We start from the raw sequence: 247,888 nt of genomic DNA on the forward strand, positions 1-247,888 counted from the left end.
TGTCACATTTCTCTTCCCAAATACTTCTCTTTCTATTTTCAAGTTACTATTGTTTCTAATCTAGACTCAACATATGAGAGAAAACTTGCTATTTGTCTTTTCTGAGTCTGGTTTACTCAGTTTAACATAATGATCTTTGGCTCCACCCATCTTCCTGCAGATGTCATTATTTCATTCATCTTTATAATTGAATAGTACTTCGTTGTGTAGATAGACCATACTGTGTTTATCCACTCCTCTTTTGATGGGCACCCAGTCTAACCATGATGCATTTTGAATGAAACCAGGCACTAGAATATAAACATACTGAGTTTATTTGGCTATTTTTTTTTTTTAGAATAAAGTAGAGAAAAAATAAATACAAGTGAAAAGGGCAATATTCAGTTCAACATTCAGTTCAACTCTTGATTTATGTTGATTTTCTTTTTTTTTTTTTTTGGTTTCTTCGAGACAGGGTTTCTCTGTGTAGCTTTGCGCCATTCCTGGAACTCACTTGGTAGCCCAGGCTGGCCTCGAACTCACAGAGATCTGCCTGGCTCTGCCTCCCGAGTGCTGGGATTAAAGGTGTGCGCCACCACCGCCTGGCTCTGATTTTCTTTTTTAAAATCATCATTTAGAGGAGAAAAGAATCATCTAACAAATAAGGCAGAGATGAAAAATCTCCAAGCCCTCTTTGGATCCTCGCCCTCTCCTGTAAGGATGCTATGGGCATAAAACCTATCTAAACCTTTGGGGATTTGAAATTGTAATTAAAATGAAAAACTAAACGGGCAGTCCAGCTTTTGAAACAGACATGCCTGAGTAGGTGGAAGTCAAACCGCACAATTATCCTAGAGTAAATGAGCATAAGCAGAGGTGGGGAAAACAAACCCGTAAACATTAGCTGAGACAGATGGCAAACTATCAAAGAAGACCGGAGGTGGGGCACGGCTGAGACTAGATACAGTCCCCACGCGCCTTTTCAGCTTTTACATACAAAATGATACATGAAAATGACGGCATTTCAAAATTCTGGACAGTCGGTAACATCAACACAGGGGCATGATTTGCCCTACTCTCTTACATTGTCTTCCTGGAAAGCCAAAACTAGTATTTTCCACATTTACCTGTAACTAAATTATATATATATAATTTGAGCTTCCTTTCTGACTTATCTGTGCCCAAAACCTCAGGGCATGTTTCTAGGAATCCATTTTCAAGCTCTCTCCAGACTGTTGCAATGCATGTTCAAATTCCAGAGCTCTCTGTACCTTACAGTTTGAAGGGCTACCTGGTAGACAAAGTATTTTGAAAACAGTGAAAAATAAATATTCCAATCATTACTATTATATTTCATACACTCTTAGGGTCATGGCCGTTGTAATGTCAATAATATTAATTTGTTACCTATACAGAAAGCTTCCACACATATGAAGTAGTCTGTGTCCTTTACAAATTGCTTCCAAATTCAGTGACGTCATAGCCTTAGGTAGGGGTGTGTGTGTGTGTGTGTGTGTGTGTGTGTGTGTGTAACTGTCACAGAGATGGAAAGACAAATGGCTTTACTGAGTGACTTATAAAACTGAGTAGATTTGGTCTGGGTTGTAATTGGGTGTTTCCAATGTCTCAACTAGGTGAAAACAGGTGTGTTGGTGTCATTTGGCTATGAGGAATCATTCGTTTTCCTTCATAAGGTTCCAGAATGATGGTTTGTAGTTACACTGTTCATTACTTGAGACTTTACCCAACAGACATGTTCTCCCTTGTAACTTTAACCCATGTATGACAATATCCAATACATAACCCCCATACTGAAGAAGGGAATGGATTAATCAGATTTGAGTTTTGAAAAGGTTGTGTTTTACTATGTAGAACAACTCCATTTCACAACTGTGTTACACAAACACTTATTTAAAATATCAGCTACAGAAGACTAGTGATATAGCTTGATATCAGAGAGCTTACCAAGTATGCACGAGGCCTTGTATTCTATCGCCAAAATCACAAAAATAAAAAGACACAAATCGGGGTTGGGGATTTAGCTCAGTGGTAGAGCGCTTGCCTAGCAAGCGCAAGGCCCTGGGTTCGGTCCTCAGCTCTGGAAAAAAAAAAAAAAAAAAAAGAAAAAAAAAAAAAAAAGACACAAATCGCCGGGTGGTGGTGGCACATGCCTTTAATCCCAGCACTCGGGAGGCAGAGCCAGGCAGATTTCTGTGAGTTCAAGGCCAGCCTGGGCTACCAACTGAGTTCCAGGACAGGCACAAAGCTACACAGAGAAAACCTGTCTTGGAAAAAAAAAAAAAAAAGACACAAATCACAAGCCAAATACAGAAACTTTTGAAACTATTTACATTCCTGTCTCACCTAGGATTTACTAAAATGCATACCCTTTATATTGTGCATTATACAATGAAATCCTAAAAACAGGAATGCTAACAATGGGTTTTGATGGGACTGGCACAGCTGGCAGACAGTTCCTCCATCCTCTAGCCAGCAAGTCACAAAGGTCTCAATGTGGTTGTAGTGCCACCTACTGGTCATTTTCATAGTACTTTTTATATATATATATGACTAATGAAAATCTTCAGGTTGGTGTCCCTATGTTCGCACACCTTAAGATACAAAGCTTAGCAAATACCAGGGACATGGGATATACCCACACCAAACTTTCTGCTTCTAAAGCTTCACCCTCCTTCATCTCCTCAAATAAGAAACAAGCATGCATAAGGCCCCAGGTTCCAATTACAGCACCACAAAAAAGAAAAAGACACAAATTACTGAGTGAGTTTGTATACTAAGACAGTGTCCACTTATGAACAGGGTAACTTCTAGAACTGTTTACATTGTTTATCTCACTTAAGATTTATATTTTATCATTTATAGTATGTATATTAGAATATACATGATTAATAAAAACTGTGCATAAAGACATATACTTCCGAGACCTAGTGACACACAACTGTAATCCCCACATTCAGGAGGCCGGAGTGAGCTGCAGACCAGCCAATGTAGTACATACCAAGACCCTGTCCCAAACAAAACAAACAAAAAATAAGACGTATATTTAAATTTTTTCAACAATACTAACCTAAAAGAAGCATGGAGACCCCCAGTATGAAGAATGGGTTGGAGAAAAAATTAAACCCACAGGGGAAGCCAAGCTAGACAGGGTCACATGTGCTCTGACTAGCCCTGAACTCCTGTTCCTCCGCCTCCACCTCCCAAAGACTGGGATTACAGACTTGCACTAACACACCCTAGAATGCTTCTGAAGTAAAGTAGTCAAGACACGAGGATTGACTGAGAGCAGATGTGACGACGATGAGATCTGGCAGGAAATAGATGGGTTTGACATTTAGGAAATAGCATTTTAGCTATACAAGCCAAAGTAGTTACAGATAAACTGATATTATGTCTGGGATTTTATTTAAAACTATCCAACTTGGGGAAAGGGGCGTAGGAGGGGTGGTTATAAATGTAACAAAGATTGATGAAAGCTGGGGGTGTAGTTAGGGGTAGAATACTTGCACAAGGTGCCTGGCCTGATGCCCAGCTGGGGAAGGTGGGGACATAGCATTGACCAATTGAAAGAACTGTTGGTTAGTGGTAGACATAAGGAAATTCTGGATTTTTACCTACTTCTATTTATACTTGAAACTTCTCATTTTAAAAAGTAAAGCAAAAAAAAGTGCCTGAGACCATCCATGGTAGAAAAATCTAGTAAAGAGATAGGCAGATGAAATATTAATCCTGTAGAGAGGATAGGGAACAAGTAGTGAATTCTAGAATGGTCAACTGGTGGAAAGTTAGCTGGTCTTGAGAAGGAATAAAGTTACCCAAGTGTGGTGGGATATATATTTCATTATTAGATATATATATAATATACATATATATTATATATATATATATATATATATATATATATATATAATTTACTTGAAGATCAGAGAGACAAAGGAACAAGCCACCTCTTACCTCTAGGACTCCTCTGTCTTTAGTTCCTGTTTCCTCACGCCTCATAGACCTTTTTCTGCCTGGCTGTCACTTCACGCGATTAAAGGCCTGTGTGCTCCCCAAGCAAAGGCATGAGATCTCAAGTGCTGGGATTAAAGGTGTGTGCCACCACTGCCTGGCTCTGTTTCTCTCCTACACTGAGTCAATATCATGTAGTCTAGGGTGGCTTTGAACTCACAGAGATCCAGACAGATCTCTGCCTCCTGAGTGCTAGGATTAAAGGTGTGTGCCACCACTGTCTGGCCTCTATGTTTAATCTAGTGGCTTGTTCTGTTCTCTGATCTTCAGGCAAATTTTATTAGGGTACACAACATATCACCACACTCAATAATAATAATAGTTTTTTTAAAAAAAAGCAATGAAGACTGGGGTACACTTGTAGTAGACAGCTTGCTCAGCTCCTGTGATGCCATGGGGTTGGAGAGAGGGAGAAAGAAAGAAGAGAAACCCAGGGGAGGATCCTAAGGACACCAAAATTTAAGGGAAATGGCCAAGGACATACTGCTAAAAGACAAGGGCTAACCAAAGAAAGCATTCCAGGGAGGTGGTGAACTAGACTGTCAAACCATGTAAGAAGAAAGGAAAAGAGTGACCAATGTCCTTTGGATTTAGCCAGCTGAAAGCCACGAGGGAAGAGAAGGATTCGAGAGAAAGGCACTGAGTTGAATGTCCCTTAGGTGAGAGCTTTATTAAGAGGACCATTAACTTCACTGCCAGTACAGCTGCGGTCTGAGAGGCTCCAGTGCCCATCCTGCAAAGCCAAGGCAGGTGTCCATTCTTACAGATTTCTAAGAAAGGGGGTGAGCCTTGCATACTGAGGAAGTAGGCTTAGTTAATATGTGACCTGTGCTGCAAGGCATGCATGACAGGAGTCAGGGTGACACTGGATAGGGGAATGGGGCTGGTTAATGTGTGACATTACTCAAGCTGCCATGGATCCTGGGCAGCAGTGGGGTGGCAGGATGAGGATTTTGCTTTTCCTGAGTGCTGTGAGGAGAGGACACAGGTCTGTGAGGCTACTGACTACAGCAACTTGGAGAGGAGAGAAGGATGAGAGGTGGGGGTAGGGCTGCTCCCAAGAGCATCTGGAAGGTCTGCCTAGGCGTCTGTCTAGCATGAACAAGGCGTGAGTCTTAGTTACTGCTCTGTTGCTGTGAAGAGACACCATGACCAAGGCAACTCAGAGAATAAACAGTTTATTAGGCGCTTGCTTACAGTTTCAGGGGGTTAGAATCCATGACCATCATGGCAGACACCATGACAACAGGCAGGCAGGTATGGTACTGGAGCAGTAGCTGAGAGAGAGAGAGAGAGAGAGAGAGAGAGAGAGAGAGAGAGAGAGAGAGAGAGAGAGAGAGAGAAAGAGAGAGAGACAGAGAGAGACAGAGACAGAGACACAGAGAGAGACACAGAGACAGACAGAGACACAGAGAGACAGAGACACAGAGAGAGACACAGAGAGAGACAGAGACAGACAGAGACACAGAGACAGACAGAGACACAGAGAGACAGAACGAGCACTAACTTGGGATGGCATGGGCTTTTGAAACCTCAAAGCCCACCCCCAGCATCACTCCTCCTCCAACAACCTTTCTCAAACAGTTCCACCAACTGGGGACCAAGCATTCAAATATATGAGCCTATGGGGGGCATTCCCACTCAAACCACCACACCATGGGGTTTGAGCTCCAGTACAACATAAACTGGATGTAGTGCCACATGCTTGGTTTCCTAGCACTCAGAAGGTAGAAGCAGAAGGATCGGTAGTTCAAGGTTATTCTTTGCTACATAATGGGTTCAAGCAGCAATAACATAGCAGTAACAGAAAAAGAAACCACTGGTGATTCTGGTGAGAATTAAGGCAGGAAATGGAGGGACAATGTGATACAGTATAATATACAGTGGTTTAAGACTGAATAGGAGACAAAAATATAGAATCAGCCTTATGAAAAATTCTTCCACGAAGTTTTGCAGAGAAATACAGGAGTACTTAGAGGGAAGATATTTGTTTGGAACACTGACCTCGACATCAGTGGCTCATTTATTGATGTATTGCTATTGTTGTTGATATATAAATGGCTGCCAGCTTCCTTTCCGTCTGACTCACACCTTCTGCCAAGTTTAGATGGGGCTTTGACTAGTTTTGCTATTGTTTGAGAATGGGGCCTCACTATATAGTCTAAGCCAGCTCAAACTAGGGATCCTCCTGCCTCCTCCTCTAAAGTGCTGGAATTATGGGCATGTATCACCATAGCCAGCTTATTGTCACTCTATGTAAAAACTATTAATGCTTTCCCCCAACTTACTAAGGTGTGTCCTTATGACACTGGGATATGATGTTCTTCTAACATTCAATTATTCATTCAAAAATGTTTACTAAACATGAACTATGTCCAGGCACGGTTTCAATTCCTGGGCTGCCAGCAACAGACAAAGTAAACAAGACCTTGCTTTCAAAACCTTATATTCTAAGACACAGCCACTATCATTAGGTTCTAAAAGCTATGAAGAGAAACAAAAGAAGGTGAAGAGGAGGAAAGTGTGAGTTTATGTTGCTGTATAAGACTCGTGTCATTTCATCAAGCATATCTAAAGGCAAAGGGGCAGAGGGAAGGGTGGTCAAGGTACAGCCAGTTCCAATCCTGCAGTCAGGAGCACACCTGGCTGCCATCCCACCACTTCTTTATTTTCGGAGGCTGTATCAGTAATTACCTTCGTGTGCCAAACAACAAATGTAAGCATTAGTGCGTGTCCTTACCCAGTTAAATACGTAATTTTGACATAGTGAAATCTATGACTTTAACTGTCGGGTCTTCAGGTCCCTCTCCGACCCAGATCCCCGAGTTCTGCTTCGCTGCGGATCCAGGTTTGGAGCATCTCGAAAGCAAAACTACCCGCGGGAGGTCACGCCCTCCGGGGGGGAGGAAAATTGGGCGGGCACGTCCGCCGCCGGCCCCGCCCCCGTCGCCTCCGGGATTTCCCCCAGGTCCTAACAGGAACGGAAACAAGCGCCTGCGGGTCGCGGCCGACGGCGGCTTCCGGGAGGAGTTTTGGACCGCGCGGGCCCCCGTCGGCGCTCCGCTTTCTCCGGAGGTGGCTGTGGAGGAGCCCCGCGCCGGCGGCGGCTGTTTTGAGAGCCGCTCGGTGTCAGCATGGGCGACCACGGGCTGGAGCTGGCGTCCATGATCCCCGCCCTGCGGGAGCTGGGCAGGTAGGGCCGCGCGTGGTCGCCAGCCTCGCGACGCCGGGTCTGCTCCGTCGGCGCCGCGGCCTGCGGGCGCTTCTCCCTCGCCAGTGGCAGTTGGCGGGAGCGCGGTCGCGACGTGCGTGCCACGGGTGCCCGGGCCGCGCGCGCGGGGACTTGCCCACGCGAGCTTCTGCTTTGCGTGAGGGGTCTCTTCCGGGCGTTTTCCCACCCTCATTCGCTTCTGGAAAACCTTTCCCTGGTTCTGTTCCTTCTGGCGGCTGCCGGGGAGTTACACGGGCTTAGGTTCTCTTGGAGAATCACGGCCTCCCCGCCTCTCAGCGAGGGCGGTGAATGGCTAAAGGGGCCGTTTGTCGTTTCTTCTCGAAGAGAGGCCGTGCTTCGGCCCGCCGAGAGATGTGATTTTAGTCAGAAATCCGAGGGGCTGGCCGCAGAGGAACGTGCACAGCGTGCCCCAAACTAAGAGTTGCCGGTTCATTTGTAAATGCCTCTTTTCGGTCCGACCGAGCGTCGCACGCCTTGAATCCCAGACCTCGGGAAGCAGAGGCAGGCGGATCCCGGCGCCAGCCAGGTCTACCCGTGAGACCTTGCCTGAAAAAGGCAAAGGAAAAAGCCAAAAACAGAGGCTTTGTTTCTGTCAGCCCCGGGAGTGTCCTGAAAACCAAGTTCCAATCTGAAGAGTTGGTGCTTGCCACGCCCCTTCATCGCGGCTAGGCTTCCCTCTATCCGGAGAGCATTGCGGCAGCTGATTTACAGTTGAAATTGCTTTTCGATTTCTTAAACTAGAAACTTTGCACGTCAAGTCAGTGCTGACCTTAAGTCTGTGAGATATCTGCTTCTTTTTTTTTTTTTTTTTTTTTTGCACCGTGTTCTTTTCCTCCTGCTAGCCATCCCAAAAACTTGAATTAGAGGATAAATGAAAAACCACTTTGGTCCTAACTGCATCATTACCCTGTGATTTTTTTTTTCACTGTGCATAATATACTTTATGGGAGCATTTACTAATTTCTGTCTTTCTAAAAGTATATGAGTAAAAGTGATTTGGGAAACTGATGATAAAAATTTGGTTGTTCACCATCACTGAGATTCTGTCTCAGAAAAGATGGAAGGCAATGACCGAACCTGAGGTTGCCCCCCTGGCCACAACACATGCTCCATGGCATGAGTAACTGTACTCACATGAACATGTAGGTACATGCATTATACACACATATAGACTAAAAAAAAAATTAAAAATTTAAAACAGTTTAATTGCTGTTACTATATTAAAAACCTACATAACTCAACAACATTAAAAAAACCTCATACTTTGATGAAAAAAAAATGGTTTCAACCCCCCTCAAAAGCAAAAACAAAAAACAAGGAGGTACCATTTCAGACCATTATAATAACTATTGTATATGATAAAAAAAAATTGGTAAGGATATGGAGAAAGTAGAATGATATAACTTAATCACTGTGGGAAATGGAATGGAGGTGATACAGAAAAGGAGGGGAATAAATATAGAATTATCCTGTAATCCAGCAATTCTTTTTCATGTAGACCCAAAAGAATTGAAAACAGAGATTTGAACAGATATCTGTACACTGTTGCTCATAGCAGCGTTATTCACACAATACCTAAATGGTAGAAGCAAGTGTTCACCAATAGATAAGTAGACATAATCCTCCCAAATGTGGCATAAATACAGAGACTATTATTCAATGTGAAAAGGAAAGAAATTCTAATATACTACAACAGATTTTATACTAAACCAGTAGTTCTCAAACTATGGGTCATGACCCCTTTGGCAAACCTCTACCTCCAAAAATATTTACATTATGATTCATAACAGTAGCAAAATTAGTTATGAAGTAGCAACAAAAAATGATTTTATGTTTGGGGGGTCACCACAACATGAGGAACTGTGTTAAAGGGCCTCAGCATTAGGAAAGTTGAGAACTAAATGAAGTCACAATATGCAATTAATAGAAGATACCTAGAATAATCATGTTCATGGAGATAAAATAGTGGAATGAGTATTGCCAGGAAGTACAAGAGGGGGAAATGGTAAGTTACTGCTGTTAAGGTGTAGAGTTGCAGTATGGGAAGGTAAAAAGTTCTAGACATGGGTAGTGGTAATGTGCTGAACTTAATACTATAGAACTATACACTTTAAAATCATAAAATGGGCAGGCGATGTGGCACACGCCTTTAATCGCAGCACTTGGGAGGCAGAGCCAGGTGGATCTCTGTGAGTTCGAGGCCAGCCTGGTCTACAGAGTGAGATCCAGGATAGGCACCAAAACTACACAAAGAAACCCTGTCTCCAAAAAACAAAAACAAAAACAAAAAAAATCATAAAATGGTAAATTATACAATTTATATTTTATCAAAATAAACCCAAATGATATTTTCTAAAATTGATCTAATTCTGTTCACTGTTTGCTTTGGGAAATTCCAACCTTCTTGGCATTTAGAATTAACCTCTCAGATTTCTGTTTGTCTGGCCTTTCCATGTCTCCTTATGGCTTTTCTAACTTTAGCGTTGGTGTCTCTGGTGTTTTTATTCATTACAATTGCATTTGTATCCCAGGCTTCCACTAATATGAGCTGTGTGACCTTAGGTAATTTAACTTCTAGAACTGTCAGCTTCCTCAGATCCAAATTAGGGTTAGTATCCTATCTTGTTGGTTTTGAGTCGGAGTAGCATTGACAATAATGTTTAGTTTTATTTCATCCATATTGTGTAGCTAGATCTCCATGCATCTTAAGATCTTGAAGTATTCATGTATCTTGTAGATATCCCACTTAGTTATTGCTTTGAAACTTCAGAGTATTTCAGCTATTTTACTTTTCTTCCGGAACTGTGCTTCTTATGTGGATTGGTAAACGGCCTGACAGTCTACCCTATCAAGTCTCCACTGAACTGCTTCTTTTGCTTTCTCAACATTAGCTTTTTTGCATGGCCTGTTGCATTATAGGTGCTCAGTAAATTTGCATTGACTCTAAGAATAACTGTCATTATCATGGGTTGTAGCACAGACACTATTAAATTTTCATTTTCTGTTTTGTGGTGATTTTATATAAAGTCACAGAGCTCAAGCTGAATTCATTCAGGATTTTAGGGAACAATTCTGTTGAATTGTATTTCTCATATTTTTTTTTCCCAATGCTGATTGAACCCAGGGTCTCCCACATGGTAGGCAAATGCTCTGCCACTTTGTATTTCTCTCTAATACTTTTTCTTGATTAGCCCTAAGAAGAAATATCTATATTTCTTTCTTAGCATTTTTGTTACCTTTTTATTATGAAAAATTTCAAATACAACAAAAGAAAGAATTGTATATTGATTTACTCCTTCATAGCCTTCTTTCTCTCAGCACATATTATTCTACACTAAATCCTAGACATCATTTCATCCATGTCAATAATTACCAGTAAAGGATAGAGCCTTCTTTTATAGATTTATTTATTTTATTTTGTGTGTGTAAGTATTTTGGCTACATGTATGGGTGTGTACCGTATGTGTGTCTGGTGCCCTCAGAGGTCAGAAGAGGCCATTGGATTCCCTGAAACTGGATTTATGAATCGTTGTAACAGTGTAGGGGTTGGGAACTAAACCAGGATCCTCTGCAAGAGCAGCAAGTGCTCTTAATACTGAGCTGTCTGCCCAGTACCATGAGCAAGATGGCTTATGGTTCCACTGGTGCTTGAACCTAGGACTTTATATATATGGACATAGATGTGATAACTGCTACCTATGGAAACATGTTTGATACTTTTAAAATATAATCATGGTACCGTTATCAATTTAAGATTACTAATGTCATTTGAGGTCTAGATTAAGATCACAAATTGTAATTATTTGATGTGGCTTTTAAGTCTTAATTACAGACTTTCTTTTCTACTCTTAGAATTTGTGTTTTGTTTGTCTGTTTGAGACAGAGTCTCTCTGTAATATAGGTCTAGTATCCTGAAACTCACAGAGATCCACCTGCCTCTGCTTCCTGAGTGCTGGGATTAAGGGGTATGTGACCATACCCATTCACAGAATTTATTTCTTAAAGAAGCTCTGTGCTACAGATTTTCTAAAGGTCTAAATCAGTACTGTTTAATGGAACTATGGTTGAAGCTACATATGTAATTATTTAAAATTTTCTAGTAACCACATTTTAAAAAGTAGGAAGGAAAAAAATAAAATTAGGTTAGTAATATGTTTTATAGGCTGTGTATTAGCTAATTATATCCAAATATTACCATGTTCATATGTAACTGGTATAAGATGATTAATGCAATGTTAACTTTTTTTGTGCAAGTATTTGTAACCCAATATATATATAGATAGATATATATATCTATCTATATCTATCTATCTATCTATATATCTTATAACACATTTTATTTTGGGGTAACCTCATTTCAAGTATTAAATAGTCACAGGTGGCTAGTGGTTGCCATTTTGAGTGCACATTCCTAAAATCTGCAGGCCAGATTCTTGCACTGGCATTTAAGACCACCCACCACCACCACCACAAAATTAGTAATGTCTTTAGATTTTTTGTTTAGTTTTTTTTTTAAGACAGGGTTTCCCTGTTTAGTCCTTCCCATCCTGGAATTCACTTTGTAGACCACGCTAGCCTCGAACTCAGAGATCTCCCTGTCTCTGCCTCTGGAGTTCTGGGATTAAAGGTGGATGCCACTGCCTGGCTAGACTTTCATTTTTAAGCAGTAGAATACTGTCTATGTTAACACTTAAACTACTTACATTTGGCAATTTCAACTTTAGAGAATTTTCTTACAAATTAAAAGGTGAGTCCTTTTAAAGATTAAAAGCTTTTTATTGGGTTAGTTTAGGAGACAGAATCTCTCTAAGTAGCCTATGCTGGCCTAGAATTGCTAGCCTCCTGCCTTAGCTTCCAATTATAGGTATGTGCCACCATGCCTCTCATAAAAATTTTTTTTACATTGATTTATTTACTAGGAGGGAGAGTCATGCACAGCACAGTGCATGTGGAGATCAGAGGATAACTCTTGGGGGTTGGTTCTCTCCTACCATGTCAGTCCTAGGGATGGAACTCAGGTCTGGCTTGGCAGCATGTGCCTTTATGTGCTAAGCCATCTTGCTAACTCCCCCTGTGCCTCTTTTAACAAGCTTTTCTTTGTATTTTAGTGCTACTCCAGAGGAATATAATACCGTTGTTCAGAAACCAAGACAAATTCTCTGCCAATTCATTGACCGAATACTTACAGATGTAAATGTTGGTAAGAAGAAATTATTTTTTACATGACCTTAGGAATTAGATGGTTTCCATGTCATTATACTACCATTTTTTTTCCTCTAGGCAGTTTTAGTTACAGAGTTAATATTTGTTAGAGATACTACTTTCAATCAAGTTGTTACTCAGTGTTGCTTGTTACTTAAACATATGTAATTTAGACCTTAAAACAAAGTTTGTGTTTCTGTTAATAACCATGATTTTATACTGGCTTCCTAGAGTGCTTTGATGTGCTAGCTATAAAACATTTGATCAAGTCCAATCATATGGACTTTTTTTATTGACAACTTGTGCCTCTGGTAGACATACAGCAAATGCCACCAAAAAAACCAAAACAAACCTTGCTGTAGCAAAAGGTTAAGGTAGAGTGGAATTTGTTACCAAAACATTTTATGATTTATCATAACCATTCAAACTTTATTCTTTTCAATCCACAAAGTTAAAGGTTGCTGAAAAAAAAATAGCAAAGGACTGTGAACACTTACAAAATGTGGTTTCATATGGGGCTCCCTCTGTTTGAACTACTTTCCTTTTCCCTCTGCCAACTCCTTATCTAGGAATTCCTTCATTGTATTTTTCCAGAACTGTTTCCTTTTATCCTGAGTTACTATGCCATGTTGCACTACTATTTTTTATTTTTTTATTTCTTTATCAGATTATTGGGGTTTTTTTTGTCTTTTATCATCATTATCATCATTATTATTATTAAGAGATTTTCTATTCATTTTACATACCAACCACAGATTCCCCTGTCCTCTCTCCTCCTGTCCCCAGCCTTACCCCCAACCCACCCCCCATTCCCACCTCCTCCAAGGCAAGGTCTCTAATGAGGAGTCAGCTGAGCCTGGTGCATTCAGTTGAGGCAGGTCCAAGCCCCTCCTCCCTGCACCAAGGCTGCACAAAGTGTCTCACCATAGGCACTAGGCTCCAAAAAACTGGCTCATGCACTAGGGACGGGTTCCAATCCCACTACCTGGGAGCCCCCTAAACAGTTGAACAACTGCCTTGCCTATCCAGAGGGCCTAGTCTAGTACCACGGGGGCTCCTCAGCTATTGGTCCACAGTACATGAGGCGGTTTCACTAGTTTGGCTAGTTGTCTCTGTATTTTTTCCTATTATGATCTTGGTGTCCCTTGCTCATAGAATCCCTCCTCTCTCTCATCGATTGGACTCCAGGGACAGAGTGGGAGAGCAAGGAAAGAGATACCATGATAAATAAAGACATCATGGGAATAGGGAGAAACAGAGTGCTAGGGAAGTTCCCAGGAATCCACAAGGATGACCCTATCATAGACTACTGGCAATAGTGGAGAGGGTGCTTGAACTGGCCTACTCTGGTGATCAGATAGCTGAATACCCTAACTGTCATCATAGAGCCCTCATCCAGTGACTGATGGAAGCAGATGCAGAGATCCATGGCTGGGTGCCAGGATCCAATCGTTTTTTGTTTTTATCTTCAGATTTTATCATGGTGCCTGGCATCTTGTAGGCCTGTGGTACAAATGTTTGCAGAATGGGATGTATGATAAATTAATGTACATGGTTATTATAAAATTAGGTGGCAGGCTGGAGAGATGACTCAGACATTGAGCTGACTGCGTAAGCATAAGGACCTGCCTTTAAATCCCCAGCACAATCTTAAAAAGCCCGCTGCAGTGATGCACACCTGTGATCTCATGGCATATCTATGGAGCTTCCTGGTCCAGCCAGTCTAGCTAAATTGGTAAAGTCTAGGTTCATAGAGAGAACTTGTCTCAAAAAGGATTGAGGCAGACACCCAGCATTGACCTCTGACCTCCACATACACATTCACACACACCCATGAACATGTACATACACTTATACTACACACATACAAAAAGAATATTAGATAAGATGATAGTATTTCTCCATATCAGTTTAGCACGAGTACTCTGCTGGACAAAAGTTTTGATTACCAAAGTCTAGTTTCCTAAGAAAAGCTGTATTGTTTAGTTTGTCATGACTTTTTTTTTTTTTTTTTTTTTTTTTTTTTTGGTTTTTTGAGACAGGGTTTCTCTGTGTAGCTTTGCGCCTTTCCTGGGACTCACTTGGTAGTCCAGGCTGGCCTCGAACTCACAGAGATCCGCCTGGCTCTGCCTCCCGAGTGCTGAGATTAAAGGCGTGCGCCACCACCGCCCGGCTAGTTTGTCATGACTTTTTAAGAAGAGTCTTTTATTTCTTAGTTGCTCTAGAACTTGTTAAGAAAACCGATGCTCAGCCGACCTCTGTGATGTTACTTGATTTCATCCAGCATATCATGAAGTCTTCTCCACTTATGTTTGTAAATGTGAATGGAAGCCAGGGACAAAATGAGGCCAAAGACAGTTGTATTGGTAAGTGCTATTATTTTATGTAAATCGCCAGTCAGTTTTATGAGATCTCTTTTATGCTTTTCTGAATAGCACACATACTTGATTACATACTCCCAAAAGTCATATTTGCTATATATTGAGGGGAAAGGTGATAGTGTTTTTTTGTTTTGTTTTGTTTTTATTTTTGTTTTTGTGTTAGGATCACTGGCTGGCCTAGAATTCACTTTTAGACCAGTCTGGCCTGGAACTCAGAGATCTGCCTGCTTCCTGGGTGATGGGATTAAAGACATGCACCACCATTCCCAGCTTTAGCGACTTACTTTTTTTAAAGGTTTTTTTTTTTTTTTTTAAAGATTTATTTATTGTGTATACAGTGTTCTGACACCTGCAGGCCGAAGAGGGCACCAGATCTCATTACAGATGGTTGTGAGCCACCATGTGGTTGCTGGGAATTGAACTCAGGACCTCTGGAAGAACAGCCAGTGCTCTAAACCGCTGAGCCATCTCTCCAGCCCTTTTTTTAAAGTTTTACTGGAACATCTTCTCTAGTTACTACAAAGCCTATTTAGACATTCTATTCAAAAACACTTATGCTGGGTGTGATGTTGCATGCCTTTAATCCCAATGTTCAAGAGGCAGAAGCAGGCAGATCTCTTGAGTTCAAGGCCATCCTGGTCTACAGAGGAAGTTCTAGGACAGTCAGGCTACACAGAAACCCTGTCTCGAAAAACCAAACCAAAACAGCAGCAACAAAGAACTTACTATACTGCCTTTTAAAAAAATTTTCTTTTTGTATGTTGAAGCTTTTTTCTATGCTACTACCCCATTGATTTTTTTTCTTTTTTTTTCCTAGTTCCCTCATAAAGGGATGCAAAGTAAACTTTTTCCTATATAATGAAATATTTTAGAATTTGTTGGTAGTATTACAAGTATCTGCTTTGGTAATATAGCCTTCAAAGGGTATTTTCTGACTCCTCGTGGCCACCTAGGACTGCCTTGGTTGCTGCTGCTTTATATGTTCTTATTACTGATGTTCTGTATTTCTTCTGTCATAAGTTCTTAAATTATACTTTAGTCATGTTGTCAGTCTTAGCTATATTTTCTAAAGTATGAACTATAACCAACAAGTGGGTTATGAAATAACTTGAGAGCCACTAATATTTAAAACAAGATGAACTGGGCATGGTATGCATGCCTTTAAACTCAGCACTTGGGAAGCAGAAGCAGGCAGATCTCTGAGTTCATGGCCAACCTGGTCTGCACAGTGAGTTCCAGGACATCCAGGGCTATGTAGAGAGACTGTCTTAAACACATAAATAAATGCATAGACAGACTCTGTCTCAAATAAGTAAATGACATGTGCATATGGATAGGGGATTGGATCTAGGACTTTACTTGTAATAGATAATCTATCACTGAACCACAGGTCCAAGTCTCCATTCAGTAACTTTTCATTGAAGGAAGCTGGGTGTTGTGGCTTACACATCTAATCCCTAGCACTTGAGAGGTGAGAGCATGAGTATCATGAGGAGTTTAAGGTCATCCTTGGCCACATAGCAAGTTCAGGGCCAGTCTCAAAAAAGAAAAACAGGATTTTTGTTGATGGAGTAATAGTAGCTACTATTTGTTGAATATATATTATGCTTTGGGAACTATGCTATTTCACATACGTTATATTTCTTGATCCTCACAATAACCAGTATCATAGATATCATTATGCAGCTTCAAGAGGTGAAGTTGATATAACTAGTAGATGGTAAGCTAGAACCTTTTGTGTAGCTCAGAAATTACAATTCTGAAGTACAGCCTTTCCATCATGTGGGAAACCTAGACTGTTCTTCTCGTGAGAGTTATACTTTAAAAATCAATCATCAAGCACTTAACAAATTCACACTTATGATATACTTGCTTATTTAATTATTTTCTGTTTGTTTCAAAGAATTCAGTCATTGGATCATTACAAGACTTTTACGGATTGCGGCAACTCCATCCTGTCACATGTTACACAAGAAAATATGTGAAGTTATCTGCTCATTATTATTCCTTTTTAAAAGCAAGAATCCTGCTATTTTTGGTGTTCTCACACGGGAATTACTCTATCTTTTTGAAGACTTAATTTACCTCCACAAAAGAAATGCAGTGGATAATGTTATGGAATGGCCAGTGGTTGTTAGTAGATTTTTAAGCCGATTGGATGAATACGCGGGATGTTTACAGCCAGCTCCTTTGCAGTTCATGAACATGCAAAATGTAGAATTTATTGAAGTCACTTTATTAATGGTTCTTATTCATATTGTTCCAACTGTGTTTTTTAGACGACAAGAGTTGTTACTGTGGCAGATAGGTTGTGCACTACTAGAGCATGGTAGTCCCAAAATCAGGTCTTTAGCAATTAGCCTTTTAACTGAACTCTTTGAGCTTGGAGGATTACCAGCACAGCCAGCCAGCACTTTTTTCAGCTTATTTTTGGAATTACTACAACACCTTGTAGGAATGGATGCTGACCAATTGAAACTGTATGAAGAGCCGGTGTCAAAGCTGGTAAAGACACTATTCCCCTTTGAAGCAGAGGCTTATAGAAATATCGAACCTGTCTACTTAAACGTGCTGCTGGAAAAACTCTGTGTCATGTTTGAAGATCGCGTGCTTATGCGACTCAAGTCTGATTTGCTGAAAGCAGCTTTGTGTCATTTACTGCAGTATTTCCTTAAATTTGTGCCAGCTGGGTATGAATCGGCTTTACAGGTCAGGAAGATATATGTTACAAATATTTGTAGAGCTCTTGTAGATGTTCTTGGAGTTCAGACACATATTGGGGTAAGTAATTATTAAGACTGCACATTAAATGTTTTGTTCATTTAAGTGGATAGGATGTATTAACAAAAGAGAACATCTCGCACAATAATGCATATGGAGGGCATGATGATTTTCTTAGCTTAGTTTCATTCCCTGTCATAGACATTTTACTTTCATTTCAGAAAAATTTGTTCATTATCTTAGTGAACTGCCAATGGAATAGGTTGTTTTAAAGTAGAATTTTTAAAATATGTGTTTTTAGCAGCATTAATTGAAAGAGGGCTAGTTATCTTAATTGGAGAAAACGATTTAATCATTAAGATATTTATCTGTGAGTGATTTCACTTTAGAATGAGTAATTAGTGATACCAGATTATACCATTTTTTCCTGTTTGGACTGTGGGGAAAGACGGGCAATAAAATACTCAGATATGTAGTAACTTGATTCAGTATTTTAAAAATTAAACATTTTAGCTTATTTTAGTCTATAAATCTTGTTAGATTTATAGTATGAAAAAGTTAGTGATTCCCTTATAAAAATTTCTGCATAACATTTTGAGAAAGAGGGGAAAGACTATAGTGTATATGTGCTGTAGACCTTTGAAAGCCATAGAACCATTCTTAATTGATAGAATAAAATAATATTAATTAATGTGAATTTTTGATTTGCCTTATAAGACTCAGAATTAGTTTATCTTCCTAGAAAACATGTAACTAACACCTAATGCATTTTTTCTGTTTATAAATAATGTAAACATATTTCCTAAGAGGTAGTATATTATTTTTGTTTTCTCAGTACTTGTTGGGACCATTTTATGCAGCCTTGAAAATGGAAAGTATAGAAATTATCAAGGGAATTCAGTGCCAAATGCAACAGGAAAATCTCAGCGGTAATAATGATGAAGTGTCACCAAAGAGGCGTAGACTCAGCTCCTCTCTCAGCTCTTCCAAAAGGCCATGCAGACAGTCTGAAGGGTATGACGTCATCCAATTTTATTTTAGACAGTTTATAAATTTTATTTACCTTAAAAAATAAATTTATGTTAAGTACTCTGGTTTAAGAACATCTTTCTAAACATAGGCAATAGGAATGCTTAAAATAATTTGCTAGTCATTGTGATTTACTCTAGTATGATACTACCTATATAAATATAGTTACTTTGAATGTTTTTGCATGCCTGTTCAGTTTAGCTTTTTAATAATCGAGAAGTGACAGCCTGTGTGTCTGTTATATTTCAAATCTTAACAAATATACTATTTTTTGTGTGTAGCTAAAGAGTTGCTGTAGTTCAGCCAAATTGAACATTTTTCAAATCTATCCTAATGTAGATAAAAATTGATAATACATTGCAATTTTTGTTTTATTTTTATAATTACTGGTGTGTATGTGTGTGTGTGTGTGCGCGCCTGCCTGCCTGCCTGTCTGTGTATCTGTCTTGTCTACATGTGTGTATATACCACAATGACTGTGTAGGGGGTCAGTGGGAATGGGTTCTCTCTTCCATCATGTGGGTCCCCACAGATCAAATTCAGGTTCTTAGGCTTGGTAGCATATGTCTTTATCTGCTGGGCCATCTTGCTGACTCTTTTATTTTTTTAATTAATTAAAATTAATTTGGTTTTTTGAGATGGGGTTTCTCTCTGTGTATCTTTGGAGCCTGTCCTGGATCTCGCTCTGTAGACCAGGCTGGCCTTGAACTCACAGAGATCCTCCTGCCTCTGCCTCCCGAGTGCTGGGATTAAAGGCCTGTGCCACCACCACTCGGTGCTGTCTCTTTTATTTTAAATATAGGCGTTTACTTATTAATTTTGTGCTGGAGTATAATCCTAGGGCCTTATGTATACTAAGTAAGCACTCTATTCCTGAGTTGTAACCCTACCTGATATTTTGTTTGAAATGCATTTGTATTATATATTAATACCCTCTACTGTGATTATAACTATTTATAGAATTACTCATGTGGATATGGACAAAAAGAGCATATTATGGAATGTACTGAAACAAAAAGCTGAATCCCTGCAGACTTCCCTTGAATGTGGTACTCTGAAGAATTCTGTTGCTGAGAAGTTAGAAGGAATCACTGTTGTATTACAGCTGACTGCTCTCTGCACTGTTCACTGTTCTCATCAAGACGTGGATGGGTAAAATAAAAAACAGAAACATTTGAAATATTTATTTTTTTTTAAATTTTATTATGTGTGTGGGTGCATGGATACCATGGAATGCATGAGGAAGTCAGGGGACAACTTGGTGGAGTCAGTTTTCCTGCTTTTACAGAGGTTCTAGGGATGAGCATCAGGTCATCAGGCTTTTAGGACAAGTGCTTTACCCACTGAATCATCTCACTGGCCTGTAAATAATATTTTTATTTTCTGTGTGGGCTGCCTTTAATGAATTTGTATTTACTGTTTTAAGAAACTTCATTACTCATTTGATTTCTGTGACCTTAGGACATAAACTTTGTAGTGAAGTAGGTAAGAGAATTTCTGTTGAATGTCTGCTAAAGGCTAGGTACTGTGCTAAATGTTGCTTCCATCTTAATCTTTATGTCAATTCTAGAGGTAAATGCTGTTCTACCTACTTTACCAACTAGAAGTTAAAGTGCAGAAAAATTAAGACTTTTTTCTCTTAAGCCTAAATAACTTTTCCCAAGGACACATGATATGAAGATAGCAGAACATACTTATGTACAGTTCAGAAACTCATGTTCTTTTGACTATATTTTTTGAAATAGAGCAGAAATTTAGAGTGCAGAAGAGGCAGATTTTCTGTTCAGTATCCTTATATAGATTTTCTATCAAAAGAAACAAATATAACCTTTTGAAGACTTTCTTCTACTGCCACAATTTAGGACAGCTTATGATCATTCTGTACTTTCTGACTGATTTGTAACTAACCAATACAGAATTATAAAAGAAGAGATTTTAGGAAAATTATATTAATTCAGATGCCACTGAACTTAGAATTTGAGATAAATTGAAGGAATAGATTATTAGATTCTTGTCCTTTTCAGAAGAGTGTTTGCCACATCAGTTACTAATTACATGAGCATGTCTTCTATCATTATTTAAACCTGGTAATACTAACATTCAAAGATCCTAGATCAATCCACACATCACAAGAGTGATTTAAGAGGTTAAAATAGGAGGATTGCCACCAGGCCAACCTAGGCTACAAAGTTAGACTCAATGTGTCTGTATGTCTTCCCCCACCTCCCCACACCTACTACAAACAACAGAAAAAAAAAGTGACTTAAACCAACATTAAGAGAATACACTTAAAAAAAGAGAGAGAGAATACACTTAAATATAAGGTTGGTTTGCATACTGACTTTAAATTGGCTTAAGGTTATAGATTAGTTCTGTGCTTAATTTTGGCTTTATTAAAATATTATGTTGGACTATAACAGAATTCTTAATTCTAATGTCTTTTAAAAATGTACTCATTGCAGCCATAATTTCAAGGACTGTCAACACACATATAAGAAGAAACCTCCAGTAGTGATAACTTGGATGTCTTTGGATTTTTATACGAAAGTGCTAAAGAGCTGTAGGAGTTTGTTAGGCTCTGTTCAGAAACTTGAACTGGAATTAGTCATTGATAACATGGTGCGGATTTATGATGCTTTGATGTATATGCAAGGTGAGTACAAATAAGTGATAGATTAACCTTAGTCATTGTAGAAATAGGCTTTCTGTTTTTGCCTAAAAAATGAAAAAATGTTCACAGTATTCAGAATATTTTCAAAACTTCTGTTAATTAAACTTACTGGTAGTTTCTGAGTTTCACATTTATTTGTGTAATATTTGATTAATTTAGTTGATATTTATTTGAAATGTTTAAATGTTTTGGTTTGAGAATCTGAAGAATGCTATGATCTATATAGACAATGCATAGATGTATTTTTTTTTTAAGTCACATCTGGTTTGGTTGGCCTCATGGAATTCAGCATGGGCCTTGAAGTATAGCTCAGTGGTGGAGTACATGTTTAGCATGTGCAAGACCCTGAGTTTGCCACAGACCACCCCCAGTTAAAACAGAGGATTGTTTATGGCCCTTCATTTTAAGAATCCTTGTTTATTGAATGTTGGTTATAATTACACTTGATGTTTTGGATATCTACATTCTTGAAAAAAAATAAATATGAAGGAGTAGGTATAATCTATGTCCTATTGTCTGTCTATGTAGTAAAAAGTTCATTTGAGGATCATATTCTGGAAGAGTTATGTGGAATGCTCTCACTTCCATGGATTTATTCCCATTCTGAAGATAACTCTTTAAAGTTGACCACATTTGCTGCTAATCTTCTGCCGTTAAGCCAGAGGGTTTTCGATAGTTTCTGTAAGTAATAAAAAACTATCTTGATGTATGTAGCTTATTTTGTTGTGTATAATTGATCTCTGTGTAGAATTTATAATACTTTATCACACATTTTTCAATAATTAAAAGGAGAATACTTCGAACAGCACAGAAAGGAGTTTGGTATATAAACAGTTGAGAAGGGATACTTGCCCTATACCTATACCCTTTCCATCTGTACAGAATTTGAAATGTATCTGCAAGTATCTTTATCTTGAGCTGGGTGTGGTGGCTCACACCTGCCATCTCAGTACAAGAGGACACTGAGACAGGAGTGCCATGAGTTCAAGGCCAGACTAAGCTGGCAGAGTGAGTCCTTATGTTCAAAACAAATCAAAAATGACAAAAATCTTCATTTGAGAAATCTATGAAATATTTTAGGACTATACATAAAAAGAGTAGAGAGCCAGGTGGTGGTGGTGGTGGTGGTGGTGGTAGTGGTAGTGGTAGTGGTAGTGGTGGCACACGCCTTTAATCCCAGCACTCGGGAGGCAGAGCCAGGTAGATCTCTGTGAGTTCAAGGCCAGCCTGGTCTATAGAGCGAGATCCAGGACAAGCACCAAAACTATACAGAAAGTAGAGAATAATATTGTAAACACTCATATCAACATCCTACTTCAATAAATAAAAATGTTGGTGCTGGGAATATACCTACTAGATATGTAGAGCTCTGACCTAGCAGACTAGAGGCTCCAGGTTTGATCCCCAGTACCCTCTAAAAATGGAATAGTGGAGCCCTATAGGCCTGTAATGGCTCAGAACAAAAAAGAAAAAATTGTAAGGATTTAGTGACAATCCTTTGAGGTGAATATGGTGGTACATGCCTGCAGTTCCAGCACTTGGGAGGCCAAGGTAGGAGAATTGAATTACAAGTTCAAGGCCAGCCTGGGCTACATAGTGAGACCTTGACACAAAACATGAAAGATAAGTAAATGAGTAAACAAACGCTATGATTGTTCTTTGCCAGTTTTATTCCTCTCCTTTTCCTAGAGATAACTATCATTCTTGCTTTATTTTATTACTTTTATTATATATGTATTTCTTATAAAATATAAAGAATTATTTTCATTTTTACACTTGCATTTTTTTAGTCAGTATTGTCTTTATTTTTTAAATAGACTTTTATGTAAAGGAGGCTAGCCCCAAACTTGACTGTATAGCTGAGGCTGGCCTTGAACTTCTGATCCTCCTAAGTACTGGTATTACAGACATGTGCCCAGTGACTGACTGGGTCAGCATTTTATTTATGGGATTTATTCATGATGATTTATGTAATCTCATATTTTATTTATTAATAAGCAACTATAAGACAAACAATATCGGGGCTGGAGAGATGGGTCAGTGGTTAAGAGCATGAGCTGCTTGCTCTTCTAGAGCACCTGAATTTGTTCTCAGCACCATATCAGAAAGCTTATACTGTCTGTAACTCTGGCTCTAGGAGGGTCCAATGTCCCTAGCCTTCTCAGGCACCTTCATTCACTTGTATAGTTCCTCTCCCCAACTTCAATTCATAATTTAAAACAATACAACTAAATCTTTAAAAAGATAAACATTATCATGGCATTGATGGACAATTTAGTTGCTTCCAGTTGTTGACAGTTTTAAGTTGTTGTGATATTTTTAAGTAACTTTAAATCTTCCAAAGCCTTGATCTTTGAAATATTGTCCATAGACCAGTAGTGCAAGCTTGTGGGAACTTCTTAGAAATTTAGAGTATCTTCTGCCTGTATCTTCTGTTCCAGGGGGTCTGATACCCTCTTCTGACCTCCACGGAGACCAGATACACACAGCAAACAGACATACATGCAAGGCAAAACTTTCATGCAATAAAAGTAAATAAAGATATAAGATTTAAAAAGAAAAGAAATAATATCTTATGTTTTGCTGGAATATACTGATTGAGAATCTGAATTTTCAAAAAGATCAGGATATTCAGATGCATATTAGTTAAAGTACTATTTGAAGATAACTACCGGGGAATGGAGTTACTCATCTGTTGGATTTCCACATCTCACATTCTGTTCTGTTGTACTGCTCTCCAAAGATGTACCACTTTACATTCTTGCTAGCAGAATAGGAGAATTGTGTTCAGTACTTGATATCATCAGGTTTAAAATATCTTGCTCTTTAGATCAATAAAAATTCAGGGAGATAACTATCTTAATGTTTTTGATTCTGATACATGTGTATTCAATTTTCATTTCCCTAACTACCTAAGAAAGTTGTATGCAAACATTTTTCAGTGTTCTTGCTTTATTTTCTGAGATTTAATTATGTTAGATAGTGTATTTACTTTAAATGCTAATTTCACAGCGTACCTATACAAGCATGCGTGCATGTGGGTATGCGTTTGTGCATACACACACACACTTCTGTAAAATTAACTTTGCTTAATGGCACCTGGTAACTGCCACTGAGCATGATATCCTAAGTTTGGTCTCTGGGACCTGTATTGTAGAAGGAAAGAACTGACTCCTAACAGCTGTCCTCAGACTTCCACACAAGAGTTTTGGCACATTTGAACCCTCCACCCCCACAAAAAAAAGCAAAAGTTTTTAAAGAAATCTTGTTTAATAAAGTTTATTCTTTTTAGCTCCACAGGCACAGTCACAATGTGTGTTTCTTCTGACTCTGTTTCCAAGAAGAATATTCCTTGAATGGAGAACAGCAGTTTATAATTGGGCCCTGATGAGCTCCCATGAAGTAATCCGGGCTAGTTGTGTTAAAGGATTTTTTATCTTACTGCAGCAGCAGAATTCTTGTAACCAGATTCCCAAGATGCTTATGTATGTATTAAGACTTCAATTTGAATATATGACTTGATTGTATAAACCTTTTATCTGAGTGTCTAAGTTATTATTGCAGAGTATATAAAGCAAATATTGCTTTTAGCTTGAAAATTATATCTTTCCCTTCTGAGTTTCACTTTTTCTTTCCCTTTGTCTCAAATTAAGGAAATTTAATCCAAAATATTTACTGGGAAGATTTAGTACTTTTTCTTTTCTTTCCTCAGAGATAGAGTCAGAGATGATTCTGACATTGTCAAAAAAGAATTTGCTTCTATCCTTGGTCAACTTGTCTGTACTCTTCATGGCATGTTTTATTTGACGAGTTCCTCCGAAGAGCCTTTCTTTAAACATGTGGACCTGTTCTGTAAGAACCTGAAAGCCACTCCTCAGCATGAATGCTCATCCTCTCAAGTACGAGCTTCTGTCTGCAAGCCGTTCCTTTTCTTGCTGGCAGAAAAAACACCTAGTCCAGTAAAACTTGGTGAGCGGTCACTTAGGATTAAACACTTCACAGTGATACTGGGTATGAGTTTGTTGGAGGGTTGAGATTTCCACACATACTTGGAAGATCCATGTGTTTACTAGTAAGTTACAGTTCATTCACAAACTTTCATATAGTTGGTAAGTGGTTCTAAGAACCCCCTAAGTTCTGTAAAATGGATAATAAGTCTAAGACCCCTCTTAGTTGAGAGATTTTATAAATTAAAGTTTATTTTTAAGTCTTAAGAGACAATGATCTACAAAACCTAAAAATGATCATTTGATAACTTAGATTTTAGAATTTATTTTAAATTTAAGTCATTTATTACTTTTATTGAGTATAAAGTAATTTAAATTGGTAAGTTTGCTAGCTGTGTTGGCACATGCCTTTTTAATCCCAGCAGAGGCAGGTAGATCTCTTGAGTTCAAAGGCCAGCCTGGTCTACAAGATTGTGTTCCAGGCCAGCCAGCCAGCCAGCCAGGTTTGCACAGTGAGAACTATTTTAAAACAAACAACAAAAACAAAATGACCAAAAAAACTAAACAAAAATAAATTAATAAGTTCTAATCTTCTTAAATTATGTGTGCTGTGTATGCCTAAATATTGGCGTATAAGGCAACATGGGATTGTTTTCTGTATCCTATTTGCTAACAGTATTTTAAGTACAACATTGATATGTGATGTGTCAAATTAGAAAATATGTACTGTCTTCCTTTAGCTTTCATAGACAATCTGCATCATCTTTGTAAGCATCTTGATTTTCAAGAAGATGAAACAGAGGTAAAAGCAGTTCTTGGGACTTTATTAAATTTGATGGAAGATCCAGACAAGGATGTTAGAGTTGCTTTTAGTGGAAATATTAAGTATATATTGGAATCTTTGGACTCTGAAGATGGATTCATAAAAGAGGTTGGAAATTTTAAATTAAAACATACAGATTTTTATAAACCTAGCTCTTGAACTTTTCTGACCAATGAATTTTGCTTTTCTAGCTTTTTGTTTTAAGAATGAAGGAAGCATATACACATGCCCAAATATCGAGAAATAACGAACTGAAGGACACCTTGATTCTTACAACAGGGGACATTGGAAGGTGTGTTTGACAGGGTTTGAAATGAAACTTACTTATGTTTGTTACTGTCTTACTTGCCTAGCATTAGAGACAGTGAGGGCTGGAGATGTAGTTCAGTGGTAGAGTACCTGCCTGCCGTACACAAAGGCCTGGATTTGTTCCTTAGCATTGGGGGGAAAAAAAGAGTAAATGGTGATGTAAGATGTATATTATAGGAAAATATGACTCAGCATATATTTCTTTGTGGATCTGCATTAGTTTCTGAGACATTAACCTTAGGTTTACCTGTGTTTTTCTTTTCAGGGCGGCAAAAGGAGATTTGATACCTTTTGCACTCTTGCACTTACTGCATTGCTTGTTGTCTAAGTCTGCGTCTGTTTCTGGAGCAGCGTACACAGAGATTCGAGCACTAGTCGCAGCTAAAAGTGTTAAACTGCAAAATTTTTTCAGCCAATACAAGAAACCCATCTGTCAGGTGAAAGCCAGCATTCAGCCTTTCAATAGACAATAATAACATTTTACAGGAGTTTAAAAAGAAGTAGAAACCAGGCAAAGTAGTGTCTTTGCTAGTAATCTCAGTTACTTCCTCTGGAAGGCTGAGGTGGTGTGGTCTCTTAAAGTTCAGGATTTCGAGACCAGACTGGGCTTAAGAAAAACAACATGTGTACACGTCTTATTTTGCTTGTTTTAAAGAATTATTTTTAAAACTGTATTTATTTAGAACTGAATTGCTGCCATTTGTATTTAATTCTATTGGTCTGAAGATATGGGTTATAAATGAAAGAGAATATTCTTATAATAATTTGTCAAATTATTCTTGGTATGTTTTAGGGAGTCATCATTTTTTAGACTTTTTAGTGATGATAAACTTTTATATCTTGATATTGTAAACATGAAACTTTGTTTTCAGAAAGATATATTAATCAATGACTGAAAAGTTAGACCATGTTAAAATACTGATTTTACTCTGTACTTGTGATATAATCCTTAGCATGATACTAAAGTTTCTTAACTAAGTCTGGTTGCGTTTCTGGAAAATGGAGATAATGACAAAATCCACCTCAGTAAAGTGATTACATGAATTGAATGAGTCTAACTGTGGCAGTGTAGAACATGATGCTACCCTTTATGCTAGCTTGAAAGGTATTAGTTGGTGAGCGGGGAGGCGGGGTTAGTCACAATTCCTTCCTTGTTTGAAAACTAAGAAAAATGTTTTTGCTTTAGTTTTTAGTAGAATCTCTCCACTCCAGTCAGATGACAGCACTCCCGGGTACTCCTTGCCAGACTGCTGAGATGCGAAAGCATGATGTAGTTCACCACAGAGAAATGGCTTTAAATACCTTGTCAGAAATTGCCAATGTTTTTGACTTTCCTGATCTTAATCGTTTCCTAACTGTAAGTTGCAATGTGTGTGTCCTAACTGTAAGTTGCAATGTGTGTGTATAGTTGATTTATTTGAAGTTTTCAATAAATATTTCATTTGTTTTTTCTTTCTTTCTTTTTTTTTTTTTTTTTTTTGGTTTTTGTTTTGTTTTGTTTTGTTTTTTGGTTTTTCAAGACAGGGTTTCTCTGTGTAGTTTTTTTGGTGCCTGTCCTGGATCTTGCTCTGTAGGCCAGGCTGGCCTCGAACTCACAGAGATCTGCCTGGTTCTGCCTCCCGAGTGCTGGGATTAAAGGCGAGCGCCACCACTGCCCGGCTTGTTTGTTTGTATTTTAAAGAAAAACTTACAAGCATATTTAGGACATATGGACCCTACATTTTCAAAATTACATGCTTTGTGTATGTGAGTGCGTGCATAGGTCAGAGACAACCTTGGCTATTGTTGCTCAGGCACTGTCCATCAATTTTGGAGGGGTGGGTGTTGAGGACAGGGTCTGTCACAATACCCTGGAAGTTTGCCAGGTAAGCTTGAATGGCTGGGCAGCAAGCCTTTATCGTTTTCCTGTCTCTGATTCCATAGCACTGGGCTTACAAACATGTGTCAGCGTGCCCAGCGTTTTTCTGGGGATTGAACTCAGGTCTTCATACTTATTTGGCATTCTCTTTACCACCTGAGCTACCTCACTATCCCCTAAACTGTATATTTATTTTTACTTTGATGAAATTTTTGCTTACACAGTAAAACTTAAATTTATGTAGATCTTTATTTACTGTTCTATATATCATATTCAGTGATACCATATTCAGGTTAACTATCTGAGTCTTTATGTTTTTCGTACCATCCTGGATTCCATTGGTTATTGAAAAACTAATATTTACCCTTAAGAAGTTGAATTATGCCAGTAGTGGTGGTGCACACCTTTAATCCCAGCACTCGGGAGGCAGAGGCAGGTGGATCACTGTGAGTTTGAGGCCCGCCTGGGCTACAAAGTGAGTTCCAGGAAAGGCGCAAAGCTACACGGAGAAACCAAAAAAAAAAAAAGAAGTTGAATTATAAAATACAGAATTAGTGGTATGATCTGCTATGAATTCAGATGTCAGACTTTGTAGCATGGGATGGTTTAAAAAGCCTGTGAAATTCATTAGGGCTAAGGTTTAAAGGATGATGGAGCATATTGTCTTCTGATTTTTGCCCCAAAGTCAGGCTTATTGTTAATCTTGATAAATCGTGATAACAGTTCATACAGAGGTTTCCCCTCAATATTATTTTAACAAACTTAAATTGCTTATAAATTGATTATATATACAAAGAAAGTTGGATGGCATATTATAAGAACCATAAAGATATTCATACCTTATTACTCATTAATTCCTTCAAAAGCCACAGATGTTTATTGCAACATTACCCATTGGCAAAATAAAACTCTGAGAAGAAACTAAATGTCTAAATTTAAGCCATTTTATGTAGCCATCTTAATTTAAGTATAACTAAGTTAAAAGGTGTAACATAAGGTATGTCTATGAAGGCAAACCTATTTGTTTATTGTTGTGTTTGTTTTCTTTCTGTTTTGGATGCAGTCTCATTCTATAGCACAGCTGTCCTCAAATGTGCTGTCCTCCTGTCTCAGTCTCTTGAGTGACAGAATGTTACATCCCTCAGGCAAAGGCTGGATCTTGTTCGTTGTCACATCCCATGTTTAGATAATAACTTACATGTAGTAGTATTCTTTAGGTACATGTAGAATAAATAAACAAAATCATAATTATTTTACCTTTGGATTTTGTGTGAATTTAATGAGCTAGATCTTAAAAGAAACGGACTAAAAATGAAAGTAGATTGCAGTATTGGATGTTAGATGTATTTAACAGTTTTCTGTAATGTTGCAGCATCAAATCTATAATTTAAAAAAATTCTTTTTTTCAATAATTATTTTTATTTTATGTGCATTGGTGTTTTGCCTGTACGTATGTCTGTTTGAGGGTGTCAGATCTTGGAGTTACAGACAGTGGTGAGCTACCATGTGGATGCTGAGAACTGAACCCTGTTCCTCTGGAAGAGTAGCTGGTGTTCTTAACCTCTAAGCTATCTCTCCAGCCCCTACAAATTCTTTAAGTTTGCATTTATGGCTATTCTCTACATGCTTATTCTCTAAATGCAGGAAAGGATACATCAGATTTAGGACTTTTACTTTAGAGTGTGCATATGTTTTATCACATACTCATGGGAAATTCGCTTCTTTTGAGTTAGCATACAATGTAATAGGAATTAAGAATGAATCCAGTCTTCATTACTTTTACATTTCCTTACTGTCTCTTAATGCATATGATAGAAGCTCTGTGTCTTGTCTGTTTTGCTTATTGCTGTATATACAGGGCCTGAATCATAGTAATATCAGTGTATTATAGTCAAGTGAGTAAATGGCAAGTGAGTAAATGAAATGACTTCATATGGCAATAAAGAATGTTTTTGTGGACAGCTTATTTGAACAGTTTATCACCCAGAAAAATGGACTTTGTGATAATTATTGTGCTCTTTTTCAGAGGACATTACAAGTTCTATTGCCTGATCTTGCTGCCAAAGCAAGCCCTGCAGCATCTGCTCTCATTCGAACTTTAGGAAAACAATTAAATGTCAATCGTCGTGAGATTTTAATAAATAACTTCAAATATATTTTTTCTCATTTGGTTTGTTCTTGTACCAAAGATGAATTAGAACGTGCCCTTCATTATTTGAAGGTATTTGAATATTTGTATGTGTTTTATTCTTTTATTTAAGTTAACGTTATTGGAAAAAACTATTGTAACATTGTAATTTAGGAAGGACAGTCAGTAATTTATAGGTTGTAAGAATATTATTGTGAGCCGGGCGGTGGTGGCGCCCGCCTTTAATCCCAGCACTCGGGAGGCAGAGCCAGGCGGATCTCTGTGAGTTCGAGGCCAGCCTGGACTACCAAGTGAGTTCCAGGAAAGGCGCAAAGCTATACAGAGAAACCCTGTCTCGAAAAACCAAAAAAAAAAAAAAAAAAAAAAAAAAAAAAAGAATATTATTGTGTTAAATAATCATTGTCTTGGGAGGATTCTAAATAGAATTAGTCTTTTGATATTTTCTCTGATCATTTACCGTAATAGGATAAAATAGTCATCCTTTCATGAATGAGGTTCTTTTTTTTTTTTGTTTTTTTTTTGTTTGTTTGTTTGTTTTTTCAAGACAGGGTTTCTCTGTGTAGCTTTGCGCCTCTCCTGGAACTCGCTTTGGAGATCAGGCTGGCCTCAAACTCACAGAGATCCACCTGCCTCTGCTTCCTGAGTGCTGGGATTAAAGGCGTGCGCCACCACCGCCCGGCATGAGGTTCTTACATAATTTTATTTTAGTAATTTTGTGCTGATTACAGTTATATTAGCTGATATTATACAAGAAATTATAGGAAGAGACAACTACATTTAACTGTATGCCTGTGTTTGGTTTAGTTACTTGCTACTCTAATAATATGATTATAATTCTGCCTGTTTTTTAAATTATTAATAATTTAATGGGTCTGGAGAGATGGCTGAGTGATTAACAGGACTTGTTCTAGCAGAGGACTTGGGTTCAGTTCCCAACACCCACATGGCAGATCATATCTTCCTGTAACTCCAGGTCCAGGGTCTGCTGCCCTCTTCTGACCTCTTGTGACACCAAGCACCCATGTGCACATACATACATGTAAGCAGAACACTATAGACATGAAAAGTAAATAAATTAATCTTAAAATTTTAGTGTGTGTGTGTGTGTGTGTGTGTGAAAGAGATAGAAACAGTACATGGGTGCTTATGGGCCACTGTGCATGTGTAGATCAGAGAACAACTTTTGGGACTTTATTCTCTCATTTCTTTATGGGTTTAGGCTGTTAGGTTTGCATGTCTTGCCAGTTTTTAAGCTTAAAATTATAGCTTGGGTTTCTTTTTGATTTTACATTAACAACAGTGTCTTTGAGGCAGGTAAGACCATGGAAATAGAAAACCTTAATTTTATTTTTCTCTAAGAGACAGCAGATCTCTTTTCAATTTTGACCTAATGACGATTAATTTGTTTTCATTTATCTCAAGGACATTAACTGTGTGTTATAGAGACAGAATGATAATATTTATGGAGTACATACGATATGTCAGAAACTTCTCTGTCCACATACTATCTGGGTCGTTTCAGTTATTTGGCGAGATGCAGGTAGTACATCTTATCTCCTGTACAAAATGCTTGAGACAAGACATCAGATTTTTCTTTGCTTCTTTTTGTTGTATTTTGAAACATTTACATATACATAATGAGATATTTTGAGGATGAGACCAAAGTCTAAACACAGAATTCATTCATGTTTCACACATAAATGTATAGCACAACTGGGTGTGTTGGCACACGCTTTTAATCCCAACACTTGGATCTCTATGAGTTTGAGGCCATCCTGGTCTACAAAGGGAGTTCCAGGACAGCTAAGGCTGTTACACAGAGAAACCCTGTCTCGAAAATCAACAACAACAAAAGAGATAATTTTATACAATATTTTCAATGTGTGTGCATTTTGACTGCAACCTATCATTTAAAGTCAAGTATGAAATTTTCTGCTTCTGATGTCATGACAGTGTTAAAGAATTGATATTTGGGTTTTAACTAGGAATGTTCAACCAGTGTTTTGTTTTACAGATGATGGAACTAAGGCAGTGAGAGGTTAGATTAGGTAACGTGTCCAAATCACAGGACAACTTATAAATGATAGCTAAAATTTAGACTCCAGCATTCTGACCAAAAACCTGCTGTGTAGCACTGTCCTTGCTGCCAGGGTCTGTGCATCTGTAAATACTGTGTTGCTGGTGTAAAAGACTTTAGGCAAACATAGGACTTTTCAATTTTTATTTCAAAAATTAAGTCTGATCGCTTTTCTTCATTGCATACAGCCCATGGGAGACCTATTAGGAGAGAAGGTTAGAATTCTTTGCCAGTGTCTTTTCTTAGTTCTGTTAGTAAGCTATACTATCTGACCTAGAGCTCTTGATTTACTAATAACATGTTAAAAATCTGTACTTATTTTTGGATGCTAATATGAGGAAAATAATTTTTTAATATCTTTAGAATGAAACAGAAATTGAGCTGGGGAGCCTGTTAAGACAGGATTTTCAAGGATTGCACAATGAATTATTGCTACGTATTGGAGAACATTATCAACAAGTTTTCAACGGTTTGTCAATTCTTGCCTCATTTGCATCTAGTGATGATCCATATCAGGGACCACGAGATATCACGTCACCTGAACTGATGGTAAGGTCCATGATATTTGGTTTGTTTTTCTCCTTTTTTGTAGCTACTTAAGAAGCTGAGGAAACTCCTTGCCCCCATTTTCCAAGTATAGGTATTTTTTTTTTTTTTAAATTGGAATTTTTCTTTTAGAAAAGGTTAAAGTTGTATGGTCACAGAAGATGTTAGCTGCATATGTATCTTTGAAAATGTGGATTTCCAGGTGATTCTTAAGGGTTTTTTTTTTCCTAAGGTTCCTCCCCCCTTCTTTTTTTTTTTTTTAGAAAAGGTCTCACTAGATAACCCTGGCTGACCTAGAACTCACTTTGTAGACCTGACTGGCCTCAAACTCTTAGAGATCTGCTTATTAATGTTGGAATTAAAGGCATGCAACATCACACCTGGCATGATTTATTTTTCACTAAGTAAACAAGGTTAATTATATTTTTACAGCTTTCCCCTCATCTTGTTTCTTCTTACAACTAATTGTTGACAAAGCAAGCTAAATTAAATCCTTTGTTTGGAGTAAAGGAAAGATATGGTTTCTTTTTTTTTTTTTTGTTTTCTACTCGTTGTTGTTTGCTTGCTTGTTAGTTCTGAAAGAGGGCCTCATAAAATCCAGGCTTAACTCAAAGTCCCTATGTAGTTGAAAATGGCCTTGAACCTCTTATCTTTCTGCCTCTGGTTCCTGAGTTCTAGCATTACAGGCCTATGCCAACACATCAAGCTTTCTCTTTTCTCTTTATTTTTCAGCTTTTTTTTTTTTTTTCACGTTGGAGTGATTTGGAATAGTGTAATTGGCTCTGCCCTATCATCATGATTTCATTTGATTCCTTGCTTTGATAGGATGATTTTGATGATTTGATGATTCCATTGTTAACGTTTTAATTCAAACTTTTAAACTGTGAACTTTGAACTTTGGGGTTTATATAGGTTAGATCCTAGGAGGAAGTAGATGGCATGCACACAAATGTTTATCTGAAAATATGTTTAACAACTAGTGCCAGTTCTAAAAGGGAATTTTAAGGAATCCAGTTTGCAGTGCTGGGGATCAAACCTAGAGCTTTGGTTTTTGTTTTTGTTTTTGTTTTTGTTTTTCGAGACAGGGTTTCTCCGCGTAGCTTTGCACCTTTCCTGGAACTCACTTGGTAGCCCAGGCTGGCCTCGAACTCACAGAGATCCGCCTGGCTCTGCCTCCCTAGTGCTGGGATTAAAGGGTACGCCACCACCGCCCGGCTTCAAACCTAGAGCTTTGTGTATGCTAGGCAAATGTCTTAGTTAGGGTTACTATTGCTGTGATGAAACACCATAATCAAAGAAACTTGGGGAGGAATGCTTTTATTTGGCTTATGCTTCCACATCACGGTTTATCACAGGAAGTCAGGACAGGAACTCAAGCAGGGCAGGAACCTGGAGACAGAAGCTGATACAGAGGCCATGGAAGAGTGCTGCTTGCTTGCTTGCTCCCCTTGGCTTGCTCAGCCTGCTTTCTTATAGAACCCCGGTCACCAGCCCAGAGGTGGCCCCACCCACATTTGGCTGGGCCCTCCCCCGTCAATCTCTAATTAAGAAATGCCCTACATACGTGTTTATAGCCCAATCTAATGGAAGTATTTTCTTGAGATTCCCTCCTCTCGGGTGACCTTAGCCTGTGTCAGGTTGTCATCCAGCACAGCAGCTACCTTACATGGAGCTGTCTGTGTGTAACCTTGGACCCCAAAGGAGCCTTTTCTTCCTTGACTTGTTTCCCCTAATCTTCCCTACTTTGGGCAATGGTATTTTGTACCGTTACCTACCCATTTCTTCTACTAAAACCTGACAATAATGTATAAGCTCTTCAAACTAAATCTGTAAGACCGTGTGCAGCAGTGTGCCTTTCCACCTTCCTTTTGTCAAACTCTACCTTTCACTACTGTAGCTCTGTTGGCTTTGTGTTTTAAAAACAGCAAACTTCCAGATTTGTAGCTGTTGGCTTTAGATGGTCTCTGTACTTACAATAATAATCTCCTGGATGTTTTTCACTCTGCAAAGTTTCCTTATCACCTCTAGCCAAATTCATTTTCCAGTTTCTATCATGTACTTGTGTTTCTTTTCTTTTCTTTTTTTCTTGTGTGTGTGTGTGTGTGTGTGTGTGTGTGTGTGTGTGTGTGTGTTTATTTTCTTATAGCTCTGTCACAATCATATTTATGTGTGGATTTATTTAGTGCCTCCTACTAATTGCCATGTATATTAGTGCTTACCTTATACACATGTACCTAGCTTGATAGTATATATTTGGTGAATGGCAGGCATACATACTTAAAGTACTATTTGTCTGGATGCCAGGAACTTTAAAATTAGAATATTTATGTAGATTTGAGTGCCACCTATTTATACAATTTATTTAAGAACATAGACTAGAACCATATAATTAGGGAATTGTGGCTTATTATGCCAAAGTTTAATTTCAATCCAAATCAGAAGTTTACAAAATACATATTATGGAGATACTATAATTAAACCCAATACTTTGCTAATCTAAAAAAGTTAATGATGATTTAAACAAAAAGGTTCACAAACCAAAAATTCCTTTGCTTGGTAAGAGTTTCTGTGTGCTAAAGAGACATGTAGGATAAATACCTAACTCATCTTCACTGTATACTAGTACAGACTCTTCCTCTTCTGCGCTTAGCAGTGACTGTAACCCTAAAGTTACCTGAATCAGGTGCCTTAACATTAAGTCATGCTACCTTGGAAAATATTTCAGTTACCACCCATCAATAGCTCTTTTTCTTGCCATTTTTCTTGCCTGATGTAGTTCAGTGGTAAAAAGGTGCCCACTAGGAATTCTGTAATAAATCTCAGGTTCAGAGGGAAAGAAGAGAGACACTTTATATATAAAACATATAATATCTTTTCTTTAAATCCATAGGCTGATTATTTGCAACCAAAATTGTTGGGCATTCTGGCCTTTTTTAATATGCAGTTACTGAGCTCCAGTGTTGGCATTGAAGATAAGAAAATGGTAAGTAGTGGTATTTGAATTCCAAGGGGCTAGAATAAAATTCGTATCGAATATTCAGGAACTAAGAGTTTTGCTTCTAGTTACAAACATGCAAATATAAAAAGTTAGTGAACAAGCTAGGCATGGTAGCCTACACCTGTAATTGCAGCATGTGGAAGACTGAGGCTGAAAGGATCGCTGAGAGTTTGATGCCAGCCTGGGCTGCATAGTGGGCTCCACGCAAGCCTTAGCTAAATGTGAGACTGTCAAAAAAGAGAAGCAACCAAACATTTGATATTTATCACAGAATATCACATATTTGTTTTTTAGACATTGTAAAAATAGAAATTGTACCACTTACAGCTCTCACTGATGAAGACAAATAGGAAACCCAACTTAAGCTGGTCTAAAGAATTTGTTGGCTCTATAACTAAATATGCAAAGATAATGTAACTTCAGCTACAATTTGATTCTAGCTTCCAAGAACATTTCAGAATCAGTATCTTTGGTCAGATTCACCCAGGTTAACTTTATACTTTTGTCGTTATAGCTCAGGGTGCCTTTGAACTTATGGTAGTCTTCCTGCCTCAGCCTCCTGTGTGCTGGGATTATGACAGCCACCTTGATCAGCTAGCTTTACTTGTCAGGTAATAATACTAACAATCCATGTCATTATGATGTCTAGCCCAGTGGAAGACATAAGACAATAGTAACTGAGAGCTTGAACATCAGTTGTATAATTGAATTTTATGGTTCACCTGTGTCTGATGTTGGTATTTCTGTTTTTAGTGTGTATGTGTGTTAACATGACTATGTAACAGTGCTCATGTAAAGGTCGGAGGACAGTATGCAGGAGTTAGTACACTCCTTCCACTCTATGGGTCCTAGGGCTAGAACCAAGTTGTCAGGCTTGGCAGCAAGCCTTTGCCTTGAGGGTCGTCTAGCTAGCCCAGTTGCAGCTTTTACTTTAGTATGCATTTCCCTTCTGATAACTTTAAGGATCCATGTAAGACATATAGACAAATTTAGCTACAAATTCTAAGCCAGTGCCTATTATTTCAGTGTTAACTAGTAAATTATCAGTAACTTGTATTCCATCTATATGGCTTCCCAAACATTTATGCCAAATGAGAGACTGAATGACTTTAAATCTTAAAGTAGAATTTATGTTATAAGCTATAATTTATATGGTTTGGTACATGTGCTGGCTAGTTTTATGTCAACTTGAGAGGTAGAGTCATTGGAGAGGAGAAGGCCTCAATTTAGAAAATAGCTCCAAAAGATTGAGCTGTAGGCAAGCCTGTAATCCATGAGGGAGGGCCCTGCTCATTGTAGGTAGGGCCACCCCTGGAACTTTGTGGCCTGGGTGCTAATAAAAGCACACTGAGCAAGCCACGAGGAGCAAGTCTTAAGCAGCACCCTTCCATGGCCTCTGTATCAGCTCCTGCCTTCAGGTTCCTGCTCTGTTTGAGTTACTGTCCTGACTTCCTTCAGTAATGAACAGTGATGTGGAAGCATAAGCCAAATAAACCCTTTCCTCCTTAAGTTGCTTTTGGACATGGTGTTTCAACACAGGAATAGTAACTTCTAAGTACATGCATAAGATTCACCGGAGACTTTCTTTACCCATTCATTAGAGCCTAGAACTATTGATGCAGTCCTCACTCTTTCTAGTCTAAGTATATCCAGCAATTGTTTGTTGTGTTAAATTCAGAACATCTTGAATTTACTATCATTGAAACCAGCATTGTCCATTATGAAGCATTCTGTTTAAATTATTTTATAATGGGGTTGGAGAGATGGCTCAGAGGTTAAGAGCACTGGCTGTTCTTCCAGAGGTCCTGAGTTCAATCCCCAGCAACCATATGATGGCTCACAACTATCTATAATGAGATCTGATGCCCTTTTCTGGCATACAGGCAGAACACTGTATACATAATAAATAAATAAACCTTTAAAAATATTTTATAACTTTTAAGTTCAATCTGTATCTGAATTTATATTAGTGGTGTGAGACATATTTGAAGAAAATTAAAATGTATCATATACTTAGTAAATTTCAAGCTTTATTGTTTTAGAGGACCAATGGATCAAAATAGCAGAGCACCTTCAAGGGCAACAAAAGTAAGAATGCAATTTGTGTTTTTCAGATCTTGGTTCTCATGTAAGTTGACAAAAAAAAAAAAAAAACTGGCCAGCATTTATTAGACTTTTTGTAGTGTGTACATTGATACCTTGACATTTGTGGAGGAAGTACTCACTTCTGCCACTTGTCTGCTCTGGCATCTTGTTTATAAGTTCTGTTTTTGACCACTCATTTCTTTGTAGGCTTTGAATAGTTTGATGTCTTTGATGAAGTTGATGGGACCTAAACATGTTAGCTCTGTGAGAGTAAAAATGATGACCACACTGAGAACTGGCCTTAGATTCAAGGATGATTTTCCTGAGTTATGTTGCAGGTAAATGACAGTCTTAATTGATATATTTTCTTGTATTTCTAGGAAACACTTACTTGAGTTCTTACCACAGGCTGATCTGGTGGGAACATTTTTTTCAGTTGAGGTGCTTTCTTCCTAAATAACTACAGTTTGCATCAAGTTGACATTCAACTAGCCAGTACAATTGACCCCTGTCGACTTTACACACAAACACATCACTTATTAAATCATAACCTTTCTTTTTTTATTCTTCTCCAAGATGGTATGGTTGATGTCACATATAAAACATTCTAACTTTTAAAAGTCCCAGTTTTAAAATTTAAATTCCAACTTTAAAAGTTCAATTTTTTTAAAACATTTAAGTCACTCCAAAAGTTCGAAGTCTCTTAACTGCGGGTTCCTATAAAATAAAAAATAAGTTACATACTTTCTTACTCCAAGAAGGAAGAACCAGGGTGCAGTCACAGTCTGAACAATCAAAGCCAAATTCCCAACAGTGTAAATAACTCAGTATCCGGTGTCTAGAATCAATTAACTCATGCTCTTGTATGCGCCAAAGGGTTTGGGCAGTCATACTCTTCTGGCTCTGTCATCCACACCACTTGCCCCTTGTCATCTAGGATCAGGTTGGCTTCACTTCACTGCTGCTGCTGTCCTCGTAGTTGTCCATAGTACTGACATCTCTAAATGCTGGGGTCTCTGCTGCAACTGAGCTGTCACTAGTGGCCTCTACTGGGCTCTCTTCAGGGATCCTAACCCTGCCACATGGTGCCAAACCTCAGCTACTCTCCAAATAACCCCTTCATTCCTTCAAAACCAGTACCTCATGTGTGACTCTTTCACTACCAAGTTCAGCTGCCAGCATGAGATGCAGCCCTGGCTCCTTTGAACCACAGGTTCGGTGTGCTGGCCCTGAAGAAATATCCCCAGATTTATGATCTTCAAGGTTGCCAATCTTTTTTTTTAAATCAGTACTAATTTCTTAGCTCCAGCTAACCAGAATCAATTGTACTTACTAAACAAAGGTTTCACTTAAGTGGTGCTGGTCTTTTCTTAATTATAGCTGATTCTTCAGCCCCAGCTGACCAGAACTATAGATTCTTAGTTCAAAATATCAAACAGCATCAGTAGAGTCTTTGAATTCATCTGAAGCTATATGTCAGACTTCTTTCATCTGTACTGCCCTCAGCATACTTACCTTCCAAGCTCCCACAGAACAGCCCACTGCACTCTGAGCATTCAACGGCTTTTCCAGCCCAAAGTTCAGATGCCACCACAGTCTTCCTCAAAACCCAGTGGTCAGGTCTGTCACAGCAATGATTCACACCATGATTCTGGTACCATTTTTTGTCTTTGTTAAGATTTCTGTTGCTGTGAATAAACAAGGGTTTATTTCAACTTTCAATTCTCAGGTTATAATCTATCAGTGAGTGAAGTCAGGGCTGAAACTCTAGCAAGGCAGGAACCTGGAGGTGGAAACTGACACAGAAGTCATCGAGGAGTACTGCTTTGTAGCTAGAGTTTTCCTGCCTGGCCCACAGTCAGGACAAATCTCTATCACCTGCCAGTCCCACAGCCTCTCAGACCCAACCAAGTAAACACAGAGACTTATATTGCTTTCAAACTGTATGGCCATGGCAGGCTTCTTGCTAACTTTCTTATAGCTTAAATTAATCCATTTCTATAAATCTATACCTTGCCACGTGGCTCATGGCTTACCGGCATCTTCATATGCTGTTTGTCATGGTGGCAGCTGGCAGTCTCTCTCTGACTCAGCCTTCTACTTCCCAGCTTTATTCTCCTCCTTGTCCCGCCTACACTTCCTGCCTAGCCAATGGCCAATCAGTGTTTTATTTATTGACTAATCAGCAACACATTTGCCATACAGAACATCTCACAGCACTGCTTATTGGATTGCTTCTTATAGGTTTTTCAGTTTGTTTTCTTGTATTATCCAGAACCACTCACCCAAGAGTGATACCACACCCCATTTGAAATGGGCCCACGCACATCAATCATCAATCAAGAAAATGTACTACAGGCTTCTCCACAGGCTGATCTCTTGGGAGCATTTTCTCAATAGTGATTCCCTCTTCCCAAAAAGCTCTAGATTGTATTAAGTTGACATAAACTAGCCAGCATAGTTCTCACCCACCTCTTTCATCTTCCATAGTTCCTAGGCTAGCCTGTAACTGTCAGTGTGGGCAGAGCTGGGATTTTAAGTGTGTGCCACCCTATCTGTCTTTTTGTTTTCTTGTAGCCATACCACTACCTCAGGCTCCTAATTTCTGGAATTACAGGCCTGTACCAGTATGCCTGTCTTTAATTCCATCTGTTTGTTTGCTTATTCATTTATTTATTTTGAGCAGGGTGTCATGTAACCCAGGCTGCCCTCAAATTCGACTTGATATGTACATGGTGATGACCTTGAACTCCTGATCTACCTTTCAAGTGGGATGCACTTTCATGCATGCACCACCAGGCCCAGTTAGCCCTCTTTTTAAAAGCATAGCTAGTTCTTTCTTTGCAGGAGTGGGGAAAGAGTGTGACATCCTGATAAACACATTATCGTAAGTTGAAAATATCACAAATTGGAACAACCTTTTGTATGTTTTTGAGACAGTGTCTTGCTATGTAGCCCAAGCTGACCCCAGAAGTCAACAGTCCTCTACCTCAGCCTCCTAGATATTGAAATTATAGGCATTTACCACCAAGCTGGGGCTGAAAATACATTTTTAACATACCTAACCTGCTGTACACTGTAGCCTAATGTAGCCTGGAGTAAATGAGCTTGAAACACGTATGGTAGCTTTCATTTGATCAAAATCATATAACAAAGTCTGTTAATAATAAAGTGTTGAGTATCTCATGTAGTCTATTGAACACAGTAGTATGTTGTTAAGTACAATATCCATTGTTCACCCCCATGGTTATATGAAACCTATATGAATCTATAGCTTGCTATCACTGCCCAGTATCACAGGGGAAAATTGTGCTGTATTATTAGTTCATGGAAAGATGAAAATTCAGCTTCACTTTTAAATTTTTTTGAGAGTCTTACATAGCCCAGGCTGCCCTTGAACTCTGTAACATTATTCTACAAATGCTGAGATTAGAGGTGTGCATCACCACATCCAGCCTTCAAATAAATTCCTTCTAAATGTATATACAGCATTGTGAAGTAAAAAAAAAAATCTTTGTAAGCTGTACTATCTTTATGGATTATCTGTGTAAGCAAATGTATAAAAACGTAACATTCAGGTTTTCTTTTGTATTGATCTTGTCCCAAAATACTGTTTCACCTTTGTTTTTATTTGTTTTATTTGTTAGTTTGGTTGGTTAGTTGGGGTTTTTAAATTTTGTTTGATTTAATATAACTTAGAGATCACTGTGTGTGTATGTGTGTGTGTGTACATTGATCTTTATATCAAAAGCTACTTTAATCTCATATATATATTATTATTCAGCTAACAACTAATTGATAGTACTTTCCAAATATAAAAATACTTTGAATCAATTTTTATTTTTTACTTAGGGCATGGGACTGCTTTGTTCGTTGTCTGGATCATGCTTACCTGGGACCCCTGCTCAGTCACGTCATAGTTGCTTTGTTACCTCTCATACACATGCAGCCGAAAGAAACTGCGGCTATCTTTCACTACCTCATCATTGAAAACAGGTATTGAAACTGAAGTTAAGCATAAAATACTTGTGTGGTGTGTGTGTGTGTATGTGTGTGTGTGTGTGTGTGTGTGTGTGAGCGCACACGTGCACCTTATTTTTGTTGTTGTTGATTGTTTGAGGTAGGGTCTCACTATGTAGCTCTGGCTGTCCTGGAACTCACTCTGTAGACCAGGCTGGCCTCAAACTCACAGAGATCTGCCTGCCTCCTGAGTGCTGGGATTAAATGACACTTTGTTTTTTGAGACAAAGTCTTTTTAAAACCTGACTGATTCCTCTAATGTAGCTAGCCAGCAAAGCCCCAAGGATCCTCCTGTCTTTGCCTCTTTGGTGCTGGGATATAAGGAACATGCTTTCCTGTGGTTACTTGGGGATCCAACTCAGGTCTTGGTGCTTACACAGCAAGTGCTTTACCAAATGAGCAATCTCTCCAGCCCTAAAATACTTTAAAATGTATTTTTATGTCTCTAAGTATTGGTATGACTTTGAGAATGTGGAGTTGCTATTTTAAAATGTAGAGTTCTTGGGTAAATTAAAAATTATTGTTATGTAACTATTTATTGAGTACATGGATTTTCAGTGGGTGTTGTTTCTATTATAAATATATTTGAAACTCATCTATTAATAGATCAGCAATTAATTTTTTTCATTGATTTTTCAATTGGTAAAGGTAATATCTCTTTAAATGTATTATTTCAACATAGAGAAATGTTCTCTCGTTCTGTTTTCTAACAATTGAATTGGAAATTGTTTAGATTGACCTTTAAAGCTGGACACATCTTATATCTTGAAATTTTTTCCTACTGATTTACCATCCCACTGATTACTGTAGCAGAATAGACCACACTTTATCCCGACTTAAATTTTCACTCAGGCTGCTTCTTACCAAAAATATTTTTCCTGTTGCTTAACTGACTTCTGTATATTATAGTTCTTCTGAAAAGTTAGAATTTAAGTACTACACACCTGCCGACCCATATGCTGTTGCCTTTCCTCTACATTATCCCAGTAAACATGCAGGCATGAAAACAGGAAGGTTAATGTCTTTTTATTCATTGAAAATACTGTTAGATTTTTTTTTTAGTTTTCTACATGCTAGAGCAATAAATCACTAATATAACTTTTTACATCTCTTTTCAGTTGTTAAACAAATATTTTTATGCTTATTGTTTGTTATAGGTAGTAAAATAATTTTTCTTTTTCATGTCATAAGAAAAATTCTCTTTCACTTGGTGCTAGGTAGACCCTCACCCTCCTGAGTAAACGAATTGTTATGCGTTTGTTTATTGGTTCATCCCATGTCTAGCACAGGACTTAGCATCCAATAGCATACATGGTAGCTATTTCTAATTTTTTTATGCACTACTAAAAACTAGGACTAAAAATGTATTTAAACCTAGAAAGATTTTTATTATAACTTAAGCAACTAAAATGTTATAGCATTAATAAGGATTATTTGCATATTTTTCTCTGAAAATTCATATTTGGGAATTGATTTCTACTACTTTCTGTTATCCAAATGTGATGTCTTAGAAATAGTGAACTCCTTTATTTGCTCCTAATTTTTTGTTTAGGCTGAGTTCAGCTTGCTATTTCTTCTGTTGGTCTCATCAGAGATCACTGGTATGGCCACTTTTCAGAAGGTAGACTGAAGTGGACTCCCTGTCCATGTAATGTCAGAGCCCTTCTCTCTGTGTGTCTTGTCCATGTTGATATATTGATTTCTTGCATGGTGACTCAGTATTTCCTGAGCACAAAAATGGAAACTGCCAGGCCTAAGCTCTTTCCTATCCACAGCATATCTTCTCCCGCATGTACTTAGCAATTAAACAATTCTTGTACCTGTTCTGGATTAGAGAATAAGGAGCTATATATATATGAGTGCATATTGAGAAGCATATGGTTTATTGTGGACTGATATGACAGACTATCAAGGATTTTTTTCCCTCTGATTATTTGCCATTATTAAATGTTTTATTGTAATTGTTTACTTTATTTGAGTTTTTTTGTTTGTTTTGTTTTTGGGTTTTTTTGTTGTTGTAATACTAGGGATTGAGCCGAGACATTTTTCATGCTAAGCAATCACTCTGCCACTGACTTTATTTCTAGTACAATTGCTAATTAGTTGTAATTGCTAAATTGTTAATTTAGCTGGGACCGTAGACATGGCCAGGAAGATTACTTTGCATTTGAATAATCACAATGAGCTTTTAAGTATGAATTTTATTAGCTTTACTTTCAACTTTTATATTCATAGTCTTGCAAATAATTCTTTCTATTAGGGATGCTGTGCAAGATTTTCTTCATGAAATATATTTTTTGCCTGATCATCCAGAATTAGAAAAGATAAAAGCAGTTCTCCAGGAATATAGAAAGGTATTTCATTTCTTTACTTATGGTATGGAAGATTTTAAATACAAAATTGCTTCTGAATTCCAGTACACTGAAAAAAGATCTTTTACAATCAGAGCTAGGCGTGATAGCTCATGCCTTTAATCCCAGCACTCGGGAGGCAGAGGCAGGCAGATCTCTGTGAGTTCGAGGCCAGCCTGGTCTACAGAGACAGCCAGGGATATTACACAGAGAAACCCTGCCTCAGAGAGGAAGGAAGGAAGGAAGGAAGGAAGGAAGGAAGGAAGGAAGGAAGGAAGATGGTGATTAGATAGTATTAAGGAGAATCCATGACTTTGGAAAGAGGGAAGTTTTACCAGTTAAAACAATTTTATTTTGTTTTACTTTGTTTTGGGACAGTCTCTTGTAGCTGAGGCTATCTTCAAATATACTATGTAGCTGAGGCTGGTCTTGAATACTTCATCTACCTGCCTAGCATTCCAAATGTTGGAATTATAGTCATGCACTACTGCAACACTACCACATCCTATTTAGGTGAGAGACACAATTAGTATTAAATAGAAGCCACCCCTCTACATTTCTGAGGGGAAATATGGGATGATTCCAGTTATATTATGCTATAAATCATAGTATCACTATGTGTAGCTAGAGTTTTCCTGCCTGGCCCACAGTCAGGACAAATCTCTATCACCTGCCAGTCCCACAGCCGCTCAGACCCAACCAAGTAAACACAGAGACTTATATTGCTTACAAACTGTATGGCCATGGCAGGCTTCTTGCTAACTGTTCTTACAGCTTGAATTAATCCATTTCCATAAATCTATACCTTGCCATGTGGCTTGTGGCTTACCAGCATCTTCACATGCTGTTTGTCATCGTGGCGGCTGGCAGTGTCTCTGACTCAGCCTTCCACTTCCCAGCTTTATTCTCCTCCTTGTCCCGCCTATACTTCCTCCTGCCTGACTACTGGCCAATCAGTGTTTTATTTACCAACCAATCAGAGCAACACATTTGCCATACAGAACATCCCACAGCAACTATGTAAGATCTAAATGATTCTTGATTATCTTGAAATCTTAAAACTTTATGAAATTATGAAAATACTATGATTTCATAGAATTTCAGAACAGAAATAGAATACTTTGATTAGTGAAAGGATTTAATAGAGAATTATCTACTGAGTTCACAGACCTGGTTCAAGATCATTATGTAGCCTCTATAAATTAGTGAAAGCTTGTACTTCTTATCAAGAAGTGCTTATTTTAGATAAATTTTTATTCAGTTGGAAGAAAATCTCTAGTTCTAAAGATTTTAGAATAAAAATAATTTCCCCTAAAAAAAACACTGATGACATAGACTTCGCAAAGAAGGGGATGGGAAAGCTTTTAGTTGGGTTATAGTTTAGCTATTTTAATAGTAACATGTTATATAGAAAACACAGGCTATTCAGAGGTTGTTTGGATAGTTAATAAAGTATGTCTCTTTGCTCTTTGTCTAGGAGACTTCTGAGAGTACTGACCTTCAAACCACTCTGCAGCTATCCATGAAAGCAATTCAACATGAAAATGTAGATGTTCGTATTCATGCTCTTACCAGTTTGAAGGAAACATTATATAAAAATCAGGTATGCTAAAGTGATAAAATTCAAATTATAAGGAAATAAGTATTGGGAGTTTAAAGAAAAGATGATAGATTGACATTCTTGCTTGAGAACTCTAAAAATTTAGTGGAATTAGTCATTTATATTTTACCTAGATTATAAAATCTGACTGATAATGGATAATCTGTAAGATGGATGCCCATTAGCTTCAGTCTCAAAAATTTGTACAATAGTCTGTTGTTTTGAAGGGTTCTGATTTCATAGTTGTACTTTAAACTACTGCATCTTCTTTGAATTTTTTTTTAAAGATTTATTTATTTATGTATAAAGTGTTCTGCCTGCATGTATGACTGCAGGCCAGAAGAGGGCACCAGATCTCATTACAGATGGTTGTGAGCCACCATATGGTTGCTGGGAGTTGAACTCAGGATCTCTGGAAGAGCAGCCAGTGCCCTTAACCTGTGAGCCATCTCTCCAGCCCCTTTTTTGAATTTTTAAAAATTATTTTTATTTTTGATGTGGTATTTATGTGGTGTAAGTATGTGGTGCATTCTCATTTGTTCATGTGTCTTCCTCTGTCACTTTCTACCTTTACTGGTCTGGAAGCTCACTGTTTAGACTGTGTTGACTGACCACTGAGCTTTTCCCTCCCAATTCCAGGTTTGCAGCCATGCACAACCATGTCCCACATTTTAAAGTGAGTGTTAGATGTTTGAACTCAGGGCCTCATGCTTGTACGGCAAGCACTCATAAACCACTGGGCCATCCCCCAAGCCTTGCTGACTTCATCATTTTAAGTAACAAGTTGAATGTTTGTATATCAGCAGTTTATGTGACTCTGCTGACGTAACTACCCCATTGATATCTGTCATATAAAATGTCAATAATTTTACTATTTTATAATTGGACTGAGCTAACTTTATTATTATTATTTTTTTTTTATTTATTTTTTTTTTTTTTGTTTTTTTGTTTTTTCCGAGACAGGGTTTCTCCGTGTAGCTTTGCGCCTTTCCTGGAACTCACTTGGTAGCCCAGGCTGGCCTCAAACTCACAGAGATCCGCCTGGCTCTGCCTCCCGAGTGCTGGGATTAAAGGCGTGTTCCACCACTGCCCGGCCTTATTATTTTTTTATTAGTCCAATTTTACAATTGGATTGAGCTAACTGTATTAGTTTTTGTTTATTTAATTTTGAGTATTCCAAAGTTGCCTCAAACTTGGAGTAGAGCCAAAGATGGCCTTGAACTCATGATTCTCTTGCCTCAGCTCCTTGAAAGATAGAATTATAGGCTTATACCACCTTGTCGACATTTCTCTTTCCTTCCTTTTTCCCTGCTTCCATCCTTCCCTCTGTTCCTTTCTTCTGTACTTCCAGTTGTGCTGCTCATATTAAAGGGATCTTTTTGGGCAAATTCCAGAAGGATAAGATTGTAAGAAGTTCAAATTAGTTTTGATGGTATGTAGAATTCTATTTAAAAGTCACATTTACTAATTATTACAAAGCGGAGAATAATTCATTGAAAATAAAATGGTAGAGACTTGTAGATTGTCCTGGAATAAAGATGAATGCCTGAATTAATTCTCAATTTCTCCACCATCAAAAGTAGCAACAAGGAGAGTGCATAAATCCTAGCATAATCCACACCTTCAATATTGTTACAAGACAGAATCCCGAAAACCAGAGATTCTGAACAGTGTGTATAAAGAGAAGGAGGACCAGAACTAGAACTTTACTCCCAGTGGAAGAGCAACACTGGAAATGCCTTCTGGGTACTGGCTACAGAGAAGATACTGCAAAGTATATAGATGCTGAGGTCTCGGACAGTCATTTTCCCTGGGAGAAGTAAAAGAATAGGGAGGAAAAGGAGGCATGCTGTAGCAGGAATCTTAGAGAGTCTTATTAATAAAATCAAACCTGTGAGCCAGGTATTGGGGTGAAGCTGGAAGATCAGAGATACAGAACAAGCCATAGCTACCTCACCTCGCTGGATCCTCAGCCGGTCTTGTTTCCTCAGACTGGAGGCCTCTGAGTCCTCATCCAGAATGGGTCTCAGCTGAATTGCTGCTCAAAAGCCTGAATGCTTAACCAGCCAAATGCTTCTAGTTTTTGGTCCTCACGCCTTATATACCTTTCTACTTTCTACCACCACTCCCTGGGATTAAAGGCTCACTTTCTGAGATTAAAGGCATGAGTCACCATGCTTGACTGTATCCTTGAACACATGGATTTCTGCCTCTGGAATGCTAGGATTAAAGGCGTATGCTATCACTGCCTGTCTTAAGTATCTAGTGGCTTTTCTGTTCTCTGACCCCAGATAAGTTTATTAAGGTACACAATATTTTGGGGAACACAATATCACCACAGCATGCTTTGAAGACCTTGTTATAAACAGAAAGAAGGTAGAGAGAAGACTTGTAGAAATAAATTTATCAAATCCTACCTTTGATGTCAAAAAAGAAAAAATAAAATAGTGCTTTATTTTTAAAGAATTAACTGTACTATGCTGGTATAGGTATTTATTTATGAAATGAAAATCTTAAAAGTCAGTACAAAATTCTTATTGTTAGAGCCTATATGGAGGATTCACAATATGAGTAGAAAAATTACATATAAGAAAGCTTTGGGAAGTAGTACATGTCTTTAATCCCAGCACCAAGGGGACAGAGGCAGATGAATCTTTGAGTTCAAGGCCAGCCTTGTCTTCATAGAGAGTTCCAGGCCAGGCAAGGCTGTATAGTAAGACTGTCTCAAAAAACGAAGAACAAAATAAAGTGAAAAAGAAATCCAATCATAGTACTTTAATCCCAGCACTTGAAAGACTGAGGCAAGATTACTTTATTGCTTAAGGACCAATCCAAGGTACAGTGTGAGAACCTGTCTCAAAGGAAAAAGTCTTTTCAGTTATGACAGTTCTTTTTTAAAAGCAACCAAAAAGTAAAAGAAAACTAAATTTAGCACTAAAACCTAAATTTAAGAATTTCAAATATTTGCAAGTTCAAAAAAATTACATGAGAAATTTAATTTTAATCAGAGAATACTAGATAGATGGATAACTGGTTAATAGTGCTTGCTTCTAGTCATGGAGACCAAAGTTCAGATCCCAACATCCACATAACAAATCATACATTCTATATATGCCTATAATCTCAGCTCTGAGTTGGAGAGAAAAGAAGAATTGCTGGGGTGGTTTTCAGCCTAGTGTAGGCCTAGAAAACTTGAGTCCCAGGTACAGGGAGACCTTGCCTCAAAGGAATAGGTATAAAGTGATAGAACATCCAGTGCCGCCTTCTGGTCTCTGCATGCTACATGTTTATACACTCACCTAGACACAGATATACAAACACACACACACACACACACACACACACACACACACACACACAAATAAATGAAACTTTAGAAAAATTAAAGTAAATAAATAAATGAGATTAAAGGACATAACCAGGAAGATAGGAATCAGAGGTGACTGAACTCAGGAAGCCAATTTTAAAAAATGAACAAATTATGGACTATTAGAATACATTTGATTAAAAAATTTAAGTGTCATTGATAAAGCATTAAAAATAATTAGTATCTTAAGATACCAAAGCAATAGGACAGAATTAATATTTAAAACTAATTCAAGAGATCTTTTTGAAAAAATGTCTATTATAATACTAAAAATCCATTTTATACAACGAAAATACCAAGTAGTCAACTCAGATAAACCAAGACTTTAGTAGTACAAAAAAATCAGCTTCTAGACCAAAAAATGAAAATTTGTTTTTCGAGACAGGGTTTCTCTCTGTAGCTTTGCGCCTTTCCTGGAACTCACTTGGTAGCCCAGGCTGGCCTCGAACTCACAGAGATCCGCCTGGCTCTGCCTCCTGAGTGCTGGGATTAAAGGCGTGCGCCACCACCACCCGGCCTGTTTAATTTTTTTAGACTTATTTTTCTACGTATGATTTTTTTCTTTTGCCTGCATGTATTTGTACCACATGCATGCCCAATGCCTACATAGGTCAGAACTGGAACTGGATTTATGGATGGTTGAGCCACACTGTGAGTGCTGGGAACTAAAACCAGATCCTCTGTAAGAACAGCAAGTACTCTAACTGTTGAGCCATTTCTCTTGCATTCCCACCCTTTTAAAATTAATTGGCAAGGGTAAGGAAACTTGATTGATAGGGTCCTAGAGACTCTGTCTCAAAAAAAAAAAAGAAGACTCCAGCTGTGCTTATTAGCATCATGGTTAAGAACACAGTTTTGAGTACATAAAAACTGAAGAAGTACTATTTTTACAAGTGAGCCCTTCTTAATCTTATTTGAGGATGGGTTTCATTTAGTCTAAGTGACAGAGGAGAGTTTGTAAAGAAGACTGATAACTACTATTTATATATTTAACTGTAAATCTAAGATGAAATAATACTTGCTCAAGAGGAGAATCTCTGTGAATGTTACACCTTCTAATAAATAAACTCAGTAATTGTTACATGAGCAATAACTAGAAGTAAAAATATGTGTGTGTCATATACTATTTAACACTGGCAAACAGGCATAGACTTAATAGAAAATAAGCACTAAAATGATGCTATCTAAAAGATAATTCTTGGGCAAGAAAGATAGCTTAGCAGTTAAGAGCACATACTACTCCTGCAAAACATATTGTGAGCTATATTATATAAAGTCATCAAAAACTGATTGAAAAGATTGAAGATACAGGAATTTAATTTTGTATTAATATTTTGAACCTTTAGTTTATAAAAACATGCTGTAAGAGTTCTATATAAACTTTCTACTTTTACTTTAGGAAAAATTGATAAAATATGCAACTGATAGTGAAACAGTGGAGCCTGTTATCTCACAGCTAGTGACAGTAATTTTGAAAGGCTGCCAAGATGCAAACTCTCAAGCTCGCTTACTGTGTGGGGAATGTCTAGGAGAATTGGGAGCAATAGATCCAGGACGATTGGATTTCTCAACAGCGGAAACTCAAGGAAAAGATTTTACTTTTGTGGTAAGTAATGGTAATTTTGAATGATAAGATTTCTCTTGTTATTTTTGTTTTGTTTTGTTTTATTTGAATTTTTCATCCTGTGTATGAGGATTTTACCTGAATGTATGTCTGTGCACCACATGCATGCATAGTGTCCACAAAGACCAGAAGAGGGCATTGAATCCCCTGGAACTAGAATTGTAGACAATTGTGAGCTCCCAGTGGGTGCTGTAAACTGAGCCCAGCAAGAGCAGCCAGTGCTCTTAACTGCTGAACGATCTCTCTTCCCCTTGAATTGAGTTTTATGTATTCCACTTATACAATCAGAAATTTTAAGTAGCTTTTATTAACTAACTACTGTCATTAGCTCTTTAGCCAAAAGCAAGTTTGAACCTAATAGTTGATCTAATGTGTTCTGTTCTTGAAGCAAAGCTTACTAATCTAATTATGATAATTAGGTCTAATAAGTTATCTAAAGATTAACATTTAAACATAATTGCTAGTGTTTCCATAAAAAACTAGTTTTTCAGAGTATTCTAGTAATGTGTATATTTTAAGGAAATCCATGTATAACAATCAATTTGTACTTTTTGCTAGTTTTTGTTTGTTTGCTTGTATGTATGTTTGTGATTTTTGTTGTTGTTTGTCAGTGCTGGAGCTTGAACTTAGGGCCTTGCTACTAGGCAAGTGCTTTCTCACTGAGATCACCAATGAAAATGAAAATTTTGATGTGTTAGTGTACTTGGTGATTCTGAGTACAAAGAATGTTGAAATTACCTTGGAGTAACTACATTCTGTAAAGCAACTCTCAGACTTGTGTGTGTGTGTGTGTGTGTGTGTGTGTGTGTGTGTGTGTGTGTGTGTATGTGTATGAAACGTGCTATTTCACACAGGTAGAGGTCAGAAAATAACTTTGAGAAGTTAGTTTACTTCTGCCTGTAGATGGGTTCTGAGGATTGAAATCCCGGTCACCAGGTGTACACTGAAAGCAGTTTTACCCACTGAGCTATCTCGGTGGCCCTACAGTTTGCTTTCTACCTGTTCAGACACAAACAGTGCAGGCTGTCGGAACTATTCAAAGTTGAATGATTTTGATACAGTTTCATAACATTCTAAAAAGATATAATATTTGACTTCTTAGCTGTGGATTATATTTCAGCCATGATACCAACTTTGTTTGTGCTTCATTCTTTCCCTTTCTAAGTTCACCATGGTAACACAGTAACTAACACCTGCAGAAAATTTATATATCAATTATTGAGAGTTTTGTTTTTTGTTTTTGTTTTGTTTTTTTGCTTTTATTAAGACTGGAGTAGAAGATTTAAGCTTTGCCTATGGATTGTTGATGGAGCTAACAAGAGCTTACCTTGCATATGCAGATAATAGCCGAGCCCAAGATTCAGCTGCTTATGCTATTCAGGTAAGCATGCTTGTATGTAATAGCCATTACTGACTTTACAGTATTAAGTGCTAGTAAGGAAGCTATAAATTCCATAGTTGTAAAATACTTAACTATTCCTTTTATCATCTAAGTGATACAGATTCATAATAAATATCTTAGAGAACACAGTTTATTTTCTTGAATGAATAAGAACAAAATATTACAACACATACATATGAAAATGCCTTAATGAAATCCATTACATTGCTGCAAACATAAAAAAAAATTTTAAAGTATATATTACTTTTTAAAAGTATTTAGCCGGGCGGCGGTGGCGCACGCCTTTAATCCCAGCACTCGGGAGGCAGAGCCAGGTGGATCTCTGTGAGTTCGAGGCCAACCTGGGCTACCAAGTGAGTCCCAGGAAAGGCGCAAAGCTACACAGAGAAACCCTGTCTCGAAAAACCAAAAAAAAAAAAAAAAAAAAAGTATTTAACATACTATAAATACCTAAAAAATGTTTAATATTTATACAAATACAAAATATCTTTTATGCTAAACAATGGGAAATATTATTTATGATCTTCAATTTATTTTCTTGTGTTTAATGACCTATCTTGTGTAATTTTCTGTGTCAGTAACTTATATCTAGTTTATTCTTTGCAGTAACTGAATGATACTCAATATGAATATACTACAGTGTACTTAAGAATTTGCTTGAAACACCTAGGTTGTTCTACTGCCTTTATAAAACATGGCTCATGACTAAGGAGCCAGGAATGGTGATGCACATCAGTAATTTGAGCACCTGAGAGACAGAAAGAAGCAGGAGGATCACCACAAATCTGAGATTAACCTAGTGGCAGACCAGCCTGCTTTACATAGTGAGGCCTTGTCTCGGAATATCCCACAAATTTTTAAATTTTAAATAAAAATAAATGCTTTTCATCCCGGTACCCAGGAGGCAGAGGCAGGGAGTTACAAGTTCAAGACTAGCCTAATCTATCTGGAGAGTTCCAGGCCAGCTAAAGATAGATAGTGAGACCCTTTTTTAAAATAAATTTTTTAAAAAAATTCAGAGAAAATGTATTTTATACATATGCAAACATATTAGTTGTATAAATAACTACACATTAAAACCAATCTTAGACCAAGTATATAGTTTGCATTGATAGAGTTTATTTTTATAAATTCACCAACTTGACAGCCCTGCCTCTTGTAAGAATTTTGAGTTTTGTGACTTCATTACAGCTATTATTTTCCCTTTTTGGGGGGAGGGTGTTGGTTGTTTTGTTAGACATTTATGTCTGGAACCACACTGAGTTGTCTAGGTTATAGATATACATTTGGATATTTTCATTATGGATGTGGCATTTTGAAATGTTGCATCTTGGTGAAATAATCAAGAGAGGAAGTACTGATTACAAGATTCTATAAGCCGGGCAGTGGTGGCGCACGCCTTTAATCCCAGCACTCAGGAGGCAGAGCCAGGTGGATCTCTGTAAGTTCGAGGCCAGCCTGGGCTACCAAGTGAGTTCCAGGAAAGGTGCAATACTACACAGAGAAACCCTGTCTCGAAAAACCAAAAAAAAAAAAAAAAGATTCTATAAGTCAGTGGTGATATTTGCTTGTGATCCCAGCTGCTCAGGATGCATAGGAAGGTTGCTTTACCGAGACTGTTACAAAAAAGGAGAGGGGGTATTCCAGTCTTTGGTCCTGGGATGAGAAGCTAGAGAATAAAGATACAACAAACAAACAAGCAGACAAAACAGAGAACAGCCAGTGATGGTAGGAGAATGTGCTGTTCCAGAAGATAAAAGTTTGGAGAAGTCTTTTGTGATGGTAGGAGAATGTGCTTTTCAGGAAGATAAAAGTTTGGAGAAGTCTTCTCTTTGTGGTCTGTATTAAATGCTGATTACAACTATAGTAGTTTAAGAACTGAAAACTGCCCACTGACTACATAGAAACTGAGGCAGTTGTTCACCTTGACAAGATCTATTTCAAACATTTATCATGAATATAGGAAGAGAGAAATAAAAAAAAACAAAAACTCAGTTCTTGAGGAATTTTACTGTCAAGCACAAGAGAAGAGTGGGAGAGGACCTGGGACATAAAGAACAGTAAAGCTAGAAAAAAAAAAAGCAGTATTTCTGTATTCCCTGGGAACAGGTCATCAGAAAGGAGGCAGTGATATTGTAGAAGAGAACTGATGAAGGGTTTTGTTTTATTTTTTTAATGTGGATGTTAATGCTAAGTATCCATACAGTCTACCACTGAGCTATACCCTCAGTCCTGATGCAATATTGTAAACAGGTGAAGAGACACGGAGTACAGGGCAGAGGTCGAAGGGTTAGCCTTCATTAAAAAGAATACCAGAAGCTGAAGATGTATCTCTGTTGGCAGAGTGCTTAACTAACATGCATAAAGCCTGGTGTCGATCTACAACATACCTTGCATGCTAGCTCATATCTGTGATCCTAGCACTGAGGAGATAAAGGCAAGATGATACAAGTTCAAGGTCATCCTTACATAGTGTATTTGAGGTCAGCCTGAGATACATGAAACCCTGCCTCAAAAGAACAAAAACAAAACACCTTAAGAATAATTCATTGGGGATGGAGAAATGGCCCAGCTTAAAATAACTGGCTACTCTTCCAGAGGACTTGAGTTTGGTTCTCAGCACCCACATGACAGTTCACAACTTTCTGGAGTTCCAGTTCTAGAGGACCCAGTGCCTTTCTCTAGCCTCCATAAATGTTAGGGATGCATGTGGTGCACTGACATACATGTAGACAAAAACATATGCACATAAAATAAAATCATGAAATTTAACAAATAGAAAGAACAATTCATTGTAATAACAATAAAGAAAGCAGGTCAAAGGTGCACAAGTAACTGGTGTTGCCAGGTTCACATAAATTCCAGGAATGGAAGTTTGGGAGGTTACCTAACTACTCTTTTCTCTATGAAATTTGAAACAAGATCTGTACCTATAAACATCGGTTTGTCAGGCTAACTTCAAACTCAGAGAGATCTGCCTATCTCTGCTCCCAAGCAAGTACGGACAAGTAACTGGTGTTGCCAGGCTCACATAGATTCTAGGAGTGACGTTTGGGAGGTTTCCTAACTACTTCTGTTTCCTCTATGGAATTTGAAGCAAGGTCTGTACATGAAAGCATTTTATTGGTCTGTTGGGGTTTTTTGTTGTTGTTTGTTTATTTTGAGATAAGGAACTCACTGTGGGGCCCTGGCTAGACTCAAGCTTATAGAGATCTGCCCATCTCTGCCTCCCAAGTGGTGGGATTAAAGTTGTACACCACCACACCCAGCCCCATATTGATGTTTTTAGCAATGTAGGTAAGTATCCTGAAATCAAAGGAGAATCACTGATCTAATACATCGTACTAATAGAGGAGGCATTCTTTATTTTCTCTCATATTTCTATAGATTATTTGTGTGTATACACACCCACGTTTGTGTGCTTCCCATCTGGAGGTCAGAGAACAACTTGAGTCAGTACTCTCCTTCCTCCATGTGGGTTCTGGGGTTCTAACTCGGCTTGGATGGCTTGGTGGCACGTGCCTTTGTCCACCAAGCCATCTCACCAGCCTCACAAGAGCTTCTTTTGAAGGGACTTTGCCAAACTCAAAAAGGCTAGATTAAAACAAAATTTTAATAACATTTTAAAGTTAAATGAAAAGTAAAATTTAAGTATTTCTGTGAATTTTTTAAATGCTGTCTTAGTTTTTAGTTTAAAAACCTAAATATAAGATACATGATTTGCTGTCGGGCAGTGGTGGTGCATGTCTTTAATCCCAGCACTCGGGAGACAGAGCCAGGTGGATCTCTGTGAGGTCAAGGCAGCCTGGTCTACAGAGCAAGATCCAGGACAGGCACCAAAACTACACAGAGAAATCCTGTCTTGAAACCCCCCCCCCCAAAAAAAAAGATATATGATTTACCTAATATTGCTTATTTCTTAAAAATATCAGAAAAACATATGTTTATTGCACATGATTGTTTTCAGGAGAACAGAAAAGAAAGAATACTGTGCAGTACAAGATATAATATCTTAAATTAATTGTCTTGTTTTAAAGATGGGTATTAGTGACAGCAAGTTTATGTCATAAAATCCTTCTCCCACACTTTGTTTAAAAACATCAAAATCAATCTCTCTTCCTCTTTCCTCTCCCCCGTCAACTCCCTCCCCTCTTCCCCCTTTCTCCCTTCCTGTCTCTCCCTCTCAGCTTTTTCAGACAGGCTTTAATTTTATGTGTGTGTGTGTATGTCATCCTTGCCTCAAATTGTAAATCCTATGTCAGCCTTCTGAATGCTGGGATTACAGGCGTGTACCACAATGCCCAGCTGGGTTTGTTTTGTTTTGTTCTTTATGGGAACAAAAATAGAATCATTCAATCTCTGAGCTTGAATAATAAGTTGGTGTTTTGGGCTTTTTTAATTGTTTTGTTTGTTTCAAGACAGTACCTCAAGATGTAGACCAGGTTGGCCTGGAATTCCCTGTGTAAGTCCATGGTTTCAAGCCCATGGCCTGGAACTTATAGAGATCCTTGTGTCTCACTGTCCCTAATGCTGGGGATACAGGCGTGTTCTACCACACCTAGCTATGAACTCGTCTTTAACATTTGCATTCTGTTTAAAGGGTTTTAAGCTCAGTTTTTTTGTTTTGTTTTTTTCCCCAGGCTGTCTTGGAACTCTCTATGTAGAACAGGCTGGCCTCAAAGTCAGAGATCCGCCTGCCTCTACCTCTGGAGTGCTGGGATTAAAGTCGTGTGCCACCACCACCCGGCCTTAAGCCCTGTATTTTTTTTTTTTCCAAGAAATTTTACATGCCAACCACAGATCCTCCTCTCATCACTCCTCCTTCTTATTACAGATGGTTGTGAGCCACCATGTGGTTGCTGGGAATTGAACTCAGGACCTCTAGAAGAGCAGTCAGTGCTCTTAACCTCTGAGCCATCTCTCCTGCCCCTCTCCTGCCCAGAGGCAGGAGAGATGGCTCCAGAGTTCAATTCCCAGCAACCACATGATGGCTCACAACCATCTGTAACGAGATCTGGTGCCCTCTTCTGGCCACCTCCACCATCCAGCGTCCTGGAACCAAGAGAGCGTTCGCCGATCCTGATCTCGGGTCCCCAGGTGCCTCCCTTGGCCCCGCCTTGTAGGAGTGACAGTTGCCGAAGTCTCAATGGGGGTTGGAACTTCCAGAACAAAGCTGGAATGGCTACCCACTACACCTCCTGCTGCCCCCCCATCTACCCCCACACCCCCCATCCCCTCCTCCAAAAGGGTAAGACCTATCTAGAAGTTGTTGTCTTGAGTTATGCACTCTTTTGGACTTCTAGCTACTTTCATATAACTCCAAAGAAATCAGATTCTCAGGGTCAGGACCTGGGTGTGTATCTCAGTTGCAGAGTGCGTACTTAGCATATGTAGAGGGATCAGTCCTTAATCCAAAAGAAACATTCTAAGACTGTAATTTTGTGAATATACAAAGTTCTTTTTGTCTCAAAATAGTTCTTAATTTTATGTTTTAGAGGCTATTTTACATGAACTGGCTTCATAATTAAGTATTGTCATAGGTTTTGTGACCCCAAGTAAGGTACCTTAATGGTTTGGATCATTGAAATAAATGTCCTAAGGGAGTTCGGAATCTTAAGTTTTCATTTATCTGTTTCATGTGGACTTACTATTATAAAATGTATTTGTAGGAATTACTTTCTATTTATGACTGTAGAGAGATACAGAGCAATGGCCCAGGTTATCAGCTGTGGAAGAGATTTCCTGAGCATGTCCGGGAAATATTAGAACCTCATCTCAATACTAGGTATGTCTATTCATTTAAATTATTTTCATAAAACTTGTTTTAATTTTGTAAAATTTAGTATTACCTTCATAGAGTTTTAACATCAAAAGTATTTTTAGAGGTTGGGGGTCTCAGTAAAGTACTCGCTGTGTAAGCATGAAGATCAGAGTTGGGTTCCCTGAACCCATGTAAAAAGCCAGACCTGGTGAATGTACATGTAGCACCATCAGCGGTGAAGAGGGACCAGAGACAGGCAGATCCCTGAAACCCATAGGTCAGCCAGCCCTGCCAAATAGCATTTGTCTCAAACTATAAAAAGCTGGAGAGTGATTAAAGAAAACACTCAGCATTGGCCTCAATCCTCCACACATACCTGCATACACATGCATTCATCACACAAATACAAAACCACAATAAGTATGTTCTTATGTTGTTTTCTACTGTGGTTTATGCTTATACTCATTTAAAACAAGAAGTAAAGTCTGCTCCATTTGATAAATTTTATAACTTTAAATATTTAAGACTAATTTATTGAAATTAAAAGAATTTTACTTCAGTTCAACTGTCAGTAGTGCTTTGAAATATCTACATTGAGTATGAGTTGGTACTTTTGTGTTCATTGTTTATATGTGTGTATGAGGATGTACTTGTATGTGTGGAGGCTAAAGGCTGATGTCAGGTGTCTTCCTTTATCACTTCTCCCTTTATTTGTTTAAGACAGGATCTCTCACTGAACTTGTAGCTTAGCAACTAGACTGGCTAGCAAACCAGAGGGATACACTCACTTCTGCCTCCCTTGCTCTGAGACTGCAGTTGCACAATTTTATATGGATGCTAGACATCCTAACCTTTTTTTTTTTTAAAGATTTATTTATTTATTATGTATACATTGTTCTGCCTACATGTATGCCTGCAGGCCAGAAGAGGGCACCAGATCTCATTACAGATGGTTGTGAGCCACCATGTGGTTGCTGGGAACTGAACTCAGGACCTCTGGAAGAACAGCCAGTGCTCTTAACCGCTGAGCCATCTCTCCAGCCCCAGTTTTTCAAACTTTTAAGTAGAGAAACTTAAGTGTTTAGAACTAGTCAAAAAACCCAATTAGAGATTGTCATCCTTCCTGATTTTCCATCTTTTTCTCCCTCTAGTTTAAAAACGTGTTTTCTATTTCTTCAATTTAAATAACTTTGATAGGAATAATTACTAATTAGAAATTTTGGATTTTTTTTTAAACTGGAGGCTTTAATTTTAGGTACTTTGGATCGTGTAATTACTAGATATGTGAACTTGGAAAAATTATTTCTTTGAGCCCTAGTCAAGTACCTATACTTCTAGTGAAATTTCTTGTAAGGATACTAAAGTTTGCATTTGCATTCACTAGATAACTTTTTTATATTTAAAAACCTTTTTTGCAAGCATTGTATTTCTTCTGACTAGTATTATTGAAGATATAATATGTCAATATGGAGTATAAAACTAATATTTAGCTTTTCTTTTTTGAGGATTTCACATTTTCTTCTCTTCATCCCCTCTCTCTACATCCTCTCTCTACCTTTTCTTTTTAATATGGTCTCCCTATATTCCCCAAGCTGGCCAGGAACATGGTTTTTACCTAACCCTAGCATCAGACTCACAATCTTATTTCTTTGGCCTTCTCAGTGCTAGTATTACAGGTGTGTGCTACCATACCCAGCTTCTTCACCTCATTATTCTATATTCTAACATATTTGTATTTGTAAGGCTTCTTACAATCTGCTAGTAAGTTCATAGCATTTGAAGTCGTAGATACCTAAGTCTAAGTCTTGGACCTGTATTTTCTAGCTCCTAAGTCTTGATTAAATTATTTAACAAATACATAGACAGACATTTCCCTATACCAACCACCCGATCCCAAATAGCCAACTCAGAGGCTTAATATTACTTATAAATGCTTGGCCAGTAGCTCAGGCTTGCTATTAGCTAACTCTTACACTTAACCTATATTTCTCTTTATGCTTTGCCACATGACTCATTGCTTTTTACCTCATTTTTACAATCCTGATTGTTCGGTGACTGGCTGATGTCTCTCCTGACTCTGCCCTCCTTCCTACCCTTCTGTTTGGCTTTCCCTCCTAACTTCCTGCCCAGCTACAGGCCTGTCAGCTTTTTGTTAACCAGTGAGAATAATACATATTTATAGTGTAGAAAAGGATTGTTCCACAGCACAAATATAAGTTCTGATTTTTTGTTATTTTGTTTTCTTATGTTTGGTTGGTTGCTCAGACAGTCTCACTCTATAACTAAGGCTGGCCTAGAACTGACTCTGTACTCAGGCTGATCTTGAATTTGTGACAGTCTTTTTGTGTTAGCTTCTCCAGTGCTGAGATTACAGGTATGAGCCACCTTGCTGGCTGTTTGATTTTTGAAACAGGTTTTTCTATATATCCCAGACAGGCCTGAAACTTAAGCTGCTCCTGCATCTGCCTCCCAAGTACTGGAATTACAAGCATGTACCACCATGCTTGGCTTCATCCTTTTCTTCTTGAAAATGGATGATTTTACTCATCTTATATTGATTATTATTAAGAATATAGGAGATAATAAAGTACGAACAGAGTGGCTGACATTTAGCTGATATGCAGTAATGAATGCCTAATTAATCTCAGCTTGTTGAATGAATTCCTTGGATTTGGGGGAAGTAGTCTGTGGGAGTGGCTGTTTTTACTTATTAGGAAGTAGAAGTCAGGCTGTGAGATAGCTCAGTTGATAAATTACTTGCCTAGTATTATAAAACATGAGATTAATATCCAGAATCCATGTGAAAAAAAGCCGTTGTGGTAGTGCATTTTTATAACCTAGCACTGGGGAAACAGACATGGGGATTCTGGGGCTGGCCAGCCAGCCAGCCTAACCTACTTGGCAAGCTGTAGAACCTGTCTCAAGTTTAAAGAAAAGGAAAAGGTATACTGCATCTGAGAAGACACCCAAGGTTGTCCACTGGCCTCCACATGCATGTATAGGTTTACACTAGAACACACATACTCATAGGCACACGAAAATGTAAAAGTGCACGTTTCTGCCCAGTTTTAAGTAGTCATGTACAAGAGTAACCTTAGGACAGTAATGCTTATTTGTATATAATTTTTTTTATTTTACATATTTATTGGTGTGTGTGTGTGTGTGTGTGTGTGTGTGTGTGCGCGCGCGCGCGCATGCATGTGCTTATATACACACATTCTATAGCTCACATGGAAGTCAGAAGACAATTTTTGGGAGCTGACTGTTTTCTTCCAACCATGTTGTTTCCAGGGAGCAAGTTAAGTCATCAAACTTGACAGCAAGTACCTTTATCTGCTAAGCATCACAATAGCCCACGATATAATACATTTGTAACTGAGAGATTTAAGGAACTTCCCAGATGGGGTACCATTGAGTTTTTTATATGCAGTCTCTAAACCTAGATTATAGGTGTAAATGATACATGTATTTGGAATATTTAATATTTAGAACCAGATAAATCCAGTGCACTTCAAAGTTGCCACAGAAATAATTTGTGCAGAAAACTTGAGAATGTGACTAGGCAGATCCTGAATTGTAGCTCAAACTTAGTAATTTTTTAACTTTTATTTTTGTTTTGTTTTTTTCAATGCAGGGTTTCTCTGTGTAGCCCTGGCTGTCTAGGAACTCGCTCTGTAGACCAAGCTGTCTTTGCACTCAGAGATCCACCTGCCTCTGCCTCTCAAGTGCTGGGATGCACCACCACCACCTGGCCAAACTCATTAATTTTTTTTTTAAAGATTTATTTATTTATTATGTATACAGTGTTCTGTCTGCACATATCCCTGCAGGCCAGAAGAGAGCACCAGATTTCATTACAGATGGTTGTGAGCCACCATGTGGTTGCTGGGAATTGAACTCAGGACCTTTGGAAGAGCAAGCAGTGCTCTTAACCTCTGAGCCATCTCTCCAGCCCTCATTAACTTTTTAAACTAAATTCACATAAGCATTTTAGTCCCATAAAAATGTTTTTACATAAAAGTTTTTCTCTTTTAGGTTTGAGATTGTGGGTTTTCTCGTTTTTTTTAAAACATGGACTACAGTAGAATGTATCTTGCTTGCTGAAGACCTTGAGTATAGAGAAACTATTATATTTATCAATTCCTGAGCTTACATGATGATTCTTTTTTTTTTGAGACAGGGTTTCTCTGTGCAGTTTTGGTGCCTGTCCTGGATCTCCCTCTGTAGACCAGGCTGGCCTCGAACTCACAGAGATCCGCCTGGCTCTGCCTCCCAAGTGCTGCCATTAAAGGTGTGAGCCACCACCGCCCAGCACATGATGATTCTAAAAGAACCTGTGCCTTTCAGAAAATCCTACAGCTATGTACTTAGTTGTGAGATGAGAGTTGTTTGAACATGTTTAACATAATGTAATGCTGAGGACAAAAAAGAAAGTCATGTTGAACTAATGGGAGAAAATGGGAGAATTTCTCTCATTTTATTAAGGAAAGTTAGACATCAGCTGGGTTTACAGATTAGATTGTGAGAAAGAGTGGTGGTTTTTTAAATTTTTTTTTTCCTATGTGAAGTCAGAGGTAGAGGAGATGAGATCATTGGCCAAAAGTGGCAGTAGACATGGTACAGATAATTTGGTACAGAGGAGCCCTGATAATTTGAGTGAAGGAAAAAAAGCTTAGCATTTGATTAAGTGGTCCAGCCAAACATTGAAGTCAGTTATGATTATAAAACTTGAGGAAGGCTGGGCGGTGGTGGTGCACGCCTTTAATCTCAGCACTCGGGAGGCAGAGCCAGGCAGATCTCTGTGAGTTCGAGGCCAGCCTGGGCTACCAAGTGAGTTCCAGGAAAGGTGCAAAGCTACACAGAGAAACCCTGTCTGGAAAAAAAAAAAAAAAAGAAAGAAAGAAAAAGAAAAACCAAAACTGTTTAAACCGGTGGTGGTGGTGCATGCCTGTAATCCAAGCACTCGGGAGACAGAGGCAGGTTGATCTCTGTCAGTTTGAGGCCAGCCTGGTCTACAGAGCTAGTCCAGGACAAGTTCCAAAGCCACAGAGAAACCCTGTCTCGAAAAACCAAAAAAAAAAAAAAAAAAAAAAAAACAAAACAAAAAAAAAAAAAACTTGAGGAAGAAAGAATACAGCAGTGCACTGAAATTGTCACTTAATGTGTTAATCAATGAGTTTGATGGATGCCCAAAATGAAGAACAGTGGCAAATAATGTAACTGAGCAGCTTGAACTTGACTGGAGGTTAGAAGGCTCTGAGGAGAGACATCCTCACATCCTAAGGTGACCTGAGGAGTATGCAATGACCTCCTACTCCACTATTAAGACAGATAGTAGGAGAAAAATACTCTTTCACTAGTATTCAGCAAATATAATACAGTACAGTACAGTTCTCAGTGAAGAGGTGCATATAACTTCTTACACTTTCTTTACAGTACTTCTAAATACATATTTTTAAATAAATTTTCAAATTTACAGATATAAGAGTTCCCAGAAGTCAACAGATTGGTCTGGAGTAAAGAAGCCAATTTACTTAAGTAAATTAGGTAATAACTTTGCAGAATGGTCATCATCTTGGGCAGGTTATCTTATAACAAAGGTAAGAGACCCTAGTTTAGAATTTATTAACTGAACAGAAATTCTGGAGGAATACAGAACATATACTGAATGCATAGCATATACAAGAGGATATTCAGGCTGACAAAATGAAAAGATAATATTTTTTTATATTTACATATTTTTATGTAAACAAGATATATTACCATTTAGTAATACTTTTGAAAGAAGATATATTATTTATACTTTTATCTAAAATAAAGATTTTTTTTTTTTGGTAGCCCAGGCTGGCCTCAAACTCACAGAGATCCGCCTGCCTCTGCCTCCTGAGTGCTGGGATTAAAGGCATGAGCCACCACCGCCCAGCAAATAAAGATTTTTTTTAATGAAATTTCATGGAAAACTAAAGGTATATTGTAAATTTTCTCTAATTTAAAATTTGTATGGGCCTAACTAACAAAATTATACTGTGCATTCTAAGAAAATGCTTAAGGCATGTTTAAATACAACTTTTGCTCTAAATTACATTTCTATTGTTAATTAGTAATTTAAAATATCTCAAGTACTAAATGTCAGTTTTAAAGCATTTTCTTTCACTTTTTTAAGGACAGATAAAAAGATGTGTGAAACGTTGAATCATTTTTTTTTTTTTGTTTCAGTTTTGTTTTTTTGAGACAGGGTTTCTCTGTAGCTTTGAGCCTGTCCTGGAACTCACTCTGTAGCCCAGGCTGGCCTCGAACTCGCAGAGATCTGCCTGCATCTGCCTCCAGAGTGCTGGGATTAAAGGCGTGTGCCACCACTGCCCGGCACGTTGAATATTATTAAAGTAACTGCTTCTAGTTGCAGATATTTTGTTTAGTTGTTTTGTTTTAAGTCAAAATTTAATATTCGACTTAAAAACTCTTTAAAACATTTTCTAATAGTTCAGTGATCATAAGTTGAAGATTAGATTACACATTTGACTTGAAATTGAAGTCTGAAAATTGTGTCGATTTAAAGTACACAAGTTTTGAACTTCTCATGCCCAACTAACTTAGTTTTCTGGTTTTTGGTTTTTTTTTTTTTTTTTTTTGGTTTTTCAAGACAGAGTTTCTCTGTGTAGCTTTGGAGCCTGTCCTGGAACTCACTTTGTAGACCCGGCTGGCCTCGAACTCACAGAGATTCACCTGCCTCTGCTTCCCAAGTGCTGGGATTAAAGGTGTGCACCGCCAACCCTGCCCAGCTATTTCTTTTCTTTTTATCTTATAGTTTGTCACTGCACACCGCTTAAAGTACCAGCCTCATACTTAATGTGCTGACTCAGCATACTTTTTTTGTTACTTCTCTTAAGGAATTAGTACACTGAATTTAATAATAGCTAAAAAAGATAAACTAGGAATGTTAATCTATATCAAAACATAACACATTGACAAAGAGCTATAAAGGCGCTAAGGCTGTTTACACTAATGTAAGCTAGCAGCTAGCTCTTACACTGCCTATAGGGGTCTCAGGAGTTCTGGCATTTGGGATCAGTTAGAGAGATGATCTGAAGTTTTCCTTGCTTGAATGTACATCCTTCACTGCATGGAGAAGATCTACTCAGTCATGAATTATTTCACATGCTGCATTTTAACATTCAAGCAATAGAATAAAATGTGTAAAACTACTAATCTTTCTTAACTATTTGAGTTTACAGGTTCGTCATGAACTTGCGAGTAAAATCTTTACATGCTGTAGCATAATGATGAAGCATGATTTCAAGGTCACCATCTATCTTCTTCCACATATTCTAGTATATGTCTTGTTGGGTTGTAATCAAGAAGATCAGCAAGAGGTGAGAGTTATTTATTTAGTTTCAGACACATGTTCTAAACATGTGAAATTTAGTTTCTCTAACATATTAGTATTAGAAGCTGTAAAGTAGGGGCCAACAAGATGGCTCGGTAGATAAAATGTTCTGAGTTCAATCTCCTGATTCTGCAGGGGAAAGAGAGAACTGAGAGAACCCTAAAAGTTGTGCTCTGACCTTCACATGCACACTATGGAACACTTGTACACACTTTCTCTCACTCACATATACAAATACTAAATTCTAGCACTTGAGAGGCAGAGTGGCAGGAGCATCAGGAGTTAGAGGTCATCCTCAGTTACAGAGCCAGTACAATTTGTATTACATGAGATCCATCTCAAAAACAAAAAACAAAATCTTATCTTACTAGCTTTAAAAAAATGTTTAATACAAAAAAGCCTAATATATTATCAATATATTTAGCTATTTGCTCTGAAATTAATTATAATCACTCTTCTTAAAATTTTTTATTTATGTGTGGGCATCACATACATTTGCAGGTATCCAGGGAGACCAGAAAAGAGTGTCAAAATCCCTAGAGCTGGAGTTACAGGCAGTGTGAGCTGTCTCATGTGTGTCTTCTGAACTCCCGTCCTCTGAGCAACAAGCACTTTTAACCACTCAACCGTTACTCTCTAGCCCTTTTTACTTACTCTTTTATGTGTATGGTGGTTTGCCTGCATATACATCTGTGCACCGTATGTATGCCTGGTGTCCACAGAGGCCAGAAGGGAGTATTTCATCCCGTAAGACTAGAGTTACGGATGGTTGTGGGTCAACATGTGGTGCTGGGAATTGAACCCAGGTCCTCTGCAAGGACAGCAAATACTCTTACCCACCAAACCATCTTTCCAGCTCCCTGTTTAGTCATTCTCAGTTTTTCTTTCTCGTTAATTTAGCTATAGATACGATTACTATTAATCTACTGTTTTTTAATTATTGCTAGAATGTTTGGTTTTATATATTAGATATTAATAAAACGTTCTATATAGATGGATGCATTATTAACTATAAATTAATTACTTAGGTTTATGCAGAAATTATGGCAGTGCTAAAGCATGATGATCAGCATGCCATCAGTACCCAAGACAGTGCATCTGATCTGTGCCAATTGAGTACACAGACCGTGTTCTCTATGCTTGACCATCTCACCCAATGGGCAAGGCACAAATTTCAAGCATTAAATGCTGAGAAACTCCCACAAAACAAACTAAAAGGAGGTAAGGTCAACTTAATGTGTGCATACTGTCTTATAATATCCACCAATTAACTTGTCCTTGTGTTAATTCTACAATTTAAGCATTAGTGGTTTTTTGTTTGTTTGTTTTTTTAAGACAATGTCTATGTACATTTCCACATCATGATCTTGATTCTCCTTGCTCATGAGACAACCAAACCAAACTAGTGGGAACTCATGAACTGTGGACCAATAGCTGTGGAGCCTCCATGGGACTGGACTAGGCCCTCTGCATAGGCAAGACAGTTATATAGCTTGATCTGCTTAAGGGACCCCTGGCAGTGGGATCAGTATCCATCCCTAGGCCATGAATGGGCTTTTTGGAGTCTATAGTGTGACATCTTACACAGCCTTGGTCCAGGAGGAAGGACTTGGACCTGCCTTAACTGAGTGTATCAGGCTCTGCTGACTCCCTACGGGAGGCCTTGCCTTGGAGGAGTGGGAATGGGGGGTGGCAAGAAGCTGCTCTTTTAAGTTCTTACTCTTACACATGTGGACAAGATACATAACTAATTTTTCTTTATATAAATGGGCTTTCTCCCTTAGGAGATTTTGTGAGGCTTTGATGAGATGATATATGTGAGTGTAAATTGTGAGCTGTGAAGTAGATGATAGAGTGATATTGTGATTTTGCTACTCCTTACTGTAAGTTCATTTGCTCCCTGTGCTTCGGTGTATTGTGTTTGTGTATGTCGTTTTCACATTTTTAAGTTTTAAATGTTAAAGGAGATTTTTATTTTATTTATTTTTTTTGGTTCAAGTAGTATCTGTTACCCAACAGAATCTGCAAAGACTCTGAGCACACTGTTGTGCTACACAGTGTTAGAGCTACTAGTCTGTAATTTTGTTTTTGTAGGATTACAGCTTTCACTAACAAGATTAAAGAATCTTCCAGAGTAAAATGAATCTCATTAGAGTTATCCTACCAATTAGCCCCTGTGATATAATCACTTGATGACAAGAATTATATTGATCACACAGTAATGAATTCTTTCCATGGTTTTGAACCACTTTTTTTATTGCTCTTCCAGTTTGTAGATGGTTATAATCCTATTGCTACTGTTATCCCTCAGCCATTCTCATGGCTATCACATTTTTCTTGCTAGGTTTTAGGGCTAATATTAAAAATTGACAATCTGATAACTACTAAGCAGATTTTCACTTACAAAACTGTCAGTTTGAAAACCATTCCTTTTATCCATGTGCCTGTTAAAGACAATAGATTGTTGTTTCACAAAATTTCTCTGTATTTGTAGACAGTTGCCTGTTGACAGGAATGTTTTCTATGGAGTATGATTAAGTAGCAGTTAAGTGTTTGTTCCTAGTTCTCTTTGTGAAAATTTTACTGTTAAAAGCAAGCACTAACTTGCCTATTATTTTCATTAACACTGCAATTAAAATTCCATCTTTTGTGGGGGGGGGAGGGTTAAAATTCCATCTTTTAAGATTAACATTTGGGGGCAAGGAATACAAATAGTTCAGAGAACTTTTGCCTAGCATGAACAAAGGCCAGGACTCAATCCTCAGCACTTGAGGAGGGGAAAAGAGCTTCTAAACTTTAAAATAAAAGTCCTCTTCCATAATTCTGAACTTTTCTTACTGAATAATTGTGTCTTATCAGAATAATAAATACTTTTATTACTTTTACTTTGTTTTCATACATTTTTAACATTCAATCCTAGTTTTACATTTACTCCTTGAAGTAACTTGTAAGGAAGGCAAAACAAGTGTCAATATTTCCCTTTAACAGATGAGAAATGGGTTCAGTGAGTTGAATAATGTCCACAGTTAAGTTAATAATAATGGTAGAACGGGAGCAAGATCCTCTGAGCAGTCATCTTGTTCTTCGATGAGGTCTAAATATTAGCCCTTAATGCATTTGTATTATTTAATAAAAAAAATTAAATACTTTATCTTCCAAATTTTTCTTATCAGTCTTTAACTACTCTTTTTTTTTTTTAATCCAGTATCAAATGTGAATTTTGAAGACTATCAGAGTGTAACTCGTTTTCTAGACCTCATACCTCAGGATACTCTGGCCGTAGCTTCCTTTCGCTCCAAAGCATACACACGAGCCGTAATGCACTTTGAGTCGTTTATTACAGAAAAGAAGCAAAATATTCAAAAGCATCTTGGATTTCTACAGGTTTGAAATTAATATAATGAATTTAATAATAAAAGTAACATTGGCAGTCATTTATGGTGATGTTAATTTTATTGACTATTTCAGACATTGTGCTAGGTACTAAATATTTGTAATACTTTAGATGCTTACTGATAGTGGGAAGAGATTGACACGAATTTGGTATAGTATCTAAGTGTGTTGATGCTTCTGTCCTGAAGAAGGGCACTGCATTTTCCTTAAGAGTAGGGAAATGAGGGATCCAGGAATAACTTTATGTCGATGATGTCTGAAATAATAATAGTTATTAGAGATAGCTCCATGGAGTTGAGAAAGAGTATCATGTATGGAAAGAGTAAAATGTCAGTTTTAGAATGACATTTAGCGATGATAAAGGAAAAGATCCTATGCCATAGAGAACCTTACAGGGTACGTACTGGGGCAGTATTATAGGATCTTAGCTAAATGTCTGTAGCAGTTGTGGAAGAAGAGTATAAAGGCTATGATTCAAGGCATTACTGTTGTCCTTGGGAGAGGCAGTGACCTCAGTTTGGGGTAAGTGAGTAAGGAGATGTGAGGATGCTGGTGAAACAAAGGTTTCGAAGATAATATGCTGTGTAAGAAACAAAGGAGGAAGTATGTGGGACTAAGACAGCATACCCTTTTGTCTCAGTACTATTCTTGCTAAAAAGATCAGTGTCCTCCATGTTACCAAGTTTAGTCCTTATTTTCTTAAACTCACAGTATCATTTGATGGGCCTTTCTATTCTCATCAAGAATTTTGAATTTAGCTGTTTTGGTGGTACACATTGAGAAGCCCAGCACTTGGGAGGAAGAGGCAAGAGGATCAAGAGTTGAAGTTCAAGGCTGTCGTGGACTTCATATAACTTTGTCTCAAAACACACAAAACAAGTGTTTTGTTCTTGGTTTTTGTTTTTTTTTTTTCTTTTAACCTAGGAGACATTTGCCTTTTCTCCTGTGGCTTTGGGAATATTTTCTTCCTCCTGGATTCTGTTTTCTCTGGTTTCTCTTGCCAGTGCATCCCCCTACCTCAAAACTACTTTACTGAGTCATACCTGGTGCACAAAAAGTAGTACATGTGCAACATGATGTTTGTAGATAATATACCCACAAACAGTCATCATAGTCAATACTAGGAACATCATTACTTCCAAAAATTTCCCCCATACTCTATTGATGATTGATTTTGTGTGTGTGTGTGTGTGTGTATGTGTTAAAAGCACTTAACATAAGAACATTTATTGAACTCTAAACATGCAATACTATGCTATTAACTACAGTCAGTGTGGCTTACTCATCTTGTATAATGTTGTACAATTGTGTAAATAATTCCCCAGTCTTCACATCTCCAGCTCCTGATGAGCACCATTTCTTCTCTGTATGAAGAACCTAAAGTAGTGATCATGTATATCCATCCTGTGTGTCTGTTTTATTTGCCCTGCAATTCTTGAAGCAACAAAACAGAGAACGTAAGTGCTTTTTCCTCCCTGTAGTCTATTTTTAATTTCATTTTGCTTTTAAAAGTTTTTATTCAAGCAAGAAATATTTTTGAAATTGTACAGTTAGCACACATATATCTGCACCCGAATACCACAATTAACATTTTTCAGTATTTGCTTTGTCACATATCTATCCATCCATCCCACACTCCCCACCTTCAGTTTCCTTTTGCTTTTTGTTGTATTTCAAAGTAACTTGCTGGCATTTGTGTATTAGGTCTTGTTTATTCCTAGTTTTCCCCTTCCACATAACAAACCCTGAACCCAGATCAGATATCTTAAAAGTACTTAGTGGCATTTATCAATCTGTTCTACACTTCAGATACAAATAAATGAGCTTCAAGGACAGAGCAGCAAGATCTCTAGCACTTTCCAATACTCGTGTCTGCTCAGTTATCTGAATTCCACAGTAGTGAGATGTTCATTTGTGGCATCTTTTGTTCTTTCACAGTTGGTTGCAGAAAGTGTAGTAGTCAAGATCAAACATCTTTCCAGATGTTCTAGCTAAAGATGTGGGCTCATTCTTGACTCTACTTTTTTTTAGTTCTGTATCAAATTTATCTACATTCCCTGCCAATTCTGCCTGATTCCATACCTACCTCTCACAGCTCATTCTTAACATAATAAGCCAAAGTCTCTTTCATTTATAAGCTGTTTAATTTTTCTGCTCAAACCATAAGTGGATAACAGTTTTGTTGAGACAAAAGCCAAAAGTTCCATCTTGGAAAAGTTCCACCTGCCATCTTGGAAATGTACATGATAATCCCAGTAAGATACTACTTCACATCCACTAGGATAGAGTTCTGGAAACACCCACAGCTGGTTCACTTGTCCAGTGACAACTGCATCTCTTTGCCTCAGAGGTGATGCCCTGCAGTTGCACGAGAAGCGTCTTCTGAGTGCAGTCCATTTCAGCAGCGCCAGTGCTGCTCTGTGTGCACACAGGTAGAAACTCCAGCGTCTCTCTTTACTTTGTTTTTTTCTGTTTATTTCTAGTGTTGTTTTCTCTGCCTCTAAAGAGTATCTTGTGCTACCTGCTTCCCAGATTTTTATCTTTAAACTTGAATATCCCCTTTAAGCCAGGATGGTTTTCTTCTTTAGTTTGTTTATTATGGGGTTTTTCCTTGTTAGTTTGTTTGCTTGCTTGCTTTTGACAGAGTCTCATATGGCCCAGGCTGGTCTTGAATTCAATATGTAGTCTATTATTCCTTGTGTTCCTGCCTCTACTTTACAAATGTTGGGATTAAGGTGTGTACCCCCATACCTAGCCATGCCCAAATTATGAATTACTTGGGTTTGTTGAATGTTTATTCCATATCAGTATGTTAAAATGTTTATTTAAAATTTAAAAGCCTTTGAAATACAATAAAACACTTAAATTATACTCCACAGAAACTACTTTCATTTGGACTCAAAGAAAATTTAGAGTATGAGGGTCTCTGCTGTCCTCAGGATCAATAATAGTTATTAATGTGTTTGTATTTAAGTGTAATAAAAGTGTATAGGGAATAGGATGCTTGAAAATTGTTTGTAATTTTACTGTAATTCTGCCTGGAAACAAGTAAAAATATCAAAAAACAAGACAAAAGTCTTATTTACAGTAAAAATTTCTCACATGCTGTCTATGTGTGGTTTTGGCTTTATTTTTTATTATGTTTTCTCCTCTTATTTGATTGGGTTTTTGTTTTTGTTTTTTAATGGATCAACAAAGAAATTGTATGCTGCTATGCATGAGCCAGATGGAGTGGCTGGAGTAAGTGCAATTCGAAAAGCAGAGCCATCCCTAAAGGAACAGATCCTTGAACATGAAAGTATTGGCTTGCTGAGGGATGCCACTGCCTGCTATGACAGGGCTATTCAGCTAGAACCAGACCAGGTAAGATGATCATTTAAAAGCTGCTAAATAGTAATGGTTTCCAAACTGTCTTTGTCAATGTCACAATGTATCTGGAAAATGTTTAACACTACAATTTAATTTCCAGATCAGTAAAATTAGAGACTTGTGTTTTTTGGTTTCAGAAATTCTTTTCAATGCCAAATTCCTGACTTTAGAAATCCCTCAAATTAGGGCTGTGGAAATAACTTAATCAGTAAAGTGATTGCCATGCAAGAAGACCTGAGTTCAATACCCAGAATCCACATGAAAACACAAGGTGTAGTGGCATGCACTTGTAATACTAGCTAACTGGGGAGGCTGAGACAGGCAGATTCTTGGGCCTCCCTAGCTAACCAGTCTATCAGATTTGAAGAGCTACAGGGCATGAAGAACTGATCTCAAGGGGGAGGGGGAATCAAGCTGTAATTTATTGCTTCATCTTTTTTTTTTTTTCCTTCATCTTGTTTTTCTTGTTGAGGCAGGGTGTCATCTAGCTCATTCTGGCCTCAAACTGTCTTGTCATGGTGTTTGGTATTAATTATCATCTTGACAGAATCTAGAATCACCTGGGATATGAGATTTGGAGGATTATCTTGATTACTTTAGTTGATAGGTAGACCTGTCTTGACTGTGGGTAGGACTATTCCCTGTGGGGTTCTTGAAATGTATAAGATGAAGAAAATGGGCTGAACAAGTACCCCTGAAGTATTGTCTCCTGGATAGTTCCAGATCCCATCAAGTTGGTAATTAACCAAATTTATATTAATAACATTCTATCTGTTGACTTATGATGCATAATCTTGAAGCAAGATGCTAAAGATATTGAGTACTTTTACATTCTATATTTGATCTGTAATTGGAATAAATATGAAAAAATAAATTCAATCTGAAATTATTTTTAGATTTTCTATTTTTTTTTCTGTTACTTTCAGTATATTAGGACATTGGTATTGGTAGTAGGTGCTGCTACACAGTCAAGCCATATAGTTTTGCTAAACTAGGAAAGGTACATACAAGCAGGAATATAGGAAATTAAGCTGTTCTTATTCCCTCAGCTATATTTGAAATGAAATTACTGTCATAAATGTTTTTTTGTTTTTCTAGATCATTCATTATCATGGTGTAGTAAAGTCCATGTTAGGTCTTGGTCAGCTGTCTACTGTAATAACTCAGGTGAATGGAGTGCATGCTAACAGGTAATGTTTTATTAAAGAATAATTTTCTTTCATCATTCTGGATAGAGACATTTTGATTTTGAATTTGCAAGTGATTGTGATTTGCATGGATTTAGGTAAACTAAAGTAATGAAATATTTTATATGCTTTTATTATGTTGGAGAAAGCACCAAGATTATTACTGTAGGGGCAGGGTTTGATGGGAGATGCATGCATGTGTGGAGGTCAGAGGACAATGTTGTCTAGTCACTTCTCTCCTTCCACCCTTATATTGCTCCTGAGATCAAACTGAGATGTCAGGCTAACACAGTACATGTCTCTCCACTGCATATTCTTGCTAGCCCTTTTCCTACTTTTTAATATTTTAGTCTCCCAGCTAATATCTTTTATCCATCAAGTCTAGAATCGTTCTTGAATTAGATTGTTCTTTTTGTTTTATTTTGTTTTTCAAGACAGTTTCTCTCTAGCCCTGGCTGTCCTGAAATTCACTGTGTAGACCAAGCTAGCCTCAAACTCAGAGATCCACTTGCCTTCACCTCCTGAGTGCTGGGTTCATGGGTGTATGCTACCACACCCCACTAAATTAGATTGTTCTTTAAGCCAGGAACGTTTCAGAGTTACCTGTCACTGATATGACTCATATAGATAGTTCCCTGACTTCAAAACTCATCCAAGCTCTGACTGTAATATTAACACCAGTTGTTTTCTATGTTGGAAGCAGAGGAACAGGAGAAAACTTTTGAGTGATTTTTGAAATACCACTACAGAATTGATTTTATCTAAAAGATTCATAATTATGAAAGCAATCTTCCTAAAGAAAAGGGATTTATTGTAGTAAATTATACATCCCCCAATAGCAACACACACACACACACACACACACACACACACACACACACACACACACACACACACCCCAAGTTTGCTCATGGCAAAGATGAAGGTTAAATACTTCCTCCAGTTGAAATATTAACTGAGGAAGTTATCTCTGCTCTTGAAGCAGCTTTCCCTGAGATCCAAAAATCCCTATTTTGTTATACATCTTACATCCCAGATATTCTAGGTAGGCAGATTTTTCCACAAGGAATGGATCTCACTTAATCAGAGAATATAGATTATGTTTGTAGTTAGACACTGAAAAAGTTTATCTTCAGTTTCTTCAAGTTAAAGTCAGTGATTAATAAGGACCTCTGTTCTGTGTCTGAGACAATACACTCACTTTAGTGTGATAGTTATCACAGTGGAACTCCTGAAGCAATGGGGGAAGTTGTGCAGACATGGGGAGATTGCTACCCGCTGTAGTTATGTTTCTGCAAATTGAAAGACCTCATGAATAAGGGATTGCTGGAGTTGTTCAGGGAATTTTGTCATGGCACAAATTGATGTGTCAAGTTCTTTAAAATATTCAATGTACAATTAGACTCCTTTTGTTTTCTGACTGGGACCTAATATATCTCAGTCTTTGGGCTGTGAAAAGGCTTTGGTCACTTCCATGAAAGGATACAGTATCATAGTAAAACAAAATGGTCAACAAGGGCACATATTGGGGGAGGATCTCTATTTGCAATTTAAACAGTTCTTTTTCTGTGCTTAACCTGGACATAATTCCTTTTAATTTATTTACTTTTATTAATAAATTCTCATATCCTAATCCTCATCATTTGGTACTTTTGGTATAAGGCTTGGGATGACACATCTCTCTGACACTTTAATAATAATATTTTTATCCTCAAATTTTGATACTTTAGCATCTGATGCTAAGCTTTTAAAACTGTTTTCAGTTAGACTTTTAAATTTTAAATATTTATTACCTTACTCTTAGCTTTGTTCTACATTGGTTTTGGTAACATTAATATTTAGAAATTGAAGTATGTTCAGTATATACTGTTTTTTTTTTTAGACTGTGGGCACAGAGTGGTTTTCAACAAGGTCTCATGTAGCCCCTTCACTGTGTAGCCACGAATGACCTGAACTTATGATCCTCCTCCTTTCACTTCCCAAGTCCTGGGATTATGGCTGTGCAATACCACAGTGGGTTTATTTGAACCTAGGGTCTTGTGCATGGTACGCAAGCTACTTCCCTATGCTGAGCAGGCCCACCTGCCCAGGGATAGCACCACCCATGGTGGGCTGGGCCCTTCTACCTGAATTAGCAATCAAGAAAATGCTTCATAACATGGCCACAAGCCAGTCTGATGAGAGGAATTCCTCAGTTGAGGTTCTCTGTTCTCTGGTGTGTCAAATTGACAACTAAAGAAACAAGGACAGTGGCACATGTGTATTACAGTTCCTCAGGAGATTGAGACAAAGGATGGCATAATAAGCCCAGGAATTTGGGGCCAGCTTTGCTAATATGTTGGGCCACCTTTTAAGAGACACAGAGAGAGGAATAATTACTGATTTTGCAAATCAAAAATTTCTAAATAGCTGAAAGTAGATTAAGAAAACACATATATTGTAGACAGCTGATTTTTTTTTTTTTTTTTTACATGTAAGTAACTTTCTTAAGTCCTTTTATTGGATATCCTATGCAGGACCCAACTGTCCATGACCCACACCAAAAATCCCATGTATTTTTAGAAGTGCTTTACTCTGTGTTGTTTTACTCTTTCTTCTATGATCTTATTTTAAGTTAAGCACTCAGATAATTTGATAAAGAACTGTGTCATTATTGGGGAATTAACTCTCTTCTAATATATGCCAACATACCTATCAAATAATTAGTGGAGGGTCAGCAAAATGCTCATTGGTGTAAAGGCACCTGCTGCCAAATCTGACTGAGCTGGGTTCAGTCTCAATGACCCACATGGTAGAAAAAGAAAACAACATCCAGTGAGGTTTTTTTTTATTACCTTCATGGGTGCTTATTGGGATTAATCCACAGAGTCTATTTAATGATCGAAGGAATTTATTTGAGGGTAAACTCATAACCGCAGGAGATTTATCGTAGGGTCTGGGAAAGCTGAGCTGTGTCCTACGCTGAACGGCTTGGTCCAAGATCTCAGCATCCAGAACCACAAGGTAGCCAAGAGGGACCATTGTACGTACATCCCACCTCTTAAGGGTCCCCAGTGGCCACGCCCCAGAGGCCAGTAACTCAAGGTCACAGGCAGTTGTAACAGCTACAGCTGCCTCACTAGGGGCGGGGCTTCAGGGCATGGCTCAAACAGCTCCCACTACATCTCCCCCTTTTGTCTAAATAAGAAAGTTCTAACCTAACACAGAACTATATACAATAGGAATGGTTATCAAGGAGAAATAAAGGGTAATGACATAAACAAATGGAACTACTACCAACAAGAACAACATCAAACAAGAGACACATACTAAAATCCAGAGATATCTAGAACATAGGTAAATGGTATGCTAGAAAGATTATTTCAAAAGCTGTCCTATCCTGAAGAATCTGAATCTAGTACCTAGTATGTTCTAAGATACGAGAAGATTGTAACCGTAACTGTTAGTCTTTAACCCCATCAAAGACCTGAGAAGGAATATAATAATACATGAGAAAATGGAAAAATGCACACAAGCAACTTTCAGAAATCTTTGAGAATAGACAGAGAGAGCTGGCAGCCTGGACAGTCACCTGAAGTATCTCAGCACTGTTGGGGCATCCAATTTGGCTAAAGGCCTAGAATATCTGACAAACCATTTTTAGAAGTGGGAATTTTGAAAGACCATCTTACCCTGTCTTGGCAGAGTTCAGTAGTTGTTTTTACTTGTTTCCCGCTGATCGAGAAAGGACAGCATTTGTACTGTCAGCAGTTGAGGTAAGGGCAGGTCTTTGCCCAGCAGGCTATTATGCGCCAGGAAGAAGACAAACTTCCAAATGGAGGGCCTTTAATCCCAGCACTCGGGAGGCAGAGCCAGGCGGATCTCTGTGAGTTCGAGGCCAGCCTGGGCTACCAAGTGAGTTCCAGGAAAGGCGCAAAGCTACACAGAGAAACCCTGTCTCGAAAAACCAAAAAAAAAAAAAAAAAAAAAAAAAAAGCCCAACATTCTCTCGGGATCAGATCAGTGCTGCCAGGAGCAATCAGTGTCTCATGTATGCATTGCATACAAAATAAATAGGTTTTCTTGGAGGGGTTGTTTATTTGCTTGGTTGGTTCGTTGATATTTTGAGACAGTCTCACTATTTATGCCTGACTGGCCTTGAACTCACAGAGATACACCTGATGCTGCCTCGCTGAGTGCTTTGATTAAAGATGTATAACATCATGCCCAGCTCAATAAAAATTAGTGGAAATGTTCTTCAGCAACAAAAGACTTAAGATTTTCTTGGTGTTTTGGGTAATTATTTTGTATCACACTATGAAATATAGTATAAATACAAGAGAGCAGTAAATAAGTAAAATGTCTAAACCTATAAAATGTAAATGCTACTTTAAATGTAAATAAATTAAAATGTAGTTGATATGCATTTCTCTTAATAGGTCTGAATGGACAGATGAATTAAATACATACAGAGTAGAAGCAGCTTGGAAACTGTCACAGTGGGATTTGGTGGAAAACTATTTGGCAGGAGGTAAAGTTACTTCTTAAAATATTAAAATAATAGCAGCTTTATTATGCTATAAATATTCCACTTTAGGGGTTAGAGGGATGGCTCAGAGGTTAAGAGCACTGGCTGCTTTTCCAGAGGTCCTGAGTTCAATTCCCAGGAACCACATGGTGGCTCACAACCATCTATAATGAGATCTGGTGCCCTTTTCTGGCATGCAGGCAACATGCAGACAGGACACTGTATTTGTAATAAATAAATCCTTTTTAAAAAACCCAATTTAGATAGTTTAGCAACATTCACAATTAATCTGGCCTATTTTATGATTGCCTGTTTAGTTGTTTGAAGTAAAATGAAGCCATCTCTTCAGTATTTCTGCTGCCCGTCTTATAAATGCAGCAAAGCTGGCTCCTGGACCCACTCATCACAGCATTTCTTGACTTATATTTCAGATGGGAAATCTACCACGTGGAGTGTCAGACTGGGACAGCTACTGTTATCAGCTAAGAAAAGAGACACCACAGCTTTCTATGATACATTGAAACTAGTGAGAGCAGAACAAATTGTACCTCTTTCAGCTGCAAGCTTTGAAAGAGGCTCCTACCAACGAGGATATGAATTTATTGTGAGGTATTTGGGGATACCACTTTTATATTTCCCACTTATACATGTCACCTGGTACAGTTTTTTATGTTTAAATAATTCTGATAATATTTTTATTATATTGCTTGACAACACAAATTGGTTCTTACATTCTTTTTTAAATGTCTTAATATAGTCTCCTTTAAGTCTACTTATTCACCTGAGGAAAAAAATCTTAAAAAAATAAATGCTATAATTGAAGTATTAGAAGTTTGAAAACCAAATACAGTTTTTTGTTGTTGTTGTTGTTGTTTGAATTTACTGTATTTTGTATGGTCTTCTTCAGTAACATCTTAGGGAAACTAGATAATGGATCACTGAATTTAATTTCACTCTGTAGCTATCAGCTATATTTTTGTACCTTCCAACAGTGAGTCATAGACACTGATTATTATAAAAACGCAAGGTATGGTATGACTGTATCATGGCTTCTGTCACCTAGGAAAAAAATTATCAATTTACAGGTTTATTTTTGCTGTATTTACTATATCAGGCACTTTTGTATTAGTACCAGCATTATATAAATATTTCATATTCATAATGAATCCATATTTTATTTTCATGTTGGCAGTAAAGTTTGATTCTTATACATTTGGATTTAGATTTTACATATCCTTCAATTTAATTCACAAGAATTCTGGGGTGACATCAAGCACTAAATGTTTTAATGAGAATAAATTGGTGTTTACACTTAATTTTAAATCATAAATGTTGCTGTTTATATAGCAAGAAAATATGTTAAAAGTTTGGTTTTCATAGCTGATCTAAAGTGCATACTTAATATGTGAAGTTAATAAGACTGAATGTGGTAACATTTTAACATGCTCTGTCTGTTTTCAGATTGCACATGTTGTGTGAACTGGAGCATAGCATCAAACCACTTTTTCACAAATCTCCAGGTGACAGTTTTAATGAAGAGTCTCTGAACTGGGCAGCTCGACTAGAAATGACCCAGAATTCCTATAGAGCCAAGGAGCCTATTCTGGCCCTCCGGAGAGCTTTATTAAGCCTTAACAAAAGGTGGTTCATTTCTACTTTAAAAAAAAAAAAAGTCACTTGCCTTGAATTTAGTATCATGTTCATACTTTCTTGGGTAGTATTTTTCTTTCTACATCTACATTTCCTATTTACAGTTCTTATGAACTCATTACATAGTTGAAACAAACAGACCACAATAATCAATTTTACCAAGGGCTGGAGAGATGGCTTTTGGTTAAAAGCACTTGCTGTTCTTGCAGAAGACCAGAATTAGGTTCTAGACACCCTCTTGGTGGCTCACAGTCATCTGTAACACCTGTTCCAGGGGGTCCAATACCTTTTCTGGCCACTGTGGGCACCAGAAAAAACATGTAGTGCACAAACAAAACACTTACACACATAAAAGTAAATAATTAAATTTTAAGATAAACTGAAATTATAAAATGTTTAAAGAAATTTTTAAAGAATCAATTTTATAGCCATGCATGATATTTCATGCTTATGATCTTAGTACTCAGGCAGCCAGTACAGGAGGGTCTTCTTAGCTGTCAGTGGACCTTTATAGAAAACCTTGTTTCAAAAAATGATAATATGAAACATATATGTTTTTATCTTTTTGAAATGTGACTAACATATCTTGGAAGGTGAATACCAATACAATTCAAGAATAAAGTCTTCTGCTGGGATATATCTAAGTAGTAGAGTACCTGCCTATCAAATATTAGACTTTGGATTTGATTCTCAAATACCAGGAAAAAAAAAAAGCAACAAAAATAAATAAATAAAACCTAGATAGACTTATAGGATACAAATGGAACAGTATAAAAAAACAATTAAAACTAGTATTTGTTTGTTGTTGGTTTACAAGGTAAGCATTGAAATAGTACACTGAGAAGGTTCTGGGTTACAAAAAGCTGTTTAACTTATTTTTGCTACATTTATTTCTTAGGCCCGATTACAATGAAATGGTTGGAGAGTGCTGGCTGCAGAGTGCCAGAGTAGCCAGAAAGGCTGGGCACCATCAGACAGCCTACAATGCTCTCCTTAATGCAGGAGAATCGCGACTTGCAGAACTGTATGTGGAAAGGGCAAAATGGCTGTGGTCCAAGGTACTGGCCAAGGGAACCTCATCACAAAATGTTCTGTTGGATTTACATGCTTCTGTCAACATCCAGCTGGGAAAACCCTGAGTTCAAATTCAGAACTCTCCTTTTCTGTCCTTTTCTTCATTCTCTACTATAGTCTAGGTAGGAAGATTCCTTCTTCTATTCTGCAGTCCTCAAATACCTTCCTTTTTTAAATCTTATGGTAAAGTTTTCTCAATTTTCATCCGTCCTAATATTTCTGAGGAAAATACCAAGTCTTTATTTTACTTTGTGTATGTAGTAGGTACTCAGTATGTACTTAAATGTGTATAAATGTTTGTAACACTTTCTTGCTTATTGATGTTGGGAAACACTTCTATGTGGACTTGCCAGTGTTACTATCAAGATGTACTTCTGTCATCCCGTCAGGAAGGGCTTAGCTTCAGAACAGATACTCTCAGCAGCCCCCAGATTCCAGCAATAGAAATAGGAACTTTTTTTTTTAGATTTATTATGTATACGGTGTTCTGCCTGCAGGCCAGAAGAGGGCATCAGATCTCATTACAGATGGTTGTGAGCCACCATGTGGTTGCTGGGAATTGAACTCAGGACCTTAGGAAGAGCAGCCAGTGCTCTTAACCACTGAGCCATCTCTCCAGCCCCCCTGGAACTTTTTGAATGTATGAACTACTTACGTATTTTATGTCCTGTATTTAAATGATAGTCACTAGTTTAGAATTAATAGTAGGCACAGAATGTATTGCAGTTGACATTTTGTAGCTAAAGTGATGCCATATGTGATTGTAGAAACTTGGTGACTAAGAGAGGACAGAGGAGATGTTTCCTGGACCAATGGGGAAAGTGGTAATTGAGCCCATATTATGTGTGCTTGTGTTAGTCCTTGTATTGTCTAAACTCAATATGCTTGAAATGCAGTTCATTACCTAATAATACCTGTTTCTCTTCTCACGTTGCTTATTTTTCTGAACCAGCCTCACTTCCATCCCTTTATCTAAAACAAATCTGGGCTTTATCTTAAACTCTTTCCTCATTCAACTTTAGGCTAAATATTTGCTCTTTAACTTTAGAAAGATCTTGAATCATCTCTCTTTTTCATCCTGTTTTTTTAAAATGATTCATTTTATTTTTATCTTATATGCCTACATGTCTGTGTGAGGGTGTCAGGTCCCCTGGAACTGGAACTACAAACAGTTGTGAGGTGCCATGTGGGTACTGGGAATTGAACACAGGTCCTCTGTAAGAACAGCCAGTGCTCTCAATCACTGAGCTATCTCTCCAGCCCTACCATCCTATTTTAATTCACGCCATTATTTTCAGCCTCTAACAATGTCAGCAACCTTCTTTTGGATCTCATAATTTCTCTGTTTATATTACTGTAGTCTGTAACCTTTGCAGAATGTATTTTGAAACATACTGCTTCTTCAAAAGATTCAGTACTTCAAAGTATTCTTTATACAGTTTAGATTGTCTAACTCTGGGAAGTACACAAGGCCATTTCTGGTTGAGTGCTATGCTATCCCTTCAGCTTCATTTGTCCCTGTCTCACAAATACTTTATATAGGTTTCACCTAAAATGAGGCTGCTGGTGCTTCTCAACTTAGGTTGAGGTTCCATCCCAATAAGCACATTGTAAGTTGAAAATGCCTTTAAGGCAGAAGTGCATTTTATCTATCAAACCTAACAAACACTGAAGCTTAACAGTGTTAGTCACCCCTTTCTTATTTTAGCTTTGCTTTCCCTGCTTTTAGTAACCTCAGGTCAACCTGTGACTGAGAATATTAAATGGGAAATAGTAAATTTTAAATAACTTACACTACAGTGTATTCTTTAATTGTTGTTTTATTATTAGTGATTGGTATTAATCTCTTATTGTACCTTATTCATAAATTTAATTTTACTGTGGGTATATATGTTTGAGAAAAACCTAGTACCTGTAGGGTTTTTACTGTTCACTATTTGAGGCATCCATTGGAGGTCTTGTAACATACCCCTATAAAGAAAGGGGACCGCATACTGTTAAGTATCAGTTGTTTACTTTTATCAGTATGTTGACTGGGAACTATGGCTCACTACCACTGCTTGGTCATAGGTCATAATTTAAAGTATTGTTAGTGTAGGCCTGTAATCATAGTACTCAGGAGACAGAGATGCAAGAAGATCATCACAAGTCAAGGGCAGTGTGGTCCAGATAATGAGTTCCATGCCAGACAGGGCCATATAATGACCACATCCCAAACCCTCAAGCACATAAATTCAAAATTTGTGTTCCTAGAGCTGAAGACATGACTAGTAATTAAGAATATTCATTCTCTTGTAAAGGACCTGGGTTTTAGTCCCAGCATCCACATCAAGTGGCTCATAACCATCTGTAACTACAGTTCTTGGGGATCTGGTACCCTCTTCTGGCCTTTGAGTACACCTGCACCTATATGGTGCAAGTACACATACTCAGGCCCACACTCATACACATAGAATAAAATCTAAAGTGCCGTTCACTAAATTATGCGCCAGAAAGATTTCTACTCAGTTTCTAAGACCAAATTCAGATTTTTTTTTTCTGTTTAAGATCAAAACCAGATATATATATTTTTTAATCTTTCCTGACTACTGGTCTCTTTATTTTCCTGTACCTTAGATTTTGGGGACTCTTTTCTCTATCCCTAAAATACCCATCTGTGTTTCTATCTTATAGCACCTCAACATGTTGGTGTTTTACGTAGTTTGTTTCCTCAGTTGATTGTGAATTCTTTTATTCTTTTTGTTTGGTTGCTTGGTTTGGTTTTGTTGGGATAAGATCTAACTGTAAACAAGGCTGACCTTGAACTTTGTGGTCCACCTGCCTGCATCTTCTGTGTGGTGGAAATATAGACATACAACACCAAGTCCTGTTAACTGAACTTTTTAAGCCAGAGATTTTAATTTATGGATCATTGTTATTCCAAGTCACCTGTATATATCTTCAGTTCCTTGTACTTTAATTTTAAAAGGAATGAGCAAATGGATAGATGATTAAAGAATTCTACATGAAATCAGTCAGTGCTTCTTTAGAACTTTAATTAGGAGTGAGAGATAAAAATTAATTTACAAATGAATTTGTAAAGGCAAGGTTTCTCTGTGTAGCCCTGGTGGCCCTGAACTTAGATTCACCTACCTCTGCCTCCCAAGTGCTGGAATTAATGACATGTGCCACCACTGTCTGGCTAAGAATATATTCTTAAATTAAAAACTTGTTAATTATCTTTTTTCTTTTAGGGTGATGTTCACCAGGCACTTATTGTTCTTCAAAAGGGTGTTGAATTATGTTTTCCTGAAAATAAATCCCCAACTGAGAGTAAGCACATGTTAATCCATGGACGAGCTACACTGCTAGTTGGCCGGTTTATGGAAGAAACTGCTAACTTTGAAAGCAATGCGATTATGAAGAAATATAAAGTAAGTATATATGTAATGTAAAGCATTTGTTTTTTTATGGATGAAATGATTTTTTAAGTTTGTATTGAAGTGCATATATATATATATATATATATAATAGTACTCAGAAAAACTTTGCATAAATAAAATCATAAGTATATGGAATTACCACAAATAAATACATGTATGAAAACTACCACTCCAAGTTAGAAATTGTTGCACAGTGAATCTATTCTTTAAACCAACTACCAAATCATGAAGAAGTATAATTAGCACTCTATAACCCCCTCCTTTCACCACAGTAATACTCTTATCTTCCTATACAAAGTTAACCATATCTGAGCCTAAGTGCTTTTAGTTAGGTCTCATGATTTAAAGCTTGCTATATAGTCAAAGATGACCTTAGAATTCTGATTCTCCTGCCTCCTTCTCCTGAGTGCTAGGGTTTGAGTGTGCACCACCACACCTAGTTTAATCTACTGCTGAGACTTAAACTCAGAACATTGTCTATCTTAGGCAAGCACTCTACCAACTGAGCAACATCTCCAACCCATGGAATTTCTTTGTAAAAAATAATATATAACTTCTCTACCAGGTATTAAATTTTGCAAGATGATAATATAAAATTATAAAAAACAAATCTCCCAATAATGTATGAAAGAAAATGGAAATTCAGAATTACCTAGGACTTTATTCTAAAAATTCGTAAAAATTAATGAAGTAGAATTATTTAGAAAATAGATGAATGGTTTTCAGAGCTGGGGGTCAGAGATGGGTAATGATAACCAGTCACTGCAGAGTTTTGTGGGGTTTTTTGTTTTTGAAGTGATGATGACAGTGTTCTAGTATTTGGTAATGGTGATGGTTTCCCAACTCTGATAATTTTTTTTAAAAAAGGAAACTTGAAAAGTATGAATTTGGCCTTGGGGATGTTGCTCAGTGGTAGAATGTTTGTCATACAAGCTTAAGAACCTGAGTTGGATTCCCAGCTCCAACTTGAAAAAGCCAGGTGTTGATGGAGTCCTGGCTTGACATGCAGGAGGCCCTGTGTTATGTCCCCAGCACCATACCAACTCTTTGAGTGGTAGCAAACAGGTCTGTAATATCAGTGCTCCATAGGAGGAAATGAAAGGGTCAAGAATTCAAGGTCATCCTCTGCCTCATCCACTAGCTTGCCAACCAGAGCTATATAAGGTCTGTCTGCAAAAGCTGGGTGCCATGGTATGCATTTGTAACCAAACAGGTGGAGAGACAGGTGAACTCCAAGGACTTGCTAGCTGCCAGTCCAGCTGAATCAGAGGTTAAGTAGAGACTGTTTCTCCAAAAGAAGGTTGAAAGCAATCAAGGAAGATACCCGACATCAACCCCTAGCATTCACATACACATTCGTACACATACATCTGAATGTGTACACACATATCTACACATATAAAATAAAGTGTGAGCTTTATAGTATGTGAATTATACTTAGGCCTATCCCTTTTTAAATTACCTAAATCAAATTTAAGTGGAGTGTGGTGGCACACACCTTTAATCTCAGCACTCTGAGTCCAAGTCCAGCTTAATATACATAAAGATTTCCAGAGCCGTCAGAGCTATATTGTAAGATCTTGTCTCAAGAAACAAAAATGAATTGAAAAATGTAACTGTAAAATGTTTTATTATATTTATTTGTGTGCATGTTTGTGTGTACTTGGCATATGTGTACACAATAAATTTTTATTTTTAAAAAACATTTCATTTTTAATTATATGTATGTATGTATATTTATAGATATGGGGGTTAATATGCATATGAGTGGAGGTGCCTAAGGAGAACACAGAGAGTGTTGGATCCCCTAGAGCTGAGGTTGTAGATGATTGTGGCAATGGGTATTGAGAACCAACTCAACAAGTGCTTTTAACCTTGAGTCATCTCTCTACCTTCTTTTTAATCATTTGTAAAAATATAAAATGAAAAAAATACCACAATCTACAAGTAACTAATGCTTGGAGCTAGGAAGCTGTGTAAGAAAAAGATAATGTTTGACTATCTAAATAGCTAACTTTACTTCAAAATGGGCTTAATATGCCTAAAACTGAAACACTAAACTTATAAACTTAAAGATAAAAGATATAGAGGGAAATCTTTTTTTACTTTAGTTTAGGTAAAAGTTTCTTTTCTTAGGTCAAAAAAAGCCTTAACCAGAAAAGAAAGCTCATAAATTGGAGTCCCATGAAAGCTAAAGCATACTGTAGAAAAGACACTGTCAAGAAAGCCATTGGCTAGGGGGAAATATGCTGTGTATCTACCAGCAGGCTTATATGTAAATTATAAAAATCTCAGGACAAATAACTCAATATATCTATCAAAACCTGGAATAGACACTTCTCACATCCATATAAATGGATGAAAGGCACATGAAAAGATGTTTAATGCCATTAATTAGTAGTAAGGTGAAAATTAAAATCACAGTAAAGTAACCAATGGTCAGAATTGCTAATGTCTAAAAGACTGGCAAACCTATTATCGTGACAACTAGGTTGCCTCATGGTTGGTAATTGTAATTTTATTCATTAAAAACAAAATAGGCCATCTGGTCTACCACAGAAAAATGAATAAGCAAAACTATGATGGGGTTATACAATAGAATGCTACTCCACAATTATTAAAAATTCTTAGGTGTGGGGCATAGTGGTATACACACCTATAATACCAGCACCCAGGAAGTAAAAGCAGAAGCATCATGAGTTCAAGGTCAGCCAGGGCTATAGTATGAGACCAGGTCTCTGAAAAAAGAAAGAAAAATGAGCTTTTGGTACACGCAGCAATGCACATGTATATCACAGACATTTTTAATGAGAGAAGAGGGATGTGATATATGCATTTTTTATGTCATATTAAACCAGAGTAAGTAATACATATTGATAGAAATATCAATATTTGTCTGGCCAATAGGTACAGGACAAGACTTGTGGCAAAGGAAGGTACACACAGGAACTCCAGAAACAGTTGTATTAATAAATACTCATTATTTTAATTGGTGTCATTACACCACAGATATACTTATTTGTCAAAAGCCTATATACTCAGGGTACATAATTTATATGAAAATTATGCCTCAGAAAAATGGATGTAGATTTTTAAAAAGTACAACTTAGGGAGCTGGGGAGATAGTTCAGCAGTTAAAGTACTTGCTATCCTAGTACGAAAACTGTAATTTGGATTCCTAGAAACCTATGTAAATGGTGGGAATATGTGGCAGCTCACCTGTAATTCTACCCTAGGAAGGCAGAAACAGGGCAGCCCCAGAACAAACTAGCTATCAATATTAGCCATATTGACAAACTCTTGGTTTGATTGAGGGATTCTGCTTCAATCAATAAGGTGGAAGAGCAATTTAGGATGGTTCCAGAAATAAAGCTCAGGTCTCCACATGTGCACTCACATGTATACAAAAACATGTATATACGTATACATTCATATACCACACACATGAGAAATGGAAAAACAAAAATATAAAATAAAAATCAAAAGCATTTAGAATAGCATCAAAAATAAAAAGTATCAGAATAGGGGATTTAGCTCAGTGGTAGAGTGCTTTAGCAATCGTAGAGTCCTTGGTTAGGTCCTCAGCTCCACCAAAAAAAAAAAAATAACAACAAAAAAAACCCATACAAACTGAACAGGTTGCATGTATGCATTTATGAGTGTGTGTGTGTGTGTGTGTGTGTGTGTGTGTGTGTGTGTTACTGAAAAGGAAGCTATTAATTTGAAAGAAACCAAGGAATATATAAGAGGGTTGGGAGGGGGAAATGATGTAATTATAATGTCAGATTTTTTTAAAAACCTCTATAGTAAAAAAATTTCTGGAACATTATTGGGTGAGCTTTTAACTTTATTTATTTATTTTTATATGTATAGGTCTTTAACCTGCGTGTCTGTCTATAAACCATACACCTGGTGCCACTGCAGGCCCAGACAGTTCCCCTAGAGCTGGAGTTACAGTTGGTTGTGAACTGACATGTGGGTGCTGGGAATTGAACCTGGTTCTTTGGCAGAGCATCCAGTGCTCTTGACCACTGAGTAGTCTCTCCAGCCCTTGTGTGCAGCTTTTAAAAGACCTAAATAAATTGGGAGTGTAGCACAGTTTTGAATGAGAAGACTCAATAATGTAAAGATGTCATTTCACTATAAAATGACCTGTAAGTTTGATGTAGTCTTCATAAAAAACTAATAGGTAGTTGACAATTGGAATTTGAGAGTTATGTGGAAATGCAAAGGCTTATAATAACCAAGAGATTTTGTCTCTTTAATGTCTTAGTTTTTTATTTTGAAATAATCAAAAACTTAAACATTAGGTGGCAAAGGAAGCACAGAGAATTCCTGTATGGAATTAGTTTTCTCAAATTTAAGTAACTTGTACAACCATAGCTCTCTTTTCAGAAATCTTACCACTTTTGTCAACAGTGTCTTTTTCGTGTCTGGAATCCAGTCCAGGATCCTATCTAGTATTAGCTGTCATATAGCCTTAACTTATACTCCAGCATAGCCAAGACACCTTTATAGTGTCATATGAGGTTGAATGCAGACAGAAAATAGATGGCAGATTAAAAGAGATAATCAAAATTTTAATAAATAACCATGTTAAAGGAAATCAACAAAGATGGTGGTGAATCGTTACCACTTCTAGGTCAGAAGGAACAAAATGGGAGAGAATATTTACTGAAGTAACGAATTATTACTGTAGGAAGGAGTCATTGGAACACGCCTTGAACTTACAGCTCAACAGGAAGAAAACCATAGATTTTAACAACCTTGACTCACTCCAGCTTTCTAATCTCCTAGACCTGATTAGAAGCTACAGGGTAAACAGGCTTAATGATAGAAGTCATCAGTGCCAATCTCTTGCATCCCTAAGCAGGGTGGAAAAGCTATAAAGTAGTAACTATATCTGTTGGGGAAACCAGAGACTAACCAGCATACATACATGTCAAGACCTATAAAGGTTTTATAATCAAAATACTATATTCGTATACAATTAGATAACCCAGTAAGATAGAATAATTTTGTAAACAGACAAGTTGTAAATTATTATTGAGTACTGAAAAACAGTTCTCAAGACATGGTGCTGTGTCATTTAGATGTTTTACAGGGGGGAATAATTAATTGATCTCTTCTTTACATCATAAACAAATCAACCATTAGTCTAAGCCAGGACTTCCTTTTTAGGGATGGGGTGGGTAGTTGAAGTCATTTCTTTCGTTGTATCTCTGGTTCACCTGGTCCTCAGTTGTGCAGCTCATATGAGCTTCATACTCATGGCACTTTTGCCTTAGCAGCCTCAGTGCAACATGATGAAACATGTCTACAAACAAACCAGTAACATTAACCATAGGAGAAACTATAATTTCATAAGAGGCTCATATCATGAATATAATCTGACCTAGCATGCCTGCATAGGTTTTGTGCAAGAATGTTTTATTTGAGGTGGGTTTTGGTTTCCGATTGTATGGGGGTTTGGATTTGTGTATGTTGTTTTGAGACAGTATCCCAAATTGGCCTGGAACTCACTATATATATATCCTAGGTTTGTCTCAAACTTACTGAAAGCCTGCTACCTGAGCTTCCTGAATGCTGATATTACAGGTGTTATCTATCACACCTGGCTAGAATATTTATCAACACCATTTGAGCTTATTATTCTGATGGAATACTATGTATGAAACCAAAGTTAAAACACAACAACTTGAATTTGCTGTGTGCTGCATACTTTTGATATTTAATCACCTATTAGTACTTTGTGCTCCAGCCTAGTATGAGATTTGTTTAGATATGTGTCTTATGTCTTTTTCATAGGATGTGACCTTGTTTCTGCCAGAGTGGGAAGATGGGCATTTCTACCTTGCCAAGTACTATGACAAATTGATGCCAATGGTAACTGACAACAAAATGGAGAAGCAAGGTGATCTCATCCGGTATATAGTCCTGCATTTTGGAAGGTGAGTATGAGAACCACATGTTTAGATTAAATATGGTGAATTTTATCACATACCATAGCATATTCAGGGAGTTTTCTGTTTTACTATGCATGGATTCATTCTACCAACTTAAATGAGAGAGAATATTTTTCCTTCTTTTTTTCAATGTTTAATTTGCCTTTATTTTACATGTATTAGTGTTTGCCTACTTGACTGCATGTGAGTATATTTACCATGTGCGTGTATAGTACTCTTGGATGCCAGAAGAAGGCATCAGATCCCCTGGAACTGGAGTTACAGATGACCATGAACTGCCTTGTGGGTGCTGGGAAGAGAACCTAGGTCCTCTGCAAGTACAACCAGAGCTGAGCCATCTCTCACAACCCAGAATATTTTCCTTCATACAACTTTTTTCTTAGTCTTAAAAAATGGGGTGTGTGTTTGTGTGTGTGTGTGTAGAAAGGTATATGTAGATACAGTTTTAGAAAATCAATAGTACTGGGCTGCAGATATAACTTAATAGTAGAGCACTTGCATAGCATGTTTAACAACAAAAAATTTTTTTAATCTGTCATTTGCTGGACATGGTGACCCATACCTATAATCCCCATACTCAGGAGGTTGTGACAGTCATTGCTCAAATCACTGTGTATAGTATTTCAGAAGACCTTTAACTTAATATATTTAATTGTTAAATTTAATGGTAATTGAGTATTTTCTCCTAGTCAAATCCTGTAAAAAATTAACAAATAGGGACATTATTTTGAGGTTACACTAAATAAAGAGCTTGTTTTTTTCTTAGTTTGCTTTTGAATTTTAGAAACAGAATCTTGCTCTATAGCTCAGGCTATTTTTGAACTCATATTCCTTTGCCTCAGTGTGACCACCATGCCTGTCGGGAGCCTATTCTTGAACTAGGCAAAGGATGAAATACAACTTTTTGTTTTGTTTTGTGAAGTGAGGTCTTATGTAGCCCAAGCTAGCCTCAGACTCACTATGTAGCTAAGTCTGGACTTGAATTTCCTGATCCTCCTGCTCTGGTTGAAATATAACTTTTAATTTCAGATGCCAGTGTGTGTGTGTGTGTGTGTGTGTGTGTGTGTGTGTGTGTGTGTGTGTAATATACATATATATATATATATTCATGCTTAGTTTTTCTATTTGGCAAATTATTAATTTATAAGTAATGACATTTCATAATTCTTGTATTTATGTGCTATTATTTTCTATTGAAGGATTCTGACTTAACAGCAATAAACTTATTAAAATAATTCCTTATTTTTAGGTCTTATCATTACTCAGTTAAATGTTTCTTTTCAGTAATTAAAGCAGTATTTATCTATCCCAAGTTAAAATAACAACACTTAGCCAAATTTCTTTTTCCTAAGAAAATTTCAATTTTTGTGAAATCTAAACTCAATTTCATTAATTTGTTTCCATAGTTGTAATTACTAATAATTATAAATATTATTGGTTTTCTTTATGGCTGTGTTATTAAAGGATAATTCCTGGCTTGTTGACATTTTGAAATGGAATAAGAAACAATACAATTACTAATTGAATTTTCTTTTCTAGAATAAACAATTTTTAAAATTTTTTTCTTTACTCTTTGTGTATGTCAGGTCCTTAGTATACAGAACATACTCATTACATTTCTTAAGTTGCACTTCAAAGAAGGAAAGCTACTTTATGTTCATTTCTTCTGTCTTTTGACTGTTACCATTTTTTTATTTTTATTTTATTTTTTTTTGCTTTTTCGAGACAGGGTTTCTCTGTGTAGCTTTGAGCCTTTCCTGGAACTCACTTGGTAGCCCAGGCTGGCCTCGAACTCAGAGATCCGCCTGGCTCTGCCTCCCGAGTGCTGGGATTAAAGACGTGCGCCACCACCGCCCGGCAACTGTTACCATTTTTTATTGTTGATTTTATTTGTTTGTGGTAGGATCTTGTCTATATAGCCAAGGCTGGCCTCTCAGTCTGCCTGTCTTAGCTTCCTGAATGCTGAGATTATTAAATTTATAGCACCAATGCTCAACTTCTACTACATACTTATAACTGTTTGGTATTGTTTTATACTGGCACTTAAAGTTTTTTTTTTTAAATTAGATTTCCTCATTTTATTGTATGTGTGTTTTGCCTGCATGAATGTATATGTACTATGTATGTGCTTAGAGCCTATGAAAGTCAGAAGAGGGCATCAGATCCTCTGGAAACTGGAGTTATGAATGATAATAAACCACTATGTGGGTGCTGGACATTGATCCTGTTCCTCTGCAAGAGCAAAAGTGCTCTTAACCACTGTACTACCTCTCCATCCCCTATATATTTTTAAAAGAGTAAAAATTAGCTATTATGATATATTCACTTGAATAACTGAATGTGCCTTGAATAATTATGTTATTACTGCTTTAGTGTGAATTGTTGTCCTCAAAAACAGTTTAATTAGGGAATGAAAGCTTATATATATAAAACACTTAGGTATGTAATAGAATTTGTTTGCAGTTATAAAAAATGAATGATACAAATATTAACAAAAAAAATTGCCTGGCAGGGGAGATATCATGATTACAAAGATCATGAGTTATCAGGAAGATGGTTTTCCTCAGATAAGCTTAGCCATTATACTCTAGATGTGCTGACCCCCATGGTTTCTCCAAATGTGGAAAACCCACTGCATAATTTGTGGTAGTAGGAGTTTGTGTTCACACTTTTCTCCAGGAATGAATGGAGCTGTATATGCAGCATACCAGAAATAAAGTAGACACACCTAAGAGTTACATACTTAGGGCAAGTTTGTGGTAAAAACTCAAGCTACTGGCTTTGATTGTTGTTTGAATCTTAGATGGTCTTATAATAAAAACAAACAAACAAAAAAAACCTGGGGCCAGATATTGGGGTGAAAGCTGAAAGATCAGAGAAGCAGAGCAAGCCACAGCCTCCACCTATTACCTCACCAACTCCACAAATCCTCAGACTGAAAGCCTCTGAGTCCTCACCTGAAAGGGTCTCAGCTGAACTGCTTTAGTTCCTGTTTCCTCATGCCTTATATACCTTTCTCCGCCCTGCTGTCACTTCCTGGGATTAAAGACGTGTGCTTCCCAGTATTGGGATTAAAGGTGTGTGCCACCACTGCCTGGCTCTGTTTCCAGTGTGGCCTTGAACTCAGAGATCCAGATGGATTTCTGCCTCCTGAGTGATAGGGTTAAGGGAGTGTGCCACCACTATCTGGCTTCTATGTCTAATCTAATGGCTGCCTCTGTTCTCTGATCCTCAAGCAAGATTTATTAGGGTACACAATATATCACCACCCATAATTATAAAAATATATCTTTTCATCATCAGCTGCAAAGGAAGAAAAGTGCAGAAATGTAATTTTCTAGAAATACAATGATTAGGTCTAACCAAGCTTATTGCCATGGAATACAAATGAAGGTACAGATTGTAAGGACCATTTGAAGGAAGTATTAAAAGACTTTGACTAACTCTCAAAACGTCTATACTTGTTAATGCTAACTGAATACTTTATCAAGAAAAGATGAACCGGAGAGGGAATAACCTACTAGGAAGAAATATCAGTACCATTGTTTCAGGGGCTAGGGGTATATCTCAGTAGGTAGGGTGCTTGCTTAGCGTGCATGAAGCCCTGGGTTTGATATGTGGTACCAAAGAAAGAACCATGCCTGTAGTCTCTGGCTTAGGAGATAGAGACAGAGGATTCAGGGTCTTATCCTCCACTGCATACTGAGGTCAAGACCAGAGAGATGGCTAAGTATGTGATACTATAGTTTTTGTCAGAAGGCTGTACATAACTGAAGTGGTAGTTTAAGACTTTAAATTCTAATTCATATAATCTAAAAAAGAACTGTGCTAATCATATTTCTCATTTATGTAATTGCAGATCTCTTCAGTATGGAAATCAGTTCATATATCAGTCAATGCCACGAATGTTATCACTATGGCTTGATTTTGGTGCTAAGGCATACGAATGGGAAAAAGGTATAATTCTTTATATAAAAATTTTAAGGCACTAGAAAGAATTATAACTTTGGTATAAAATAACATTTGGCGTCACAATCTCACTTACAAAAAACAGTAATAAGTTTGATAATTAAAATGTTATAATGTTGTAAGAAACAAAGGATGGGGGCTGGAGAGATGGCTCAGTAATTAAGAGCACATACTGCTCTTGAAGAAGACCTGAGTTTAATGCCAGCACCCATGTCAGGCAGTAGATCCAAAGTTGCTATCCTCCACAGGTACCCGCACTCACGTGCACATGTGCGTGTTACACACACACAATTGAAAAATAAGTTTTTTGAAAAGAAATAAAGTGTGAAAAGAAAGGGAAAGGTAGACTTTTAAAGTGGTTGTGATTCAGGAATGAAAAGTAATAGTCTTCATTTTTTGATAACTCTAACACTTTGAAAGATATCAGTTTAAGCATGTAATTCACCCTAAAATTTACAGTGGATGATAAAACCAAATGCCTCTTAGACCTAAATGCTTTTCTCATTTACACAAACTATCCAGCAAACTAGCTGTGGGAATGCAGATAATGTATTTTAAAGGCAGTTTTTATCACATTTTTTTTCCGTGAATGGAATTAATGCACTGATGTTTTATTTTGTTTTTTCCTGTCTCAAACTGTTTTTCCCCCTAGGTGGCCGTTCTGATCGTATGCAAATGAGAAATGATTTGGCTAAAATAAATAGCGTTCTCACAGAGCACACAAATCGGTTAGCTCCATATCAGTTTTTGACTGCTTTTTCACAGTTGATCTCTCGAATTTGTCATTCTCATGATGAAGTGTTTGTTGTCTTGATGGAAATAATAGCCAAGGTGTTTCTGGCCTATCCTCAGCAAGCAATGTGGATGATGACAGCTGTGTCAAAGGTAATACATTCGTTTGTCTCCACAGTGTCTCCTAACACTTATGGCAGATTCTTAAAACAAATATATAAATGCTAGTTCCAGGGTTCTGACTTACATTAAGTTGGTAATTTTTAAATACTTTCTAACAGAGAAAAATTTTACCTTGTTTAAATATTTTGAGATACTTATCAAATGAGAATTGACCAGTATTTTAAGATTAAAGACTTGAACATGTTTTTTCCTCATGAAGTTTTTTGTAAATAGTTATGATAACTAGTTTTTTAGAGATTTTTGTATATGAATATTTTGCTTGGATGTATATCTGTGCACCACTTGCATGCCTGGTGCCCACCGAGGTCAGAAGAACGTGTTGGATCCACTCGAATTGGAATTATAAATGGTTGTAAGTTGCCATGTGAGTGCTGAGAATTGAACCTAGGTCCTCTATGAAAACAACTGCTCTTAATCACTAAGCCATTTCTCCAGGCCTATGATTCCTTTCTTTTCCTGAGTATTTTAATTCAAAATATTTAGTCTAATACTAAAACAAGGACTGTATTATTAGTGGGCATGTATACATTGATTAGTATATTTAATGGGTAAATATTATAGAAAAGTTAGTATACAAATAATAAGAAAATTAAAATTCAGACTAGTCATTAGTATTTTCTTATAACTTATGTATATTTTCTAATCATATTTTTAACAGTAAATTTTAAATTGATAATTTCATATTTTCACTCAAATATTAAATAATTAACTTTAACATTAGATAACTAAGCATTCATTAAATCATTAGGTTTTTTTGTTTGCTTTTTATTTTTCTTTTCCTTTTTCTTTTTTCTTTTTCTTGCTACATCTCTTATTATCGGATTGTTTCTTCTGTGTAGATCCCATCAAGGGAATTCACTGGTTATAGGATTAAAATTTCTTTATGGCTCTCTTGATGTTACCAAATTGATTTCCTGTATGCTTATCATTATAAACTCACATTGTGAATATTGTTTTAAGTTGTTCTTGCCAATCAGGTTTCATATATAATTGTCTCTACTTTTTTTTTAATTGACAGTCTTCTTATCCCATGCGTGTGAACAGATGCAAAGAAATTCTTACCAAAGCTATCCATATGAAAAAGTCTTTAGAAAAGTTTGTTGGAGATGCAACTCGCCTAACAGACAAGCTACTAGAATTGTGCAACAAATCGGTACTGTCACAGGTCTTATTGCTTATCAACCAATGTTAAATAATGTTATACAAGAACTTATATGTATTTGAGCTGTTTTTTCATTAAAATTTTTAAGTACATCAGTATACATGTATCAAAATGTATCAAATGGTATATTTTAATGAACCTTTTCTACCTCCTTCCCTATTCTTCGTAGTACTAGAGATTGAACCGGAAACCTGATCTTGCTAAGCAAGGGCTTTACCACTGAGCTACACCTCTACCCCTATATAATTTATCTTAATAAATCTGTTTTAAACTTGTAACTTATATGTCCTCTTCCAGATATCCTCTGCATTTCTGAATTTTTCTGAAAATAATACTTTTAATAGTTTTCAATAGTTTTAAATAAATGATTAAATCAACCATAAAAAATCCATGTAAAATGTATTAAAGCAGTCTCTGATTATATTGTCATATCCTTAAGTTTTGAAAACTTGTATATTAACCTACATATATGATAGAAAACCGAATGGAGAATTTTTTATTAGTTGGTTGCCAAGTGTTGGATTATTGAACCCAAGGCCTTATGCATAATAGGCAATCACTTTACCCATGAGCTTTAGCCCAAGCCCCTGATTTTCAATATTTCAGTGCACAGTCACCGTGCTGAGGAAACAAAGACGACTAATAGAAACCTGCCTTGAATTGCTGATAGATTTGTAGGAAAACAAGCAGATGGCTATCGTTTGGAGTAGTAAGCATTATTTTCAGTATACTTGTGACTGAAGTAGGAAGGTGGTTAAAGGAGTGTCCACTTCTGTGTAAGGAATTAGGGTAGGAAACAAAACAAAAGACTGTAGGAGAGATAAAAGTATGTGGAGGATTATTAAAGGGAGAGGTTCTTGATTAGGTAAATAGCTAGTGTCCCTTGACAAATAATCAAAATCCATTAATCATTTCTAGGTAAAAAGAGAACAGGTGACCCTATTTTTCTTCCTCCTCTCATAAATAAACTCTTCTCAAAAGGATAGTCGCTCATTATTTCCATTAATTTTACTTGACCTGTTATGTACTTGACACTAGGAAAAGCTGTTATTTTATGGATACTGGCCTTGTGAGTACTTTTCAGGTCAAGTGCTTAGTTTTTCATCTGAAACATTCATGGCAAACTACATGTGGGAATTAAATTCTTTTTCTGGTTTTAAAGGTACTCATACTTTATATTGGATATTGTAACTGATGGTAATCTGTTGGAATATCCCATAATGAAACACACATTGCATTGATCTTTACACTAAGAAATTCAGGTATCATTTTATTGCTAAATGAGATTTGATAACCAAAAAAATTTATTTATAGATTTTCTCATGTCTGATAATATGTCACTGGTTTCTACTAATCTCCTTCAGTCATTAGAAACTCCTATGATAAAAGAATTTTTATTTATGAGGTAAAAGAGGTTTAAATGAGATGATTAAAAATACTTAGGACATTGCACACTGCTAAGCAATTGAGATTGTAAAAATGAAATGTTTACTGTGCTTAAAGTTCTCTAATTCAAGGTAAATTCAGAAAAATTGAAATATACTGTTTGTGTTGATTTTTTTTTTTCAGGTTGATGGAAGTAATTCTACATTAAGCATGAGCACTCACTTTAAAATGCTTAAAAAACTGGTAGAAGACCCAACATTTAGTGAAATCCTCATTCCTTTGCAGTCAGTCATGATACCTACTCTTCCATCAATTTTGGGTGCCCATGCTAATCATGACCCATTTCCTGGGCATTGGGCCTATCTTGCAGGCTTCGATGATGTGGTAAACTTCAGTTTTATATAACTATAATTTTTTAATGTAGTTAAGCTTACAACTTCAAATTAAGGTAAAAATCTAACTGAATTTATTTGCAAAGAAAATCCTAGAAATGTAGAAAAATGGAATTGTCTTGTACTGTGGTACAAAGTTAAGTGTTAAGGAGTTATAACCAGCCTTCACATGCTCATATTTCACTATGACTGTGTTTTCACAATTTTATTTTCCTATATTTTCTTTTGTCTTAAAAAATGGAGAGCAGATGAAGCAAAATGTGTTTGATTTGCTTCTTATGCGGAACCAAAATTCAGATAACTTTTTATTGCCCATGTGTGCACGAGTTAATGTGAGCATGTGCCACAGCCCACAGGTGGTCAGTGGATAACCTCAAGTGTTGGTCCTTACCTTCCACTTTATTTCACACAGAATTTCAGGCTGGGTGGCCCATGGGCTTCCCACAGTTCTCCTGGTTCTGCCTCCCATCTCACCAGAAAGCACTGAATCATAGACATGCTCCAAACTCAGGTCTTCACACTTGGGTAGCAAGTACTCTACTCACTGAACATCTCCTCAGCCCATCCCTGTTTTTTAAATGCACTGCTGGGAATGAGCCTGTGGCCTCTTCCTGCGAGGCATAACCTTTTCTTCTGTTCCAACTGCCCACCCATGAAACGTGGCTATAAATGAATGTTTATTTTAAGGAAATAGTGCTGGAATACTTCTAGGGGAAACTTTGGAAAACTCCCTATTTATTCCAAATTTTCTGTGGCTTAGAACATTTTAAAACTTTTAATAATCATTTACATTTTACATTATAATAATCATGTTTTGTTTTTAACTTAAGCAGTATTTTTTAGTTTACTCATGAGGTAAGCTTCATTTTGGAGATTTTTTTCAAAAGCAAATTACTTTCAATTTATAAACTTATTCTTTGAACATTTATATGATGTATTTTGATAATACCTTTCCAACATTATGATAAATTTTTTTTAGTATGTAAAATTTTGTGACTGCTTTGAAAGGACTACCTGAATATGCATGTGTAAGTACCTGTTTGGTTGACAAAGTCAGGGTTTGTTTTTGGTTTTGTATTGTTTTTTACTTCATATCCATTCAATCTTATTTTGGGGGGGGGGGGGGCGGGTTGAGACAGGGTTTCTTATATTTTTGGTTGTGAGCCTAGCCTTTAACGGCTGAGCCATCTCTCCAGCCTGAGACAGGGTTTCTTTATGTAACAGTCCTGGCTGTCCTGGAACTCACTCTGTAGACCTGGCTGGCCTTGAACTCGACAGCCTTATTTTTTAACTTCTAGGTAGCTAAGGTAAAAGGAAATTTTAAAATACTAATTTACTACATATTCCCACTTATTCTTTTTTATTATGATGCATAACTCAATATTTATAATATTCAAATTTAACAAAGAATTCCAGCCTTGTCTTAAATATAACATTCATTATTTTTTAGGTAGAAATTCTTTCTTCACTTCAGAAACCAAAGAAGATCTCTTTAAAGGGCTCAGATGGAAAGTTCTATATCATGATGTGTAAACCAAAAGACGACTTGAGGAAAGACTGTAGACTAATGGAATTCAATTCTTTGATTAACAAGGTTGGAAATAGTTTGCTTTTCTTAAGATTTTTTATTATTATTATTCTCAATATGTGTATGTGCAATGAGTATAGGTGTCTGCTAAGGCCGGAGGCATGAGATTTCCTGGAGCTGGAGTTATAGCTGGCTGTGAGCCACCTGAGACAGGTACTGAGAACTGAATTTGGGCCCTCAAGAAGAGCAGCAAGTGTTCTTACCCGCTTAGCCATCTGTCCAGCCCCATTGCTTTTATTTTAGAATTAGGAAAATAATAGTCATAGTAAAGTGGACTTCTCAGTAGGTGGTTAGATCACTCTTGAAACGTATGTTTTCATTCTCTCTCTCTCTCTCTCTCTCCCTCCCTCCCTCCTCTCTCTCTCTCTCTCTCTCTCTCTCTCTCTCTCTCTCTCTCTCTCTCTCTCTTTCTTTTTGGTTTTTCAAGACAGGGCTTCTCTTTAAAGTTTTGGTGCCTGCGCCGGGCGGTGGATCTCACTCTGTAGACCAGGCTGGCCTTGAACTCACAGAGATCCATCTGGCTCTGACTCCTGAGTGCTGGGATTAAAGGCATGCACCACCACTGCCCAGCTTAATTTCCTCATTTTTAAAAATTTATTTTTTATTTTATGTGCATTGGTATTTTGCCTTCATGTATGTCTTTGTGATGGTACCAGGTTCCCTGGAACTGGAGATACAGACAGTTGTGAGCTGCCACGTGGGTGCTGGGAATTGAACCCCAGTCCTCTGGAAGAGCAGCCAGTGCTCTTAACTGCTGAGCCATCTCTCCAGGCCTCATTTTCTCATTTTTGTGATAAAATATACATAATATCACTTAAATCAAGTATATATTTCAGTGCCATTGAGTGTATTCACATTGTTGTACAACCATCTTCACCATACCTTTCAAAGCTTTTATATTAGTATTACAAATTGAAACTTGTCTATTAAATCATAACTCTCCATTTCTTCTCTCAACTAGTCTTTAACAACCACAGTTGTACTTTCTACCTCCATTAATGTCACCACTTTGGGTACCTTATATAAACGGTCCTGTTGTGACTGGCTTGTTTCACTCAGCAGCATGTCTTCAAGATTCAGAATTTCCTTCCATTTAAAACTCAATAATATTGTAATTAAGGAACATTCTACATCTTTATCTATTTATCCATGAGTTTCTTCCATGTGATATTTTGAATGAGTATACCAGTGTCTGTTCAAGTCTCTTTTATCAGATTTTTGAATATATACATAGATTTAAATTATCCGCTTCAGTTAACTTTTATGATTTTGTTTATAGAGAACGTAAGACATTTCCTTAATAAAGGAAATATTTTCTGTTTAATGGTTTGTATAAAACACTCTACTTATCTAGACTTGGGCTTTCTGTTTCAGCGCTAGAAAAAAATCAGGTTCTGTTTGTATGACTTCATTGTTCAAAAAGTAATCATTAGCATTTTTTTCCTGTTCTGTTGGTAAGTGCTTGCTATCTGTCTCAAAGAAATATGGGAAATCTGGTTAGCCAGGAATGGTGGTGGTAGCACCATTTAGGAGTCTGAAGCAGGAAGGTTTCAAGAATAGATATGCTACAAAGAATCTTGACCTTGACTTAAATGTAGCATTCATCATCTTTCGGTAAAAATTCTTGTTTCTGTTCAGAAGCCCTTTAGATCTGTTTAAAAAAAAAAGTCAAATACATCGCAATATGTAAGTCAAAAATGACTGAGGATTGTAGATTAATTGAATTCAATTATTTGATTAGTAAATTTTATAAACAAGACCCAGTCTCAAAATAAAAAATCAATTATATAGTCTTGTCTATTTTGAATTATTCTTCAGACAGGCATTCATGAACAGTTATGGTTTGGGGATGCTGGATAAGAATGCTGAGGTCTGGACTCAAGCTTCCCCTGCCCCTCCTCCCAAAAGACAATGTAGACTATGCTTGCTTTAACCAAATATAATTTAAAAGGTAATACAAATGGTCATTGCAAAGGCAATATGGTGAAAATTAATTTTCACTTAAAATGTTACTTGGATAAATGTTTCTTCATAGATGATTAAACCATTAATACCAGAGCTCCGTAAATGTTTTTCTGATTTAAGTGTCAGATGGGCTAGCTTTAGTTTGTTAACTTAGTTGTAGTAAGTTTTAATACTACTGTTAAGGCTTCTTGTTAGCATGGTCAAAGAAGAAAATGTGAATTTTCTAACCATGTTGGCTGTAGAGGTTAGACCGATTTGTACAGGAGCTTCTGTCATATTGTTTCCTGGCATTAGTGACAACTACATATTCTTAAAGGTTTTTTGTTTTGGGTGCTTCTTTTGTTTTTGTTCTTGTCTTTTTTTTTTTTTTTTTTTTTTAGTTTGAAATGCCAGATTCTCCTTGAACTGGCTATATAGTCACGGGTGACATTGTAGTCCTGATCCACCTACCTCCACCTCTAAGTGCTGGGATTTCGGGTATATACTACCAGGCCTGGCTTAAATGATTATTTTTGGTCAGTTGATCACATTTCTGAAAGGAACAGATTAATTGTTAGAGAAATGTGCTGTTTCCTTCAAAAAGTTCCAGAATTAAACATTCTCTTTGTCCATACCTGGTATATCAGGATTGATCAAATGAGACATAAAGCTGTCTTCTACCAGATGATAACTTTGAAATAAAACAATTATAATTAAATATAAGAATATGAAAGAAATTTTGATATCATACAACTCATGCTTTTTTCATATTTTTATTATAATTATGTTTTGATATATTTTATCATTCCATTTTTTGATATAGTCCTCTTGGAGGAAGCATTGTCAGCCTAGACAAGAGAATTTAAATTGTATATATTTATATACAGATTTACATGCATTGTAGGGTTTTCTTTTAATTCTTTAAAAAATTTATTCTTCTGTCATATGTTGCATCCTGACTGCAGTTTCCTCTTCCTTCTCCCCTCCCAGTGCCTTTCCCCATCACATTCCCTCTGCCCTAGATCCATTCCTCCTCTTTTCTCTTCAGAAAAGGGCTGGCCTCCCAAGGATATCAACCAGTCATGGCATGTCAAGTTATAATAAAACTAGACACTTCCCCTAATATTAAAGCTGGACAAGACAAGCCAGTAGGAAGTAAAGGGTCCCAAAAGCAGGCAAAAGAGTAAGAGACAGTCCCCACATCCACTATTAGGAGTCCCACAGGAACACCAAGCTACACAACTAATATATATGCAGAAGGCATAGGTCTGACGCATACAGCCTCCCTGATTGTCTGAGTCACTGTGAGCCCCTATGAGCCCTGGTTAGTTGATTCTGTTGGCTGGTTTCTTCCTCCTCCTCCTCCTCCTCTTTTTTTTTTTTTTTTTTTTTTATTAAAAAAGGATTTCTCTATAACAGCCTTGGCTGTTCTGGAACTCTCTCTGTAGACCAGGCTGGCCTTGAATTCACAGAGTACACCTGCCTCTGCCTGCCAAGTGCTGGGATTAAAGGCTTGTACCACCACTGCCCGGCTCTGTTGGCCATTTTCTTGTGTCTTGATCCCTCTGGCTCCTGTAATCCTTTCTTGCCCTCTTCAGCAGAATTCTCCAAGCTCTGCCTAATGTTTGGCTGTGGGTCTCTGCCTCTGCTCTATCAGTTGCTGGATGGAGCTTCTCTGATAATGCTTATGCTAGACTTTTTTGTTTTTTTAATAAATAGTATGATTCCTTATGACTTTTACAGAGAGGAAGGTAAATAACAGTAAGGATTTCTTGTAGTTTTTAGGTAAAATTAAACATCAGTCTCTGTGCTTAAATATTTAACATTAATGATGTCTGTAATGCAGTAGAAAATAAAACAATGTATTTTGTTGTTATGGTTACAAATACTATCTTTCAAATATGGTGTTCTGTTACAATCATAGTGAAGAATAAAAAAAAAGGATTCCACAAGGCATTTTAAGGTTCAGAGGTAGAATAGGGAAATGACCCTATAGCTTCCTCCTAACTTTCAGAATTATTCATTAAAGGCTTCCATCAGCACTTTTCCTAGGAAGTGAATAATATTTAGATACATTTGACATAACAGGTATTGAGTACTATTTGTTTTTCATTTCTATGTTTTTCATAGAGCTTAAGAAAAGATGCAGAATCACGCCGAAGAGAACTTCATATTCGAACATATGCAGTTATTCCACTGAATGATGAATGTGGGATTATTGAATGGGTGAACAACACTGCTGGCTTGAGACCTATTCTTACCAAACTATATAAGGAAAAGGGTATTGTATTCATTTTTACGGTAGAAGTGTATACTATGGGTTTGTTAGCTACAAACATTTGAAATACAAATATGATAGTTTTTATCATACCAATGCACGTATTTTTACCTAAGCCTAGTGAACTTTATATTCTATATACAGAAGCATGTAAGGTCTTCTTTCCTCCCTTTCTTCCTTTGACTCTCTTTTTTTTGAACATTTTATATTTCTGAAATATTTGTTAGCAATTCTGAAATAATTTATATGCCTTTAGCAAATAAGTAAATATTAGGTGAATAATGAAAGATAGTTTTCTCACTGTAAGAGAAAGGAAAATATTTGGTTGGATTAGAGGCTGTCCTAACTTGAGATAACTTTAGCAAAAATAATATTGATAGTTATTAATTATAACCCATGAGATAAAATAAGTATACCTTCATAGTGATGTAAACATATACTTTCATAAATAGGTAAGTAGGAAAAGCTCTTTATTATATTAAATGGAATAAATAAATGCAGGACTGAGGACATAGAATATTACTAGTAAACACCATAAGAATTGCTGTCGGGCTGGAGAGATGGCTCAGCGGTTAAGAGCACTGGGTGTTCTTTCAGAGGTCCTGAGTTCAATTCCCAACAACTACATGGTGGCTCACAACCATCTGCAATGAGATCTCGCGCCCTCTTCTGGTCTGCAGGTGAACATGCAGACAGAATGCTGTATACATAATTAATAAATAAATCTTTAAAAAAAAAAAAAGAATTGCTGTCATAGGCAATGACTATAAATGGGTTCTACTGTTAATAGACAAAGTTAGTTGAGTGTGGTGGTGCTTGCCTATAATCCCAGCAGTCAGGAAAGCCAAGGCAGGAGGATCATCAGTTCAGTGCCAGCCATGGCTTCAGAGTGATACTATGTCTCAAATTTTTAAAAAGAAAAACAGTATGGTAAGAAACAAGTCATTTGTGGTGTCAAATCCTTTTTCATGAGATACTTGTTATCATGAACAGAAAAAAAGAGTAACTTTTTAATAGAGAAAAATAACTGATGAGATTTCTCTATTGTTACACAGCTATTTTCTGTTGTTTAGTTTATTTCTTTTTGATATAGGCTCTTACTGTGTAGACTAGGATGGCTTCAAACTCAAAAGAGATTTGCCTGCTTCTGCCTCTCAAAGTGCAGGGACTAAAGGTGTGCACCACCAAATGTGCCTGGTTTTTGTTTTTGTTTTTTTAGAACTCAGCTAATTTATTCTTTAACAGTTCCACACATGTATACAATATATTTTATTCTTTATCTTTTTAAAATCTGTGTACATGTGTTCGTATGTGCAAGTATGGCAGAGCTACAGTGTGCATATGGAGGTCAGAGATGACCTGGAGTGTCAGTCCTCAACTTCTCCCTTGTTTGAGACAGGGTCTTTTGTTGCTGCAGAGGCCAGGCTACATGCCCTTGAGCTTCCAGAAATTCTTCAATCTGTGTTCCCCATCTTGCTCTGGGAACACTGGGTTGATAAATGTGCACTGCTGCATCCAGCTTTACATAAGTTGTGAGGATCTGAACTGAGATCCTCATGCTTATAGAGCAGGTAGTTTATCCACTCACCCTATCTCCCTGGCCTAAATCTCTTTTTTCTACTATAAGAATACCAGTTCTTAGATTATTGAATTATAATTTCACCTTAATGACCTTTTCTTAACCTAGTTTTATCTGCAAAGACTTTGTTTCCAAATAAGGTTACCTTCTTTAACAAATTTTTGGAAGGTTGCTTTGTTTTTTGAGACAAGGTCAAACTATGTAGCCTTTGCTGTCCTGAAACTTACTATGTAGATCAGGCTGGCATTGTACTCACAGAGATCTTCCTGTTTCTGCCTCCCGAGTGCTGGAATTAAAATCATGTGCCACCAGTCCAGCTATTTAGCATACTTTTTAAGGAACACAATTTAGTCTATAACAATAAATAGTACTGATAAATTATTACAGTGTGGGTATTATACTAAGCATGTTTTATAGATCATTGTTGTTATTAACAAGCCAAACTACCTAAATAACTAGTTAAACTTCATATGGTGAATGAACATCTTGAACAGAAAAAAAATCAATCAAATGTTAAGGATTCCATCTTAGGAAAATAGTAGAACTATGCAATGAATGAGGCTAAAACTCTCAAACCATAAGCTTGTCCATAGACTTTTGTGTCCAGATGATTTTCAGTTTAAGGTTTATCTTAAGAATTAATAACATGCCAGCACCAGGCGTGTTGGCACACACCTTTATTCCCAGCACTTGGTAGGCATAGGCAGGTGGATCTCTGTGAGTTCAAGGCCAGCCTGATCTACACAGTGAATTGTAGGAAAGCCAGAGCTACGTAGTGAGGCCCTGTCTGAAAACATACAAAAAACAAAATTAGTTACATGCCAGGCATGGTTGGACTCCTTTAATTCTAGCACTCAGGAGGGAGAGGCAGGCAGGTGTCTTTGAGTTTAAGGTCAGCCAGATCTACAAAGTGAGTTCCAGGCTATCCAGAGCAACATAGTGAGACACTGTCTCAACAAAGAAAAGAGAGTCAAGAACATATTGGGTATAGTAGCACAAACCTATAATACCAGCACTGAGGATGCAGAAGAAGGATACCCAAAAGTTTGAGGACTGCCTGGTTTAAAAAATTAATTCCTAAGTTTCAGGCTAGCCCTAGCTACAGAGTGAGACCTGGATTTGGATAACAGTAGTAATGGTAACTGTCTTAGTTAGAGTTTCTATTGTTGTGAAGAGACACAATGACCACAGCAACTCTTATAAATGAAAACATTTAATTGGGGTGGATTGCTTATAGTGTCAGAGGTTCAATCCATTGTCATCATGGTAGGGAGCATGGCAGTGTGCAGGCAGACATGGTGCTGGCTACATCTTGATCATAGGCAATAGAAAGTAGACTGAGATTCATACTGAGCGAAGCTTGATCAAAAGAGACCTCAAAGCCTGCCCCTACAATGACACACTTCCTCCAACAAGGCCACACCTATTTTAAACAAGCTCACACCTCCTAATAATGCCACTCCCTTTGGGAGCCATTTTCTTTTTAACCACCACGGTAACCCATGAATTTCATAGACTAGCCTTAAATTATTTGAGAATACCAGTGTGTCCTTTAAACTAGTGGTTCAACTTACCTCAGTATGACATCCTGACCAAAAGAGGTTACTATAATTTTAGTAAGGGTGACAGTATTTTCACAGTCCAGAGTGATCACTCACACCTGAATTTTTCTGAATCTTATATTCTGGAGTTATTAAATCATAAATTTTTTGTTTACATTAATTTCCATCAATAAGAGGCTATACTTTCGATAAGTATTAAGGAAAAACAGTAGAGTTTATTATTTTGTATGCTATCAAGTTATAATCATTTAGATGCATAACTAGTATTTTTCCATCCTTTTCAGTTGGAGCAAAAGTTAACAATTCCTGTCATGTTTTAATAAAAATTATTCTTGCTTCTTATTTGGCTGTGTGAGCAATTAAAATCATTCTGCTTTGTAGGAGTGTACATGACAGGAAAGGAGCTTCGCCAGTGTATGCTACCAAAGTCCGCAGCCTTATCTGAAAAATTGAAAGTATTCCAAGATTTACTCCTGCCCAGGCACCCTCCTGTTTTTCATGAGTGGTTTCTGAGAACATTTCCTGATCCTACATCATGGCAAGTTACCAAGAATATATGCATTGTTATAGTTGAATGTTTAAATTTTTTATCTTTTTTTTAACTAAAGCTGGCACAAGGTATTTGACCGGGGTTGTATTTCTTTAGGTACAGTAGTAGATCTGCATATTGCCGTTCTACAGCAGTCATGTCAATGGTTGGCTATATCCTGGGGCTTGGAGATCGTCATGGTGAAAACATTCTGTTTGATTCTTTCACTGGTGAATGTGTACATGTAGACTTCAACTGTCTTTTTAATAAGGTATGATATGACTTCAGTTAATTGGATATAATCCCTTGAATTTTCTCTCCCAAACAACTGCTCTCCCTAACTAAACTTATTAGTTACAACTACATAATTTTGGACATCTCTTAACTGGTTTTCATTAGTGGATCCCTTAGGAAGCTATTTAGAAAGCAGAGAACTTGAAAGAATGATGTATGAAAGCTAGCATGAACTTTAAGTCCTGACTCAGTAACTTAACTATATAAACATGGGCAGATCAGTTCATTTTACAGACACTTAGTCCCATAAAGTCAGAGCTGTTTAATAATTCCAAATCTGACAATATATGAGGATGGTCTTGGTTAACGAAAAAGTGTCAGGCTGGGATAGTTCAGTGGAGCACTTACCTAGTATGTGCTAGGCCATGAATTCAAGCCCTAGCAACTAAATAGTCCAGGGTGGGTTCTTGAAAGTAAATTAAGGCTATTGGATACATCTCTAAGAACTTAATGTAATTTTCTACAATTACAGTTCTGGAGGAAGTTTAGAAGGTCATCTGTTTCTTTGACCCTAATCTTTTTTCGGTTGCTATTAGCTATCACAGGAAGGTGAAAAAGTTCATAGACTCAGCTGAGAAGAAATCAAAGATAATAAGTAGTATAGATCAAACCATACAAAAGGAGAATTTTGGATAACTGCTTAGAATTATGGGAGAGACATGATCAATAATGTCAGAAAATGAACAGCTAGACTAAGTTGTTTCTTTCCCTATCTGAGGGAAAAATCTGTGGCTATTTTCTATTTTAAAGTGATAGGTGTAAAAAGAAAGTAAGAAAGAGGAGGAAAAGAAAGACATGAGAATAATTGTATATTATTATTGGTACTAAATATTTAGTGCATAAATATTCTTTATACCAATATTCAGTAAACTAAATTGGAGAAATCCATCTGTCTTCTTGATTTTACCTAAGATTAATCCATGGTTTCAAATTGCCCAGAAGCAAAGGCAGAGTTATGTGACTCTTTTCAATTACTCAATTACTCTGATGTAATTACATAAATATTTGCAGGGTATTTTTTTCTCTTTCCTAAAGGAGTCTAAACATGAAGTTCCAAATTCTTTGAGCAAAGGTTTTATAATTTTCTTGTTACCATATAATAAAATTATTTGTTTTTAAGGGAGAAACTTTTGAAGTTCCAGAAATTGTACCATTTCGCCTGACTCATAATATGGTTAATGGAATGGGTCCTATGGGAACGGAAGGTCTGTTTCGAAGAGCATGTGAAGTCACACTGAGACTGATGAGGGATCAGAGAGAACCTTTAATGAGGTAATCATCTGTGCTTTGTAAATAATCTACTAGTGACCTTGAATGTAAACACTGGTGACTTAATACATTTTCTTTATATAGAAACCACTTTTTGTTAGCTAAAGTATATTTTCAAAAATAATAACTTAAGCCTTGGCATTAATGGTCCATGCTTGTCCACTCAAAGAGACAGAGGCAGGAGAATCATGAAGTTCTAGGCCATCCTGGTCTACATACTGAGTTCCAGGACAGGCAGTGCTACACCGTAAGATCTGCTCCCTCCCCCCAACCCCCCACAAAAACAAACCAAAACAATGATTTTCAATGAGTTTGGGTATAGTCCCATAATTATTCATTCATTAGCATTCTCTAATTTTAAGATATTTTCAACACCTGATTATAGCTGGAAGTTTTCTTGTGTCCTGTCCAGTCCTCCAGCTGCTCAAACCCAAATAAACACACAGAGGCTTATATTATTTTCAAACTATATGGCCTAATGGCTCAGCCTTCTCACTAGCTAGCTCTTACATCTTAAATTAACCCATTTCTATAAATCTGTACTTAGCTACGAGGCTTATGACTTACCCGTACTTTTACATCTTGATTCTCCTGGCGGCAACTAGCAGCGTCTGCCCCATTCTCCTTTCTTCTCTCACTATCTCTTTTGGATTTTCTTGTCTGGCTCCATCCTGCCCTGCCATAGGCCAGTGCAGCCTCATTTATCAACCAATGAGAGCAACACATACTCATAGCATATAGAAAGACATCTCACAGCACTTCCCCTTTTCTATCTAATCAAAAAGAAAGGTTTTAACTTTAACATAGTAAAATAACATATAACAAAACAGTTATCAAGCAAGAATTACAGTTACAGTATCTAGTTGATTTGTATTTTGCAAAATCAAAGAAAATATTCTATCATCTATCCTATATTTGTGAGTCTAAAGTTTTATATCTGATTTATCTTTTATCATAACCAAGGCAATTATTTAGTCTTCAACTACATCAAAGACCCCAGAAGAATATAATATTACCTAAGCAAACAGGAAGAGCATTATAAGTAACTTCCAAAAATCCAGAATGACAGAGACAGCTGGCTGCCTAGATAGTCATCCAAAGTTCTTCTGTAACATTGGGGCATCTATCTTCGGCCTATAGGGCAGAGTCTCTCAGTCACTTCTCTCTGTGTCCTGTGGAATATCTGGCAGTCTCTTCTGCAAAACAGGAACCTGATGGACCATTTCACCTTGTTTTGGCAAATTCAGTGGTCATTTTTCCATGGGTCCTGCATGTCCCGTCAATACAACATTTTGTCAAGCAGTCCAGGCAAGAACAGTCTCTTGTCCAAATGGCCATTTTGTGCCAGGAAGAAGATAAACTCCATATAGAGTGTCTTTAACACCCATCTTCCTCTTTGAAGTAAATCAGTGCTGCCATGAGCAGATGTATCTCATTGTCCAGGAAAGTCTTAAGTTTTTAAAACATTTTTAAATGCCATATTCTATAGGTCTTTGAAGTGTTTGAAGATCACCTACCTAACTGAAATATATCTATATATACCTAGAAAACTTAACTAACATGACTATAAGTTTGATTATCATAGATGACTAATTATTAATCTGTATTTCTCAACTATACACTACAATTTCAAATGAGTTGCACAAACAATACTTTAAACAAGAGTACAAATATACATATAGTATAACAAAATTAACTTTAAATTTGTATCAGTAAACTAAAATCTATAGCAATGTAAAACATTTTTAAACAAGTTGTTGCTCTTTAAAAGTAGGTTCAATAGGGGCTGGAGAGATGGCTCAGCGGTTAAGAGCACTGGCTGCTCTTCCAGAGAACCTGAGTTCAATTCCCAGCAACCACATGGTGGCTCACAACCATCTATTATGGGATCTGATGCCCTCTTCTGGCATAGTGTACATTCAGATAGAGCACTCATACATAAAATAAATAAATAAATCTTTTTTAAAAAAAAAAGTAGGTTCAATAATCTACTCTTTCATCCTATCATATCTACAATATCCCCCTTCTTTAGAAAGAGATTGCATTTATAATCAACCTCCTTTAAATAAAAATAAACATTTATAAATAATATTTTGGGAATTTGGGCATAGCTTCTCATACTACTTCCTGCTGGCTGAGGGAACTGGCAATGTAATGGAGATTCTGAGAAAATTAAGAATTATGATCAAGTCCTGACTGGAATAGTCTATGAGGCTAATTTGTCTGAGCCAGTTGCTTTGAAGCTGTTTTGGATGCTGGATCATCTGGGCCATGGTATCATCTGAGACCTTCCAGGGGGTCTTGGCTGATCAAACCATATGAGCCTGGAATCAATCCACAAGTTCTCATCTTCTGTGGAAACAAAAGCAGAACCTCTTTTCCAAAGCAGCGTATCCTTAAATATAAATTTTGAAGTCAAGGTACCTTTAAAATATATTTTTTTATTTATATTTATTTATATTTATATTTATAATATAAACATGTATATATATATGTATACATATATATATGTTTAACTCAGTAGCCTTTACAATCAAATGTCTCTCCAGTTAAAAATCCCAAAGACAGTATAATCCAGACTCTCTGTGATTTCCATCTTTACGGGGCAAATTTTTTATATTACTTTTACTGTCTCTTTAAAGACTATTTTTTTACACTGTTTCTTAATATAACTGCACATACTCCTTTTCCTCTCTCTTTCAAGCCCATGTACATTTTTACATATAATGTAAACCATTTAGAATTTTATTTCATCTGAATCTGACTTATTGTGAATCTATAATCCTTCTCTGACCAGGAGAGATTTTAAACTGCCAAACTGGTGTTTAGGACTGAATTGGCAGCCTTGGCTGCTGACTCCGCCCATTTCAGCTTTTCAACATGGCAGAAGTAATTCATCTCCAGCTCTGGGAGCCATGCTTTCCACTGGCGTTGAGAGGCAGTGGATCTATGCCTCCATCCAGCAGCTTATAGCCCAGAAACCTTGTGTGTGTGTGTGTGTGTGTGTGTGTGTGTGTGTACACTGCACAGCTTGGAGACACCTCTGTGTACCATGGCAGGAATCCTCCATGCTGCAGGTCAAGCCCACAAACCTCAAACCCGCCATCATAGCTCAAGCTCACAGGCTACGGCTAGCCTGAGAGACACATTAAGAAGCTGTGTTTAGCTCCATTTTAGAATCTTTTTTTAAGTTCTCTCAAGTTTTAGGTGGAAGGTCTTGCCACCACGTCTGAGCGCCATTTGTAGATGAATTGCTAAATGGTCTCATTAATAAAAAAAAAAAACTCGGAGCCAGAAATTGTGGTTAAAGCCTGAGAGAGATCAGAGGAATAGGAAAAGCCTCAGCTAACCTCACCTCACCAACTCTGCAGCTTCCAAAGTGAGCTACTTCCTGTCTACCCACACCTATATGCCTTTCTGTTCTCTCATTTGCTCGCTCAGCCCAGCTACATCTTCCTCTTCCTGCCCATCTCTGTCACTTCCTGTTTGTCTGTATAGACCTCCAGACCTCTATGGCTGGTCCTGGGATTAAAGACGTGTCACCATGCCTGGCTCTGTTTCAGAGCAACACATATTCATGGCATACAGAAAGATATCCCATAGCATCTGACACAAAACACTTACTATATTTTTTGGTTGTGAGTCTAGCCTTTAACAGCTAAGCCATCTCCTCCAACCCACTAGACACTTCTGAGGCATTAACAATCAGTCATTCTCAACTTCCTCCTTTGCACTTCCACTAATCCACTCCTATCTCTGGATTTCCTGTAGTTGACATTTATTGTCAGTTTGGTCATATTATTTGTGGCCCTTTATGTCTGTCTTCTTTCATGTAGCATAGTGGTTTTAAGGTTCATCATGTGTAAGTACCTCATTCTTTTTAATTACCATCTAGTGTTCTTCTATATGAATGATATGATGTTTTATTTATTTAACCATCAGCTAATAGACATTTTTGTATTTGTCCCACCTTTTGGCTATTATGGATAGCATGGCTGTGAATTTTGTGCAAAAGCACTATGTGAATGAATATTATCAGTTCTTTTGTATATGCCTGGGAGTGGAACTGGTGAATCATGGTACTTTGAATAGCCATCACACTTTTCCAGAGCATCTATAAAAACTGTAATTCCATTAGTAATGTGTATGGGTTTCCATTTCTCCACATCGTTACCAACACTGAAGATGTCATTATTATTTTAATTGTCATACTGGAGATGGAGTAGTATTCCGTTGTAGTTTTAATTTGCATTTTCCTAATGACCATGAATGTTCAGCATTGTTTTTTTTTGTTCCCTTATTAGCATTTGTGTATCTTCTTTTTATAAATATATTTCAAATCATTAACATATTATTCTTGTTTTGGGTGTATCTTGCTGTGTTAACCTAATCTGTCCTTAAACTCCTGGACTCAATCTATCCTGCTGCCTCAGTATCTCTATTAGCTAGAACAATGGACACATACCATTTTGCATGCCTCTTTTGCCTGTTTTTTAATTGGTTTGTCTTTTATCCTTGAATTATAAGAATTCTTACTTATTCTGGATACAAGAACCTTCTGACATATATATGATCAACAAATACTTTCTCTCATTTTAAAAATTTTTATTTTATGGTATAGGTGTTTGATTAAATGTATGTCTGTGAACCACATATGTGCATGGTGCCTGTGAAGGCCAAAAGAGGGTGTTTGATCCCTTTGAACTGGAGTCATAGACAGTTATGAGCTGCCATCATGGTGCTGGGAATTGTCCTCTGGAAGAGCAGCCAGTGTCCTTAACCACTTTTAAAAGTTAGAGCGATGGCTCAGTGGTTAAGAACATATACTGCTCTTGTATGTAGAGGACCCCAATTGAATTCCCATCGCCCATGGCAGGCAGCTGATAACTGCCTGTAACTCATAGACGACCCAAATTGAATTCCCATCGCCCATGGCAGGCAGCTGATAACTGCCTGTAACTCCCATCTCCAGAACAGGGGACCCAATGCCTCAGGCCTCCCTAGGCATCTGTACTCTGTGTGCACATACAAATTTTTTCAAGAGTTTCTTTCCTTAGTTGGGAGACTGTTCAGTCCATAAAGCTCTTGCCTCAAAAGTGTGAGGATCTGAGTTCAGCTCTCCAGAATCTGTGTAAAAAGCTGGGTGTTGTGGCAAGCACCTATAATCCCATCAATGGTAAAACAGGAAGTGGAGACAGGCAGGTGACTGGATCTTGCTAGCCAGCTAGTCTGGCCTACATGGCAAAGTCAGTGAATGAGAGACCCTTTTGTCTCAGACAAAAGGTGGACGGCACCTTAGGGCCAATAAAATAAATGGAAAGCATCTAATGACAGCTGATGCTGTCCTCTGCCCCCGACACATGTGCCAAACGTGGTGTTTCTGTCAGTTTTATTTCTAGTGTTGATTACTAGTTCACAGAAGTACAGTTGCTCTTCTCCTGAAGCCTACTGGGTTTCATTTGCTCTAAGTAGTTACTTTGTGGATACCTAAGGGTTTCCCTCTACAACAGTAACTCAGCTGCAGATAAGGTTTGACTTCTTTTCCAATTGTAATGCTTTTTCTTTCTTTTTATTGTCTAATTGCCAGGTTTAATGGAGCAAGGGGAATTTTGTTGATCTTAGAGATAAGGCAGTCAGTCCTTTTTTTAATGTAGTCTTGTGCATGTGGAGGCCAAATGTCAGCATCAGCTGTTTTCATTAATTCCTTTTCACTTAGTTTTTGAGATAGGGCCTCTCACTGAACATGGAGTTCACTGATTTGGCTAGACTGGCTGGCCACTGAGCTACAGTCCCCACCGTCTCCACCTCCTCAGTGTCTGACTTACAGACATGCACTCCTCTCCTAGCCTTTTACATGGGTGCTGGAGATCTGAATTTAGGTCTTGAGGCTTGCACAGCAAGCATCTTATTGATTGAGTCACCTCCTCAGTTCAGAAAAGCAGGTTTTAAAGGACATGTAAAGTTCTCTTTTATTTTTAAAAGGAGAATTTTAGACTGGTATAGAATATCTGGTAGAATATCTGTTAAACGTAGAAAAGGGGACATTTCACTCAGAGGAAATTATCTTGTTATGAGTCATTAAAAGAGCCTATACACAACACACTTTTTCTAATAAAGTCAGGAAATAAATAACCTTTTGAAGTGGCTGAAATCTTAAATAGTTAACTAAGCACAAGAGAAAAGTGTTCTGAGAAGTAAAAGGGTAGCGAGTTTCAAGAAGGAATTTTTTAAAAAGAAGCAGAGGGAGAGGAAATGAAAGCATCCATTCTGCATTGCAGAAAAATCAGAGTTCCAGACTTGTAACTTGAAATCTAAATGGTCTTCTTTAAAAAAACAAACAAACAAACAAAAAAAAAAAAAACCAGAACCAGATATTGGGGTAAATGCTGAAAGATCAGAGAGACAAAGGAACAAGCCACAGCTACCTCTTACCTCTAGGACTCCTCAGCCTGAAAAGGCTCTAGTTCCTATCTCCTCACACCTTATATACCTTTCTCTGCCCAGCCATATCACTTCCTTCCTAGTGCTAGGATTAATGGCATGTGTGTTTCCCAAATACTTGGATTAAAGGTGTGAGATCTCAAGTGCTAGGATTAAAGGTGTGTGACTCCCAAGTATTGGTATTAAAGGTGTGTGCCACCACTGCTTGGCATCTATGTTTAATCTAGTGGCTTGTTCTGTTTTCTGATCTTCAGGCAAATTTTATTAGAGTACACAATATATCACCACACAGACTGTATTCGAATAGTGTAGCGATAGTAGAGATGGAGTAAGTAGGGAAATTCCATATGGGTTTAGGATGTAAAACTGGATGACAGATGAACAAGAATTAAGGATGATAGCTTATTTTTAGTCCAGGGCAAGACTGCAAATGACACTCATTACTGCTTTAGGAATACAGAAAAGAATGGTTAGGAAAAGACAATGAATTTTGTTTTGAAGATAGTTTGAGGTATCTGTAATACATCCAAACAGCTTTCTCATAGGTAGTTGGAGTTGATATCTAGAGCACAGAAGAAAGGTGTGGGCTTAATCTGTATGGTAACTGAACGTATTGTATGTTCCTTGAACATGGTAGAAGATAAGTTCATAAATACTTATTTAACGGGTTAACAGTATATCTCTTGAGATGTCACACAGAATTCAACTATCACCCCCCAAAACACCTGACTCTCCCTTACCTTACCTCTTTACCTTTACCTTACCCCTACCCCCTCAACACTCTCCAAAATAGTTTCATATAAACTATCTGAAAATGTAGTATAGTCTTAGAACTTGTAATACTACCTTATCTGCCTATTCCTTGTTTATTCTACTTTTAAATATTGATTTTAGTAAGATTTCTTTTTGCAAAGGTAAAGAATTTATCATTACTATATTATATTTGTTTCAATTTTAGTGTCTTAAAGACTTTTCTACATGATCCTCTTGTGGAATGGAGTAAACCAGTGAAAGGACATTCCAAAGCACCACTGAACGAAACTGGGGAAGTTGTCAATGAAAAGGTAAGTAAAAGCTGCAGCTTGGCATAAGCTAATAGTTTCTCTCTGTTTAAGTGAGAGCTGATTCCAAATACTCTTGGTGACCTAAATATTTATTACTCTTAAATCTAAAATTAGTTACAACCCCAGAATTGACAGAAATACATTGAGGAGTCTTTTTCTCCTCCACCCCCATTTTCCTGCTGGATTTAACCCAAGACCTTGTGTATGCTAAGTACATGCTCTAATTAATTTCAACATCACCAGGCTTCATCCTCATCCTGAAAATTATTTTTCAAATAATTTTAATAATTTAATATTATTCTAATATCATTCTCAATTTTACTTTCAAAAAGATAAAGAATTCCAAGTAGTTTACTTAAAATTCCATTTACATGAACTAATGTAAATTTATTAGCCATTAGCGCATTACCACCATCATTAGAATCTTCACTCAAATATTTAAGAACTAACAAACATTTCAAAATAGGTTGCTTTTTGTTTGCTTTATTTTGTTTCTGATAGTAGAAAGGAATAGAACCCAGGGTCTCTTGTCTACTAAATATGCATTCCAACACTGAGATACAACCCTAGCCCTCAAAACAGATGTTTTAAATTATTATCTTTCTGGAATTGTGATGTGCAGAGTTACCTGGTAATTTTTATAGTACAGAAACATGTCTCATTAGTAGATGTTAATCATTGTAAACATCAAAGTCAGCATCTCAGGTTTTGTTTCATTGCTACAAATGGGATATTGTTTAGTAAAACATTAAGTAGTGAGAAAAGTAGAAACTCCAAATTACCAACATTACATGTTATTGGGTCTATAGTCTTAACGACTTTCTCTATCTTTTTAGGCCAAGACCCATGTTCTTGACATTGAACAGCGACTACAAGGTGTAATCAAGACTCGAAATAGAGTAACAGGGTTGCCGTTATCTATTGAAGGACATGTGCATTACCTCATCCAAGAAGCTACTGATGAAAACTTACTATGTCAGATGTACCTTGGTTGGACCCCATATATGTAAAATAAAATTATTTCAAACACTATATTAATAATCTAAAATTCAGGTATTATTAATCAGTGGTGTGTCTTTAAGTCTAAAGTACAACACACATTTACTTATATTCTTAAAGAAACTAGTATTTCTCTGTGATTGTATTTAAAATAATGTATTCAATTCTTAAACACTACTTTCTTAGTACATACTTGTATATTCCAACTAGAGACAACATTGTATTCTCATGATCAAAAAAAAAAAAAAATGTAATTGCAAGGAACCAGCCAACCTAGTTTCATTTTCTAGTTTTTATCAATTTCCTTTTCAAAGTGTTAGCATAAGGTTTCATTTGTACAGCAACAAAGTTGTATTGACTTCATGTTGTGGGCAGGAACTGGACTGGACCTGTACACAGAGCTACCTCTTCTGATCTGTAGGAAGTGACAGCACATCATTAAATTCATTTCATAAAGCTCTGTAGTATACATGAAAATGTGATCAAGGGAGAGAAACTCAAGAAACATGAATGTAAAAACTTAATCAGCGATGTAATTATTCATTTATTTATTTTGGTGATACTGAAGATTGAACCATGCTAGGTATATGTTCTACCATTGAGCCACAGGTCAGTCTCAACATTCTATAATTTTAAAGACACTACCATGCTGTTGGTGTACCACAATACACAGTACAGTAGTCATGGAAAACACAATACTTAAAATTCTGTAAGATTTTAAAATCTAAAGTTTTTAATGTATTTGGTTGTTTTCTGTACATTTTCTTATAGATTAAAATGAAAAGAATTGCAAAATAATACATTTATTACAGATATATGGAAAACTGCTAAATAGAACTCTGCCTTTTTTCCCTATGAGTAAAAGTATAGTGAGGTAAAGCATAATAAGCCAGAAGGCATGAATGTATAATATACTACTCAGAACTTGATGCTAACAGTTAAAGACAGGGTAATCAGGCAATCTTGTTTTCAAATACTATGTAGGTTGGGGGGGGGCATGTGTGTGTTTTTTATCCATTTTAATTTTATTTTGGTGGTTTATTCATATAGACATGTTTAAACTAAGTAGTTAATTTACACTGATGTATATTTGTTATATACAGTACTGGATTACATAAGGGTCATTTCATACCAATATACAATATACTTTGAAAGCTTCCATACTTCCTGCTGGCCCCTGCCTCCATCCCTTTTGTTCCCTTCAACAGTGTTGTTTCTGCTTTCATGTCACATATACAAACATGATTTTAAGTAGCTATATACAACCTAGGAAACAAATGAAAGAAAAAGTTATCTTTCTGAGACTGACTTAATTCACTTAATATAATGATATCCACTTGCATCCATTTTCTTGCAAATGATATATAATTTCATTCTTTTTTTTAGAATCATTTTCTAAATACAATGCCAACCTAATCTCTTAGAAGGTCGAAGTCAATATTTAGTGCTTTATAATCTAAATAATTCGACCTGATTTTCATTTTCCAATGCAAAATCATATATATTTCGTTTTTTACAAATCTAACTTGTATAAAAACTATGAGATTTGAAAACATTTTAAGAATAAAACAAGCTGGGCCACCTTTGATCCCAGTACTTGGGAGTTAGAGGCAGGTGGATCTCTATGAGTTTGAGACTAACCTGGTCTGCATAGGATCAGGACAGCAAGGGCTACATAGGGAAACTCAAAGAATAAAACAGTTTTGTTTTGTGAGTTTGTAGACATTAAGAAGAGAAAGTGGGGGCTGGAGAGATGGCTCAGAGGTTAAGGGCACTGACTGCTCTTCCAGAGGTCCTGAGTTCAATTCCCAGCAACCACATGGTGGCTCACAACCATCTATAATGAGATCTGGCACCCTCTTCTGGCCTGCAGGCAGAACGCTGTATACATAATAAATAAATAATTCTTTAAAAAAAAAAAAAGAAGAAGAAGAAGAAGAGAAAGTGCATGAGAATGAGTCTTCTCTATACAGTCCTTGCATGGAAACTGAAGTCACATATATGGAAGGTTCTCTTGACTAAAGATGGATGCTGTCCAAATCCTAATCATGAAAGACAGGTACCAAAGGAAGGAATTCAATAACTTCGGAAGTACTTACTGTAATGAAAGTCACATAATGATAGAGAGAGGTATAGAGATGTTCATGGTGGCTTTTGAACTGTTTGGTTGAGGCGGATGCTCATGTAGGACAGACAGGTTTGGAACTTGTTATGTAGGTGAAGATGACCTTGAATTCCTGATCCTCCTGCCTCCATCCTTCAAGTGCTGAGATTAAGGCTTGCATACCACACCAGGCTTTTTGAGTTTTTGGTTTGAAATGGGCTTTCATATTGCCCAGGATCTCTCTGAACTTGGCTATGTACCTGAGGATGGCCTTTAACCTCTGATCCTCCTATGCCTCCTAAGTGCTGGGATTTATAGGCCTGCATGGCCACAACAGGCCTTTTGTTTTTTGTTGGTTTCTTTGTTTTGAAACGGTATTAAAAATTGAGGGTAAGGAAAGTAATCCACAGTCTTGAAACGCTGGAAAATTACTCTTTAAAAGAAACTAATATGGATTTACATTAGTCAGAAAATAACTCCCCTCACAAACTAACCAGACACTTTCCAGTCCATTTAGCGATCCCAGGAGGGAAAGCCCGCAGTACAAAATCCAATGTCCAGTACCCTCTCTTATTTAGGGTTTCTATTGCTCTGATAAACACCATGGCCAAACGCAACTTGGGAAGGAAGCAAAGGGTTTATTTGGCTTACACTTCCACATCACAGTCCATCATTGAAGTAACCTGGGGCAGGAATCGAAGCCACAAAGGAACGCTGCTTTCTGGCGTGTTCACTCAGTCGTCGGCTTTCTCATACCCCAAGACCACCTGCCCAGGGGTGGTACCAGCCCACAATGAGCTGGGCCCTCTACATGGATGTTAATCAAATTATTCCCAAAGTCCAATCTGGAGGTAGCGTTTTTCTCAGTTGAGGTTCCTCTTCCCAATGACTCTGCCATGTGTCAAGCTGACATAAAACTAACTCTCCCAACTGTCCCTTAACTGTTTTCATACCATCTGCAAGTCCACACCTCTACCAATTGGCATTTTCAAACTGAGCTTGCTTACCACAGCCGTCACGCCGTCACCAACGAGTACGGAAAAGCGGCGAGGTAGACAGGACGCCCCGCCCACCGGCATCGTCCTGCCCCTCTAGGCCCGCGGGTTGCTCTATGGTCTGGAGGACCTTGTGTTGTCATCCTCCGAGCGACGGCCGGAGGCGGCCGCGTAGGCCCGGGCGGGGCGTTTGGTTTCGTTTCTGCACCGACTGGAATTAGTGTCGACGGTCAAAATGGGAGTCCCCAAGTTTTACCGATGGATCTCGGAGCGGTATCCCTGCCTCAGCGAAGTGGTGAAGGAGCATCAGGTGGGTGAGCACAGGCCGCGGCGCAAAAGGCGGGCCCGCGGGCCTCTCTGTGCTGTGGGACCCGGGCCTTCCAGCTGCCTGCGGTGCTGGTCAGCAGCCGGACAGGAGGACAAGGAGGACAGGGGGTTGGCGGCCTCCGGGTGAGCACCGGGTAGAGGCAGGTACGATCCGTGTGGCCGCGCTGGCTGCTTGCGGCAGGTAGCTCCCCTGGGAGAGCCTTCCGCGACTTCCAAAGGAGTCCTTAGTTAGGAGGCTTTAAGTGAGCCCTCTGTCCTCCGGGAGCTGCAGCTGGCTTCGCCTTAGGATGCGAGGCTGAGTGGGATGCCTTACCGGGTCTCTTGTCCCACGCAAAGCAACAGACCTGTGTACAAGCGATAACAAATGTCCCTACTGTGGAATCGCCTACCTAGTACTCCAGCTGTGAAGAGCTGCATTTATCCCCGACGCCTGGACCGATTGAAGTAGCCAGTGACTTGTATTGGGATACCTTTTGATAATCTTGTTAGCTCCCAAACAGTACCCACCGCCCCTTTTGTCTAAACGAACAAAACGTTTAGCTGGAGGGTAGGGGTGGGGGTTGGTGCTTAGTGGCTTTGATATGGCAGAAAAAACCTGAAACATTACTAATAGTTGGTGTATAATGACCCCCCACAGCAGCGTTTATGTGAGTTCTAAAAGTGTGTGTTTGTATATCTATATATTGGAATATATTTGCATGTTTAAATAACAGAGGAGAGAAACAAAATATTCTAATAGATAAACTAGACTTTGAATGATAAATTTAGTGTGTCACATTGAATGACTTTGATAATGACTTTGTCTGGTTTACAGAAAGAAAAAAAAAACTAGTTTTTAAAAATTTGTATAGCTAATTGAATTACTTGTCATAAGTAGCACTGTATTAATACTGGGAGCTGTCAATTATATGGGGTTTTGTTTTGTTTGTTAAGGTACTTGTAAGGATAACAGTGGAGTCCAGTATCTGGAAAGTATTCTTTTGATATTAAGTTCTAATGAAACTTGGCATATAAAAAAAGCTTATAAAAAGTTCCAGAGTGCTAACTTGTCTTTCATTTATTTGAAACATAGGTTGAGTTAGATTTAGAGGTGTTATTTCCAGGGAGAAGAGTGAAAATGGAGACAAATGGTTTTTCTTTGATCGATAAATATTTGATAGCATCTAATATGTTCAATAACATTTTTTTTCTGTGCTTTGGCCACAATAATTTATTTGGTTAAACTACCTGGATTCTGTATCCTGAGGAATTTTGCAAAAACAAAGCAATCATTAAAAGCACCATTATAACATGGACAGCAAGATAGATTTTTCTGAAAGTTTCATAGTAGATTGAAATTGAAAGTAAGGATTGCTTTAAAATTACACTGTAAGTGAACAGTAAGACCTGGTGCATCAGCATCTTTAATCCCAACACTCAGGAGGCAAAGGCTTGCAGATCTCTGAGTTTGAGGCCAGCCAGAGTTACATACTGAGACCCTAACTCAAGGTAAATAAATAAATAGATAAATAGGGGACCAAGAGATTGATCAGTGATTAAGAAGACCTGTGTTTGTTACTCCAGTTCCAGAGCATGGTACACAGACATACACGCAGGCAAAACAACCACGCACAGAAAAATAAATAAATGGATAAATAGAAACTTGATGTATCAAAGTAATGCCTTCCACAAATATTTTATTGAAAGGAGACCAAAAACCAGGACTGAGGAAGGAGGACCCAAGTTGGGATCCCCAGCACCCTCATAAAAGTGGCATAGGGTACCGATAACACCAGCACTGGAGAGTAGGGACAGGTGGATCCTGAGGGCTCACTGGCCAGCTAGTCCAGCTGAATTAGCGAGCTTCAGATTCACTGAGAGATCCTGTCTCAAAAAGTAAAGTGGAGAAGCAATTAAGGAAAGCCCCAGAGTTGACCACTGGCCTGCTGTGTGGGTGGCAGGGTAAGCAGGATCGTACCTGGAGGAAGAGGTTTGGGGACCAGAGGGAGGATTGGGACAGTCTTTGAATCCTCACATGAAAATAAAAAAGGAAACTAGATAACAAAGTTAAAAGTCCACAAAACAATTACACCAAGTCATGTGATACAGCGTCCCCATGTTACTGGTTCAAAATACTACAAGATAATGGCAAATAGCCAGTAGACTCTAGACAGGGTTATAAGAGGAAAGAGAAAGAAATATGTGATGAACTTTCGAACTCCAGAAACTTCCCGTGTTAGTTTCACAAAGGCTATGCTGGCCAATTAGACAGCAGTCTCTAAAGCAGGGTGGGGAGGAGGGGTGTCCTTTTTAAGACTGAGTGAGGGGTCATCAGAAGAAAAAGCAGTGTCTACCTGTACACTGAAAGCTAACCTACCAAGTGACCATCTTGGGGCACAGTGTACCCTAAGGTAAATGTTGTCATGGAAGGGAAGGGACAGGGGAAATAGAGAAAAGATGGTCAGATTCAGCTTGGAAGAATTAGAGTCAAGGAATCTTTCAAAACAAGCTACCATGTTTTAAAACTTCCTAAAAACTGCAAAAGAAAGCTAAATTAAAGCTTATCTGAACCTCTACTCATTCTAAAGCTTAAGAAAATTCAGTTCATTTGAAAAATGAACAACAGAGAAGGACTAAGGCCAAATGGCATACATTTTATTTATATAGTTGGCTTCTTTCTTTTTTGTGTATGAGTGTGTTGCCTGAATGTATGTCTGTGTACCACATGCATGCCTGGTGCCCTTAGAGATCAGAAAGGGGCCATGGACCCTTGGAACTGGAGGTACAGATGATTGTGAACCAGTGTGTAACTTTTGGGAACCGAACCTGGGTACTCTGCAGGTGTAACAAGTGTTCTTAACCTATGAGCCATCTCTCCAGCTATGAATACAAAGCTTTGTTTACTTCCCACCCAGCAGTGGTGATACACCGAGCAGTGTGGCGGCTGAGGAAGGAAGATGGACATTTCAAGGCTAGCATGAACTATATAGTAAGACCCTATCTCAAAAAAAAAAAAAAAAAAAAAAAAAAAAGCAAAGACTGAGAGGCTGGGTTACAAAATGAGTTTAAGAACAGTTTGAGTCACTTAGTGGGACCATGTCAAACTTTTGAGAACAGCATTGTGGGGGTAGCTGGCTCAGTGTTAGAACGCCTGCCTAGCCTACATGAAGTTCTAAGGCTTTATCCCCTAGTATCCAGAAAAGGGAGAGGGACGGGGAGAGGCTGGGTTTGTGGCTCAGTGATACAGGCAGAGCATGAAGGTCCAGAGTTTAATGTCCCCAAACTGCAGGGGTGGGGAGAACCTTTTTATTAGTGTGTGTTTGCTATGAATGATACGTGTGTGAATGTAGGAGCGTGCCATGGTGCATATTGTGGAGGTGAGACAACAACATTTGGGAGTCAGTTTTTCTCCTGCTGTGGGTTCCAGGGATCCCACATAGGTGGTCAGGCATGAGCCATCTTACAGGCCAAACTATTTGTGTTTTGAGTCTTTGTCTCCCTTCCTCCACCTCTTCTTTTTTTATTTTTATTTATTTATTTAATTTTGCCAGCAACTGTTCATTTTTACCTGACTTCATTGGAAAGAAAGCTGCCTCCATGTCATAGCAGTACAAGTCGATCCCTAGTGTGATTGCACTTAGCTGGGAAGTCCTCTGGGAGGCTGTACTTCCCTTCCTCAAATGAGGCACCTGGACACAAACTGAACTCTGCCTAATCTGTGTCCTCCCTTGCACAATGAAGATTCAGGTACCTTTTTTCATTTCTTATATCTACATAGTAGATTAAATGATAAGAGAAATGACCCTGAAGTCACTCAAGCAAGTAAATATGGATTCTAGGCTCCAAGGAGGTAAAGAGGTTACGTCTCGTGAATTTTCTTGACAATTAGTGAACCCAAAGATTTCCTGCAACAGTCACCTGCTTTTCTCCTCTGCTATCCAGGCCTTAGAACTTCACTCCCAAATGATCCATTCAGAGAGTTCACATGCCTGCCCACGCACTTAGGCAGAACATTGGGGCAGTCGGGACTGTGTGTGGAAGAAGAGAGCCTTTCAGAAGTGTCAGTCCGTTATGGCAGATACCAGCAGAGAAAAAAGTCAAATAAAATTATGATAGGGAAAAGAAAAGAAGCACAGAAACTTCCCTACATTCATTGAAAACTTGTAAATATATGCACTAAGAAAATTACATAAACCATGAAAGAACAAAAAAAAGTGAAAGAACTATACTTACCAGTTATGAAAACAGAACCTAGAGATTGTTTTAAAAATAAATGAATAAGCCGGGCGGTGGTGGCGCACGCCTTTAATCCCAGCACTCGGGAGGCAGAGCCAGGCGGATCTCTGTGAGTTCGAGGCCGGCCTGGGCTACCAAGTGAGTTCCAGGAAAGGCGCAAAGCTACACAGAGAAACCCTGTCTCGAAAAACCTAAATAAATAAATAAATGAATGAATGAATGAATGAATGAATGAATAAATAAATGAAAAAGATGCCTATGAGAGAAAAAGGCAAAAACAGGTGGTGCTATGAGAATTTTTAAAAAGAGATGGAGAGATTAGAGAGATGGCTCAGTGATCACGAGCACTTGTTGCTATTGCAGAAGAGCCTGGTTTGGTCCCCAGTACCAACATAGTGACTCAGAACCGTCTGTAATTACACTTCCCAAAAATCTAGTGCCCCTTCTGACCTCTGGACACCAAGTAGCACATACGCACATACATGCAAATACTCGGGGGGAAAAAATTTTAAGAGGTATATGATGGCTAATCTTATTTGTCAACTAATCTTAGTTGTCAACTTGACCACATCTGGAATAAAAAACCAAGCAGCCTGGCACATGTGTGAGGGATATTTCTTGATTGGATTATTTGAGGTAGGAAGACCCTCTGTAAATCTAGAACACCTTCTGGTGGCAGACTTATGTAAAGGACATGGAAGAAGGACAGGTTTTTCCTTTTGCCTGCCTATCTTCATTCCAGCAGGCAAGATCATCTATCCTGCTGCTGAGGCATTCCTTCTCTGGGATTAGAACCTACTTCAGGATTCCAATGTAGATCATCTGAGACACCCAGTTTTGTGTTGTTCAACTGTCAGGTTTGTGGACTTTCTGTGAGGAGATGGCCATTGTTGGACTAGCTGGACCACAGCCTATAAGCCAATCTAATAAATCTCCTTGTCATAAAAAGAGAGATTCCTTCTGTCTATCAATTCTGTTCCTCTAGAGAACTCTGACTAATGCAAGATGGAAAGAAGAAATTTTAAAAATTAAAAAGACTTAAAAGGATTCAAGGGCTGGAAATGCAGCTCAACAGTAAAACATTTGTCTATCATGCTTCAGGCCCTTAGCACCAGGAAAAAAGAAGAAAAGTTTTTCAGGAGAAAGTAACAAATAGGAGAGATAAGGTAATATAAGGGCTAATAAGTAAATAACAGGTATTCCTGGGGCGGGGGGGAAGCACAGCAGAGCAAGTTCTAAAACTTTCTATATATTAAAAAAGAAGTTGAAAGCACATGTTAAAAAATATATCATATACCTGAAAATATTTATTCATTTGACCAATGCCAAACATAGTCTAGTTAAAATTACCATACCTCATTGAAAAAGAAAAGGTAGTAACTTTAGCTTGAGATTTCCTAAATGGGAAATAGCATATCTATTCCTATTAGTGTCCCTCAACAGTTGAAGGACAGAAGGAGACAAAATGAAAATACTTTTATAAATTAGAAACGGTGGCTGGGTGGTAGCGCTCAGAAGGCAGAGGCAGGTGGGTCTCTCAGTTCTAGGCCAGCCTGGCCTACTGTGTTAGAGTTAAAACCTTTCCTTTTTATTTAGACAAAAAGGGGGAAATGTTGTGGAATAATCTTTTTGTACACTGTGAAGATGTGTCACTCTGATTAGCTTATTAAAAAGCTGAATGGCCAATAGCTAGGCAGGATTTCCAGGCACAGAGGATGCTAGGAAGAAGAAAGGCAGAATCCACGGCCAGACTGAGAGACAGGGAGCAAGATGCCAGAGGAGAGGTAAAAGCCATGAGTTACATGGCAACAAGTAGACAAATAGAAATGAGTTAATTTAAGTTATAAGAGCTAGAGGAATAAGCCTAAACTATAGGCTGAACTTTCATAATTAATAATAGTCTCCATGTAATTTTTTGTCAGCTGGCAGCCTAAAGAAAAATCTGTCTACATATGGCACCCAACATCTGCTCATGTATATACAAATAAGGGCTGAAAAGGCTTTTAAAAAAAGGAAGAAAAATAAAAGGTTAGGAACACGGCTTCCTGGTGACCATGTTCTCTTGGGTAGGCACAGTGGCATACAGAGGTACAGCTACCTGCTGCCTGCAGGCTGTAGGCAGCTGCCAGCACCTTGTGCCAGGTCCATGCACTAAGCTGAGCCATTCGGCAGCTGACATAGCAATTTAAGATTTGTCTCATGCAATCAGAGAACACAACAGATGCTCAGTAAAAACAGATTCAGACAGAAAAAAAACTCTAAACAGTTTACAGTATGTTTTTAAAATGTGCATAGGCTTAAAAAAATGGGTATAGACAATCATAGAAAAAATAGTTTATAAATAATATGATAAAGTCTTTAAAGAGAGACTAAAATAATATCAAAAGGATAAGCCACGTGAAGGTGGAAAATACACATCTGGATCTTATATGGCATCTCATTGACTTTGAATTTATTGATTGCTGATGAACACATAATAGCTGCCGAGAGACATTGATTATGGAAACTGCTAAATTAAACCAACCTATATATTTTTTAAATGTCTTCAAATTGGAAGTCAAAAAATATGTTGCATTGGAGAAGAGGTTATGCTTTTGTTTCCACAGAAAATGAAAGGGGTGTTGATTCATTCAAGGTTGATAGAGATCAGATTTGATTGGGGAGACCCCCTGAAAATCCTGGCTACAGACATAAAGAAACAAACTTAAAAAAAAAAAACTACAAGACAAGTGAGATATATTTTACCTGCTCAAACATAAAACAAAAAAACATCTTTGTCTGATTTATGTACAACACAGAGACCATACTTGTGTTAATGCCGATATATATGTTATCTTTGAAAGTTTGTGTGTTTCCTGAGCAAGAAGACCAGACACTAATGAAAAGGGGTGGCCCAGGTGATCCAGTCTCTCAGAGTGCCTCTGTTGTAGTTTCCTCAGAGTTCTGCATCAATAACAGTTTCAAGGCTGCTGGCTAAGATGGTCCAGCATGACAGACTATTCTGGCCAGGACTGCAGATAAGTCTTGCATCATCCCATCACACCAAGACTGAACAACAGCTAGCCCCCCCCCCCCACTTGACCATTATCTCAGTTTTCGCCAATTCCACTCAGAAACAACAGGAAGCAGTCTAGAGAACACAATGCCCACATTCCCAAGAGGTGGAGTGGGTAGTTTTTTGTCATTTAGTGGATTATGGATTTTTGTCATCATTTAGAGGGGTTAGTTATAAGTTGTTATTGGTAATGGTCAGGAAAAAAGCTGAACAAAGGAGATCAGATTCAGGAATATTGTTCTGAAAAGAAAAGGGGGGATAAAGGAATGATAGGATAAAAGGGTAGATTACTTAATCTACCTTTAAACTAAAAAAGCAACTACTAATCTTAAATATTTTACATTGGTATGGATTTTTGTATATCGATACAAATTTAAGGTTATTTTTGTTATACTGTATATATGTTTCTACTCTTGTTTAAGGTATTTTTATGTAGTGATACAAACTTAAGGTAATTTTTGTTAGAACATACTGTACATAAGTTTCTACTCTTGTTTAAAGTATTGTACCTATGGAGCACATTTAACAATGTAATGTAAATTTCTAGTCCTTGAAAGTTATTATTACAAACTATTTAGGATAATAAAGAAATCCAAGCCAAGCGGTGGTGGTGCATGCCTTTAATCCCAGCACTCGGGAGGCAGAACCAGGTGGATCTCTGTGAGTTCGAGGCCAGCCTGGTCTACAAAGCGAGTTCCAGGAAAGGCGCAAAGCTACACAGAGAAACCCTGTCTCCAAAAAAAAAAAAAAAAAAAAGAAATCCAGGTTAGTAGTTAGTCACCTATAACAAACTTGTAGTCATGTTAGGTATGTTTTCAAGGTCAAAAAAAGATATATTTTAAATAGACAGGTGGTCTTAAAACACTTTAGAGACCTACAGAATATGGCATTTAAGATGTTTTAATAACATAAGGTTTTTCATGACAGCGAGACATGTCTGCTTCTGGCAGCACCAATTTACTTCAGAGAAGATGATGGGCCTTGAAGAACCTCCATATGGAGTTTGCTTTCTTTGTGGCAAGGTTAGCCACTGGTCAAGAAAGTGCCCTTGCCTTGACTGCTGACAGTTGCTGTCCAATTGGACAAACAGGACACAAAAGAACGTGACTGCCAAACTTTGCCAAGACAAGGCGGGACAATCCTTCAAAATTCCTGCTTCACAGAAAAATCTGTCAGTTATTCTAGGCCTGTAGGCTGAAGATGGATGCCCCAACATTACAGAGGAAACCTGGGTGACTGTCCGGCAGTCAGATGTCTCTGTAGTTTCTTAGTTTTGGACGTTGTTTGCTCTGCACTTCCTATTTACTCCAGTAATATTTTATTCTTCTCAGGTCTCTGGTGGAGCTGAGGATGAGATAGTTATAGTTTTGTTACCAAATTTAAAAAAAAAAAAAGATGTTAAGTATATATGGTTGAGAAACATAAAAGCTTAAGTTGTTTAAGAAAATGTTTTAAGGTCTAAAACATTATTTTTAGGTTGGTAATATAAGCTATGATAAAAAGAAAATTAGGTACAAAACTTTTAATTCATCAGAATAGGATAGCTAATACAGTACTTTCTCCAAATTTGCCAAATTCAAATGGACTGGATATTGTAAATGTAGTTCTTACCTGATAATTGTTCTTTTTTTTTAAGATTTATTTATTTATTTATTATGTATACAGTATTTTGCCTGCATGTATGCCTGCACGCCAGAAGAGGGCATCAGATCTCATTGTTGATGGTTGTGAGCCACCATGTGGTTGCTGGGAATTGAACTCAGGACCTCTGGAAGAACAGTCAGTGCTATTAACCTCTGAGGCTTCTCTCTAGCCCAGTTTTTCTTATTGTATATAGTTTTACTGTATAGAGTTAAAACCTTTCCCTTTTATTTAGACAAAAAGGGGGAAATGTTGTAGAATAACCTTTTTTTTGCCCTGTGAAGATGTGTCACTCTGATTGGCTTAATAAAAAGCTGAATGGCCAATAGCTAGGCAGGATTTCCAGGCACAGAGGACACTGGGAAGAAAAAAGGCAGAATCCACAGCCAGACACAGAAAGGGAGCAAGATGCAGGAGAGGTAAAAGCCATGAGTCATGTGGCAACACATAGATAAATAGAAATGAGTTAATTTAAGTTATAAGAGCTAGAGGGACAAGCCTAAGCTATAGGCCAGTCTTTCATAATTAATAATAAGTGTCCATGTCATTTTTTTTTGTGAGCTGGCAGTCCAAAGAAAAACCTGTCCACACATACAGATTGGGAGAGAGGTAAAAAGCCAAGTGGCAGAATGTAGATTAATAGAAGCAGGTTAATTTAAGTTATAAGTGCTAGTTGGGAACAAGCCTAAGCTAAAGGCCAAACTTTTCTAATTGATAATGAGTCTCTATGTCATTATTTGGGGCTGGCAGCCAAAAAGAAAGTCTGGCTATAGCTGTACTCCACTTTCTAAGAAGCTTCACTGTCGGGGTGGTTAAAATTGCTAATGAACTATTCCTTAAGTCCGGCCTCCTTGTGACCTTAATATATAAGTAAGGATCATTTTGATCAATGTTTTATCTCTGATTGTACTCCCCTCACCTACTAGCCCGCACAGTGTACTTAGAAAGCATCTCTTCAAGGACAAAATTCTACAAGTGACAAAAATATGCCAATACTCACTTTCTCTTAATATTTAAACTTAGTTGCAGAGTAAGTAGCTTCAAGCCTGCAACCGCATATATTGCTACTACATAGACCCTACATACATTTTTCTCACAGTGTCCACACCATACCGATTGCCTTTCTGATTGATAAATTAATTTGCTAACTTTGCTTCAGTCTCACTCATCATGAAATTCTTTTCTGTAGTGGACAGCAAAAACCCAGATGTCTCCAAGATTCTGAGGACTCCTCAGGTTGCTCTGCTGACAGAGGCCACGCTGCTGGCCTGCTGCTAGTGACATTCCATTTCCTGTAGATGGGCTGCTGGTGTGGTTTTCGAGTCAGTAGCACCACCACTGAGAAGAGGGGAGATAACAATTATAGTCAAGGTGTAATTCCATGGAACAGCACTTGACTAATATGGAGGAAGCCCCTGGGTATAGCTGTTGCCTGATGTACAGGAAGCCTTCCTTTTTAAAATCCATTAGTACAAGCCTATTCACTCCTTCCTAGAAAACTGTACTTGTCTGAGGCTTCCCATAGGATGTTCAGAAAGGAAAGAATGTAAACATACTCTTTACAAAAAAAAAAAAAAAAACCATACAACTTGCATCATAAATTCTTAGAGCTGTATAGCCCTTTGATCTAGCACAATGCTATTAGTATTAAAATAGCTAGAACTGTATGGCTAGAGAGATGATTCTGTATTAAAAATGCTTGCTGTTCTTGAAGAGAACTAGCATTCAGTTCCCAGCACCCAAGTCCTAGGGAAGCTCACAACCACCTAAAACTATAACCCCAGCTCCAAATGTGTGGACACCCTCTTCTGGCTTCCATGACCACTTACACACACACACACACACACACACACACACACTCACTTTGAATTATTTTAAGTTTTAAAAATTATATTTAGCCGGGCAGTGGTGGTGCACGCCTTTAATCCCAGCACTCGGAAGGCAGAGGCAGACGGATCTCTGTGAGTTTGCAGCCAGCCTGGGCTACAGAGTGGGTTCCAGGAAAAGCTCCAAAGCTACACAGAGAAACCTTGTCTTAAGGGGAAAAAAAAAAAAAAGGAAATTGAATCATTTTGTATAAATTATTCTACTCTCAAGAACTTACAATGACGCTTCATTTGGGGTTTTCAGATTCCTGAAACAAATAGTAAGTCTTGAATGCTCTTTAAAATCTTGCAATTATGGCTGTTAATTTCAGTTGATCCTATTTGTTACTCAATAAGAACATTTAAAGAGTTTTTGTTTAGCACTTATTTAATTCTGTAAAGTAGGTATGTTTTAGATAAATGCTTGGCAGTATTTAATGATCTAAATCTTGTCACCCAGAAACCTCACAAGATATGCCATTTTTTAAATAATGAGCAAATAATATTGTTACTGCACATGTTTACTAATTAGAGCTAATTTTCTTTATTTAATGTATAAAGGAGACTAGTAAAAAAAATTATTTGATTGCACTGGATACTTACAGCCATTTCGGTTCTCTGTCAGTGTACATTTGTGTTGATAATGTGCTTGCTTAGAACAAAAACAACTGAAAACCAGAGTCATGAGACCTTCTATAAAAGTAGATGCCCCACCTACCCCTACCAAGCCCCTGAGTGAAGCCTGGAGTCTGACTTTCCATTACATCAGCTCACTATTTTGCCTCCATTTTCAGATAATCTAAGCTTTTAAAAACTAATGTAAGCCGGGCGGTGGTGGCACACGCCTTTAATCCCAGCACTCGGGAGGCAGAGCCAGGCGGATCTCTGTGAGTTCGAGGCCAGCCTGGACTACCAAGTGAGTCCCAGGAAAGGCGCAAAGCTACACAGAGAAACCCTGTCTCGGAAAAAAAAAAAAAAACTAATGTAATGAGTAAGTGGCTCTGTTTGCATAAACCAAATGCAAAAGGTATTAAGTCACTTATAAAACCTTTAATACTCTTTTATAAAACCTTTTGATGTAAATGGGCATTATTTTCCCATTTATATAAGAAATTGAGACTTTGCGATGCCAAGTAGCAAACATGGAGAAACTAATATTTTGAGTGCCGTATTAACTAAGTGCTTTCTCTGTTTTTTTCCTGAGGCTTTTTCTTTGAATAAATAGATTATTTCCTCATAGTAAGTTAGGTCAAGCTGTACATTATATAACTACATGATTGTCTCTGCATTACTAGTTACTCCTGTTTGCTTTCCTCTGCTTACTTTATTCAACTGTAATTGTTTATTCACTTTTTTTAAGATGTGTTTTTTAACTTTATATGTATGTTTATGGTATGTGTGTCTGCATATTTGTGCACATGCATGTGGTGTTTGAGGAGGCCAGAAGAGGGCATTGGATCCCCTAGGACTAGAGATACAGGGGGTTGTGCACAGCCCAGTGTAAACTACGATCCAAACTTGGGTCCTCTGGAAGAGGCCCCCTTGAGTTTTTATATATATTACATCCTGTTTGGTTTTTTTGTTTTGTCTAGTTTTTTGTTTTGAACCATTGAAGAATCACTTTTGCCAGGCATTAAAATTGTTATGATAATTAATAATCTGGAACTTTTTTTTTTTTTTTTTGCTTTTTAGATTCCAGAATTTGATAACTTGTACCTGGATATGAATGGAATTATACATCAATGTTCCCATCCTAATGATGATGATGTTCACTTCAGAATTTCAGATGACAAAATCTTTACTGACATTTTTCACTACTTAGAGGTGTTGTTTCGAATTATTAAACCTAGGAAAGTGTTCTTTATGGCTGTTGATGGTGTGGCTCCTCGAGCAAAAATGAACCAGCAGCGTGGGAGGCGTTTTAGGTAAATTATTTAAAACAGTTGACATAATAGAGTGCATCTTCTATTCAAATTTGGTTTCTATTTAAATCCTCAAAGTAACTGGTATACTCCATACTTATTATCATATTTGACTAGTCAAGTAATCAACTAGTAATTCTGGTGAATTATATCTCAAAGCTTGTGTTGGGTTTCATATAAAGTCACTCCGCTCTCAGTTCTAAGTCTTTAAATTTGGCTTTGATGATCGGTAAGTAGTAGAAGTGGAGCAGGACGCCTGTGGTGATCCACCTTGCTTTAGTCACCACAGAGTGTGCCAGGAGGTCATTCTAATGACAGTGACTCAACAACCCTAGTGAATGAGTATCTTAGTCTAGATGCTGACTTTGAGTAAACATGAGCCCTAATGGGCAGTAAGGCAAATGAGAGGAGACAGTAACTGGGATTTGGGAAGAGAGAGAGTTCAGGTAGGAACCTGGCATTATCAGCACCACTCTGTAGAAGTAAAAGGATTGGAGATTAAAAGAATCTTAAAATCAAAATCCTGATGTGTGGAGTATATCTAAATAACAGTGAAGTCAGGCTCTGTGCTTGTTTGGAGGTATCCTAAGTCCAGAGTATTTGAGGCGTTGTTAGCATAATGAAAGGCTCATTTAATCATAATGGTTGGATAAAGAATAACAGAGTATTCCTGCATCAAATGTGGACGTTGTCAAGAAAGATGAGACAATGTCTTAGAGAAACCTTCCAGTGAGACTAAGGAGAGAATGGCAGAATATTGATTTAACTACTAAAAAAAAAACAGTCTAAAAGTATTTAAAATACTAGGATCCTTAATTGGCTTTTTAAATTTAATTTAATTTTTGTTTGTTTGGTTTTTTGCTTTTTTTTTTTTTTTTTTCCAGACAGGGTTTCTCTGTGTAGTTTTGGTGCCTGTCTTGGATCTCACTCTGTGGACTAGGCTGGCCTTTGAACTCACAGAGATCCGCCAGCCTCCTGAGTGTTGGGATTAAAGGTGTGCGCCACTGCCACCCAAATTGGCTTTTTTTAAAACTAAAATTTAGATATTTGAGGACTACCTAAAGACTTAATCAGAATTTCTAGACATTGGAAAACTGTTTATACTAGGTATCTATACATGGTATTTATTAAACTAGTTTTAGGTAGCTACTAGCCTAAAAATTCATGTTAAGATGCTGAGGGTTCAGGCCTTTATCCCAATATTTGTGAGCACAGACAGGGAGATCTCCTTGAGTGCAAGACCAGCCTGGTCTCCATAGAGTTCAGCCACCAGAAGGTATCAATGCATCCTAGCTCTGTCTACTAGATCTACATTAGACAGAATGGATACCCTACTCCTTGCTTCTCAGTACCTGAAATGTTCCTAAGTACTGGTTTCTCTTCTTGTCACTCCTCTATCATAGCTGAACCCTCACCCCCAACAGCCTTAGTGTCTCAACTGGCATGGTGGTATCTTCTCACTTCTTCCCACCTTCCCAACTTTTATGGAGGCATCTAACTAACAAAAATCAACTCACTTCCAGAAACTGAATTGCAGGGAAGCCTTCCAGCTCTATTTTTAACTTCAGAACCTTTTCATTATCAGAAGTATAGACTACTTACTGGCTGGGAATTCAGGACCAATCAATCTGTTGTACTACCACAAACATACAGTAATTGCTAGGCTGTCGCCAAGAGCCCCATATTTCCTAGAAAGTCCCGTGGCATCTTCATACTTTAATGCTTGATGTCTTAGCTCTGAATCTGCCTTCTGGTTTTTATTCATACTGTGCCACTAAAATTTCCTTACAAGATCACAGGCTTATGTCCTAATTCAAAGACTAAGTGTGCATTGCTTTCTCTGCCCACAGCAAGTAACAGTGCTGATCCTTCTTTCGTTCTGGGATTTCTGTCCTTCATCTTCGTGTAGCTTTGCTCTGTTGGTGCCATGCTGGACCTCTGTCATCTTCCCTTTCTCTGCTGCTGTTTTTTCTTAAATTATCATTAAAGTTAACTTCCTTGAGCCCCGAGTGATCACATCTAATAACTTTGACTACTATGTCTCTACTGAGTACTCACAAATTCATCTTTATGGTGGTTTTCTCACTCCCAAGTTCCTTTTCTAGTGAAACGCTTGTTGACTGTCTCGGTTTGGATAGCCTAGATCCCAGCAGGCTTACCATGCTCAGAACTGAATTCCTCCTCCCCAAAACAGCTCTTTTCTCTTTACTGTTTCCATACTGTATGATAGCTGCCCGACCCAAGTCCAAGAGTAATTTGAACTCCTTTTCACATCTACAACCTATTTATACTTCTTTTTGTCATCTTTTTGAAATCTAGTATCTCAGTGTAGGCTGTCTTTATCTTTACTTAGATTATTTTAATAGTTGTTTCTATATTGCAGCTAAATTAAGCATGGCTACTCAATATCTCCCCTTGCTGTTCCCCCCTCCTGCCCCCCCCCCGTAGAATGTAATCTTTAAAGCCTGAAAGCATTTTTTGCTATATTTTATATACTCATATCATTGATGATTAGTAAAATTATTAAAATCATTAAATGATATAATTAAATATAGCAAACACAATTGACACTTAAAGCCTTTGTCCTTGTTTCTGGAATAAATTTGCTGTATATTATGTTAGAATTACTTAAGTGTTTGTAATGATTTGTGAGCTTTTTACTATTTTAATGTCCATCTTCTATAGTCTTCATATTAAAAAAAGCAAACCTCAATTCTGTAAATAAAAGCAAAGAATTCCTAGGCTTATTCATTTCTATTATGATTATTTTTTAAATTATATAGTTTTGAACCTTAAGGTCAACAAATTAGTGTTTTATATAAAAAAGCTTCTAAATAATAGTTTGTGTAAAATGTTTATTTTCTAGAAATGTAAGGTATTTTTTTCTCTTTTAAGGTCAGCCAAGGAGGCAGAAGACAAAATTAAAAAAGCAATAGAAAAGGGAGAAACGCTTCCTACAGAAGCCAGATTTGATTCTAACTGTATTACGCCAGGTAAATTGACTGAAAGACATTCTGAAAGATTTCAGATAGAAATTGAAGATTTTCCTAATGGGATTTGTTTTTAGACTAGTTGTCCTCAGGCCTTCATTAGCCATGTTTTCCCATTTCTATCTGCTCATGAGATGATCTCATCGTGTTGGCTGTGAAGGTTCCTATAAAGACCCCCTGTAGTGTTTCCAGGTGTTGATGAGCAGATATGGAGAGACTTTGTCAGCTACCTAGAGTTCCTAACCTGGAGGAACTCACGGGGGCTTTCAGTTGATTCTGCTTACTCACCAGTATCAAATAGACAAGTTTCTGTACCTACCCCGTGGCTTCAGGATGAGAAATCCATTCTTTTAGTTGAGAGTTTACTCCTCTACCTCCCAAAGGAATCTGGGATTTCTGTGACTTTAAGAAAATAGGGCCAGGGAAATGGCTCAGCAGATAAAGGCAGTTGCTGCCCATCCTGATGACCTGAGTTCAATTCCCAGGCTCCATGCTGGAGCTACTGCAAGTTATCCTCTGACCTCCACACACACAAATAAAATTAATACATAAATATAAAAAATAATAGTAATTTATTTGACTTAATTCTACATATATTACCCTACTTGATACACTTGAGGGGGTTGACTGGCATCTTTACAATCCTTTATTTTGGGCAAAAATCTTAAATGTAACTTTAAATTCCATACAAACTAGTGATTTTTGTTGTTGTTGTTGTTGTTGTTGTTTTAGGTACACATTGTTCAATTTAATAACCAGTTTCTCCTGGATATAGTTTTAAGATAGTATTGCCTTTGACTGTTGATCATCAGAGATTTTCTATGGTATAATCATTGTATACTCACTTTCCAGATTAAAATAATTTTTCATGTTAAGAATAGTAGTTATTGGGGCTACAGAGGTGGCTCAATGGTTAAAAGCACTGATTGCTCTTGCAGAGGACCTGAGTTCGATTCCCAGCATCCACATGGTAGCCTTCTGTAACTCCAGTTCTAGAGGATCAAATACCCTCTTTGGGCCTTCAAGGGCACTGCATGCACATGGTTCACATACATATGTGCAGGCAAAACACTATATATATAAAATAAGTATTTTAAAAATTAAAACATAGCAGTTATTGGGAGATAACTCAGTCAGTAGGGTACTTAATCACACAAACATAAGGACCTGAGTTCAATCCCCAGCACCCATATAAGAAACTGGGTATAGTGGTGCACACTTGTAAGCTTGCTGGGGAGATGAGTTAGAAGGATTCCTGGAGCTCCTGGTCAACCTATTTTGCCTACTTATTGAATCCTAGATTTCAGTGAGAATCTGTGTCTCAAAAGACAAGCTGGGCATGGTGGCACACAGCTTTAATTCCAATACTTGGGAGGCAGAGGTAGTAAGATCTCTGTGAGTTGGAGGCCAGCCTGTTCTACATAGCAAGTTCTAGGGCAACCAGGGATACATAGAGACTCTGACTAAAAAGTGAAAAAACAAAGTGGATGGTATCTAAAGAAGAACCAACCAATCACAGGTTGTCCTTTGACCTCCATATAAACACATGCTTCTGCACGAACCTATATATACACATACTAGTAGTTGTTGGAGTGGGAATACAGTTTATTTGGTAGAGTCCATCATTTGCACCATGAGATCCTGGGTTCAGTCCTCAACACAGTATAAATCGGGTGTGGTTGTGCATGCCTGTAATCCCAGGACTTGGGAAATAGAGGCAGAGGATCAGAAGTTTAGGGTTATCCTTAGCTCATAGTGTGTTTAAGACTAACCTGGACTACACACTTAAAAAAAAAAAGAAAGCAATATTAGTTATTAATAATATAAATTAACAATAATAATTATTGTTAGCAATATGATTAAAACTACATGTCTTATAAAAATATTTCAGGATCTAGAAAAACAATTCAGTGTGTAAAAGCATTTTCCACACAAGTTGACCTGTGTTCAAAGCCTAGAACCCATGGTCGAAGGATAGAATGAACTACAGAAAACTCCTCTAGCCTCCTCATATGTGCCATAGCATACATATACTCACCCTCACACATTACACACCATACACAGGCATAATGATAATAAATAAAATTAATAATATGCTTAGGAATTCAGCAAAAATGGAGAAAGTTGGAGTTAATTAAAGTTCAAACTGCTCTTAGATAAAATACTTCAAGCACAGTGTGTAGATTGTGTAAAATTCACGACTACCTTTGTGGCACTGACTTTATTTAAGGTTGCTAGTGACATTTGAAGCATTGAAGATACTTGCTAGAAGACACAGTCTATGATTTGCTTGCAGGATAAACAAGAGAGCTTCGGGCTTCCTTTGAAGATACTGATTCTATGTTGTTACTGGAACTTAACTGTTTTTGGTATTTCCGTCTTTCTCAGATTAACCTTTTTAAAACTTTTTATTTATAGGGACTGAATTCATGGCCAGGTTGCATGAACATCTGAAGTATTTTGTAAATATGAAAATTTCCACTGACAAATCATGGCAAGGCGTTACCATCTACTTCTCAGGCCATGAGGTTATCATCTTTTTTTTAATCTAAGGAATTTTTAAAAGTTTAAAATTTTTAAAAGTTTGAAGCATAGCATATTACCACCTTCTTTTTTAAACATTATGTTTAGACTCCTGGAGAAGGAGAGCATAAAATCATGGAATTTATCAGATCCGAGAAAGCAAAGCCAGATCATGATCCAAACACCAGACATTGTCTTTATGGCTTAGATGCTGACTTGGTAGGTATACCACTTATTGTCATTATAAGCTTGTGTCATATAACTAAATACCTAAGAGGTGGAGTTCTTAATGCAGGAAGTTCATTGGCTGTAGCAGCAAATATAGAAGGCAATGATTGCTACATTTGCCATTATCTAAGTTCTAAAAGAATTGAGAAAATAAGCTTTGTTTGTTTGTTATAGATTATGAATAACTGATGTCAGTATAGCCTACAGACCTGAGTAACCCTAGTTCTATGAGTATGATGCTGAGGAGGAAATGCTGAAGCCAGGGAAAGAGGACTGTTTAACCTCATGTTTTTACTGTCACGAAAACCTCCTAATTCATAGCTCCATGCCTCAAATACCTTTTATATGTATGACTATTTTGCCTGCATGTATGTATGTGTACCATGTGTGTGCCTGTTGCCTGAGGAGGGCATTGGATCCCCTGGAACTGGAGTTAGGGGTAGTTATGAGCTGCCCTGTAGGTACCTGGAACTGAACCCAGGTCCTCTGCAAGAGCAGTAGTAACCTTTCTTTAACTGCTGAAGCCATCTCTCCAGCCCCCTATCAGAGAAGATTTCATACTAACCAAAACTAAACAAGCAAGCTAGTATAATGACCTTCTTTGTACTCTTAAATTTCCTTAAGTTTTCTGGGCTTTTTTTTTGTTTGTTTTTGAGACAGGGTTTCTCTGTGTAGCCCTGTTTGTAACAGCCCTGGCTGTCCTGAAACTTGCTCTGTAGATCAGGCTGGCCTCAAACTCAGAGATCTGCCTGCCTCTGCCTCTTGAGTGCTGGGATTAAGGCATGCAACATCACACCAGGCAAGTTTCCTTAAGTATTAATTTTTTTTTAATTTAATGTAGTCATCTGCCTCTTTTCTACCAACATGGGTTATTGAAACAAATTCCGTACACTGTTTTTACCTAATAAATACATATTTTCATATTTGTATAAACAAGTTTTTAAGGTACTTAACCACAGTGCCATTATCACATACATAATAATAATTGCTTAAGGTAAATAACCACATCTCCTGATTGTGTTATAAATTTTCACTTTGTTTTGTTGTTTGAATAAGAATTTAAATAAAATAAACAATATATATTGCCATTGATTCACATGGTCACTATACTTTTGAGTTCACTTGAGGGAGTAAGACATAGGAGAAAATTAAAGTGCCCTTTTCCATGTTGGAATGAATTTTCATATTAATGTCACCCTGACCTCTAAGCATCCTCTATATTTTTGTAGCATAGGAGAGTTGCTGTTTCTAATTTCTAATCCTCATAAGAAGTAGGAATTTGTGGAAATCCAGAGAAAGTTTTGTGATTTAGGGGAGGAGTGGATGATATAGTGTCACTTTCAAGGCTCGTGGGCTCTGAGGTGGACATAGTTCTAGAAAAGTGAACTCCCTTGATTCCATCCATATCCTGGCATTGGGTCATTCTGTGATATCTGCATATTTGATTTCAATTTTCACATTTTGACTTTGCAGTCTTCTCTGTATAGATATTAAGTTGCTTTTGTAAACCTAATGGTATGAACAAAGGTAGGATAGAAATATTTCGTAATTATTTTTCAACAGATCATGCTTGGATTAACAAGTCACGAGGCACATTTTTCTCTCTTAAGAGAAGAAGTTCGATTTGGTGGAAAAAAAACACAAAGGTAAATCAGGTGTTGGGAGAAGGACCAAAACTGAAGCATGGCTAGTAGTCCCTTAGAGATGGGCTCTGCAGATAGTCTTCATTCATGGGTGCTGTTTGCTGTAGTCCAGGGCGTCCTCCTCTTTTATCGCCTATGCTTTAGATGTCTGTAGTACCCAAGAAAACACTGTCAAATCTAACCTCCTAAAGCTTACCCCTGTGTTTTAGTCTAAAAGTTTTGTAGAGGGTTTGTTTTGCTGTTTGGGCTTTGGTTATTTTTGCAGTGCTGGACTTGAACCCAGCAGTAAACACTCTGCTGCCGAGTTCGGCTCTGCTCTGAGTTACATAGTTTAATCGTTTATCCATTTTGAATTAGTATTTGTATATAGTACGAGGTAAAAATCTAACTCCATTCTTTGTATGTGGGAACTCAATTTTCCCATCACTGTCTGTTGAGAAAACTGTCCTTTCCCTATTGAAAGTCTTGGTTCCTTGTTGAAAATCATTTGCTCATGTATGCAAAGTTTTATTTCTTGTGCTTCGATGTTATTTCTTAGTCATATCTACCTGTTTTATACCATTACTGGTGTATTCATGTAGATTTTAATGTAGTTAACATTGAAATCAAGAAGAATGAAACCCCAACTTTATTCTTTTTTCAAGATTATTTTGAATGTTTAGGGTCTCTTGGAAGTATGGTGTTTTTTATTTATTTATTTATTTATTTTTTAATGATAGATTTTCCTATTTTGGTGATTTAAATGATAGATTTTCCTATTTTGGTGAAAAACATCATTGGGGTTTTGATAAAGGATAGCTTTAAGAAAGTTCTAAGAAATCTGTAGATTTTTAAAACATCTTGATGTTAAGCCTTTTAATCCATGTGTACACATTTTGTGTCTTCTTTTAATTTCTTTAAGTAATATTTTGTAGTTTCCCTGATATACCCTTGGTTAAGTTTATTCCTAAGTATATAACTATTCTGGATGCCATTTATATATAGAATCAAGTTTTTCAGATTTTTTTATTTTATTTTAGGTGCATGAGTGTTTTGCTTGCATGTATGTATATGCACCACATGCATGTGTGGTGCCCACCAAAGCTAGAAGAGGATGTCAGGTCCTATAACTAGAGTTACAGATGGTTGTGAACCACCATAGGGTTCTGGGAACTGAACCCTGGCCCTCTTAACCTCTGAGCCACCTCTCCAGCCCCTGGAATAATTTTCTTAATTTCCTTTGATGGTGTACAGAAATACTACCTATTTTGTTCCCTGTAGATGCATTATTTGTTTATTAGCACTAATATGTTTTTATATATCCTATGGAGTTTTCTGTATGTAAAATAACACCATCTAAAAACAGATAAAATTGTACTTATCCCGTTCCAATTTTAATTCCATTTCTTTATCTTTCCTGCCTCATTGCCCTGGCTAGGAGTTAAAGAACAATGTTGAATAGCTATGGTGTGTTGAATAGCTGTGGTAAAGTAGGTATCCTTGTCTTATTCCTGGTCTTAGGAATAATGTTTTCACTCTATAATGTTAATTATGTGTTTTCATAAATGTCCTTTGTCATATTAAGGAAATAAATTTATCTCTATAGGTCTTTTTCTCTTTTGAGAGTATATTTTACAGTGTGTGTGTGTGTGTGTGTGTGTGTGTGTGTGTGTGTGTGTGTGTGACACACAGAGAGAGAGAGAGAGAGAGAGAGAGAGGGAGAGAGAATGTGTGTGTGCACGCACACATGCAATGCATGGCATGTGTGGAGGTCAGAAGGACAGCCTGTAGTAGAAGCAGGCTCTGGAGATCAAACTCCAGGTCATCAGACCTAATGGCAAGTGTCTTTGCCCAATGAGCCTCTTGCTAGCCCACTCTCTCTAATTTTAACACAGTTTCTTCCTATAGGCCAAGCTAGCCAAAACTCTATGTATAGTTTCTTCCTATAGGCTAAGCTAGCCAAAACTATGTAGACCAGGCTGGCCACAAACTCATTATCCTGCTGCCTCTGCCTCCTGAGTACTTACATTTCAGGTGTTATAATGGGAGAGTGTTTAATTTCGTTAAATCCTTTTTCTGCAAAATGATCCCAGAAAATTTTCCCCTTCACTCTGTTCACATGCTATATGATGTTGGTTTTCTTATGTTGAACTGCCCTTGGATCCTTATCATAAATCTTGCTTATGTATTATCTATTTAAATATATTACTGTCCCCCTAATATTCTTTTTTATAGCTAAACTTGGAGTATAAGCCAATATAGCTTCCTATCCAATGCAAGAGATAATCTACATTGCATAAATTTAAAAATGTACATCCACCCTCACGCCCTCACTAATTTGTACACTTCCTACAATGACCAGTAGCCACACTAGTTTCTCATATGTATTGTGTATTTAGATCATACGAGTTCTTAAGAGTCCTTCCACCAAAAGTATAATGTAAACCAATTATTTTGAACTTTACCATGTTTCACCCATTATGATAGCATTCTCATATAATTGTATATAAATTACTTGATTTAAATATAAGAATTATCTCTTAACGATAACTTTTACTTAACCATTGCTGCATTTTTGAAGTTGGACCACTCTGTTTTGATCACTTGACTAATTGCAGGGTATGTGCACCAGAAGAAACGACGTTTCACCTCCTACACTTGTCTTTAATGAGAGAGTATATTGATTATGAATTTTCAGCATTAAAAGTAAGTATTAATATAGCCATTGACTGCAGTTTTTTGCATACAGAAATTTCTATAGGATTTCAGTTTATTCTCCATTTTGCCATAGGAAAAGATCACATTTAAATATGATATTGAAAAAATTATAGATGATTGGATTTTGATGGGATTTCTTGTTGGCAATGATTTTATCCCTCATCTACCTCATTTACATATTAATCATGATGCGCTGCCTCTTCTTTATGGAACATATATTGCCATCCTGCCAGAACTTGGAGGTAAGACCACTCTTTACTGCTAATTTAGTTACCAGCTCACCCTAAAGATTTCTCTCTATTTATTAGATTATTGCATGCATGACTAAATTAGGAAAATATTGTGGACTCCTTTTAGTCTAAGTGGTAGGCACTGAGGTTGTTATTTTCAGTGGTCACTAAAGAAACTGACCTCATGTAAATAACCTCACTCATTAAATAACTAATGTCACCTCCGATTCCTTAAGAAAACCAGCAGACCTCATTACTTTCATTTCATTTCGTTCATATTTCATTGTAGAAATCCAGTTGTTCAAAGTATACGTAAAAGTATTTAATATGAATCAAAATTTTCTTTCAGTAAAAATGGGAAATTGGTAAACAATTTTTCTAAATTACAGGAAATTACTCCTTTCCTCTTTTTTCTTCCCTCCTCCCCCTTCTTTTTCTTTTTAAGGCAAAGTCTTACCATGTATTCCCAGGTTTGCCTCAAACTCAAAATCCTCCTTCCTCAGCCTGTATAACCTAATATAACAGGATACATGTGTGCCTCTACAACCAGCTACACCCCTTTTCTTGCATAAACATGTCCAATTGAATGATCCAGATAGACTGTAATACACATGGTGTTGTTACAAATATGGTTGGAAATGCGGAAGCATTATTATTATATAACCTGGACTTTCCAATATTTTACTCTAGTGGCTAAAATATAGTAATATAAAGGTTATAAGACAGTAAAACGGAGAGTTTTCTTCATTAAAATAATTATGCAGCAGTTTGTAGAAAGAATTTTATAGAGCTATTTAGAAAATAATGTCAGTTTAAACTACAAGTTTAAATTTGATTCATTTTAGGTTATATTAATGAAAGTGGGCATCTCAACTTACCACGATTTGAGAAATACCTTGTGAAACTGTCAGATGTAAGTAACTACAAGGTTTTTGCTATCTTGGGGTAGCGGTGAATGTCACTAATCATTTAGTTAACAAGGTTTTTTGCTATCCTGGGGTAGCTGTGAATGGTCACTAGTCACTTAGTTAATACGAGAGGGGGGATAAAACTGTTTTGTAGCTTTGTTCTGATTGTTCATTCTGTATAATTTCATTTGAATTATTTGATTTTAATTATTTATGTTTAATTTTCAGATTTAATGATGTTGTGTGTGTATATATAAACATTATCCAAGTTAATGATACTGTGTATGTGTGTGTTTGTGTGTGTATGTAAACATTCTCCTATTTTCTATACCCCAGAAATAGTTTCTGTTAGAAATTTAGTTTGTATTCTTTCACACATGTTTAAGTCATTTTAAAATATAATTTTTTTTGTTCAGTTTGATCGAGAGCACTTCAGTGAAGTTTTTGTGGACCTCAAATGGTTTGAAAGCAAAGTTGGTAACAAGTATCTCAATGAAGCAGCAGGTGTGGCAGCCGAAGAAGCCAAGAACTGCAAGGAAAAGAGAAAATCAAAGGTGACCAGTTTCTAGTGTCCCTTCTTTCTTTTCCTGTTCTCTTCTTTCTTTCTTTCTTTCTTTCTTTCTTTCTTTCTTTCTTTCTTTCTTTCTTCCTTCCTTTCTTTCTCTCTCTCTCTCTCTCTTTCCTTCTTTCTTTCTTTCTTTCTTTCTTTCTTTCTTTCTTTTAACTATAATGGTTAAACTAATATTCCTTGTTTTTCAGTTCCTTAGGTTTCGGAGCATTGTTTTCATTTCTTCTTCTTATGAGCGTCTAAAATTGATTTGGTTTCTGTCTCTCTGTGTTTCTTTCATATCATAAATACGTATTTAAAGAAAAATTAGTTTCTTATTTTCCCCTCTAAGGAATAGCAGTATGTTTCCTCTATCAAGAAGCCGATAAATGGGGCTAGACAGTTGACTCGGCAGTCAAGAGCACTTGTAGAAGACCCGAGTTCAGTTCCTAGCCCCATAGGCAGCTTACAACTGTAACTCCAGTTTCAGGGCTCTTCCATCCTCTTCTGGCCTCTGTGGATACTAGGAACACTGTGTGTGTGTGTGTGTGTGTGTGTGTGTGTGTGTGTGTGTGTGTGTGAGAGAGAGAGAGAGAGAGAGAGAGAGAGAGAGAGAATGTTTTAAGAAGCCAGTAAGTTAACTTTTTTTTTTTTTTTTTTTTTTTTTGGTTTTTCGAGACAGGGTTTCTCTGTGTAGCTTTGCGCCTTTCCTGGGACTCACTTGGTAGCCCAGGCTGGCCTCGAACTCACAGAGATCTGCCTGGCTCTGCCTCCCGAGTGCTGGGATTAAAGGCATGCGCCACCACTGCCCGGCCAGTAAGTTAACTTTTAAAATCAGTTATTTAAATTGTGTTATTTGAAAACAACAGACCACTAGATTATTTTATATTTATTTGGGACCTGTGGGGTTTTTTTAATTTGTTTGTTTACTTGTTTGTTTATTTGAGACCAGCTCTCATGTACCATAGGCTGGCCTCGATCTCCCAATCTCCTCCCTCCATCTCGTAAGTTGTGGGATTTATAAGTATGTTACATGGTTCTCTTGAACTAGTTTGTTAACTGTGAATATTTATAGCATTTCATTTTGTGACACTAAGCCAGCAGTAGACTGACTAAGAATAATTAATAGAACAGTATCTAAGGGCTAGAGAGATGGCTCAGTGATTAAGAGCACTTGCTTCTCTTGCAAAGAACCCAGGTTTTATTCCTGCACAAATGTGATGGCTTACAATCATCTTGGAACTCCAGTTCCAAGGTATCCAGCACCCTCTTCTGGCCTCCATAGGCATCAGGCATACATGCAGTACACTTACATATATGTACACAGAACACTCATACACACAAAATAAAAATAAATAAATCTTTTTAAAATAGTATAATATCTAGTAAATGTTTCTGCTTAATAATGAATGATAGACTCACTTAGAATATTCTAGTGTCTACAGAAGATCTCCAATTAAACGATGTCTTACTTGTGTTAGTTTGTAAAAGAAACCTCAACTTTTCTTCAGCCTATCCATAATGATAGGTTTTTCTATTTCTGGCACGGTTTTTCTATTTCTTTTTTTTTTTTTTCACATTTATGTGTGTAGTGTTTGTGTGTATTTGTATGTGTGAGTGCATGTGTGCGTTGGTGCATGTTCAGGCCTGAAATTGTTGTCCTCAGTTGCTCATCACTTTACTGAAGCAGGTAACCACAGCTGACCTAGTCTCCCCGATTCCAGCTAGTTTGCTAGCCACTAGCTCAGGGCATCCCCATGTCTGCCTCACAAGTGCTGGGATTATGGCAGGTACCACAGCTGGCTGCCTTTCTACGTGGTGCTGGAGATGTAGCTCCAGTACTCACATTTGCCATCAGACACTTCATCCACCAAGCTTTCTCTCCAGCCTAGCATATGTGCATAGCTCTTTTTTAGTGGAACTTAGCAGTCATCAGTTCGATTCCACTACAGGTATTTCTCCTAAGAAAACAAGCTTTGTACTAGGTGTGATGGTGCATACTTATAACTCCTGCTTGAAGTGCAGAAGCTTGAGGACCTTGAATTTCAGGTCAGGCCTGCACCACACAGTAAGGCTCTCTCAACTAGAAAGAAAGAAAAAGGAAAGAAAAGAAATTTTGCAACTGTGGAGGAAACCTCTTTACAAAACCTGCATGTTAGTAACTCCTAGCTTCCTCTACTTTAGCTCAGTCCTTAAACTTCATAAATTTCACCAGTCTTCCAGGAATATGTGAGTTATAGTAAAAATACATGCAGGCATGGCCCATGACTGTGAAGCTGGTAGAGGCCAGAGTTGTATAAAGAAAAGCTAACGGGAGTCACTGCTGGTAGCTAAGCTACCAGAAACATGCGAGGAAAGGTTACGATCATAAAAGTAAAACATAGGCAAGCATGGAAGATCCAGGGTTAGGACAGACTCAAGAATGACTGGAGTCAGAGATTCAGGAAGTGCTCATTGGGGCAAGCTGAAACAGATAGGTCGTATTAGGAGCAGCTCAAAATCTGGTGTGTAGCACGAATATTAAAAGGTCTTATCAATAAAAACGAATCTGGAGCCAGGTATTGGGGTGAATGCTGGAAGATCAGAGAAGCAGAACAAGCCACAGCCACCTCACCTTGCCAGTTCCTAAGCTGATCCTGTTTCCTCAGACTGGAAGCCTCTGAGCCCTTATCCAGAATAAATCTCAGCTGAACTGTGCTGCTCAAAAGCCTAAAAGCTTAACCAGGCTCTAGTTCCTCGTCCTCATGCCTTAAATACTTTTCTGCTTCCTGCCATCACTTCCTGGGATTAAAGGCTCTTGTTACCACGCCTGGCTATTTCCAGTGTGGCTTTGAACTCAGAGATCCAGATGGATCTCTGCCTCTGGAATGCTAGGATTAAAAGCGTGTGTGCCACCATTTTCTGGCCTCTATATCTAGTGGCTGTTCTGTTCTTTGACCCCAGATAAGTTTATTAGGGTGCACAATACTTTAGGGAACACAATATCACCACAATGGTGTCTAACAATGTTAAGTTGATAGGTTGTGAAATTATTTCATTTTTGTTTGTATTGTAATTGATAAACTAAATACTCTTGGTCTTGGTACATATAATTAAATATACTTTTACATTAGTGGGAATCATTTATTATATGTCAGTTCTATATAATAAAATATATAATTTTAGAAAACCAATTGATAAGCAAAAAGACATACAGTTTCAAGGTTTGTTTGGTTTGTTTTTTTTTTTCAAGGTTTTTCGAGACAGGGTTTCTCTGTGTAGCTTTGGAGCCTATCCTGGAACTCACTCTGTAGACCAGGCTGGCCTTGAACTCACAGAGATGCGCCTGCCTCTTCCCTCTAAGTGCTGGGACTAAAGGCGTACTCCACCACTGCCTGGCTTAAATCTTATTTTTAAAGTAAGCTGCTATAGAGTATCCTTTAAAGATCATTTCAGTTGTATTTAGTATATTCCTAATCTCCTTTTTACATGTCTGACTTGGAAACATCTTGCTGTTCATCTTATGATAATTTGTAATTTTATAGGGCCAGGAAAATTCCTTAAGTTGGGGTGCTTTAGACAAAAGTGAAGGTGAAGTAGTGGCTTCCAAAGGTGAGTACACACTGTATTCTAATGTTATTTCTTTGACACAATAGTTGTTAGCTGTTCCTTTATTAGTACTAACCCATCAATATTTAGTTGGATAAGTTCCTATGATAGTTTATAAGTATCAATGTTGATATGCATTAGTCGCCACATCAGGTGGAAAACAATATTCATATTTATCAGTCACATCTTTCTGGTTTTTCTCACAGATAATTTTGAAGATGAGACAGAAGATGATGATCTGTTTGAAACTGAATTTAGACAATATAAAAGAACATACTATATGACGAAGATGGGGGTCGATGTAGTATCTGAGTATGCTTTTTCTGATTGTTTTATTTTGCAGTAGAAAAACTAGATTTTACAATTCTTCAGAAAACAACATGATTTTAATGAAGTAGTGGGAGATTTATTGGTTTCTTAAAGTATGCATTTCATGATAGTAATTCTGGCATGTGTTCTATTTCTATAATAAAAATTGCTGATGAGATGGACTAGGGAGATAGCTTGGTGAGCAGAGATGGCTTAGTGGATAGCATTTGCCCCACTACCTGAGGACCCAGGTTCTCATCTCTATCACCCGTGCAAATACCAAGGCAGGTGTGGCAACCCACCTATGGTCCTAGAGCTCAGGAGGATGTCCTGAATGTAGAAGCAGGATGTCCCCAGTGCAATCTGGCTAGTTAGAATAGCCAAATTGTAACTTCTGGGTTCAACAAAAGACCCTTCCCCAACATACAAGGTGGAGAGCAGTTGAGGAAAATAACCAGCATTGGTCTCTGGCCTCCACAAACAAGTACACATGTGCATAAGCACCCTCACACAACCATATGCACTCACACACATGCAAGCATGCACACGACACATGCATAAAAATGTCTTTGATTTAATTAGCAAATGGAAACATCCTTATACATATTACAAGGTATTTAAACTACTGAAAAATTAAAAGTAATCTAAATGTCCAATCAATGGACCAAGGATACAATTCAGTGGAAGGGTGCTTGTCTAGACTCTGGGAGGCCCCAAGTTTGATTTCTAATATCAGAAAAAAAAATAATAATACTAACAAATGTCTAAGGTTCAACATGGTAGCCAGTGCCTGTAATCCCTTAGGAGGGATTCAGGAAGCAGAGTCAGAAGGATTGCCACAATCTGGAATCAAAAAACTTAACATAAGCAAGTTCCAGGTTAGTCATGGCTACATTACAAGAATCTGTCTCAGAAACAACCAAATCACTTTTTTAAAAGTCTAATAAGAAGCACCACCTGAGAGCCAGGGGTTGTAACACTTGAGTACAGTCAAGAGGTCAAAGCATGAGGGTGAAAGTTGAAAGCCAGCTCAGCTCCATAGCAAGATCTTGTCTTTAAAAAGGAAGGCTCAGTATACCTCTGGCTCATCATCTCTCCTCTCCCCGTCTCCAGAATGTGGACACCTATTCAATGGTGATTGCAAAAAGTTCCCCACAACTCAGAAAGATGGGTATAATCTAAAGACAGGAAACACAATCACACATATGTATAATACACACACTTATTGGTACTTTTTTTAATTGGGTAAACAAGAAAAACTAACTGGGGTAGTAGTGTGTGGCTAGTCCGAGCTATTTGGGAAGCTAAGCCCATAGGATCACTGGAGCCCAGAAATTCACGGGGCAAGATAGCGCGGCCTCATCTCAGCAGTGACTAAAAAGCAGCACACCGAAATGACTAATAATTGCTAGAAGGTGATAAGAATTGTTTTCTCCATTTTCCATATTTCTAGCAATCAGGAAATACTTGTTTAAAGTAAGAAAGTCTTATATGTCACGTTTAAAAGCATACCTACCAAGAGAACCAACTCCTGAAAGTTGTCTCATGACCTCCATACAAGTACATGGCATGCATACACACACACAAATAAATTAATAACAAGACGTTTTAAAGATATAAGCATACCGACTAGAAATACAGAGATACAAAATTTCTAAGTGGTTATTTTTGGCTTTAGACTATGGTCTGTTTTGTTGTGGTGATTTGAAGATTTGAAGATTTGTTTTCCCCAAATCTTAATAATAGCATTTGGCTTTTGAGAAAGAATAGAGGGAATCTTGATCAGAACATATAACACTTTCTAAAAGGTGTTGTAAATGCTATCTCTAGGTTTCTAAGAAGTCCCGGGTTTACTCTCATTCCCACTATGTAAGAGAGTGATAGTACCACTTTGTAGAAAGTTCATTAGATGGAATCTTCAAAAACATTAAGGCAAAAATATAACAGACTGACAACTTAAGTATGCACATTAGGTTTAACTATACTGATGGTTGGCTTAGAAAACTAAAGCAACCTTTCATGTGACAAGATGGAACTGTAAATATTTTGGAATTTTTCTGTTTATAATTTTTAGGTATTAAAAATACAACTGAAGACGTTGGCCTATCTTCAGAAAACAATGTTATAATGAAAATGCCCCTTTCTGTTTCAGTGAGTTTCTGGCTGATCAAGCTGCTTGTTATGTTCAAGCTATACAATGGATCTTACACTATTACTATCATGGAGTCCAATCCTGGAGCTGGTAAAGGCATCTCATTTTATAATGGTTTCTACTAATAGAGTCTCATTACACATCTCTTTTCCTTTTATTTCTACTTAAAAGAATTTCTCATATATGTATACACAAATAAAATTTAAAAACAATTTTTGGTCTCCCTCTTTTCTCTTCCTTTCTCTCTTTATATCCCAAGTCTCTGTCTCCCTGTGTCATATTGAAATGTTTTTAATTTTATCTTCAAAGCCTTATTAAACTTATTTAACTACATGTCTGTAGTTAAAGATGGGAAGATTATATTATAAACAGTTTATAATTTTGTGGTTTAATCTCTATCCCAAATGCAGTGATGTGTACACTGATTGAAAGATAAAACGTTCTTAGAGCTGACTGATGGCTGTATGAGCCCACACCCACTGTCCTACAGGGGCTGGTTACTAGGTGTCCAGCCCTTTGCTACAAGGGTTCAGGTCAGGTGACTAGAATGAAGGTTCTAACCACCTCATTACTGTCCAGTACATTGAAAGATTTGTGATCCACATTTGGGACTCAAAAAGAAACAGCCCCAAAATCACCATGCACATTTAAGAAAGTTGTGATTTGGTGGCCAGTCCTGGTTTTCTAGGTGAAGAAACCCTGTCTCTGAAGTCCCCACCTATCTATCTGTCTATCTATCTATCTATCTATCTATCTATCTATCTATCTATATCTATATATCTATATCTATCTATCTATCTATCTATCTATCTATCTATCTATATATATATATATATATATATATATATATAATTGCAGCCGGGCAGTGGTGGCACACGCCTTTAATCCCAGCACTTGGGAGGCAGAGGCAGGCAGATCTCTGTGAGTTCGAGGCCAGCCTGGTCAACAGAGTGAGTTCCAGGAAAGGCACAAAGCTACACAGAGAAACCCTGTCTCAAAAAAAATAAATATTTAGTTACTAAGTTAGTTAGTTATTGCTATCATGTGATCTAAGCTTTACAAAGGTGCTAATTTCTTATACTCAAGTGATAGAATTATGGATGGGATATATCTTCAATAAATGTAGACAAATGTTTGTAATTGACGATTTTGTATAAAGTTTCCAGTTTCAAACTCATTTTCTTTCATAGGTATTATCCCTATCATTATGCACCCTTCCTGTCTGACATCCGCAACATCAGTGCACTTACAATCCGCTTTGAGCTGGGGAAACCCTTTAAGCCATTCGAGCAGCTTCTTGCTGTCCTTCCGTCAGCCAGCAAGAATTTGCTTCCTACGTGCTACCAGGTACGCTTTGGAATTGAATGATTTTTCTTAATATTCTTTTTTTATAAGGATTTATTTTTATATTATATGTATGGGTGTTTTGCCTACAAGTATGTATATCTGTGTACCACATGTATGCGTAGTGCCCACAGAAGTCAGATAAGGACATTGGATTCCCTGGAACTGGAGTTATGTACAGTTGTGAGCTTCCATGTAGATGCTGGGAAGACAGTTAGGGTTTTTAACCACTGAACTACCTCTCCAACCCCTTATATAATTTTTTTATATTTAATTCTTCATATAAGCCTGGAAACACTGCTGCCCAAATTAATTTAATAAACAAATTTTTATTTATCTTAGACAATACTCATTTTCACCTTTTTTGTTTCTTGGTTTTTTTTTTCAAGACAGAGTTTCTCTGTGTAGCCCTAGCTGTCCTGGAACTCACCTTGTAGACCAGGATGGCCTTGAACTCACAGAGATCCGCCTGCCTCTGCCTCCCAAGTGCTAGGATCAAAGGCGTGCGCCACCACCACCTGGCTTTATTTTGAGTTTGAGTTAAATACAACATTACATTTTTAGCAAATCTTTGACAAGTAATTTCTTCACTTTTAACTGTTTTTAATGGAAAATCTATAAACTTTTCAGTACCTAGTTTCTTCATTTTTCATCACTTTAAGCACATCTTTATTTCTACACTGAAGAAATTCACCTAAAACAGGTAAAAATCAGATGCCATCTCCTTTTCTACACATCTGAAGATTAAGTCCTGTTTTCTGTTACTATCCCTCCACTATTAGAATGAGGGCCATTCTAATGAGCTGTTATCTTGACACTAGTATCACCTCAGGACATAGTTAGATTTTTAATTATTCCATCTATCAAATTGAAGGACTTTTCTCTTATTAGCATATTTCTTTTTTTGTTTTTTGTTTTTTGTTTTTTTGAGACAGGGTTTCTCTGTGAAACAGTCCTGGCTGTCCTGGATCTCACTCTATAGACCAGGCTGGCCTCGAGCTCACAGAGATCCGCCTGGCTCTGCCTCCCGAGTGCTGGGATTAAAGGCGTGTGCCACCACTGCCTGGCAACATATTTCATATAACAAGAAGAAGACAGGGTCTCCAAAGTCACACTAAGCATACTAAGCAGGTTATAAAAGTAATTTAGTTTTTCTAGGTCTGTGTCTGTACCTCTCATTCCATGTCTGGTCTCACAACTTGGAGTAGATGCACACACATAAGCCATTGCTCCTTTAACATTGTCATGGTCCCTTCTGCCTCTTCCTGAGCCCTGTCCTATACTCGATCATGGCCTCAGCCTCCCTTTCTTAAATATCTTTGATGTCTGTTTTTGGTTTTTCCTTCAGCTATATTAACTCTGCTAGACTACCACGGTTAGCCAATAAGTGTGTTATAATCACATTTGTGTTATTTGTTTAGTGTTCATGCAATAGCAATTAAATTTTAGATTATCACTTTAGGAATATGCTACTTTGCTTTTTAATTTTATAATCTTCCCTTTACATTTCCTAATGCTTTTTTGCATAAGACATTGGTATGCTTTCTTTGTCTACCTCTTTTATAAAATTTAATAAAATTCTGCATTATCAGACTGTTATTAATGGTATTGTGGGTCTTGGATTTTACTTTTTTTCTTTTTAGATTATCTTTGATGCTAGTAATCATATTACTTGAATCAACTGATTAGGGCATGGAAATAAATTACTAATTTGAGGTTGAAATGAAGAACTCTTAGAAATATATGAAAAGAACTGAACTGAACTTGTAAGTAAAGGAAAAAAATAAAACAAAACAACAGAATTTAGGTGGTAGATCTTACAGAGCGAAAAGACAGTAGAAAACTAGAAATGGGGCTGGCAAGAAGCTCAGCAAGTAAAGGCACTTGCTGCCATGCCTGGTGACTTCCATCCCCAGTACCATATGATGCAAAGAGAGAATTGATTCCCACAGGTTGTCCTCTAACCTCCATACACATACCGTGAACGTGCACACCATAATATATGTGCATACACACGAATACATAAATGTAATAAAAGTTCCTAAGTAAAAATGACAGAATTAAAACTAATAGTAGCAGGGATGTGGTGGTGCACACCCATAATTCCAGCATTCTTGAGGCTGAGGCAGGAGGCTCTTGAGTTCAAGGCCAGCCTAGACTACTTAAATTCTGTCTCAAGACTGAGATAGAGAGAGAAAGAGAAGTAACTCATAGTAAAAGTGATTTTGCTACATAGCTAAGTTAAACAGGAAAGAAATGAGTAGCAGTACAATTGAAATACGTACAGTTTGCTGACCAAGCTGACACAGGCTTATAATTCCAACACTGGGTAGACTGAGACTGGGTAGGTCTTAATTTCAAGACCAGGGAGATGCTATCTCAGAACAAAAGGGAAAAAATGGATTCATTGAGTTGAAAACTATAATGTACCAAATACATGGTTGCAACCTAGTAAGGTAAGGAAATGTTCTAAGTATGTTAATGAAAAGTTGTGTTGATAATGTCTCTGATATCTGTTTTCCTGTTTATATTTTCACAGCATTTGATGACCAGCGAGGACTCACCAATTATAGAGTATTATCCACCTGATTTTAAAACTGACCTAAATGGGAAACAACAGGAATGGGAAGCTGTGGTATTAATACCCTTCATTGATGAGGTCAGTATATGAAATAATTACATATAAACGCATAGTCTTTAAATGTGTATGTGTGTGCATATGTGTATGTGTAGGCCAAAGCTAATCTTAGGTGTCATTCTTCAGACACCATCCACTGGCCTAATAGGGGGCCTTCCTTGTTTCCGTCTACCCAGCACTTCAATTGCAAGTGTACACCACCATGCCCAGCAAAAATACATGGGCAAGCCAGGAATCAAACACAGGTCTTGATGTTTTAATATCTAATCACTTTACCAACTGAGCTGTCTTCCCAGCCCCTATCATTTGTTATTTTAATGATTGTCCTTCTAATTGGGGTGAGATAGACTCAGAGTTCTTTTAATTTGTATTTCCCTGATGGCTAAGAATGTTGAACATTTTTTCATATATTAGCTATTATATTTATTCTTTTGAGAACTGTCTGTTTAGTTCATTTGTCTACTTATTCATTAAATGATTTTTTTTTTTTACTTAATTTTTGAGAATCACTACCGGTTCTAGATATTAATCCTATCAGATGTATAGCTAGCAAAAATTTTCTTCCACTCTATAGGCTGTCTCCTAACTTTTAACAGATTGTTTTCTTTACTGTTAGAAAGTACTTTGGTTTTGGTTTTGGTTTTTCGAGACAGGGTTTCTTTGTGAAGCAGTCCTGGTTGTCCTGGAACTTACTCCGTAGACCAGGCTGGCCTCGAACTCACAGAGATCTGACTGCCTCTGCCTCCCGAGTGCTGGGGTTAAAGGCATGCCCCACCACTGCCTGGCAACTGTTAGAAATTTCTTAATTTCACTGAATCTCATTGAATTCTTGGGCTTATATCCTCTGTTCTTAGAGTCCTTTCAGAAAGTCCTTGACACCTACTGTTTGGGATATGCCTTATTTTGTTTCTAAAGCCTGGGACGTTTATTTGAGATCACTGACTTCTTTTTTTCATGTAAGAATTCATAGTTTTCCACTTTCATATAACCCCCTTAGCTGTATACCAGAATGTTGTGCCTTCATTTTCATTTGATTCCAGAAACTTTTAAATTTCCTCCATGATTTCTTCATTCACCCACTTCCTGCCAGTGTATATTATTCAGTTTCCATGTAGTTTCTCTTTGCTATTGATGTCTAATATTCCACTATGATCTGATAAGATATAATGAATTATTTCAACTCATTTTTTGTGGCCTTTTTTTTTTTTTTTTGGTTTTTTTGAGACAGGGTTTCTCTGTGTAGCTTTGCGCCTTTCCTGGGACTCACTTGGTAGTCCAGGCTGGCCTCGAACTCACAGAGATCCGCCTGGCTCTGCCTCCCGAGTGCTGGGATTAAAGGCGTGCGCCACCACCGCCCAGCTTTTTGTGGCTTTTAAGATAATCTCATAGTCCAGGCTTGCCTTGATTTGCTGTGTAGCTGAGAATAACTTTGAACTCTTGATCCTCTAGTCTCTGCCTTCCAAGTGCTGGATTTGCTGGGTATACTACATACATACGTTGATTCTTTTGTATTTGTGAAGACTTGATTTGTGGCCAAGAATGTGGTCTGTGTTAGAGAAGGTTTTATGGGCTGCTCAGAATATGTATTTGGTATCTCTTGTAGATAGATTCCTCATAGGTCCATTGGATCTATGGTATAATTTAAATCTGAAGTTTCTCTGTTCATTTTTGTGTGGATGAGAGTGCAGTACTAAAGTCATCATTATTATTCTATTGAGATCTGTGAGACCTTTTATGCCTATTGGTATTTATTTTGTGAAATTGAGGACTGCAAACATTTAGTGGATGTATCTCAGTTATTATGTCATCTTGATTAATTTTCCCTTAATATATAATGGCCTTCTTATCTTTTTCTGACCAGTTTTGGTTTGAAGTCTACATTTTCAGATATGAGGTTAGCTACATCAGCTTTTTTTCCTTCTATTCACTTGATAGACTGACTTGAAATACTTTGAATCTCAGTCTATGGGTACCTTTGCCAGTGAGGTGTTTCTTGGCGACAGCAAACAGTTGAATCCTGGTTTTCAGTCCAGTCAGCTATAGTCTGCGTCTTTCTCTCTCTCTCTCTCTCTCTCTCTCTCTCTCTCTCTCTCTCTCTCTCTCTCTCTCTCTCTCTCACACACACACACACACACACACACATTGTTTTTGTTGAGTTCAGGCCATTTACATTTAAGGTTATTACTGAAAGAGGCTTGCTAATTTCTATATAATTTGGGGGTTTTTGTTTTTAATATGATCCAGATTGGTTGGATCAGGTTTTTTTTTTTTAAGATTTATTTATTTATTATAAATACAGTATTCTATCTGCTTGTATGCACACCAGAAAAGGACACCAGATCTCATTAGGTGGTTGTGAGCCACCATGTGGTTGCTGGGAATTGAACTCAGGACCTCTGGAAGAGCAGTCAGTGCTCTTAACCTCTGAGCCATCTCTCCAGCCCCAGGGTTTTTTGTTTGTTTGTTTGTTTGTTTTTTGTTTGTTTGTTTATTGAGACAGGCTTTCTCTGTGTAGCTCTGGCCATCCAGAAACTCACTCCGTAGACCAGGCTGGCCTTGAATTTACAAAGATCTGCCAGCCTCTGCCTCCCAAGTGTTGGGATTAAAGGGATGTGCCACCACCACCTGGCTCCTTTCCTACTTTTCTTTGATCTGACCTCCACACATGTGCTATGGCATCTGTGCATCCACAGACACATACATGTGTGTACACATACACAGAGTAAATAGTTTAATTCAAAAAAAAAAAAAAACAAAAATGGGACTAGAGAAATGGCTTAGCAATGAAGAGCACTGACTGCTCTTCTAAGAGACCTGGGTTCAGTTCCAGCACCCACATGGCTGCTCACAACTATCTGTAACTCCAGTTTCAGGGCATGTGACACCTTCCTCTGGCCTCCATAGGCAACAGGCATGTACATAGTGCATAAACTTACATGCAAGCAGAACACCTATGCACATAAAATAAGTAAATTAAAAATAAAGAATATAAAAGCAATTATACAGTGGAGAGCAATAGAGGAAGACACAATTGATGTTAACCTTTCACACAAGCAAGCTTGCCTGCATGTGTACACACCTGTCAGTAAATCAGTGAATAAGTAAAAATTGAATGCCTCATATGTTTAGATGTTCATTTCTTTCTCTGGAATTGAGAAATACTCTGGTATAATTTCTATGCTTTTAGTTTTTAGTTGTTTTATCCCATGGATTCTTCGTTTTGGTACTTTGGTCTCCTGATTGCACCACATGCCCAGCTGGCGTACTTCATTTTAGTACATGACCTGTCTGTCAAGTTCCCTCTTTCTGTCTTTGGATTTGAGTCTGCTTCTTATCCTCTTCTCCTCTACACTGGGGCAGCTTCTAGTTCAACTTCTTACTCCATGGTTTCTTCTCTCAGGACCGTTTTCATTGCCTTGTGTTTTAAGTCAGGCTGGTGCCAAACTCGTTGTGCACCTGAGAAAGCCACTGACCTCTCGTTTTGCTTGCACACCCTCATGCATGTCATTCATGACATGTTCCACAGGTGGAGGTCAGAGGACAACCTGTGAACATTGGTTATCGCCCTCCATCTTGTGTGTCCCAGAGGTTGACCTCAGGTCATCAGACAGCAACAAGTGCCCTTATCTTCTGGGCCACCCCATCAGCCCAAGATCTTATTTTCTAAGAGCCTGGTAGTATACAAAGGGGAAAATACTTTTCTGTATGTTGAGATTATGGGAATTTTTCTTTTAATCTTTTACTATTATTTATATCAGAAGCGATTGTTGGAAGCCATGGAGACATGTAATCACTCCCTCAAAAAGGAAGAGAGGAAAAGAAACCAGCACAGTGAATGTCTAATGTGCTGGTATGATAGAGACACAGAGTTCACCTACTCCTCTCCATGGCCAGAAAAGTTCCCTGCCATAGAACGGTGCTGTACAAGGTAACGTTATTTGGTAATTTTCCCAATAATGAAAGAACTTCCGTGCCGGGCAGTGGTGGCTCACGCCTTTAATCCCAGCACTCGGGAGGCAGAGGCAGGCGGATCTCTGTGAGTTCAAGGCCAGCCTGGTCTACAGAGCGAGATCCAGGAAAGGCGCAAAGCTACACAGAGAGACCTTGTCTCAAAAAAACCAAAAAAAAGAAAAGAAAAGAAAAGTAAAATGCTAAAGGGAAACACATATTTAAAAAAAAAAAAAAAAAAGAACTTCCATATATACACACACACACAGAGGCTTGAGTATCTATGAGAAGAATTAATATTTTGTGACAATTAATTGATATCCAATAAGCTGGGAATAGTGGTTCAAGTCTGTAGTCCCAGCTACTTAGGAGGCTGAGGTGGAAGGATCTTGTTTGAGCCCAGGAATTCAAGATTAGCAACATAAGAAGTCCCGGTCTCGAAACAAAATTAATAATTAATGAGCAACACCCAGCTTGCTGAGCATCAAAGCATCTCTCTCCATAGATCATATCATTCTCTACTTTGAGCAGATGCTAATTCTCTTTCCTTCTACTACAGTTTTATGGTTTTTTCTGTCTAGTGTATCTCTGTACTTTAGAAAATTTCTGTTTTAAATTGTTGTGATTTTTGTTCTCATTGTCCATGTCTCTAGTCCCAGCATTATTTCATAAGCTATAATTTAACCTCTTACAGCCATCAACTACCCAGCCAGAGATTAAAAAAAAAAAAAAATAGAGAACCCCCATTTTCCTGCCTTAAATCCTGTTTTTTCATTCACTTCCCATTAAAATGCCATCCCTATTTTTTCTCTTTTTATGCTGTCCTGAAAATCATGTATGTGAGTGACAACTGAGTGAACAGTTCTCATTTGTGGTATTTCTTTTTGTAAAAGTACAAAGAAAAATAAATAGACTGGTGAAGTGTTAATCTTTTAGAACATGAAATATAGATTTACATTATGCTTTATATTTCCCTTTTTGTTAATGTATGTTTATAGCCAGAGGTTTGATATCTCTCTCAATCATCCCACACCTTCCTTATTTATTTACTCATTTATTTATTCATCTATCTATCTATCTATCTATATTTGAGATAGGTACTCCACTGAACCTGGAACTCACCAATTGGACTAGACTGGCTGGCCAGCAGGTGCAGGGCTCCTCCTGTCTCTGCCTCCCCAACACTGGATTGCAGAGGCATGCTGCCACACTAGCCTTTTTCAGAGGATGCTGGGGATTGCCCTCAACTCCTTAAGCTTGGGAGGCAAGCAGTTTACTACCTGAGCCATCTCCTTCTCCTCAATTGGTGGGTGGGTGGTTGGTTGGTTGGTTGGTTGGTTGTGTTTGTTTGTTTAGAGACAGGGTTACTCTGTGTAACCTTGGCTGTCCTGGAACTCACTTTATAAATTCAGTTTGCCTCGAACTCTCAGAGATCCACCTGCCTCTGCCTCTGCCTCTGCCCTTGGAGTGCTAGGATTAAAGGCATGCATCACCACCAACAGGCCCCTCAATTTTTAAATAAATAAATAAATTATATGTAGCTTGTTTTAAATTAGTGGATTAAAAATCTTTAGTTAGGAATCTACAGACCTAATTGTATCTAGACTAGTAACAACAGAGAAGCTGGATTGCTCTGAATTTGTTTTTTTGTTTGTTTGTTTGTTTGTTTGTTTTTGCTTTATTTTTGTTTTTTTTGTTTGTTTATCATATTTTAGAATTTTTGTTTTGTTTTACACGTGTGTGTGTGTGTGTGTGTGTGTGTGTGTGTAAACAGGTGTGCTATGAGTATATGGAGATCAGAGGACAACCTTTGGCAGTCAGTTCCTTCTTCTTATCATGTGGGCCCTAGGGATTAACTCAAGTTGTCAAGCTTGGCAGCAAGTGCCTTTACCTACCTCATTGGCCCCTGATTTGGTTTTTGTTGTTTTGTTTGTTTGTTTTTTGTAGAGGGCAAAAAGGCCTTGTGTTATGGAATATTAGTTGAAGATGTATTACATTTGTTTATACTGTGGAACATTTGTTTAATGATGCAAAGGTGTGTTGCATTTGTTTATGTTGTATTTGTTTGACTCTGTAAAGCTGTGTTACTTTGCCTGTCTAAAACACCTGACTGATCTAATAAAGAGCTGAACAGCCAATAGCTAGGCAGGAGAGAGAGATAGGCGGGGCTGCCACGCAGAGAGAATAAATAGGAGAGAAGCAAGAAGAGGGAGGAGAAAAGGAGAAGGAGAGGAGGATGTTAGGAGTCAGGCACCTAGCTACCCAACCAGCAACGGAGTAAGAACGAAAGGAAGACACATAGAATAAAGAAAGGCAAAATGTAGATAAAGAGAAACAGGATAATTTAAGTTAAAAAAAGTTGGCTAGAAATAAGCCAAGCTAAGGCCAGGCATTCATAAGAAAGAATAAGCCTCCATGTGATTTATTTGGGAGCTGGGTGACGGGTCCCCAAAGAGCCAAGGCACTGAAAAAGTCAGGAAAGTTAAACACACAGCTTACCTCTGCAATGAGGTGCCCAACTGCTCTTCCTGGAATGCTAGGAATGATGTGCTACAACCTGGTGATCCTTTGCTGTCTGTTGAGACAGGCTCCGCCCATATCTTCCAGAGTTTGTTTTTACTTATTAAAGACCTTTTTCCCTAAATCTTGAACATTGCTTTTAGATCATGAAACCATTCTTATGAGTGATGTCACTTGTGCTTTACAACAGTGTAAGTGACTTCTATGTTATCTTAGGGCCAGGCCAATCCTGACACCCACAGGTGTTATGTTTACCTCAGTCATTCTCCCTCAACCTTAAATCTTTGGGCACTCTCTTTGAGTCAACATTACTCATTCCTGTGAAAGAAGCCAGATGTACTTTGTAAAAAAAAAAACAAAAAAACAAAAAAAAAACTCAATGTAAATATGTCTTAAATTGTTGTGCACTGAGGTCTGAGTTAATTAATTCTTATCTGAATACTTTTCTCCAGAATGTGCTGTGCTTAAATACGACTAAAGTAAAATGATCTGGGCTAGACTCTAGAAATCCTGGTCCAACCCCAGTTACAATAAAATCAGGCTGAGCCGAGTGTCATTCTTGTCTTTGAGGATCAATTTTCCTTACCTGCTTTAAAGCTTGCAGGGGAATCACCACAGTTTTGTTTTTCCTCTAAGACAGAATTTCATTCTATACCCCAGAATAGCTTTGAGCTCAGAGCAATCTTCCTTCCTCAGTCTCCCTAATTTGGGTTATAGGTATAAACCACTATGCCTGAATTTTCTTTAAAGGAATAGTTCTCCTCTTCTAGTGTGTGTGTGTGTGTGTGTGTGTGTGTGTGTGTGTGTGTGTGTGTGTGTGTGTGTGTTTGTAGGTCTCACTGTCTTGCTTCTGCTGGCTTAGAAGTCATTATGTAATTCAGGATGACCTTGAACTTGTATTCTTCTGCCTCTGCTGCTCAAGTATTACAATTACAGACATATGCCACCATACACATCTCTCTTTTTTAAAGCAACAATGATTCTTATGAAATAGTCAAGAGAAGGTTGAAAGCTATAATTGCTTGTAATGTTTGAATTTTAAATTAAGTACCTTGATTTATTTTCTAGGTATAAAGTAATATCACTAGATGCTTGGCGTGTAGACATAAACAAGAACAGAATAACCAAGGTTGACCAGAAGGCATTATATTTCTGTGGATTCCCTACTTTGAAACACATCAAACATAAAGTCAGTGGCTATTTAATTCAGATTTTTTTCACTTTATTAAAAGTGAAGTGATTATAAAAAAATAAAACTAAATTCTTTGAATTCTCTTAAAGTTTTTTTTGAAGAAAAGTGGTGTTCAAGTATTCCAGCAGAGTAGTCGTGGTGAGAACATGATGTTGGAAATCTCAGTGAATGCAGAATCAGATGAACTTGTAAGTACTTTATTTATTCATTTATTCATTCACTTATAGAACATTTGTCATGCATAAAATTGCTTATACCTGCCAAGGTGTTTAACAAAGAGATTTAATGTGCCATAACTCAGATTCAGCTTTAAAGATAACACACAGCAACATGAGTTAGGAGGGACTATGAGCCTCTATACCTAGCACCACATGAACGTTGTTTGAAGAGGTAATGAACTCTGCTGACCATGTAGAAGATGAGCAGAGGCTTGAGCTAGGTGCTGAGAGACATTAGGACAAGGAGGGGAAAGACCTTCTCCTTGAAGGAAAGGAAGTAGTATCAACTTCACAATAAATAGTTGGGGTGCATTGTCTTATTTTTTTTAACCTTTGTGTCTGAAATATTTCTTAATACTTTTTCTTTTTGAACAATTGTGATCTATTTGAGGGAAAGGAATAGATAAAGTGGACTGAAGCAGAGGACTTGTGTGGAGAAGTAGTGGCAGATCAGGCTGGAAGACAAACTGAGGCAGATTATGGGGGATCTTGAATACCAGGCTAAGGAGTTTGGGTTTTCCCTCCTGTTACTGTTAGTTTGAAATTGATATCTTCATAAAGATTAATCTATTAGCAATATTCTAAACCAAATTTTAAAAAAGAAAAAAAATAGTAAAACCTACAAGTTCAGAGTTTGTAGACTTAAAAGATGAGGATATAAACAAAGTAGCAATAGATCTAGAAGGAAATAGTAACTAACTGAGCTGTCAGGCTAATAGGCTAGAAAGTAGTAGTAGTTAGATGGACAAGAAAAGTAAAAATAGGAAAGTTACTGGTTTGGGAGATTAATCATGATGAAATCTTAAGGTGGTTACTAAGATTTTTAATTAAAGCTATCCTGGTAACCTTTCTTAACTAGTGTTTTACAAAAATAGAAACCCTAATACCCTCACTTGTTCATTGTAAATAATAGCTTATATTGTAGGTAGTAAATCTCCTGTGCATTTAGAATGAGACTAGCCTTGTAGTGTATTGGAAAAACTGAGAAAATAGACCAGTTATTACTTTATGTACCACAGTTCAAATGAGAAACTCCATTTAAAAAGCTGCTGATATATATTAAATTCCTCAAGCTAGAGGTTGGAGACAGATACTGTTACTGTAAGTTCCCAAGAGAGAACTGATGGCTGAGGTCTTGAGATTTAGTTCCCTAAACAAAGTTACCCTGGATGTTCATGATCTCAACATTAAAAAAATCCCACAATTAAGGCTGGAGAGATGGCTTGAATTGTTGCTCTTGCCAGAAGATCTGGATTTGGTTCCCAGCACCCACAACAGTCCAGTTCCAGGGTATCTCATATCATCTTCTAGATTCTGTGGGCATCAGGCATGCTTGTGAAGTACATACATACATGTAAACAAGACACTCATACACATAAATAAATCTTTTTTTAAAAAACAAATGAAAGGCCGGGCGGTGGTGGTACACGCCTTTAATCCCAACACTCGGGAGGCAGAGCCAGGCAGATCTCTGTGAGTTTGAGGCCAGCCTGGTCTACAGAGCGAGATCCAGGACAGGCACCAAACTACACAGAGAAACCCTATCTTGAAAAACTGGAGGAAAAAAAAAAAAAGAAAGAAAGACTCACATTGTAAAGACTGCAAAAGGAGCCAGTTAAAGTGACATTGAGGACTCAGAAGTAAAAAAAAAAAAAAAAAAAAATGAGTCACAAGTTAGTATCACAACTTGTGATAGCTAAGTGGTATCAGGAAGACTTGGAGCAAAAGCTTTATGTTGCAAAACTTTGAAGGAAAGTAGAAACTGAAACAAAGTCTGAATTTTATTCCAGTACATCACTCCTGATACTAGTATAGGCCGGCATCAGACCGCTCCACTGACTTCAGGCTGAGGAAGCCAACCCAATATTGCTTGCCTATTGAGATGGACACCTGGCTTGCATTCTGGACCACAGCCCTATCCTTCATCCAGTGTATGTCAGGGTTCTCCATTCCCTCCCTGCTACAGTTGATCTTTACAGGCTGCCCCTGAGACATTGTCATCTTCATTGGGGCTCCCATGAGCCTTAGGCCTGCAGCCGTGGACTCAGGAAGCTGCAGATAGGCCAGCCCCCCAGCAACAGCGGCAAGGCCTCCCCATGCTCTGCCTCAGTGCCATCTGTGGCAATGCTGCTGCACCATGCCGGGCCAGACCCCAATGGTAAAGACAGAAGTTAAGTTCCTAAAGACTCTAGGCAGTAAGAAGAGTAGGTGGATAGGAAGTAAAGGAAGCAGGCATTATTTTCTTGATCAAGAAAGCTATAATTGGGACTGGAACGATGGCCTACCAGTTAAGAGTGCTTGCTGTTCTTGTGGAGGACAAGTTCTATTCCCAGCACCCATTTCAGACTGCTGTAACTCTAGCTCCTGGGGATCTACAGTCCACTTCTGTCTATCATGGGCACACTTAAACACATACACATAAAATAAAAATGGATTTTTTTTTTCAGCTGCTATATGTCTTTAATCCCAGCACTCTCAGAGGCAGAAGCAGAAGCAGATGGATCTCCATGAGTTTGAGGCCAGTCTGATCTACATAATTCCATGCCAGCCAGAGCTACACAGCAAAACCCTGTCTCAAAAAAAGAGGGGTTTTTGTTGTTGTTGTTGTTGTTTTTTAAAGATTTACTTTTATTAGGGCAGAGAAGGCTGCAAGCATAAATGGAGGCAGAAAAGAGGAAGATCTTCCAGAAAAGCTTTTACAGAAGAAAGTAGAACTTTTGGGAAGTCGTCAGGCTTTTGTAATGGAAAAGATGTGTATAATAGCAAGACTGCACGTGACATAATAGTGGATTTCATCTAAAGCTTCAGAAAGAATTAATCTGGGAAAGGAAGGTGTTTTGTTTTGTTTTCAAAACAACTGAAAGTGGCAGTGAGATAAAAAATTTAATATAGACAAAGGAACAAATAATTAATGAACACAGTTCTAATGTTGAAACTTGCTTTCACAGAATTGTTTTTCTGTAGTTTTAGATGCTCACTTTAAGAAAAGTCTGATTATCAGAATAATATTCCCAAAAACCTAAAAAATAGTCATCTTACTACTCAAATTTTATTTATTTATGTGTGTATGTATGTATGTTTTAAGACAGAATCTAATGTATGTCAGATCTCAAATTCCCTAAATGAGGACGACCTTGAATTTCTGATCCTCTCGCATCAAAGGCATACTGCACTGCACCCTGTTCTGTGGTTCTGGAAATGGAACCCAGGGCTCTGTGAAGGCTAAGGAAGCCACCTAGCATCTCAGCTGGTAGTGTAGTTCTGCTAATAGAGTGCCTGTCTAGTGTGCACAAAGCCTGGGTTAGAATATGGTCCTGGGAGAACCGTGCTAAAGTGGGCATGGTTAAGGGAGCACATCTGCAGTCCAACATTTGGTCAGGGGAAGCAGGAAGACCAGGAAGTTCAAGGTAATCCTTGGCTACATAGCAAGTTCCAGGCCAGCTTAGGCTACATAAGACCTTTTTAATCTCAAAACAAACAGCAAACACAAAAAAGTTAAATATAATTTAAAAGATAAATAAAATTTACAGTTACACATCAGTTTCTACTACAAAGTTGTTTTCTAATCTATATGTGTAAGTTGAATAATATCTTCTTTTTAAAGCTAGAATTTTTTTACTTAAAATACTACCTTGTACAGAATAATGTATTATTTTCCTTTATCCTCAACATTGGAAGGAATACATTATCCTTTCTATTCATAAAGGAAAACATAATTTGGTCAGATCCGAAGGAGTAAAACCAAAATTTGGAACTGGGTCCCCTGACTTTAATTCTAATGTTCTTTTTTTGCTAACGTACCACAAGTGAAATGAGATACTTCTTTTTCTTGTGAGATATTTCTTAGATTCTGCTCTGAGTATCAACCAAAATGAAACTAAAGAGACCTCACTACTGTTCTTTTCAGTTTTCTTTGTTATCAGAGAGGTAAGAAAGATAAATATGAATCTAACGAGTAAAATCAGAATTTTCCTAGTGAAGGGAATTTTGTAACACCTTTAATTCACCTCATTTATTTTACAAATTAAACTTAAATGGAACTGGAGAATGCCTCTAAAAGGGACCTAAACCATGAATGAACTTTTCTGTTTGTGCTTTTAAGAGTATAGAAAACATTGCCTCATCGGTGCTGGGAAAGTCGGTGTTTGTTAACTGGCCCCATCTGGAAGAAGCTAGAGTTGTGGCAGTATCAGATGGTGAAACCAAGTAAGATGCAATTTATGATTTCTCTAACATATTTGCTTTGCTGCTTGATCACTTTCATTTATTTTTGAGTGATAAAATTATTATAAGAACATTTACACTCTAGTGCAAAACTATTCTCCCACTACTTGAAAGTCAACCACTGTTCAGAGTTTATTATATCTACCCCTGTAGATATTTTAGTCATATTACATTGTGTTAGTTTCTTTTGTTCTTAATAGCTTGGAAGTTTTATCACCCAGTTCTTTTCTGAGTGATAACTATTATATTATTTAGCAAATATATTTTTCTTTCTGATAAGAATTAACAACATATATAACCTTACCTTTTCTGTATTCTTCCCAGATTTCATTTCAATAATACACTGATTTATTATGTGTGTGTATTTCCTTGAATCAGTATTTAAAGTCTTAACATTTATTTAATAATTACCTTTATGAAACCATTTTAAATAAGACTAAAAAAAAAAAAAAAGAAGTCTGTTCTCTCCTTCTACTATAGATTCTGGGGATTGTCAGGCCTGTACAGTAAATGCTTCTACCTGCTCAAATAGATACTACATTAATTTTTAAATCAAATCAGTGAGACAAGACCTTGCTGTGTGGTTCTGGCTTGTCTGGAACACACTTTATTAACAAGTCTCATCTCATACGTGCACATATCTTCTTGACTCCACTGAGAGTGGAGGGTATGTGAGTACACCACTGTACCTATACTTGTCCTTTTTATTTGAAGGAGTCGTTTATTTTATGTATGCGTATGGGTGTTTTGCCTGCATATATGTCTGTGTACTGTGTGTATGAGTGTTGCCTGCAGAGACTAGAAGAGGGTATTGGACTGGAATTATAAATGGTTGTTAGCTGTCATGTGGGTGCTGGAAATTGAACCTAGGTCTTCTGGAAGAGCAGCCAGTGCTCATAAGCACTGATCCATCTTTCCAGCTCCTTTGTCTTATATTTTTAAGAATAACTTTTTGCCATTTTATTTAAGCTCATACTCTTTTAATTAGTGAATAGCTAGGCAGGTCTTTCTTAGTCATTTTAAACTTCTATTTCATACAAAGTTTGTCCTCTTTTTTACTTGTGCATAGCTAAAACTAAGTTTTGTTCAGAGAAATTGGGTCAGTGTTGTATTCTGAATTATTATATGTCAAAAAATACCTTTTTATTTGTTTTTATTGTACATTTGATTATGATTTTAGAAGACCAGTCTTTGTCCACTCTCCTTTCCCCTTAGCCCTGCACACATCTCCCAGTTGTGTTATTTCATAAATGTTATTGATTATTGTAATTGTGTTGAAATTGTAATTGCTGGCACTAGTCTTTCTTTGAGAAATCTTGAGGATTCTTTGTTGGAAGAGTAAAATTTAGTTCTCCCTTTGTGATGTAGTCCAGTTTGCTAATATTTTCTTTTAAATATTTCATGGTTTTTGCCATCTTTTATATTAAGTCAGTAATTATTTTAAATGATTTTTTGCATAATTTTACAAATGTATGTTGTTTAATATATTTGCCTATGAATCATTCAGTTGCTACAACATCATTTGTTAAAGATTAGCTTTTCTTTGTTGGATTGCTTTAAGTTAGGTACAGGGGCCGGAGAGATGGCTCAGCAGTTAAGAACACTTACACTCTTGCAGAGGACCTGAGTTTGCGTCCCAGCACCAGCACATCTCACAACCATTTTAATCCATTTTCAGGGGATCCAAAGTCTTGTCTGGCCTCTTCAGGCACACACTAAAGGCACATACATACATACAGGCTTTTCTACTTTATACATATAAAGTAAATAAATCATTAAAAATTAAAAAAAACAATTAGTTCCAGCCTTAGGATCTGGGTCATGGTAGAGTGTTCTAGAGCTTTTATCTGCTATGCACAAAGCCCTGGTATGACAATAACAAATCTTTTTTAAAGCTGAGTGTATTTGTGTGTGTGTTTGTCTGGTTCTATAGTCTGTTCATGTTTATGGACTCTTTTATGCTCATTTTTTTAATTTATTTTTATTTTATGTCCATTGGTTATTTGCCTGCATATGTATCTGTGTGAGGGTGTCAGAAGCCCTGGAACTGGAGTTACAGATAGGTGTGAGCTGCCATGTGAATGCTGAACCCAGGTCCTCTGGAAGAGCAGCCAATGCTCTTAACCGCTGAGCCATCTCTCCCGCTCCTCTGCCCATTCCTTGATTATAACTGTATGCCAAGTCTTAACATCAAAGTGACACATTTGGCTTTTCTTTTTTTCTTTTTATTTTTTTCTTTTCTTTGTTTTGTTTTGTTTATTTGTTTGTTTGGTTGGTAGGTTGGTTTTCCAAGACAGGGTTTTTCTATGTAGCCCTGGCTGTTCTGGAACTCACTTTGTAGACCAGGCTGGCCTCAAACTCAGAGATCCACCTGTCTCTGCCTCCTAAGTGCTGGGATTAAAGGTGTGCACTACCACCGCCAGGCTATGACTTTTCTTCTTAAAAATGGTTTTAGCTATTCTAATTTGTTGGATTTTTAAGAGAAATTGTTTTGTATCTATCAATATTGAAGAAATTTTTATAGAAATTTTATTAAACCTAAAGGATATAATTGCTCACACTCATAATTCCAGCACTCTGGGCTGAGGCATGAAGATCTCTACAAGTTCAAGACTAGCCCAAGTTATGTGGTCTTGAAAGAGAGATGGGGATGGGGGGGGGGGGAGGGAGAAGAAGAAGAGGGGAAAAACTTAAAAACAAGAAAAAGAAATTTTTTTATACCTATAGATGAATTTCTGGAAGGTTTGATACTTTTATTATATTGAGTTGTCTAACCCATGAACACTATGTACCTCTCCATTATTTAACTATTTGATTTCTTTTATTAGTGTTTTTTTTTTTCATTACACCAATGATATGTCATCTTGTTATGTTTATACTTGAATAGTTCATCTTCTCTTGAGGTGAGACAGGGTCTTGCTGTGTTGTATAGGCTGGTCTCAAATTCATACCCAAGACACCCTCTTCCCTCAGCTCCTCAAGTAACTGAGCATCCAGGGATATACCAATGTGCCCAACGAAGGAAATTTCCACATGTCTTTATTCTCCAGTTTATATTATTGTATTCCATAAAGGTTTGAGTTTGGGGGTTTTGTTTTTACAAGTGTACTATGTAAAATTTGTTTACTATCAACACTAACCCTGCAAAAAGCTCTACATTAAAGCACAAGTTTGGACTTAACATAATTTCTACTTTGTTTTGATTCTAAGGTTTTACTTAGAAGAACCTCCAGGAACACAGAAGGTTTATTTGGGGAAAACTGCTCCACCAACTAAAGTCATCCAACTTGCAGAGAAAGAACAGTCGAACTGGACTAAAGAAATACAAGGAATTTCAGAACAGTGAGTGTTATAGAGAATTTGATTGAGGGCTGGAGAAATGGCTCAGAGGTTAAGAACACTGGCTTCTTTTAACCAGAGTTATGACCCCATGTAGTGATTCTCTTTTTCTTTAACTCCAGTCCCAGGGCATCGGTGCCCTCTTCTTCTGGTCTCAGTGGCACCAGGCACACTCACGGTACACAGACAAACACTGGGACAAAACACCCACACACATTAAATAGACACATTTTTAAAAAAATAACTTAGTTGAGCATGATGGCACACAACTTTAATTACCACCCTCGGAAAACTGAGGCAAAAGGACTATGAGATCGATTCACTCTTCCTAGCACAGTGTCAGATATGTGATAAGGAAATGCAGATATGTCCAGGGGCCTGGGGATTATAGCTTAGTATGTTCTAGGTTTGAGTTCAGTCCCTAAAGCCATTTTTTAAAAAAAGGATTGGAGTGTTAAAAGGTATGCAAATTTTAATTGAAAGCCAAAAGAATCAATAAGGTAATTATTTATGAAAAGTTTATATCATACATAAATGGAACAAATGAGCCTTTGCAATGAATACTATACTTAAAATACTCCTCTGTTTGGTGAGTTCCATGGTGCCTATTTTTACTTTTTCTTAAATCTAAATTTCTTATTACATTTATTTGGGGAGGGGGGCTTTCTTGAATGTGAAGTTCTAGAATTTTTACAGATTGATTTCTCATTCAGTCACATAGACAGTGGAGAAATGGTCCATGGACTAAAATCAACACTCAAAGGTTTTATGGAAATGGTTCTCAACCTAGGGGACTTCTTTGGAGTCAAACCACCCTTTCACAGGGGTCACGTAAGACCATCGGAAAACACAGATATTTACGTTAGGATTCACAACAGTAACGAAGTTACAGTTATAAAGTAGCAACAAAAATAACTTTATGGTTGAGTTTACCACAACATGAGGAAGTGTATTAAAGGGTCGAAGCATTAGGAAGGTTGAGAACCAGCCAGGCAGTGGTGACGCACACCTTTAATCCCAGCACTCGGGAGGCAGAGCCAGGCACATCTCTGTGAGTTCGAGGCCAGCCTGGTCTACAGAGTGAGATCCAGGACAGGCACCAAAATCTACACAGAGAAACCCTGTCTTGAAAAACAAAAACAAAAACAAAAACAAAAACAAAAAAAGGAAGGTTGAGAATCACTGCTCTGTCGGTTGCTGAGAACTGCTGTGCATTTATTTGCAGTAAGTATTTGATTGTGAATAGTTGGTTTGATTGATGATTATCCCTGGACTGCGTACATACTTCTACATATATATCTTCTTTTTTATTTTTCCTTTAGATACCTAAGAAGAAAGGGAATAATAATAAATGAAACATCTGCTGTTGTGTATGCTCAGTTGCTCACAGGTCGTAAATATCAAATCAATCAGAATGGTGAAGTTCATCTGGAAAAACAGTGGTCAAAACAAATTCTTCCTTTTGTTTATCAAACTATTGTTAAGGTAAGGTCCCCAAGTCTCAATTCTTCTGTAATGTCACTATTACACATTGGTTAAAAATACTGGCAGCATGGTCTGGTGGCCGAGGCCTGTAATCTCAACTGTTTGGGAAGGTAAACGAGAAAGAATACAGGTTCAAGGTCTAATGAAACCAAATAGTTCAAGGCCAGCATAGACAGCTGGTCAACCTAGCAAGAATGTTTCTCAAAATTTGGGGGGGGACTAGAGATACAGCTCAGTGATAGAGTACTTGCCTAGCGTTCATAAAGTCCTAGATATTTGAAGACTCAGCAACGTGAAAAAGAAAAAAGACAGTCACAATAATTAATATTTATTTATGAATAGAATAATAACTTAGCAATGTATAATAAGGAATATATATATACCACAAAATACATTATTTGGGGCCTGCCCAGATGGCTCAGCAGGTCAGGATGCTTGCAGACAAGCCTGACAACTGAATTCTACCTGTGAAATGACCAAGCATGAGGCCTTAAGTCCAGTCCTTGGGACCCATGTGCTGGACGGAGAGAACCAGCTCATACAAGTTGTCCTCTGACACAAACACACACGCTAAAGAAATGGGTCTGCTCTGCTTTTGGTTTTTTAGATTTTTTAATGTTATTCTGTCTAAGGATTAGTCCATGCCCACTCAGCATGTACAAGTAGGAACAGTTTTGATTTTATGGTAGTTTTTCTATTGTTCTTCTTTTGGTTGGTTCATTGATGTTTGGTTTTTTGAGACAGGGTCTCTCTATGTAGCCTTGGCTATCCTGGAAGTCACCATATAGACTACACTTGCCATGAACTCACAGAGATCTGCCTGCCTCTGCCTCCCAAGTGCTAGGATTGTTGGTATACGCCACCATGCTTGGCTGATTTTGTGGTAGTTTTTAAGAACTTATTTTCTAGAATAAATTTTCTACAACACACCATTCTTAACATATTGACATTTTTTCATAATACTTCAAAAATCCTGGTCTTAGCCAGGTGTAGTGATGAGCACCTATAGTCCTAGCTCTTGGAAAGTTGAAGCAAGAAGATTGTGTGTTTGAGACCATGGTGGACAACATATCAAGATCCTTTCTTTAAAAAAATTTCTTTTTGCCAGAAATTGACTAATGAATATTAAAGGCTTTCCCTTTGTGTGCATAATCTCTAATATTGTAAGGGGACAGTAGGTACTCTTTATCCAAGAGTTGGTTCATGCATTTAAAATTGATCACCATTCTGAGTATTGAGACAAGTCTTAAGCTGTCATTCGGATGGAAATCATCTTTGTCCAGTGCATCCATGCTGTGTGGGCTATCCACTCAGTGCCAGCTCAACCGTCACAGTATCGTGTGTGTGATAACATTTATTTTACTAAACGACTCCCAAGTGCAAGAACATTGGTACTGGCAGTTAGAAGATGCTCCCTTTAAGTGAAAAGATGAAACTTTTCCTCATAGGATGAGGATGGTCCGATTACAGATAGTAAGGGAAATTGTAATTCATGAAATTGTAAGGGAAAGTGCTTGTTTAGCTATTGCTGCTCTGCTTAAAGCTTGGAGCATGCGTCCACATTTCATAAGTTCTCATTTGTTAACCACATTTCACCATGGAGGCATGTATCGTCACATCATCACATGAAGGGAAAAGGTGAATACAGTGCTAGACACTTTGAAAGGAAGAGACCACATTCACATAGTCTTAGTCTTCTATTACTGTTATCTTTCACTGTTATCTAGTGTATAAAGTAAATGCTGTCATAGATATGTAAGTATACAAAAGTACTTATAGGTTTTGGTACTGACCATGGCTTCAGACATACGTAGTGTGGAGGGGGCTTGAAATCTTACCCTATCCCATGGATAAGGGGAATACTGCTATCTATACTAACCCTAAATTTGGGAAATAAACTATAGTGTAGTCATTAAGAGCACAGATTGCCTGAGGTGGCTTCTTTACTATGTGACCTTGGACAAGATTCATTGCCTTTTCTGCCAGTCTTCAACCAAAGGTTGTGTAAGAAGTAAATGAAATAGATAAATGTATGAAGTATCTAGAAGAGAGAATGATGTAACAAGTCAGTGTATGTTTTAGGTTTTGGTATTATTGTATAGAAAATCTTATATTTGACATTTGCAGATAAAACAGATTTAATCTCATAAGAAGAAAAGATGATGTGCAGGCTTTAGAAATACTAGCTGTGATGATTAACTCCTGTTTCATTTTGTATAGGACATCCGAGCTTTTGACTCTCGTTTCTCCAATATCAAAACATTGGATGATTTGTTTCCTCTGAGAAGTATGGTCTTTATGCTGGGAACTCCTTATTATGGCTGCACTGGAGAAGTTAGTTTCCATTTTATTATTAATTAACTTTTTATTAATACAGTTTTTCATCTTAAGTGCAAAATAAAAATGTAATGCTAAAGGGGAAACATAAGAAAGAATTCACTCATGAAACTTAAGAACACAGTATTGAGCTATAGGGACAAGTGGGTGATCAGGAGGTGGGAGAAAGTATTCAAAATCCGGTGGGTTTGGTTTTGGGGTTTTGGGGTTTTTGAGAGGGTTTCTCTGTGTAGCCCTGGCTATCCTGGAACTCACTCTGTAGACCAGGCTGGCCTTTAATTCAGAGATTAACCTGTGTCTGCCTCATGTTGAGATTAAAGGTGTACAGCATCACCACCTGGTTTGTGTTTATAATATACTTGTTTATTAGGTTATATCTGAAACAACCATAAAATTATTTTAAGTAGATTTTAGGCTCAGGGCTAATGAATTTTTAAATGTATTGATATGTTTAATAATTTTACTTCTCACACAGAAAAAAGTACATACAGATATGGAATAAGAGAAAATAAGAGTCTATGGGGGACAGATTGGCAGTACTGTTAGGGATTCTGAAGCATATGTGCATATGGCACATGTTTGTGTGTGTATACATGTATATTTTTCTAGCTCTATTTTTCAAAAGAATAAGACACAAACACACTCTGGTAGCAGTGAACATACATAATACTCAAATTTTGACCTCTAAGACCATAGCACTTCACTAAAAGCAATAGTCCTTCTCACTAAAGTATCTGGTTCTAGGTCTGAAGCAGGTAAGATACAAAATGACTTTGATGCATCAGATGCCAAAAAGTAAAAGTGCTCAAAAGAATAGAAAGACCTATGCCAGTAAGCACAGAAACAAGGTAAAAGGGCTCCTACTGGCCAGATCTTAAATGTTTGAGTAGCAAAACAATTGAGTACAGTAACAGATTAGAATACACAGAGACTTATTCTTACTTACAAATGCACGGCCTTAGCTTGGCTTGTTTCTAGCCAGCTCTTCTAACTTAAACTATCCCACTCTCTTTAACTACATATTGCCTCTGGGCTTTTATCTTTCTTTATTCTATATATCTTTCTTTCCTTCTTACTCCATTGCTGGTTGTGTAGCTGGGTAGCTGACCCTTAATGTCCTCCTCTCCTTCTCCTTTTCTTGTTCTCCAATCTTTTCTTCCCAAATTTCTTCTTCTATTTACTCTCTCTGCCTGGCAACCCCACCTATCCTTTCTCCTGCCTTGCAATTGGCCATTCAGCTCTTTATTAAACCAATCAGATGTTTTAGATAGGCAAAGTAACACAGCTTTACAGAGTTAAACAAATGCAGCATTAAAGAATGCAACACTTCTTTGAATTATTAAACAAATATTCCACAGCATAAATGAATGTAACACATCTTAAACTGATATTCCACAACATATAACTTCACTACAAAAAGCAAAATAAGGAACTTTGAGGGGAATAGTGGTGCAGTTCAGTGGTAGAGTGCTTGCTTAACTTACTATGTTCAGTCTCTAGTATATACAAAGGAGAAAGGCAGAATGAAACGTGAAGAACAAATTGTGTTCTTCAGAATACTTATTGTTTTTAAAACACACACCAAAAAATGATCTGGATATAGTTTACATTAAAGAATGCTCAATATACAGCTAGGAGCTGGGAACATAGCTTAATAGTGGCCATGGGGCTATCTACAGTCTTGACATTTGGGAAGCTAGGGCAGGAGGATGAATTTGAAGCCTGCCTGGACTACATAGCATTACCTGCCTCCATAACAAAAAGACACAGATAGCAAAGTTCAATATCTAATGGTACCTTGGAGAGAGAGGAAAGAATTCTGCATAGGACATTATTGGGTCCATTGATAAAACTGGAATGTAAAGAATAGTTGAGATTAAAATATCAATGTAAATTTATATGCCTAATAATGATACTGTTGTTTTATAATAAAATATCCTTAATAATATACACAAAATACTTAGAGGTAAAGGACATAATGACTGTAAGGTATCCTCAAAACACTGAGAGGACCTGGGATTGTAGTGCATGTTTGTAACCCCAGCACTCAGGATGCTGAATTAGAGGGTCACCAAGTCGAGGCCAGCCTAGACAACAAAATGAGTTCAAAGCTAACCTGGAAATACATACTGAAAGCCTGTTCCAAAGAGTAGTAGTAGTAGTAGTTGTTGTTTTTGTTGTTGTTGTTGTTGTTATATGCATGTACATATGCACATAGTATACAAATATTAAAGACATATTCTTTATAGTATTAACAATGAGTGAATCTACGTCAATGTTTTCAGATATTTTGGTAATTTGAAATTATCTACAAATAAGTTAATTTTTATATGTGATTAATACCTATTAAATATAAAATGACTCACTCTTACAATATTTTAAAATCCTCCTATAAATTACAAGAAAATTTCCACTTTCTAACTTTATGACAATAAAATTTTATTTTAGGAAAGTATCATTCAAATAAGGAGAAAAGTAAATGAATGTATGAAAGATTAAAACACTGTGATTACCCTACCCCCAGGTTCAGGATTCGGGTGATGTGATTACAGAAGGTAGGATTCGTGTGGTTTTCAGCATTCCATGTGAACCAAATCTTGATGCTTTAATACAGAACCAGCATGTAAGTACAATAGTTGGTATTGTTTAGAGTAAACTTTTTTAATGCTAGGATATTTTTTCTGCCTCCTTAAAATTAATTTCAATATTTAAGAATAAGCGTAAGGGATAGAGAGATAGTTCAGTCAGTAAAGTATTTTTAATGAAGCATGAGGACCCTAGTTCATATCTGCAATACTCATGGATAAGAACTGGGCTCATGGGGGCTGGAGAGATGGCTCAGTGGTTAAGAACACTGACTGCTAGTCCAGAGGACCTGGATTCAGTTCCCAGCACCCACATGGTGGCTCACAATGGTCTGTAGCTCTAGTTATAGGGAACCCAACATCCTCACAAACACATACAATGTAGGCAAAACACCAATATACATAATAATAATAAAAAAAAAAAAAGCTGGGCTAATGGCACATGCTATACTGCCAGTACTGGGAAGACAGGTCTCTGGGGCTAGCTTGCCAGCCAGCTGAGCCTAATTGATGAATGCCAGGATTAGTGAGAGATCCTGCCTCACAAAAGAAAAAACTCAAGTAGATGGATCTGAGGAATGACACCTAGGTTATCCTTCACTTCACACATGCACTGTGCATTCATGCCCATTCATAAACACACACACACTAAAAACATAAGGGAAAAGTAGAAATCTGTTCCCCAAATCTCATGTAGACCTATTCATATCAGCCTAGTATAGCATGTTAAGTACCCAGGTTTAACCCCTAGCATTGAAACAGTATATACACACACATATGTAAATCTTTAGCAAAAAAAAAAAAATGCAGAGATTACATTATTAATTGGTGTTTATTCTGTATTGTTGTGATCTGACTTAAGGCATTAAGGATCAGCATATTCAGGAGGGAACTTTAGGTATAGAAGGTAGAGGTGTCCCTAAAATCTTACCATCAACTATTATAGGAAGCGTTTAGAAGACAGGGTCAGAAGGCATCAGTGTGCCATTAGATGATTAAGCTGGAAGACCTGTATAAAAGGTGTTCCTTGTACTCTCATTTTCTTTACCTTAGTATTTTAGCTATACCCTTTATGTTTTTTAGGGTACTATTGATGATTTTAATTAACTTTGAATTACAGCACAGCTTAGAATTCTCAAATGGAGTACCATTAGTACTTGGAATAGGACACTTGTATCTATGGCAGCTTTGTAAATAGGACATTTTGTTCATGGGCTCTAAATGCTAGTAACCTATGCCAATTATCATAACTGAATGTGCCTCTACATATTTCAAAGTGCTTAGTAATAAAGTGATACTTCTTATAATCAAGAAATACCATCTTAATTATTTTGATCTGTTTTACAAAGCATGCTTGTTCTATATTTTATTATTATTAAATCTGATGATACTCTTGTTGAACAACCATGTTCTGTGTGTCTGTGTGAGTGTTGAGACAATATTTTGTGTAGCCCAGGCTGGCCTTTAACTCACCAAGTAACCAAGGATAACCTAGAACTCCTGATCATCCTGCCATTGTCTTCCAAGTATTAGGGCTATGTACATGTACCACCATATTTGCCTACTAACATATTCATACATTTTAATAGTAATTTGATATTCCAGCCCACCAAAAACAATTACCTATTTGGACATCATTGTAGATACATATGATCAATAAAATAATGGTGGCTGACTTAATCTCTTACCCACTCCAAGAAATTGATTTTATGTTGGTGAAAATATTTCCATATTCATATATGAGTATAAAGTAAGAATATAAACTGTTGGGGCTGGGGATGGAGCTCATTGGGTAGAGTGCTTGCCTAACCTACATGAGCTTCCTTGGGTTCAGTCCCCAGCACTATATGAACCATCTTAGTGGCCCAAACCTATAACCCCAACACTGAGGAGGTGGAGGCAAGAGGATCAGAAGTTCAAGATTATCCTCAAGCACATAGAAAGTTCAAGGCCAACCTGAGCTACATGAAATGGTCTCAATATATACAGTCATATAACTTACAAAGTATTAGACTATGAATAAAAATTAGTGTCTTTCTATATGCATCATATAAGGACTAGATATGATTGTTAGTGATAGTTGATATTAGATTTGCAAATTTCTTCCTAGTTAAAAATTATCCCATCTAATACTTCTTTTTTTTGTCTTTTCTTCTTTTGTCCTGCCATATATTTTATTTTTTAAGTGAAAATAGATTTTCTCATACAATATATTTTGATTACTGTTTTCCCTTCTTTTTCTTAATTTCACAGTCATTAACTACACAAATTAAGTTTCCATTTATTTGACTGTGACTTTCATATAATAGTAAATATTAGTGGAAAAGATTACTTACATTCGTATATGAAGGACACTTTTTACTTCCCTTACTTGCAACTGATTTGATGTATTTGACTTCAGTGTACTCATTTTTCTTGATTGATTTTTTTGTTTGTTTGTTTGTTTTTCGAGACAGGGTTTCTCTCTAGCTTTGGAGCCTGTCCTGGACTAGCTCTGTAGACCAGGCTGGCCTCAAACTCACAGAGATCCACCTGCCTCTGCCTCCTGAGTGCTGGGATTACAGGCGTGCGCCACCACTGCCCAGCTCAGTGTACTCATTTTTGAGGCCTTATTCTATTCCATTTACTCTCTAGCTAGCTCTGCTTAAAATATGAAAATTAGTTTTTAAAAACGTTGTGTGAAGACTTTTCTGTTTCATGCCTACAGAATTTATTTATTAAGACAGATTTATAAACTATGCTTCCTACTCCTTCATTCATTCTTGGGAAGACTGTGCTTTAAAGAGAAAGAGAGGGCCTTTCAGATCCTTCAGGGGTCGGGGGACCAAGGGACCATCTGTGATTATGTTGCCAAAATCCAGTGGTCAGTGGTGTTTTAATTATGTGCAGATCTCAAAGGTAACCAGATAGTACTTAATGTAAACATGTTTCCATAATTGACCTCTTTATTTTTATATTTAAAGAAATACTCTATAAAGTACAACCCAGGATATGTGTTGGCCGGTCGCCTTGGAGTGAGTGGATACCTTGTTTCAAGGTTTACAGGAAGTATTTTTATTGGAAGAGGATCTAGGAGAAAGTAAGTTTGTATTAGGGATATTTGCTTAAAGTGGCAGAAAAATTAAATATAGAGATTAAATGCTTACTATCTCAGTATTAATTTTCTCCAATTCATGACTGTGGACTAAGTTGCCCATCAGTTCCTTCTGTGGTGGTCATTTACATGAACAGCAGCATATGCTTTAGATGCTTTCAAGACAGTATGAAATTTTAGCAGCTAACCTTGAAAAAAGGTATCAGAGGGTGTGTGTGAGCCTTGGGAATATATTTCTGTGAATTTTGTTACTTTCTTTTTTTCTAATTACATAATTTATTTATATGCTTTCTTAACTTAGATTTTAAAACCTGTCCTGTAGTTTTTTTTAATTACTACTAGTTAGTAGTAACCATGCAAACTAAAATGTAGAACAATCAGAACTGAGCTTTTCTGAAAGTTGAAAATAATTGTTGGGGTTGGTGACGTAGCTAAGTGTTATACCACTTGTCTGGCATGCTCGGGACTTTGGATTCAATCTCTTAGCACTGTTTTAAAAAAAACAACTTTTATTTTTGAACAAATTTTAAAACACTTGTGTGTATATGTGGTTTAAACTTAGCCCTCATGGAGACCATAAAGCAAATGTGGGTTTAAATCTCAAATTCAACAAGAAGAATGAGGAAGTCCCTGGATATACGAAGAAAGTTGGGAGTGAGTGGATGTACTCATCGGCGGCGGAGCAGCTTCTCGCAGAGTACATAGAGAGGTGAGTGTCCAGCCAGCTTCTCCCCAGCCTCTCGGCTCAGGCATGTACTGCCTGTTTTGCCTGGCTCATACCCATTTGAAAGGGAGAGTATGTCCTTCAGTACAATGTACAGCAACAGCTAGGCATGATGGCATACACCTCTAACCCCAGCACAAGGGAGGAAAGGTAGAAGGATCAGAAATTGGAGGCCAGTCTTACCTGTGTAATGCATATGAGGCCAGCCTGGGCTATGTGAGACCCTGTTTCACAAAAAAAAAAAAAAAAAAAAAAAGTGCAACAACATATTTGCATTAATAATCCCATAGGAAATGTGTTACCATTTTTTATTAGTAAGTGCTACGTTACTTAGAAAAAATGTTTTCACTTCTGATTTACAACTTAATGTTCTTCATACTATTGCGCAGGTTTCTATCCTCCTTGTCACTGAGGATCCCTGTGTTGGTTTCATAGGCTCTCATAATAAAGTACCACAAGCTAGCTGCTTGTGGTACTTTCTAGTACTTTCTAGTTGTCATATATCCATTGATTTTTCAGCTATGAGTTCCAGCTCTTCTACATTCTCTCAGCTCCCTGTAGACATGAACATAGTTCATACAGTTTTTATTACAATTTTGGGTTAATTTTATAAGGTTTACATGATTATGATAAATACAGCTAGACAATGTCATATATTATCATTACATTTTCTTACCTATCCACATTTTTATTTTCACTGTTTTTTTTTTTCAGTTGATTAACATCTGTACACATATATATGACCTGAGCTGAAAATTCTGCCGTAGAGATGAAGAGTTCTCTTAGTTTCATCTCTGTCCTTAAGCCTTTGGTGTAGCTAGAGTTTTCCTGCCTGGCCCACAATCAGGACAAATCTCTCTCACCTGCCAGTCCCACAACTGCTCAGACCCAACCAAGTAAACACAGAGACTTATATTGCTTACAAACTGTATGGCCGTGGCAGGCTTCTTGCTAACTGTTCTTATATCTTAAATTAATCCATTTCCATAAATCTATACCTTGCCACATGGCTTGTGACTTACCGGCACCTTCACATGCTGCTTGTCATCGTGGCAGCTGGCAGTGTCTCTCTGACTCAGCCTTCCACTTCCCAGCTTTATTCTCCTCCTTGTCCCGCCTACACTTCCTCCCTGGCCACTGGCCAATCAGTGATTTATTTATTGACCAATCAGCAACACACTTGACATACAGACCATCCCACAGCACTTTGGTCTCTACTTCAGCTGAAACTGGTGACTCTGAGCTTATGGCCCAGCTCTTGGACCAGAGACAGTCTCTATGTCCATACAAATTCTTCTATTTTCTGGCTCCCATTCCTTAATCTTTATCCCCATGTTGATGGTACATTTAACCACAGTAGCTGATGGGGATGGGGGTGGGGGACTTTGTGTCTGGAAATACTTTTTTCTTTCTCCTACACTTAACTGTAACTTGTCTAGGTAGAGTCCTAGACCAGAGATCCTTTTCACTCAGGATTCTGAAAACGCTACTCCATTCTTTTCTTGTCTCCTGTATTGTCATTGATAAGTCCTGTGAGTCCTGGCTTGATTCTTTATATTATGATCTATCTGCTTTTTCTAAAGATACTATTGTTTCAGGTTATTTTGTATGTATGAGTGTTTTGTCTGCATGTGTGCCCATGCACTACTATATGCCTAGTGCCTGTGGAGGGCCAGAAAAGAGGACATCATATCCCCTGGAACTAGAGTTACAGATGGCTCTGAGTCACCATTTGGGTTCTGGGAACTGAACCCTGGTCCTCTATAAGAACAACCAGTGCTCTTAACCTGTAAGCCATCTCTCATCCCCTTGGTGACCTATGTTCATTTCCTGGACTCTTTCTGTCAGTTCTGTTGGCTGTGATGATATGTGCCTTGGTACAAATTTGTTCCCCATCTCTTCTGTTGGTTAGCCCCTAGAACTGATAACCGTTACATTCGGGGACTCTGCCTTGTGATGTTTCTTTAATAACCACAAAATCAACCTTTTTTCTGTTCTTCCTCTGTGGGACTCCTGGACCGATCCTTTTGTCTCTTCCTTCTCTTCTTCTCATCCCTTTTCCGTACTGTCCTACTCGAGGAGACATCTTCAGTTTTATCTTCTTCATTGGTTGGATGGTTGGATGGTTGGTTGGTTGGTTGGTTTTGGTTTTTTGTTTTTGTTTTTAAGGACAAGGTCTCCCAGTATGGCACCCCTCCCCCCCAGGCTGGCCTCAAACTCAAAAAGAGTACAGACTGGCCTGAAATTTGTAATCCTCCTGCCTCAGCCTCCTGAGTGCTGGTATTATAGGCATGCATCAACATACATTCATCATATCTATATATAAAATAGTGGAATGTCTTTCTTTTTAATGTGTCTGCATATACCACATGTTTGTGGGTGCCTGCAGAGGCCAGAAGAAGGCATCAGATCCCCTGGAGCTGGAGTTACAGGCAGTTGTGAGCCACCTAAATATCTTTATTTCCATTTTCTCCAAATTGTTTTTTCTCTTCTATTTTATTTATTGCACCTTTTATGTTAGAATTTTTTCTCCACTTTCTAATGCTTCTTGGTGTCTATATTTAACAAGGATTTACCAAAAAGCCTATTGGGAATTTAGTGCACTTGGGTGGGGCTTATCACATGGGACGTTACTATTTCTAAAAATGACCTTCTAATATTCATTACCCTGTATGTATATCTTCTCTCTAACTGGCTAATTTTTCCTAGAGAGGTATCTTCTAGCCTTTTCCTTGCATGATGGATGTAAGGAACAAAACTGACTGCTAGTATTCTGGAAATTAACCAGGTAAAATGGGTTTTGTTGTCCCATGGATTCTGTGATTACTTCCTACCCACCCTAGATCTTTCTTAGACTGAAGGAAATTTTCCCCTGGTAGTAGTAATGCTGCTAACAGCCCTCCACCTTCTGGAATTTTGTGGATAAAGAGAACTACCTCACCTAAAGTCATGTTCCCTTTCCACCACACAGTTCCTGGTGTGGGAGATACAAAAGCAAAGGCAACCTACTTGCCCCAGCCCAGGACAAACGCAAAGGGCTACCCCAGTTTGAGATCTTTGTGGGACTGGCCAGGAGGTTCCCTGAGAACAGTTCACAGCTCAGCGTCTTTCTGTGTCCATTGCCCGCTTCTGCTTGTTTCCTTTCCCCTCCCCACTGTGTTGATTTCCAGGTCTCCCCACAAACTGCAGGTCTGTCTCCTCAGACTCTGCTTTCGAGAGACGCGATGCTCCTGACATGCTATATACTACTTATGTGTGCATGAATGCCACATACAGCTCAGCACCTGTCCTTTGCCCTTGCACCATCCCTGTCCCCAGCTCTCTGTCTCTGGTATAACCAAAGCTAGGGTATTTCTTGGCTAACCTGTCTAAAATATAACTGCAGATGTTTATGCAAGGGTGGTAGCAAGTAAACAACTATTCCAACTACTTGCCATATACATTTTCAATGTAAATGCTATTAAATATGTCTGAATCCTATAATTCCTGAATGTTTACAGATTCAAAAGAAACTTAGACTTTTTTGTGTACCTATTTTTTTCAGTTGTATAAGTTTATTGTACATAGCTAAAGAGCAGTTCACACATGAGAAACTGAACTGGGAGTAAGAAACTCGCTTTTAGTTCAGCTCATGAAACACTAGGCCAGAAGTGTTGTAACCTTTTATGTGATTGGCAGCTGCTCTTTCTTTCCGGTGACTTGTCCTATTTGTTTATTCTGTTTATTCCTGTCCATCAGTTCAGCTGAATCTCATCCATCCAGTATCTAATTTCTAAAAGTTTGTTTCCCCATTATAGGACATTACATACCCCATTTCTCTTTTTTGGCCTATGTCCAGTTTTCTACTTTATTGTTATTTTAGTGAATTGAGGAAGGATTAAAGATTAGTTTAATCTGCTTGGATGTACCTGAGAGTTATACATGATTCCAAAAGAAACATAATTTTGAAGACTATCAGAAGAAATTTATAAACTGTTATAATTTGCTACATTATGAAATGTTTCAGCTTTGTTACAAAAATTAGAAAATTAACTTTTAAAACATATATATTATTGTAGCACAGTTATTGTCCCAGCACTGAGGAAGCTGGGTCAGGAGGATTGTAAGTTTGAAGTTAGTCAGGGTTACATAGGAACCCTGTCTCAAAAACAGTGAACTCACAAATACTGTTTTCATACATCTAATCACTCATGTTTTAATCAAAGAAGAATCACAGTCATAACTGGACTTTTTTAAGCAATTGAACTATTTCTCTCTCAGCCAATGGGAATTTCTTGAAGCTATAGGAATACTCTATCCAGCCTTTTAGTCTCATTCCTTATTAATACGACCCCTTAGTAATACTATAATAATCTTCAGTATATTCCACATGTCCCCATTAGAATCCAAAATCACTTAACAGGAAGTTTATATGAAGATAATTGCATATTTTAAGGCAATGTTTTATTTCTTTGTTGACTAGAGCACCGGAACTGTTTAGTTATATAGCCAAAAACAGCCAAGAAGATGTGTTCTATGAAGATGACATCTGGCCTGGAGAAAATGAGAACGGGTAAGCAAGGTTTGTGGTACTTATTGCCCCGTAGTTCAATTCAAAACTAGGTTTGAAAGTTCATCTAATGTTACCTTTTATTTTATATTGTTTGAGTTTTGCTTTAATTTCTTAAATCTGTTAATTCACAGTTCCCAGAAAGTTTTTTATCAGATTCTTAATATAAACCCTCAGAAAGTTTTAATCAGTGTGGAAAAATTACTGCTGTTTTTATTGTAGTGCTGAAAAAGTTCAAGAAATTATGACTTGGCTCAAAGGACACCCTGTCAGTACTCTGTCCCGTTCTTCTTGTGACTTACACATTCTGGATGCAGCCATTGTTGAAAAAATTGAGGAAGAAATTGAGAAGTGCAAGGTACTAACTTTCAGTAACCATGGTTACTGATGAGAGCTGAAGTTAAAATGGCCAACTAATATATGTACTTAATGATTCTCATTAGTACTGAATAATCCAGTGTGCCAAAACTATGAATTTTAAAATTTGTTGCTTTGTAATATTTCTAATTATATGATTCTCATTACAATGGAAAGTTTGTGGATGAAAAATAATGATGATTTCCTCTTGGTCACTCTTGTAATTACATTCTTTAATGACACAGTTGAGAGCTAGTGAGATGACTCAATCGGTAAAGGTGCTGATGATGGGAATTCAATCCCAGGATGCACGTGGTAGAAGACGACAACCAACTCCCCGAAAGTTGTCCTCTGACCTCCACATTTGTCACACGGTGTGTGCAGTCACACCCAGGCACATGCACACACACAGACACACACACTAATCTCTTATTTTTCTATTCTGCTATTTCAAAACAACAAACTTAGGTAGCTGACTTAACCTATTTTATCCTTTTGAAATAAACGGTACATTAGAAGTAGATTGGTTATGTTGATATTTGTTTAAACTTTAATTTCTCTTAATGTTGCCTTGATAACACACTCTTTTTTGAATTACTAGCAAAATCAGTTAAAGCTTGGGCTCAAGAGCCATTCCTACCACCATGAACTTAAGATTCTTTTTCAATATTTTAATTTTTCATGCCTCCATTTCATCATTGGTAAATCAGTAGTAAAATAATGCCTAGCTCATAAATTATGATCATCAGTAAGATGAGCTGGAATAAAACATGTTCTCTTCAGGACTGGGAATGCGGCTTAGTTGATATAGAGCTTTCCTAGGATACACAAAGCCCTAATCTTATCCCAGCACCACATCAAGCCAAGTATGGTAGTTAGCATGCCCATAATCTCAGCACTCCAAAAGTAAAGGCAGGAGAATCAGAGTGAGTTCCAGAACAGCCAGGACTGCACAAAGAACGCCTGTTTCGAAAAACAAACAAATTAGCCTATATATACTAGTGATAGCAGCACACTCCTTTAATCCCAGCACTCAGGAGACAGATCTCCGAGTGAAGGCCAGTCTGGTCTACAGAGTGAGTTCACTGCTATGAATGGTGATGGTGGTAGTGTTTGGATTCTCATGAAATATACTCAAACTCTTTGGTGATAGCCACGAAAACCACAACTGCATGACTTTTTTCTCTTTGAAGAAAAATTAATAGACTCACAGCCAAGAGAATTGTTTTGTGTAATGTTGTGTTTTCAGTACTGTGAATTAGGCAAGGACATTACCACTGAGATAATACCCTCACCCCTAAGAGGTTAATTATTCACACCAGGCACTGGAAAGGTGGTTCCATGGCTAAGAGCACTTAGTGCTCTCGGAGAGGACCTGGGTTCAGTTCCCAGCACCCATATGGTGGCTCAAAACCATCTATAACTTCAGTTCCAGAGGATTCAACTCCCCCTTCTGCCTTCTGCAGACACTGCGTGCATGTGTTGTATTTACCTACCTGCAGGCAAACATCTATACAGACATAAAAGTAAAATGAGTATTGAAAAGCTTTTTTCGGGCCAGTGAGCTCATTTGGATACAAAGGATTCTCTGGTTCCCATTTGCGATCCCAGAACTTAGGAGGCTGTCACAGGAGGATTGCACTAGTCTGAGGCCAGCCAGGGCTAGAATGAGATCCTGTCTCCAAAATAAAAACGGGCCTAGGAAGATGGCTCGCTCGATGGGAGTGCTCATTGTATAAGCCTGAGGCCTGAGTTCAGAAACCCTGTACTCATAGAAGGCCAGGAGTGGCCATACGTGCTTGTAACCCCAGCAATCCCTGGGAGGGTGTGGGGGGACAGAGGGTTTAGGAGGCAGACAGGATTTCTGGGGTATGCTAGCTGCCAGTTTAGTTGGGGGTGGCAGTTGGAAAGATAACAGCAAGTTTCATGTTCATGGAAGAGCCTCTATCTCAAAAGTCTAAAACAGAACATGATAGAGGAGGACAGCTGATCTCCTCTAGCCGCCTCACGTGTGTCTGTAGGCACAGAAACACTCATATATACATTCATCATATATTCACACACAACACAATTTTTTACTCATTTTTTATTTTCCAAACATAAAATACATATACAAAATTATAGTTTATTATTTTATTATAACATGCATATAAGTAAGACAAGAATTTAAAGTATTTATATGTGAAAGGAGTGTAATTAGGGTTTAGGTGTGTTATTGGAATAATAAGGAAAGAAGAAAAAACTAAATACAACATTCTGAAAATAATATAAACTTCTTTATAATGCAAGGCCATCATTAAATGAATTTATCAGTAGCTTTTAGACTAGGATGTGCTTCAGTAGTAGAGCACTTACCTACATGTCTGAGGTTTGGATTGGATCACACCACACACACACACACACACACACACACACACACAATGAGTTCTCTTATTAGACAGTAGTAATCATACTGGAAGAACATTTTTAAGCATTCTGAGTTTCACTCAAGAGCAATGGTTCTTAAACTTGAAGGTACAAGTAAATGACCATGGACTCTAGTTAAGTACTGGTTCTGAAATGCCAAATATGGTGGTGCACAGCCATAATCCTAGCACTGGGAGGTGGCTACAGGAGGGCTGTCATAAATGTAAGCCCAGCCCATGCTTAGCAAGTTCCAGGCCAGCCAGGGCTAAAATAACGAGACTGTTGAAAGGAAAAGCCAGAGGCTGGGTCTGTTTGATTCTGACCTGCAGAAGATGGCCTGTGCCACGCCTCAGAACAGTTGCTCGTTCCCTGAGCTCTGAGCAGAGGAGAGGCTGCACAGGACTTCATTTGCAGTTCTGACAGAGCCATAAGGGATTCTGTGAGAAGCCACACTCCAAAGTGCAAAGCCACGCTGGAGAAGTGACGCTTGCTTAGATGTAACTGTTCCTGGCCAGGAACCTTAATTGTTGTTCTCCATCTCTTGGAAAAGTTTCCGTTCATTTTTGTTTAAGTTTTAAAAATTACTAACTTATTTTAAATTAATTTTAAAATAAAATTTAAAAGCAAAATTACATATACTTATACACAACAAGATGTCATATTTAGAAAGAATATTTAATGACCTATTTTTTTCTTTTCTGACAGTATGAAATGGGTTAGTTTTAACTATAAGTTGTCACAGTTATAGATAACTAGACCTTTAGAAGATGCTTGTAAACTTGACTGCAAGAGCTGTGGATATCAGATCTGGGTTCAGGAATATGTCAAAGGAATATATGTTTATGAGAAGTGGATGTACTGTATACACAGAACTAGGAATGGGTGTGCCTGCGGACCAGCAAAGGGACAGATGGGGTACCTCACAATTTCAGATCCCAAATCAACCTTTTTTTTATTTGTTTTGTAACAGAGTCCAATTTTTTACCTGTGTCCATTTCCCTGGCTGGACTTTCCAACCTCCTTCATGGCCAGATGTGACCACAAGATGTGTTACAGTCAGAACCTGGGAGCAGAACCGTTATGGAGCGCTCCCAGAATGGTTCACTGAAAGCTCCTACCCGCTGTTTAACTTACTCTTCTAGCACAAGTTTTTCATCTTTACTCTCTTCCCTCCTACCTGAAAGACTGAAAAATGGTGGCTTTGTTAGCTATGTTAGTCTGCCTATTTTAACAGGTTAGAAAGAAAAGACTTTATTTAACAATCATTTGATCCTAGGAACCCAACCCCTTTTTCCCTTCCCTTTTCCTCTCAGTGTTTGTGGGGAGTATTAGTGATTAGTTGGTTGGTTGGATCTTTTAATTTTGGTTGGTTTGGTTTAATTTATATTTTCTTTTAAAATGACAGAATAAATTCTAGTCTGTTTCAGCAAAAACAAAAAGGCAACCACCTGGTTCTGAGTCACTCGGTCTAAGGTTAAGACCTGAGTATACACTCACATGCCCCAGATAATGTTTTTGTAGATAAATGCTACATACTTTTTTTCTCTTTAGTATAAAATCTTCCTTAGCATAGCATGATGACTGGTGCCTGTAATCCTGGCACACAGAAGGCTGAGGCAGGGAAATCGTCATTAATTTGAGGATACCTGTGTTACAGAAGGAAACCTTATCTCAGAAAAACTTTTATTGACTATTCTTTATAATTCTTCTTAGAAAAAAAATACATTGTATAAAGTTCAAAACAAAATATAATCTTCCAGGCTGGAGATTCTGCTCAGCAGGTAAGAGCACTGACTGCTCTTCTAGAGGTCCTGAGTTCAAGTCTCTGCAGCCACATGGTGACCCACAACCATCTATAATGAGATCTGGTGCCCTCTTCTGGCCTGCAGGCAGAACACTTTATACATAATAAATCTTTAAAATATATAAAATCTTCTGTATTAAAAGTAAGTTTCTTAGGCTTTACGTAGTAAGCTTGTGTCTCGGGTTGCCAGTTACACATTAGATGTGCTCACAGCAGGACTGCTGATACAGCTCCAAGTCATGTGCTTTCCTAGCACCACTGAGGACCTGAAATTAACCACCAGCACTGGAAAAGAGGAGACTCTGCCTAGACCTACTCACCTGCCCATGCTGTAAAAATTGATCTGATTATCCTCCTTCCCACTACTGCACTTGAGTAGTCTAAAGTATTAATCCTCAGTGTACTTCTAACTTTGAATTTTTCTGTTCTATACTTCAAAACAATTTACTGGGGCCAGTGAGATGGCTCAGTGGGTGAAATGCTTGTCATCAAGCCCAGTGACCTGAGTTTTAATCTCCAGGACACATGATGAGAGAAGAGTGCTGACTCCTTCAAGGTGTCCCCATATCTCCATTTCTAGGCCATGACACATATGCACATGCACACGCATACACAAAAATAGAATTAAAAATAAATATGATTTACATATTTAACTTTAAAACTTATAAATAAGAATTGAGGGCCCTGACTGTACCTTTAATCTCAACATTTGGGAGGCAGAGGCAAGTGGATATCTGTGAGTTCAAGGCCAGCCTGGTTCACATAGCAGGTTCCAGGACAACCAGGTCTACATAGTGAGACCTACTTCAAAAAAAATTAGGGCCAGCAAGATGGTTTAACAGATAAAAAGCACTTGCCACCCCGTGATCTGCGTTTGATCTCTGGGCTCTTCATAAAGGTAAAGGGGAGAACCAGCTGCACACATACTACCTAAAATAACACAATTTAAGAATTTAGGCTATATTCATCTTATAAATATGTATTTCACTCCTGCAAGTGCCAAACCTTAGGCATTCTTAAAATGTAATCCCTTTATTTGGCTTTATAAAATACATAGATGTTGAAACTGTTGAATGGTTTTGTAATTTTCTATTTGGATTTTTTTCTTCAGCAAAGAAAGAATAATAAGAAAGTACGAGTAACGGTGAAGCCCCATCTGCTCTACAGAGTAAGTATCTGTAGGGAGTTGAAAGTCACTGTTTTCCTTTGAAAACACGGAGGAAACAGCAATTGTCTCAAGCCTACATGGTGGCATGCCTGGAATGCCAACACTTAGGAGACGGAGTCAGAAGTCTGCTGGTTCTTCTAGAGGATGGCTGAGGCTGTAGGAGAAGTTTTGCACTCGGTGTGGGCTACATAAGACCATGCCTCCACAAACAAACACGGTTTCCGGTGTGAGGAGGAGGCTTTTTCCTTAGAATACATGCTCTCTTCTTTTCAGCCATTAGAGCAGCAACATGGGGTCGTCCCTGATCGGGATGCTGAGTTCCGTCTGTTTGATCGCGTTGTGAACGTCAGAGAGAACTTCTCAGTACCAGTTGGCCTCCGAGGCACCATCATTGGAATTAAAGGGGGTAAGGCTTCAGAACTTGATGTCTTCAGTGCATTCACATTGTGAAGTAGAACATAGTTTTGTGTATTGTGTGCCTCTAAGCAGAAAATAAATCAGAGAAAAGGCTAAATCCTTTTATGTTTTGAGTGTTTTTACCTTTTGGTTGTACTTTCCAAAGAAAATTCTCTTTTTCTGTTTCACATAATCATCTGAGAAGTGGGTGAATGGAGGGGAAATTGAGAAGAACTATTGATAACTTGGTAGTTTATGTATATCACACTAAAATTAAATAAGGTCTTAGAGGATATACTACATTTTTATGAAACTAAAAGGAAATTTTCATCACATCGTAAACTTTTGACAGATCTTATTCATAGTTTTACCTTAATTTGCATTATAATCTATAGGTTCGAGTAAGCCTGATAATCTAGAAATCTTTCAAAATAAACACTATGTTGTTTACAGTGAAAAGACTTTAGATGATTGTACATATTGATTTGACTTTTAGGAATCCAACTAGATTATAGACAGTTGTGGGGGTCTGCACTTGCAGTCACAACACCAGGGAAGCTAAAGCAGTAGGATTACCCCAAGTCCAAGGCTAACCTTGGATGCATAGAAAATTCCAGGCCAGTCTAGGCTACAGAGTGAGACTGAAAAAAATAAGAAAATGGGGATAAAGAGATCGTCTGTAAGTGTTTGCTAATAAGAATAAGGACCCAAGTTCATCCCAAGAACTCATAAAAACTTAGGTGTTTTAGTTAGGGTTTCTGTTGCTGTGATGAACACCATGACCATCATGAGAGAGAAACATCTCCATGAGCAACATGGAGAGGAATGGGTTTATTTGGCTTACATATCCCAAGTTGTACTCCACTGAGGGAGTCGAAGACAGGAACTCAAACCAGGTAGGAACATGGAGGCAGAAGCCGTGGAGGAGCTTACTGGCTCACTCCCAAGTGTATATTGTGTGAGGTACATGTGGAGGTGAGGAGACAAGTTGCAGGGGTTAGTTCTTGCCTTCCATCATCTGGGGTTCCAGGGCTAGTGCCCCGGTCTTCAGGCTCGTCGGCAAGTGCCTTTGACACCGAACATCCCTTAACTGCTCTTTTTAAATGAGCATAATAACTAAGTGATATTTTACAGAGGTGGAGATATATGCAGGAAAAAAGGTACAGCCATACACCAACTAGATTGACTCAAATGCAAAGGGGGTTTGTGGTGCATCTCAGTTGGTAGATTGCCTGCCTAGCATGCGGCAAAGCACTGGGTTCCGGCTCTAGCACCACAGGCAAATGCAGAGGCAGTGGGAACAGAAGTTCAAGGTCATCCCTGGCTGCATGGTGAGTTCAAAGACAGCCTGGGCTACATCAGGCTTTACCTCAGAAGAGAAAGGAAGGATGGAAAGAAAGAAAATAAGGCAGTGTGCAGGTGCCAGCAGTGCCATGGAGTGACTAGACCCTCTCCTGCATTGTCAGTGAGAATGTGGACACAGGCACTTCGGAAAGTAGTTTGATAGGTTTGTTTTTGTTTTTTTGTTTTTGTGGGGGTTTTTTTGTAATTGAAGACGGATATTTTTATTTTTTGACACAGTCTTTTCATAGTCCAGGCTAACCTCAAGCTCATGGTCTTTCTCCATTTGCATCCCAAGTGTTGAAATTTGTTTGTGCACTACCAAGTCTGGCTTTGTTTGTGACATGGCCTTCCTATGTAGCCGAGACTATCCTGGGACATAGTATGTTGCACAGGCTGATCTTAAACTCAGCATCCTCTTGCCTCAGTCTCCCAAGTGCTAGCATTATAGGTATTCTAATAAATTCTTTTTTCTTTTTCTTTATGTGGGTCAGGGTGTGTGTGTGGAGGGGGATGTGTGTATGCTCACTTGGGTGCCACAGTGTGTGTATGTGGAGATCAGAGGACAATTGGCAGAAAACATTCCCTCTTTCTACCATTTGAGTCCTGAGGATTATACTCAGGTCATTTCACCAGCTATGATAAGTTCTTAAAATACGCCATCTGCTCAGTCATTCCATTCCTAGATACCAACCCAGGAGAAAAGAAGACTTGAATTTATACCAAGCCTTGTGTAATAACCAAAAATTAGAAAAATCAAAATACTTGCCAGTAAGTGAATGAATAAACTGGATGCTACATAATGAAATGCTTCTCAATAATAAAAAAAGAAAAAAATGGTACATTCAAAATGGATGGCTCTCAAAATGATGGTGTTGAAAGAAGCCAAACAAAAAAGAATATAAGCTATATAATCTTATTTAAATAAAATTTTAGATATATGCACTAGTCTATAATGACAGTGTTTTAATAGTTTTCTAATCAATAAGGTGTGCATAACAAAATAACACAGAAGACTTTGAGAATAACTATCTCACTTATTGTGGCTCCTTTAATTACGTATGGTAAAGTTTATTATATTACATAGTTTAAATATGTAATATTTATCATATGCCAATGTTAATTCAAAAAATTTTAAATGCATTCCCTAATACTTAGTAACTTCACTTCTAGGGAAGGATTAGCCTACTACATAAAGGACACGTTTATGTGATATTCATAATAGCATTCTTATAATATCAAAAATTATAAACTGTGTCCATTAGCAGAGAAAACAGATCAGTGATAGTACAATCATAGATAGAATACAAGAAATACTGAGGTATATTCAGGAAGTATAAATGAATCTCATAATTTTGAAACAAATACAAGTGTGTTACAAGAGTATATTCTCTATCTTTTATATATATACACACACACACATATATGTATATATATATATATATTGCTTAGAACTTTCAAAACACTACTATACATTATTTCAGATATGTCCATAGATAGTAAAAGTGTAAAGATATATATAGGAAACCAAACTGCCAAGGTAAAGGTTGTGGTTGCCTTTTCAGAAATAAGGACACAATGGTCTTCTAAGGCATTTGTGTTTTTTCTTGCTTTGGATGACAGTCAGTGTGTTGTTATGTCATTCTTCATATTTAAAATAGTTTTGTGTATGTGTGAACTTTTAAAATAAAACACATGGTCTGAGCACTCTTAAAAACTTACTACTGGCTTCTCGTATGGTTTATCAGTCTGATTCCCTCTCTTCATCTTTAACAGCTAGTAGAGAAGCTGATGTACTATTTGAAGTATTATTTGATGAGGAATTTCCTGGAGGCTTAACAATAAGGTTTGTATTTCCACATAATTACTGTGTTTTGTGAATAGTCCGTGCAGCCTCTCTCTGACTTTGTGTTATTTTTACATGTGTTTGCCCACAGTTTGACACCATAGTTGCTCCCACTGTTATAACAGTAAGACAGACATTTTGTCTACCCTTTAGAGTTTCCATTTGAGCAAAGGAGATTCAGCACCTGACTGTATTATTTCATTAAAATGTGACAAGTACATGAATAGTGGTTAACTGGGCAAAGATGGAAGAATAGAGTGAAAAGTACTCAGGAAGACAGGCTAGAACATGCAACAAAGAATATTTCCTAGTTAAGTGACTTGAATAGTGCTAGCTGAATTCAGTGACGTGTAAGTCTTTACTGCCTAATGTAGTGCAGTTGTAGGTGCTTAGCTAGATTGTAGTGGCCCGAGGAGTGAATGGCTCTATAGTAAGGGAGACAGGAAATTTGATTCTGAAGGGGAAAGGCAATAACTGGAAGTTACCAGGTTTAGCAGTAGAGTTGAGTTGCTTTTATTTCAAAACAAATGAAGATGAAGTCATTTTGAGGAAGCTCTAATACGAAGTTTAAGTTGACAAATTACCAAATTTAAAGTTACAGGAGATAATAGTTAGGATGAACTTTCTCACTTCAACTTCGTAATAAAGATTACTAGAATGTTGGAAGGAAGAAATAGGATCCTTTTCCAGCTTTTCTTTCTTAATTTAACTGCAAAGCTGACATGACCTTAGTTTCCTTTGTGTCTGTGTCTTGGTTAGTGGGTAGTTATAATTTTAAAACTCCTCTTGTTTAGCCTCCTGACATAAAATCTGAAGTCTATACTGAGTGGTTTCTAACAGTGCCATTATTGGGTCAGGTAGATGGTGCAGCAGGTGTAGGAGATTGCTGCCCAAATCTGGCAATGAGGGCTAGCCCCAGGACACAGAGAACTGAAGGAAGGAAAGAACTGATTGCGTCAAGTTGTTCTCTGACCCCTGTGCACATTAAGTGATAATATAAAACTTTTATTGTGTCGAAACTTGAATGTGCTTCTTCCTCTAAGACCTTCCAGTTTGTACTCTTCAAATGCAGCAACAGAATTTGGATCTCTTATTCAGTTGTTCGGTTGTAACTCTGCTTTGCACAATAAGTGCATATATATTTAATATGTATATTACATGACTTTTTGTTTTATGTGTGTTTTGAGACAAGAGCTTGGTCAAAGTTGTCCTTAAACCTAAGATCTTCCTTCCTTTACATTCCAAATGCAGGAATGACAGACAGCCATGTACCAGAACACTGTCAAAATATACCTGTATGTTTTAGGCTTTGGGTTTTGTTTTCTTTTTCATTGTTTTAATTTCTTTAACAAAAGATTTCATCTAGGCAGACTAGTTTCAAACTTGAAATGTAGCCAGGGCTGGCTTTATACACCTGATACCCTGCCTCAGCCTCTCTGGTGCTGTGATTACAGGCATGCAGCACCATGCCTGGCTTGGTTTGTTGTTGTTGTTGTTTTCTTGATATCTTTTTCTCCTAGTCCTAGTTAAGGGCATCTGATAGAGAGCTGTGTGAACAATCCCTACATGCATACTCACTTTTATAATGCAGAATCAGTACTATGTGTCGTTCTCATGAAAACACACATATTGTAGCAACCTGAAACTCATAAAGGAACTCCACTTTTTCAGTGTCCTTCAATAAAAGAAGATAGTATTTTGAAAGAGGAAAAGTATTAGGCAATAGAGTTGAAACAGTTGACAAAAGACTCCCCAGTCCCCTTTTCTCAAGTGCAGGGATCCAACCCTGAACTACATTACCAAATTTCTTTTGCTTTTGCTTTTCTTCCCCATTTTTTGAGGCAGGTCTTACTCTGTAGTGCAGGCGGCCTTGAACGGCCTGTGTATCTAAGAATGACTTTGAATCCCTGATCTTCCTACTCCTGGCTGTCAACCGCAAGCAGTATAGGCATGCACCAGACCCACCACTAAACTAACTTTTTAATCACAGGTGCTCACCAGGTAGGGGCTACCGACTGCCAACAAGTGCCTTGGTGAACCTTTCTCATGGGAGTCGATCTGAAACTGGAAATCAGAAGTTGACAGCCATTGTGAAACCACAACCAGCTGTGAATTATTGCAGCTCAAACTCGTCAGTTTCATCTGGGCACCTGGGAGGACTCAATCATTCTCCTCAGTCACTTTTTGTCCCTACTCAAGTAAGTTTCTCATGTATTTCTCTCCACTCTCTTTGCAAATCAAAAACCATAGAGAACTTTGAAGTGGAAACTTGATTCGATTGAGTTTTCTTTCTTGATTTAAAAAAAAATTGGTACAGAGCCTGATGTAGAGATACAGTTTCTGTTTATTTTTCTTTGTTTTATTTTTCTGAGACAGGGTTTCTCTGTGTAGCCCTGGCTATCCTAGAACTAGCTCTGTAGCCCAGTCTGGCCTCGAACTCCAGAGTGCTGGGATTAAATATGTGTGCCACCACCACCTGGCTCAGTTTGCTTTCTTACAGGAACCTGGACCACCAGCCCAAGGGTGGTACTACCCACAGTAAGCTGGGCCCTCCCACATCCATCATCAATCAGGAAAATGCACTACAGACTTGCCTCCAGACATTTTCCCAGTTGAGAGTCCCTCTTCCCAAATGACTCCACCTTTTCCATTGACATAAAACTGACTAGCCCAACACTTACATTCTTATGTAATCAAAATGTCCTATGATACCTCTTAGGAATGACAATAAATTTGAACCATAATGGGGAGATGATTATGTCATACTCATCAAAAACAAGTTTTAATTTTAAAAAAACCTGTAATCCTACTACTTGGTAGTTGGAGGCAGGACGCTCAGAAGTTTGAGCTCATCCTCCACTACGTGAGAGTGAGGCCTCCTGTGCAAATCTAACAAGAAACAAGTTTCAAATCCTTGCCGTGCATTTCATGATCGTGTTCTTCATCTTTCTGAGCATCAAAATTAGGTTATTGTCTGTAAGACAGTTTTAATTCCATGATTCCAAGTCTTAGGCTTAGTCATATTTTTTAGTACAAATGCCATGTATGATTTATCATTGCAAAATTGATATATGTTTATTATAAAGCAATTTGAAAAAACAGGTAATTAAATGTTAATAAACACAAGCAAAATTCTCTCCAATTACACAAGTAAGCACAATTAAATTTTTCTTCTTTGGGGGTTTGTTTCTTTTGAACAGGGTCTCACTCTGCAGCTATGGCTGGCCTAGAACTTGCTATATAGACTAGATCAGGCTGAACTCTGAGAGCTCTGCCTGCCTCTGCTTCTACCTCCTAAAGGCAAGCGCCACCTCTACTGGCCTAGTGCTAAGTTTTGGTGCATGGTTTTTCCAGTCTTAATCTGCAGGAAACGATTTACCTCCTTTAGCTAGTTTTTAAAGTTATTATACATTATTTTTGTGTAAGATGGAGATGTATTTGTTTGTTTTTAGGCAGGTTCTCACTGGGTGGCCTGGCCTGGAGTTGGTATTCTTCCCTACACTTCCCAGTACTGGGATTCTAGGTGTGTGCCCAAAGGTGAAGGTTTTTAAATAAAGTCTTGAAGTGAAAGATTGAATAAGTTAATAGGTTAGCACATTAGAAAACAAAAAATCAGTCTGTTGGTGGGGATATTGTTTATCATCCTTCGAAAGGAAGTTTGAGACAGGTTCTCACATAAGCCCAGGTTGACTTCAGACTTGTTACGTAGCTGAGACTGGCCTCAGACTCCCGATCTTTCTACCTCCACCTCTGTGTGTCATCTTTATAGGATGGTTGGCTTGGACTTCAGTACTTTTCAATAGAACAATTGAGAACCATATATTTATGAAGACTAGTTACATTCCAGTACAGTACATAGCAATTACTATGCTCAGCTTCAGAGCAGGGAAACTGGACGTTCAAATAGTGAAAGTTAAGTGTCTTGTTTAATCATTCAATAATTTTAATAAACAGTTTTATTTTTAACATCATATTTTATATAAATTTTTGTTTATTTACTAGGTACCTACAAAAGGTGATGATGAATTTTGCAACATTTGGCAATCTCTACAGGGATCTGGAAAAATTCAACACTTTCAGACAACGGTACAAGAAAAGGTTAGCATTCTTTGTTTTATAGACAGTTAGTTTAAAGAAAAAAAGCTTTTCTTTTCATTTGTAATGATATATTTCCCTCCAAATTTCATGACCGTTTCAGTCATGAATTTTCATAATTCCTTTTAGGCATACATACATTTGGGCCAGTAAGTGGGAATATAACTTCTTTGAAATCGGTTTTGGCATAATTTTTATTTGTTCAGAAAATTGTAATAATTACATTTTGAATTTAACAAAGGCCTTAATGGCATTCATTAACTTATATTTTCCCAATTGAATATACAGTGTTGTGCTGGTAGTGAGCAAACCTTTTCAGAGATTAAGAAGAGGTTTGAGACTCTAGGCAATGATACAGAGCTTCCTTATCTCCCTTGAGTTTAACCTGGCACTTCAAAAAAAAAAGAAGAAGCGATGCTTAGAGAGTAGAAACTCGGACCAAGAAATGGAAACCAGCCGGGCAGTGGTGGCGCACGCCTTTAATCCCAGCACTCGGGAGGCAGAGCCAGGCGGATCTCTGTGAGTTCGAGGCCAGCCTGGTCTACAGAGTGAGTTCCAGGAAAGGCGCAAAGCTACACAGAGAAACCCTGTCTCGAAAAACCAAAAAAAAAAAAAAAAGAAATGGAAACCAAAGAGGCATTGGGAAATGGGCTTTGTTGGTAGAGTGCTTGCTGTGAAATCATTAGGACCCAAGTTCAGTCCTCAGCAGCACATGCCAGAGCTAGGTGCAGCACACCAGTAACTCTCTCATCCCAGAGCTGCAGAGCCAGGTATAGGAGCATCCCTGGGGCTGGCTCATCAGCCAGGCCAGGTGAATCAATGAACTCAGGTTCAACCAAAGACCCTGGCTCAGAAAATAAAGTGGTGGGCAAAACACCTAGTACACACATGCACAGGAACCAGCACACATTCATGTGCACACACACGCATGAACGTCTGTACATACATACACACAAAAGAATGAACTTCACCATTTGTGGTGGTGTATGCCTGTTATCCCAACACTCAAGCTGAAGAGGTAGTTAGATCAGCTACGTAGGGAATTTGAGGTTAGCCTAGGCTACTCTGAAACCTTATCTCAAATATAAAACAAAAATTTCATTAGCTTGAGAAAATTGCTCAGTGTGGTGGTTGGCATAAGAATGGGCCCCATAGGCTCGTATATTTGAATGCTTAGTCACCAGCTAGTGGAACTCATTAATAGGATTAGAAGGATTCAGAGGTGTGGCCTTGTTGGAGGAAGTGTGTCACTGGGAATGAGTTTTGAGGTTTTTAAAAGCCCACACCTGGCCCAGTGTTTTTTTTTCTCTTTCTCTCTCTCCACATGTGGATTGGGATGTAGCTCTCAGTTACAGCTCTAGCACTATGTGTACTGCCATGCTCCCAGCCATGATGATAGTGGATTAAACCTCTGAAATTGTAAGCCAGCCCCCAATTAAATACTTCTTTAAAAGAGTTGCCTTGATCATGCCAAGCGGGGGCTGATGCCCTCTTCTGGCCTCTTCAGGCATGACACATGTGGCAAATATTGGATGGATGGATGGATGGATGGATGGATGGATGGATGGATGGATGGATGGACGGACAGACAAAAATAATATCTTTTTTAAAACTAGAGAGAGGAAGAATTGGAAGTGACATATATAGGTGACTTTTACAGGCATTTTTAAGCTACTGATCCCTGTCTCTACCTCCCAAGGGTTGGGATTATAGGTGTCACTATACTGTGCTCAAAGAAGTTTGCTCTGAAAGGAAGTGTTAGCAAGCTGTGCACAGTAGCACATACTTGTAGTCCCAACTACTCTGTGCAGCTCAGAAGGCTAAGACAAAAGAATCACTTAACCCAGGAGTTCAGGACCAGCTTACATAACTCAGCTTCCTAAAATGAATGAGTAGGTGAGTGAGTGAGTGAAAACATTTTCCTGATTCTTGCCTGTGCCCTCTTTTTTTACCTCTTGCTTTTCCAACGTTTGACTAGAAACAATTCCACTGAAGTAAACAGGTTTTCTTTTCCCTTTTGCCTTATCATCTGACTAATGACTTGAACTCTTCCCTGTCAAGTGTAACTGACATATAATAACCTCTGATTCAGACCTCTCAATCAAGTAGTTAATCCAGTATTGCCAGCCTGTAGAGAAGGTGTGTATGGATACTCCACTGTCACAGCAACCTCAAGATGTCCCAGAATTAACCTCGTCTGAAGCCTCTCTTCCTACCCCTGTTTCTAACCTGGCAGTCAATCTAAAAAGCTTGGAATCAAGAACTTTTGTCCCCCCATATCTGACTGAGTCTCTGTCTGTCCACACTGGCTTTCTGCTGCTACTTTGGTATGCTGTCACCCCTAAAAGAAAATTTTAGTTGTTGTCTTCTTCCTGTTATCTTTTTGTAACTTCTCAATTCTCGCAATAGACTTTAGACTATTTTCCCCAGGTTTAACCTAAGCTCTAGTCTATGCTCTTCCATGTTATCTCTTTCACTTAGAGTTCTTTGTATATAATCTTTCCTAATATTTCTTAAAGATCCTTTCACCTGCATTGGCATCCAGGCATAATTGGGTAAAGTATCTTCTGGGTTGAAAACCACTTTATGCCCGGTAGCAGTAGATTGTAGTAGGCACTGAACCTCAAGTTCTGGAGTTCAGGGTTCATAAAACAAGTTACACAAATATACTTCTTTGGACTGCTGTGATCACACATATAAAATGAAGGCGTTGGAGACTGCTGATATCTTTGCCAGCCCTAACAATTTGTGGCTCTATTAATTTTGAATGCATTGGGCTCCCTGTTCAGTACCATTGGATTCCAGCCTGAATCCTCTCACTCATAAGGTCTTTTGTAATCTATAACTGATAAGAAAGACGGGTAGGGACTTATTAAAACTTGCCAAAAACAATGGCATTGAAATTGTCTTTTAAAAGTACATCTGTGACTTCATTGCAGTGCACCTAACCATGTGGTATGACAGTCCTTGTGGGGCCATTCAAGATCAAAACAGTCCCCTGCTAGATGTATGGAAAGATCTATGATAATGAACAAGACCCTAAGAAAAACCCAGGCTCCAGAGACCACCAGGACACACACTGACCCTTGAGCCTGCCTGCCCTCTGTGTCTGGAGAGTACACTGGTGCTTTGCTCTGACAAGCTTGTCATTGATGAGTCTCTTCCCAGTCTTTCTCTGAATTCTTTCTCTAAGACCAGAAACCTCTGGGAGCTCCAGTCTAAGAGCCATACTAATTCACATAAAATATGTCCAACTATTTGATAAAATAATGTTTTCAGATAGTGCTTTTTACTTTGCATTTCCCACAAATGATTTCCAATTGGGATTGTATGTTCTTTTTATTCTTTCTACTTAGAATATGCTTTCTTCCTTTACTGCTAAATCCTTCTAGATCTGGGTCAAGGTCTGTTCCTTCCTTGGGACTCATAAGATACATTGTTTCATAATCTGCATGTCATTTCTGTTATCAGATACAGTTTATTTCAGCTGAACACAGCCATGTTTTGTCTATCTCCTGTATATTCCAAGAATTGTAAACTACCTAAATCAACACTTTTAAACTCATAAAGTATTAAGAAGCTCAGCGTGGTTACGCATTTTGGTGCATGCCTTTGATACCAGTACTTTGGAGGCAGAGACAGGCAGGTCTCTGAGTTCGAGGCCACCCTGGTATACATAGTGAATTCATGGGCAGCCAGGACTACACAGAGAAACCCTGTCTCAAAAAACCAACAATAGGAGGAGGAGGAGAAGGAGGAGGAAGCTGAACCTAAGCAAATTCTAGAGAACTCACCAAGAGTAAAACAAAAAAAGAAAGAAAAATCCAGGCATTCCTTAGTAATACATAGCAGTGTGCCCAACGCAAATGTTTTTACAGAGACATCAAACAGGGTGCTGGAGTGATGGCTTCACAGTTAAGAGTGGTGGGTACTTCTAATTGCAAAGCACTCAAGTTTGGTGCCCAGCGCCCTGTCAGGCAGCTCACAACCACCCATAACTCCAGCACATGCACATACACACAGAAATAGTAAGGTTTTTGGTTTGTTTTAATTAAAGAATGACCCAAAGAACTATTTACAACTATAGTATTTGCTTTCAATTTAGAATTATATATCTGTTCTTTGAAGTACTTTAAACTTAAATTTTGGAGTTTGAGCTCAAAAATCAGTAATTCTTCAATGAAATTATCACTTTGGACTTCAGTTTATTTATATGTAAAACAAAGTAAAAATATGCCATAACATTATTATGAGGGTAGCATTACTATACTGATACTGAGGTAATAGAAGCAAAATACACTTAACATGCCTGGCAGTAGTAGGCGCATAATATTTATTCGTGCTTATCTATTGATCCCTCTGTTCTAATTCCCTTTCTCAGCCCCCAAACCCCTCAGAAAGTACTGCTGTTCCCAAAAGCTCTACTACCCATCTTGCTCTGATGGTCGAAGCTCATGCCATGTGACTGTTAATGAAGAGCCCTGACTGAGATCACTAGGGATTTTCCCCCCAACTCCATCCTATATCACAAGTGTTTTGGGACAAGCTCAGTGACCACTAGGATATGATGTGTGTTCGTATCCAATGTGAATTTGTATGTGCCCAGAATTGAAAATAAATAGGACTTGCCAAGAGAAAAATGATGAAAATTACTTTGTATTAAAGCTCCCCAGCCTCCGCTTTTACTTCCTCTTGCAGATTCAGCTATAGCAAGTTGTCTCTTTTGCCCTCAGGCTTTCTCTTCCTTTCAAAAACAAGGATCTTAAGATTGGAGAGTTGGCTCAATGGGTAAAGTACTTGGACATGAATTTGGATCCCCAGCACTCAAGTAAAAGCCAGGCATAATATCACATGTCTGTAGCCACAAGACTGGGGGGTGTGAAGACAGGCAGATCCTAGGGGTTTGCTGACCAGTCAAGTCTAGCTGACATGGTGAACTCCAGGTTTAGTGAGAGACCTTGTCAAAAAGTTAGGTGAAGTGATTGAGAAAGGCATCAATGTGTAATCACACACACGCGCGATAAAAATGATCTTGTAAAATGTTTATGTGAAGCTTAGTCATGTCATTTTGCTATCGTGCCTATTTATAAAGTATCTTAATTACTATGTCTTTGTGATCAATCTTGCTGCAAAGACGTGTTTCATTTGGCAATATAAATATTAATTTTAAAATCAGCTATTGGAGAAGGAACACAGAAAAGAGTGTAAATGAATTAATATCTTCAGCTTTCACAAAATACAAGAAAAATTATTAATCTTAAAACTTTTTACTGGAAAAATCTTTAACATTAAGGAATCAAGAGAATCCTGCAGGTGAATCTGCATGTCCCCATTCCTTAGCTCTCTTGTTAACCCTTTCCTTCTGTTAACCAACTCGTTCCTTATCCCCAGTTACACTGAGAGGGAGTTTGTTTGGAAGCAGACCTAGAGAAATTTTTAGAGGCCTTCCTGGGTGGGTGGAGAGATAGCTCAGCAGTTAAGAACACTTACTGCTCTCACAGAGAACCTAGGTTTGGCTGCCATTGTCCGAATGGTGACGACTCACAACCATGTTACTCCAGAACCTGAGGCCGCCTTCTGACCTCCTTAACCCCCAGGCACACACATGGTCCACAGACGTAACGCAAGCAAAAGACCCAGACACGTAAATAAAGGAAATCTTAGAAAGATTTAGGAAAGTGTCTGTTATGAAGAACCATTCAAAGATTTGCACGTCTTTAGTTTCTGTATTTGTTAACTTGAAACAAAGTTGAATTGAATTACTTCTATTGAAAAGAGAACTTTGGGAGGGTGCTTGTTTCTTACTTCTCTTGTTTTCTAACTAACACATAGAGGAGTCCTGGGGTGGTGGCCATTGTGTTAATGATTCTTATTTCCACGGTGGTTTTTTAGTTCTTTATAGTTTTCTGTGTGTTTTTCTAATAAGCTGTGTAATTTTTATTAAATTAATTTTAAAATTTTTTGAAGTTATATTAAGGTTTTGTTTAGTTGATTTCTGAGAATTTGAACTTTCAGGGTGCAGTTCTACATCAAGAAATAAGTCAAGTAACTCAACCACATAAATCTGACTTGAATGACAACGGTGTCAAATATCAGCAAAGAAAACATGACCCTCACCGGAAACGTAAGTTTTAAGTAGAAAAATGTTTATGTGCTGTCTGCTTTTTTTTTTTTTTTTGGTTGTTTTTGTTGTTGTTTGTTTGTTGTTTGAACAGCTTTGTTGAAATATAACTCACACTTTAAAATAAATTCATCAGGCAAGTGCAGTGACGCAGCAGGTAAAAGGCTTTGCAGTTCAATCCCCAGGACACCCATGGTGGAAGGAGGGGAACACTCCCAGGTTATCCTCTGAACTGCATGTGTGCCCTGTTGTGCGCATGCCCCCCACATACACACACACAGAGAGTAACAGAGTAACGGAGAAAACACAACCATCATTTTCATGGTGGAAGGAGGGGAACGCTCCCAGGTTATCCTCTGAACTGCATGTGTGCCCTGTCGTGCACATGCCCCCCCCCCCCCACACACACACACAGAGTAACAGAGTAACGGAGAAAACACAACCATCATTTTCAAGCCTGCTGTAATGAGGAAAGGGTAGGTTATTGATGCCTTGGCATGTAGATGCCCAGTTTTTACAGCACAGTTGTCAAAAAGAACGTTCTTTCCCCCATTGCATCATCCTGGTACCCTTAGTAAAAATCAGCTGACTGTACGTATTTGTGATGATTCGTTGGCTCTCAGTTCCAGCCCACTGATCTATACATATCCATACAAACAGCATCCTGTCTTCCTTACTCTAGCTTTCTTGTAAGTTTAGAAATCAAACAGTTTGGAGTCCCCCAGCTTCCTTTGCCTTTTTCCAGGATGGTTTCATTTATTCTGAGTCTTTGCATTTCCATATAGACTTTCCATTATCTTATCTATTTCTGCAAACACTGTGCCTGGAATGTTCATAGATTACATTGGGTACAGTGTCTTACATTTCCCTGCCTGGGAACACAAATGCCTTACCATTTATTTAGTTCTTTCTAATTTCTTTCATTCATGTGTTATCATTTACAGTACATGATCCTTAGACTTCTTTCTTTTGTTAAATTTATTTCTCTATTATTCTTTTTGATGCTGTTATTGATAAAGCTATGTTTGTTGTTTCTTTGTTGGTTGGTTGATTTTTGTTTTCTAAACAGGGTTGCCCTATGTAGCCAAGGCTGTCTTAGAACTCACTCTGTAGACCAGGATGGCCTTGAACTCATAAAGATCCACATGCCTCTGCCTCCCAAGTGCTGGGATTAAAGGCATGCACCACCACTACTTGGCCATATGTTAATTTTTTGTTTTTAAAAAAAGAGCAGTCATTCTTGCCTGACCCTGATCTTAGAAGTGAACTTTCTGTCTTTACTATCACATGTGATTTTTAGCTATGGGTTTCATTGTCCTCTATTTGGTTAGTAAATTCTCTATTTTCTAAATTCTTATTTTGGCCTATGAGGAGCTAGATTTAGTTAAATATTTGTTATTTTTGCTTTCTTTTTTCCTTCCTTCCTCCCTCCCTTCCTTCCTTCCTTCCTTTTCAGTTTTTTGTTTGTTTTGTTTTGTTTTCGTTTGTTTTTTTGAGACAGGGTTTCTCTGTGTAGCTTTGCACCTTCCCTGGAACTCACTTGGTAGCCCAGGCTGGCCTCGAACTCACAGAGATCCACCTGGCTCTGCCTCCTGAGTGCTGGGATTAAAGGTGTGGGCCACCATCGCCCGGCTCCTTTTCAGTTCTGAGGATTGACCCAGTACCTCAAACCCACCAAGCAAACAATATACCACTAAGCTACATATCTAGAGCCTTAAATTCCTTTATGAGGGTCTTACGTGTTCATGTAGATGTATCTGCATGTGCATATAGGCATGTGTGTGAGAGATGCCAGGTGTCTTCCATGGTCTTTCTCCACCATTTTTCTTAGACTTTTTATTCCATTCATTTATTTTGTGTACATGTGTAGAGGTCAGAGGACAGCTTATGGGGGTTGGTTCTCTTCTTCCACTATGGCAGCAAGGACCTTTATCCACTGAGCCATCTTGCTGGTTCGTCTACCTCATTTTTAAAGACAGAGTCTCTAACTAAATCTGGAGCTCACTGGTTGAGTAGACTTGCTGGTCAGTGAGCTCTAGGGATCCTCCTGTCTCCACCCTTCCCTAGAGCTGAGGTAACAGGTACATACTTCCCAGTCCAGTTCTTACAGAGATGCCGACGACGACGACCCAAACTCAGATCCTCACTCATGCTTGTGCAGCTGACAAGTTCCTGCAGGAGCCATCTCCTCCTCCTGTCCCTCCCCTAGATCCTTGACAAGCTTTGTTCTGTTTTTCTGTATTTGGGGGTGGGGGTGGGGCAGTGATTTATCCTTTATTCAATTTACCTGATGTGTTAATTTGAGGAGAAAGAACTGAGTTATAGTCCTTCCGATATTTTTGAAGAGTTTTGGAAAGAATGCCATTACATCCTTTTACAGTGATTAGTAAAAATCACCAGAAAACTGACTGGACTTGGGCCTCAGTTCTTTTGGGGGACATTTTTTTATTTTCTATTATACATTAGTATATATTAATTGTAGCTACTAATATGGCTCCATATATTTCCACACGTACATACTACATACCCAAATCAAATCCAACTTTCTTTTATCTCTCTCCATGCTTCGGCTTTTTCAGCTAAAGGTTGTATATTTAATGAAAATGTACTAAAATTTTCTATCCACAGTGACTTAGGTTACTCTATGAAACCATGTGTCTCAACAAAGCTCTAGCCATGTGTGCCCTCACCTTTTCATTCCCTTCCTTTCCTGTTTTCCTTGTCTCCTTCCCGTTTTTATTCTCCCTTCCCATGTCCTGACAAGTTCCTCATGCTCTTCCCCTGGTGTCTCCTTTCCTTTCATCTCTCCTCACCTGCTTTTTGCTGCTGGTTGTGGTGATAATGTTTTCATTGTTGGTAGACACAGAGTCTCCCAAAGCCTAGGTTGGCTGGGACCTCACTGTGTACTCAAGGATAACTTTGAACTGCTGGTCCTCCTGTTCCCACTCCCTAAATGCTGGGATCACAGGCAGGTGTCACTATGGCCAGTCTTTTATTCTTTCCTCTCCATCTGGCTTAATAAGCAGTCTGGTGGTAAGGAGTAAAATATAGCTACAGACAACTATGTAACCTAGTGTATCTAATACAGTAGGAGATTATATACTAGCTTCATCTCCTTCATCTCTGTATCCTTCATTTCCTAACTGTTCTAAAGATAATCTCTCAATTTTTTTATTTCCCCTATTGTCTCTTAGCTTCCCCTTAGCAGAAATGGTAAAAGTTGCTTTTATGAGCATGATGGTATACACCTATAATCCCAGCATTATGAAGGATGTGTTAGGAGAATTGGACCACAAGTTCAAGGCCAGCCTTAGGCTATATAGTGATTTCTAGGCCAAACTAGGATACACAGCAAGACCTTGTCTCAAAAATAAAGCAATTAGGGCCTGGGGAACTATTCCAGTTGGTAAAGTGCCTATAGTACAGGCATGAGGACCTGAATTCAGATCCTCAGCACACTGTTGAAGGCAGGCACCAAGGCCACTGTCTGTAGTTCCAGCACCAAGGGGAGCTAGGGGTAGAGACAGGCAGACCCCTGAAATTCAGTGGCCTCCCCATCTAGCTGAATGGATAAACTCCAGATTCAGTGAGAGACCCTGTCCAGAAAAGTTAAGTGGAAACCCATAAGGAAGGAAACCCCTTGTTTACATCTGGCATCCATGCACTTGTACATATATATACCATGCATACATAAACACAAACACACACACAAACTCAAAAAATGGTTGTTTGTATTTGTTTGTTTTGGTTTTTGCATTTTTGTTTTTTGAGATGGGATTTCTCTGTTTCCCTGGCTTTCCTGGACCAGGCTGGCTTCAAACTCTGAGATCCGCCTCTCTCTGCCTCCCAGTGCTGGGATTAAAGGCATGCACCACAACCCCCCAGCTTCAGAAATAAAAATTTTAAAAGCTTTTTTATTTGTCTCTTACTCTCCTTTATCTAGCCAATAGTATATTGCTCATAATTTAATATTACCAAATTACAATTCTGATCAGATTACTACCTGCTCAGAATCGTTCTGTGATTGCTTGCCCATTGCTTACAACTTAACTCCATAGGTGTCAATGTCTCCCCGATTATGACTCACCTGCCTCTTTAGTTCCACTAAGCTTGATGTTACTCCTTAAGCTCCTGTAGAACTGACTCATTTAGAACTGCAAAAGTACAGTCCTTTCTGCTTTCATGTCTTTTCTCGAATCCTTTTGGGTTGTGTTTTTTTGTTTGTTTGTTTGCTTGCTTGTTTTACCTAGAATTCTAAACCTCTTCTTTTGCACTTGGAGAATCTGCCACCCCTACGTCACCCAATTCAGATGCCACTTTCCTTTTCCATCTGATAATCTGCAATGATCTTTCTCTATCTCACCTGGATTATAAATTTCTTCAGTTTATACATCTTCTCATCTGGGGCTGTGATCAGTGGAAGAGCACTTGCCTGGCATGGACCAGCACCTAGGTCTGCTCTCCAGCATTGACAGCACGGGGGAGGGGGAGCACAGACCTGGGAGGAAACTTAAACACTGTTTGCTATGGGAAATACTTGATGAATTCAACTGGGGTTTAGTAAGCTCTTTTGCTTCCCAAAATTTCTGTTTTCTTGTCTCCAGTTAAAGAAGAATATAAGAGTCCTAAAGCTGAGTGTCAGACACAAAAACTGTCCAGTAAACAGGTAATTTTTCTTTAAATAAACTTTTTCATAGATGGATGTTCTTATGTACTTGGTTGTTGTATAGCACCTAAGTAAATTTTGCAGCCTTTTACCACTTAAGAGTTGGGTGGTCTTGCCAGGCAGTGGTGGCGCACACCTTTAATCCCAGCACTTGGGAAGCAGAGGCAGGTGGATCTCAGTGAGTTCGAGGCCAGCCTGGTCTACAAAGCGAGTTCCAGGACTGTTACACAGAGAAACCCTGTCTCAAAAAAAAAAAAAAAAAAAAGGAGTTGGGTGGTCTTGAGTAATTCTTAACAGCTTCAACTTCTTTATCTTTAAGATGGAAGTAAACTTTTGATCACTTAAAGCTTTCCTCACATTTTATAAAATATTCCAGTGTCTATTTGTATGTACACTGGTAGCAACGTCTAAAAAGTCAAATTGTATAGAGTTAGAAAGGGGGAGCTGAGATCATGCATTTTATTTTGTTTTACAAAGTCTCTATGGTTTAATAAAGACCATGTAGACATGTTAAGAATCAAGGAATTTGGCATATATAATTATGTATACTTTTATGAATTATATCATACTTTACATTTTTGAGTGCATCTCTTGAGTTGGGAACATAGCTCAATGATGAGAGCTTCCACATCTTAATGTGGAAGGCCCTGGTCAGTTTCTACCATTGAAAAAAAAAAAAAAAAGGTGGCCAGGCTTGGGAGCAAATGCTGATTTTTAGACAAGGTCTCTTGTAGCACAAGTTAGCCTCTTAACTCACTATGTAGGTAGCTAAGGCTAGCCTTGAACTCCTCATCATTCCGGCTATACCTTCAAGAGTACTGAGATTAAAAGTGTGTGCCACTACACTCAGCCAAAATAACGTTTTTAATAGTAAAGTGAAATGTGTAAGTTGAGAGAGACAGCAGCATTGAAATAGTTAGGATTTAGTAAGGCCTCTGTCCTCTCAAGGCTTTCGTGGCCTTCTAGGCTCCTGTCGTAAATTCTGGCCTGTTAGAGAGGATGCACTGTCTTCTTTCTCCTATTACCGTTGCCAATCCTACCATGAGAATGCCACCTCATAAAGCTGATTAGTTCCTGATTGAGGTGGGGCAGCACAAACACACAGTCCATATCCGTGGTTATTGTCCATATTCAAAACTGAATGAAATCTAAATCTATTCACAGGTTAATGAAAATAAAGATAATGTTCTCCCATTCAAGGTAATAGCCTTTCCTTCCCCTTTTTTTCTTACGGCATTAAAAGAAAGCAGTACTTGGAGCTGGAGAGTTGGCTCACTTAGTTAAGTGTCCTGACTGCTCTTCCACAGGACCTGGGTTCGGTTCCCAGCACCCACATGACAGCTCACTTAAGCAGTGGTGCACTGACATGCAGGTAAAACACTCACACACACAAATGAATAAATCTTTAGAGAGAGAGAATGCAATACATAGATACTTTGCTCAGTTTATTTAGAATAATGTTAAGATGGTAACTATAAGTTTACCTGCACAAAACTTATTCTTCCTTACAGACTTCTGGAGGATCTGCCAAATGTAATATTAAACTGTTGAAGAGAAATGAAAGTCCAGGATCCTCAGAAGCCCAGAACGTTGTGACTGGTTACCCAAATGTTGTCGATAAGGTAAATAAATAAATAAATAAATTCAGTGTCTCTTCCCAAACTTTTACATCTAGGAAAATGATTGAGTGAAAGTTGAATTTTTAGAGTAAAATCTAGCTTTTTACTACTTCTTCCTTCTTTGATCTTTATGCATAAATATTTATTTTTTTAGCCTCACTCTGGAATTGAGAACTTCTTAGCGTCTTTGAATATCTCTAAAGAAAGTGATGTACAGTCACCTCACCATGGAGAGCCCCCAGATGAGGAGCATCTATCACCACAGTCGTTTGCTATGGTTTGTATGCTCAGCATCTTTGGAACTACAGTCGTTTCTCTTCCATTGGCCATGCATGCATACCCCACGCATCTGTTCAAACCCTGTGTCTCATGTTGCATGGTATCTTGCATCCCTTTTTGTTTGGTTTGGTTTTGGTTTTTTGAGACAGGGTTTCTCTGTGTAACAGCTCTAACTGTCCTGGAACTCACGCTGTAGACCAAGCTGGTCTTAAACTCATAGAGATCCATCCGCCTGTCTCTTCCTCCTGAGTGCTGGGATTAAAGGCGTGCTTCAACACCTGGCTCTTGAATAACTATCGTCATCATGTGAGGAAAACCAGGATGCTTTGAGCAATTTAGCCATCCTTTTGTGCTGTTGTTTCTGTAGGGTTTTCTTTTGCTATCCCAATAGACTATAGTTCTCTGCTTTTTTTTTTTTTTTTTTTTTTTTTTTCTTGAGACAGGGTTTCTCTGTGTAGTTTTGGTGCCTGTCCTGGATCTTGCTCTGTAGACCAGGCTAGCCTCGAATTCACAGAGATCCGCCTAGCTCTGCCTCCCAAGTGCTGGGATTAAAGGTGTGCGCCGCCGCCGCCGCCGCCGCCGCCGCCGCCGCCGCCGCCGCCGCCGCCGCCGCCGCCGCCACCACCACCACCACCACCACCACCACCACCACCGCCCGTCAGTTCCCTGCTTTTTAAAACATTGCTGTTGACTAGGCTAAAAGTTAAATAACATAAATATCTCTGTACTTTGAAATGTGAATGTTTTTCAGCTGTTGACCATCTATTTGTCTTAGAGGAATTTAGTTAGCATCTTAATTTTTAACAACAGGAACTCTTCAAAAGAATGAGCAAAGGTTGAAGAGATAGCCCAATAGTAGAGTTCCTATCTAGCATGCATAAGGACAACACCTCAAAAGAAAAAAAAAAAACCTCAGAAAATCAAAAAGGAAAATGAATAAGCTACATAAGCCTAACATTTACTTTCTTCTCACTCCGCATCTACCTATGAATCTTCTTCTAAAAAGAAAGGAACACGGATGCTTAAAGAAATTCTAAAGATTGATAGCCCTGACACAGCAGACAGTAAGAGTGATGGGAAACAATTTGATAAAGAAGTCACTGCTTCTTCCAGTAGAAGAGATGAGCATGGACTGTTAGCACATCCTGAACAAAATAAGAAGCTGGGTGAGTTAACTGAGTACTGTTAGTAATAGTGAATATCATTTCCAAAAGTTTGCTTCGTTTGGTTTCTTCAAAAAAAGTTTATTATGTTTGTCTGTCTGTCTGTCTATTTGGTGTATATTTATGTGTACAGCACACATGTGGAGATCAGAGGACAACTTGGAGGAATCACTTCTCTCCTTCCATCATGCATGTCCCTGAGATTGAACTCAGGTCATCACGCTTGACAGCGAGCACCTTTCCCCATTAAGCCACCTCTCCAACCCCATTTGTTCTTTTTAAACTAGGGGGCAGAGAGGTGGCTCAACAGTGAAGAATACCTGCCACATATTTATAAAGACTGGAGTTCACCTATATAGCACACATGTAACAAGCCAGGTAGCCCATAAACACCTATTATTCCAGCTACTAGGAAAATAAGAGGATTGCTGTGTCTTACTGGCTTCCAGCCTATCCAAGAAAACCAAGCCCCAGGTTCAAGGAGAGACTCTGCCTCAAAGGAATAGCAGACAGTGAGGATACACGCTGTTCTGGCCTTCATCTGCACACAGACACACATAAATGAAGAAATAGGGCTAGAGAGATGGCTCAAGGTTAAGACAGTGCACTCCACTTACAAAGAACCAGACTTCAGTTCCTAGCAACCTTGTCAGGTGGCTACCAGCCGGATATAACCCTGGCTCAAGGGGCTCCGACACCTCTGGCCTCCTCGTGCACCTGCCTTCATGTTCGTAAACCCACACGTGGACACACACACACAACTTAAAATAACAGATATTTTAAAAATTAAGGAAGTAAATAAGTAGCTGTTCTTTGGAGCCTGGTATAGTGCCTCACACATGCTGTCTTTGCCCTTAGAAGAACAATTTCCATGAGTTCAAGGCCATCCTGCACTACATAATGAGTTCTAGGTCAGCCTGAGCTACATAGTAAAATCCTGTCTTAGGATTAATATATACAAATTAAGTAATAAATAATTTTGTTAATAAAGCTTTTGTTTTACTTGATTTTATTTTATCTTAATGTATTTTTGTCTTTTCTTAAGATGGAGTCTCACTGTGGAGGTATACAGTTCAAGCTGACCAAGAACTCTTTTATCTTTTTTCTGTTGTTGTTTTTCGAGAAGAGTTTCTCTGTGTTACAGCTCTGACCAGGCTGGCCTCAAACTCGCAGAGGAAAGGTTCTAAAACTACACAGAGAAACCCTGTCTCAAAAAAACAGTAAACAAAACAAAACAAAAGAACTCATGAGCCTCCTGACATTAGCTTCCTGAGTGCTGGAATTACAGGCATACACCAGCCACCGTGCTTTGCTTGGGTTTATTTTGGGCTTTTTTTTTTTTTTTTTTTTTTTTTTTTTTAAAGACAGGGTCTCACTATGTAGTTCTGGTCTGGCTAGCCTAGAATTTACTATGTAGATCAGGCTGGCCATGAATTCAGAGATCCACCTGCCACTGCCCACCAAGTGCTAGCATTAAAGACCTACAGTACCATGCCCAGCTGAGAATCATTTTTTAAAGCCAGGCTTGATAATGCACACCTTTAATCCCAGCACTTGAGAGGCTGAAACAAAAATTGCTTCAAGTTCAAAGCCATCGCAGGCTACATAACTGGAGTCTGTCCAAAAACAATTCATGGGTTTTTGTTTGTGTCACTTATGCAGCAGTATAAATAAATATGTAATCAAAAGATTTGTCAGCCCTACATCTTCTTGTAACAACTTAAACTATTACAGATAAATACAGTCATGAAAGTTTCACATCCTTTTATCCCTCATAATTTAAAGGTGATTGTATGTATTAAATACATTTTTAACTTTTCTAAATATCTTTCCAGTTTATAAAATGAGCACAGTCATTCCAAATAACTTGTGATAGTAATATATAAAGCAATAGCACATCAGTCCCATCGTGTAGATGCCATCAGTTGACAACAGCATTAAATTATAATAAATTACCCAGTATAGAAACTGAAAAGGCTATCACATCAATTACAAATTATTGACAAGGGTACATATTGGAAGTATACTTTAAATCTATGAAACCTGTAGTGTAACATGTGGCTCAGTGATCAATCTCAGTACCTATCTGTCTTTGTGCCTGAGCCTTAGGGACCTTACATTTTAATATTGCACTTGTGTAATCATCTGCCAAGACTGACTAGGGAGAACGACTCAGACAAAACTGCATTGGAACAGAAGTTTCTCAGAGTATTAAAAAAAAAAAAAAAAAAGTTTTTGGGTGGTGGCGCATGCCTTTAATCTCAGCATTGGAAAGGCAGAGCCAGGCGGATCTCTGAGTTTGAGGCCAGCCTGGGCTACAGAGTGAGTTCAAGGAAAGGCACAAAGCTACACAGAGAAAACCTTGTCTCGAACAACCAAGAAAAAAAAAAGTTTTGAAGTTTTGAGTAATTCAGTCTGAACTTATTAAGTATCAAAATCTGGACCAAAGGCAATGTCTAGCTCCAATATACTCCAGTAAATATTGGGTAATTAATAAGTTCAAAAGCTATTAGAAGCTGGGTGTAGTGGCATACCTTTAATCCTAGCACTTAGAGGCAGAGGCAGGTGGCTCTCTGTAAGTTCAAAGCCAGCCTAGTGTACATAGAGAGTTCCAGGGCAGCCAGATTACATATAGAAACTCCATCTTTAAAATATATTATTATGATGCTTTTATATATGTATATATGTATGTGTATGTATCTATATATACATATATATACATATGTGTGTGTACATATACATATATAGGTACTTATATTTATAGCTTTCTTTTTTAATGGATTTTTAAAAATATTTCAGATTTATTGATTGTGGAGGTGGGGTCATGCACATGCCATGGTGCCACTTGGAAGTTAGAGGACAACCCATGGCAATCAGTTTCCTTCTTCCACCATGTGATTTTGGGGAATCAAATTCAGGTCTTTGGGCTTGGCATCAGGTGGCTCTAACCACTGAGCTATCTCACTGGCTCTCAAAACCTATTAGAAATTAATTACATATTTATCATAGTGACAGATATGTTCCTGAAATAAATCAAAATAATTTTTAAGCAAAATTGATAAGTTTCAGAAACAAGTACGTTTCACTTAATTTTAGTATTTTGAAAATGTGAAGAACTTAAGTACTTAAGAATCTAGCCTGTGTTATACAACTAACTGGTTCTGTGACTTTGGGCAAGGTCACTCAACACCCTTCCCCCTTCTGTTTTATAAAGTATTTATTATAAGAGATTGAACTTGGGCCTCAAGCAAGCTAGACTGTTCTACCATCAAGCTGTACCCCACAACCCTTTTTATTTTGTTTTTTTGAGATCTCATTAAGTAGTCCAGGTTGACTTTGAACTGGTGATCTTCCTGCCTCAGATTCCCAGATGTTTAATCTCTTTTCTAAAATAGAGGTTTCAAGGCTGAGCATGTAGCTCCACTGGTAGAGTGCCTGGGTTTAGTTCTCAGTACTACATAAACAGGGTTTTGATGCACACGTGCTTTCAGCCCTTGGGAAGTTGAAACAAGAGGATAGTGAGTTCAAGACCAGCCTGGACTGTGTAACAGGTCTGAAGCTCATCTGAGTTTCATGACACCCAGTCAAAAGCAGGAAGTGAGGTAGATGTGGTAGCACACCCTTTAATCCCAGCACTCTGGGAACAGAGGTGGATAGAGCTCTTTGAATTTGAGGACAGCATGGTCCACATAATAAATTCTAGAGTGGATTAATTCTTCACTGACATATACTTTTGTTCAGATAAGCTCTATCATGCCTGATTTCAAGTTTTACCTTGGTAATTTTCATTAGTCAACTATAACCATCTAAATTTACTTCTTGACTATTTTTTTCTAGTGTTTTTTGGAGACAGAATCTCATTTTGTATCCCAGACTGGACTCAAACTGGTGGCAATCCACCTGCCTCAGGATTACAGGTGCAAGCCACTGTGCCCAGCCTGTCATTTTTCAACCATCTAGCAGTTTCTGTTTGATTGACGACAAACCTGCAGTAACTGATGTCTTGGTCACTGTTCTTTTGCTATGAGGAAGCCGCATGACCAAGGCAACTCCTATCAAAGAGTTTAATTGTGGGTTTGCTTAACAGTTTCAGTTCAGTCCATCATCATCATAGTCACATACATGGCTCTAGAGCAGTGGCTGACAGAGAGGAACTGAGCCTGGCATGAGCTTTTGAAACCTCATAGCCCACCTCCAACAAGGCCACACCTCCTAATCCTTTTAATCCATCAAACCGTTCCCCTCCCTGGTGACTAAGCATTCAAATATAGAAGCCTGTGGGGGCCATTCTTATTCAAACCACCACAACTGGATAGTCCAAGATAATTTTAATTAACATGAATATTCCCTTCTCTCTTGATAGCATGCTTTATGAACAAGCCTCATGGTACTAGTGAATACCAAAATATTCCATCTGTGGATAGTGTGTGTTGGCCTAGCCATATCCCTCCTGTATCCACACCAGTAACTGAACTTGCTCGAATTTGTTCCCTTGTTGGAATGCCACAACCAGATTTCTCCTTTCTGAGGACAACACAGGTATAGTATACTGCTGCTTGATGTTTGCACGGATGTAAATCTTTAACTGAGCATAATTGGCTGAAAGATCTTTAGCTAGAAAAAAATGCAGTAGTGTGGAGGTTGGAATTTTTTTGTGTGTGTGAGTGTGAGGATTTTATGTGTTTGTGGTTTTAGGAGTTGTGTTTTTCAACAGCATTAGGAACTGAACTCAAGGCCTCATATACTGTACCAACAGAATAGATAAGATCCCTCCTAAAGCTCAATGACAGTAATAAGTTTTCTGTATAACCCCCCCTCTCCCCATCATAAGTTTCTCCGAGATGCAGTAAACCAGGTCAAGACGAATTGAAAAAATATAACAAGAGGTATATTAAGCAAAGCAACTCCCAGGCTGGTTCCTCCAGTCTCACAGATCAAGGCCAGAGAAGTCACTCACCTAAACTAAAGCAGAGAAATTTTCAGGCTGTAGGTGAGAGATGATGATGTCTGCCACAAGCTAGGTTTGTACCCAAGTATGGTCAAGAGCTGAGTGCTTAGGCAAGAACTTGAGCAGCTGGCAACTTCAAGGGAAGAAGCTGCAACAGCCACCAAGAATGGGGAACTGGGCTTTTTGGCGCCTTTCCTGTGTTCAGAGACTCTCAGGGTGTGGGTTACAGGTGGGAGAGGGTTTTGAAAGAGAGAGAGAGACAGGAATGGGGCTTTCTAGACCATGCAGGGGCGAGCTGGAGGCTCCAACCAAAGAAGAAGCTCTGAGATTCTCACACTTGGGCGGTTAATAGTCCCAGCTGCTGCTTGAGGGTGGTAGGAAACATGAGTGTGCAAGCTGTTTCTGTCAGTGGCCATTATTTCATACTGTGGACCATACAGTCTTTGTCACATTTTCTCATCTCTACAATAGTGGGAAGGTTTTCATAAGCAATTCTGGTTTGGGGTTTGATTTGGGTTGGGTTTGGTTTGGGTTGGGTTGGATTTTTTTTTGGTTTTTTGAAACAGGACTTTGTGTGTAACAGCCCTGGCTGTCCTGGAACTCACTCTGTAGACCAGGCTGGCCTGGAGTTCATAGAGATCTACCTGCCTCTGCCTGGAATGAAAGGGTGTGCCACCACCGCCCAGCTGGTTTTTTGTTTGTTTTGTTTTGTGTTGTGTTGTTTTGTTTTGTTTTTTAATGTAAAACTTTCTTAGCAAAAGGCTTAGTTTGCCAATTCTTAGAATAGAAAAAAAAAAAGCTTTGCTAGCCTTTGTTTTCATTGAAATACTTGGTGCTCAGTCTATTTAGACAGCTTGGTCTTTGATTCTGTTTTAAACTTCCTTCGTTTGTGCAGTCAGGTTGGTCACTAACTCCTAAGTTCAAACAATCTTGTCTTTCCCCTCCAGCCTTCCACAGAGCTAGGCCTTCAGTGCCTGCTCTAAAGAACATTCTGTCTTGTAAATGTTAAAAGGTAAGACACTGAAAAGCAGCACTCAGGAGGCAGAGGCAGGCAGATAGATGTCTTGAGTTCAAGGCCAGCCAGGACTACATAGACCCTGAATTTTTGTTTGTTTTTTATTTCTTTATTTATTTTTTAAGGAAAAAAAGATGAGGCACAATTCTAAAAGGTTTTCGTGGAAACCTAAAACTTAAATGATTGTTCTTTGATTAGACAAAACTTTAGGAGAGGAAGTTGGGTTCCTAGACAGATAATCTTACAGATGTCTATATTCTCTTGTTTTAGACAATGACAGTTTGTCAGGTGAAATTGTCTAATGGTTTACTGGTACATGGGCCACAGTGCCACTCTGAAAGTGAAGCCAAGGAGAGAGCTGCACTTTTTGCTTTACAACAACTGGTAAGAATCATTCATGAATTTCCTACTAAGTTTTTAAGATGTGTGTGTGTGTGTGTGTGTGTGTGTGTGTGTGTGTGTGTGTGTAGGAGACTAGAAGAGGGGGAATCAGATCCCCTGGACTGGATCTGAAGTTACAGGTGGTTGTGAGCTGCCCTACATGCATGCTGGGAATCAAACTTCCATCCTCAGGAAGAGCTTTTAACAACTAAGCTATCTCTCTAGCCTATCTGTTAGTTTTGGGTTTGGGGGTTTTTTTTGTTTGTTTGTTTGTTTGTTTGTTTTTTTATTGATTCTTTGTGGGTTTCACATCAAGCATCCTGATCCCATATGATCCTATATCCACCCTCTGCCTTTGCCACCTCCCCCACAAAACAAAATAAAATAAAAAAACTAACATAAAAACTAATTTTAAAAAAAGTCTCAGCTTGGAAGCTGTAGTGTGACACTCCCCCATAAAACAAAATAAAGTAACATAAAAAAAAATAATTTAAAAAAAAGTCTCAGGCCGGGCAGTGGTGGCACACGCCTTTAATCCCAGCACTTGGGAAGCAGAGCCAGGCGGATCTCTGTGAGTTCGAGGCCAGCTTGGGCTACAGAGTGAGTTCCAGGAAAGGCGCAAAGCTACACAGAGAAACCCTGTCTCGAAAAAAAAAAAAAAAAAAGTCTCAGCTTGGAAGCTGTAGTGAGTCATACAATATACCCTTGAGTTCATCTTGTAAGTATTCATTGCAATGAGTCATTGGTCTGGTTCGAGGCCTCTGGCTTCTTCTACCCTGTTGATACTGGGCTCTCACTGGGACTCCTCTTGGATATCCTGTTGTTATCCTGTGTCATGGAGATCCTGCAGCATTGAATCTACAGGTCCAGCCCCTTCACATGCTTCAGTGGTTCATAGATGAGGTGGATGTTGGGGTGGGCCAACTCTTAGCTCTGGGTCTGGGCCTGGGTGGTAGCTGAGTTGGTCAGCCTGCCAGCTTTGCCTCATTAAAACGACCAGGGTGAGCTTTCCAGCATTGTCCCAGCTTGCTCACTCAGTGCAGCAGGCAGCAAACGGTGGGCCAGTTCTCCTGTTACCACGGCCTCTCACACCTCCAGGGGCAGCTCTGTTGTTTTGCCCAGGCGAGGTAAGGAGCCCACTCTTCTACTCTTGTGCTCCCAACACCAGCTCTCCTGCCTGCCACAGGTGGTAAGGGATGGAGGGGGGCATCTTTCCCTTGCCCATGCCACCATATGGCAGATAAGTAGGGGACAGAGTCAGCTCTTCTACTGTCATGCCTTCAGGATGGGCTCACCTGCACTTCTGCCAACAAGGTTAGCTCTACTGAGTTGTCCAGGTGAGGTGCAGGGCCTGTTCTCCCACTCTCTCATGACCTCAGGGACAGCTCTCCCACCTAACAAAGCCATCTGTTAGATTTTTAATTAGTCTCTACAAAAATGTTTGGATGTTTTGTCTTATAATTTTAAAATACTTCCACAGGGCTTTGGTGTGAATTATCCTTTGCCTCCACCAATATTTCCAAATTATCCTCCTGCTGTACCATCCGGAACTGTTCCTCCCATTTTTCACCAACCTACTGGTAAGATATTTTGCTTTTCTAAGTATTATCCTTGAGTTATTATTTTCTCTAAATTCTTTTAAGAACTACATCTTTGTAGGGGGTTTTTGGGTTTGTCTTATTTTGTTTATTACATTTAGTGCATGTATGCATACATCAACATGTACCATTTTTAGTGTATTAAGGTTTGATTGTGTTTTGTTTTTTTTTTTTTCTTTTTTTTTTGGTTTTTCAAGACAGGGTTTCTCTGTGTAGCTTTGCGCCTCTCCTGGAACTCACTTGGTAGCCCAGGCTGGCCTCGAACTCACCGAGATCCGCCTGGCTCTGCCTCCTGAGTGCTGGGATTAAAGGTGTGCGCCACCACTGCCCGGCTGATTGTGTTTTTAAGACAGTGTTTCATGTATCCTAGACCAGCTTTGAATTTCTAATTTCTCCTCCTCTGTCTCCTGAGTGCTGGGATTATGGTGTACCCACCATCCTGAGTTGAACTATCACTAAAAATCAAAAAAGTTTATAACTTGCAGTTACCTTGTCGCCTTGCCCAAAGTCTATTAAATTAAATAATAAGGGATTTTAAAAACGAAACCTCTGGGGATAAATAGAAGAAATATCAGCAGACTAGAAATTTGAAATCAGTTTGCAGTGAATAAAACATTGAAGTAGTCAGTTTAGCAGAGTAGGGTTAAATTACAAACCATAGTCCCTGCAGTAGAGGTTACAAGAGCTCCTCATCCTCCTCACATACCGCATTTGCCTGGCATATGCAAAGCCCTGGGCTTAATCTCTAGCTCTACAGAGCTAGCAAAATAAAATCAAGATTGTATGAAAAAAGAATAATTGGGAAAAAAAAAAAAGTTTGTAGTTGTATCCATTACTTCCTGTGGCTCTGATAAAGCATCATGACAAAAAGCAACTTACAGAAGGAAGGGTGTATTTTGGTTTACTGTTCCAGAGGAGGAGTCCCTAATGGGCAGGAAGGCATGGTGACAGGCAGCTGCAGCCAGAAACTGAAAGATCACATATTCAACCTCAGGCATCAAATAGAGGAAACAAACTGCCCTGAAGCAAGGCTGTAAACTCAAAGGCTGCCCCCAGTGACACACTTTCTCCAGTAGACTGCACTTCCTAAAGGCTCTATAACTCCCCAGACGACACCACCAGCTGGGGAACATGGGTTCAGACATCTGAGTCTATGGGGCAATTTTAAACTAGCACATTCTGCTCTGGCCTCTGTAGGCTCACAACCATCTCATAACACAAATGCATTTAGTCTAACCCTAAAAGTCCCAGTAGTCTTTATCAGTCTCAACACTGTTGAGAAGTCCAAAGCCCAAGTTTCTTTTTTTGAGACCCAAGGCAGTCTCTTAACTGTGACCCCCATGTAAATTCAAAAGGCAAATTACATACTTCCAACATATAGTGCCAAAGAATATACATCCCTAATCCAAAAGAGAGAAATGAGGGCATCGTGAGGATTGAATCAGAACAAGATCTAAGCTCAGCAGAGCAAACACAAAATCTTCCAACTCTGTGTCCAATGTCTGGACTTTAGTTTCATGAGACTTAGATGGCTCCAGCTTTGCTCTTAGAGTGGCTCCACTCCTATATCAGCTCTCTTTGGCAGATGTCTCATACCTATGATCTTCAACACAACCCCGACTTAATTTTCATAGCTATATGTGATGGCCTCTCACAGGCTCCTTACAGGGATTCCTCTGTCACACATTATTGTCTGGCCTTGGGAGCTCTCTGAAACCATGCACATAGAATCCATGACCCCCTCTCCCTCACTCTTGCATCTTTCATGCCTCCAAAGATGGCACACTGACAAGTCTGACTGCCATCTAACACTGGATCCTCACCCCCTTCAACCACTTTAGTAGCAGCTTTCCTGGGCTGAAGCAGTTGCTTTCTAGGAACAAGCTGCCCTTTATGCTTTTTCCTTTTACAAGGTGGAGACATAGCTAGGTGGGGTCTTGGCTGATGGCATTTTTCCCATTGTTCTGGTGCAGAGCAGGGGGTCTCTCCCGAAGTGACACTAATCTCCTTAACAATGACAGCCTCATTTAGCACATGCCTTGGCTGTACATTAAGCTTCCTAATGTATCTAAAATACCATAACCAAAAGCAACTTACAAAAGGAATAGTTTATTTTAGCTTATGGTTCTAAAGGGGAAATCCCCTTTTATCTCCAAATTCCCTTTTTATTTCTTTCTGCCCCACTTGCTCTTTTTTATTACAGACCTGTATATACATTATCAATAAGAGCTATACCTTAGACTCAGCGTTATGCTGTCTTGAAAGTTCTTCTACCAAAGAAATTAGTCTTTTTAGTTCAGCCTCATGTAAATTCTCAGGACATGGACAGAAAACAACAAGATTGTTTACAAAAATATCACACTGCCTACTCCATAGTTAATACAGCCCTTCTCCCCTCTGAAACATCATGAGCTAGGCCTCTGTCTTCTGCATTACTCTCATCCCTACTGTCTTCTAGAATGGCCCATTAAGCTCTGGTTACAGCATTCAGCCACCTTTCTAGTCCAAACTTGCAAAGTCTTCCATATTCTTCAAAAGTACAACATGATCAGGTTCTCCACAGCAACACCCCACTCCTGGTACCAACTTCTCTATCAGTTGCTTTTCTGTTGCTGTGATAAAATACCAGAGGGGGATTCCATAATGGAAACAGAGTCATGGTAACAGATGACTGAAGCAGAAAGCTGAGAGATCACATATTCAAACAGCAGAGAGAGAGAGAACAGAGGTGAGACTATAAACTCTCAAAGCCAGTTGCCAGGGACACACTTCCTCAGCAAGACTCTGTCTGCTAAAGATTCCATAATCTCCCCAAACTGTACCACCAACTGGGGACTGTATTCAAATACCTGAGCCTGTGGGTGACATGTCTCATTTAAACGATCACAGTTGTTGACTTGAAATTGTAAAAGGGTGATTAAAAACTAGAAAATAAGAAGTAACAAATATTTAGCATAACAATGCACAGATCCACAACCCGTGTTATAGGCACTCCAGAGAAAGAGATGAGTGGTGAGGAAGGAAAGATAAAATTTTCTTAGAACTAAAGGACATGCATCTCTAGATTCAAAACAAAACAAAACAAAACAAAAAAACAGGTTGCCTTGAAATTCAAAACACCAGGGCCAGAGAAATGAATGGCTCAGTAGGTAAAGGTGCTCGCTGCAAAACCTGACAGCCTGAGTTAAATTCCTGTGTCACTCATAGTGGAAGGAAAGAGCTGATTTCCACAAAATGTCCTCCTATCTGCATACAAAGATTCCTGAGACCTCAAGAATCTGGCTTGTTAAATTTTAGTCACTCTGTTAAGAGTCTGAATTTCACCAGCTCTCCAAGTGGCTCAGAGAGACAGTTTTAGGAATTGCCAGTTGAGTATGTTTCCAATAGTCGACAAACAGAGTCCTTGAATTCTACTAGAATAGAGAAAGGAAACTCTCCCTGTACCATGAAAGTGATCATATTTCAAGACTTGGGCTTTAGGTTTTTTTGTATTCTAAGCTCACTGTGGACGAAACTTAGCATTTGGGTCAGGTGAGAGCCTTATGATTTCTGTCTTTGTTCCTAGGCCTTCCTCAAGGAGTAGCTTCATGATCATTTATATGGTCATGAAACCAAACAAACAGGATTTTGAGAATAAGGAAGGGCCAGAGTTCTTTGCAACTCACACCATTTCATAACAGCAAGCCAGGGTCTTCTGATGCCATTGAAATGATACCACAGGGAAGTCCATCTTCCTCAAAGTCCCATAATTACAACTGTTCCTAAAGCTCATGTCAGCATTTGGTACCGTTGGCCTCTGTGGGCCAGCATCACAAAAACTGCATTTCTGTAGGTAGTTTTATGGCCCTAAGAAAGGACCCCAGGGTGAGTGATGTGATAGACAAGAGCAGTTACCATTGCCAAATAAGGTGGAGGAACTAACCAAGGCTCGAGAGAGAAGTCTTAATCTCTGAATCTCGGTTCTTAACAGCTAATATAATGCCTTCGTCATCTCATCTCTTCGGCTCAGTGCCGTGGAGACCAGCAGTGCCGGTTGCTGGGAAGGTCTTCCATCCTCCTCCACATCCCGGGACCATGCCCTTGGCTGGAGGAGTGCCAGGCGGAGTGCACAATCAGTTCATACCTCTGCAGGTGAGAGCTGGCGAGAAAACTGACTTCAACAGTTACCTTTTTTTTAATATTCAGAACAAAACTGTTGATAAAAATGTACATAGTTAGTACTTCCCACTAACTGGAAGTCCTTTGTGTATGAATTAAGCTTGCAGTAGTGATACATTTCAGCTGATCTCTGGTCTGTTTATGGTCTAATAAATAATACTAATTGTAGCAAGTAATATACATATTTTTAAAGATTTATTTTGGTTTAATTATTGCATGAGGGAGGGTATATTCTACACAAGGGCAGATGCCCTGGGAAGTCAGAGGTGTTGGTTCCCCTGAAGCAGAGTTACAGGCCAGCAGACATGGATGCTGGGAACCAAACTCAGATCCTCTGCAAGAGTAGTACCTCATCTACTGTCCATCTTTCCAGCCCCCATTGTAAATATTTTGCTGCTGTTAATAAATAGAAGTCAAAGCCAGGCGGTGGTGGCGCACGCCTTTAATCCCAGCACTCGGGAGGCAGAGCCAGGAGGATCTCTGTGAGTTCGAGGCCAGCCTGGGCTACCAAGTGAGTTCCAGGAAAGGCGCAAAGCTACACGGAGAAACCCTCTCTCGAAAAGAAAAAAAAAAAAAATAGAAGTCAAAAATCAGCAGTGATTGGCACATAGTAACAGTCTGATTTATGGTGTTTTCTGACACAAGCTTTTTTTTTTCTGCCTATATTGTTACTTAATGATGCTTTTACTCCTTTAAGGTTACAAAAAAAAGGGTTGCAAACAGAAAGAATTTTGAGAATAAGGAGGCCCAGAGTTCTCAAGCCACACCGCTTCAGACTAGCAAGCCAGGATCTTCTGAAGCCACCAAAATAATTCCACAAGAAAGCCCATCAGCCTCTTTGAAGTCCTCTCAAGCTGCTCAGCCTGTGTCTTCTCAAGTCGAAACTGCCTCCCAGGGCCATGGTGTGTCCCACCAGAAATCAGCCCCGAGCTCCTCGAGGAGGAAGTCAAGGAAACTGGCCGTCAACTTTAGTGTTCCCAAACCTTCTGAATAAACTTCATACCTGGGAACGAATTTCTTTTCTTTCCATCTACATTTTTATAAATTGATATCTATGTGTCAGAAATGTACTATTTTAGAATATGTTTAGATTGAATATTTTCTATTTTTAAGTTATCAGGCACTTTTCATGCTATTTAAGACTATATATCAAATTGTGCACTTTAAATATGTGCAATTTGTTGTACATCAGTGATACCTCAATAAAGCTGTAAAAAAAAGATCAAATTAAATCTTGTATTAAAATAAACATCAAACTAGGCATGGTAGTTCATGCCTATAACCCTCGTGCTTGAGAGGCTGGGACAGGAGGATTGCCATATAATCAAGGTTAGCCAGGGCTACATAGTGAGTTCCTGGCCAGCCTGAGACCTTGCTTCAGAAACCAAAAACATAAAGTAGATATCAGTGGGTTAAATGTTAAAATGTACACTCTAACCATTGGCTTCCTCGTTAGAAGCATCCTTGAACTATAAATTAGTCATCATATTATAATAATAAGCTTTTTTACACTATTATTGAGGGATAGTTAAGTGTAGCATGAATTAGGTCTCATAATTTCCTAAATGTGGGTTTTATTTCTCTTTGATAATGTAGCAGCGTGGCTGGGAGAGTGGTCCTTTCTCTGTCACCACTTCAGTCTGTTGCCAGAGTCGCTCCCAGCATGCTGCAGAGCCAGCGCCCTGGCCGTGGCCGTGGAGCCAGCGCCCTGGCTGGTGCTGCCAGTGTTGCTCTGTTATAAATCTTGTACCAAAGCAGCTTTAGAAAACCTTCCAGATCATTCGTCTGGCTGCTTCGAACTAGGAATAGCAATCTAGATTTGAGAAATGACAACTTTTTTTTTAGATTATTCAAGAACCAGCATTAAGAATATCTAATAAAATTAAGTTTCAAAATCTACAGGGTACAGTGATTACAAATCAGTCTTCAAATAGAATACAGTACAAAATGTTAATCACTTTATTCTTGCTTAGGCTTCTTGGGATTTGTTTGTTTTGAGACGAGGTCTTGCTGTGTAGTCCTGGCTGGCCTGGTACTCATGGCAATCCTCCAAGTTCTGGGATTTCAGCCATGCATCACCACACCCACTTGTGTGGCTTTTCTCTGTGTACTTCACATAGGTGAAAGCTCATCATGGGTCCATGTGTAGAGCTTCCTGGGACTGATAACATTTTAAACTTTATAAAATTCCAAGATGTTTGTGTGTATGTTGCTGACTGCCTGTCCCATTCAGTTGTACATTTTTAGCATTTGCTGAACTTCTCGGTGATACCACGTTAGTCTCTGCATGTCACTCATGGATATCTGTGTTCACACCGTTGAAATGATTGGGATTTTATGAAAATTTCTCAATGACATCAGGGCCTGCATTTATATATGAGCATATATTTATCTTTTAGTTTTGTGATATGTTTATATTTTTAAAGAGTAAAATGATCATACTTTTTAAAAAGTAGGAACCAGTCTTTATATGGAGCTGCTTATTGTTGTATGTGATTTCATTAGCTCATTGAAAACTCTGCCATAAGTCTTAAAACAGTTTTACTATTTTTTAAAATGCTGTGTTGAACTGAATTCCTTTCTCTGCTGATTTCAGTGTTTCTCGAAATGGTGGCAGGATATATGTGTACTAGTGGTTGGTGCCTTTAGTGTAGAGAGGTAAATGGTTGTTATCATCCTCTTCTATGGTCATGTGACTTTCTGTAACTTTGTTTTCCGTTGATAGAAGTTGAGCTGTTTGTTAGTGCCCAGCACTCCCTCACATGCAGTGGGACACTGGGCTGAGGCTCATGTCATTCTCAGTGTCCACCTTCACTGTCACAAACATTCATTGGAGACACAAGGGGATGTTCAGTTATGACAGTGCCATGGTAACTCCTTCCAAGAGCCTCACTTACATTTATTCTACCATTCACTTACTCCTGTGTGATGGTTCCACCATGGTGTATAACTCTGTTCCCTGTTGAACACAGAGGAAGGATTCCTTTTGAAAATCCCCTGAGAGATTTTAGTAAACACAGTGCCATTGAACCTGTGAGAGTATTTCTCTAAAATTTGAGCACAAGCTAGTAGTTATATATGGAGAGCCAGTAAGAATATTTGACCTTCCTTCAAAAAACAAAAATTCTAAGGGTCAAGCTTGAAGGGAAAATAAGAGAGGACTGCATACCGGCAGATAGGGAGTGACTACGTATTTTCTGCCCCTCCCCCATAGCTCTGTTGTCAATGCAGGTCTGACATCTGTGGAAACATGCAACCTAAGGAAGATGTGAGACAAGACTTACTAGCTGGAGAGCTATGAGGACACAGATCTGTGGACATGTCTGGAGGGGTCTAGCAACATAGTTGCTCTGCAACATAGTGGTACTGTGGAACCATAGAGTTTTCCCCTCTGGGATGGAGTCTGAGCCCACCCTCAAGCTTCTAAAATATGCTCAGTCGGCTGTCCAACCTAAGAACTTTTGGTGGAAGTGGTAAATTTTGGTCACAAAAGGAAAGATTCCCCCAGACTCTGTTTTTCATGTAACTAAAAGTTACTTGATTAAAACTTCCTCTCCTCACTGGAAACTATTACAAATATCCTTGTTCAATAAGTCTTTTTTAAGCAAATTAAGTTAAAGATGGATCCTTTCAGCCACTGTTTCTTTTCACAATTCTGTGTGTTACCTGGTCACTACCTTAATTTTAAAATTTGGCAGATAAAATGCATTAATTGACTTAAACACTTTACAGACTAAAGGCTTAAACATCGAAACCTCAGTTGCGTCAGAAATTATTTCCTCCGAATCCCAGTTTCAATTTAAGGTTGTCCTTTGCTGAGAATGGTACCCCCCACCTCTAATCCCCGCACTCTGGATGCTACAGCAGGGCCGTGAATTCAAGGCAAGCCTGGGCTATGTAGACGCTGTCTAGAAAAAAGACCCTCCTTCCTTTTCAAAGCAGTAAGTAACGAACACTGAGGGTATTCCCCTCCTTCCCTGATGAGCAGAGTGAGGAGTATTGATGTCATTTTCCCTGCTACTATTTCCGTGACTGTGTGTTTAGACAGTTCTAGATTCCTGGTTCTCGGGAGGAGACAGAGAGGGAGACCTGTAGGATCTAATAGTATTTGCAGACTTCAGTGTACTTTTTTAATCTTAAGGAAGTGAACTATAGAGTCATTTTATTTACTCCCCTTCTGTGTGTCCATTCTCTTTGTATCAAATATTTTTTCATAGTGGTTGTTTAGTTTCCACCTTATATGGCAGAACTCCATGGCTCTCCACTGAAGGTAGCTCTCACACTCTTCTCTGCTATATTTCTTTGTACCAGCTTGCTTCCAGACTTATCTTTTACTATAGAAGAGAATCTGTTAGAAATTATTATGAGAGGTATTCTGTATCTTTTTTTAAAAATCTGTCACCAAAAAAATGATCATTTCTTTTTAGAGATGGTGACAGGATTGAAACCACAGTTCTTTGTGTGCATTTCTATGTTCCTTTGTTTGTTTGTTTGTTTGTTTGCAATGAAATGGTCTTTTTTGCAAGCACATCCTTTGTTAGCAAAAAAATAAAGCTTAAATTTTTAGTGTTTTTCAGCCTGACAATTCATATTCCCATTAGACATCCTCATTTTCTGCCAGGCACAGTAAGAGGCAGCTAGAGGGGGACAGCGGCTCTCCAGTAACGGAGGAGCAGACAGGCAGGCCGGAGTTTGACTCTCACATGCTGAGCTAGACAGCACTGGTCCTTTCTTTTGAGAGAGGGCAGGGGGGAGAGAGTTGAAGGGACAAGAATAAACTTCCTGTTCCTCAGTGACTGGTCTCAAGTGCAGCTGGGGACGGAGACTGCTGGCCAGTAGACTATCTATATAGCGAAAGCTGTAGATAGAAGTTGATTTTCCCACTACTCGGCCCATCACTACCGATTAGTGCGGCAGGTGGTGGTCTGTGTAGCTGCTTAGGGATTAGAAGCCAAGTTTTCATTCTGTTTCTCTCAAAATGATAGGGTGAGAATGTGCCCCACAGCCTGCTCTAAGGGCTCACTCTGGCTCACTCAGGCTCAGTCTCTTCTCCCCTGTCCACCCAATTCCTCTCCCCTCCTCCCTCTTGCTACAAAGCCCTTTGAGTTCTCCTGCCTCAACCTCCTAAATTCTGAGATTAGAGTATGGCTAATGCCCAGTGTGCTTTAAGCTCTATTAATCCTGCCTTGCCTTTAGTTACGTGTGTGTGTGTGTGTGTGTGTGTGTGTGTGTGTATGTATTTTCTTTTGTGTTTCAAGACAGGAATTCTTTGTGTAGCCTTAGCTGTCCTAGAACTCACTCTGTAGAGCAGGGTGGCCTTGAACTCACAGATATCCTCCTGCCTCTGCTGCCCAAGTGCTGGGATTAAGGGTATATGCCAATACCACACAGCTAGATTTTGTTTTTTAACATTTTCTTTTTTGGGGGGGTGAGGGTTTAAATATCTTATACTTCCATTTTCCTAAACAAATTACTTTGAGTGTTTTCATTTAACTTTTGAGTAATCAGTGGTGTGCTGTGTATCAACATGTTTAGCATTTTCCTCATTTAAGCTGTGATTTCATACGTATCTATCTTCCTTGGTTTCTTTCCTCATGTAACTATTTTGTAAGTAACTGGAATTTTTCATTAGATCTTAGAGCAGTATTTTATTAAAAATTCCAAAGGGAAGACTTCTTTGTGCTCATTTTGTAATTTTTATTTTAAATACCTTTACATTGTATGTCAATTATACTTAAAGTGTTTTAAACTTTCATGGAATGGACTCCAAATGTATTTTTATGTTGTACATTTGTAAAGACAGCACGAAGTTAGTCTCAAAGGGTTGTGCAAAGGGATTTCAACTTGCAAACGTCACTGAAGTTCTGGGCATGTACGTGTTAAATGCGCTGTGCTTTTGATTAAAGACGGAATGGTGGCAGAAGTACTTGGTGTTTACTGTTCTGTGCGTTAATACGAAAGCCAAGTGTCCACTCGTGTCTCAACCCCTCTGTACGTAACCTTTTTTTTGAGTCAGTCTGATTTCCCATGCTGATTTTGAAACATGAGATTCTCCTGTCTCAGACTCCTGTGTACTTGTGTTACAGGCCTGTGCCACCATGCCCCACCTGGATGTCCTTTCAGTTCTCAATCTAGTGCTGCATTATTGTAAACTGAGTCACTGTGGTTAATGGAAGTCTGAATTACGGAGTCAGGTGGTATGATTCACATCTTGGCTCTACATCTTATATATCAGAATGTCATCACTGGCAGGTAATGTGAAGTTTTTGTTTCTGATGCTGCAACCCCTAAAGAAAGGAGACAGATACCCTTCCTCAGGGTCTAGCTGGGTAAATGATGAATGAGAAAAGACCCAGCAAGACTTATAAGTCAGGCTGGAGAGATGGCCTGGAGGTTAAGAGCACTGGCTGTTCTTCCAGAGGTCCTGAGTTCAATTCCCAGCAACCACATGGTAGCTCACAACCATCTACAATAAGATCTGATGCCCTCTTCTGGCGGGCAGAGGTACATGCAGACAGAACACTGCATACATAATAAATAAATAAATAAATCTTTTAAAAAATAATAAAAAGACTTAAAAGTCTCATGTTCTATCATCTGAGCTTCCTAGCTCCAAATCTTGAGATGTGAGTTCATAACCTGGAATAACTGCAGAAACCAGGAGAGTAAGAAGGGACTGGTGTGTGGGGGGGGGGGGAGCCATAGAGAGAAGAATAGCAGGATACAAGTGAACTGAAGGAGGAAATGGGGAAAATTGAGGGATCTCATTAGAAAGGGGGAGATAACTAAAATAACAGTAAGAATGTCAGCAAAGTCATAAGGAATCATGCTATTAACTGCCTAAAAATATAAGTGTGTGTGTGTTCTTTTTTTTTTTTTTTAATAAAATTCTCTCATCTATGCTGACAGCATTCCCTCCAAGAGCCAGAGATAATCTAACGACACCTCCAGGAACCAGCAGGAGAAACCCTCTTTTGAGTTGTTGGTCAGGGCTGTCCAAGAGACTCCGCAGACATTATACACTAATGCTGTTGGCCTTGGCTTTCCCCAAGAGGTGACAGCATCGTGCACACCAGACACAGTGTCAGAGGCCCCTCAACCATATCTGATCTGAAAACCTTTTGTGGTACTAGAAGATTCCAAAGGAGGGAAGCCACCAACAGTACCACCAACCTATGATACCTATGAATCACATCCAGCAAGGCACAGTAACCCTAAGGGTGCAATAGAGGCTTGGATACCTTGTTAGTAACTGACAAGCTCTCTCCCTGGACTAAGACACTCAACAAGAAGAAAATCACTCCTAGAAGTGGAAACCTAGCCAACAATCCAGGGCTAGTGAAGTCACAATCTTGGAGAACTTACAACCACCACTTGGCCAAGCCAATATAATCCCTAGCTACATCCTAAATATCTCTTTATACAGGTAAGTATAGTCTTCACCCCTCATCAAGGAAATTTCACAACAGATGGAGACCATTACAAAAGACAACAACCAATCAAAATGCAGAGTTGAGAGGCCCAATACCAATTGATAGACAATGCAACTCCTGCACCTAAAGTTCAGAGAACATTGTGGAAGAGGAGGCGGAAAGATTGTAAGAGCCAGAGGAATAGGAAGTTTGATGTGAAATTATGTCTCCTGGAAGTGTCAGAAGTTACACCCATGGAGTCTCACCAATATAGCTGTCTGAACATGACTTAAACAAGGATGACACCAATAGACATACTAACATGGAAGGGGAAAGGTCATGAAGCCTCAGCCCTAGGCAAATAACTACAGACAACTAAGGGATGCTGGGAGCAGGAAAAATAGTCTTCCTTAGGGAAGAGCACCCAAGTTGGTTATCCAATACCAAATGATCAGCCCTGAGGACATGTACATACAGGTGACATTACACAGACTGTATGGCTTGTATGTGGTGATACATTGTGTACCCTAATAAAATTTGCCTGAAGATCAGAGAACAGAACAAGCCACTAGACTAAACATAGAGGCCAGGCAGTGGTGGCACACACCTTTAATCTTAGCACTCAGGAGGCAGAGATCTGTCTGGATTTCTGTGTGTTCAAAGCCACCCTGGATTACATGAGATTGACTCAGTCTAGGAGAGAAACAGCCTGGCAGTGGTAGCACACACCTTTAATCCTAGTACTTGGAAATCACATGGCTTTAATCCCAGCACTAAAAAGGAAGTGATATGGCTGGGCAGAGAAAGATTTATAAGGCATGAGGAGACAGGAACTGAAGGCTTTCAGCTGAGCTTTTCAGGCTGAGGAGTCCTAGAGGTTAAGACAGTGGCAGTGGCTTGTTCCTTTGTTTCTGTGATCTTTCAGCATTTACCCCAATATCTGGAACCAGGTTTTTTATTAAAAGACTGATTTAAGATTCAAACTAAAGTTGTACTTCCGTACTTAGGAACACACATACATGCACACACATGTATATGTATGCAACAACAAATTTCTAAAAGGGGCCATGAATTTGAAAGTGAACAAGAAGGGGTATACCTACAAATATGCAGGCAAAACACTCATACCCATAAAATACAAATATTTTTTCAAGTCTTAAATGCAGCTCAACCAGTAGACAGACTGATCCGTCCAGTCTTAATTCCCTTTTTTGTTTATTTTGTCGTTGAGACAGGATCTTGTACACCCATGCTTCCCTCAAACTCTCTAGATAAATGAGGATGACCTTGACCTTTTGACCCTGCTCTCTTCATCTCCCAAGTGCTGGGATTATAGGCAGACACCACCATGCCTTGTCCCTTTTCTTATTCCATTTTTCATGCGTGTATGGGAGGATATATGTATGTGGGCACATGTGTGTACATGTGGAGACCTGAGATTGATGCCAGCTTTGCTCTTCCACCTTATTCAATGACGCAGGGTCTCAACCAATTTTAGACCCCACTGTGACTGGTCTCACTAATCAGCTTGCCCCCAGGACTGTTCTTACATCGGAAGTTGACTCCTTGGCAGTTTTGTTGGGGGCCTCACACATGGGCATTACAAAAGCATCATCAACAAATGGTGCTGGTCTAACTGGATGTCTGCATAGAATAATACAAATAGATCCATACTTATCACCCTGCACAAAACTCAAGTCCAAGTGGATCAAAGACCACAACATGAATCCAGATACACTGAACCTGATAGAAGGGCTGATATCCAAAAATATATAAAGAAAGAAACTAGATATCAAAAAAACAAATAATCTAATTTAAAAATGGAGTATAGAAGCTGGTCGGTGGTAGTGCACACCTTTAATCCCAGAACTTGGGAGGTAGAGGCAGGTGGATCTCAGTGAGTTCAAATCCAGCCTGGGATACAAAGCAAGTTCCCGGACAGCCAAGGCTACACAGAGAAACCCTGTCTTAAAACACTCTCCCCACCCAATGGGGGGGGGGGGGGATCTAAACATTTTGAGAATTCTCAAAAGAGGAATCTCAAATGGCTGAGAAGTAAATGTTCAACATCCTGAGCCATCAGGGAAATACAAATCAAAACTGCTTTGAGATTCCATCTTACACCTGTCAGAATGACTTAAGATCAATAACACAAGTGACAGCTCATTCTGGTGAGGATGTGGAGCAAGGGGAACGCTCCTCCATTGCTGGTGGGAGTGCAAACTTGTATAGCCAGTATGGAAATCATTATGGCAGTTCCTCAGAAAATTGGGAATCAATCTACCATCAAGACCCAGCTATACCACTCTTGAGCATATATCCAAAGGACACTCTATCCTACCACAAGGATACTTGTTCAACCATGTTCATTGCAGCTTTATTCATAATAGCCAGAAGTTGGAAACAAGCTAGATGTTCCTCAACATAAGAATTGATAAAGAAAATGTGGTACATTTACACAATGGGGTATTACTCAGCTGTTAAAAAAAAATGACATGCGTGGGGCTGGATCGGTGGCTCAGTGATTAAGAACATTGGCTGCTCTTCCAGAGGACCCAAGTTCAGTTCCCAGCACCCACATGGCAGCTCACAACTGTCTGTAGCTCCAGTTCCAGGGGATCTGACACCCTCATACAGACATACATGCAGGCAAAATACCAATCACTGCTCATAAAATAAAAATTATTTTAAAAATGACATGAAACTTGCAGACAAATGAATGGAAATAGAAAAACCCAGCCTGAGTGAAGTAACCCAGACCCAGAATGACAAATACAGTATGTATTCACTTATAAGTGGATATTAGTCATTAAGTAAATGATAACCATGTTACAATCTGTAGACTCAGAGAGGTTAAGTAAAGAGGGGGGTCCTAGGGGCAAAGTTATGGTTCTCCCTGGGAAGGGGAAATAGAATCTATTTTATGGTGGACTGGAGGTGAGTGGAGACAGGAGCATGGGAGGATTATGGTAGGGGGAGCAGTAAGGGAGCTGGGATAGAGGGAGAGAGTATGGGGAGAGACAGCTGGAATTGCAGGGGGGGGGCTTATTAAGCTGGTCTTAACCTCACAGTAGCCGTCCTGACTTAGTGCTGGGGTTAGAGGAATGAACCCCAATGCCTGGCTTGAGTCTTACAGGAAATGTACATGGTGAGCAGCCTCTGAGGTAAGAACTAGAGAAGTACCAAGGGACTTCTGTCTTACCGCAGCACGCAACCTCAGTCATCAGAGTGCACTGACTTCATGAAGCACTTGATGATTGGCCTGGGAAAAGTTCATGGTGAGTTACTTAGGTTATCTGATGAACCCAAATGTGGATTATAAAGAAATCAGCCTGGGCAGCAGCTCCTGGAGGAGCTTAGCTCCACTTTTTCCTTGTTTACTTTTGGTGCTGAGGATTGGACCCGGGCTTGCCCATGCTTGACAAGTGTGCTACCACTGAGCCAGGCCCCCAAACCGCAGGCCAGTCGATAGCTTGGTGTATAGGTCTGAAAACAGGAATGGCCGTAAAAATGGTTTAAACTCAGATGTGTTCCTTCCTTCCTGGGCTAGTCAACAAGCATTTACCGCGCACCCAGCTGTGCTGGATGAGGTGACAAAGTGACGGGTCCCCAGCCTCAAGAGGGTCTCTCTCCAAGGAAAGTATTGGCTGTGTAAGCTTGATAGGACTCAAGCTGACACAGATACAGAGGCATTTGAAAGGGCATGAGATCAGAGTAATCAAATCTGTCAGGAAAGTCATATTAGAAGGAAGGAAGGACAGAAGGAAGGACGGGAGGGAAGGAGGGAGGAAGGAAGGATGGGAGGGACGGAGGGAGGGACTGAGGGAGAGGCAGGGAAGGAGAAAGAGAGGTTGGTTAATGCTTAACAGCAGCAACCAGGAGCCCAGTAGGGTGGTTCAGTGGGTAAAGACCCTTGCCACCAAGTCTGATGACATGAGTTCGATTCCTGGGACTCACGGATGGAAGGAGAGAACTGACTGACGTCTGAAATCTGTGCTCTGACCTCCACATGTGTACCACAGTATGCTTTCGGCCTTATACACAAACACACACAGAGACAGAAAAAAAAAATAAATAAATGTAATAAAAAGATTTAAAGAGATAAAGAAAAATTAAACACACACACACATAGGCAACTAAAAGATAATGGTTTACACACACACACCCCCATGCATGATATTAAGAAAGACACATTCTGAGCCCCTGGCAGCCAGCTGCAGGTGTGAATGGAGAGTGTCACCTCCTCATCGGAGACAATTTTCTGCTGTGCTCGCATAGGCCTGTCAACAGTTTCTATCTCAGACTCTCTTTTTAAGTATATTTGTACAGCAGATAGCCTTGGAAGCTAAAGATGTTAGTGTTCCCATCTGGGTGAGAGAACCTGTGTGTTTCTCAATAATGAGAAACAAGGTAAGGTCTTCCTCAGGGCAAAGATAAGACACTTTTGCCAGCAGCCTGTTTGAGAAATTTGGGTTTTTGGATGGAGAGATAGCTCAAAGGCTAGGCTCACAACCAAAAGGGCCAGATTTGGGCTTTGCCAGACATGTATTTGTAGTTCTAGTTCTTAAGAGGCTGAGGCAGGGGGATGACATCATTGAAGAAGTTGAGGCTAGACTGAGCAACATAAGGGGGCCCTGTCTTGGATGACATATAAAATTAAGGAAAAGATTAGGGTTTTCTAGGCTCAGTGTTTCTTGGCTATGGCACCAACCACTGTGCCCAGCATACTCCTGGTGCTCAGGAGCAAGGGCAATGAGTGTGACATGTCTGGACTTGTCTCCTGGTGGCTGACTAGATGGAGTGCAGGAAGCTGATCCAGTAGTCACAGTTGTCACAGACGCTTAGGGACTGCTGGGCGGGGTCACCCACCAACAAGTGCAGGGTCTGAATTTGAACACTCACTACGGTGAGACTCTTGGGCTGAGAAGTTAGCACAGAAACTTCCCTGAAGCTGCAGACGCAAACACGAACTTGTACAGGGATGCTTCTATAACCCACAACATGAGCAATGTCTATGGAGAACCCCATGAAAGACAATTTCAGAGTGTTAAAAAAAATGGTGCAGCCAGGCCAGTGAGAGGACTCCGTGAGTAAAGCGCTGGCGACTTGCCCCAGGGGCCTGAGTTGAGCCCTGAAAACAACATAGTGGAAGGAGAGAACCAACTCCCGTGAGCTGTTTTCTAAATAGTCTCTGTATCTTCACACGAGTTCTGTGGTACGCACGTGTGTAAGTGTGTGCACACACAAATCCAATAAAAATGACATACACTCACATAAATCCAATAAAAATGACAAAACAGAAAGAAACATACTTCAGAGGGTGAGAACTGGAAACATTTATACCCTGAGAGTCAGAGACAAGCAAAAAATGTGAGAAACTTCACAATTATTGTGCTCAAAATAACCAAACAAGAAAAGCAAAGAAAAAACACTCAACAGAAGAATAGTGCAGAATCATCAGAAGCAAGAACAGACAGAATTTGAGCTGGGAATGTAGTTCAGTTGGTAGATATTTGTCTGGTCTGCACAAAGCCATGGTTGGGTTGTATCCCCAGTGTAGGGTGGAGGCAGACACTGAGCATGCTCGAGCACTCCAGCAATCCCAGCACTGAGAGGTGGATGCAGGAAGGCCAGAAGTTCAAAGTCACTCTGAAGGCCGATCTGGACTATACCAGACTTTGTCTTAAAGGAGAAAAAAAGAGAAAATAAAAAAGAAGAAAAAGAAGGAAAGCCGATACAGAGGTTTGTAGCAGGAATCTTAACAGGTCTTATTAATAAATCAAACCTGAGGCCAGTTATTGGGGTGAATACTAGAAGATCAGAGAGACAGAACAAGTCACAGCTACCTCACCTCGCCGGATACTCAGCTGGTCCTGTTTCCTCAGACTGGAAGCCTCTGTGTCCTCATATCCGAATGGCTCTCAGCTGAACTGTGCTGCTCAAAACCTAAAAGCTTAACCAGCCAAAATGCTTCTAGTTTCTGGTCCTCACGCCTTATATACCTTTCTGCTTTCTACCACCACTCCCTGGGATTAAAGGCTCACTTTCTGGGATTAAAGGTGTGAGTCACCATGCTTGACTGTATCCTTGAACACATGGATTTCTGCCTCTGGAATGCTAGGATTAAAGGTGTATGCTACCACTGCCTATCCTCATGTTTAATATTATGGCTGTTCTGTCTCTGACCCCAGATAAGTTTATTAGGGTGCACAATATTTTGGGGAACACAATACCACCACAGATGTTCCCTGGATACAATCCACAGTACTGCATCAAAATGTCTAAATTATATAAATTCTAAAACTTAGTTATATCAGAAACACAGGTGCAAAGAGAATAGATTGAAAATGGGTCAGAGAAGTTACCTATAATGTGACATAAAGCAATAAACATATGGGGATCCATCGGGAATAGTTAGAAGACAAAAGAGAAATTAGATGTGGTACGGCCCTGAGCTCCATCTTAGCTACCAGAGGGGGGGGGGGGAGAAAGAGAGAGAGAGAGAGAGAGAGAGAGAGAGAGAGAGAGAGAGAGAGAGAGAGAGAGAGGGAGGGAGAGGGAGAGGGAGAGAGAGAGAAACAGAGAGACAGAGAGACAGAGACAGAGAGACAGAAAGAGAGAGAGAAAGGAAGGAAGGAAGGAAGGAAGGAAGGAAGGAAGGAAGGAAGGAAGGAAGGAAGGAAGGAAGGAAGAAAAAGTACATTTACTCAAGATTTGGGAGCTGGTTGGTGACCCAAAAGAAAAATTCTGGGATACAATCCGACTCTAAAACATAAGGAAGGAGCATAGTGAGGAAACACTGGACCAAAGCAAGACCAAAAATCAGCTGGGCAGACTCCAAACTGCATTTCCATGTCTGATGTCCAAACACTCTTTAGATTGCCAGCTCTGTTCAGCTTTGTTGACTGTAACACTCTTTCTCTGGTTCCATTCCCTGTCAGCAGTTCTCCTTGGCAAGCAATGGTCTCTCTGCCAGGCCTCCATTCAGGGACACCCCTGACACACGTATGGCCTCAGCAGCTTTTTTTTTTTTTTTTTAGACAAGAAGGCAAATTTTATAATCCATTTCTTCTCTCCTTAACTCTAAAGCCAGAACTATGTGGCCAAAGCTATCAAGTTCTGCTGCTCACTGGGGCTGGAGCATGGTCCCCTCATTCAATTATCTCCACCAGATTTCTGTCCTTCACTGTCCTTCACTGCCTAAGTTTGACTGTCCTGAAACCGACAAGACAAGCTGGCCTCAGATTCAAAGATCCTGCCAGCCTCTGCCTTCCCAGTGCTGGGATTAAAGTTGTGCCCCACGACACCCAGCTCTAAGCTTTTCTTTAGTTTCTTTCCACAAGTCGGAAACTTAGCTGAGTGGATCTTGCCCTGAGGTCACCACTCCCTTTATTTCATTCCTTAATCCGTTTATCTCCTTGAACACAGGACTTAGCTCCTGGTGCTCTTTTTTTCTCCTTAAAATTTATATTTACCCTGCTCAGCTTACTCTTTTTCTTTATAAACCTTCATTAGCATAACCACTAATATCCACACAACAGAGTCTATACTAGGCTGTTTTGAGATTTCTTCTGCTAATGGAATTAATCAAAAACTCTTCACTTTAGCCTCAGGCAGGCTCTTCTGACAAGGGCAAAAAGCAGCCACTTCCTTCACCAAAATATCATAAGACCAGTCTCTAGGCCACATACTAATAATATTCTTCTCCTCTAAAACTTCTTGATCCCCACAGTTCATCAAATCACATTTAGCAACACTGTCTTCCATGTTCCTACTAGTATGGCCCATTAAACAACACTTAAAGCATTCCACTGCTTTCCTAACCCAAACTCTCAAAGTCCATATTATCAAAACAAAAACATGGTCAGGCCTATTATAGCAATACCCCAGTCTCTGGTACCAACTTCTGTCTTAGGGTTTTTATTGCTGTGAAGAGACACCACGATCACGGCAACTCTTATTAAAAGAAAACATTTAATTGAGAGGGCTTGATTATTGTTTCAGAGGTTCAATCCATTATGATCATGGTGGGGAGCATGGCAACATGAAGGCAGACATGGAGCTGGAGGAATAGCTGAGAGTCCTACATTTTGCAGACAACAGGAAATTGACTGAGACACTGGACAGTATCCTGAGCATAGGAAACCTCAAAGCCCAGCCCCACAGTGACACACTTCCTCCAACAAGACCATATCCACTCCAACAAAGCCACACCTCCTAATAGTGCCATTCTCCATGAGCTTATGGTGGCCAGTTACATTCAAACTACCACAATAGCCAATGAAAAGCCTCACAGCAGGTAAACGGATCTGCTGCCAAGTCTGATGACCTGAGTTCAATCCCTGGGACCCACATGGTGTAAGGAGAAAACCAACATCTACAGGTTGCCTCTAACTTTTACAATCACAATGTGGAACACACACACACACACACACACACACACACACACACACACACAGAGGAAAAGTAAATAAATGTAACAGCAAGAAACAGAAGCAAGTGGAACTCTATGGATTCAAGGCTAACCTGGTCTACGTAGTGAGTTCCAGAACAGCCAGGGCTATATAGAGACACCCTATCTCAGAAAAATTAATAAATAAACAAGATAAAATATAGCAAATACAATTTGTGATAGGCTAAAGATGTAGCTTTAAAAAAAGAAAGAGGGCAGCGTTGGCACATGCCTTTAATCCCAGCACTCAGGAGGCAGAGCCAGGCGGATCTCTGTGAGTTCGAGGCCAGCCTGGTCTACAGAGTGAGATCCAGGACAGGCATTAAAACTACACAGAGAAACCCTGTCTCAAAAGACCAAAAACCAAAAAAAAAAAAAAAAAAGAAAGAAAGAAAGAAAGAAAGAAAGGAAGGAAGGAAGGAAGGGAGGAAGGGAGGAGGAAGGGAGGGAGGGAAAGGAATGAGAGGAGGGAGATTGTCTGGGGTGATGGGGACGGTGAGAAAAGAATGGACAAAGGAGAGAGAGAATGCTGCTCTCTGAGCCCACCTTTGTGTGTCTTTATGCTTTTCTAAAAGATGCAAATGTTTCCGTTCTAAAATATATAAGTGAACGAAATCAACAAGCCTAAAGGAGAGCATCAGATGAAATCCAAACAGAAAGAAATCTAAAATCTTTGGGTTTTGTTTCTGTTTTATTTTTGTTCTGTTTTTTGATAGGGTCTCCTAGGAAGCCTTAGCTGGCCTCGACTGTGCTGAATGGACCAGCTGGTCTCATAGCGGCACTGGTCCTCCTGCCTCTGCCTCTCAGGTGATGGCATTACTGAGAGGTGCCACCTACATGACTCCCTAAGTCACATTTCAGCCCCGTGCTCTAGCCAACTGAGCTAAACAGCTGGCGTTAAGTTGTATTTCAAATGAATGATGCAAATGTATTTTGGTGGGGAAGAATTGCAGCAAAGAACATTTGACCCTCTGTCACCAGGTTAGACAAATATTGGCCTCTAGCTCGTAGACTTTGATTTCACACAAACACAGAGTAGCAGTTTTGAAAGTAATTTATTTGCATTCTAAGATCAATTGAATTAGTAAATATACCTGAGTCACAGGAGCAAGACTTCTCACTGGCAAAGAATGGATTACACATACACGGGAAAAGAAAAACTTAGATTTTTCATTCAAGGAATCAAAACCAGAAATCTCAGTGTGCCTTTAAAAACAGGTTGTGGCGGAGGGCTGGTGAGCTGGCTCAAGTTTAAGAGTGCTTGCTGCCACTCCTGGGCATGTACCCAAGGAATGCTCGGTCACACCACAAGACACTTGCTCAACTGTGTTCACAGCAGCACTGTTTGTAATAGCCGGAACCTGGAAACAACCTAGATGCCTGTCACCTGAAGAATGGGTTAAGAAAATGTGGTACATATACACAATGGAGCACTACTCAGCAGAGAAAAACAATGACATCATGAGGTTTGCAGGCAAATGGATGGAACTAGAAAATATCATCCTGAGTGAGGTAACCCAAACCCAGAAGGACAAACATGGTATGTACTCACTCATAAGTGGATTCTAGATATAAAGCAAAGAACAATCAGACTGCAACCCACAGAACCAGGGAGGCTACATAGCAGGGGGGATCCTAGGATGACTGTGGCTTAGAATAAGTTTTGGTTTTACTCAATCACTGGGCAAGCCTCAGTGAAACATTTCACTATTAGGATAAGAATTTGTACTGTATCAAGCTGATAATAGAAAATAAATAAATAGACAGATAGATAGATAGATAGATAGATAGATAGATAGATAGATAATTTAAAAAAAAAAAAGAGTGCTTACTGCTGTTCTAGAGGACCCAGGTTCAACTCCCATCACCCACATGGCAGCTCACAAATGTCTCTGGTTCCAGGGGATCTGACACCCTCACACAGACATACATGCAGGAAGACATCAATGCATATAAAATAAATAAACAAACAAACAAACAAACAAACAGGTTGGGCAGGGAGATGGCTCAGGGTTAAGAGTGCTTTCTGCTCTTCTAGAGGACCCAAGCCCAGTTCCCAGCACCCACGTCAGGTGGCTCACAACTGCCTGTAACTGTAGCTCCAATTCCCTTTTGTGACCTCTGCACATATCCAAACACACATGGCCTCCATTCACACAGACAAACACACTAATAAAAATAAAATCTTTAAAAGCTAAAAATAAATAGCGGGTTCCAGAGTGGTGGTTCAGCACTTCAAGGCACCCGCTCCCTGGTGTGATGACTTGCAGTTGACCCTTGAACCCACATGACAGAAAGAACCAGGTTTAGCTGCCCTCCATCTCCACACCTAACCAAGGCATGAGTGTGCCCACTCACATCGCACACATTACACATAGGAGGGGTGTACATGGGGTAGAGTTCTAATAAAAAAACGGCCGGGCGGTGGTGGCGCTCGCCTTTAATCCCAGCACTCGGGAGGCAGAGCCAGGCGGATCTCTGTGAGTTCGAGGCCGGCCTGGGCTACCAAGTGAGTCCCAGGAAAGGCGCAAAGCTTCACAGAGAAACCCTGTCTCGAAAAAAAAAAAAAAAAAAAACGACACTGAGAGGGCTGACAAGATAGCTCAGCTCCTGAAGAGGACCTTGGTTCAGTTCCCAGTATCCATATCAGGCAGCTCACAGCTGTCTGTAACTCCAACTCCAGGAGATCTGACACATCTGGCATCTGTGGGCACCACACTCATGTGCACATACCTGTACACATACAGATGCATATAATTTAGAAAAAATAATAAAAGCAAATTCTTAAAAATAGATGATTAGATAGATATAAATGTAGGCAGATCCAGGAATACCCATATGTGTGAGTGACAGGACCTAGATGAATCTTTGCTCCAGTAGCAATTGCATAGCTAGAGTATAGGTGTGCTTTTTAAAAAATTTTTATTCATTTTACATACCAATCACAGTTCACCCTCCATCCCATCTTCCTGCTCCCTCCCCTGCACACACACACCCTTTCCACTCCCCAGAAAGGGTAAGGCCTCCCTTGGGAGTCAACAAAGCCTGGCATATCAATTTGAGGTAGGACCAAGCCCTTCCCCGCTGTATCAAGTCTGGGTGAGGCATCCCTCCATAGGGAATGGGCTCCAAAAAGCCAGCTCATGCACCAGAGATAGATCCTGATCCCACTGCCAGGGGCCCCTCAAACAGACCAAACTATACAAGTGTCTGCCACATGCAGAGGGTCTAGTTCAGTCCCATGTAGGCTCCCCAGCTGTAGGTCCAGAGTCCATGAACTCCCACTAGCTCGGGTCATCTCTGTTGGCTTCTTCTTCATGATCTTGACCCTCCTTGCTCATAGAATCCCTCTTCTCTCTCTTCGACTAGACTCCCAGAGCTTGGCCCAGTGCTTGGCTATGGATCTCTGCATCTGCTTTCATCAGTTATTGGATAAAGGTTCTATGATGACAATTAGGATAGTCACTAATCTGATAACAGGAGAAGGCCAGTTCAAGAACCATCTCCACTACTGCTAGGAGTCTTAGCTGGGGTCATCCTTCTGGATTCCTGGGAATTTCCCTAGCACCAGGTTTCTCCCTAACCCCATAATGTCTCCCTCTATCAAGATATCTCTTTCATTGCCCTCCCTCTCCCTCTCTCCCCCAACTCACCCATCCTGTTCCCTCATGTTCTCATCCCCCATTCCCTCAGCTCTATCCCCCCCTCGCCCCCAGTTTACCCAGGAGATCTCATCTATTTCCCCTTCAGTGCATCTCTCTTAGGGTCCTCCTTGTTACATAGCTTCTCTGGGGCTGTGGATTGTAGCCTTGTTATCCTTTGCTTTTCATCTAATATCCACTTATGAGTGGGTAGATATCATGTTTGTCTTTCTGGGTTTGGGTTACCTCACTCAGAATGATTTTTTTTTCAGTTCCATCCATTTACCTGCAAATTTCATGATGTCATTGTTTTTTACCTCTGAGTAATACTCCATTGTGTAAATGTACCACATTTTCTTTATTCATTCTTCGGTAGAGGGACATCTAGGTTGTTTCCAGGTTCTGGCTGTTATGAATAATGCTGCTATGAACATAGTTGAGCAAGTGTCTTTGTAGTATGATTGAGCATCCTTTGGGTATATGCCCAAGAGTGGTATCACTGGGTCTTGAGGTAGATTGATTCCCAGTTTTCTGAGAAACTGCCATACTGATTTCCAAAGTGACTGTACAAGTTTGCACTCCCACCAGCAGTGAATGAGTGTTCCCCTTACTCCACATCCTCTCCAACATAAGCTGCCATCAGTGTTTTTTATCTTAGCCATTTCTGACAGGTGTAAGATGGCATTTCAGAGTTGTTTTGATTTGCATTTCCCTGATGCCTAAGGATGTTGAGCAATTCTTTAAGTGTCTTTCAGCCATTTGAGAGTCTTCTGTTGTGAATTCTTTGTTTAGCTCTGTACCCCATTTTTTTAATTGGATTATTTGGTATTTTGATGTCTAGTTTCTTGAGTTCTTTATATATTTTGGAGATCAGCCCCCTGTCAGATGTCAAGTTGGTAAAGATCTTTTCCCATTCTGTAGGTTGTCGTTTTGCCTTATTTACCATGTCCTTTATCTGACAGACACTTTTCAGTTTCAAGAGGTCCCATTTACTAATTGTCAATCTCAGTGTCTGTGCTACTGGTGGTTATATTTAGGAAGTGGTCTCCTGTGCCAATGCATTCAAGGCTACTTCCCACTTCCTATTAGATTTAGTGTAACTGGATTTATGTTGAGGTCTTTGATCCACTTGAACTTGAGTTTTGTGCATGGTGACAGATACGGATCTATTTGCAATCTTCTACATGTTGACATCCAGTTATGCCAGCACCATTTGTTGAAGACGCTTTCTTTTTTTCTATTGTACAATTTTGGCTTCTTTGTCAAAAATCAGGTGTTCACAGATGTGTGGATTAATGTCAGGGTCTTCAATTTGATTCTATTGGTCCACATATCTATTTTTATGCCAAAACCAAGCTGTTTTTATTGCTATAGCTCTATAGTACAGCTTGAAGTCAGGGATGGTGATGCCTCTGGAAGTTCCTTTATTGTGCAGGATTGTTTTAGCTATCATGGGTTTTTTGTTTTTCCATATGAAGTTGAGGATTGTTCTTTCCAGGTCTGTGAAGAATTGTGTTGAGATTTTGATGAGGATTGCATTGAATCTGTAGATTGCTTTTGGGAAGATTGCCATTTTTACTATGTTGATCCTACCTATTCAAGAGCATGGGAGATCTTTCCATTTTCTGATATCTTCTTCAATTTCTTTCTTCAGAGATTTAAAGCTCTTATCATACAGATCTTTCACTTGTTTGGTTAATGTTACCCCAAGATATTTTATATTATTTGTGGCTATTGTAAAAGGTGATATTTTTCTGATTTCTTTCTCATTTGTATATAGGAGGGCCACTGATTTTTTTTGAGTTAATCTTGTATCTGCCATATTACTGAAGGTGTTTATCAGCTATAGGAGTTCCCTGGTAAAAAATCTTTGGGGTCACTTATGTATACTATCACTCATATCAAATAACAAAAGTTTGACTTCTTCCTTTTCAATTTGTATCCCCTTGATCTCCTTTTGTTGTCTTATTGCTCTAGCTAGAACTTCAAGTACTATATTGAATAGATATGGGGAGAGTGAATAGCTTTGCCTTGTTCTTGATTTTAGCGGAATTGCTTTGAGTTTCTTTCCATTTAATTTAATATTGGCTTTTTGGCTTGCTGTATATTGCCTTTGTTATGTTTAGGTATAGTCCTTGTATCCCTGATCTCTCCAAGACCTTTATCATGAAAGGGTGTTGGATTGTGTCAAAGGCTTTTTCAGTGTTTAATGAGATGATCATGTGGTTTCTTTTCCTTTCAGTTTGTTTATATGGTGGATTACATTGACAGATTTTCATATGTTGAACCATCCCTGCATCTCTGGGACGAAGCCTACTTGATCACGGTGGATGATTTTCTTTTGATGTGTTCTTGGATTTGGTTTACCAGTATTTTATTGAGTATTTTTGCATCAATGTTCATAAGGGAGATTGGTCTGCAATTCTCTTTCTTTGTTGCATCTTTGTGTGGTTTTGGTATCAGGGTAACTGTAGCCTCATAAAAAGAGTTTGGCAATTTTTTTCTGTTTCTATTATGTGCAACAATTTGAGGAATATTCACTTTAGCTCTTCTTTGAAATTCTGGTAGAATTCTGTGTTGAAAACATCTGGCCCTGGGCTTTTTTTTTTTTTTTTTGGTTTGGAGACTTTTATTGACTGCTTCTATTTCCTTAGGGGTTATAATTATATTTAAATTGTTTATCTGGTCTTAATTTAATTTTGGTATGTGATGCCTATCCAGAAAATTGTCCAATTTTTTTTTTTTAGATTTTCCAATTTTGTGGAGTACAGGTTTTTGAAGTGTAACCTGATGATTCTCTGGATTTCCTCATTATCTGTTGTTATAGCCCCCTTTTCATTTCTGATTTAGTTAATTTGGATATTCTCTCTCTGCCTTTTGGCTCCTTTGGATAAGGGTTTGTCTATCTTGTTGATTTTCTCAAAGAACCAACTCTTTGTTTCATTGATTCTTTGTATTATTCTCTTTGTTTTCTTTTTATTGATTTCAGCCCTCAATTTGATTATTTCCTGCCATCTATTCCTCCTGAATGACTTTGCTTCTTTTTGTTCTAGAGCTTTCAGGTGTGCTGTTAAGTCACTAGTGAGAGATTTCTCCATCTTCTTTATGTGGGCATTTAGTGCTATGAATTTTCCTCTTAGCACTGCTTTCATAGTGTCCCATAGTTTGAGTATGTTTTGCATTCATTTTCATTGAATCCTAGGAAATCTAATTTCTTTATTTCTTCCTTGACCCAGTGGTGTTTTAGTTGAGCATGATTCAGTTTCCATGAGTTTGTAGGCTTTCTGTGATTTGTGTTGTTGTTGTATTCTAACTTTAAACCATGGTGATTCAATGAGACACAGGTGTTTATTCCAATTTTTTGTTTGTTTGTTTTGTTTTCAAGACAGGGTTTCTCTG

General features: G+C 38.3%; 2 protein-coding genes and 1 pseudogene across 2 annotated transcripts; all 3 read left to right on the forward strand.

Moving 5' to 3' along the window:
• The first annotated feature begins 7,060 nt into the window (after positions 1–7,060).
• On the forward strand, positions 7,061–117,520 carry Atr (ATR serine/threonine kinase). Its single transcript, XM_059268384.1, has 47 exons — positions 7,061–7,204; positions 12,352–12,443; positions 14,662–14,811; positions 16,730–17,607; positions 18,383–18,561; positions 19,537–19,728; positions 21,039–21,229; positions 21,776–21,928; positions 24,540–24,732; positions 24,960–25,216; positions 25,935–26,125; positions 26,209–26,309; positions 26,592–26,763; positions 27,513–27,683; positions 30,211–30,405; positions 32,774–32,959; positions 35,847–35,939; positions 38,247–38,377; positions 41,892–42,035; positions 44,320–44,413; positions 45,888–46,013; positions 50,777–50,983; positions 52,269–52,382; positions 58,073–58,188; positions 63,644–63,764; positions 65,397–65,534; positions 66,577–66,769; positions 68,754–68,932; positions 72,140–72,304; positions 73,409–73,500; positions 77,916–78,007; positions 78,436–78,613; positions 79,466–79,645; positions 80,553–80,712; positions 83,962–84,141; positions 89,959–90,101; positions 93,976–94,073; positions 94,738–94,970; positions 96,019–96,153; positions 97,732–97,932; positions 99,391–99,534; positions 103,603–103,753; positions 107,273–107,429; positions 107,538–107,691; positions 108,835–108,986; positions 116,383–116,488; positions 117,325–117,520. The coding sequence occupies exons 1-47, from the start codon at positions 7,146–7,148 to the stop codon at positions 117,496–117,498; spliced, it is 7,911 nt and encodes a 2,636-aa protein (XP_059124367.1). The 5' UTR covers positions 7,061–7,145; the 3' UTR covers positions 117,499–117,520.
• LOC131915781 (U1 spliceosomal RNA) lies at positions 92,614–92,795 on the forward strand (annotated as a pseudogene).
• Positions 117,521–120,721: 3,201 nt separating the features above from the next.
• Positions 120,722–230,910, forward strand: Xrn1 (5'-3' exoribonuclease 1). The gene is made up of 42 exons (XM_059268385.1): positions 120,722–120,896; positions 133,382–133,614; positions 136,507–136,604; positions 139,020–139,129; positions 139,233–139,343; positions 140,916–140,998; positions 143,593–143,680; positions 143,766–143,934; positions 144,768–144,835; positions 145,247–145,384; positions 148,902–148,968; positions 149,172–149,277; positions 151,427–151,516; positions 152,617–152,773; positions 155,310–155,429; positions 159,167–159,336; positions 162,945–163,065; positions 163,158–163,256; positions 167,389–167,492; positions 170,721–170,852; positions 172,172–172,334; positions 174,555–174,668; positions 177,196–177,294; positions 180,220–180,335; positions 180,913–181,059; positions 185,537–185,626; positions 185,846–185,981; positions 191,302–191,358; positions 191,632–191,764; positions 194,872–194,941; positions 196,932–197,139; positions 198,944–199,039; positions 205,052–205,160; positions 209,762–209,823; positions 211,335–211,445; positions 211,597–211,719; positions 212,728–212,887; positions 217,248–217,423; positions 219,118–219,231; positions 220,709–220,808; positions 224,797–224,957; positions 225,682–230,910. The coding sequence occupies exons 1-42, from the start codon at positions 120,822–120,824 to the stop codon at positions 225,976–225,978; spliced, it is 5,181 nt and encodes a 1,726-aa protein (XP_059124368.1). The 5' UTR covers positions 120,722–120,821; the 3' UTR covers positions 225,979–230,910.
• Positions 230,911–247,888: the final 16,978 nt, after the last annotated feature.

This window comes from Peromyscus eremicus, chromosome 7 (genome assembly GCF_949786415.1).
Source record: "Peromyscus eremicus chromosome 7, PerEre_H2_v1, whole genome shotgun sequence".
In the NCBI taxonomy this organism is placed as follows: domain Eukaryota; kingdom Metazoa; phylum Chordata; class Mammalia; order Rodentia; family Cricetidae; genus Peromyscus; species Peromyscus eremicus.

Bases quoted from the DNA above. Each gene is read 5' to 3' on its own strand.
- Atr (XM_059268384.1), top strand. From the start codon at position 7,146: ATGGGCGACCACGGGCTGGAGCTGGCGTCCATGATCCCCGCCCTGCGG. The intron at 99,535-103,602 runs GTTGGAAATAGT...TGTTTTTCATAG, and splicing joins TCAATTCTTTGATTAACAAG to AGCTTAAGAAAAGATGCAGA. The intron at 116,489-117,324 runs GTAAGTAAAAGC...CTATCTTTTTAG, and splicing joins GGGAAGTTGTCAATGAAAAG to GCCAAGACCCATGTTCTTGA.
- Xrn1 (XM_059268385.1), top strand. From the start codon at position 120,822: ATGGGAGTCCCCAAGTTTTACCGATGGATCTCGGAGCGGTATCCCTGC. The intron at 181,060-185,536 runs GTGAGTGTCCAG...TTTGTTGACTAG, and splicing joins CTCGCAGAGTACATAGAGAG to AGCACCGGAACTGTTTAGTT. The intron at 211,446-211,596 runs GTAAATAAATAA...TTATTTTTTTAG, and splicing joins ACCCAAATGTTGTCGATAAG to CCTCACTCTGGAATTGAGAA.